The sequence below is a fragment of the Corythoichthys intestinalis genome, chromosome 10 (genome assembly GCF_030265065.1).
Source record: "Corythoichthys intestinalis isolate RoL2023-P3 chromosome 10, ASM3026506v1, whole genome shotgun sequence".
NCBI classification, from domain to species: Eukaryota; Metazoa; Chordata; class Actinopteri; order Syngnathiformes; family Syngnathidae; genus Corythoichthys; species Corythoichthys intestinalis.
In genome coordinates this window covers 53,033,314-53,268,223 of record NC_080404.1, presented here as the reverse complement: position 1 = coordinate 53,268,223, position 234,910 = coordinate 53,033,314, and the positions used below count along the sequence as shown (strand labels likewise).

General features: G+C 40.0%; 5 protein-coding genes across 6 annotated transcripts; 2 read left to right on the top strand and 3 right to left on the bottom strand.

The window, feature by feature from the left end:
* Positions 1–71,186: 71,186 nt before the first annotated feature.
* LOC130922668 (high affinity choline transporter 1-like) lies at positions 71,187–109,983 on the bottom strand. Its single transcript, XM_057847581.1, has 9 exons — positions 109,908–109,983; positions 83,434–83,606; positions 83,247–83,363; positions 80,428–80,583; positions 80,213–80,361; positions 79,795–79,938; positions 76,632–76,785; positions 76,005–76,222; positions 71,187–71,696 (listed from the first exon to the last, which is right to left on the bottom strand). The coding sequence occupies exons 2-9, from the start codon at positions 83,603–83,605 to the stop codon at positions 71,187–71,189; spliced, it is 1,620 nt and encodes a 539-aa protein (XP_057703564.1). The 5' UTR covers position 83,606; positions 109,908–109,983.
* Positions 85,961–123,269, top strand: LOC130922784 (kinesin-like protein KIF20B). Of its 2 annotated transcripts, none has more exons than XM_057847827.1 (27): positions 85,961–86,079; positions 86,347–86,440; positions 89,284–89,499; positions 89,979–90,117; positions 90,179–90,412; positions 92,140–92,340; positions 92,404–92,515; positions 93,347–93,418; positions 93,488–93,634; positions 96,886–97,048; positions 97,288–97,374; positions 97,454–97,573; positions 99,916–100,052; positions 100,121–100,232; positions 101,464–101,645; positions 103,335–103,473; positions 103,541–103,663; positions 105,288–105,348; positions 105,409–105,534; positions 106,769–106,881; positions 110,455–110,610; positions 110,690–110,857; positions 112,657–112,860; positions 114,033–114,101; positions 118,085–118,193; positions 118,347–118,471; positions 118,769–123,269. In XM_057847827.1, exons 2-27 carry the CDS (start codon positions 86,348–86,350, stop codon positions 118,847–118,849), a joined length of 3,489 nt encoding a protein of 1,162 aa, XP_057703810.1. In that variant the 5' UTR covers positions 85,961–86,079; position 86,347; the 3' UTR covers positions 118,850–123,269. The 2 variants fall into 2 exon arrangements, with proteins under 2 accessions (XP_057703810.1, XP_057703809.1); XM_057847826.1 differs by having other exon boundaries at positions 114,033–114,104.
* A 4,191-nt stretch (positions 123,270–127,460) lies between these two features.
* LOC130923027 (ankyrin repeat domain-containing protein 1-like) lies at positions 127,461–134,384 on the bottom strand. Its single transcript, XM_057848404.1, has 9 exons — positions 134,287–134,384; positions 134,075–134,209; positions 133,057–133,188; positions 132,883–132,990; positions 131,803–131,901; positions 131,633–131,731; positions 131,414–131,512; positions 128,125–128,223; positions 127,461–128,051 (listed from the first exon to the last, which is right to left on the bottom strand). Exons 1-9 carry the CDS (start codon positions 134,320–134,322, stop codon positions 127,944–127,946), a joined length of 915 nt encoding a protein of 304 aa, XP_057704387.1. The 5' UTR covers positions 134,323–134,384; the 3' UTR covers positions 127,461–127,943.
* Positions 134,385–134,386: 2 nt separating this feature from the next.
* On the bottom strand, positions 134,387–216,558 carry LOC130923026 (cytochrome P450 26C1). The gene is made up of 7 exons (XM_057848403.1): positions 216,373–216,558; positions 211,842–212,066; positions 211,513–211,788; positions 211,288–211,440; positions 208,717–209,007; positions 203,269–205,855; positions 134,387–134,456 (listed from the first exon to the last, which is right to left on the bottom strand). The coding sequence occupies exons 1-6, from the start codon at positions 216,526–216,528 to the stop codon at positions 205,508–205,510; spliced, it is 1,449 nt and encodes a 482-aa protein (XP_057704386.1). The 5' UTR covers positions 216,529–216,558; the 3' UTR covers positions 134,387–134,456; positions 203,269–205,507.
* pcgf5b (polycomb group ring finger 5b) lies at positions 158,285–171,308 on the top strand. The gene is made up of 10 exons (XM_057848405.1): positions 158,285–158,452; positions 158,609–158,703; positions 161,931–162,269; positions 162,339–162,435; positions 168,019–168,074; positions 168,139–168,198; positions 168,270–168,409; positions 168,612–168,710; positions 168,793–168,882; positions 171,075–171,308. Exons 3-10 carry the CDS (start codon positions 162,155–162,157, stop codon positions 171,120–171,122), a joined length of 705 nt encoding a protein of 234 aa, XP_057704388.1. The 5' UTR covers positions 158,285–158,452; positions 158,609–158,703; positions 161,931–162,154; the 3' UTR covers positions 171,123–171,308.
* Positions 216,559–234,910: the final 18,352 nt, after the last annotated feature.

Genomic DNA, 234,910 nt, shown 5'->3' with positions numbered 1-234,910 from the left:
AAAAAAAGAACATTATGTCCTTAATGAAAAGACAAGAGCAGAGGACACAGAGGACGCTTGAAGGAGGACGGCGTTACTCTCGAGGAAAAAAACAAAAAAAGGAAGACATTAGCAATCAGAGCTCGGCCAATTTGTCCCACAGACTGATTGTGATGAACAACCCGCAGCCTCTCTAATTTGACTCTTAGTGCATGTTATCATGGGAAAAAAATGACTTCCTCCTAAAGCCGCAGGCCCTCGTCATCTGAGTCACGTTGAAGGGATCTAGACCACCTTGGATCACTTAAAATCCATCTGGAAATCTTTGCCCACACACACACACAGTCAATAGAACCACTTCCAGGTAGATATTCTTCATCCTCTGCCAAAAACGTTTTTTTTTTTGCATGAGTATTATACTGCCCCCAGGTGGACGATCGGGATGTGACATTATATAAAAACATGGCGCAAAACAGACAAGACTAAAAAAGCAGTTTCTGCTCTTGCACTCCTCTTTAAAAGAAACTGCTATATTTTAAGCCAAAAAAACGTGTTTGATAGAACAATATGTCTATATGCTGCAATAGCTGATTCATGGCGCATGAAGCCCCCGAACTATTTTTAATTTGTCCGTTTTACCCTGAAAACCCCCGTTTACAGAAGTCGCGCAACCGCTTTTGTTTCAACTCTGCCATGGAACGAAAGTAATTAATTATATTTATTATTCAAAATGTCATTTTTAGCTTAGAATCATTGATGTCTAATATTTCGTTTAAAAAAAAAAAAAAAAAGACTTTAAAAAATTATTCACTCACATATTTACAACTTTTAAACACATGACGTCACAATGAAAAAAATGGCGTCTGTAAAAAAGTCACGGATATCTACCTCATCACTATCGCTTAATTGTATTACTTTTTTTTGTTGTTACTGTCATATTTTCTCCGATATGTTAGATGACAAGTAATCGATCCCAAAAAAGAAAATGGAAAAAAAAAAAAAACGTTGAAAGGGGTAAATATTTGAAAAAGAACATCTCGACCACTCCTTGACGTCTGCGATTTCCGCATCGTGACCCTAGCTATATTACCATGTTTCACCCATAAAATCCCCCAAAAAATCCAGCTGTGGCCATTCACAGCTGTGTTTTGACACTCAGTGATACATGCTACATAGAGTTTTTGGATCGAAACAAGGTAAATACGCGATAATATTTCGTTAAAGTGATCCTCTAACTTAAATACATGTAGGCTCTAATAAACCACAATTGTTCTCTTGTATTAAAATATGTTGTTAGAAACACATAAAATGTTAAATCAATGACAATATTTTACAATATTTAGTCCATATTTTGACCGTTAGTTGGCGCCATGGTTTGCGGGCTCGCAGTGATGACGTCAATGGGATCTTTCCAAATGTGTAGCGTGTTCAACAATTGCTTATTGCTGCCTAAACTCGCAAAGTAAAATGCCACGATGTGCTGCTTTTGGATGCAATTTCCAGTCAAATGGAAACAAGGGGAGTGAAGTGAGTGGTCAAGGTGGAATTATTATTCTTAGTGCAGTATAAATGTGCATAAGTGGAAGCTTCTCCCCCTTTTTGGTCCCTGTATGCACGTACCCTACCCACCACGTGTTACAACTGGTGCCTGAACATTTTTCCTGGATCCTCAGTCAAGTAAGGGATCCGTCTATTTTCTGGATCCGACGGTCCCACCACGTCTGCAATATTGGTTTCGGATCTGTCCATTTTTTTGATTCGTCGGTCCCACAGCAGCTTTTCGGAACAGTCTATTTTGTGGAATCGACGGCCTGATCGCGGCTGCGACACTGCCATGGGATCGGAACCGTTTGTATTTTTGTGTGAGACCAAGATTGAGCTGTTTGGCAACAAACACTCTAAGGATACGTTCATACTACAGGTCTTAATGCACAAATCCGATTGTTTGTCATATCTGTTTTGTTGGCGTGCCCGTTCAGACTGCCTTTGTCCATTGAGACCATTCAAGTATTACCCATGCGCACTAATTCGCAGTCCGACACGCGCTGAGCAAGACGACCCACATGTGCAGAAGCATCAAAACAAATGACCACACATGCTGGCTGTCATCCGTCATTCCAGGGATATCATATTTTGCTTTTTAAAAAGCGGACACAAATAACAGACATAAATAATCCCAGTTTAGGCTTATATTCAAAGTATATGGATCGATAGCATGCACGCACTGTCCGTGCATGTCACACGCACATACATCATTCTCAGGCTTATCCTCAACCCATTTTTATTTTTTTATGACTGTTGTCAAGTCCGACCCTTCCTAAAAAGCAGTGTTCAAGGCAAGCTAGGCGCTAATGACGAACAGCAGCACCGCTACCAGAGCGTCTCTCTCGCTTTTTGATGACGCAATTGCTGCATGAATTCCGATTTAAGAGACTGGACAGTACAGACCGCCGCGACAGTCAGAAAAAATGTGGGCCAGATCGGATTTGAACCACATACAAAAGTGACCCAGATCGGATTTGAAATGGTCCAGTTCTATGCGACTTGTCACGTTCAGACCGTCAAGTTAATGCCTCACTCGAGTCGGAAAAACACGAAAAAATCGGATTCGTGCATTAAGACCTGTAGTATGAACGTAGCCTAAGTGGCACTGCACTTTAAATCAAAATCTGTTGCCCTCTGCCCGAAAGCTGAAGATGGGTCTTCACTGGGTCTTTCGGCAAGACAATGACCCTAAACATATGGCCAAATCTACACAGAAATGGTTCACCAGACACAAAATTAAGCTCCTCCCATGGCCATCTCAGTCCCCAGACCTCGTTTTGTTGGCAAAAGGGGGTTGTACAAAGTATTAACACCAGGGGTGCTAATAATTGTGACACACATTATTTGATGTCAAATAATTTTTTTCTGTATGTGGGATTTTTTCCCCACTGAATGAATGCACTTGTATTGAAGGTTGGATTTTTCTCTTTTTTCCATTAAGGTCCCATATTATTTGAATAAAAAAATATATTAGAAGCTAAAAAACACATCTTTTTTAGGGTTGCCAATAATTATGGAGGGCACTGTAATCATTATCCTGAGCCTTGTATTGCAAATCGTATCTCAGAGGTTCCCACCCATAGTGGACAATGCGCAGAGTGGAAGTATGTCAAAGTTACTGTGTAATCAATATAAAAACAGTTCAGCAAGTCTAGTCCGTCCCTCACTGTCAATTGCAGCCAATGAGTTAAGGGAATAGAAATGAAAACTTATTCCATGTTGCCTATCCCTAGTCCAACCTGAACCAGTATCTCAATACTTTAGCTGTATAATGAGACACAGAAAGCCAGATTAGAATGAACATGGGAAGAGGGGGACGAAGCGGCGGTCCCTCTCCGGGCGGGCGGACAATCGTAAGCGGCTTACGGTGCCCTAATACGAAGAAGATAATGGCCGATCGGGACGCAACGGCGAGGTCAGAGTTCGCCGTGCCGGGAGTCCTGCTACCAGAGATAAACGGCCCTAGCGTACCGGCTCGGAAAATGACACGCAGGGGACGAGAAAGGAGAAATAGCCACCTTGAGAAAGTCGAATGGACCGACTCGGCTTTTACTTCTGACTCAGACTTTGTAAACACACACCTGCAGTCGCCCGGGGTCGTGACATGCACGCCCCTGCTGAGTAGAAATGAATAACAAATGGCACGCCATCTTGACTGAATGAATGAAAACAAACAAAACAGAAAACAGAGGCAAAGCGCTAGCACACAATACAACTGCTTTCTATTTTTTTTCCTTTTTTTGATCAATGATTTGCCCACAGTCAACTCAGGTGTGACCCTTTCTAGGGCACCCATTGGCAGGCAATTGCATGAGTCACTATGATTCGAGTCACATGTGAGTCTTACTGTTGTGGGCGAGTCGAGTCGAGTCATAAGCAGTGTTGTCACAGATTACTTGAAAAATTGAATTACTGATTACGCCTCAAAAAAGTAATCAAGTTACTTTACTGATTACTTTATTACCAAAGTAACTATTTTAAAAGTAATTTATTGGTAACGTTTTTCCAATTTTTCTCCCTTTGTTGCCTCACATATGAATGACAACAGAAAAATGTTATCGCATGCAATTGACTTTCTGATAATTGAATTTAAAGGGGAAGATCAGAATTTTTCACATAAGGATGACATTATGCTTAACTCATTCACTCCCAGCCATTTACACCAGAGCAAGGCCCTTCGCTCCCGGCCGTTTTACTGGATTTTGACTGACTTTGCAAAGCCCACAGAAAATTCTGTTCTATTGCTGTATAAACATGGAACCCACCAAAAGAAAGATTCGACTCTCTTCTTTCAGCAGAAAAAAAAGTTCATGTTTTTCCAATTGTTTAGAAATCAGCATTAGAAAATAGCTTAGTTTGAGCAATTTTCCAATTTCTGATGAAAAAAACAGAAATTGAGCTTTTTGTTAACGTTTACATTTCAAACATAACTGACTTTAACACAGCTATTTTTTGCTTTAGAGACATCCCAAACATCTGAATAATGTTTTCCTTTTACAAAATAACAGAAACAACAAGACCAAATAGAGCTTTTGATCGAAAAGTAAAAATTAATTTACACATAACTGACAGAGATGACGCTGTTGTGACTGCGACAGCCGGGGTTAACTTTTCCCTCATCGCTGCCTGTCTCTGCTCGGCGAGCAGCACGGACTCAACAGCATCGTCCGCTGCACTAGTGGTCCCAGTCATTCTGCTCGGTCGTCCAGCGCCTGGTATCCTGGACGTCCATTCGGTCGTCTTCCGCCAGTGCCCTGATGGCTCCTTTGCTGGGCTGCAGGAGGAGGGATGGGCGGCGCTGCCCCCTCCCCAACCCACCCCGCCTCCCTGGGCTGGCTGGGTGGGTGGGAGCCGTGGCCCTGGGTTGGCGCCTGCGCAGCGTCTCCGCTCGTCTGCGCGGCAGCTGCGTGTTTGGTGGGGATCGCATGCAACTGGATGTGATTGGGCGGGCTCGGTTCGGGGGTCCCAGTGCCAGGATTGGCAGTGGGGCAGTGTAGGGTCGGTTGCCAACGAGCTTACACTCACAAGGGATTCACACAATTACTGTGTTCTGGATCACAGAGCTGATTTGTGTACACTCTACCCCTCACAATCACTTAGCTTATAGACCCCAATCACCAACTTCACACAATCACGTGATCGCTGTGTTGTGCCGCCATATTGTCCGTCATTGTGTGTCGTATTGTCAATGGTCGTAGTTTCTAAAGGTGGATTCACTTGCAAATTATGGAAGCCCCGGTGCTTTCAGATGCTGTAAACTCATTGGATGAGTTGCATAAAAGCCGTTATTTGGAAAAGCTTCGGTCAATCCAGTCGCCGGATCCATATTTGATGCCCAAACCGATGTTTCCTCCCGTCTGGTGCGTCAGAGCTCGTCCTGAGAACACAAAATTTCCAATCATACTCCAGTTTATGTCACGATGAGGAGTCGGGTACCCAAAATCGGCACCGGCCCGAATATAGAGTCACCGTTGTCACGATTGTAAAATGAAACTTGATCGACAACGGGCCGGTGTGTGCCGAAAAATAGCTGCCCCGCGCGAAATGTCCCCCCTGACGGGAGCGCTTATTTATAACGCTTTATTGACATGAAAACATCGAATGTTTTCATGGACGCGTTACAGTAAAGGATTTATGACTGTAAGATCAGTTTTAAATAATTAAATTACACAAAATATTAGTACTGTATTTTAGTAACAAATCGTGGACTGGGCCACATAACCATCTTTGAACAGAAATGTATTAGTCTACAGGTTTTCACGACCATATCCCAATGACAATCACACAGTTATGACATTTATTAGTTCAAGCAGAGTAAAATAATACATATACACGGTACAAGAAAGTCGTTTCCGTGTGGGCGCTCCCGTCAAGTGGGACATTTCACGCAGGGCGGCTATTTTTCAGCACAACACCTGTTGTGCGCGACCGTGGCGACAAGCTTCGTAGTCTCCGTCTGATGATGTCTGCGATCGTGTAGGCATCATATTGATGTTTTCGCCGCTGTCTAACGGCTGTCGACACAAACGCATCGTGGACCGAGATAAACAAACCGTGCTGCTTTAGAGATTTGCCCTTTTAACAATGGGCACACAGCAACTACTAAAATGACCGTTTATCTTCTCTGTTACTGCAACTAACCGCCACACATGCCTTCACCATTTTGATTAATCAATGTTAACGATTGTCAGGAAGGTTTTTGGGTTCATTTACTAGGCGGTGATTCCTTAGACAAGCAGAAAAACACGCAGTAATAGGAGGAATGTACGTAGCGGTAATATGTAAACACGATGAGCTGACGGACAGTATGGCGGAACCAGTCAGGGGGGCGGAGTTGTGACATCACGTGATTGGGGTCTATAGACGTCCCTACCCCGCTCCCCTTCTTTCCCTGGTTAACAAGCCCCCCACATGGTGTCAACCGGAAATACATCTAGCTGAGGATAACACCAACATATTAATAGTTACTGTAGGCGTTCAATGCATTTCTTGTTGTTGTTTGGGTTTCTTTTCTTGTGTTTCCTTTCTCCTGTTCCCCCATATCCCCTTCCTGTTCGCTGCTTTGTCATAATAAACGAGGTATGTTGAATGATCACAATGGGAGTAAGTCATACTCTCAATGTGAAATATTAAAACTGTTCAGACCAACCAGACACTTAGACTTCTATTTTCCGTGTCAAACAGCTGAACAGGACAGGTTTAAAAAAAAAAAAAATGAGAAAGCACTGAGCAGGAAGTAGTTACGAGGGGACAGAAAGGAAGGAAGCAGACAGAAGAGGTCAAAAACAAACAGCAAGAAATACTTTATTACTAGGGTTGTTCCAATCATGTTTTTTTTTGCTCCCGATCCGATCCAGATCGTTTTAGTTTGAGTATCTGTCGATCCCGAAATTTCCCGATCCGATTGCTTTTTTTTTTGCTGCCGATTCAATTCCAATCATTCCCGATAATTTTTCCCTTCATATACATTTTGGCAATGCATTAAGAAAAAAAAAAAGAATAAAACTCGAATATATACATTCAACATACAGTACATAAGTACTGTATTTGTTTATTATGACAATAAATCCTCAAAATGGCATTTACATTATTAACATTCTTTCTGTGAGAGGGATCCACAGAAAGACTTGTGACTTTGTATATTGTGACTAAATATTGCCATCTATTGTATTTGTTGAGCTTTCAGTAAGTGATACTGTAGCCATGCCCAAATGCATGATGGGAAGTGGAACCACAACTGTGCGTAGTGCTACCAGTTGATATATCTTCTCTGCGTTGGGAAATAACATAAGGTGTTAAGAAAAAGCTCAATTGCTACCAAGCTTCCCCACATTGCTTCCAATGATATTTCTAATCGTAGGGAGAGGGATTGTAAGGCTTTAGCCAATTAAAAAAAGGCTCCAAAGGCTGCCAAAATTCACTCTACTCATTTTACGCTGCCTTTTATCTGACTATATAGATAAAACGGCGCCATTACAGATTGAGCGCGACAATGTGAGTGGGTCGTGCAACGCATGCATTAATTGCGTTAAATATATTAACGTGATACTTTTTTTTTTTTAATTTATTACAGCCGTTATCGGGATAAAATTGATAACCCTACCTTAAGCCTAAACTAAAGACTCTGGATGAGTGTAACATTATGTCTGTCACGTTAAATACAATTTAAAAAACAATTTAATTAAAAAATATATATATACTAAAAAAAGGCATGGCCGACATTTTTTTGCCGATGCCGATACTTTGAAATTGATGTGATTGGACCCGATCAATCGACATCTCTATTTACTACACGCTCATGCTACGTATAGTGGTGCTATCATTAGCTAATTATATTTACCCGTGGACACCACATGGGGGTCCTGATATCCCAGGAGAAAGCCGACACAATTCAGCAATGTGAGGTGGGGAACCCAGTATTATGTAAATAACATGTAAGTGTGGATATGTTGACATCCTATTCTATGCTACTTGATCGCTAATCCTAGCATCGACAATACCTGAGTGTGTCTAATTACACCCAGTCATGTGTGAACCCACTCCGACGCATGTTGTTTACTTATATGAATTAATGTTCGTTCATTCGCCCCTTCCAGTCAAAAAGGATCAAACGTCTCGCGGCGTCACTGGCAGCAAAACATCCAACTGCTGTAACGATAACATCCAAACTGCAACGTTACACAACTTGTGCTGCGTCATCCCGTTTTTATGTTCTATTGGCTCAACACGCACACGCGCAAATACACACACACTCATCCACTAGTGAACTGTTGGCCTCCGCCGCTGAATTTATAGATGCAGCAGTTTAGTGCGTGTGTGTTGTGTTCACACGCTGTACAGGTCTGCCAAGCCATTTAGAATATTATAGTGCTGCAGTGCTCCAAACTGGCCCAGTCAGGAAAAACGCACACACTATATGGCAGAAAGACATTGCTTACCAGTACTTGCATCTGCACTTTGTGCAAACATTGACTTTGGATGGCTAGTCAAAACTCAGTCATAACAGTAAATGTCATCTCTTGCACTGCCATCCACTGGAAAGACGATTTAAAGCAGGAGCGTGGCGGGCCACATTGTGGTTAGTTTCCTTCGGTACAAATATTTGACTCAATGGCTGCCATTGACAGTGCCCAATTGCAGTTCCTGGCACGGTCAAGTTAGGCGGTCGCCCGGGGTGGCAAATTGCTTGGGGCGCAGGCATACGAGTGATGGTCTACTATTATAATTGGTGCCCTTAAGGCAGAGTTATACTTCCGCGTCAGACCTGCGCCGTCAAGGAAGACCCGATTTACGACCCTGCGCCGTAGCCTGACACGCTCCTATTGATTTTTCAAACCCTAGCGTCACGTTAACGCATATGACGAGGCGGAAATAGATTGTGATTGGTTCGCTCAGACTGTTGTTTGCGGTTCAGCAGCAAATCACCGCCTTTGTAAAACATTTTTCTACACGCAAAAATGGACCAAGTCGACGGGAGTATCATCGAAGACCAAGTCTCGTGAAGACATCATAAAGTTTGCCAAATGGCAAATTTAAAAAAAAAAATGGAAGAACCACCGAGACGTGCGTGTTCGGAATCGAGTGGCCACACGAAGTGGTGAACCAGTCGGCCAAAAGCTGCCAGCTTTTTATCACTTTGTGTCGTATTTTGGGTTGGTGCACTTCAATATTTATTGTGTACATATGCTTGCTGTGAGTCTTATTTACGTGTCACACAGGGGTCGCGTTAACCGAATATTTTCCGTCGTTGACCAGTTTTTTAAAACAGTGACGGAAAAAAATGAAGTCCATCCGTCATTTTGACAGGTTGCAATTCACACCTCAGACCACAGGGTGGCAAGTGAGCATATTAATTAGCTATTGTCTCTCTTGATGCATGACGTCGTTGGCCTTACTCGGAAAAATGTCAAGGCAACTGAGTGTTTGCCTGGCACGGCCAGACTGTTCTCCCTGTATTTTTCAAACACTGAGAGAAAAGTCTGGGACACAGAGTGGGTACAAAATCAATCGACAAATCAGATTTGTTTATTTGCGTGACGTGTTCTTCAAGAGCAACGTCACTCTTGCACGCCGAAAGTCGTCTCTACAGCAACACGGATGGCGGGAGAGCCGAGAATATGTTCAAATCCGCGGTAAATTCAGTTTTAAATTAGCTAAAACACATCGACACGAGACATTGACAACAGTCTGTCTCGCGCTAGCCATGTTGAATAAACTCCGTTCTCCTCGTATGTTTACTTCCGCGCGCAAGTCCCTCGTATTTACTACATATTTTGACCATTAGTTGGCGACATGGTTTGCGGGCTCGCAGTGATGACATCATTGGTATCTTTCGTGTTCAGCAATTGCTTATTGCTGCCTAAACTCGCGAAGTAAAATGCCACAATGTGCTGCTTTTGGATGCAATTTCCAGTCAAATGGAACAAGGGGAGTGAGGTGAGTGGTCAAGGTGGAATTATTATTTTTAGTGAATACATGTGCATAAGTGGAAACTTTTCCCCCTTTTTGGTCCCTGTATGCATGTACCCTACCAACCACGCGTTACAACTGGCGCCCGAACATTTTTCCTGGATCCTCAGTCAAGTAAGGGATCCGTCTATTTTCTGGATCCGCCGGTCCCACCACGTCTGCGATATTGGTTGCAGATCTGTCCATTTTTTTGATTCATCGGTCCCACAGCAGCTTTTCGGATCAGTCTATTTTGTGGAATCGACGGCTGCGACATTGCCATGGGATCGGTCTAATTCCTGGATCTTCGAGTGAGTAAAAAAACGTGGATTTCGATTACTATTGCTATCTTTTATGTTGACTATTCTTTGTGGGAGTTTTCCCCAAATCATACTAAATAATTAAAGCACTATGGCACGCTACAGTGACGACAGTGACTCTGACGTGGACCTCACAACAATGTTGGAGTTCATCAGGGAGCGCGTGTTTGCTTACTCCTGAGCTCCCGAGTGAAGAGTGGTCAAGGAGGAAATATTTTTTTGTGAATAAATGTGCATAGTGGAAGCTTCTCCCCTTTTTGGTACTTTTATACACATATCCTAGCTACCACGCGTTACAATGTACAAGACATGGATTACACAAGGTGTGCTCTTTGGCCTGTACTGTATGTAAAGCACACGACAGCTCTGGATGCTAACAATCTACATAATTATATTGGGATAAGTTTGAAAATGCAATATGCTTACCTTGAATATCTGCTAATAAAACCGGAGTTCCCAATAGCACACACTCTCGCTCCCAACCGGAGTTGTCAACAGCACTCTTTCGCATCATCAGTTTTGCCCAACTTTTGTCTTATCAGGTATTTGCTGCACGCATTTTTCCCTGAAGCTCGTCTTGTGAACAACACACAGTGCTGTCCTGCTCTTCACTTTTCAGATCTGGTTCAAATAGGAAGGGTAGAACTGACGACATGTTGGGAAAGCTAACGAGTGACATGCTGGAATTTCGGCAACAGGACCAGTGACGTCATGCACTGCGACGTAACAAGAATGGCGACCTATCACTGAAAATAATTTTACAAACTTTATTAAAACAAAAACATTAAGAGGGGTTTTAATATCAAATTATTATAACTCATACTAACATTTATGTTTTAAGAATTACTTGTCTTATAAATAGAGGATCCCTTTAAAGGAGTTTACAATAATATTTGTACATTTTACTGACTATGCCATAGTACTGTACTTGTACTACTATACGCCGGTATCTGTATCGGATCGGAAGTGCAAAAACATGGATCGGGACATCCCTAGTTGAAATCAATGTAGGAAACAAAACTTTTTCCCCACCGGAGGGCTGGCAGCGATTCAATAAATGTCCGTTTTACAACCTGGAGAGTTGGCACTGACTGAACATTGGTTGATTCCGGTTCAAATAGATTGGACGCCTATCACTGACAATATGACCTTACAGTTTCTCGAATTCAAAAACAAAAGACAGCTCCGGAAATGTCGCTTTCCACCTTGAATTCACCTTCACCGAAATGACATCAAATCCCGTTTGTTGTCGAGATGTGGCAAAACAAGAAGAGAAAATCTTTTCCTGGAAGGCTCTCGCGTTTGTTTGGCTCACCGACCCCAAGCGAGGATCTGTGTCCAATCAGTGTAATAGTCTTGTTGTAAAGGAGCACGGCGGGAGGCCGACGGATGATTTCCACGCGCTTGTTGAGACACATAATCAATTCCGCACGGCTCACCTTACGGACGTGCCGGTCCGCTTTCAAAGACTTAACGCGGCTCGTTACGTTCCAGGTAAAATGACTGAAATAATATCCGGGAGATCTGCAAAAGCGCAATCCCTACCTACTGCAGAGTTTGATAGGGTTCGTACACCTTCTTCATGTACAAATTCAAGCACTTTTTAGAGGGAACCATGGACAGAAAGACTTGTAGTTCTTAAAATATAAATGTTAGTGTGAGTTATAGTAATTTGAGATACAAACCCCACTTAACCCATTCACTCCCAGCCATTTTCACAGGTGCAACCCCCTTCGCTCCCGGCCGTTTTACTGGATTTTGATTTTGCAACCCACAGAAAATCCTGTTTTATTGCTATATAAACATGGAACTAGAGCTGTCCCTACTAGTCAACATAGTCGACGTCATCGATGACGTAAATCCGTTGACGAGTACCACATCCCGTCGACGGTTAATGAAGGGTTAAAAAAATATATGCGTGGAAAGTTCAGAATGTCAGACGCTCTGTATGCAAGCGGGGAAAGCGACACAAACCCAAAAAAGCGCACCAGAGTATCCAAAACATTGACTTATTTCAAAGAAACACAGGAGGGTACACTCTTGTGTCCTGTCTCTTCAATGCCAAGCTTGGCTGCACGTCGGCCGTGAATAAACACCTAAGGCGCCGTCACCCAGTTTGTAAGTCCATCTAACTAACTAAAGACATGTTTTATTGAAGTTGCTAAGCCTGTCACGATATGCACTGAGTCTATTTATCGCACGGCAAATAAAAATGAGGGCGGTAATTTCACAGATGCGTTTTATCGCTGCGCGCATGCCTGCGTGCATACGTTGGTGCGTGCGTGCTGATGGCATATGAGACTCCAGTTCCTTTCTCTTATCAACACGCTGTCGGATTAAAGTTCAGAAATACAAAATAAGAAAACACATCTATATGAAACACTAACGTTAGAACTGCTACACTGAGGTGAATAGGAGGGGAAAAAAGGCAACCTACTTTAGCCTGCTACAAAACAATGGCAGTCGTCACGTGAAAGCAAACTTGCAGTCAAAAGGTGACACTTCAAACATGAAAAATCGCTGGTTAACAGTATTTGCAAATGAAATAAATGAAGAAAAAAAAACTATTGCTGATACTACATGCAATGACAAAAAGTGCTTTTTTTGCTGAGTTTAACGCCTGAGTTATACTCCCGCGTTGCGGTGACGGCGCAGCGACCACGGCGTCATTCGATAGTTCTGCGGTGAGGGAACGCGTTGCTCTGTAATTCACCGCCAAGCCACTAGAGGGGTGTGGCGTTATGTTTGTACGGTTTTGGGGCATGCTTGTTGACTTCTGCTAGTCAGAGAAAAAATAAACAATGCAACTCTTGAAAGTAAATATTCTGCTCATCAACAGTGAATAAATATTGAACATACAAATGTTGAGGGGCAGGCGACGCAGAAGACTGTTTCGAGGCGGTCTGGCCGACTTTTGATGCCGCACAGAGAGTTTTAGACTCGGGTGGAGAGAGCTAGCTGTGGCGGCTAGCTTCAAACTGGCATCGAGCACTGCGTTCAAGGTCTGAAAAGCACTCCAGCCCGATTTGTTTGCCGTGTCCTGAAACCAGCCAGTGGGAAGCCATAGCAGATTTCTGGCATCTATGGAACTTCCCAAACCTTGAGCCTTGATTTTAACGTTATCATAAAAAGCACCGAGGCACTCTCAATCGGTGATGATGCATCGTGTGTGAACTGTGTTATTGAAAATTAAAGATCAAGATCAAAACAACTTTTGACACCAAATCTGTGCTTTATTCTTCATATACTTTAAGTGTGACACGTAAATAAGTCAAGCACTCACAGCAAACATATGTACACACTAAATGATGAAGTGCACCAACCAAAACTACGACATAAAGTGAAAAAAAGTTGGCAGTTTTTGGCCGACTGGGTCACCGCTTCGTGTGGCCACTCGATTCCGAACACACACGTCTCGGTGGTTCTTCCATTTTTTTTTTTTTTTTTTTTTTTCCCCAATAGCCGACCTTGCCATTTGGCAATCACAATAGTGTCTTGACGAGACTTGCTCTTCGATGATACTCACGTCGGCTTGGTCCATTTTTGCGTGTAGAAAATAATGTTTGATTCTATTCTACAATGGCGGTGATCTCACGCTGAACCGGAAACAACAGTCTGAGCGGACCAATCACAGTCCGTTTCTGCCATGTCATATGCGTCTACGCGATGCGAAGGTTAGAAATTTCGAGAGGAGCGCGGAAGGCTACGGCGTAGGGTCGTAACTCGGGTCTTCCTTGACGGCGCAGGTCTGACGCGGAAGTATAACTCTGCCTTTAAGCTGAAATTAGCTGATTAGCGAACGTACTTCCGGTGAACATTTCAAATTAAAAGCATGTCATGTTCGTCATATAAATAAAGATTTCCGGAGTTAATCCCTCATACTTCAGAATTCAGATTCTACACTAAGAATACCTTTAAAATGACACCCTTTATGAAAAATCTGATTGGCAATGAATAATTATTATAATTATTACAATGCTATTATATATAGTACTATAATATTAATGCTAGGTGTTTTTTTAAGAATTGTTCTGAATCATGTTGGAAAGGCGAAGTCAGTGTTCTGAATCTGTTTACATTCCATTCTTTTGCACTAGTTAATTCTATCAGCATTTGAACTCATTGTTTATTTATGATTTATTATTGTTATTTACGTGTTTATTTGTACTTTAATAATTTAAGTTTTCCAAAATGTTTTTGTGAATTGATAAGAGTCAACAAAAATGTCATTGCTAAATTAGTAAAAAAAAAAAATTTTTTTTTTTTAATTAAATTTATTTATTTATTTATTTTAATTATTAGATTAGTCGACTAATCGTAAAAATAGTCGGCTGACTAATTGGGAGAAAATTAGTCGTTTGGGACAGCCCTACATGGAACCCTCCAAAAGAAAGATTAGACTCTCTTCTTTCAGCAGGAAAAAACAGTAAGTTCATTTCTTTTTCCATTCTTTAGAAATCCGCATCAGAAAATAGCTTAGTTTGAGCAATTTTCCAATTTCTGATGAAAAAAACAGAAATTGAGCTTTTTGTGAAAACATACATTTGAAAGATAACTTTGACTTTAACACAGCTATTTTTTGCTTTAGTTACATCCCATACATCTGAATAATGATTTGCTTTTACAAAATACCATTAATAACAAGACAAATAGAGCTTTTGATAGCAAAGTAACAATTTATTTACACATAACTAACTGAGAGATGACGGTGTTGTGGCCGCGACAGCCGGTTAAACTTTTCCCTCATCGCCGCCTGTTTCATAAAGATGGATTTTTTTGAGTGTCTGCGTGGTCTGCTCGGCAAGCAGCACGGACTCAACGGCATCTTCCGCTGCACTGGTGGTCCCGGTCGTTCTGCTCGGTCGTCCAGCGCATGGCATCTCAATTCGGTCACCGGCGCCCCGGTGTTGTGCCGAAAAATAGCCGCCCCGCGTAAAATGTCCCCCCTGACGGGAACGCTTATTTATAACGCTTTATTGCGTAAAATGTCCCCCGACGGGAACGCTTATTTATAACGCTTTATTGAGCATTTATTTTGTTATTTTTATTTTTTTAAATTTTATTATTATTTAGCACCCACACGTCACTCGTACAAACAGCTTTTTCTTACCAATCGGTGGACATGGAAACGATTTTCTTGTACCGTGAATATGTATTATTTTACTCTGCTTGAACTAATAAATGTCATACCTGTGTGATTGTCATTAGGATATGGTCGTAAAAACCTGTAGATTAATACATTTCTGTTCAAAGATGGTTATGTGGCCCAGTCCACGATTTGTTACTAAAATACAGTACTAGTATTTTGTAGGGCTGTCAAAATTATCGCGTTAACGGGCGGTAATTAACTTTTTTTACAGCATTCCGGCCCTGAATCTTATACCGACCGGAACAGCATTCTGGCCCTGAATCTTACACCGGAACAGCGCTCCTGACCGTTCTGGCCCACTTTCACCCATGATGTGGACCCAAATTACGCTGAAACGTAATCACCAACTCAAACTCAAGTGTTTCAAGACATTATCTCATGACAAATGGTGCGCACAGTATAGTTTACTTAATCAAGCAAAAGAAGACTGATGATGACGAATGAATTAATAGGTCTTATTTGGACCACAAAATAAACCGAAATGATGTTTGTGTATGCCGTGGTATTTTTGGAGGGGCGCGGGGGGGAGTTTGGCTACGACAACAAAAGCACATGAACAGGATACACGCGTAATTAGCAATTGGTAAGGATCACAAAAATGCGGGAATGCTTTGATTTTAATCAAAGGATTCCCACAACTAAAAATCTGTGCTGATCTCGCAATAACTTAATGGACTGGAATATACAGTACAAAACCAAATAGTGGCCGAATATCAGCGCTCTAGCAAAAGGTTCTGCAGTCTCGTTTGTATTCTCTTTGCGCCCCGCTTGTTATTTCTTCCTCCTGGTTCCGTGGCAGACGCTAATAAAACTCCGGTGAACTCGGGTCAAGGCCACGCAGGGGATGAGAAACAAACAAGAAGAAGCAAATAGAAAAAAAATCTTTATCTCTCTTCTTCTGCCCGGGAGGTCCCACTTAAAAAGACTTTGGTTCCGCTGGCCCAGCGTGAAGCACGACGGGCAGGCCGCTTTCAAATGCCAAGAGGCCGAGAGCGGATGTGAGGTCGAGGAGCGTCACATCAGCGCGACCCGAACGATACTGCCACGCGGGTCTGCGTGAGCGACAATGAACCTATCACAAAACCACGCCACCAAATCACAAAGTCGTACATCAGCTGGAGAGTCGCATAAGAATATACTGTGTGGTCGTAACGTAAAGCATCTTTTTTTTTTAACTTTAAAATTGCATAAGCCAAATGGTTTAACGCTGTGCGTACGGTACCTGTAGTTCAGAGACCAGGTACCCTGAAAAATTGGGGGGAGGAATTTTTTTGTTGCCTTTTTCAAAGCCTCAAAGAAAGCTTGTCAAATGTAAGCCATGAATAAGGCTCTGGGCTGCTCCGGAGGTGGCTAAACACCCCAGTAATGGCAGCCACCACTAGAGGGCGACGTCCACATATCTCTACTCTGACTTATAGACTTACAACTCATAGAGTTGTGAGCACTAGAAACAATCTGGTGCACACCAAATTGTTTCTAGTGCGCACGACATACTTTCTGGTGTGCACCAGATAGCTTCTAGTGCGCACCACAGTTTCTAGTGCGCACCATATACTCTCTGATGCGCACCACATAGTTTCTAGTGCGCACCATATACTCTCTGATGCGCACCACATAGTGCGCATCAGAGAGTATATGGTGCGCACCATATACTATTTGGTGCGCACCACAGTTTCTAGTGCGCACCATATACTATTTGGTGCGCACCAGAGTGTTTCCAGTGCGCACCACATATTATCTGGTGCGCACCAGATTGTTTCTAGTGTGCAGGATATAAATTCTGGTGCGCACCAAAAGCAATCTGGTGCTAGAAACTATCTGGTGTTCACCAGAGTGTTTTTACTGCGCACAACATACTATCTGATACACCAGATAGTTTCTAGTGTGCACCACATAATATCTGGTATGAACCAGAGTGTTTTGTGTGCACAATATACTTTCTGGTGCGCACGACATGCATTCTGGTGCACACCAAATTGTTTCTAGTGTGCACCACATACTATCAGGCTCGCACCAGATTGTTTTTAGTGCGAACAACATACTTTCTGGTGCGCACCACATAGCTTCTAGTGCGCACCACATAGTTTCTAGTGCGCACCATATATTATTTGGTGTGCACCAGATTGTTTCTAGTGTGCAGGATATACATTCTGGTGCGCACCAAAAGCGCTCTGGTGCGCACAAGATAGTATCTGGTGTTCACCAGAGTTTTTAGTGCGCACCACATACTATCTGGTGCGCACCAGTGTTTCTAGTGCACACAACATACTATCTGATGCACACCAGATAGTTTCTAGTGTGCACCACATAATATCTGGTGTGAACCAGAGTGTTTTGTGCGCACAATACACTTTCTGGTGCACACGACATGCATTCTGGTGCGCACCAGAATATTTCTAGTGCGCACCACATACTATCTGGTGTGAACCAGAGTGTTTCTAGTGCGCACGACATACTTTCTGGTGCGCATCAGATAGTTTGTAGCGCGCACCAGATTGGTGCATACCAGATAGTTTGTAGCGCGCACCAGATTGGTGCGTACCAGATTGTTTTTAGTGCGAACAACATACTTTCTGGTGTGCACCAGATAGCTTCTAGTGCGCACCACATAGTTTCTAGTGCGCACCATATACTATTTGGTGCGCACCAGATTGTTTCTAGTGTGCAGGATATACATTCTGGTGCGCACCAAAAGCAATCTGGTGCACACAAGATAGTATCTGGTGCCCACCAGAGTGTTTTTAGTGCGCACCACATACTATCTGGTGCGCACCAGTGTTTCTAGTGCACACAACATACTATCTGATGCGCACCAGATAGTTTCTAGTGTGCACCACATAATATCTGGTGTGAACCAGAGTGTTTTGTGCGCACAATACACTTTCTGGTGCGCACGACATGCATTCTGGTGCGCACCAGAATTTTTCTAGTGTGCACCAGATTGTTGCTAGTGAGCACCACATACTATCTGGTGTGAACCAGAGTGTTTCTAGTGCGCACGACATACTTTCTGGTGCGCATCAGATAGTTTGTAGCGCGCACCAGATTGGTGCGTACCAGATTGTTTCTTGTGTGCACCACACACTATCTGGTGTGCACCAGAATGTTTCTAGTGCCCATAACATACTTTCTAGTGCACACCAAATAGTTTCTAGTGTGCACCACATAATATCTGGCGTGCACCAGAGTGTTTCTCTTGCGCACGACATACTTTCTGGTGCGCACCAGATAGTTTCTAGTGTGCACCACATACTATCTGGTGTGCACCAGAGTGTTTCTAGTGTGCACGACATACTTTCTGGTGCGCCCCAGATAGTTTTTTGTGCACAACATAATATCTGGCGTGCGCCAGAGTGTTTCTCTTGCGTACGACATACTTTCTGGTGCGCACCTGATAGTTTCTAGTGTGCACCACATAGTATCTGGTGTGCACCAGTGTGTTTGTAGTGCGCACAATACACTTTCTGGTGCGCACTAGTTTCTAGTGTGCACCACATACTATCTAGTACACACGACATACTTTCTGGTGGTGCGCACCAGGTTGTTTAAATTTCTGTCGATGTCCTTTTAGGGGGTTTTGTACTTCTGTAAATGAACACTTAAAAATAGCTTGGTGAATTTGGGTTCCCAAATTAGAGAGCGCACCGAATTTGCGAAAGATCGCTGCTGGCTTCCCAGATTAGAAATGGATTAGCTGTCTAGCGCCATCAATGAGTTAGCAAGGAAGTGACCGATTACTTAGTGCTGTTCTGTATATCGTCGTGTTTGACAAATGAAAGTGGAAGGCCCTTGCATTCCTTGGAGAAAAAAGCTTGGACACCCCTGGGCTAAAGGTTTTTGTTGCTAAAAAGTTAAAAAGCTAAAATTTCCAGACGTTTTGTTAAAACAAAATTGCAACGAAGCTAGGAGGGTGGCACCATTGAGGCCCAGCTGTCCCTTTAATGATGTCTATAAAGCCCCAATTACCGCTCTTCATCACAGCCCTAAACTAGATCGTAAAGTTTTTTTTTTTTTAACTATTATTATCAGACGTCGTAGACAAACACTCACAGAATCAAAGTAGCTGCCGTCGTAAATCAATATGAATAGCCTCAAACAAAAGAAAGGCGAACGCCAGACCGACTGGAACGACATGACGGATGAAACTTCAGACTAGACAACAGATGGCAGAATGTACAATTTCAATTGGAAACAGAACCAGCAGAATTTGGAGACTCTGGACCTTTTAACCTCTGGAACTCCCAGCAGAATTTAGACCGTTTGGAACAGAACTTGGATTCTTTGGAATTTGAGTCTCGGCCTTTTGATCTATTTAGGAATACCTAGCAGTATTTATATCCTTTTTAGGGCCAACTTTTAGCCTTTGGATACTTTAAAAAAAAAAAAAAAAAAAAAAATCAAACCAACAGTTGCAGTTTACACAGTTAATTATTTGTCAATTTAATCGTGACTATTCACCGTTTTTCAATAAATAATATATATATTAGGGCTGTCAAAATGATCGCGTTAACGGGCGTTAATTTTTTTAATTAATCACGTTTAAATTAGGGCTGTCAAACGATTAAAATTTTTAATCGAGTTGATTACAGCTTAAAAATTAATTAATCGTAATTAATCGCAATTCAAACCATCTATAAAATATGCCATATTTTTCTGTAAATGATATATATATTCTGTAAAATAAATTGTTGAAATGGAAAGCTAAGACACAAGATGGATATATACATTCAACATACGGTACATAAGGACTGTAGTGGGCATTTCACTCTACTGTCATTTAAATCTGTCTATGCTGTCCTCACTCCGAAGCGTCTTTTTCCAAAGCAAGTGAACGACGCCCTAATAATCAGACTTCTTCCTTTTTCATCTGATTTATTAATAAAATGGCCTCAAACCATTGTCCTCTTTAGACCGTCGTAAAACTACAAAAAAATGTACACAAGCATTGCATTAGCAACAACGTTAGCTTAGAACGCTATACAGGTTCGCTAAACATAAACAATAAGCGTCTCATACAAAAAATATAACATTTCGCTTACTAACATAATATGTACATTCTCTACAATAACCATACTTACGGACAAATCTTGTCCAAGGATCATATAAGCACAACATTACAACGTAGGCGTCAGCCCAAGACGTCGTGCAGATATTTTGAACTGGCAAGAAAACAAACCATGCCGCAAAGCGACCACAAGAGTTCGCTGTTAGACAGCACAAAAAGCCTTGCTGTAAAATTTACCAAAAGGCAGAATACTGTCTGAGTGGGACAGGTGCGTTAATTGCGTCAAATATTTTAACATGATTAATTAAAAAAAATTAATTACCGAGCGTTAACGCGATAATTTTGACAGCCCTAGTTAAAATATTTGACACAATTAACGCACATACCCCGCTCTAACAGATTAAAATGACAGCAAACTGTGATGGTCACATGTTGTGTTTTTTGTCTCCCTCTGCTGGCGCTTTGGTGCGACTGATTTTATATGTCAAGCACAATGAGCATTGTGTAATTATTGACATCAACAATGGCGAGCTACTAGTTTATTTTTTGTTTGAAAATTTGAAAAATTTTATTAAAACGAAAACATTTAGAGGAGAGTTTTAATATAAAATGTTTATAACTTGTACTCACATTTATCTTTTAAGAACTACAAGTCTCTCTATCCATGGATCGCTTTAACAGAATGTTAATGTTAATGCCATCTTGTTGATTTATTCTTATAATAAACAAATACAGTAGTTATGTACCGTATGTTGAATATATATATCCATCTTGTGTCTTATCTTTCCATTCCAACAATAATTTACAGAAAAATATGGCATATTTTATAGATGGTTTGAATTGCGATTAATTTCGATTAATTAATTTTTAAGCTGTGATTAACTCGATTAAAAATTGTAATCATTTGACAGCCCTAATATATATACAGGTAGTCCCCGAGTTACGACGTATTCGACATACATGATTTCGACTTTACGATGCCGGAGTCTCGTCCACCATTTTTTTTTTTTTTTTTTTGTCGCATAAAGAAAACCTTATTGTACCTCACAGTATCTTATTTTTTTACTTTACTTTATTATTATGACATGTTGTGTCATGTTGTTCAGCTTTACAGACAGCAAACCATTGTGCTTTTTGAAGCTTTTTACGTCCTTGACTTTTGACAATTTGTAAAGCTGTAACACATGTATGTAGTGCTGCAACGATTAATCGATTAACCCGAGTATTTGATTAGAAAAAAATATTTGAATTTTATTGCTTCGAGTATTCGTTTAATTAAAGTGGCGTTGTAATGGTTTATTTTGAAAGTTTTTGCATTTAGTTTTATTGATTAGGGTGGATTCACTGCCCCTTGGTCTGCCTCATTTCACATGGCTGAATCCCAACTGCTCCCTGTTAAGACCAACGTAAGCCAAGTTTTTGTTTGAGCTAATGTTTTTTTATGCATTCATAATTTATTGTATAGATATATTTAGCTGTTTTTGAGGGAATATGTGTCTGAACCATTTGTTAAGGGCATTGTAAAAAAAAAACTAGCATTTTATAGCATTTAGGCTAGCGGTAATTTCTATAACATTTATCTTTTAAGAACTACAAGTCTTTCTATTCATGGATGGCTTTAACAGAATGTTAATAATGTTAATGCCATCTTGTTGATTTATTGTTATAATGAACAAATACAGTACTTACAGTATGTACCGTATGATGAACGGTTTTGTGTCTTATCTTTCCATTCCAACAATAATTTACAGAAAAATATGGCATATTTTATAGATGGTTTAAATTGCGATTAATTACGATTAATTAATTTTTAAGCTGGAATTAACTCGATTAAAAATTTTAATCGTTTGACAGCCCTAGTTCCCACCTTTATTGCTTTGTAACTTTTCAGAATACGAAAGAGCCATCCGCTTTCAATCTAGGTGGGCTAAAAATCGTATTTTACTTGCCAGTCTGAACAAGGCCAAAATTACTTTTGGTTAGCTTAGCGCGACAGTTTAACTTAGGCGTGAACGCAGATTTTACCGACATTGTTGTCGATGAATTTGATCAGATTAGCCGTTGATAAATTGAAGGTGAAGGCGACTGAGGTGCTGTTTGTAATGTGGGTTGCAAAAGGGGAATTTACGGGGGTGTGACAAATGAGCGCGTTGCCGTCAGCGTGACGTGACATCACTCTTCATCTTTTTCTTATTTCCCAACCGGAGCGACGCCGGGTGTGATGGATGCTAGCAAGCGAACGGTCGCCTCGCGCTCGCTTTGACTTCTTCACCCTCCCTTATTTTTTCACGTTCATGTTTCCCAGACTTGCTCTTTCCTTGCCACGATCTTATTACTTTTCTATTATTTATTGTTTGGACTGTTGTTTAATTTATTTTTCCACAAACAAGTAGTTTCCCGTTTTTTCCCCACCATGTTGGCTTTATTTTTCTCTTTTATCATTTTCTCCTTTTGTTACCATTTGTTCTTTTCCCTTTCTCTTTGTTTCCTTTCCTTCAATTCTTTTGAGGACGCCATTGATCTTAGTCCAAATGGATTGGATGTCTAGTGCCGTCAGCGGCGCTGAGAGATGAGCGTTAACAGGCAAAAATGTGACAATATATTTTTTTGTACTGGGGGGAAAAAAACACAATATTTACGGTTTTGAATTTATTTAAAGCAACATTCAATACCTCAAGCCCGGACACCTTTGACAGACGCACACACACAGAGGTGAGAACATGAACCCTTTTGTACTGTTTAGCCTGTATTGTTGTTGTTTTAGAGATGTTAGCGAATTAGCTTAGCGCTCAGCGCTAACTGTTAACGTGTATTTCATATGCAGTGTGTAAAACCATGATTAGGTACAGCGGTAACACTACAAACATGCAAAATTGTAAAGAAATCTGTGAAAACAAAGTATATTGGTTTAAAGAAGTCTTACATCTAAAGTAGGGTGACCATATTTTGATTTCCAAAAAACAGGACATTCAGCCCGGCCTCAAGATACTTGAATTTTACTCGAAGTTCACTCAAAGATGCCTATATCACTTTAATATATTTAAAGTGTGCCCCCTCACTCTGGATGGAAAAATGCATTTTGAACAAAAAATTATATATATATATGTATATATATAGATATATATATATATATATATGAAATGCAGACCCATGGAAATGTAGTCCAGTCAAAAAACACACACCCAGTAGGCTATGTGCCAACTAAACATTTTATAAATTACTATAGCGAAAATTGTCCTTGACAAATTGTTATTCCCATTCAATTGATATTCTCATTCAATGTTCTAGATTGCACACAAACAATAACCGAAAAAAACTGACAAACTATTCAACCAGCATGTTTCCAAACGTAGCAGTTCAAAATTACGATTCCCATAATGCATAGCGTGGTTTAGCTTACTGATAGTTAGCTGAGGCAAAAATCAAACTTTGCTATAAAAGTTTACAATCATCAGAAGCGCAACGATGCAACACCAAACTGGATTTTACAGTCAAAGTGCCGACAGAAGTCAACAGTTGCCATTATATACGTATTTATCGTAAATATCTTAACAACTGGGCAGGCGTTGTGGCCAATTCGTCAACCCAGTAGATGGCGGTAATGCCTCTTGATAGGGGAAAATTGCCAACAAAAACAAGAAGAACTACTCCTTCCCTCCCTTCTAGTAGGAGCCATGTCAAATGCTGCCACCCAGCGGCCGGAGGGATTCTCTTCAAATTGGTCCCGTGAAAAATCATAAAAACCGGACATTTTTATGAATTTATAAAACCAGCCCGGACGACGAGGATATTACGTTAAAGTAGGACTTGTCCGGGCAAAATAGGACGTTTGGTCACCCTATCTAAAGACACTTTTTTCCAGAAAATGTGGAATTCATTCCACCAGTGTAAATTTGATTGTATTGTTGAGAGAAATACCGTATTGGCCCGAATATAAGACGGCCCTGATTATAAGACGACCCCCTCTTTTTCAAAACTCGAGTTTGAAAAAAAAAAAAAAAAAAAAAAGACTTTTTGAACACCAAATTAATTTTTATACAGAAAATTACAGTACATCTGAAACAAATGATGATAACAATATTAGGGCTGCAGCTATCAAATATTTTAGTAATCGAGTAATCGACTGAAAATTCTATCGATTAATCGAGTAATCAGATAAAACATTTAGGTAAAAAACAATTATACATATAGATGAGAAAACAAGACATTTCATGTAATGAACCATTTTCAGTCAATCAATGTCTTTTAGATGTACATTGTTGAAAACAGCCAACAATTCTCAAATGTGACAAAAAAAAAAAAAAAGACTAATTCACTACTTTCACTCCAAAAATGTAGATCTTATATATATTTATATATATATATATATACACTAGGGCTGTCAAAATTATCGCGTTAACGGGCGTTCATTAATTTTTAAAATTAATCACGTTAAAATATTTGACACAATTAACGCAGATTACCCGCTCAGACAGATTTAAATGACGGTACAGTGAAACACCACTTGTTTGTTGTTTTTTTATGGAGTTTTGCCACCCTCTGCTGGCACTTGGGTGCGACTGATTTTATAGGCCATCGATGAGCATTGTGTAAGTAATTATTGACATCAACAATGGCGGGCTACTAGTTTATTTTTTGATTGAAAATTTTACAAATTCACTTAACGAAAACATTAAGAGGGGTTTTAATATAAAATTTCTATAAATTGTACTAAAATTTTTCTTTTAAGAACTACAAGTCTTTCTATCCATGGATCGCTTTAACAGAATGTTAATAATGTTAATGCCATCTTGTTGATTTATTGTTATAATAAACAAATACATTCCTTATGTACCGTATGTTGAATGTATATATCCATCTTGTCTTGTCTTTCCATTCCAAAAAAGAATTTACAGAAAAATATGGCATATTATTTAGATGGTTTGAATTGCGATTGCGATTAATTACGATTAATTAATTTTTAAGCTGTAATTAACTCGATTAAAAATTTTAATCGTTTGACAGCCCCAATATATATATATATTTCTTACCTAAAAATGTCATTACGCTTCATAACACATGACTTAAAAGTTAGGTGTTTTTCCTCCGTGTTTCAATTGAATTTCCACTTGTGTCAAGCTATAAATTCTAGTTAAGTTTTAAGTTAGTCTAAACTAATTCCTGATAGGATTTTGAGTTTTTGCAGTGTTCAAAATAAATGCTGTGCTGTATTGGAGCACATTAGGCACCAGTGCTACTTGGTGTTTTATCCAGCAATGACTACCGAGCTAAAATTGACCATTAGCATTATTATGTTTTTATTTTATACCCCAATCACTCCACAGCGCTGTTTTCACAGATTAAATAAAGCCTGTATGTTAAGAGTTAGACACGCATCGAAAGTGGTCATAATGAATAGAAACCTAGCCCTCCGCAGGGATATTGTTACGTTAGCGAGTGACAGTAACGTTAATCTTATTTACGAGTGTACTGCTTTAAGATGGCGGCTGTTTTATTAACGCCGCCGAGTCGGTCATTTCGCATCTAGTTCTACGTACATGTGATATCTATGTCACGCATACAGACGGTACCTGCTACCACGTAGCAACATGCAGGCGTAGTTTTTAGCAACGTCGGCACAGTTTGTAACAACTGTCGGCTGCAGTAAGGTTTTTTTTTTTTTTTTAATTGCTTCTTCCTCTAGGCACATGACGTTAGCGCGTTGTCCCGCATGAAAAGTAGTCCGGGCAAAACGTGATGCTTAGAGCTGGCAAAATTAAACGATTCCTCGAGGTGAATAAAATTACTCGGATCAGTTTTTAAACTCGAGTTACTCGAGTATTCGTTTCAGCTCTGAACAATATATTTGAGAGAAAAAGCATGTTATTTTGCCTCATTCAAATCCTAATATCTGAATATTTAAATATGTAAACAGCAGTGCAATCACATTCGTAAATGAATGGCTTCTGGTTTTTGAAATGTAAATAAACCAATATCTTGTGATAAAACAAAATTTCAATAACTGCATTAACCATCAAAGTGAGGTCTAACTGTAATGGTAGTCTAGTATTGCAATAAAATAATGCAAACTGGTTAAACTAAAAAGAGCAGCTGAAATCTGTCATGACAGAACATCGCTTCAATGATATCTGCCGCCATCTAGCGTCATGAATGGGTATAATGTCTAGACCGCGAATATAAGCCGACCCCCTCTTTTTCAATCTTATTTCAATGCAAAAAACACTGTCTTATATTCGGGCCAATACAGTAAGTACTGCCTTTAAAATGGTTGATGTTTTTGCACTTTCTTGTTAAAAAAAAAAAAAAATCATAAAAATAAAAAAGCAGCTTAAGGGCAGCTTTTCGTTGTATGGGCATGTTTCCATCATTTTGTTGAATCATTAGGATATTTTAAATAAATAATGGACATAAATTTGTTAGGCTACTTTATAATTAGTTATGAACGATGCATCGGTGATAACCGTGATCAGCGTCAATACTGTGATCATCGATCAATAATCGAATCGCAGCACCCTGAACTGTGATCGAATCGTGGGGTGCCTATGATGGCACACCCCTGGTACCCATGTGACGTCACCGCCCTGCGATGTCAACAACAATGGCGATCTACTGGTTAAAATAATTTTACAATTTTATTACAACGAAAACATTAAGAGGGGTTATAATCAGGGGTGAAAGTGGGCCAGAACGGTCAGGAACACAGTTCCGGTAGAAGATTCAGGGCCGGAATGCTGTTCTGGTATAAGATTGAGGTCGGAATGCTGTTCCGGTACACGGTGCTTTGATTCCGAAAATATGAGGGCAACTGTCAAAACGCTATGTAAAAAAAAAAAAAAATGCCAGGCTGCCACACATGTATTTCATCTCCAAGAAGAAAACAATCTACCAACATCAGATTTACATACACAAGTGTTAACTACAAGCATAATAAAGTGCTTGTGTAGCGTAATCCGTTTCCACCAATATTTATTATTTATTTTATTCCACAGACGGCATGGAGGTTTCCCCAGCTGCTACAGTTATCCGAGTCTGACGATGATGAGTCACGTCAATGTGCGACTGCACGCAGCAAAGCAAAACTTATTTATCCGTTGAATTGGCTGACATACTGACATGTGATCAGCAGAGATAGTTAGCTCTGATTGGTTCAAATGTGCATGTTTTCTGGAACAGCAAAAAAAAAAAAAAAAAAAGTGTTGAATTGAGGCGACAAAAAAGGGCAACGCAACAGAAAATGGATCAAATCTTTAAGAGCAATGAAAGATTTGGGAGGCTTATTTATCGTATTTAGTTTTATTTGCTCTGATGGGGAGGTTCAGAACATCTTAGGTGTCAATGTGAACTTTGGACTTATATTTGTTCATTTATGCTAGGCTACTTATCCATTTCCTTATGATCTAAAAAAAAAAGTAAATGTTTGCGCGTTATTAAAAATACTACATTTCATTTCACTCTGCATAATATAGGTAATTTGTACTTATTTTTCTGAATCTATGTTATTTATATCTTTTTTTTTTTAAAGTAAATGTTTATATCAACTTCAATTTTAATATACATCCTACGTTCTTAAGTAGTTAAAATTGAGATTTGACATTTAGTATGTGAGGAAATGAGGGAAAATAGGAGATGGAGGTTGGGGTTATTGCTGTTTTTGTTACATTTTATTTTGCAAATCATTGAAAAAATACAATTTTGAATGAAAATCCGTTTTTGTATGTGTTATAAACAGTGTTGGGCACGTTACTTTAACCCTTTAACACCGAACGTGTCGGATGCGACACGTTTACGCATATCATCTTTGAAGCCTCGTAGCGCTGTAATTAAGTCACCCACGTGCCTCTGGTTGGTCTCGTTTGAAAGTACGGAAGTTGATGTCCACACCAGTTTTTATTTGAAGTCAATCGACAAAGTAAAAAGGGAGATAATGTCATTTGAGTTTTATTATTTTATTGCACTCATAATTATGCATTAAAACGCTGCATGGACCATGTGTCTATCTCCATATTTCCATCATTTCTTGTCCTTTTTTCAAAACCGAAAGCAGCACAAAAGATTACATATCACAATAGCCATTGTCATGTCAAGAAGGAAGAACCTAATGTGAACATTTTTAATAAATTGACGAGCAAGGCGCCAACTAAGGGAAAGGAGACACGCGTAGCAATCAACGGCCGGTTGGATTGAGCGAGCGACTTTGAAACGTGCAGAATGAATCTAAAACTAAATTTAGCGCAAGCTAATGCATTATTTCATTAACTCAAGGAATAGGATGAGCTGTATTTGTCATTGTTTTCCTCGGATCTGTCGGCGTCTCGGCGAGTAGAAGTGACAGCTGCGCGCAAACGGCGGATGAGTAGGCTGTGTGACGTTGTATGTGACGCAGTTTAGTGACATGTTCAAAAACAAACTTTATTGAGTGCGCAAAAAAAAAAAAAAAAACTATTGGGTCGCATGCCTAAAAAAATGAGAGGGGTCTGGAAAAAAATTGAATTGAACTGAACAACTTGTCAATATTTTTGAAAATACTTTTTTTTCCAATGTTTATTATTTTCTCTTCACTATGAATCTTTTCAATTTTTATATAGATGTGTGTTCGAGAAGCTGGATTACATGTACATATTTGATAAGGTGATGGGTACAATACCTAACTTCACAAACAGATATCCTCCAAACCCTTTTTGTGTTGGAAAATATATATAATTTTTTTCTCACTATTTTGCACTGTATATAACATGTTTTGACCATAGTATGTGTGAAGGCCAAAAACGCCTATGACCATAGCTGCTGTTTGTGTTGAATTGTCAAACATAAAACTATTCAATCTTATTTTTTTCTATTGAATGTTTATCCTAGCAAGTTAAATAAAAATTATCAAGCTTCAAAACGGTTGGTCGAGCATGTTTGGTTGTCAGTGGGACTTCAACATTACAAATTTTGAAAAAAGATTTTGGGATTTTTTTGTCTTTTTGGGTCCAAAATGTGGATTAAAGTTGGTCAGTGAAGAAAACAACAGTTCAGACATGAAGTTCAAGGTATCCTGAAAAAAGGGACCCAACTTGGCCATTGTGAACAGTTTTTTCTTTGAAATATAAAGGCAACATCAAAGGCATGCAAATTCGGCCAAAATAGGCTTAGGTGTTAAAGGGTTAAAAAAGTAATTAGTTACATTACTCACTACTTCTTCCAAAAAGTAACTGAGTTAGTAACTGAATTACTCTATAGTAACAGACAGGTAGTTAACTTGTTAGGTGCTTCAGCAGATTTGAATTGCTTACCACAGATGTCGACAAAAGCTTTGTCCCGGGACATAAATAACACATTACATGCAGGTAATGAAATAGTGTCTATATCCCCACCTCTTAAAGGACAATTTTTCTTCTGAATGCTCTGCCAACCCCACCCTGTGCATCTGTTTTGCGTGTGTGTGTTTGCCGCACGCGCTGTTCCGGTTTGCTTGTGAAATCAACGGCTCTGATTGGCTTACCACGACACATGACTAACCCTCAGCCAATCACAATCACTTCCATCGCATCTCTCGAGGGGATGCATTCAGGTAGGCTCGTTTCCCGACAATTCACGTCACCTTCAAAGCGTCTGCAGTCCTCAAGATGGAAGCAGAATTATTGCTGGCTGACAGTGGGAGATGGGAACGAGGCTAGCATGAGGTGTAGCAAACACAGAAACGTTACCAAACTTGGGAAAGCATTGTCTAATTGAATGAGCAAGGACAAACAGCTTGGAGTCAGAAGTATGTGCTCTATTCTCGAACCTGAACGCACCCAAAGTCTTGGATGACAAATCAACAGAGCAGAGAGTCGACTCGACACGGCTGGTAGTTTCTTCAATTTATTCAGAGTAAGTAGCGCACCGCTTTTGACCGTCAGTAACGGTAACGGCGTTGTAACGGCGGAAAAAGTAATTAGTTAGATTACCCCGTTACTGAAAAAATAACGGCGTTACTCCCAACACTGGTTGTAAAAATAACTGTGCTAAAAGTTTTCTTTGCATTTCAGTAGTTTAAGAAGTTTGACACCCCCCCAAAAAAACTAACAAAAAAAATAATAAAATTTCTGGCTCCATGGAGACCTTCACGTCGGAGAGTTGCTGCAAGAAATTCTAGCCACTTTCACCCCTGGTTATAATATCAAATTATTATAACTCGTACTAACATTTATCTTTTAAGAACTACATGTCTTTCTAGCCCTGGTACCTTCTAATGGAAGATTTTGGTAACAACCTGTTGTTTTTTTATCAGTGACACCTTTTTAAAACGACATATCAATTCTTGGCGGGAGCATATCGCAAACATTTTGAGCTACAAAGTATCACAATATATCACCTTTTCAATACATTGTCACACTCCTAGTCCCCCGAGTAATACTCATTGAAACGCAGTCTCGATGTTCCCTTTGCTCGAATCGATCGGTTAATTAAGACGCCCGTTCTGAAACGTTTGCTCAACAGTTGCATTTATGTAGCGTAAAAACGCGGCGTTTGATGGTAAATTGCGTAAAGCGGGAAGCGGCGCGTTGTGCGTTAAAAGGCTCCCAGACGCATTAAAGTGAGCACATTCTGTCCATCAAATTCAATCTAAAAGGCTGCAGTGGAGCACAAACACAATCAGAGCCTCAGGAGATGTAATTTAGCGCCACTAATATACTTGCACTCCCATGTTCTCACCTTCTGCCTGACCCTCGGCGTTTAGAAAGAAATTGACTTTTCCTTTTCCCCTCTCGAGTGTGCAGACAAACACATTGATATTCAGAAAACTGGATGTGACATTAAAAAAAGTGAGGGGGCCGGTTAAAAAAAAAAAAAAATTCTGATCAAATTAAAAATGACACTTTCTTTCAAGCCGAGCGGCATTTGACCAAACTAAACAATAAAAAGTCAAGAAATGGTGGCGTGCTCGGTGCCTTTCAAGGTTTCACGTAAACTTTTGTTCTTGGAGCCACACAAGTGGACTCTTTCAGTCCCTTTGTGTGGCTGCTGAGCAATGTTTACTAATTTAAATATACTGTATATATCAAGGGTTGGAACTTGGATGCGATTCAGCCGGCAACACAAGTACCTGCACCTGTAACTGTACCTTGATGGGGGAAAAAAACAGCATTTGATGTTGTTTTGGACAATAATCATGCATTAAACAATAATCCGAGCCCTTAATTAGCCTAGAGTAAAATCATTACTGTGTCGTGATTTTAAAGCATGTAGTGATTTTAACCCTTTGACACCAAACGTGTTGGCAGCGACACGTTTACGCATATCATCTTGGAAGCCTCGTCATCAGGGGTTAATTTGAGCTGGATCATGTTCCGGTACCTCTTGATTTTGGGCTTCATGTGTTCCGGGACTTATTTAGTACGATCCGGCACCTCTTGTCTATAAATATTAATGATAATATTGTGGCAAGCTACATGGAGGTGAATGAGACGCGAAGGACTCATCATCATCATTTGGTACGGTAGCGCCCTCTACAATATACCGTATTGGCCCGAATATAAGACTTTTTTGCATTGAAATAATAATAAAAAGAGGGGGTCGTCTTATATTCGCGGCTAGACATTATACCCATTCATACAGTGGCCGAGAGGTGTCAGGCGAAATGCAAAGTCCAACACTTTGCAAATAAAAAAAAGCATGAACCCCAATTGCAAACGCTTTGCAAAAGAAAAGCACGAATGCAAACTGCCACAACACAATCCCCAATTCCTGAAGCGCGATTGCAAATTGGCAAAAGCACGAACGCCAATTGCCACAACACGGCAGCAAATGGCTCGCAGCACGAATGCAAATTGCCACAACGCAATCCCCAGTTCCTAAAGCGCGATTGCAAATTGGCAAAAGCACAAACGCCAATTGCCACAACACGACAGCAAATGGCTTGCAGCATTACCGCAAAAGGCTCGCAAGACAACTGCAAAGACGATGACCCAGACGTAAAAAAAAAAAAAAAAGACGTCACTTTGTATATTGCTATATGTGCTTTGTGACCATCTCTACGGGTCTCGGTAAAGTCGCCCCTCCCATCAGCAAATTTATATAAAAATTATGTTAATCATTTGTGCTGCAACGATTTTGTAGATACAGTATTATGCTTTTATTGAGATATTAATTTCGAGTGGGGACGTCACTCGTAGCTTTTTCTTAGCTTAGCTCCCGCAGCTAATAGAGCGTACCAACTCTCTCAATAACAGAGGGGTGTCCTAACAACTAGCACGAACAGAGCACAAAAAAAATTGGGTCCATTTTGCGGTAAATTGGGGGGCTTGAGATATTAATGTCGAGTGATGACGTTCCTCTAAGCCCCTCATTTACTGCAAAATGGTTCCGAATTTGTGCCATTCGTTTGTGCTACTTGTTAGGACACCCCTCTGTTATGTTACGTTAATGGAGCATACCAACTCTCTCCCTCTTATTTTAATGAAGCATACCAACTCAATACCAGAGGGGTGTCCTAACAACTAGCACAAACGAATGGCACCGATTCAGAACCTTTTTGCAGTAAATGAGGGGTTTAGAGGGACGTCATCACTCGAAATTAATATCTCAAGCCCCCCAATTTACCGCAAAATGGACCCGAATTTTTTTGTGCTCTGTTCGTGCTACATGTTAGGATGCCCCTCTGTTATGGAGAGAGTTGGTACGCTCCGTTAGCTGCGGGAGCTAAGCTAAGAAAAAGCTACGAGTGACGTCCCCACTCGAAATTAATATCACAATAAAAGCATAATACTGTATCTACAAAACCGTTGCAGCACAAACGATTAACATCATTGTTATATAAATTTGCGTCTGGGGTTTGGGGCAACCTTACGGAGGCCCGTAGAGATAGTCACAAAGCACTAAGTGCTGTCTTATTTATTAATTTATTTATTTATTTAATTTCTAGGTCATTGTCTTTGCAATTGCCTTGCGAGCCATTTGCGGTCGTGCTGCGAGCCATTTGCTGTCGTGTTGTGGCAATTGGGTTTCATGGTTTTTCTATTTGCAAAGTGTTTGGACTTTGCATTTCGCCTGACACCTCCCGGCCACCGTACATTCACGAAGCTAGATGGCACCAGATTTTTTTTTTTTTTAAACCTCTCCTGCTCAGCTGTTTGTAAGTGGCCGGATCGTCTGAACAGTTTTAATGTTTCACATTGAGAGTCTGACATACTCCCATTGTGATCACTCAACATACCTCCTTTATTATGACAAAGTAGCGAACAGGAAGGGGTTATGGGGGAACAGAAGAAAAGAAACAAGAGAAGGAAGAAAAACACAAACTACAACAAGAAATACATTGAACATCTAGACCAATTACCAATATGTTGGTGCTATTTTCAGCTAGATGGATTTCCGGTTGACACCATGTGGGGGCCTGTTGACCAGGGAAAGAGGGGAACGGGGGAGTCTATAAGCTAAATGATTGAAAGGGGTAGAGTGTACACAAATCAGCTCTGTGAACTAGAACCCAGTAATCGTGTGAATCCCTTGTGAGTGTAAGCCCATTGGTGACCAACCCTGCGCCGCCCCATCGCCAATCCCGGCACCGGGACCCCTCGCCCCGAGCGCCGCCTATCACATCCAGCGGCACGCGAGCCCCACCAGACGCGCGACAGCCACGCAGACGAGCGGAGACACCACGCGGGCGCCAACCCAGGGTCACGGCCCCCACCCAGCCAGCCCGGGGAGGGCGGTCGGGGGCCGAGGGTCAAGTGCAGCCCATCCCTCCTCCCGCAGCCCAGCAAAGGAGTCATCATCCTCCCCCCCAGATCCAGGGTGGTCCCCGGGCCACCTGCGCACCCATCAACCAACCTTCAGGGATGGCAAGAGGGGACGCACCACTAACCCCACGCCTACCCCCACCCCCGCATGCCCCATTGAAGCGATGTTCTGTCGTGACAGATCTCAGCTATTCTCAAGTTTAACCAGTTTGCATTATTTTATTGCATTGTTTTTCCTTATTCAGATTTGTTTCAAGACTACCGTTACAGTTAGACTTAACTTTGATGGTTAATGCAGTTATTGCAATTACCGTATTTTTCGGACTATAGGTCGCGGTTTTTTTTTCATATTTTGGCTGGGGGTGCGACTTACACTCAGGAGTGACTTATGTCAAATTATTAACACATTATGATATCATTTCACATGTTATTTTGGTGTTTTGGAGTGACACTGATGGTTTGGTAAACTTGTTAGCATGTTCTTTATGCTATAGTTATCTGAATAACTCTTAACAGCTATGGCCACGTTCGCGTTCTGACTTTGGCAATGTGTGTTCAAATGTATTTTTGACTTTTTTTATATTGAAATGCATGCTTTGAGTTTGTGGCGCTTCCACGCCCACGTGGGGGCGCACTCGCACTTGTTTACGTGAAGAGCGCTCACACGCCAGAAAAAGACAGACAGCTACGTGGCTCTGAGTGGGTGAGTTAGCGAGAGAGAAACACGGTCATCCTTCTGCTGCAAATTTCAATGAGTATTACTCGTAGACTGACGACAGTAGTCCAAAATTCAGAAGTCGACGTCACATTTCCCGTTTACCGCACCCACCCAATTCCGAATTCTCTCTGAACATATTTAATTATCAAATTACCGAGGCGCTAGCGTGTTGACATCGCAAGCGACATTCAAAGCAACTTTTACCTCTTCATGTTTGGTCGGAAGATCGGCGATCAGAAGACGCCTGGCCTTGGGGGAGGTCGCCCTACGAGAGCGCCGACGATGAACCGGCCCGTTTATTCATTATTAAGCTGCCGCGCGAGTCGTAAATATGCGCTGAAAGACGAGAGGGAACTCACCAGGGAGAAAAAACAAACTTGCGTCTTATGATGTATTTGCAAGAGCGGTAATGAAATGAGAGCAAATAGTGATTAAATGCAAAATGGCTCAAAGTTGCATCTGAAATAAGACAAATGAAAAGGTGACAGGATGAGATTTGACAGAATGTCTGAAGGTGTAAAAAGCACTTTTAATTGCCACCAAATCCAAAGGTGGGTAGTAACGCGTAACTCAAGTAAATATAACTAAGTGTAACTTTTTTTAATTTAACTTTTTTTAAATGTACTTCCAAAAATAGTTTGACTACACCATACTTTTGACTTATACTTAGGTAGATTTGTGAAGAAGAAACTCTCCTCTTACTCCGCTACTTTGGGCTGCAATAGTCATTACCATTTTTCCTATTTATTCTACATATTAGATTTTAATTTTCTTTTTGCCAGAGATGCCAACAGTGGCCCCTCCGGTTTCACCATTGAGACGTGGCAACAATAATCACATGACTCATTATGCCAATCAGACATAAGCTTGCCATTCTATGGTTATGCTGGTAGAGATGTCCCGATCGATCGGGTCCGATCACGTCATTTTCAAAGTATCGGAATCGGCAAAAAAATATCGGCCATGCCTTTTTTTAATATATACATATTTTAATTAAATCGTTTTCTAATTGTATTTAATGTTACAGACATAATATGTTACACTCATCCAGAGTCTTTAGGCTAAAGGTAGGGTTATCAAATTTATCCCGATAACGGCGGTAATTAATTTTTTAAAAAATGTATCAAGTTAAAATAATTAACGCAATTAATGCATGCGCTGCACGACCCACTCACGCATTGTCGCACTCAATCTGTAATGGCACCGCGTTACCTATATAGAGAGATAAAAGGCAGCGTAAAATGAGTAGAGTGAATTTTGGCAGCCTTTGGAGCCTTTTTTTAATTGGCTAAAGCCTTACAATCACTCTCCCTACGATTAGAAATATCATGGGAAGCAATGTGGGGAAGCAAGGTAGCAATTGATCTTTTTCTTAACACCTTATGTCATTTCCCAACGCAGAGAAGATATATCAATTGGTAGCACTACGCACAGTTATGGTTCCACTTCCATCATGCATTTGGGCATGGCTACAGTATCATTTACTGAAAGCTCAACAAATACACCAGATGGCAATATTTAGTCACAATATACAAAGTCACATTGATCCTTTAAGAATTACAAGTCTTTCTATCCGTGGATCCCTCTCACAGAAAGAATAATGTAAATGCCATCTTGAGGATTTATTGTCATAATAAACAAATACAGTACTTCTGTACTGTATGTTGAATGTATATATTCGTTTATACAGAGTTTTATTCATTTTTTTCTTAATGCATTGCCAAAATGTATATGATCGAGAAAAATTATCGGGAAGTCGGGAATTGAATCGGGAGCAAAAAAAATAAAAAATAAAAAAAGCAATCCGATCGGGAAATATCGGGATCGGCAGATACTCAAACTAAAACGATCGGGATCGGATCGGGAGCAAAAAAACATGATCGGAACAACCCTAATTTTAAGTATGCATCAACAAAAGCTAGACACATTTTGAAATGACTAAGACTAATAGGTATTTTCATATAAAAGAGACTAAAATTGGAAGGGATGCCAAAAATAACATTGAATGAGCATCTTATTTAGTGTCGCACCCAGGGCTGGCCCAGTCTATACGCAGACTATGCAGCTGCTTAGGGTCCCTGGCCACTAGGGGGCCCCCAATCTGGCAATTGTTTAGTTTATATTCTGTTTACTACAGTTTGCTTTATTCGACTTTTGATACTTGATTACGAGCCTAAAAAAATAAAAGTTCTTCCTTCTTTCTTTCCTATTTTAGAAAAAGGTTTGGCGCTATCTATTGTAAGTACTGACAATCATTTGGGGTGAGAAGTTTGAAGTACGCAGTGCAACAAAATGTGATTAATATACAAAATATGGCCGTATGGCTTGGATTGCATGTATGGGTTTTACAGTACACTGTGACGAAATGGTGGGCCAAAAATATGGGCCCTTTTGCATTATTTTGCTTAGGGCCCCCAAATGGCCTGGGCCGGCCCTGGTCGCGCAGATTCCATTTCTGTGCTCCCCATACCCGGCTGCGTGGTATCGCCCGATACAGTATTTGATGTTTAATTAAAAACAGAAAAACTGACATTTTACATTTTATTTTTGCCAAAAACAATGTATGCAATATACCTTGGTGGATCACACAAAATAATGTGGCGGGCCATATCTGCTCCCTAGGCCACCAGTCTGACACCCCTCCTTGTTTCTCTCCCGCTCAGTCTTATCTTTTCACGCGGTTTATTCTTGGCTATTTTTTGCCAAAGCTTTAATTATCGGACTTGATCTATGTTCGGCTGAAGAGGAACGGGGAGATCGACATGTGAGATTACAGAAAGTACGCCTGAAGCCTTTTGAAGATTAGTTTAACGAGCGCTGTTAAAAGATCATTTCACACACGCACAACAACAGATTCCCAGTACAGATGATCTGCATGACAACGTGCCAAGACACCGGCGCTAATTTCCAGGCAGAAAGAGCGGCTAAGAGCAGACTTAGGACGTGTGTTAAGGTTAGGTTTATTTTGTGAATTGTGCATTTCTGCGCAAGTGTTTTCTGCTTTTTTGCGTGTATCTTTTCTCTTAAAAGACATATGTTCACACACACCCCCACTGACAGAAGCAAAACCGCATACCAACTAGTAGGGGTGTGACCATAGGCGGAGTTTGATATTTGGGGCAGGGGGGCACAACATGTTGATGACCCTGAAACGCAGTGTCGGCAATAAAATTAACTTACAAGAATATTTATTCTAATAAATTGACAATGAGTGTTTTTTGTTTCCCATCATTCTTGAGGGAAATTCTAAATCAGGCTGCTTAGGTGATACTTTTCGCCAAGATCGTCATCCATTGAATATGGTACGCCCGCCGGTGTTGTGCCAATGTAGTTACCTCAGTCAAAAATTGTATCCCCTAGGACGGTGGATCCATATGGAGGTAAATTTGTGTTTATTATTCAATCAAAAAAAGTTGCTTCAATTAAAAAAAAAAAAAAAAAAAAAGTTGTATCAAAATATATATTTTCAATCCAAAAAAGGTCGCTTTAATCAAAAAAAAAAAAAAAAAAAAAAAAAAGTGAATGCAAAAATAAATTTGAAACTCAAAACAATGCATGCGAAAGCCAATTTTTCTTTTTTTTTTTTTTTATTTATTTTTTTTTTTTTTTGATTAAAGTAATGTTGATTTGTGTTTGGGCCACATTTTGGCCAGGACATTTTTGTCATTATTCAATCAAAAATAAGTTGTTTAAAAAAAAAAAAAAAAAATCCATATATATTTTCAAAAAGAAAAGTCATTTCAATCAAAAAAAGAAACATTCAATGATGGTAGTTTTCAAAGTTTTTCAAAGCGAAAAAATATTTGAGATTGAAAAATCTGCATTTGAACAGAATTTTTTTTTTTTAAAAAATCAAATTTAAATATTTTTTTAATCAAAGAAAAAAAATCATTTGAAAAAAAATTTACTTACCTTTTTCCTTTTCCTTATTTATTTACCTGGTATAATTCAGTAATCGGAATTTGGATGTTTGTGAATCGTTCTCGAATCTTCCACGGCTGAATCGCGAATAATCCAAGAATCGGAAATTTCTCACGCCTCTATTGTCAAGTCACTTCCTGTTCTGTAACTCAAAATAAACAGGAAGAACCCATAAACTACCCCAAAATCTACAGGAAGTAACTGATAATCAACTGGCCCAAAATTACCTTATTGCCTAGCATTGGCTGTCACTGACGACCATAGACGTTCAATCCCGTTTGAAGTGGGAGGGATGGCAGCGAATGGTTATTCGCTGCCACCCTCCCACTTCAAATGGGATTGGACGTCTACTAGTGATAAACTCATTACAATTCACACCAGAAGCTTGTTTTTCTGTTCATTAGTTGTTTGTAGAATATCCTAGAATGATTTCCTGACCAATGTATTGATAATCGCCATGTCGTCAGATCATCGTTATCGTGAGTTTTGTATCGCAAATCGTATCGTACCAACTAGCCTATTCGTGTCAGTGTCTCCGAGTGTGTGCATGCGTCTTCTGTGTTTATACATGTGTGTTTATGTTGAGGTGTGTTTTTGCTTCTGTGAGTTGGTGTTCACACACATGCTTGTGCTTGCCCTGTCAGTTACGAATCCCAGTGTGTATTTATATGTGTGCGTCTCACAGTTGCGCACGGACGCGAGCTGACAGCAGCAAAAATGGATCGGAGTAGATGAAACCCAAACGCCAGGGACGAAAACACGCCTTAGCTGACAGCGTTATGAAGGAATTCGCCGGCATCCGTCACGTTTGCCGGCCTCCGGATTATTTCCGTCATTTACCGGTAAAGGAGGCTCACGTTTGTCATGTCGACGCACTTTGCCGTCTCTGCTTTTCCACGTTGATGAAAACAAGTCGGGAAATTCGGTCGTGACAAAATGCGCCTCTGTTTACGTTTGGCCTACTTTGTAAATCACATCTGAGATAAGGGAGATGATCGGAAAATATAGAAGGAAGGAGTGACTTCAATTGCAGCCGGAAGTATGGTGGTGTTGGAAATTCTGAATGAAGATTGAGTCTCAGCTCCTCTGTCGGCTTCAATGAAGCCCTGAAATTTAAATTGGTTATCAATATTAGTGTTGCACTGATACCGATCGGTATTGGTACCAATATGGCACTAAAATGACGTCATACACTTTGAAAAATCACGTGATGCTTCTCTGATTGGTGTAATAGGGCTGTCAAACGATTAAAATTATTAATCGAGGTAATCACAGCTTAAAAATGAATTAATCGTAATTAATCAGAACTCAAACCATCTATAAAATATGCCATATTTTTCTGTAAATTATTGTTGGAATGGAAAGATAAGACTGATATATACATTCAACATACTGCACATAAGGACTGTATTTGTTTACTATAACAATAAATCAACAAGATGGCATTAACATTATTAACATTATTAACATTCTGTTAAAGTGATCCATGGATAGAAAGACTTGTAGTTCTTAAAAAAAATGTTTGTATAAGTTTATTTATTAAAACCTCTCTTAATGTTTTCGTTTTAATAAAGTTTGTAAAATTTTCAAAAAAAAATAAACTAGTAGCCCGCCATTGTTTGATGTCAATAATTACTTACACTATAAAATCAGTCACACCCAAGCGCCAGCAGAGGGCAGCAAAACTCCGCAAAACACAATTAACAAGTGGGCCTTTCACTCTACTGTCATTTAAATCTGTCTGAGCTGGACAAGTGCGTTAATTGCGTCAAATATTTTAACGTGATTAATTTAAAAAATTAATTAACGCCCGTTAACGCGATAATTTTGACAGCCCTAATTATATTACCACCAATGTGGCACTAAAATGACGTCATACACTTTGAAAAATCACGTGATGCTTCTCTAATTTGTGTAATAGGGCTGTCAAATGATTAAAATTATTAATCGAGTTAATCACAGCTTAAAAATGAATTAATCGTAATTAATCGCAATTCAAACCATCTATAAAATGCTATATTTTTCTGTAAATTATTGTTGGAATGGAAAGATAAGACAAGACGGATATATACATTCAACATACTGCACATAAGTACTGTATTTGTTTATTATAACAATAAATCAACAAGATGGCATTAAAATTATTAACATTCTGTTAAAGCGATCCATAGATAGAAAGACTTGTAGTTCTAAAAAAGATAAATGTTAGTACAAGTTATAGAAATTTTATATATTAAAACCCCTCTTAATGTTTTCGCTTTAATAAAGTTTGTAAAATTTTCAATCAAAAAATAAACTAGTAGTTCGCCATTGTTGATGTCAATAATAATTATTGTGCTGAAACCCATAAAATCAGTCGCACCCAAGCTCCAGCAGAGGGTGACAAAACGCCAAAAAAACACAACAAGTGGAAATGACACTTCGCTGTCTTTTTAATCTGTTTGAGCGGGGCATGTGCGTTAATTGCGTCAAATATTTTGACGGGATTAATTTAAAAAATTAATCAACGCCCGTTAAAGCGATAATTTTGACAGCCCTAGTAATTAACAGCAACTGTTACTTACCTGTGGCACATAACAAGTGGTGGCAATAACTACATCACTTGCACTCAGTTAAAATGGATTCAAGTTGACTCAACCTCTGTCCTGTGTCCTTGTGTGTACCACATTGAGCATGGAGAAAAAAAAGAAGACCAAAGAACTGTCTGAGGACTTGAGAAGCAAAATTGTGAGGAAGCATGGGCAATCTCAAGGCTCCTGAGTCTACCGTGTGCAGTGTCATCAATAAGTGTAAAGCCCATTGAACTGTGGCTAAGCGCCCTAGATGTGGACCGAAAAGAAAAATTGACGAGAGATTTCAACGAAAGATTGTGCGGATGGTGGATAAAGAACCTCGACTAACATCCAAACAAGTTCAAGCTGTCCTGCAGTCCGAGGTTACAACAGTGTCAAGCCGTACTATCAGTCAGCGTCTGAATGAAAAAGGACTCTAAGGTACAGCGCCGGCCCAGCCTATACGCCGACTATGCAGCTGCTTAGGGCCCCTGACCACTAGGGGGCCCCCAATCTGGCAATTGTTTAATTTATATTCTATTTTGTTTACTACAGTTTGCTTTATTTGACTTTTGTGAGTTTTGATACTTGATTACAAGCTTAAAAAATTAAAGTTCTTCCTTAACTTCTTTCTTTCCTCTTTTAGAAAAAGGTTTGGTGTTATCTACTGTCAGTACTGACAATCATTTGGGGTGAGAAGTTTGAAGTATGCAATGCAAAAAAATCTGATTAATATACAAAATATGGACGTATGGGTTGGATTGCATGTATGGGTTCCACAGTACACTGTGACAAAATGGTGGGCCAAAAATATGGGCCCCTTTGCATTATTTTGCTTAGGGCCCCCAAATGGCCTGGGCCGGCCCTGCTAAGGTAGGATACCCAGGAAGACCCCACTTCTTACCCAGAGACATAAAAAGCCAGGCTGGAGTTTGCCAAAACTTACCTGAGAAAGTCAAAAACATTTAGGAAAAATGTTCTCTGCTCAGATGAGACAAAAGTAGAGCTTTTTGGGAAAAGGCATCAATATGGAGTTTACAGGAAAAAAACGAGGCCTTCAAAGAAAAGAACTCAGTCCCCACAGTCAAACATGGCGGAGGTTCCCTGATGTTTTGGGGTTGCTTTGCTGCCTCTGGCACTGGACTGCTTAACCGTGTGCAAACATTATGAAGGCTACCAACAAATTTTGCATCATAATGTAGGGCCCAGTGTGAGAAAGCTGGGTCTCCCTCAGAGGATATGGGTCTTTCAGCAGGACAATGGCCCAAAAAAACACTTCAAAAAGCACCAGAAAATGGTTTGAGAGCACCGGAGACCAGCAATGAGTCCAGACCTGAATCCAGTGGAGAGATCTGAAAATGGCAGTTTGGAGTAGGCACCCTTCAAATCTCAGAGACATGGAACAGTTGGCCAAAGAACAATGGTCTAAAATTCCAGCAGAGCAATGTAAGAAACTCACTGATGGCTACCGGAAGCGGTTGTTCGCAGTTATTTTGTCTAAAGGTTGTGCGACCAAGTATTAGGCTGAGGGTGCCAATACTTTTGTCCAGCCCATTTTTGGAGTTTTCTGTAAAATGATCATGATTTTTTTTTCTTCCATTCTCTTTTGTGTTTTTTTTCCATTGCAAGCAAAATAAATGAAGATATTACTACCAAAGCATTTGTAATTGCAATCATTTTCGGGGAGAAACTGAGGATAATTTGACAGAATTGCAGGGATGCCAAAACTTTTGGCCAGCAGTGTACCTCCAACTTCAAACGGATTGGACGTTTACCAGTAATAAACTCAGTGCAATTCACAGCAGAAGGATGAAAATAGCTTGTTTTTCCTGTTTGTTGTTTTGTAGACTAATTTTCTGACCCTTGTATCGATAATTGTTGTATCACCATATCGTGAGCCTTGTATCAAAAATCGTCTCGTACTTGGAGACATTCTCGAGTCACTTCCTTTTCAGTAACTCAAAATCAACAGGAGGTGACCCGTAAATGCCCTCCAAATCAACAGGAATTGACCTGTAAATGCCCCCAAAAGCAACAGGAAGTGACCCGTAAATGCTTAAAAAGTGACCGAAAATCAACAGGAAATGTGAAATGCCACAAAATGAACTCATTGGTCCACATTTGCTGCCACTGACGGCCATAGACATCCAATCCATTTAATCTGGGAGGAATGTTCATTCGCTGCCACCCTCCTAGTTCAAATGGATTGGACGTCTACTCGTGATACACCCATTCCAATTCAGAGTAGAAGGATGAAAATAGCTTGTTTTTCGTTTTTTTTTGGTAGAACAATTTCCTAACCAATTTATCGATAATTGTTAAATTGCCATATCGTGAGGTTATCGTGAGCCTTGTATTGCAAATTGTATCATAGCGTGAACTATCCCGAGGTCCCTACCACTATTGTCTACAGAGGATAAAGAATATATGCAGACATCGTTACCTTGTATCGCAAATCGTATTGTATCCTGAGCTAACCGGTGCATTCATAGCTTGGCAGCCATCTTGGCTAGGGCAACTAGATCTTGAAAAGTACATATTCCGCAGCATCGTTACCAGAGGTGGGAATCTTTGGGCACCTAACGATTCGATTACAATTCAGAGACTCCGATTCGATTATAAATCAATTATTGATGCCTCCCCGCATTTTTTTTTTTTTTTTTTAATGTTTTGTATATTTGTTCCAAAATTGTTCAAAAATCCTCTCAGGCTAAATAAACCAAACTACTATTTCAGTATCAAGTTACCGGTTAAAAACAGTAAATAAAATACTCAAGTCCACATTCTGTATCAGCAGCTTTAAACTACATTCAATTAGTTTAATGTTGTGAATCAACCGTAAAGTTGTTAAAATTGCGCCCATTATTCCATAATTTCCCTCATGTCTACTTTCAACATGTGAAAGTTTTAAAACCGTTTCATCATTTAAAGATCGATTCAAGTCAAGATTTTGCCGATTTAGGGGTATTTTAGATAAAAAGTAATTAGGTTCTCTATAACAGAGCCTTCTAGAGAAGTCTACTGCTTTAAGATGGCGCCTCTTTACTAGCGCGGGAAAGTGTCATTTCACATCTAGACTAGATATATGTGATATCTACCATAGCTGTATGTTGCCGTATGTTTGTAGCAACTACCAACTTGGCGCTGTTTGTAGCGGCTGACGGCCGCAGTCAGGTATTATTGTTTTGTTTTTTTTTAACTAGCGGCAGTAGCTGCACATGATATTTACTCTCGGTCCGTTCCTCATTGCGTCCCGACGACCGCGCTGACTGCGCTTTATTTCCGCTTTACCTGGTATAATTCAATAATCGGAATTTGGATCTTTGTGAATCGTTCTCGAATCTTCCACGGCCGAATCGCGAATAATCTAATAATCGGAAATTTTGCACGCCTCTAATCGTTACTTCTTCGTAACTCCCTATACCGATGACCTCATTTTAGTGCCATATTGGTACAAGTACTAAATCTAGGTATCGGTGCACCACTACAATCCTTTTTTTTTTTTTTTTTAATTTATGTCATCACAAAGCATTCAAATGTTGTTTTCCACTTTCCTCACCCAAGACAATACATTTCTGAAAAATAAGACAAAATACAGCAAAGACAAAGTCAACATGGTGGCCAAGAAGCCTTTATAGGGTGTATCGTGACCAGTGGACATGCTCCGCTTCCATCTTTTTTTCCCACCCGGTTTCTTATTTGTTTTCCAAAGGCACTGATTTGTCCCACCGGTGTAACGCAAACATGATTATCATACTGCGGTGGCGCCGTGGCACACAATGCGCCTTATTGTGCTGCATATTTTTGCATTGAAAAGCTGCAGAGAACGGCAAGGAAAGGAAAAGGACAAATGCTTCCCACGTACCTTCTGTCAACAACGCCGCAAAAAACTTTATGAAAGGTAAGATGGAAAATAGACTTTTGAGTGTAGTTGAGCGTCAAGGTTCAAAATCGTTTGGTTACTTGTTACTTAAATGTTTGCGAGTGATGTAAATGGGGGGCTACATAATGGATGGGCAGGCAGGGCCACAAGAACTTTCAATGAATAAAGCTCTTTGTTGTAAGGCTACCGCCACATTGTCTAGCAGACTAGCATCATTGTTCAACATATTTACGTAAAATAAATGCTAACCGCCCGATTTTTTCATATTTTCATTTTACGTTCATAACTATAAAGAATTTGGGGATTTAAGCATTTATTCACAAGAATTTTCAACGTAAAAAGCTCTATGTTGTAAGGCTGCCGCCCCATCGACTAACAGACTAGCATCGTACTTTGACATATTTACGTAAAATCGATGCTAACAGCACGTTTTTTGTTTTGTTTTGTTTTTTTAACTAAGAATCGAGACGGTTTTGAGCCCATATCTAATCGATAAAGAATTCAGGAATTTAAGCATTTATTCACAAGAATTTCCAACGAAAAAAGCTCTTTGTGATTCCACTCTGTCAGCTTTGACAGCCACGCCAACAATAAAGACCCCTTATTAATCGGCCCCATGCCCCGTCAATATCATTATGAACTCTATGACTGAGTACAGATCAGCTATGATAAATGTTTTTTATCTTCCCTGGCACCAATACCTTTTTCCTTGCGCAGAATGAAATAAATTTCATCTCTCAATTAGCCCTCGTAAACGGTAGGCGGGGTTTGCATCTCTTGAATTTTGGTACTTCCGGAAAAAGACTTTCGACTTTCTCCTGGATTTGTGACAACTGTAATGGATCTCAACGGGAATTGTGCGGGAGAAGTGCAAGGTAGCGCCGTCGATTTTCCAGCGACGCACGCCCACTTGTTTGTTCCGGCGCTCCCGTTTGGAGAGGATGCCGTAAACACTCGCCGCTGGCCTACTTCCTTCCCTCCTTGAACGTATGCTAATCCCTGCCAGTGCGTGAAAGCTTATTTTTAAATCGGCGCTACACAAGCGCTCGTCGGCCGTATGTCGAACACACAAGAAGGGGACGGGACGAGGATGTCGGCGAGGAAGACTGCCGATTTAACAAGCTTCTCGGCCTTTGAATTTGCACGCGCGGCTGTAATTTGTTTTCCCTTTTTCCCCCTCACCGCATTGATAAAGCTTCTGAAAATGCTTAAGTTTTCCTAAAGAGGCACTTGAATCAGCAAAAAACTCCCTGCCGATCTCCCTGGACACAAGCTCATTCCAGGCATGAAAATAGGTCCGGGGTTAAAAAGGTGAGAAGGGTGTGGAGGAAATATGTTCCGGTACACTGTACAACTAGGGCTGTCCCAAACGACTAATTTTCTCCCGGTTAGTCAGCCGACTATTTTTGCCCTTTTTTTTCTCTCTCACTAATTTAGCAAATAAATTTTTGATGATGCCTATTAATTAACAAAAACATTTTGGAACACTTAAATTCTTTATTAAAGTACCAATAAACGCGTAAATAACAATAAATCGCGAATAAACAATGAGGTCAAATGCTGATAGCATTAACTAGTGCAAAAAAATGGAACGTAAACAGATTCAGAGCACCGACTTCGCCTTTCCAACATGATTCAAAACAATTCTTAAAAAAATATCTAGCATTCATATTATTGTATACTACAATATACAAGTATAATAGTATTATAATCATTGCCAAACAGATTTTTCATAAAGGGTGTCATTTTAAAGCTATTCTTAGTGTAAAATCTGAATTCTGAAATACAGTATGTGGGATTAACTCCAGAAATCGTCATTTATATGACGAACATCATAAATCATATTTATCTAATCCAGTGCTTCTCAATTATTTTCTGTCACGCCCCCCCAAGGAAGACGTAAATGTTTCGCGCCCCCCCAAACTCTCTGCCGCCACTGTAAATAGTATCATTTGTCTATAAAATTACTATTATAAATACGCATCTGCCTAACATTGTGTCCCTTTTTTCTAATAAAGAAAAAAAGTAACATAGATCAACTTATAATAAAGTATAACTTTATTATAAACATTGTTTTGTTTGTAACAGAGAAGACTTGATGTGCATCAATTTGCCTGAATTAAAAAAAAAAATTCACATCCAAACTAAAAAATACACTCAAGGTACATTTTTGACCATTTGATACAGAAAAATAAAATGTAATAATATCAGTAAATAATACCAAATTAAAATTGATTAGAAACATTCACTCATGAGGACAATGTGCCAAAAAATTTGACCAAAAAAACAAATCTGAATAAAAGGGGGGGGGGGGGGAAGTGTCCTTGGACAGGACAGTTTTTATCTTTGCTGCTCACAGTATTTACCTCCTTTGCAATGATGTGGAGTTATTTTTCAATTAACATGCTAACAATGCTCACTGGCTTACTGATATAACACTGACAAAGCAGGACGATTGTTGGCAATATTCGGCACGTTTTCACTGAAAAAATCAAGCGGCTTAACAATGAGATTGGGGTCTAATGTCTTTAAGTGGCGTCTTAATTGATTTGGCTTCTTGCTGTCTGCTATAATTATTTTTAGACACAGTAAACAGTGGTCTTTCATCATCACCCACTGTATTAAAAGTCAAAGCAAAAAGGCAAACGGCACGAAAAAAGCGCATTCACGGCGGCCGAGGTAGAACCGTAGGTGAGGGCAGTCGTCGTGACGATCCCAAGCCGAAAATGGCACTTCTCGGGCGGCGACGTGAGAACCGGCCAAGACAGTGGGTCGCTGCGTGAGTGAGTCCGGTCGGAAAACGGCTTTCGAAAACGGCGGTGGCACACTGCTCTTCATATCTGTTGTCTGTGTGTGCTGAGTGCTCTTCCTTAGTTCAAAAATACTGCGCGCACTCTGAAAATGAGAGCGCCACTGCCACCTACTGAGTGGATGTGCAAATACACTTTATTCCAGTACGGCAAAAAAAAAAAAAAAAAAACACATAAAACATGTTCCCCGAGGTCACATGCGCCCCCCCTGGCATTGCTCTGCGCCCCCCCCAGGGGGGCGCGCCCCACTATTTGAGAAGTACTGATCTAATCGGTACCAGTTTGTCAATGTAAACCAGCAATCATCACCGTACTCTAGAGTTAGTTATGGTGTGCCGCAAGGATCGGTCCTCGGGCCCATCTTGTCTACGCTGTATATGCTTCTTCTAGGTCAGGAGTGGGCAAACTATTCCACAAAGGGCCGGAGTGGGCACGGGTTTTCTTTATAACCTATCAAGAGGAAACCTTTTCACCAATCTGGTGTCATACAAGTGCAATCAGTTGATTGCAATCAGGTGCATCTTGTTTCCCCGGATCTATTATTGGTTAAACTGCCTGTGCTTGATCAGTTGTAACAAAGACCAGGACCCACTGCGGCCCTTGAGGACCGGTTTGCCCACCCCTGCTCTAGGTAATATCAGAAAACATAGCATTAACTTTCATTTTTACGCTGTCGACACACAACTGTATTTATCAATTAAACCTGAGCAGATCAGGCAAGTGGACAAACTAAGCACCTGCGTCCGAGATATAAATACCTGGATGAGCACTAACTATTTTCTATTTAACCCTGAAAAGACAGAAGTCCTTATAATGGGCCCGAAAAGTGTGAGAGACTCTTTAGCTGCCCAGATAGTCACTCTGGACGATGTAAGTGTAGCCTCCAGCACCACAGTTAAAAACCTAGGAGTTTTATTCGACCCTGACTTATCGTTTAAAGCTCACATTAAACAAACCTGCAGAACGGCAGTCTTTCACCTGCGCAACATAGCCAAAATTACAAAAATTTTATCTAAAAGCGATGCAGAAAAATTACTTCACGCATTCGTTAGATCGAGATTGGATTACTGTAACTCCCTACTTGCAGCTTGTCCTAAAAGTTCTCTAAAAGGATATCAGCTTGTCCAAAACGCAGCAGCAAGACTTTTAACAGGAACCAGTAGAAGAGAGCACATCACCCCTGTGCTCCAGGCCCTTCACTGGCTTCCAGTCGAGTTTAGAATTACCGTATTTTTCGGACTATAAGTCGCAGTTTTTTTTCATATTTTGGCTGGGGGTGCGATTTATACTCAGGAGCGACTTATGTGTGGAATTATTAACACATTATGATATAATTTCACATGTTATTTTGGTGTTTTGCAGTGACACTGATGGTTTTGTAAATTTGTTAGCATGTTCTTATGCTATAGTTATCTGAATAACTCTTTATAGCTATGGCCACGTTCGCGTTCTGCCTTTGGCAGTGTATGTTCAATTGTATTATTGACTTCTTTATCTTGAAATGGATGCATTTAGTTTGTGGCGCTTTCACGCCCACGTCAGGGCGCACTCGCACTTGTTTACGTGAAGAAGAGTGCTCACACGCCAGAAGAAGACGGACAGCTACGTAGCTCTGAGTAAGTGAGTGAGTGGGCGAGTTAGCGAAAGAGAATAGACAGCTGCGAACCTACTTTCATTGATTATGTTTTTAAATCATCTCTACAGAGGCAATGCCTGTGTGTATCATCTTTTCTGTTGTTGTTGTGCGTTTTCCACCCGCGATCGGACACTTAGAGCCAGTTGTGTGGTTGTTTGAACAATGTGCTAATGATAGCGAACACATGCTAACCTGTTACTTATTACTAATAGTACCTAATTATCATTAATTTACGTTGATGCGAACCTGTTTTCTATCGAGGACCAAATTGATTCAGCAAATTATACAGACGTCCAGCGTTGTCTTTTGGGAGTTCGCTGTATAGCCAGGACCGAGCCGTAACGTAGGACAGTATATTCACATTTCGTTGTTCATACACTGTACATTTATTTAGCATGTTGTTCTCTATTGTATTTTTATATTAAATTGCCTTTCAAGATGACATGTCTGTTCTATGTGTTGGATTTTATCAAGTAAATTTCCCCCAAAAATTTGACTTATACTCCGGTGCGACTTGTATATGTTTTTTTTCTCTTCGTTGGGCATTTTATGGCTGGATCGACTTATACTCAGGAGCGACTTGTAGTCCGAAAAATATGGTAAATTTAAAATCCTCCTTCTTACATTTAAGACCATTAATGGGTTGGGGCCATCTTATCTCACAGATGCTCTGGTTCCATACCGCCCCAACAGAACACTCCGCTCTCAGAATGCAGGTCTACTGGTAGTTCCCAGGGTTTCTAAAAGTACTGTCGGAGCTAGAGCCTTTAGCCACCAAGCCCCTGTTTTATGGAATCAGCTTCCAGCTAATATTAAATAAGCCGAGACAGTCTGCACATTTAAGATTAGATTAAAAACGTTCCTATTTAACAAAGCTTATGGTCAGGCTAGTTGAAGTCGGAGTAGAAAGTTTAGTCTAAGCTGCACAAGAAGCTATAAAGCTGGGGGAAGTACAGCCACTGAGTTCTATCTCCTTTTTCTCACTCTACCTACCACTTATCTTACTTTATTTCTATTTTCCAATGTTAATATCTAGTTGTCTAGTCTCTTCATCACTAGTCACCCGGTGTCCCCTTTCCCCCCTTCCCTCTGGGGAGGGGCTATTTTTCAGCTGCAGCTTCCTGACTTTCCGGACCCCTGGCTGGATGGACGTCCTCGTTGCTACCCCCGTCTCATCTGGCTAGATGGACCTCTTCTTGTTACTTTACTCCACTGCATCTTTACGGACTGTAACTTCCCCTGCTACTTATTCATCTTTGTTGCTTCATTTGCTGTTTCTGATTGTGTATCATATTGCCTCTGCAAAGCCCTTTGAGACAACGTTGTTGTGATCCAGGGCTATACAAATAAAATTGAATTGAATTGAACATGAAGTTCTTTTATTTTGAAATGTTTACCGGAAGTACGTTCGCTAAACGGCTCACAGCTTTACACTCCGCAAAAAAAGCTCTTTTTATCATTGCATGTGGTGTCAGTAATCTTTTTTTCATTTGCAAATGCTGTTAACAAGTGATTTTTCATGTTTGAAGTGTCACCTTTTAACCGCAAGTTTGGGTTTTGGACAAGACGTTTTATAGCAGGCTAAAGGAGGATGTCTTTTTCCCCCCATTAGCCTGAATGTAGCAATGCTAACGTTTACAGTAAAGATGTCCCGATCTATCGGGTCCGATCACGTCATTTTCAAAGTATCGGAATCGGCAAAAAAATATTTTATATATATATATATATATATATATTTTTTTTTTTTTTTTTTTTTAATCGTTTTGTAATTGTATATAACGTTACAGACAAAATGTCTTACACTCATCCAGAGTAGTTTTGGCTTAAAGTAGGGCTATCAAATTTATTGCGTTAACAGCGGTAATTATTTTTTCTTAATTAATCACGTTAAATAATTAACGCATGCGCTGCACGACCCACTCACGCATTGTCGCGTTCAATCTATAAAGGCACCGTTATCCCAATATATAGAGCTAAACGCAGCGTATAATGAGTAGAGAGAATTTTGACAGCCTTTAGAGCCTTTTTTTATTTGGCTAAAGCCTTATATTCCCTCTCTCAGCAATTAAAATTAACGTGGGTGGCAATGTGAGGAAGAAAGGTGGTTGTTGATCATTTTCTTAACACCCTATGTTCTTTCCCAACACAGAGAAGATATACAATTGGTGCCACTACGCACAGTCATGGTTGCACTTCCCATCATGCATTTGGGTTGAATGGCTGCAGTATCATTTACTGAAAGCTCAACAAATACACTAGAGGGCAAAATTTAGTCACAATATACAAAATCACATTTGTCCTTTAAGAATTACAAGTCTTTCTATCCCTGGATCCCTCACACAGAAAGAATGTTAATAATGTAAATGCCATCTTGAGAATTTATTGTCATAATAAACAAATACAGTACGTATGTACTGTATGTTGAATGTATATATTCGTCCGAGTTTTATTTTTTTCTTAATGCATTGCCAAAATGTATATGATCAGGAAAAATTATCGGGAATGATTGGACTTGGAAAAAAAAAAAAAAAAAGCTATCAGATCGGGAAATATCGGGATCGGCAGATACTCAAACTAAAACGATCGGATCGGGAGCAAAAAAACATGATCGGAACAACCCAATTTTATAGTGTTTAAGATACATGTGTTTCCTTATTTTGTATGTCTCGACTTTAATTCTACGGCATGTTGATAACCAATAAACTTCTGTGAAAGGAACTTGAGTTTCATATGCCATCAAAACGCATGTGTACATTCACGCACAAATGTATGTACCCGACGATAAAACGCAGCCGTGAAAATTACCTCCTTTTTTATTTACCGTGCGATAAATGGACTCATTGCATATCACGACAGGCTTAGCAACTTCAATTAAACATGTCGTTAATAGTTAGATGGACTTACAAACTGGGTGATGGCGCTTTAGGTGTTCATTCACAGCCGACGTGCAGCCAAACTTGGCATTGAAGAGACAGGAAAACAGTGAACCCTCCTTTGTTTTGTTGAAATAGGTCAAAGTTTTGGCCATCTGATGCACTTTTTTTGGCTTTGTGCCGCTTTCCCCGCTTGCATATCATGCGTCCGACATAAAAAATAAAAAAATAAAAATCTCCCGACCCCTTCCCCACCCCCCCAAAAAAAAATTCTCCTCAGATCTACACAATTCACGTAGGTCACCCTTTTTAACTTCAAAACGGGGAATTTCGCCGAAAGGTGAGAGATTTTCATGCCTGTCATTCGTGTCAGGAATGGCGGACTAGCAGGTGAGAATGACGGAAGGACCAAAACACACAATCAAGGAAGCCATTGAGAGAATTCAAAAATGTTTTAAAATTGAAAAATCCTTCCCCCATAAAAAGTACAAACAGCAACTCGGGTTGTGATCAAAAGAACTTACGACCAAACCGTAGTATGCACATTTATCTTGAACTAATTTTCTTCTTTGCAAAGCATCGCCTTACAGTTTTCCAGAAGCTTTGGCCAAAAAAATTAACGAAGGGTTCCAAACTCCACCATCATATCTGTCATTCTGTCAACACAGCTGCCACTCAACAAGAACTGCAACCTGACACGTCAGTGCAACCTAAAAACAACACCATTTTACTCCTTCATAAAACTCCCGATTTTTTGCACTTATCACAATCACAATCAATTAACAATCTCATTTGGGGTAAGCCTAAACGATATTGGAAAAAACTATCATTGCGATATACAGTCCCTGACAAAAGTCTTGTCACTTATCCATTTTGTTGAAACAATTGCTAATAACCTGACTTTTAATTATTCAATTGGTTTCAGAAATGGCTCGTATGAAAGCTAAGACTCTCCCAAATAATGTTGAATGTACAAAAATATATTTGTTTCACTGAAAAAAGATTTATCATTTAATGAAGACAAAAGTCCAAATTTTGGCAAGACAAAAGCTTTGTCGCCTCCAGAAAGTAGTGTAAAAATTGAAGAAAAAATGTACTTCAAATTAGTGCTGTCAAAATTATCGTGTTAACGGGCGGTAATTAATCACGTTAAAATATTTGACGCAATTAACGCATATGCCCCGCTCAAACAGATTAAAATGACAGCACAGTGTCATGTCTACTTGTTACTTGCGTTTTCTGGTGTTTTGTCGCCCGCTGCTGGCGCTTGGGTGCGACTGATTTTATGGGTTTCAGCACCATGAGCAATGTGTAATTACTGACAACAATGGGCGAGCTACTAGTTTATTTTTTGACTGAAAATTTTACAAATTTTATTAAAACGAAAACATTAAGAGGGGTTTTAATATAAAATTTCTATAACTTGTACTAACATTTATCTTTTAAGAACTACAAGTCTTTCCATCCATGGATTGCTTTAACAGAATGTTGATAATGTTAATGCCATCTTGTGGATTTATTGTTATAAAAACAAATACAGTACTTATGTACAGTATGTTGAATGTATATATCAGTCTTGTCTTATCTTTCCATTCCAACAATAATTTACAGAAAAATATGGCAGATTTTATAGATGGTTTGAATGGTGATTAATTAATTTTTAAGCTTTGATTAACTATTACATATTTTAATCGTTTGACAGCTCTACTTCAAATACAAAAATATGTTACATAACATAAGCGAATGAAGTAGTATTCTTCTTTAGGAGAATAAGTGGAGTGGAGGCAGGGGTTAATTTGTGCTGGATCTTGCCAGAACAAGATCAAGAACAGAACAAGATCCAGCACCTCTTGATTTTGACTTCCCTGTGTTCCGGGACATATTTGGGCAGATCCGGCACCCGTGTGTATGGAAAATAATAATAATATAAAAACTTTTTTTTTTAAATGAATTGTAATAGCCCCGAATTTTATATTTTACAAGTTAAACTGTACATTACTTTAAGTCCCACTTGTGGTTATGTGGGCAATTGCCATCACATTAATACCTTCGACATTATCTGAAATTAAGGATTGTAAATCCCACAGCATGGGAAGTGGGCATTTGCCGTTTTCAGCACCATTTTCTGCGTATGTTCCTTGACCTGTGTCTGTCTCGTCATCCCTGCGCTGGCACATGTACTTTGTGTTCCGGCACCTTATGATTTACAAATTAAGCACTGAGAGGAGGTGGACGTTTTGAAGGTGACTAACAGGTCTTTTAGGCTAACAATTCTAGCTAATAGAAAGGTGTTGAAATACTTATTTTCAGCAGTATAATACAAGTAAATTGTTAAAATAATCATACACAGTGATTTCTGTTTTGTTTTTTGTTTTTTTTTAGATCGTCTCTCACAGTGGGCAAGCACCTACTATAAAAATTTCAAACCCGCCCATCATTTCTAAATTGGAGGGTTTGCAAAATTGCTGGGTGGTTAAATACTTCTTTTCCTCACTGTATATTGCCAAGGCTCCAAACTTACTTTTTGCATTGGTTGCAATGGTTGCACCTAATTTTTTCTTAAGGTGCACCAGTACAAAATGTAGGCGTACCCACATTTTTCATTGCATCCATCACCTTAACGTCTTCTGAACCGCTTATCCTCCCAAAGGGCGCGGGGGTGCTGGAGCTTATCACAACTAATTCCAGGCAGAAGGCGGGGTACACGCTGAATGGGTCGCCAGCCAGTCACGGGGCACACAGATGGATACAAAACCATTCACGCACACACTCCCACCCAGGCCATTTGGGGGCCCTAAGCAAAATAATGCAAAGGGGCCCGTATTTTTGGCCCACTATTTCATCACAGTGTACTGTGAAACCCATACATGCAATCCAAGCCATACGTCCATATTTTGTATATTAATCAGATTTTGTTGCACTGCATACTTCAAACTTCTCACCCCAAATGATTGTCAGTACTTACAGTAGATAGCGCCAAACCTTTTTCTAAAAGAGGAAAGAAATAATTAACTTTTTTTTTTTAAGCTTGTAATCAATTATCAAAACTCACAAAAGTCAAATAAAGCAAACTGTAGTAAACGATAGAATATAAATTAAACAATTGCCAGATTGGGGGCCCCTAGTTGTCAGGGGCCCTAAGCAGCAGCATAGTCTGTGTATAGGCTGGGCCAGCCCTGCTCACACCTATGGACAATTTGGAGTGTTCAATCTGCATACCATGCTCACCATAATCGATAGCTGCAGCCGTACTAGTGATAAGCTCAATTCAATTTACAGCAGAAGAATGAATAGATTTCTGTTTATTACTAGCATAGTAAAATATTGTAGAATAATTTCCTGACCCATGTAACGTCAGAAAAAGAGTGCTTTATTTGATTTTGAATGGTTGTTTCGTGTCATTCAAAAAAGAAAAAAAAAATGTTCTTAGTTTTTCAAAATCTGCATTCATACTTTGTTTACCTTTGAGTGGGAACTTCCTGGCACTTTGCTATTTATAACCTCTCCATTTTTTGTTCCTGATGGCTCGATCTTTGTTTCCGTTCCTGCAACGTCTCGTCTTTGTCAGCAACTTTTGTAAGTAGGAGGTAGCGTGGCGAAATTTGAAAGAGCCTTCTGTCCACGCGGCTCAAGTCAGGATGTTCAATAGAAAGGCTTAAGAGCAGGAACTCCATTCACGTCCTCATATTTTCCTCCTCCGTCTTTTCATTCTTTTCACTTGACGGCAGTTTTACGAGACTGCTCTCACCTCACAATGTTTTTTTATCACCCAGAATAGTTGGCCGATGACACAAAAGTGTGCGTATGAGGTTTAGCGGTGGGAAGCGCTGTATACCTCATGAGACGATTTGCTATACAAGGTAACGATGATTGATATGACGATACAACAATTATCGATACATGGGATACGAAAGAATTCTTCATTATATCACAGGGGTGTTTTAAAAAAAAAAAAAAAAAAAAAAAATTCTGAGATATATCACGAATTTACGTCACGCAATTCTCGTATCGACTGAAAATCTGTCTGTATCGATCTTTACATGTGCTTTTTGGGTGGAAATAATACAGTGGCTACGCGTCTACTCCCGTCCACTAGTTGGCAGTGCGCAGCAATCCTGCCTGAAGTAACAACATCTCGCTAGAGTTATCCCGTGTGGCTTCTTTACTACTCGATCGCGACGGATTGCTATCGCAACCCGTAAACCAACACCATTTTCTCTCGAACAATGACGTCAGATATGTGATACATTAAACAATATACATTTTTCTTACTTTTTTTGGGTGGTAAAGCTCTCTAAAGGGTTTACTTTGGATGAGGAAGACTGCTTAAACTGCACTGTTTAAATTCTTGAACAATACCTTTATGTATAGATTGTAAGGGTGAAGGCATGACCACCGCATATTCTTGTACACTAGATGGCGCGGTATTCACCTGAAAGTTGCTTGCAATCTGCCATTAATCAAAAGATTTTTTTTACACGCCACAATGTCATTTAAATATACAGTGGGGCAAATAAGTACTTAGTCAACCACAAATTGTGCAAGTTCTCCTGCTTGAAAAGATTAGAGAGGCTTGTAATTGTCAACATGGGTAAACCTCAACCATAAGAGAGAATGTGGAAAAAAAAAAAAAAAAAAAAAAAAAAAAACACAAATTCACATTGTTTGATTTTTAAAGAATTTATTTCCAAATTAGAGGTATAATTTGAGTATTTGGTCACCTAAAAACAAGCAAGATTTCTGGCAGTCAAAGAGGTCTAATTTATTCTAACGAGGCTCCACTCGTTACCTGTATTAATGGCACCTGTTTTAACCCATTATCGGTATGAAAGACACCTTTCCACAATCTCAGTCAGTCACACTCCAAACTCCACTATGGCCATGACCAAAGAGCTGTCGAAGGACACCAGAGACAAAAAATTGTAGACCTGCACCAGGCTGGGATGACTGAATTTGCATGAGGTAAAACGCTTGGTGTAAAGAAATCAACAGTGGGGGTAATTATTAGAAAATGGAAGACATACAAGACCACTGATAATTTCCCTCGATCTGGGGCTCCATGCAAGATCTCACCCCGTGGCGTCAAAATGATAAGAACGGTGAGCAAAAATCCCATAACCACACGGGGGGACCTAGTGAATGACCTACAGAGAGCTGGGACTACAGTAACAAAGGCTACTATCAGTAACAATGCGCCGCCAGAGACTCAAATCCTGCACTGCCAGACTTGTCCTCCTGCCGAAGAAAGTACATGTCCAGACCAGTCTACGGTTCACTAGAGAGCATTTGGATGATCCAGAAGAGGACTGGGAGAATGTGTTATTGTCAGATGAAACCAAAATAGAACTTTTTGGTAGAAACACAGGTTCTCGTGTTTGGAGGAGAAGGAATACTGAATTGCATCCGAAGAACACCATACCCACTGTGAAGCATTGGGGTGGAAACATCATGCTTTGGAGCTGTTTTTCTGCAAAGGGACCAGGACGACTGATCTGTGTAAAGGAAAGAATGAACAGGGCCATTTATCGAGAGATTTTGAGTGAAAATCTCCTTCCATCAGCAAGGGCATTCAAGATGAGACGTGGCTGGGTCTTTCAGCATGACAATGATCCCAAACACGCAGCCAGGGCAACAAAGGAGTGGCTTCGTAAGAAGCATTTCAAGGTCCTGGAGTGGCCTAGCCAGTAAGCCTGTCGCAATATGCAATAATTCCATTTATCGCGCGGTATATAAAAATGAAGACGGTAATTTTCCCGCTGCGATTTATCGCATCGCGTGCGCGTGCGTACGCACTTGCGGCAGATGTGTGGCAGACGTACTTGACAACGCTGTTTAAAGTTCAGCTTCCTTGTTGCCAACTACGCAACATGCTGGGATGAGGACTCACTCTGTTTTATTGACTTCTGGGTATGTTCGTTTTATATATTTGAGTTTGAGTGACCGTCATTCAATGGAGGGAGGCAGGGCCGAGTGCACTGTCGGCGCACAGCAATGAGTGAGCGGAGTGAGGAAAAGGACGAACCAGTCAGCAAAATGTTTCTGGAGGTTGTTTCAACAAAGATGGCCAACAGAAAAAAATCTACATGCTCATTTGAAACACTATCACCCTCTCCAGCCTCGAGCCTCCTCGTCACGTTAATTGACAATTAGAGGTGTTCGCCTGATGTGAGAAATACAGACGACACCTCGCAAAACAGGTTCCCTCACGGAAAGTGAAATCTGCTACATTGCTGAAGAAATGAGACCGTTTAACCTCTGTTTAGTGTTATTTGATACCTTTTGGAGCTAAATTTTTGTTACTGCAACTTAATTAGTCTATTTTTCTCTGTTGTTGTTGAAGTGAAATTACTGTTACTGCAACTTTATACGTATGTGCCTAAATGCTTCGGTTATTAAGTGCAATTTTATTTTTTCTCGAAAAAAGACATTTTATTTATTATGTGTTTCTGTGCGGTATTAATATTGTTGTATTTTACATGAAAGAGGCATGGTCTATTGTTTTTAGGTGTGATTTCTTAAAAGGTATTTTTGAATTTAAAAGAAAACATTTATTGCGTTTAAATGGGTGTTGTTGGTCTATAAATATATACTGTATTCTCACTGCGTTATTGTAAATCGGTTAATTTCTTTTTTGGGGGGGGGGGGCGCAATAATATCGCATATCGCAATAATTTATGAGATAATTTATCGCCCACTAAAATTTGTTATCGCGACAGGCCTACTAGCCAGTCTCCAGATCTCAACCCCATAGAAAATCTGTGGAGGGAGTTGAAAGTCCGTGTTGCCCAACGACAGCCCCAAAACATCACTGCTCTAGAGGAGATCTGCATGGAGGAATGGGCCAAAATACCAGCAACAGTGTGTGAAAAGCTTGTGAAGAGTTACAGAAAACGTTTGGCTTCCGTTATATCCAAAGAAGGGTACATAACAAAGTATTGAAATGAACTTTTGGTATTGACCAAATACTTATTTTCCACCATGATTTGCAAATAAATTCTTTAAAAATCAATGTGATTTTCAGTTTTTTTTTTTTTCCCCCACATTCTGTCTCTCATGGTTGAGGTTTACCCATGTTGACAATTACAGGCCTCTCTAATATTTTCAAGTGGGAGAACTTGCATAATTAGTGGTTGACTAAATACTTATTTGCCCCACTGCATGCATTAGCCACGCATCAACAGTAGACAAAATTGATAGAAACCTAGCCCTCCACAGGGCTGACGATAGCAACATTAGCAAGGTACAGTAACGTTAATCTTATTTATTAGCGCTACGTTAACTTAATTTTACCTTGTTCTGAGTATCACTCCTCCGCTCTCAGAGTAAACGGGGTGCCTTCAGTGGAGCTGCAGCATTGAAGACGTGCTGTAGTGTTATGCAAGCGTTGTCTTACAGTGAATTCATGTAACAGTGTTCGCCTTGGTGTCCAGCTTTACATGCTCCCACACTTTTGACATTTTCTGCTTTTTCTTGGTGCCTTTCTCTTCACTTGATGAATCTTCGTCATTACCTCTATATACATGCACGGCAGGGGTGAAAGTGGTTACAATTTCTTGCCGGAACTCCCTGATTTTTTCAATGATTTGCAAAATAAAAGTTAACAAAAACAGCTATAAGCCAAACCTCCATCTCCTAATTTTCATTTTCCCCTCATTTCCTCACATACTAAATGCCAAATCTCAATTTTAACTGCTTAAGAACATGGGATGTATATTAAAATTGCAGATAATGTAAACATTTACTTTTTGTTTTTTAATAATAAAAATATTAGTAACATACATTAAGCACTTTATTATGCTTGTTGTTAACGCTTCTGTATGTAAATCTAATGTTGGTAGATTGTTTTCTTCTTGGAGATGAAATGCATGTGTGGCAGCTTTGTTTTTTTTGTTTTTTTTAACGTAGCGTTTCAACAGTTGCCGTCATATTTTCGGAATCAAAGCACCGTATACCGGAACTGCGTTCCGGCCCTGAATCTTACACCGGAACTGCGTTCCTGACCTTTCTGGCCCACTTTCACCTCTCATGCATGGTTGAAATCAAATATATCCGCAGCCTCCGTCTTCTTCTTGTACGCAAATGACGTCAGCACGTTGTGCCGCATTAATAGTAGTACGGGCAAAACTTCATGATTAAAGATGGCAAAATTAAACTATTCCAAGAGGCGGAGAAAATTCCTCAATCAATTTTTAAAATCAAGTTACTCGAATTATCGTTTCAGCTCTAAGCACGAGCAGCACAAAATTTTTTCGTCAACTGAATATTTTCATTATCATCATTGATTAAAACAGTACTGCATGAAAGCCATATGCTGCCCAAACATAAAACAAAAACATGTTTACTTGAGTGCTGGATGGGGGTTTTAAGGATAAAAATGGATTTACTTGGTGTACTTTTATGCCCATTTTGATTTTTTTTCAAGTTATATGCAAATATATATATTAATTCACCTGTGAATCGTGATACGAATCATATCGCTAGATGTGAGGCAATACACACCCATAAAGTCTTACAATAATAGTAATGAATGGAAAAACAAGCTCTTTTCATTCTTCTGCTGCGAATTGAATAGACGTCCAACGGGTTGGACATTTATCGCTGCCAATGGGCTCATACGCAACATCGCCGAGTCCGACTGTGAATATTTCATATATTAATAAATAACTACACAAATACTGTACAGTAGTACAGGTGAATGTTACGTAGATGCCGCAACAGTGCCACTCACAGGATGACCTTCGCAACCGCATGTTGGTTTGTCTCATCGAGAAAAGAGATTGGCTTCTTCCCACACAAAAAGGAAGATTTTAATTTCCTCCCGGGATATGAGCCGCGTGTTAATAATGCATGCTGGGACGCCGAGTCCTGATAGAAGCAGGCAGGCGTGCCGGCTGATTGGCAGTTTGATCTGATCCGCACTAATAGAGGCCTTGATGGGGGCGGAGTGGGGTTGTGATGGGGTGTCTCGTGTCTTCTGAGGATGAAGTGTCTTCCGGTACATTGACGCGGCGTCTCCCAAACAAGCTCTCACCCCCAGACGGCGGGGGTCGCCTTTTTAATCAAATGCTACGCCGCCGACAATCTAATTAGAATATGTGGGCGGGTCCGGCAAAGTGAGAAGGCAGGAGTGCGGGAATTGCATTGAAAGGAAATGAGGCAGGCTGAAACACTAAAAAAATGCTGCATTCATCTTTTTTATCGCAGTGAAATATGCTCTTCTCTACAGAGGATAAAGAATACATGCACATCATTCAAAGCTATTAAACAACAGCCAAATGAGCATGCGGTACGGTGCCCCTAAAGCAGTACTTCTCAAATAGTGGGGCGCGCCCCCCTGGGGGGGCGCAGAGCGATGCCAGGGGGGGCGCATGTGTCCTCGGGGAACATGCTTTTTTCTTTTTTTTTTTTTTGCCGGACTGAAATAAAGTGTACTTGCACATCCACTCAGTGGGTGGCAGTGGCGCTCTCATTTTCAGAGTGCGTGCAGTATTTTTGAACTAAGGAAGAGCACTCGGCACACAGAAAACAGATATGAAGAGCAGTGCGCCGCCGCCGTTTTCGAAAGCCGTTTTCTGACCGGACTCACTCACGCAGCGATCCACTGCCTTGTCCGGTTCTCACGTCGCCGCCCGAGAAGTGCCATTTTCGGCTTGGGATCGTCACGACGACCGCCCTCACCTACAGTTCTACCTCGGCCGCCGAGAATGCGCTTTTTTCGTGCCGTTTGCCTTTTAGCTTTGACTTTTAATACAGTGGGGTGATGAGGAAAGACTACTGTTTACTGTGTCTGAAAATAATTATAGCGGACTGCCAGAAGCCAAATCAATTAAGACGCCACTTAAAGACATTCGACCCCAATCTCATTGATAAGCCGCTTGATTGTTTTTCAGCGAAAACGTGCCGAATATTGCCAACAATAGTCCTGCTTTGTCAGTGTTATATCAGTAAACCAGTGAGCATTGTTAGCATGCTCATTGCAAAATGACTCCACACCATTGCAAAGGAGGTAATACTGAGTGTGAGCAGCAAAAATAAAAACCGTCCTTCTGTCCAAGGACACTCTTTTTTTTTCCTTTATTCATTTTTGTTTTTTCGGTCAAATTTTTTGGCATATTGTCCTCATGAGTAAATGTTTCTAATCAATTTGAATTTGTTATTATTTACGGATTTTATTACATTTTATTTTTCTGTATCAAATGGTCAAAAATACCTTGAGTGTATTTTTACAGTTTGAATGTGACTTTTTTTTTTTTTTAATTCAGGCAAATTGATGCACGTCAAGTCTTCTCTGTTACAAACAAAACAATGTTAATAAAGTTATACTTTATTATAAGTTGATCTGTTATTTTTTTTCTTTATTAGAAAAAAAGGACACAGTGTTAGGCAGATGCATATTTATAATAGTAATTTTATAGACGAATAATACTATTTACAGTGGCGGCGGAGAGTTTGGGGGGGGCGCGAAACATTTACGTCTTGCTTGGGGGGGCGTAACAGAAAATAATTGAGAAGTACTGCCCTAAAGGGACATCGACAGAAATAAAATCAATTTAAGCAATCTGGTGCGCACTTGATTGTTTCTCATGCACACCAGATTGGTTCTATTGCGCACCAGAAACTATCTGGTAAACTTTAGAATTATATAGCATTTAAACTAGCGGACTTTTGCTATGCAAGTTAGCCAATTGTTGTAAACATTAGCTATATACACCACTTAAACTAGCGGACTTTTGCTATGCAAGTTAGCCAACTGTTGTAAACGTTACATTAGCATAATATAGCATTTAAACTAGCGGACTTTTGCTATTCAAGTTAGCCAATTGTTGTAAACATTAGCATTGCACAGCATTTAAACTAGCGGACTCTTGCTGTGCAAGTTAGCCAATTGTTGTAAACATTAGCATTATATAGCATTTAAACTAGCGGACTTTTGCTATGCAAGTTAGCCAACTGTTGTAAACATTAGCATTATACAGCATTTAAACTAACGGACTTTTGCTGAGCAACTTAGCCAATTGTTGTAAAAATCAGCACTTCTTAGCATTTAACGTAGCGGACTTTTGCGAAGCAAGTTAGCCAATTGTTGTAAACATTAGCATTATATAGCATTTAAACTAGCGGACATTTGAGAAGAGAGTTAGCCAATTGTTGTAAATATTAGCATTATATAGCATTTGAACTAGCGGACTTTTGCTATGCAATTTAGCCAACTGTTGTAAACATTAGCATTATGTAGCATTTAGGCGAGCAGACATTTGCTATGCAAGTTAGCCAGTTGCAACAATGTAACAATTGGTTAACTTGTTTTTGTAAGCAAATATGTCACTATTGATTTACTTTATAGCATTATTGTACACTCTGTCAGTATTGTATTTTTTTTCTAACAGTGTGTTTATAGTTTGACGGTGACAAATTAATACATATGTCCGTTGTAAAAAGAACAACAGTATGGTGTGATCAGTGATACCGGGGGGAAGTAATATCCATCTTATTTTTTACTTTATTTTATTAATATGAGGTATAATACATGTTTTTGGACAGTTATTTTGAGATTTAGGGGGTATTTAGGGGCACATAAACACTTTATTCTAATTTACGTGGAAATTTAGGTTACGTCGCCAGCATAGTAACATAACTCGTTCGTAACCTGGGGACTACCTGTGTTTGTTCATTTGCTGCCATCTCTCCCACTTTAAATGGATTGGATGTCTATTGCCGTCAATAGCAGCTCATGAGTTAAAGTGGGAAGCAACTGGGCGTGCGCACAGATAAGAACAAAACATTACGGCAGCTACTAACTAATAGACTTGTTTTTTTGCGCCATCAACAGCAGCCGTAAACGTAGCTTTATGCGCCCCTCGGTGCCACCCCCCCCCCCCAAGTCTTTATGAATATGATTATTTATTCATAGTGCACCGATTTGCACATCTCGACACCTTTTGCGTAGGGACGGCGTAAACATCCAATCCATAGTGATCGCAATAAATCAATGGAAGTTGAAATATATAAATTCATAGAGATTGATATATAAAACTTAAATCTAGTATTTAATTTAAAGTCCAAATTCATAGATGCTCAAATAAAAAATTGGGAAAAAGATAAAACTGAAAAAAATCGAGAGTTAAATCAATTCAAATTGAACTAAAAATAAATGTAATCGAAAATAAGTACAAGAAAGTAATCGAAATTCACAATATCAGTGCATGTACTGTATTGGCCCGAATATAAGACGGGCCTGATTATAAGACGACCCCCTCTTTTTCAAGACTCAAGTTTGGAAAAAGACTTTTTGAACACCAAATTAATTTTTATACAGAAAATAATTACAGTAGATCTGAAACAAATGATTATAACAATTAGGGCTGCAGCTATCGAATATTTTAGTAATCGAGTAATCGACTGAAAATTCTATTGATTAATCGAGTAATCGGATAAAACAAATATATTTTTAGGTGAAGAGCAATTATAGATATACATGAGAAAACAAGACATTTCATCTAATCTTGAACCATTTTCAGTCAATCAATGTCTTTATTTTCGATGTATATTGTTGAAAACAGCCAACAATTGCATCTCAGATGTAACTAGAATGAAAAAAAGACTAATTCACTGCTTTCACTCAAAAAACGTTTAGATCTTATTAAAAAAAAAAATATATATATATATATATATATATATATATCTTACCTAAAAATGCTGTTACGCTTGATAACACACATCACTTAAAAGTTAGGATTTTTTTCCCACGTGTTTCAATTGAATTTCTATTTGTGTCAAGCCATTTTTAAGTTCTAGTTAAGTTTTAAGTTAGTCTAAACTGTAAGTCCTGATAGGATTTTGAGTTTTTGCAGTGTTCAAAATAAATGTATGATACAGGCTGTATTGGAGCACATTAGGGACCAGTGCTACTTGGTGTTTTATCCAGCAATGACGACTGAGCTAAAATTGATAGTTAGCATTATTGAGTTTTTATTTTACACCCTCATCACTCCACAACGCTATGTTATGTTAAAGCCTGTATGTAAGACACGTTAGCCACGCATCGACGGTGGTCATAATTAATAGAAACCTAGCCCTCCGCAGGGCTAACGTTACGTGAGCTTGTGACAATAACGTTAATCTTATTAGCGCTTAGCGCTCTTTATTAGCGCTTAGCGCTCTTTATTAGCGCTTAGCGCTCTACTGCTTTAAGATGGCGGCGGTTTACTAACGCTGCCCAGACGCAGCCGAGTCTGTCATTAAGCATCTATTTCAACATACATGTGATCTCTATGAGACGCATCAGACGCTACCTGCTACCAACTAGCATCGTGCGGGCAAGTATTTAGCAACGTTGGCGTCGTGTGTAGCGGCTGTCTGCTGCAGTAAGTTTTGTTGTTGTTTTTTTGCTTCGTCCTCTACGCATGTAACATCAGCGCGTTGTCCCGCATTAAAAGTAGTCCGAGCAAAACGTGATGCTTAGAGCTGTCAAAATAAACGAATACTCGAGGTGAATAAAATTACTCGGATCAGTTTTTAAACTCGAGTTACTCGAGTTGCTCGAGTATTCGTTTCAGCTCTAATAACAATATATTTGAGAGAAAAAGCATGTTATTTTGCCTAATTCAAATCTTAATATCTGAACATTTAAATATGTAAAATAATGTGCAATCACATTCGTAAAACAATGGCTTCTGATTTTTGAAATGTAAATAAACCATTGGATTGTGATAAAACAACAAAATTGCAATAACTGTATTAACCATCAAAGTGAGGTCTAACTGTAACTGTAGTCTTGTAACTAATCTGAATAAGGAAAAACATTGCAATAAAATAATGCAAACTGGTTAAACTTGAGAGTAGCTGAGATCTTTCATGACAGAACATTACTCAAGTTCAGCATCCGCTTAATTGATATCTGGTGCCCTCTAGTGTCGTGAATGGGTATAATGTCTAGACCCCGAATATAAGACGACTCCCACCTTTTCAGTCTTATTTCAATGCAAAAAACACCGTCCTATATTCAGGCCAATACAGTAATTGGGTTTCCTATGAATTATTTAAAATAAAGACATAGCCCTGGCAACTGTACACTAATTCAGGTCTTCGGGGAGAGTTGGACGGGGCCGTACAGTCCTGGGCCGGCTCACCCTTGATTTTAATGCATCATACAGTGAGGATGTAGAGCAGCTGGGACTGGTTGGACGGGGGGTGATGTGACATTTGCCTCCCCACCGCAGTATGGGGTGCCGTTTGTAAAGCAGCACATGCTCAAAATTACGACAACACTTTCTCACATTTAGCGCCACACAGTGTTTAAAACATGGTGTGAAATTTTTAGAGTCACTTTTTTTTTTTTGCACATTTACAACATTATTTAGCAACGTACTTATTTTTAAATAAGACGTTTTGGACCCGATTGTTTAAATCCTGAATATTTAATTTAAATCTTCAATTTATATCCTACATCCTAAATGCTAAATCTGGAAACGATCGGAACTAAATATTTAGCTTAATATGCAAATTCACATGACCGGAGACCGCAAGTAACAAAATAAAAGCTGGTGGAGCAGCTCAGACTGTCTGTTTACGTTGCTTGAAAATGAATAAAACCTTCTCAACGGCGGCAGTCAGCTCTTGGACATGAGTCATTGTGATAATAACACAATATATATATAGGTAAAATACATATTTAGGAGAAAGTATTTAAAGAGTATTTTGTGTGCCCCAGCTTTTATTTTGTTACTTCCGGTCTCCAGTCATGTAAATTTGCATATCAAGCAAAATATTTAGTTCCGACCGTTTCCTGAGGTCAAATGAGGCAAAATAACACGCTTTTTCTGTCAAATATATTGACATAATCATTTCTTTCGGATGTACTGTCATTATTTTCTGTATAAAAATTAATTAGGTGTTCAAAAAGTCTTTTTTTCAAACTTGAGTCTTGAAAAAGATGGGGTCGTCTTATAACCAGGGCCGTCTTATATTCGGGCCAATACGGTAATTACTCTTACATTCAGGTAACTGAGTTACTAACACAATTACTTTTTGGGAGTAAGATTAACAACACTGGTCATCGTGAACCATTTCGGTAACGGTAAATTTTTGGTAAAACCGCCCAGTTCTAATTGGAATGAAATATTCGTCCACCAGGTGGAGTGGTTTCTGATCTTTTACCATTTTGAGCAAATCTTCGTACGCCTTCGTGTGTGAGTACCTACGATATCATGAAGACCAGGAAGTCAGTAGAGAAGCGGCATGCCGTTGTGCGTGTTTCCCGCTCAGACCGGCGGGGTTCCGCACAGAAAAATGCTTGTCAGCGACCTCGCCAGCCCGCTTTCATGCAATAATATCAAGGCTACGCTACACACACACACAAAAGAAAGAGTACGATTACTAGTGTGTGTGTTGGCGGGGCAGTGTTACTAATGGCGCCTGTCTGGGTGCATTTCCTCTCGCGGCAGTGGTTCCCAACCCCCTCCGAGCCAACCAACTGTGCTTCAACATGAACCCGGTCGAGGGATCTCGGTCTGCTATGTCACCCGCTTGCCAGCCAGCTGCGTCGAGTTCATTAACTGAGACAAATGAGAGGTTTGGCCAGACTTGACCGGTCAGCAAAAAGTGACTCTCTCACTCCAACCAAAGCCAAATTAACTATCTGCTTCATTATTATTATCATTTTTTAGAAGTATTTTCCAGAAAAATATGGTTGCTAAAGAGAACAAAACTGCCAGACGCCACAAGTTGTTTTGTTTTGTTTTTCTTTGGCTTTGTTTGCAGCCGAAATGGTCGAATGCCGAATGACGCAGTCAAAAAAGAAACACTCAACATTATCAATATTCTGGATTTATTTATTTGTTAGGTTTTTAATTTTTAAACAAAATTAAAAACTGAATTCTTTTTATTTTGAATTCTCTTTTAAAATGATGTTTAAAAACTAAACTAAAAGCAAATGAAAAGGGAGGAAAAAATTACGTTGAGGACAAAAAAATTAAATTAGGGCTGTCAAAATTATCGCGTTAACGGGCGTTAATTTTTTAAATTAATCACATTAAAATATTTGACGCAATTAACGCACATGCCCCGCTCAGACAGATTTAAATGGCAGTACAGTGAAACGCTCACTTGTTGTGTTTTATGGAGTTTGTCCGCCCTCTGCTGGCGCTTGGGTGCGACTGATTTTATAGGCTTCAGCACCCATGAGCATTGTGTAAGTAATTATTGACATCAACAATGGCGGGCTACTAGTTTATTTTTTGTTTGAACATTTTACAAATTTTATTAATACGAAAACATTAAGAGGGGTTTTAATATAAAATTTCTATAACTTGTACTAACATTTATCTTTTAAGAACTACAAGTCTTTCCATCCATGGATCACTTCAACAGAATGTTTATAATGTTAATGCCATCTTGTTGATTTATTGTTATAATAAACAAATACAGTACTTATGTACATTATGTTGAATGTATATATCCGTCATGTCTTATTTTTCCATTCCAACAATAATTTACAGAAAAATATGGCATATTTTAGAGATTGTTTGAATTGCGATTAATTAATTTTTAAGCTGTGATTAGCTCGATTAAAATTTTTAACCGTTTGACAGCCCTAGTTTTTATTTGAGCTAATATGTTTTTTTTAATACGTTCATAATTTAGTTTATCGGGCTATTTGGCCATTTTTTGCGGGATTATGTGTTTGAACAATTTGTGAGAAGCCTTGTAAAAAATCATGAGCATTTTATAACATTTGAGCTAGCGGACTTTTTGCGAATTTAGCCAGTTATTCATTTGTTGCACTTGGAACCTCATGTTTTTTTGTTTTGTTTTTATACCATTTGAGGCTTTTAAATGAAAGTGCAATTCTGCTTACTTTAAAGAAACACTCGCAAATTTTTTGTATTCGCATTTATTGTTCTTTTGAAAGTGCAATTTTACAAGCCTTTGTTTATAACTAGTTGATAGATTAATCAACTACTAAAACAGTCGATAGCTGCAGCCCTAATCCACTCTAATAGCAGATATTTTGCATTTATCTGCATTTTTCTTATTTTTATAATTGTTTTTATTTTATTTTAGTATTAAATCAAAAAACAAGAAGGCAGCAAACTCGATGCATATGATTTACTTTCGCCGGCCGTACAGAACCATCTGGCGGGCCAGATCTGGCCTCAAGCCTGGAGTTTGACACCTGATTTAAACGAAGCAAACTGCAGATAAGCGACTTTAAAAGCCAAAAATGAAAATAAGCAGAAAGCGAAGACTCAGCGAAAGTAAGCCGAACAAGAAAAAAAAGGTCAACGCGGCCATATTCACTCCAGCGACTAATTGACGCTGACTGGAGGATGAAGAGGGAGGATGACAAGAGGCGGGTCACAAGCAGGTGGGGGGGAGAGGGGAATTGAAGAAGAAAGAAAAGATGACAAGGAGGACGACTCATTCATCTTTGTCATGGAGCAGAAAACGCTTCTGCTGCTGCCTAATGAGCAATTTAGCCTGCGTGCTGTTGTGTCAGGACAACGCTGCCCTCTAGTGCTCACACAGTCACCTCACAATCATGATGTTGATGCGAAAAAGGTGTCCAACTCATTCACTGCCTGCCTAATTTTATGCACAGCAATCACGGAGTATGTTATTCCCTTGGAGCAGTATTTTTCAACCTTTTTTTTCCTTATAAAGGCACACCGCCAATATAAAGTCGTGTATTGAATAGGAATCAATTTTTTCTCACTCACTGTTGTAGTGGAATCCTTGCTGGCGAGGAAACACTTAACCGCCACTCATACTTGAGCCTTCATCTGGGTCAGGATTTTGTCCGGTGTCCTTTTCAAAAACCTTTGAATAGCTGTCATCATGATGGTTTTGCTAGCAGCTAATGTTACTGTCACCTCCACCTGACACATCACTAAACAAAGTAATTAGCTAACTCATGCCACCTGCTGATAAGGAAGACTACAGTTTCCGGTAGGGGTGTGACAAAATATCGAAATGGTTATATATCGTGATACTTTGGATCCCAAAAAGGTTATCGATATGCTCCTGCCAAGAATCAAAATATTGTTTTAAAAAGGTGTCAATATCTAAAAATAAATAAATAAAAAGGAACCAACAAATTGCTACCAAAATCTTCCACCACAATAGTCAGTGGGGGACTTGGCAATTTTGGGGCCTAAGGCGAACATATCCAGGGGCCCTCTTCATGGGTCAGGGGTTAAAAAGGTGAGAAGGGTGTGGAGGAAATATGTTCTGGTACACTAGGGCTGTTCTAAACGACAAATTTTCTCCTGATTAGTCAGCCGACTAGTTTTACGATTATTCGACTAATCCAGTGCTTCTCAATTATTTCAAACATCTCCTTTGTACACGATTTCCATTCATTTCCTATTAGGGACAAACGGTCGCTTGTCCCGACTTAGCAACAGTAGCTAATGTCATGAATATTAATGAGCGGAAGTGACGTGTTGCTTGCGGTACGCCGTTGGACATTGGTTTGAATGGACTCATTGAAATGGAAACGATTTGATAGGATTTTCATTTTAATGGTAGCTATGGCAGTGAATGAACCACCTCTCCTGCTTCAAATTCATTAGATGTCTATCAACGTCAATGGCACTAAAACAGTTAATATGTTTGATTCCAAGGCTTTCCCGTTTGCCGACTCAGGAGCCTGGAGTGATCATTGGGTCCAAGGCGGTCTCTTGAATTTTCGTATCCTCACGTGCAGCCGCCCGGTCGCACACATGAAAAACGTCCCAGCCGGCGGGAAGAAGTCCCCTCCGGAAAAGCTGAGACGCCAGGAAGGAGAAGAACAAAATGGCCGCCAGAGAGCACAGCATGGCGAAGGTTTTGACTGGGAAGCGCTGCATGTACACGCCGTCCTCCCAAAGGCCTCCCGGGAAATGCAGCGCGGGCGGCAGGCCCACCAAAGGCTCGCCGCACAGTACGCGAACCGCCAAGCCGGCGGCTCCGCCCAGCGTGGCACCATACGCGTTGGTGCCAGTGAAAAATACCACACAGAGCAGTTGGGGGAAAATCACGTTGTAGGAAATCTCGGCACCCAGGAACCAGAAGAGGATGACGCTGGTTTTCAGACGGGTCAGGGCCGTGCCGACCACGCCCACCACCACCACCGTCGCGCGGATCGCCAGCTGAAGCTCGCGCTGGGACGCCTGGGGCGGAAACAATGACCACACATTGGAGAAGAGTCAGCCTGCGGCTAGCGTGACGGGGACTCATTACAACAAAGCGCTTACGATGCTCCTAAAACATGTCACGTACAAAACCACCTCGCTTGGTACACAAACATCTCCCAGATTTGCATTTTCCCAATTTCCATTCAATTCTTGCACTTTGAAATATAGATAAAGCTTCCATTAGTAACCGCTAGCATTGACTGGGCCTAGTTTAGGATAGGTTTACGAATAGAGTTGCCCATAGACCAGCTTTGGATTGGCAAACTAGCTAGCAACTGCTAGCTTCTGCTACCCCACGCTAGAGTTGAATGGGACGTGATTGAGGTTAGGGTTAACCAGGGGTGAAAGTGGACCAGAACGGTCAGGAACGCAGTTCCGGTATAAGATTCAGGGCCGGAATGCTGTTCCGGTACACGGTGCTTTGATTCCGAAAATATGACGGCAACTGTCAAAACGCTGTGTAAAAAAAAAAAGTGCTAAGCTGCCACACATGCATTTCATCTCAAAGAAGAAAACAATCTACTTATTTACATACACAAGTGATAATAACAACCATAATAAAGTACTTGTGTAGCGTAATCCATTTCCACCGATATTTATTATTTATTTCATTCCACGGACGGCATGGAGGTTTCCCCAGCTGCTGCAGTTATCTGAGTCTGACGATGATGAATCATATCAATGTGCGAATGAACGCACCAAAGCAAAACACCTGGACTCATTTATCCGTTCAATTGGCTGACATACTGACATGTGATCAGCAGAGATAGTTAGCTCTGATTGGTTCAAATGTGCATGTTTTATGGAACAGCAATAAAAAAAAAAAAAAAGGTTGTTGAATTGATGCGACAAAAAAGGGCAATGCAACATAAAATGGATCAAATCTTTCAGAGCAACGAAAGAGTTGAGGAGACTTATTTATCAAATTTAGTTGTATTTGCTCTGATGGGGAGGTTCAGAACATCAAGGCTGTCAATGTGCACTTTGGACATATATTTGTTCATTTACGTTAGGCTACTTATTTATTTCCTTATGATTTTAAAAAGTCAATGTTTGCGCGATCTTGAGAATATATTCTATTTCACTCTGCATAATATAAGTCATTTGTACTTATTTTTCTGAATGTATGTTACTTATATCTTCTTAAAAAAACAAACTAAATGTTTACATTAACTGCAATTTTAATATACATCCTATGTTCTTAAGCAGTTAAAATTGAGATCTGGCATTTAGTATGTGAGGAAATGAGGGAAAATAAAAATTAGGAGATGGAAGTTGGGGTTATTGCTGTTTTTGTTAACTAAAATACAATTTAGAATGAAAATCAGTTTTTGTATGTGTTATAGAAATACTGTGCCAAAACAGTTTTCTTTGCATTTCAGTAGTTTTAGGAGGTTTGACCCAAAAAAATGAAAGAAAAATAAATAAATTAATTAATTAATAAATTAATTAAATTTCTGGCTCCGTGGCGACTTTCACGTCGGGGAGTCCAGGACACCCCCGCCGTACCAGGGCAACAAGTTGATAGCTCAGCGCCTTAGACATCAAGACATGCCTTAGTTGCCGTGGCAACCACGACCCAGCCACGAAGAATGACACACGAACTTGACCGCCCAAACCTGCCACAGAAGGATGATCCCAAGACAACACCCAGGCACGCCTTCAGCCCTGCCCATTCCACCGCAACTTTCAAAAGACTGAACATTTAGCCTGGACCCTGGATCCAGTATTGCCTCTCCGTCGTCTGTTTTACCTTGCTTTTTCATCAATGTCGACGAATAAATTGTCAACTTGTTCCCGGTGAGCTTTGTTTAAACCGTTCAAAATGGAGTCAGTACGAAGGGTTAACGCTGGAGTGAACGCGCGGAGTTTGGCTTTCCGGCCGTCATGCTGGAGCTGCGCCAGCGGGATGCCTTCTGGCTCGGCTGTTGCTGTTCCGGCGGCTTGGCTGGGAAGCCGAAATCCTTCATTAGCAACAGCATAACAATGTTATTCAAAAGAATTCAGAGACTAACCCAAACCCTTGTACTTTAAAAGCATTGAAATTACATAAAATGCACACATTACTAGTATTTTTAGTTTTAAACATATTGTATGGCTCTCATGAAATTACATTTTAAAAAATGTGGTGTTCATGGCTCTCTCAGCCAAAAAGGTTCCCGACCCCTTGGTTAGACCATGTGCGAGTTCTTGTGCTTAAAAAAATTGGACATACAAGTTAGCTTCTGCTAGCTTCCGCTAGTTACCACTCAGGATGACGGGTATGGTTGAGGGCCAGCTAGATTTAGGAATAGGGTTAACTGTAGAACACGTGCCAGTTTTTATGCTTTAAAATATTGGGAACATAGCTAGCCACTGCTAGCTTCTGCTGGCGGCACCTTGCGGCGATTTGGCGGCACCTTGCGGCGATTGGCCTGCCCACGTATACCTAACGTATCCTGACGTATCCTAAAGTAATCCTAACATATCATAACGTTTCCTAATGCCTGTCCGATATATCCGAATGTTTTTCGTAACTAAAGCTAACGCTTCCGCGGGGGAAAGGCATGAGTGCCAATCGAGAGAGCGGATGGAGCGAGCGGGTCGACGTAGCACAGCCAATCACGAGTAAATGCGAAGATGACCGGCGAGTGTGTCATAGTCAGCGCAGCCAGTCACGAGCGAGTGCTGAAGAATAGCGCCAACCAAGTCCAAGTCGGCGCAGCCAATCACGAGCGTGGCCCCATTGGAGACGAGCAGCATACTTTAGTGGAGACTAAAAAGGGTCGCGCTTGAAGACCAGGAGCGAGAGGCAAGGGGGGAAGCCCCAAAGAAAAGGCGGTTTAGAGAAAACCATGAGTACAAATGCCAAAAATGTGTAAAAAAAAAAAACAAACAAACAAAAAAAAACGCACCACAGGTCACAGCCAGGTAAAGGGAATATGGTACTGTCCTGCTTCTGGCAAAACCATAGAGGAGTGGAGGAACATGCTCACAATGTAAATATAATTAATAAACATTCAAACATTGACATTTCTTCAAAACTGAATATTGTTTATTTTGCTTGTGTGATTTTTTGCTTTTTATATTTTAAATATGTGTTTAAAATTTGCATGTTGTAAATAGTTCGTGTTGTGAATAATTCCCACTTTTTTCTCACAATGTAAAATCCATATTTTTGGACATACGTGATGTTATTTTTGTTGTTGAAGAATTTCCAGTTGTTATTAGTGTTATATTTGTGGACATGAATAACTGTTATGTGTTTAAAATGACATAATGGTGGAGATACATAAATCTCATTTTTACGTTAATGTAACATTGTGAACATTTTCTTTAATACATTACTTTACAATCATAGTTTTCTTTGTGTGTGTAATTGCAATTGAAATTCCTCCTTACTACTACATACATTTAGGCCCCAAACAAACACACAAAACAAAACAAAATCTGATGACGTATTGTTAATAATTAAAGATTTGATTGTTTAAAAAAAAACAACAACAACATGTGACTGTAAGTCACCGCTGACGTAATGTGTGAAGGAATAAAGTTTGATTGAAAAAAAAAAAAGTGACAGGAAGTCACCACTGTTCTGGCTAGCGGTGGTTCGATTCCAGCTGGTGACGCATCCCACCCCCGTCCTCCCATTGACTTCTTTTCGTCTTTTCTGCTGTTTTCGTGGACATTCGCCCAATTTTTTTCATTTTCTCTCCCATTTTCCCCCTCTTTCTTTTCCCTCTTTCCCCCGCTCAGGCTGGCTGTTATGCCCTGGCCCTGGCGGAACGCTAGAGTTTAAAGGTGCGTGTTCGAGGTTAGGTTTAATGGATAGTGTTAGCGATATACCACGTGCTATTTCTTGAGCTTTAAAATAATTGGCCAATTAGTGAGCCACCACTAGCATTGATGGGGGCTTGGTTGAGGGTAGGGTTAATGAATAGGGTTAGACCATCTGCCAGTTCTTGTGCTGAAAAAATTTGAACATACAAGTCAGCTTCGTCTAGCTTCCGCTAGTTACCGCTCGCGTTGACGGGGTGTGGTTGATGGCTGAATAAATTGAGTAATATAGTTAACTGTAGAACACATGCCAGTTCTTATGCTTTAAAAGAACTAGCCAACTAGCTAACTTCTGCGAGCGTTGACGGGCATGATCAAGCCTAAGTTTTGGCTATAGAACATGTGCCAGTTCTTGTGCTTCAAAATAATTAGCAAAGTAGCTAGCTTCTGCTAGCGTTGACGGGGTCAAGGTTAAGTTTCGACAATTGACAAATTGGGTTACACCTCGTGGCTTTTTTACTGCTTTACCTGCGGCCTGAGGACGCCATTGTACACATTGGCGGTGAAGACGGACGCTGCCGACAGGAGCGCCGAGTCAGCCGACGACATGACGGCAGCGGCGACGCAGCCGATGCCCATGATGGAGACGTACGGGGGCGTCAGGGTCTGCAGAACTAGCGGGAGGACCAGTGCCGTCTCGCCACGCTCATAGGGGGACGGCGAGCCATACGATGTCTGGTTCCAATCTGGACTCAAAAAAGACACACTCAACTGGGTGGCATTTTTGACCGAGTATTCAGGCAAAAAAAAAAAAAAGAAAGAAAAAAGTAGGACGATGAGATTAATCTCGTAATACTGCAACTTTATTCTCGTACTAGTACTACAACTTTATTCTCGTATTAGTACTACGACTTTTCGTCCCCAGTGCAATTAGGGCACTGAACACACAGTAACTGTTAACACAATGTTATGTTCACTTACTACTTAATGTGCCATATATTTTAACATATTTATTCTCGGGGGTCCCTTTTATGCTCGTTGCACCCGGACCCTGTTCACTTCTGTTCCACCACTGGTATGATGACAATACAGGGCTTTAAATTTAATTTTGAGGCAGACGGCGACCGCTAGTCAGGTGTCGAGCGGCACGCCTACCCGCAGACGCCCCTACTGCCCCCAGCAGGATGGGAGGAATGCCAAAGACGGCGAAGAGGGCGGCCGAGATGAAGCAGACGCGCCTGGCAATGGATGGTGACGCTGCCGACAGCGTCCTCTGGTGAAACGACTGGTAGCCCAGACTGCCCACTGCCTGAGTGCGTTAGCAAAATTTGAAGTTGAAGTTAAAATGAGACCCACAAAAAACATTTTTGAAAGTTAATTTTATTTATTTATTTTTTTTAAACCAAAAAATCAACTGGAAGTGCACGGGAGTCACCAAGAAGTGACCGAGATTTAAGTCAAAATCCAGCGGAAGTGACAAGAAATTGCTCTCGATTCACCAGGAAGTGACCCAATAAAAAAAAAAAACTCTTGGTGGTCATTGTTCTTGACAAAAAAATAATAAAATGTAATCTGGAATCCCCAAGAACTGACAGATTTGAGCCAAAAGTAGGCGAAAGTGACCTTAAATCAAGAAGAAAGTGACCCAGAATTTCCCCAAAATTGGACCCTAAAAATCTATTGATGGTCATTGTTCTTTACCAAAAAAACAAAAAAAAACAAGATATGACCTGAAATCAAGAAGAAGTGACCCAGATGTGCACTTAAACCAAGGAGAAGTGACCTTAAATCAACAGTAAGTGAAGAGGATTGCTCTAAATTTATCAGGAAGTGACCCAGAATTACCCCAAAATCGGAGCCAAATAAAATAATCTACTCGGTGGTCATTGTTTTGGACTTGAAAAAAAAAAAAATGTTATCAGGAATCCCCAAGAAGTGACCGAGATTCGAGCCAAAATCAAGCGGAAGTGACCTTAAATCAACAGGAAGTGACAAGGAATTGCTCAAGATTTGCCAGGAAGTGACCCAAAATAATCTGTTGGTGGTCATTGTTCTTGACCAAAAAAAAAAAAAAAAAAAAAACAATAAAATGTAATCTGGAATCACCAAGAACTGACCAGGATTTGAGCTAGTGACCTTAAATCAGGAAGGAAGTGACCCAGAATTACCCCAAAATTTGACCAAAAAAAAAAATCTTATCATTGGTCATTGTTCTTGACTAAAAAAAACAAAAACAAAACAAGATACGACCCGGAATCACCAAGCAGTGACAGGGATCTGAGCCACAATTACCCCACAATCAGACAAAAAAAATAATCTACTGGTGGTCATTGGTCTGAACTAAAAGATCAAAAAGATACAACCCAGAATCACCAGTAGGTGACTGAGATTTAAGCCAAAATCATGCAGAAGTGAAAAGGATTTGATAGATTTGCCAGGAAGTGACCCAAAAAAATCTGTTGGTGGTCATTTTTCTTGACCAAAAAAAAAAACAAAACAAAAAAATGTAATCTGGAATCACCAAGAACTGACCAGGATTTGAGCTAGAATCAAGCGACAGTGACCTTAAATCAGGAAGGAAGTGACCCAGAATTACCCCAAAATTTGATCGAAATTTGTTTTTATCATTGGTCAATGTTCTTGACTAAAAAAAAACAAGATACAACCCGGAATCACCAAGCAGTGACAGGGATCTGAGCCACAATTACCCCAAAATCAGACAAAAATAATAATCTACTGGTGGTCATTGGTCTTGACTAAAAGATCAACAAGATACAACCCAGAATCACCAGTAGGTGACTGAGATTTAAGCCAAAATCATGCAGAAGTGACAAGGAATTGATAGAGGAAGTGACCCAGAATTGCCCCAAAATCAGACAAACAACAATATATTGGTGGTCATTGTTCTTGACTAAGAAATCAACAAGATACAACCCGGAATCACCAATAGGTGACCAAGCTTTAAGCCAAAATCAAGCGAAAGTGACCTTAAATCCACAGGAAATGACAAGGAACGCCCTATATTCACCAGGAAGGAACCCAGGAAAAATCTATTGATGGTCATTGTTCTTGACCAAAAAACAACAAAATACGACATGGCATCACAAAGAAGTGACCTGGATTTGCACCAAAATCAAGTGGAAGTGACCTTAAATCAAAAGGACGTAAGAAGGAGTGGTCTAGATTCACCAAGAAGTGACCCAGAATTGCCCCCAAATCACACAAAAAAAATCTATTGGTGGTAATTGTTCTTGACCAAAAAATAAACAAGATGTGACCCAGAATCACCAAGAATAACCGAGATTTGAGCCAAAATCACGACAGAAGTGAGTTTAAACCAACAGGAAGTGACAAGGAATTACTCTAGATTCACCAGGCAGTGACCCAAAAATAAGTCTATTGCTGGTCATTGTTCTTGATCCAAAAAAAAACAAGATATGACCTGGCATCACGAAGCAGTGACCGAGATTTGAGCCAAAATGAAGCGGAAGTGACCTTAAATCAATAGGAAGTGACCAGGATTGCTCTAGATTCACCAGGAAGTCAATCAGGATTGCCCACAAATCAGAACAACAAATATCTATTGGTGGGGATTGTTCCTGACTAAAAAATCAACAAGATACGTCTTGGAATCACCAAGAAGTGACCAAGATTTAGGCCAAAATCAAGTGAAAGTGACCTTAAATCAACAGGAAGTGATAAGGATTGCTCTAGATTCACCAAGATGTGACCCAGAATTGCCCCACAACCAGACTAAAAAAATCTATTGGTAGTCATTGTTCTTGACTAAAAAAAAACCCCCAAAACGATACGTCTCGAAATCACCAAGGAGTGACCGAGATTTGAGCCAAAATCAAGTGGAAGTGACCTTAAATAAACCTGAAGTGACAAAGAGTTGTTCTAGATTCGCCAGGAAGTGACTCAATATTGCCCCAAAATCCCAATGAATAAAAATATTAGTGGTCACTGTTCTTGACCAAAAAAACCAACAAGATGCAATCTGGAATTACCAAGAAGTGACCGAGATCTGAGCCAAAATCAAGCGCCTTAAATTGACAGGGGGTGACAAGGATTGCTCCAAAATCTGACTCAAAAATAAATCATTTGATGTTCATTGATTCTGACCAAAAAACAAAAAAAGACGTGATCTGAAATCACCAACAAGTGACCCAGAGTTGCCCAGAAATCAACATGAAGTGACATAAATTAGACGGGAAGAGACCTAGAATTGCCCAAAAATCAACATGAAGTGACCTAGAAATGCCCCAAAATCAACAAAGCTGACCTAAAATAGTATGATGACCTGGCCGGCACTCACCAAGAAGAAGAAATTATCCAGCAGAATCCAAATGTTGTCTGCATTCCAGTCGCCTATCCATGGCGCGTGCAGAGTGTTATTCCACAATGTGGAAGCAATTGGCGCCACGTGCGGACTGGACACTGCGAACGGGATGCACGCCCACTACGCAAACACGCAATGTAAGAAAGTGAATGAAGACCGTAGTCGTGATGGATTAAGGTAGGGGTGTCAAACTTCCGGTCCGGGGACCAGATCTGGTCCATCGTGTTGTTTGTTGTTGTTTTAGCAGTATTTATTTTTCTCCGCCATTTATATGGTTTTTCGACTTTTGCGACCCATGGATGCCGCAAAATTGACAGGAAATGGCTGAAAATCTAAGCCCGTGAAAAAAACAAGTTTGACACCCCTGAATGATGCTGTCTCGGGTGTTGGCGACCAGGCTGAAGAAGATGAGCAGCAGCTGCACCACGTCGGTGTAGGCCACCGAGTAGAGGCCGCCCAGAAGGGTGTACGTGATGGCCACCGCCGCCGAGATCCAAACGCACACGGCGAACGAAAGATCCAGAACCACGCTCATCGTCGCGCCTGCCGCGTAGACATTTCGGGTGGAAAAAATGCGGGCGTACAGATGTCGATGGTGTTCATATCTACCCAGGCCGGTGAGGGTGGAAGGCACCCAAAAGACGTCGAGGAATAGCGACACCACGCTGAAGATGGCCGTCAAGCCCTTGCCATACTTGCGCTGGAAAGGATCCAGCATGGTGACGCAGCGGCTGGTGCGGAGTGGCTCGGCAAACACCAGCCCGCCTGTTTCAGATCGAGCCGGGTCATCATTAGTGTTGCGTCAATACCGATTCAGTTGTAATATGATGTCATCGGCATGTTGGTAGGGGCGAATTTCCCATCAAAACCAATGCAATGATATTAAAACACTAACATTTATCACTAATAGATGTCCAATCTATTTGAAGTGGGAGAGGTGGCAGCGAATGAACGAGTTGCCAGCCTTTTGGCAAATCGTTCATTTCGGGCTGTGAAAGAACCCATCTGGAGCTTGTGAAATACTCCAATCCCCCCCCCCAAAAAAATCAAACCATTTAAAGCCAAACACTGTGGAAAAACTGATCCTTATTGTTGAATTTTGCACATTCATTCCATTTTCTTAAACAAATAGCCATAGAATTTGCTTTTGGGTTTCAAGACCATTTGATGGCGCCATAGAGCAAATGAACCACCATGAAGTTTTGAACCACTTGGCTGCAAAGCTTAATTGCTTCAATAAGCTTCGTTTGGCCATCAATGGCCCCTTTGGGAGAGACAGACAACCTCTGCTGCCACCTGCTGTTGTCGTCCAACATGTCTCATGCCTCCCAGCATGCATTGTGGCAGTACAGATGTGAACATTCAAACTTGCGTGCTAATGAATTTTTCAGTTCCAGTTACAGTTGTTTCATCAATTGCTAATTATGCTATTCCGTTTGTTGTTATGTGATAATTGTTGTTTCGTTTTGAAACCGTGAGTTTGATTAACCTTTGATTTATTGAAGGATTGATTAGCGTATAATTTCATGAAACCTAACCCTACTAATGAATTACGAGGGCTGGCAGCGAATGTACGAGTTGCCAGCCTACCACTTCAAATGGATTGGACGTCTATTAGCAGTGTTGTCACTAACTTTTAATCTGATTACTTTCTTTCAGTAAAGAGTAATCTACAGTGTGCATTTTTCCAAACCAGTAATCCGATTAGTTTCCTTAGTGTCTGTGTGTTGTTATTTTGTTATTGCCTCATAATGTATGTTGAATGAAGAATATTGTAGTTATGAACGAAGAGCATTTTGAATAGAAAATGTTAGAGTGGTTCCCACTACGCGTTCGTTTCCATGGCAACCGCTCATAGTTACTTTCTGTTTTGGTCTCGAGTCACACGCGCTAAGTCAGGGGTCTGCTAACCAGGTCCTCAAGAGCTGCTATCCAGCTTGTTTTCCATGTCTCACTCCTTTAACACACCCGAATCAAATGATCAGCTGATCAGCAAGCTCTGCAGGAGCCTGATAACGAGCCTGATTATTTGATTCAGGTGTGTTAAAGGAGGGAGACATGGAAAACAAGCTATGGAAAACAAGTTGGATAGCGGCTCTTGAGGACTGGACTTGCCGCCCCCTGCGCTAAGTGTTTTGGGACTGAGATGAATGAACGTGAGTATTTTTCCTTCATTTTGGAGGGATCCAGCAATAGGTTGGAGCCGCTATATGCGCGGCCATTTCATAACTTGTAAAGCAGCATTGTTTACATCATATTCGTGTTGCACATTTATGCCGTGAGGTAACATGTTCGTTTAGCATCTTTGGGATGTGTTGTAAGTCCAACTGAGTGTAAAGTGCTTGCCGCCACGTTTTGTGGCCAAATTGACCTCGTGTGTGTACGGCATATTTCCAGGTTGTGCACGTATTCGTGCCTGCCCCCACATTTTAGTTTATTGCACTGATTAATGTGCAATTCATTTGTATGTTGTTGATTATTGTGCAGTCAATTTGCATTGTTTTACATTGCCACTGATATGCTGTAAACCCTAAACCCCAACCCGAAGTTGGGAAGTTTTGACATTTTGCTTAATCTTTGAGTTAGAGGGGCTTAAATTAGTTGGTGGAGTTGATTTCAACAAATTCCATGCAGTTTGTCAGTTATTTTTTAGTTTCAGGGCCCCGGAGCGGCCAAGCTAACGCGAGTCAGTGGTGGTTGAAATCAACCAATTAAACCTCCGTTAACTCAAAGATTAAGCATAATGTCAACCTTATGTGAAAAATTCTGAACTTTCCCTTTAAATTCAATTATCGGAAAGTCACTTGCATGCGATGATATTTTTCTGTTGTCGTTCTTATGTTGAGGCAGCAAAGGGAGAAAAACTGGCGAGATATTACCGATAAATTACTTTTAAAGTAATTTAATTACTTTGATAATAAAGTATACAGTAACTAGAACACTTTTTTGAGGTGTAATCAGTAATTAAATTACTTTTTCAAGTAATCTGTGACAACACTGTCTATTAGTGATAAACTTAGCTCATTTCAATGACCTTTTATTGCCCCTACCAACATGGCTGCCCTGAGGCTGCGAATCATTCGCTGCCATCCCTCCCACTTCAAAATGGATTGTACCCTGGATTGTACATCTCCTCGTGATAGACTCATTTCAATTGAAGGCAGAAGCATGAAAAGACTTTTTTGTCGCCCCAACCAACATGGCTGCCCTGAGGCAACATTCCACTCAAAGTCAATGCAGTGACATTAAAATGTTGCCATCACGAACTTATCACAATGATCTATTTGAAGTGGGCTGACAGTGTCAACGCATTGACTTTGATGGGAACGTCGTCACAGGGCGGCCATATTGATAGGGGCAATGAAAGGTCATTTCATTTTTCTACCACGAATTGAAATAATCACTATTTGACTTTTTGTGTGTGCTACCAAGAATAAAGGAGGTGCTGTATCCCAGCGTGACAGCGGTGGCCCAAGCCATGCCCATGGATGGGGTGTAGACCATCTCCGCCGTGCCCACGATGAAGCCGCCTCCGACCCATGTGGCTTAAGAAGGTAACCCCAAACACACAAGTTGACTCCAAGCATGTCCATAGTGGCATCGGGAGGGTCTCACCGGTCATGGTGAAGACGCCCACCAGCAGGCCGATGCGGCGATCGCCTAGCAACGACATCTCCAGTGTGCCGGTCTTCTTCCTCCTGGACTTCAAGGACGCCCAGATTCCGATGGCCAGAACCAGCACATAGAAGAAACCCATGGAGATGATGCCGGGAATGTTGACGGCCATCCTGGAGGACAAGACACAGCGTTTTTAGAAAGTTCTTCAACTGCATAGGCCCTACTGTATATTTGTAGAATGTTCATTCGCCTCTTCCAGTCAAAACGGATTGGACATCGAGCGCCGTCAATGGCAGCACTGAAAATTGGGACAATACAATGAAAAAAAAAAAAATCCATTTTCAGTTTCATTTAATTTGTTCATTCTCTGCCTCCCACTTGAAATGGATTGGACATCTACAGCCGAGTAAATAGCAGATGCTTTGACATTGCTAAAATAATCTTTTAAAGATTGTTTTAAGCTAGTTATCACTTTATTTTAATGTCAATGCATTGCCTTTGATGGGAATGTCGCCCCTAGCAACATGGCCGCCCTTGGTAGGGGCAATGAAAGGTCTTATTATCCATTTGCCATGTGTTTATCACTGGTAGACGTCCAATCCATTTGAAGCGGGAGCGTGGCAGCTAATAAACAAGCGTACCATCACTCCCACTTAAAAAGGGATTCGACGTCTAGTGCCGTCAATTCAGAGAGCAAAGCATCCCCTATGGAGGTAGATTTGTGTCTTTATTATTCAATCAAAAAAAAAAGTTGCTTCAATCAAATAAAAAGTTGCTTCAATCGAAATATATATATTCAATCGAACAAAATGTCACTTCAATCAAAATAAAATTGTTTGAATGCAAAAATAAATTTGAAACTCAATCAAATATATTTGAAAACTATTTTTCTTTCATTGAATCCTTTTTTAAAAAAATTTAAGTCAAGTTTTTTTTTTTGATTGAAACATTTTTGATTGAAGTAATGTAAATTTGCGTTTGGACCACATGTTGGCGAGGACATTTGTGTCTTTATTATTCAATCATAAAATAAGTTGCTTCAAACAAAAAAATATATATTTTCAAAAGAAAAATCACTTCAATCAATTTTTTTTTAAAAATTCAATCGTAGAAAAAAAGATTTGAATGTGAAAAAATATTTGAGACTCAGAAATTCGCATTTGAACACTTTATTTTTCATTCAAACTGTTTTCTTTGATTGAAGAAATCTTTTTTGTGTTTGAGCCATATTAGGGGTAGGACATTTGTGTATAAATCATTCAATCGCAATAAAAGTTGCTTTAATCAAAAAACTATTTTTAATCAAAGAAAAAAATAATTTGCAAAAATAAATATTTTTTTGAAAATATATATTTTTATTTGAAATATATATATTTTATATTGAAGTATCACTTTTTTTTTAAAGGCAAAAAGTTTTATACTCAGTTTTGGGTTTTTTTAAAGTGGAAAAAGTTTTGAAGGCACTTTTCTTTTTGAAGTGGAAAAAGTTTTGAAGGCACTTTTTTTCGATTGAATCATTTTGACACAAAGATTCAACTTCAACGCTAGTTCCGGTGTGTTTGAGTGGCAGGTGACTACGCCAGTGGCATAAAAGTATGAAGCAAGAATAATGGCCACCAGGGCTCCATCCAGCCATCGGAGTCTGCTGGAGTCCAAGCCGAATATAGGGCACCGGTACGGGGGTGTGAAATCGGCATTTCACTGGAGTACCTGCGACGGTACGTTCGCGGCACACTGGTCGGACCCCGATATCACCCCCCAGGTGCAGAGGCCGGCTGTCGAGTGGACGGCCCGCGAATGACACGACACTCATTCAAAGCTGAAGCGATGGGGCTACCGGCGAGGGCGCCAGCGACTCGCTGGTAGTCCACTCGCTTACTGGGCTTAAAGTGTTCAAATGCGAATTTCTGAGTCTCAAATATTTTTTCACATTCAAACCAATTTTTCTACAATTGAATTTTTAAAATTTTTGATTAAAGTGATTTTTCTTTTGAATTTTTTTTTTGTTTGTTTGTTTGAAGCAACTTATTTTTTGATTGAATAATAAAGACACAAATGTCCTATCCAAAATGTGGTCCAAACGCAAAATTACATGACTTCAATCAGAAATGTTGTTTCAATTAAAAACAATAAAAAAAAAAAAATTGACTTAAATCCCCAAAAAAATTCAATCAATATATTTTTTTGAGTTTCACATTTATTTTTGCATTCAAACACATTTTTTTTGATTGAAGTGACTTTTTGTTCGATTGAAAATAAATATTTTGATTGAAGCAACTTTTTATTTCATTGAATCAACTTTTTTTTTTTTTGGATTGAATATTAAAGACACAAATCTACCTCCATAATCCCCACGCAATTTCTCCAGAAACGGAATCTTCACATTTTCATAAAACAGTGTTGCTGATAAAGTTCAGATTCCGTCCACTAATCGTCAGTAGTGTAAAACAAAGACACCGTTGTGCGTAGAAGAAGACAACATTGCGATGTGATTGGCTGGGTTTAAACTGGGCGCGCCATTCACCTCCGTTGTTTCAGTGTTATTACATTCCAACGCCTTCTTGACATTTGACTGCTTTTTCGGCTTTTACCTTCGCATTTCGTCATTTGAGTGCCCTTTAATGTACAAAAAGGAGGTGGCAGGTGAGAGCGAAAGCTGCTTGGTGACATTTTAGGACACCTTTGTTCTGCTTTTTTGTGTATTGAAGTCCCGAAAGTGACGAGTATTGACAAGTGTTCTTAGCTAATTAGCTTTTTTAGCACTAGCAAAAGACGTCACTTTCCTTCATTCTTTGCCGTTTAGTGACTTTGGATGTTTTTACTGTTATTTGAATCAAAACCTCGGCATTCCCCACCATGGACTTGTATGTCTTTCTATTTTATTTTGGTGATGTGCTGATGTTGTGACAGGATGACAGAATCATGTCAGCTTGACCCGGACGTGATGGATGACCTCGCTGGTTTGTGCTCTGAGGACAGCAGCGGCGACTCGCAACACATTCTGGTACTGACGAACATTATCAAGCGTTACAATTCAATGCCTGCCATGAACGGCGGTGGACGCCTAATCCGTTTAAAGAGGGAGGTCTGGCAGCCTCCCTCTTCAAATGATTGGACGTCTAATAGTGAAGAATTCATTTCAATTCACATAGGGCCGCAGCTATCGGTTATTTAATTGATTAGTCTATCAGTTCCAATAATCGAGTAATCTGATCAGGAATATTTCATGTGTTGCAGAATAAATTTTAGGAGATGTAAAACAGGCTTGCTGAGATTGCACTTTCAAAACAGCATTAAATGCGAATACGAAATGAAATTGTGTTTCTTCAAACTATACAGAATTGCACTTTCATTTAAAAACAAATTCAAATACCTGAGCTTAGCCTCTAACAGTATAAATAAATAAATAAATAAATAAATGAGGATGTAAGTACAACAAATGAACAATTGGCTAACCTGCACAGAAAAAAGTCCGATACCTTAAATGCTAGAAAATGCTAACTTTTTTACAATGCTCTGAACAAATTGTTCAAACACATTCCCACAAGAAACTGCTTAATATACCTATAAACTAAATTACGAATGCATAAAAAAAAACATAATAGCTCAAACAAAAATGTATGTTGGTTTTAAGATTGAGTAGCTGGATTCAGCAATGTTAAATCATATTCACTATTGCCACTAGAGGGCAGTGTATCCCCCAAATAAATAAGACTAAATGCTAACACTTTCAAAACAAACCATTACAAGGCCACTCTAATTAAATTTGTGATGCCCGATAATTTATTTTTCAACCGATAACCACTAATTCCCTCCTCCTTCCAGCTGATAACCAATAATTCTATTAAGACATATATATACAGTTTTATATTATACACAAGAGCAAATGTTACTTTTTTCACATCAAATGTGAACAGGTAGAAAATTCCAACATCTAAACAATGTACATTAATTAATATTAATAATACTTACAAAGTAAATACTTAAATGTACAAAAATGTCTTTAAGAGCGGTTGAGGCGTCAGCGCAGAATAGGACAAAACTGCGTCGATACCGCGCATTTGGAAGCTAAATCAAGTACATAATTATCGTTTTATTTTTTAAAATCAAGACTATCGGTGTGACGTCATAATTGCCATTATTGGCCGATAATTTTTGGTAACCGATATTATCATGATTCTTTAAACGAATCCTCGAAGCAGCAAAATTAGATTTGAAGTTTTTTTTTTTTTTCTAATCAAATTACCCGAATTAATTGTTAAATAATTGCAGCACTTAATTCACACCAGAAGGACGACTGGACACACAATCATCAGGCGTCTATTATCGTCAACGGCAGTGTTGATTTTGGCAGCCATTTTAATTTTCATCTTCGTCTTAGTCTTTTGGATGAAAATACTTAGTATTCTTAGTCCTATTTTAGTCATTTCAAACTGGTAGTCTTCGTCTAGTTTTAGTTGACATTTCTCAAAATCTTTTCGCCTATAAATGTCAAAAGTTTTAGTCCATGAATAATTAAATAAATAAAAGGTTTCCAACAATTTCGAATGAATATGACAGAGGAGCACATAACTATGGAGTCTACAAGGACATCAACATTTTCATCATGATAATACTGTATTGGCCCGAATATAAGACGGTGTTTTTTGCATTGAAATAAGACTGAAAAAGCGGGGGTCGTCTTATATTCTCGGTCTAGACGTTATACCCAATCACTACACTAGATGGCGCCAGATATCATTGAAGCGATGTTCTGTCATGACAGATCTCAGCTACTCTCAAGTTTAAAAAGTTTGCTTTATTTTATTGCAATGTTTTTCCTTATTCAGATTTGTTTCAAGACTAGTTACAGTTAGACTTCACTTTGATGGTTAATGCAGTTATTGCAATTTTGTTTTTTTATCACTATAGATTGGTTTATTTACATTTCAAAAACCAGAAGCCATTCGTTTACGAATGTGATTGCACTTTAATTTACATACGTATATAAATGTTCAGATATTAAGATTTGAATGAGGCAAAATAACATGCTTTTTCTCTCAAATATATTATTATAATTATTTGTTTCAGATGTACTGTAATTGTTTTCTGTATAAAAGTTAATTTGGTGTTCAAAAAGTCTTTTTTCAAACTTGTCTTGAAAAAGAGGGGGTCGTCTTATAATCAGGGCCGTCTTATATTCGGGCCAATACGGTACACATTTGGCAGGAAAACAGCACATTTTTTTGCTATTAATTAAACACTCCTGAACACCACGAACTGTAGGTAAAATGTTTTCCAAGAGTTTAAGAAGACGCCGAGTTACGGCGCTAAATGCTAATGCTAACGTGAATGCTATGCTAAAGCTACAAGTTAGTTTAGTGTGTGATGATTACTCAGCACAGACTTTTAAATACTAAAGCAACGTGGTATATCTAGCCAAGATAAGAAAGCAAAACTTACCAAGCAACACCTGACACATTCGATACAAAGTGAGCCTAGAATGGGCACAGGCTTAAGCGTGGGCGGGGGTGGGTGGTGCAGCACGTCACATGAGTGACACAACCAAACACGGCTAAATGCGTTCTAACAACACATACAATAAGAGAATATCACACATTGTGAATTTGTGACTGAAACTATGGCTAATTTTCCACTTGTCGTCACACAACAAGTGGCATCCATCTCGTTATGTTTTAGTCTCCCAAGACATGTTTTCAGCTTTCAGCGCGTCATCGCCATGAAAAAATTGTTCGTCGACAAAATATTTTCATTATCGCCATCGTTGACGAAAACAACACTGGTCAACGGTACACAAAGAGTTCATTGTTCTGAGTCATTGTTGTTTTTGTTTCTTTTGTGGCGCAGCCCGGTGGCTCGGAGGAGAAAGAACACGTGAAGGTCTACCTCCGCGTCCGACCCCTGACGGCGACCGAGTCGCAGATACGTGCCGGCTTGGGCATTTGTTCAGAGGGCTGCTTGTCCGTGGAGCCGCCCGATACCATTTTGGTCAGACCGAAGTCGGCCAACCTCGGCTCCGAGAAAGTCTTCGCGCACGCAGCTCAGCGCTTTCAGTTCTCGCAGGTCGGTTTCGGACCAGCGTTTTGTATTTTCTGTCGAACTTTTCAGTCCAAATAGATTGGACGTATGGCGCCGTCAATGACATTGAGAGATGAGCATTCAATGCCAGTCCTCGTTTCAATTAATTGGACGTATATCGTTGTCAATGGTAAGCAGTGACTTGATTTCCGAGTCACTGTAGAATGTCCCAAAACAACAGAAAGTGAGAAATGCCCAAAGTCAGCAGGAAATGTTCTAAAATGTAAAGGAAATGACCCAAAATCAATAGGAAGCGACCTGTAAGTACCCTAAAATCGACAACATAGTGATCTACAAGTAATGCATTACCTGCCTTGGACAACAATACACGTCCAATTCATTGAAACTGGGAGGACTGCCTGTTAATGCTCATTTTTCAGTGCCATTATGTTAGACTTCACGTTCCTTTTCACTGGAACGGGGAAACAAATAGCCTGCAGTTACACGCTGTTGTTCCTGAGCAGGTTTACGGTCCGGACACCAGCCAGAAGGAGTTGTTCCGAGGAACGGTCAAGGAACTGGTCGGACATGTTCTCCACGGAGGGAATTCTCTGGTCTTCACGTACGGTGTGACCAACGCTGGCAAAACCTTCACTTTTTTAGGTGGGTATCCTCTCTCAGTCATCCCTTCACAGGGTTTGACACGTCTCTCATCCCCTGTTAGGGACGGACGACGATGCCGGCATCCTGCCCAGGTCCCTGGACCTCATCTTCTCCAGCTTGGGGGAGAAGGTCTCGGACCGCCCGGACGTCAAGCCCCATCGCTGCCGAGAGCTCGTCAGGCTGAGCGAGGAGCAGCGAGCCCAGGACGCTGCCTTCAAGGACAACCTGCTGAGACGCCTCAAAAGCGGAAGCGACAGCACATTGGGGAGCGACGACAGCAAGACATTCTTTCAAGGCGAGTTTCTTTGTGTACAGTTTGGATCATTTCATGTTGATTTTAGGGTGCTTCCAGGTCACTTCCGGTTAGGGCTGGACGATATGGCCTCAAGTAGGTATCACGGTAAATTGAGCAGATTTACCTCGATAACGATAAATTCGCCAAAGTGGACTGTTGTATCATTTGAAAATCTGAATCAATGCATCAAATACAAATTAACTGTTTCCCGTTGATTTATTTACCAGCTTACAATTAAAGATTTACAATTGTACATGCAGTCTAAACCTTAAGTATATAAAAAAAATCTTACAATAACAAAACAATAAGAATTCAAGTATGAACAATTAAAACAGCTTGTATGACTTGAACAATGTACAACATTATAAAAATTAATACGACGACTGTGCAATCATGACATTGTAACAAAAATGACTTACAGCTTGAACAGTATACTTCAAACAGACAGCTTATTGTTAATGGCTGCTGTGACATGATTACTCAACACAAGTGTTTACTTCAAGGTTTTAGGTTTTTTTTTCCAGAGCATTTTTTAATACATAAACGCACACATGCAACCCCCCCAGACACACACACAAATTAAAGCTATATTGCTCTTTTGTCAATGAAACATTTAAGATTTTATGATGGCAGTAATGACACAGAATAAAGCAAGCACGTACAGAAAAATAGCTGTGGCCATTAAACGGTCATATTATTATAGGCTTCACTGTTGGATTATAATTTATGCTGAATGCTTTACCATCATAAAATACATCACAGAAATCGCACACACACACAGATGCAAAATAACGCGACATGTTAATTGCTAGGTGCAGTCCGTGCCTAATCCACTCATTAAGTTCAGCCGTTTCGGTAAGGTTAGGGCCTCTATCCGACTCCATGAGGTTCATTAGTAGTGTTAGCCGGTAGCGTTAGCCCGTGGCCTGGCTACCAGTAGAAAGCACCCTCTCCTGAAATCGTGAGAATCAGGGAGGAAAGCGGGTGAAAGCCCGTCTGGAAGCCGCCAAGAGTCTACTTAATGTCAGGTGAAAGTTTGGCGAAGCTCCCTTAAGCCTGACTCCATCACGTTTGCTTGTAGCGATAGGCGCTAGCGTTAGCCTACCGGGCTTTTGTGTGTTTGAGTTCCTGATAACCAAGTGACTCCATACGTAAGCACACTGACTGCTTTCTTAAACGGTAATGAACATAACCGGACAACACAGAGTCAAAGCGGGATGAAAAGACTATATTTTCTTGTTTTATTAAATTACCGACATTGTCAAAATTACGTCGGTCATCGTGAAGAATTTCAGTAACGGTAAATTTTGTGTGTACCGCCAGGCTCTAGATCCGGGACATTCAAGGTTCCCTTCTTGTGCATTTTGGGTCACCTACTTTTTATTTTAAGGCACTTCTAAGTAACTTTTTATTCATTGGTCACTTCCTGTTTAATTTGGAGTATTTCCTTATTCGATTCCTTTATTGTTAATTATTTGTCAGTTTCTGATGATTTTTGGGCATTTTCTGACAATTTCCTGTTCATTTTGGGTCACATGATTTTGGACATGAAAATCAACTGGAGTGAAAAGCAGTATTTTTGCATGTCATGTCTTTTTGTAATTCATTGGGCACCAACAACATTTATAGACGTCCACATTTGGACCGAGAAGCTCGGCACCGATGGAATGATAGAATTGTCAAATAGTTTTCGGTGAAGCGTGACCGCCTGCGTCTTGTTTTGTCAGACTCTGCGTGGCTCCGGGAGACTGCGGAAGAGCGACTGAGCCTGGGAGAGGAAGCCCACGACAAGTTCTCCGTCTGGGTCTCCTTCTGCGAGATCTACAACGAGAACATCCACGACCTCCTGGAGGCGGCGCCCGGCGGCACGGGCCGCAGGACGGCCCTGCGCTTGTCTCAGGACGCCCATGGCAATGCCTTCGTTAAAGGTGGGCCGGCGCTTTGTCCGTCCTCCGGATTGACAAGCGTCTAATGTGTCTTCTTCTCGGCAGACCTGCGCTGGGTGCAAGTGGACGACGCCGATGAGGCCTACAGAGTTGTCAAGCTGGGCAAAAGTAACCAAAGCTTCTCCTCCACAAAGATAAACCAGCTTTCCAGCCGAAGGTTTCCAACACACACGCACGGCATCCTATTTATTTTTTATTTTGGGGGGGGGGGGGGGGGGGGGGGTAGGTATTAAATATGAATTTATACAAAGTAAGGATGTTCCAATCATATTTGCTTTTGAGTCCTGATCCAATACCTTACCAGTGAAACAATAATGAATAATCCCTTAATTTGTTATAGAGTTATAGCGAAATTCTTTGTGACCTTTGACCTCTTGACCCCAAACTTGAATCGCCTCTTCTACGTGATATTTCAACATATCCTACAAATTTGATAATAACCCCTATAGTCATTCTTAAATGTAAGAAATTCCTTATCTGACCTTTGTGACCTTTGACCTCACGACCCCAAAATTTAATCACCTCTTCTGTTTCACATTATAATAATTTCCTGCAAGTTTGAGCCTTGGCTTTTTGTTCTTGAGATATAACAAAATTAATTTTTCTAACTTTTGACCTTTTGACCCCAAATTGAATCCTTTTCTGTTTATACAATGTTATAATCATATCCTGCAAATATTCTAATCACTTAAATTGTTTTTGCGAAATTCCTTTTCTGACTCCCATTTCATTTGATCTCTGTAGTTGTTCGTATGTAGTCACGAAATTATTTTTCTGACGTCTGTGACCTTTGACCTCATGACCTCATAATTGAATCACCTTCACCCTTTATTTTTTTGTTTTCTTGAACACAAACACCAAATACCTAAGCTCCGCCTTCCGTAGATAATTCCAAAATACAGATTGAACGTATAAACACGATCATTGAGCGTGTAAATAATCCAGTTTTTTAAGCTAACTTTGTGGAAAATTGCCTTGAATTTTGCAGTCACAGCATCTTCTCCATTCGCATTCTGAGGACAAAGGACGGGGAATCTCCACCAGAGGTCGCCATCAGCGAGTAGGTGGACCGCCTGCCGCCTCACTACAACAGCGCCGCTAACGGCGACTTTGTGTTGTTATCGGGCAGGTTGTGCCTGTGCGACCTGGCCGGCTCGGAACGCTGTGACAAGACTCAAAACCAAGGCCAACGGCTGAAGGAGGCGGGAAACATTAACTCCTCGCTGCTCATCCTGGGAAAGTGCATCAACGCGCTTCGTCACAACCGCAATGCAAAGTGTGTGCCGTCTTCAGCGTTTTCGTGTGAAATGCCATTTTTAACTAGCAAAAGCCGTATTTGGGTTAACGCAAGTGTAGTAGTAGAGTAGCTAAAAATGCGCTCAGATGCATCCAAGTCGCTGTACAGGGTATACGGTATGCGGGTCATTAAAAAGTATTAAAAGTCTTTGAATGGATTTGGTCAAAATTCAGGCCTTAAAAAGCATTAAATGTTTGAGGCATTAAACAAATATTAGGGCTGTCAAACAATTAAACATTTTATTCGAGTTAATCACAGCTTAAAAATTAATTAATTGTAATTGATCACAATTTAAACGATCTCTAAAATTTGCCATATTTTTCTGTAAATCATTGTTGGAATGGAAAGATAAGTAAAGTAGTGATTGAAAATACAGTGGTACCTCTACATACGATCACTTCGACACACGATCTTTTCGACATCCGACGTAAAATTTGAGCCGCCATTTGTTTCTACATCCGACGAGTTGCTCGAAATACGACGACATGACAGCACTGCAAACGAACGCACGGTGGATTTTCTTGTGTGAGAAATCAACACAGTTTTCAAAAAAAGTTGATACAGTTGGAGAAACAAGGAAAAAAGTAATGCTTACCTTTGAAATGAAGATGCAAGTTATAGAAAAATATGAGCTTGGGGTGCGCGTCCCTGAACTGGCTCAACAATATAGCTCCATGGTCCTCTTCCGACCACCGTTCGCCACTATTTATAAGTTAAGGTGACAATTATTATTGTGGTAACATTGCCAAGGAAATCGCCAGCTTCGTCACGTTTTTATCATTTATTTAAGAACTTATCCAACACAAAACGCCCATTGTCTTAAGCAGTTGACTGCTCTCAAGAAAACGAAAGTATTATCTCTACCGCACCGACCTATCTCACTATGACGTCAGCTTCGCGGTGCGTTCAGGGACAGTAAAAAGTGGCCGCCATATTAGAATCCAATTCGTTACATTATTTACAGGAATAATTATTAATTATTCTTCTTATTATTATATTATTCTGACTTATTTATTTATAACTTATTTGTTTTTCTATGTTTAATTGCCATTTGTAACAGTGCCAGCAGTATTTATTAAGAATTTAGTGTATGTTTTTAGGCTTTGGAACGAATTAATGGAATTATAATGTATTCCTATGGGAAAATCCTGCTCGACATACGACCATTTCGACTTACAAACAAGGTCCTGGAACGAATTAAATTCGTATGTAGAGGTACCACTGTACACCACAAGGTGTCAATGGCGAGTTTTAAATTACCGTATTGGCCCGAATATAAGACGACCCCGATTATAAGACGACCCCCTCTTTTTCAAGACTCAAGTTTGAAAAAAGACTTTTTGAACACCAAATTAATTTTTATACAGAAACGACCACGGAAAGCTTTTCTCTGACTGTGAGCATTTTTTAGGCGATCTTTTTGAGCTCTACATCTCCGTACATTACACTCTGTGACACCATATTTCACAGCCGCTTTGCAGTTGTTTGAAGACACCGCCTCATTTATCACCATCAACTTGAAGTTCGCGTCATAACTTCTCCTCAGCTGCCGGTGTTCTGCCAAAATGTCCTACATCGGCGAAACGTCCTACATTAGTCGAATTTGACACCTAAATTACTACCGTGTGCTCTAAACTTGTTTTGTTTAGATGCATACAGGAATAACGTACTAAAGAAATGCCTGCAGAAAATACTTAAATGTAGTTATGTCAAATAAGGACGGTTTAAATACGCTACGTGACTAATGTGGTCAACTGCTTCAAAGCTAACACAAAAAAACACAATGGTTAAAAGTATGAGAGGGTAATACATGCAAAAAGTATCTTTGAGGCTGTGAAAAGGTTCTAAATAACTAAATAAAAACAAAAATAGTGAGTACTCGCCGCTTCCAACCGATGTGCGCATGCGTGTGAATGCATATGCAAGCGCCCTGAGCATTGTGTAGGACGTTTCGCCGCGTAGTAAGGAATGGCCAAACACCGGTTAACCTGGCCAATCTTCGACCCACTTTTCTCCAAATTGTCGCGAAGTTTCTCCATTTTCGGTTATCTCTTCTATTACCGGTATTTTCTTCTCTTTTCCTTCTTACCACTTTCTTCTTCATGTCAGGGGTTCGCTTTGGCCGCCCGAGTCGCGTTCAGCATTCGATTCATTGATGACTGGCGCCATCAAGCGTCGTGAATGGGTATATGTCTAGGCCGCAGTTTTTTTTTTTTTTTTTTTTTTAGGCCGCAGTTATAAGACGACCTCCTCTTTTTCAATCTTATTTCAGTGCAAAAAACATCGTCTTATATTCGGGCCAATACGGTAATTAGAGATCTAGGCAAGGCTAAGTCTGATTAAGTTTTATGTGTATTTTGCATTGCTATTTTGTTTGGGAATGCCAGTTCTCTTTGCATTGAGCGCTTTTCTTTTTGTGAACATTATTTTTTTTGAGAGATAGGAATATTATTTTTCTTGTGCTTTCACTAAATGATACTGTAGCGACTTAACTGTTCTGCCCAAATGCATGATTGGAAGTTGGGCAACCATGACTGTCAGTGGTGGCTGCAAATTGTATACAGTATGTTCTGCGTTGTGTTCAATTAAGGGTGTAAAGTAAAAGATCGTCAATGAATGCCTGTGTCCACTCGCATTTCTCTGCCTTTAAGCTCCAAATGTGCTAAAACTGCATCATTGTGAACTGTTCGAGGCAACGCATGAAAGGGTCATTCCGTGCATGCGTTAATTGCGTCAAATATTTTAACGCGATTAATTTAAAAAAATAATTACTGCCCGTTAACGCGATAAATTTGACAGCCCTAAAAATATATAAACTTGATGGTCCCATTTTTTTAAATTAATTTTTTTACATTTGTTATTCGACTTGTCTGATATTGGTGGAGCAGCAATAGAGCTGTACATTAGTGCATTGCACCTAGCTTGAACTCTGCTTTTAGGGAAGAGGCAGGCTTGACAATAGTCATTAAAAAAAATTAAATGGGGGGGGGGGGCAACCCTGAGAATGCTCGATTTTCTTTCTGTGTGCTAAATGAGCAGTACTGTATTTCAATATTAATTACATGGCTGAGCGTCGGGGCAAACTGACCGTTTGTGTGTGCGTCATGCATTGCATTCAAGTGAATGTGCAGTAATTTAGTACTTTTTCATTACCATTTTATTTACATTTATATATTCTTTATCTGTTTAATTTTTTAAAATTCATATTTGACTTTTTTTCCCGTATTCAGAGCACCGCAGCACGTGCCTTTCCGCGAGAGCAAGCTGACTCATTATCTGCAAGGCTTCTTAAGCGGCGGCAGCAAAGTACGCATGTTGGTTAACGTCAGCCAATGCGCGTCAGCCATCGACGAGACCCTTCGCGTGCTCAAGTTCTCCGCCTTGGCGCAGAAGGTTTGCGACCGATCGCCTTGCGCAAAAATCCCGCCACAGTTTATGGTCTCATTTTGGGCTTTCTTGTTAATTTGGATCCACTTTCTGTTCATTTTGGAGCATTCCTGTACAGTTTTAGTCACATTCCCTGGTCCTTTCCTGTTTATTTTTGGTCACCTGTAAATTTTGGGTGACTTTTTTTTTAATTATGGGGTATTCCAGGGTCACTTCCGAGTCACACTGGCATTTGTTGTCTCTAGGTGGTGCTCGTGCCCAGCCGGGCCCCTCCTGCCCCGCCCAACAAGGATCCGAGGATTACTCAGATTGACCAGGACAATGGACCGGAGGTGGGGGGCGTGGCCTGACGGCGTCAGCTTGCAAGTCCTCTTTTTGGGCTCGTTTGAATAATGATGTTGCGGTCCCCAGGAGGAGGAAGGTGATGAGGAAGACTATGGTTCAACCAAGCACATGATGTCTCAAAGTGAGGACGAGGACGACTTTGAGGACGACATTCAGGATGAAATCATCAGTGGAATGACAAATGAGGTTTGTCCATCAGATTAAAAAAGCTTTGAAAATCTTTTTACCCAAAAGTCTTTGCACCATTCACTGCAGCAAAGACTTTCGGGTGGTATCTGTGGTTACCTTGTTGATTTTTTTATTTTATTTTTTTTTTAAATGAATGAAATTGTGGTAAAAGTAAGCACTTTTTCTGTCTACTAAAAGGAGACTGAAATCTTTTGTTAAAGTGATCCTCTAACTTAAATACATGTAGGCTCTAATAAACCACAATTGTTCTCTTGTACTAAAATATTGTTGTTAGAAACACGTAAAATGTTAAATCAATGGCAACATTTTATAATATTTAGTCCATATTTTGACCATTGGCGCCATGGTTTGCGGGCTCGCAGTGATGACATCATTGGTATCTTTCGTGTTCAGCAATTGCTTATTGCTGCCTAAACTCACGAAGTAAAATGCCACGATGTGCTGCTTTTGGATCCAATTTCCAGTCAAATGGAAACAAGGGGAGTGAAGTGAGTGGTCAAGATGGAATTATTATTTTTACTGAATAAATGTGCATAAGTGGAAGCTTCTCCCCCTTTTTGATCCCTGTATGCACGCATCCTACCCACCACGCGTTACAACTAGCGCCCGAACATTTTTCCTGGATCCTCAGTCAAGTAAGGGATCTGTCTATTTTCTGGATCCGACGGTCCCACCGCGTCTGCAATTTTGGTTTCGGATCTGTCCATTTTTTTTATTCTTCGGTCCCACAGCAGATTTTCGGATCAGTCTATTTTGTGGAATCGACGGCCTAATCGCAGCTGCGACATTCCCATGGTATCAGTCTATTTCCTGGATCTTCGAGTGAGTAAAAAACGCAGATTTGGATTACTATTGCTTTCTTTTTTGTTAACTATTCTTCGTGGGAGTTTTCCCCAAATCATACTAAATAATTAAAGCACCATGGCACGCTACAGTGACGACAGTGACTCTGACGTGGACCTTACAACAATGTTGGGAGTTCGCTAGGGAACGCGTGTTTGCGTACTGCTGAGCTCCCGAGTGAAGAGTGGTCAAGGTGGAAATATTTTTTGTGAATAAATATGCATAAGTGGAAGCTTCTCCCCTTTTTGGTACTTTTATACACGTATCCTAGCTACCACGCGTTACAATGTACAAGACATGGATTACACAAGGTGTGCTCTTTGGCCTGTACTGTAAGCACACGACAGCTCTGGATGCTAACATAATTATATCTACATTATTATATCTATATCTATTATAGCTACATAATTATATTTGGATAAGTTTGAAAACGCAATATGCTTACCTTGAATATCTGGTAATAAAACCGAGGAGCATACACTCTCGCTCCCAACCGGACTTCCCAACAGGACTCTCTCGCATCACCAGTTTTGCCCAACTTTTGTCTTATCAGGTATTTGCTGCACGCATTTTTCCCTGAAGCTCGTCTTGTGAACGACCGACAGTGCTGTCCTGCTCTTCACTTTTCAGATCTGGTTCAAATAGGAAGGGTAGAACTGACGATATGTTGGGAAAGCGTAACGAGTGACAGGCTGGAATTTCCGCAACGGGACCAGTGACGTCACGCACTGCGACGTAACAAGAATGGCGACCTATCACTTAAAATAATTTTACAAACTTTATTAAAACAAAAACATTAAGAGGGGTTTTAATATCAAATTATTATAACTCATTCTAACATGTATCTTTTAAGAATTACTTGTCTTAAAAACAGAGGATCCCTTTAAGTCAAATATGCAACATATTCATTCAATCTTCTGAACCGCTTATTTTTATACAGCAGTTGCGCTGACGCAATTCAGACGTCAACGTGTACGTGTGGCTCCCATTGTTGTCTTTTCTGTTGAAACTGGGATGAAATGGCTCTTTGATTGTTAAAGGTTGCCAACCCTTGCCTTGGACTCACTCACTGAGGTTCAATTGAACACAGGTTAAGAAGCACTGCCCTAAATCAACAGGAAGTTGCCCTTAAATGCTAGAATCAACAGGAAGTGCCCCGAAACCAACAAGAAGGGACCCCTAAATGCCCATAATTCAACAGAAAATGACCCAAATTCAACAGGAAGTGTGCTGAAAACAACAAAAAGTGACCCAGAAATGCCCATAATTCAAGAGAAAATGAATCAAATGTAAGTCCGCCCTTACTGAACTTAAATCAAAAGGAATTGAGCAGACATCAACATGAAGTGTCCCTGAAAAGCCCCAAAATGAATAGAAATAAACTGCACGTTACTCACTTACATCACTCCCCGATACCAATGCTGACATTTTAGCGCTGTACCGCTAACAATAACAGCATTGGTGCAACGCTAATTTTCGCATTCCCTCCGGAGCAGCAGGTGGCGCTGGTGAGGCGCCTCCGCCTGGAGCTGAGGAAGGAGCGTGCGGAAAAAGCTTCAGCGGAAGCTCGCGTCCGAGAGGACCTCGGCGCAGAGTTGGGCGGATTGGTCGCCAAGATGCAGGACGACTTCACGTGAGTTTGCTTGGCAAAGACGGCCGCCACGTGGGCCACGGCTTGATGCCAGAATGCTTTTGTTGCAGCGAGCGGCTGGCCAGAGAGAAGGAACTCTTGGAGGAGCGCGCGGAGGAACGTCTGGAGATATTCAAGATGTTGACTGACAAGATGGCAGCCTGCACTGAAGATCACCATCAAGTCAGGCCTTTTCCACTCATTTGTACTTATTTTTTCATGTTTCTTTGTGAAGTTTGAGCTGTGTACTGCCATCTAGTGGTTGAATTTGCAATTACATGCCAAACAGCACAAAAATTCATTTGACAATCTACAAAAGAAACAAAAGACCCTTAAAAAAATTCAAAGCGAGTAAAATACAGTTTTTTTTTTTTTTTTGGTTTTGTTTTTTTAGTCGCATAAACGGTACCTAACCCTTAGAGGTGGGAATCTTTGGGTACCTAACGATTCTATTCGATTACGATTACGATTCAGAGGCTCCGATTCGATTATAAATCGGTTATTGATGTCACCCAAACCACAACCCCCCTAAATAGTTTTTTAAAAAAAATCCTATTAGGCTAAACCAAACTAATATTTCAGTATCAAGTTAATAGTTAAAAACATTAAATAAAATACTCAAGTCCCCATTCTGTATCAGCAGCTTTAAACTACATTCAATTAATTTAATGACGTGAATCAACCGTTAAAGTTGATAAAATTGCTCCTGTTATTCCATAAATTCCCTTCTGTTTACTTACAACATGTCAGTTTTAAAGCTGTTTCATGATTTATAGATTCAAGTCAAGATTTTGCCGATTTAGGAGTACTTTAGATAAAAAGTGAATTAGGTCCGCTACAACAGAGCCTTCTAGAGAAGTCTACTGCTTTAAGATGGCGGCTGTTTACAACGCGGGAACTACTAAACAGCAAGTCTGTCACTTTGCATCTAGTTCTCTTGATATGGTCTAAAACCGCCGTCGTCTGTCATTTAGCATCTAATTCTACATATATGTGATAGCTACTATAGCCGTATGTGGCCGTATGTTTGTAGCAACTAGCAACTAGGCGTTGTTTGAACCAGCTGTCGGCCGCAGTCAGGTATTTTTATATCTAGCGGCATAATTTGAACATGATATTTGCTCTCGGTCCGTTCCTCATTGCGTCCCGAAGACCGCGCTGACTGTGTTTTAGTTCTGCTTTACCTGGTATAATTCAATAATCGGAATTTGGATGTTTGTGAATCGTTCTCGAATCTTCCACGGCCAAATCGCAAATAATCTAAGAATCGGAAATTTCGCACGCCTCTACTAACCCTTGCCATGTCAGGATCCCTTCCCCCCCTAGCAGCGTCAACGCTATCCTGCAGTTTCTGATGGTGTCAGGTCCCACTTCCTTGTTCTCATGCTGCTGCTGCTACTGAATTTTGATGCAGGAAGCAGAGAAGGAGGCCCAGATGGCCGCTCTGCGTCAGGAGTTAGGGGAAGAGCGTGAAGAGGCATTGCGGGAAAGTCGGCGGCGTGAGGCGGAGCGGAGGCGGGAGCTACTGGCCGTGGCGCACGAAGCCATCGAGCAGAAGGATGCCGAGCTGGAGAAGAGGGCGCTCCAAATCGCCCAGTAGGTCATTTACATTCTTATGAAGGCGATAGACGTCCATTCATGTGGTGTCAGATCATCCAATTCATTGGATGCGGAAAGGTTGGCACTCGGGTTGTGACAAAATATCGAAATGGTGATATATTCATGATGCTTTGTATCCCAAAAGGTTATTGATATGCTTCTCTGCCAAGAATCGATATATTGTTTTTAAAAGGTGTTACAAAAGGAACCAACAAGTTGCTACCAAAATCTTCCACTAGAATAGTCTCTCTTAACTCAGTGGCTGCCATTGAGGGCGCTAGACGCCGATAATTTTAAAAAGGGCGACTGAAGGGTGTGTTCCAACTATAGAGGGATCACACTCCTCAACCTCCCCAGTAAAGTCTATTCAGGGGTGCTGGAAGTTGAATCTTGGATTCAGGAGGAACAGTGTGGTTTTCGTCTCTGCCGTGGAGCAGTGGACCAGCTCGACAACCTCGGCAGGGTCATCGAGGGTGCATGGGAGTTTGCCCAACCTGTCAACATGTGTTTGTGGATTTGGAGAAGGCGTTCGACCGTGTTCCTCAGGTAGTCCTTTGGGGATTACTTCGGTAGTACTGGGTACCAAGCCCCTTTGTAAGGGCTGTTCGGTCCCTGTATGACCGGTGTTTTGCCAGGAGTAAGTCCAATATGTTCCCAGTGAGGGTTGCTCTCCCCCAAGGATTGCCGTTTTTATGGACAGAACTTCTAGGCGCAGCCGAAGCATTGAGGTGGTCCCATTTGGTGGCCTCAGCGTTGCATCTCTGCTTTTTGCAGATGATTTTGTAGCTGTTGGTGTCTTCAAGCCGTGATCTCCAACTCTAACTGGAGTAGTTCGCAGTCGAGTGTGAAGCGGTCGGGATGAAGATCAGCACCTCCAAATCTGAGACTCTGCACCGGTCCGTGGCGGTGAAGGAGCAGCTGAGCCAAATGGGGAAGCTCTCGATTTACCAATCGATCTACGTTCCTAAAGTCATCTATGATCACGAGCTGTGGGTTGCGATTGAAAAAACAAGATCCTGGATACAAGCGGCTGAAATGACTTTCCTCCGTAGGGTGTCCGGGTTCTCCCTGAGAGATGAGTGGAGGGTGAGAGGCCCGGTCATCCGGGACTCTGGGTCGTGTCGCCACTCCTCCTCATTAAGAGGAGCCAGCTAAGGTGGCTTGGGCATCTGATTCGGATGCCTCCCTGGAGAGTTGACCGGGCATGTCCCACCAACGGCACCAGAGACGATCCAGGACAGGCTGGAGAAACTATGTCTTTCGGCTGGCCTGGGAATGCCTTGGGATTCCACCAGAGGAGCTAGTTGAAGTGGCAGGGGAGAGGGAAGTCTGGGGCTGCTGCTTCCACGACCTGACCCTGGATGGATGGACAACCAATCCATTTAGACTGGGAACGTTCATTCATTGCAAGCCAGAGCATTCGCAGACAGTCTTTCCAAGTTTACTGGTCATAGGTATAAGTGACACGGAAATGCCCTTAAATAAGCAGGAAGTGACCAAAAATTCATAAGAAAGACCTGGGAATGCCCCAAAATCAACAAAAAGTTATTATAAATGAATAGGATGACCCAAAATGAACAGGAAGTGACTCATAAATTCCTTGAAATCAACTCATTGATTGCGCAAAACCCGTTTAGGATCACTTAAGCTATCAAAAGATGATTTTTAATTTTTTTTTGCCTCCAGACTGGAGGACCTTTCCAAAGAGAACTCCGACAAAGTCAAGAATCTGACGCTGGACTTGGAGAAGAAGGAGGAGCTCTGCGGCGAGTTCCGAGAGAAGCTGGCCGACTACAAGAAGCAAATCCAGCAGGTCCACAAAGAAGTACGTTCAAACTGTTTGCTGGAGCCGAGAATTTGGAGGGTCGCGCCTACGTTTGCCTTTCCCGCAGATCTCTGCCACCAAAGAAGAAGATGAGCTCCTAAGACGCAAAATAGGCGATGCCGAGAAGCTGAAGAAGAAGCTTCAGGCCGACCTCACAAGCAAAGACAGAACAATTCAACAACTCAAGACGGTCAGTCTATTTCAATGCTGTTCCATACTGCTTGCATATACAGTATATATACAGTGGGGAGAATAAGTATTCGATACACTGTCAATGGGAAAACCTATTGGCAGTGTATCAAATACTTGTTCTCCCCACTGTGTGTGTGTGTGTATATATATATATATATATATATATATATATATATATATATTAGTGCTTATTCAGTCTTGTCTGTGTTTTCCGCCATATAGACTGAATAATCACTTTCTGCTCTTGCACCCCTCTTTAAAATGAACTGCTGTATTTTAAGCCAAAAGAACTTGTGTTTGATAGAACAATATGTCGATATGCTGCCATAGCAGATTCATGGCGCACTAAGCCTCCGAACTATTTTTAATTAGTCCGTTTTACCCTGAAAACCCCCGTTTATAGATGTCGCGCAACCGCTTTTGTTTCAACCTAGCCATAAAAAGAATAAGTAATTATATTTATTATTCAAAATGTCTGTCATTTTTAGCTTAAAATCATGAATTGATGTCTAATATTTAGTTTAAAAAAAAAATACTTTAAAAAATTATTCACTTGCATATTTTTAACTTTTAAACGAATTACGTCACAGTGAAAAATTTGGCGTCTGTAAAAAAAGTACGGATATCTACCTCATAACTATCGCTTAACTGTATTTTTTTTGTGACTGTGATATTTTCCCCGTTATGTTAGATGATAAATAATCGATCCAAACAAAAAAAAAAAGGAAAAATAACGTTTAAAAGGGTAACTATATGAAAAAGAAAATCTCAACCACTCCTTGTTGTCTGCGATTTCTGCATCGCAACCCTTGTCATTTCACCATGTTTCACCCATAAAATAAAATTTAAAAAATTCAGCTGTGGCCATTCACAGCTGTGTCTTGACACTCGGTGATACATGCTACATTGAGTTTTTGGATCGAAACAAGGTAAGTACGCGATAATATCTCATTAAAATCGTGGCGTCTTTAATTCTGCTCTTGCGTGCTCTCGTTTCCAATTAGGGTTTTGCTGTTTAAATTTTTTTTTTTTTTTTAAATGCCCTTCTGTTCAAAATTTTTGTTGCCCCAGGAAAAAAAAATATATATAAATATAACACCATTTACCATTTACCATTTACCATATATATATATATATATATATATATATATATATATATATATATATATATAAAATATAGTAATGCCAATGCAATGGATTTATATAGTGCTTTTCAGGACACTTTACAGAAACTTTACATTGCATGATACTTTCATTTCACACTCGAAGGTGGTAATCTACTGTTGTAGCCACAACTGCCCCAGGGCAGTCTGACAGAAGCGAGGCAGCTAGTTTGCGCCATCTGACCTCCATCAACCACTCGTTTTCACACAGGAAGTAGGGTGACGTATCTTGCCCAAAGATACAACAACGATGGGCACAAGTGGCAGCTAGATTCAAACCCCCAATCCTTCAATCAATGGGTGACCTACTCAATCACCTGCACCACCATTGCAGATTAAATTATAATTGAGATAATATAAAATTCCACTGTAAGATCAAACGAATCGTGAAATTGTGGCGGATTTCCGTCGACATTTCAGTGAACCGTCCTACATTGGTTTGGCTATCATCTCCCTCAGGATCAGGCGGCAGAGACCCAGCGCAACGAGAACCTACGGTTGTACCACGAAGCTTGTCGAGGTGAGTGAGCACCGTCCGATTGGCGCCTCCCCGCGCTGACTGCGCCGGTCACACCCGCAGAGCTGGAGGCTAATCGGCGGCTGGCGGACGACATGCGCTCGACCCTGCTGGAGCAGGAGGAGACGCAGGAGCAGATGGAGCGTGCGCTAGAGGAGAAAGTCGAACTCATCCAGGAACTCCGCCGTGGTAAGACCGCAAAGTCACGTCTGCACTCATTTGCTCCTGGCCCTCCCAATTCAAATACGTTGGACGTCAACTAATAATAAACTTGTCAATGGCACTGAAATAGTTCATAAAAACTACCGTATTTTTGGACTATAAGTCGCACCTGAGTATAAGTCTCACCAGCCGTAAAATGCCCAACGAAGAGGAAAAAAACGTATATAAGTCGCACCGGAGTATAAGTCGCATTTTGGGGGGGAAATTTACTAGATAAAATCCAACACATCGAACAGATATGTCATCTTGAAAGGCAATTTAATATAAAAATACAATAGAGGACAACATGCTGAATAAGTGTACAGTATGTTACATGATGTATGAACAACAAAATGCGAATGTACTGTCCTCACCAGGACGCTACGGCTCGGTCCTGGCTAAACAGCGAGCTAAACTCCCAAATGACGATGCTGGACGTCCGTATAATTTGCTGAATCAATTTCATCCTCGATACCAAACAGGTTCGCATCAACGTAAATAAATGATAAATAGGTGCTATTACAGCTATTACACAAACGGTTAGCATGCGTTCGCTAGCATTAGCACATCGTTCAAACAACCACACAACTGGCTCTAAGTGTCTGATTGCAGGTGGAAAACACAACAACAACAGAAAAGATGATACACACAGGTGCTGCCTCTGTAGAGATATTTTACAAGCATAAACAATGAACGTAGTTTCGCAGCCGAGTTTCTTTCTCTCGCCCACTCGCTCAGATGCTGTATAGCTGTCAGTCTTCTTCTGGCGTGTTAGCGCTCTTCTTCATGTAAACAAGTGCGAGCACGCCCCCACTTGGGCGTGAAAGCGCCACAAACTAAAAGCATGCATTTCAATATAAAAAAGTCAATAATACAATTAAACACACATTGCCAAATGCAGAATGTGGCCATAGCTCTTAAGAGTTATTCACATAACTATAGCATAAAGAACATGCTAACAAGTTTACTAAACCATCAGTGTCGCTCCAAAACACCAAAATAACGTGTGAAATTATTAACACATTAAGATATCATTTCACATAAGTCGCTCCTGAGTATAAGTCGCACCCCAAGCCAAACTATTAACTATTTAACTTTAGGTTTTTATTCATGTAGCATCAAAAATGCATCAAGTATTGTTTTTTAAACTGAAAGTGCTTGCATCCTGACACCGGTATGTAACGTTTCCTTTTTATTTTTTATTTTTTATTTTTTTGACTAGAGTTGGAACAAGTCAAGGAGATGTCAACGGGGCGGAACGGCGAAGACGACGTGTTGCCTGACGTCACGGTGACCCGAAGGGAAGACACCGTTCTCGCTCAGGAGAGTCTCAAGGTCACCTGCGGGATGTTATTTATTGACTGTCCCTTCGGTTAATACTACCAATGTTTGACCGCGTGCAGTGGTCGAGTCTTCCAGTAACACTTTTTTAATGCTTCAGCTTTAAATATTACGAAAAAGTATTGCAGTAGTGCAGAGTTGTGGCATTTTTACAGAGGGATAAAGCCACACAATAAAGCCATGGGAAAGAGTAATTGAAGCTAGACTGACAGCAGAGGTGTCAGAAGAAGCTGCATTGTGTCTTTGTAGATCTGGAGAAGGCTGATGACAGGGTGCCCACAGAGGAGCTGTGGTTTTGTATGAGGAAGTCTGGAGTGGCAGAGAAGTATGTTCAAGTGGTGGAGGACATGTTTGAGGACTGTAAGACAGTGGTGAGGTGTGCTGTTGGTGTGACGGAGGAGTTAAAAGTGGAGGTGGTACTACAACAGGGCTCAGCTCTGAGCCCCTTTTTGTTCTATTGTAATGGACAGGAATACAGATGAGGTTAGAAATAATCTCCATGGACTATGATGTTTGCAGATGACATTGTGATCTGTAGTGAGAGCAGGGAAGAGGTGGAGAAGAAACTCGAGGGGTTGAAGGTTTGCCCCGAAAAGGAGGGGAATGAAGTTTAGCCGTAGCAAGACAGAGTATCTGTGTGTACAGTGGTATGAAAAAGTATCTGAACCCCTTGGAATTTCTCACATTTCTGTATGAAATCACCATCAAATGTGATCTGATCTTTCTCAAAATCACACAGATATTTTAACAAGGATAGTATGCAAACAATGACAGAAGGGGGAAAAAATAACTAAGTGAACCATCACATTGAATAATTTGTGCCCCCCCCCCCCCCCCCCCCTTTAACAGCAATAACTTCAACCAGACGCTTCCTGTAGCTTCAGATGATTCTGGCACATCGATCAGGACTAATCCTGGCCCTTTGTTTTCCACAAAACTGCTGTAGTTCAGTCGGATTCCTGGGGTGTCTGGCATGAATTGCTGTCTTGAGGTTTTGCCACAGCATCTCAAAGGGGTTCAAGTCTGGACTTTGACTTGGCCACTCCAGAACGTGTATTTTGTTCTTCTGAAACCATTCTGAAGTTGGTTTACTTTTGTGTTTTTGATCATTGTCTTGTTGCAGTATCCATCCTCTTTTTAGCTTTTGAATTCATTGTTCCATTAATGATTGCAAGTTGTCCAGGCCCTGAGGCAGCAAAACAGCTCCAAATCATGATGCTACCTCAGTCATGCTTCACGGTGGGGATATTGGTAAGCTGTTCCAATTTTCCTCCACACATGACATTGTGTGTTACTCCCAAACAATTCTCTTGTTGCAGTATCCATCCTCTTTTTAGCTTTTGAATTCATTGTTCCATTAATGATTGCAAGTTGTCCAGGCCCTGAGGCAGCAAAACAGCCCCAAATCATGATGCTGCCTCAGTCATGCTTCACGGTGGGGATATTGGTAAGCTGTTCCAATTTTCCTCCACACATGACATTGTGTGTTACTCCCAAACAATTCAACTTTGGTTTCATCAGTCCACAAAATACAAGATAATACATTTTTCAACCGATATCGATAAACGATAATTTCCTGCCCCTTCCACCCCATAACTGATAATGTCACGCCGATAATTCTATTCAAATATGTATGTAAAATTTTAAAGTATACAAAGATCAAATGTTACAGTGCAAAAAATGTAATTTAGTGCTATTTTTTTCCACATCAAATGTGAACAAATAGTAAATTCCAACATCTAAACAATGGCAATGACACTGTGTAATGGTAAGCTTTTGGCAACAATTACTTAGAGAGTAAGCACCCAAGTTGCACAAAAACACCTTTAAAAGTAAGTCATTCCTAACATATCACATTACTACACTGCAAAAACACCTCCTTAAAACTAGCAGAATTGGACAAAACTGTTGATTGCGCACATTTGGAGGCTAAATCAAGTATATGATTATCGGATTGCACTATCGGTTGAATTTCATTTTATCTGGATTATCTGCGTGACGTCATAATTGCCGTTATCGGCCGATAATTATCGGTGACCGATATTATCGTGCATCTCTAATGAAAACCTATAAATGTTTGGGTGGTTATAGTTAAAGCAGACACCGTTTTTTCATCTGTGTGATTTTGACAAAGATCAGATCACATTTGATGGTGATTTATTGCAGAAATGTGAGAAATTCGAAAACGTTCAGAAACTTTTTCATACCACTGTAAATGGGAGGCACCCAAGTGGAAGAGTAAGGCTACATGGAGAAGAGACCAAGAAGGTGTAGGAGTTAAAGTATTATGCTCAACAGTCCCAGAGCAATGGAGAGTGTGGAAAAGTAGTGAAGAAGCGTGTACAGGTAAGCTGAAATTGGTGGATAAAAATGTCAGGTGTGATAGAAGGGTTTCAGCTAAAATAAAAGGAAAGGTTTTTAAAAATGTGGTGAGACTAGCGATGTTGTTTGGTCTGGAGACAGCGCCACTGAGGAAAAGACAGGATGTAGAGCTGAAGGTGGCAGAGATGAAGATGCTGAGGTTCTCTTTGGAAGTGACAGGATGGATAATGGATAGGATCAGGAATGAGCATATCAGAGGGACAGCGCAAGTCAGAGAGGCCAGATTGAGATGGTTAAGGCATGTCCAGAGGAGAGATAGTTTGTGTATTGGCAAAATGATGCTGAATTTCCACATACCAGTCAGGGGGTCTAGAGGACAACCAAAGAGGAAGTTTATGGATGTAGTTAAAGAGGACATGAAGGTAGTTGACGTGAGAGAACAGGACAGGGTTAGATCGAGACAACAGATTCGCTATGGCAAAAAATTAATTACTTCACGGGTGGATCACGAGATTGTCCACGGGCTATAAATTATAAACCACTTATTAACAGAAAAAGTCAGAATACTGAATCTTTTTTTTCTTTTCATTTATTTCTTTACAATTTGACCAAGATTTTCCCCAAATGAGCATTAAAGAATATTTGTATCGTTGTTACCCGGACCGAGATTCCAAGTACTTAAGTTTTGGGGTGCTTACCTTGCGGCGAAAACTTGTGATGATGAGTTTTTTTTTACTTTTCTTCAACCAAAAATGCCCGTGGCTTCATCAAATTCCAAGCTTTAACTGCTCTCAAAATACCTTTGACATTGATTTACTAGTCCGTCCCCGCCGTGTGACGCCATGACATAACAAGACACTTTAACACATTACTTATTATATTTGTCTACCCACATATCATAAGGCTAGACTTTTTTTCTCTCCATCTTCTTGTTCGGCTCTTCGTAGGGCACGCGCAATATTCTTACTGTTCCAACTTTGAAACTTTCCAGAAATTTAGTTCTAACAATCGAGTAATTTGATTAGGAACATATCATGCGTTGCAGAAAACAAAGGCTTGCTAAGATTGTACTTTCAAAAGACCATTAAATGCGTATAAACAATAAAAATTCCTGAGTGTTTCTTCAAATTATGCAGAATTGCACTCTCATTTAAAAATAAGTTAAAATAACTGAGCTTAGCCTAAAACAGTATAGTTTTTTTTGACCAAAGTGTATTCATCATTTTTTATTTTGAATGTCGCCAGCTTTCGGAGGAAAAACACGAGGCGGAGCGGCTCAAGTGGCGGGAAGAGAAGCTGTCTCTGATTGGTCAGATTAAGGAGGCGGAGCAAAAGCGCAACCAGGAAGTTAAAAAATTCGCCGAGGACCGGGAACGCTACCTGGCGCGGCAGGCTCAGCTGGTGAGCGGATCGGAGCCTTCGACCGTCTGACCTGCTCCATGAAATATATGACTGCTTTGATTGACTAAATCCATCTCAGGAGGCGGAGCTTGTGGATAAAGAGGAAAAGATGGAGAGCTGGAGGAAGGAACGAGACGTGCTGGTTGCCGGCCTGGAAGTGCAGATGAGGAAGCTCCTGGCTAGCATTGCCCAAAAAGACCAGATTATTCAGCAGCTACGCTGCAACAGCACACAGTCGCAACCAGAGGTCAGTATTGCTATGCATGTTTTCTAGTGAGCTTGACTCTTGAACTGTAGTTTAACGTTGCGTATTTTTGCTTACCCACCCTCTCTCACTGTCGTTTTTTACGAGTAGTTTGCAACACCGACACGTTGGGGGGGGTGCATCAATAATCGATTTATAATCGAATCATAGCCTCTGAATCCTATTCGAATTGTTAAGTGCCCTAAAATTCCCACCCACCTCTAATAGTAACGCGTTACATGTACTCCGTTCCATTTACTTGAGTAACTTTTTGAGAAAAATGTACCTCTAGAAGTAGTTTTATTAAGCCATACTTTTTGAGATTTGTGAAAAAAAAACACCACTCTTACTCCGCTACTTTGGGCTACACAAGAGTCGTTACATTTTTCCTCCTTATTTTGCATCTTAGATTTATTTTATTTTTTGCTAGCGATGCTATTGCCAAGAGTAGCGCTACTAATTTCACCAATGAGACGTTGCAGCAGTAATCACATGACTCCATTACATCAATAAGACACAAGCTTGCCGTTCTATGATCACGCAAGCCTGTTCCATCGAGTCTTTAAAGCACCGTAACAAATGAAGTATTTGACATAGAGCGCTGCCCTCAACATAAATAGAAAGCACGGATTTACAACTCTCCTAATTTTTACTTAGCACTGATTGACCACGGAAAACCGGAGATATGATCCTTTTAATTTCATAATAGTAACTATTAAGGAATTACAGTATTCACTATTCAAAGTAGGAACTATTTTCTCCACTAGAGGGCAGGGTACTCATGCTCTTTGGATGAATAATGCTTCATTACTGTTTTTTTTTTTTTTCTCCCATTCATTTTTTTTTTTTTTTTTTTTTTTTTTTTTTTCTTTGGCTTAATGTTGTTATGCAATGGGTTATTGTACACTATCATTATGACAACAGTTCATATAGATAAGTTTGTGCTGAGAGAAAAAAAATACCATTGTTTAGAAAAAAAAAATCAAGCAGTTACCCAAAATGTTACTCATTACTTGATTATTCTTTTCACTGCATACTTTTTTACTTGTACTTGAGTAAATTTTTTGGATGACCACTTTTAATTGAGTAATACTATTTTCAAGTAACGCTACTCTACCCACCTCTGGTGTACAAACGTCCATCTATTCTAGTCTGATCAATATATAGATATAGTAGATTAGATTAGCCTAATTTGCCTAACAAAAGTCCGCTAGTTTATTTTAAATGCTACGAATGCTTACATATTTACCATTCTCTTAGCAAATCGCTCGCACATAATACCACAAACTGTAGCTGTAAACTTAATTACAAATGCATACCCAAACATATATTAGCTGAAAAAACTTCCAGCCTTTTGTGGGCCAAACCAGAGCGCAGCTATCTATTATCCATGTGAGTCGTCTGACTCTGCTTCTCAGTCATACAAGGTAACAATCCAGCCAGACCCATCACTGCCACCAGAGGGCAGTGTATCCTCAATCATTAAAAAAACCATAATACTTGGATTTTTTGGATTGTTATTTTGTAGGAGTACTTAAAGGGTTAATTCCGATTTACGCAGAAATTCGGATTACGTCGCCAGCGTAGGAACGGAACCCATTTGTAACCAGGAGAATACCAGTTTTATAATTTCCTGACCCTTGTTTTGGTAATTGTTGTATCGTGAGATAGTCATTATCGTGACCTGTGTATCTCAAATCGTATTATATCGTGAGCTACCAAAAGGTTGCCACCCGTAGTCCAGAAAATACGGTAGGTTGCGGAATTTTTGCCGGTCCGACACATCTCCGTTATGGTTTTAGGGCTCGTCGGGCGACCCGTCGCTGCTGGAGTCATCGCAGATCTCCACGGAAAACGGGCACACCAGCCGCTTTCCGCAGCCCGAGTTGGAGATCTCCTTCAGCCCGCTGCGTCCCGACCGACTGGCGTTGCGACGGCAGGGCAGCACGGAGGCAGTCACCGTCAAGATCACGCCCTCCACTCGCAAGAGGAAGAGCGCCGACAAGGTGAGGTCCTATTTAGAAGACGATTTTATGACTACACAAGATAGGGGTGTCTCCTGGGGCCACTTTCAGAAAACTCTTAGGATTTAAGGGCTGACTTGAAATTGTTCTACTTTCATATGTTCATACTGAAGTAATTTAATTTTAATGTCAAGGCATTGACTTTGACTTTGATGGGAACGTCACCTCAGGGCGACCATCTTGCGACTCACTTTAAGATGAGTTTATCACTAGTAGACATCCAATCCATTTGAAGCAGGAGGGAGAAAGACTTTTCCTTCGCTGTCAGCCCTCCCTGTTTAAAATGGATGGGACATCTAACATCAATGAGTTAAACATTGCCCCCCCTTTTTCCCTGAAGTGTCCCATTTTTAGACGCTGCAAACGTCCAAGAAATCGATGCAAGGTATTTTATTTTCTAAACTTCCTCATCCATTCAGTGTGATTAGAATCCATTTTCACCAGCAGCATTTCCATTTTAACATTGTAGTCATCCGTCCATCCATCCATCCATCAATTCAATACTTCCTCATGTTTATTGACGAAAAAAATAAATCTTTTCTATTTCTTTTTTTAATTTCAAATTATTCGTTTATTTTTTATAAAAAAAATTCGCAAATAAGAACAATACAGTCAATGTTCTTATTTTTTTAACAATTAAGATGTTTATTAAATAAGCAAAAATGCACATAACATTTTAAATGTTAAAGGAAGAAAAAAGCACAAAACTTATTAGTTTTTCTGAAATTTGAATGTAAAAACTCAATGCCTGCCATTGACGGCAATAGACGTCCAATCCAATTGAAATATAAAAATAGATAGTTAAAAAAAAAGCTAAAATATTCTAAATATGTTTTATTAAATAAGCAAAAAATGGAAATGACATTTTTCAATTTTTTTAAGAGAAAGTTTCATGTCTGTTTTTATTTGTTTATTAATGTTTTAAATTTTTATTTATTTATGAATTGTAAATGTAAAAACTCACCGCTTCCCATTGACGGGGATAGACGTCAAGTCCATTTGGAAGCGATCGTCCATAGCGCTGAAAGATAAACATTCATAGAGGACGACCATTGCCAATCCAAATGGATCGGACGTCTCTCGACATCAACGGCGCTTACACTTGACCGGACGATTCTTTTTTGTAATCTTTGCTGTTGTCTTCGTGCTCGCAGAATGAAGTGGAGGTGGAGAACGAAAAAAACAGCAAAGCCACGGCGACGCTGAACCAGGGCCAAGACAAGGTGGTGAGCAAATTGAGGTCACGTGACGCAAATGAGGCCCTTGTTGTCGGCAGCCATTTTTGCCCAGTTTCATGCAAGTGCAAATTCAGAACGGATAATGGATCAAATTAATCTTGCTATGCATATATCTACATTGTTTTGCTCAAAATCGGTTTTAGACCTGTCGCGATAACAAATTTTAGTGTGCGATAATTATTCTCATAAATTATTGCGATATTATTGCCCCCCCCCCCCCCCCCAATTTTTTAAAACAAATTTACAATAACACAGTGAGAATACATTATATATTAATAGATCAAGTACACCCATTTAAACGCGATAAATATTGACTAAATTCAAAAATACTTTTTAAGAAATCACTAAAAACAATAGACCATGCCTCTTAAGTAAAAAACAATAATATTGATACCGCACAAAAACGCAGAATAAATAAAATGTGTTTAAAAAAAAAAAAAAAATTGCAATTAATAACTTAAGCATTTAGGCAAATGAAAACTTTTCCCGTCATAGCCTCTGCAGCGGTGTTCCATAAGGATGCAACGATACAGTTAAGTCACAGCTTGGTACGATTTTTGATACGAGGGACACGATTTTCGATCCGATTCAATACATTTAATGCTCTGTTTCAGGTTTTTTTTTGCTAACGAGCAAAAATTAAATTGGCATCATATAAACATGCATTTTAGTGCATAATATTTATGTGTTTACTTCTTACTGATCTGAAAAAAGTTTGTATAAAAATGCTGAGAACAATCTTTACTGTTTGTAAAGTGAGGCAGGGCACACTGTTGACTGCTACAGCTCTCTTTGCAGCTAGGTTTACTACATGAGCAAGACATCCTATTTGTGGTCCGAATCCATCTGTGTCACGTACTGAATTAACAATATTTGCATCATTATCTATAGTCACTGGTATGGATTGATTTGGCCTTCTTAACTTCCATTCACTCATGACAGTTTAGAATTCATCGATGTAGTATATGGACTACGTGTCCCATAATCACTCTGGGCTCACGTACCCAATGGCATGGGACGTAGCACATCTAGTTTGCCATTTCATGATATCTAGTGTGTGGGCGCTTTAAAAAAGTTAGCAAGCACCGCTGAAGTCACGTCTGCTCATTACTACACAACACCAGACTTTCGTAAACAGGACGAGTTTGAAGCACAGCGCTCTTAATTTCATTCAGCTGTTCTGTGTCAAAGCGAGGTTGTTCGTAGCAGCCAAGTTGGTAACAATGTTTCGGCGGACTTCGTTGTAAATATCCAGCGTTGTGCCGAAAAATAGCCGGCCCACGTGAAATGTCACTCCTGACGGGAGCGCCCACACGTCAACAACACCGGCGCGCCATAGATGGTCCACAGTCACTCCGGAGCACTGACGCGGTCGGCATACGTTGAACAATAGGATATAATGGGAACGATTGACTCCAGTGCTAGTTTTTGCCAGACCTGGAAGGAAGATGCATTTTGCGCAGTTGGTAACGAACTTTTAACAGCACGTCAGTCGCACGCGCGAGGCGATAAATCGCAGCGGAAAAATTACCGCCTTCATTTTAATTTATCGCGCGATAAATGGAATTATTGCATATTGCGACAGGCTTAATCGGTTTATTAGAAGGCTGGCGGAAATAGAAGAAATATAACTGATACTGATTTATCAGGCTCAAAATGACATCATGGGTATGGAGGAGGACTAAGAAATAATGTACTGATGCCGTGCAATAAGTACTTTTTCAGATCTATTTGCTGGTTGCCCTACCCAAGATGGCTGCTGCCCTAAGTAAAACTGCAAAGTAATTGCTGTCATGGCTTGGTCAGACACTGCTTAACTCATTAATGGCGCTAGATTTCCAATCCATTTGAAGCGGCAGGGTTCAAAAGGATTGGACGTCTACCTCTGATTCACTCATTTCAATTCACGGCAGAAGAATGAACAGAGCTTTCATCGCTCCTAAATTAGCCTAAGGTAGGCCATGTTGGCAGGGGCAACTTTTCTGTCAAAGTCAATATATTGACATTCAAATTAAGTCATAACTATCGTATACCGACTTTTATAAGATTATTTTCAATGTATTATAGAGCTGAAATGAATACTCGAGCAACTCTAGTAACTCGAGTTAATAAACTGATCCGAGTAATTTTATTCACCTCGAGGAATCGTTTAATTTTGCCAGCTCTAAGCATCACATTTTGCCCTGACTACTTTTAATGCGGCACAAAGCACTGACGTCACGTGCGTGGAGGAAGAAGCAATTAAAAAAAAAAACAACTTACTACAGCCGTTACAAACTACGCCCGCATGATGCTACGGTGGCAGCAGGTAGCGTCTGATGCGTCTCATAGATATCACATGTATGTAGAACTAGATGCGAAATGACAGACTCGGCGGCATTAGTAAACAGCCACCATCTTAAAGCAGTAGACTTCTCAGCACTAATAAATAAGATTAAGGTTACTGTCACTCGCTCACGTAATGTTATTGCCTGGTACACCAGACTCACCACTGTTCCAGCTATTGAGTCTGGCCACCATTCACGCGGATACAATTTCCTGGGCGGAGCAAGCCACAGCAAACACACAGCGGAGTGGACCAATCAGCGACGGGCAGACGTGACGTTAGTAAAATGACGAGGGAAGGACGAGGGACTTGCGCGCGGAAGTAAACATACGAAGAGAGCGGAGTTTATTCAACATGGCTAGCGCGAGACAGACTGTTGTCAATGACTCGTGTCGATGTGTTTTTGGTCATTTAAAACGGATTTTAGCGTGGATTGGAACATATTCTCGGCTCTCCCGTTCACCATCTGTATTGGAGACGACTTTCGACGCGCAAGAGTGACGTTGCTCGTTAAGAACACGTCACGCAAATAAACGAATCTGATTTGTCGATTGATTTTGTACCTGCTCGAGAGGCCGTTAATGGGCTGGTTCCCAGACTATACTCTCAGTGTTTGAGAAATACAGGGAGAATAGTCTGGCAGAGCCAGGCAAGTAATGTTAGCCCTGCGGAGGGTTAGGTTTCTATTAATTATGACCACTGATGATGCATGGCTAACGTGTCTTACATACAGGCTTTATTTATTCTGTTAAAAAAAAAACAGCGCTGTAGAGTGATGAGGGTGTAAAATAAAAACTTAATAATGCTAACTGTCAATTTTACCTAAGTAGTCATTACTGGATAAAACGCCAAGTAGCACTGGTTCCTAATGTGCTCCAATACAGCAGGTATCATACATTTATTTTGAACACTGCACAAACTCAAAATCCTATCAGGACTTAAAGTTTAGCCGACCTTGAAACTTAAAAATAGCTTGACACAAATGGAAATTCAATTGAAACACGTGGGGAAAGCACCTAACTTCTAAGTGATGTGTGTTATCAAGCATAATGACATTTTTAGGTATGAAATATATATATATATTTCTACAAGATCTAGAAGTTTTTTGAGTGAAAGCAGTGAATTAGTTTTTTTTTTTTATTCTAGTCACATCTGAGATCCAATTGTTGGCTGTTTTCAACAATGTACATCGAAAATAAAGACATTGATTGACTGTAAATGGTTCAATATTAGATGAAATGTTTTGTTTTCTCGTGTACAGTGGGGAGAACAAGTATTTGATACACTGGCAATGGGTTTTCCCATTGGCAGTGTATCAAATACTTGTTCTCCCCACTGTATATTTCTAATTGCTCTTTACCTAAAAAAATGTTTTATCTGATTAATCGATAGAATTTTTAGTTGATTACTCAATTACTAAAATATTTGATAGCTGCAGCCCTAATGTATTATTTGCTCAGTCTGCCTTTGACAGCGTCAGACGACCAATCCATTTGAAGTCTGATGAAATACATGGAATGAAAGCACATATTTCTTAGCATCAACACGTTATTTCTTTGTACTCCCGATGTTTTGTTATTTTTATACAGTCATTTCAAAGTAGCAATGCCAAGCTGGTGCGCTAACGTTTCCTTCCGTCTAGCAATCGGCGACGTCGCCAGGTGGCGCCAGCGTGCACTCCCGCAAAGAAGGAACGCTGCAAAAGATCGGAGACTTCCTCCAAAGTTCTCCCACCCTCATCGGCTCCAAAGGTGGGTTCCACATTTGTCTTCTCCTCGCGTTAGTTCTTCAAACGTAGTGATAAACTCATTTCATTTCACGGCGTGATTGGACGCCAATACAATGAAATTCACTCATTTCATGAGAATCTTGTTTTACTTTTGATGGGCATGCCGTGCCACCAGCCAAGAAGATGATGAGCCTGGTGAGTGGCGTGGATCTGAGTGCCTCATCGTCTCCCGCAAAGAAGAGCAAACGCAAATTGTTGGCCGCCGACATCTCTTCTCCCATGGACATGCCCGCCCACCCGGTAATTCTCCCTCGTCTAAAGTATTCTACAATAATCCCAAATGGACACCATTGATGGTGATAGACCAATCCAAATGAGATTTTTTGTTTAGAAATATCAAATGAGGCTTCAAAATCAGACCAAAAAAAAAAAGACTTATGATTTTTAATCATAATCATTTTGTTATTAAAAAATATATTATGTATGTATTTTAAATCTTTTGTCATTTAGAAAAATACAATTTTCTCGTTAATATCTGTGTGGATTTTTTCCTAATATTGAATGCGTAATTCACGAGCGTGACGCTTGTCGTTGCAGATGATCAAGAATGTCTGCGAAGACAAACAAAGCGATTATCTGAGCATCAAAAGACGACTTCGCTCCCGAGTCGGCAAATAATCACACGCCGTGTTGCCTTCGTGCTAAGCTAACAACAGTGATTACATTCCATCACTATCACACTGCTAACACTAACTAGCATAGCACAGATAACGTTGCTAGTACCGATATGGCACTAAATTGACATCATCGGCGAGTATTAAGAAATACCGTATCAATTTTGTGCAATATTTACTTTTTAAGCTCTAGTTTCCGACTGTTGGCTGACCTACCCAACATAGCCGCCAGCTACATATTCCGCCCAAGTAAAATTACTTTACTTACTTAGTTGACTGAAAGTTAATTGCTGTCATGGCTTGGTCAGAAACTTATTAACGGCATTTTTCTGCTGTGAGTTTATCACGAGTAGACGTCTGATCCATTTAAACGGAAGGGTTGGCAGCGAATGAACGTTGCTTCATTCAAGGGGAAGCACCAAAACATTGTTTCCCATCAAAAAAGCTCTTATTGACGTCCACCTCGAATAAGGAAATTAAGTGTACTTCTGACACTGGAAGCTCCTTCCTCTCTTACTGGATTGGCTCAGTGTTCAGATGGCCGCGAGCTGGTCGGATGACTTGAGGTTTCTAGACCAGAAGTGGGCAAACCAGTCCCTGAGGGCCACAGTGGGTCCTGTGGCCTATACTACGAACCGAGTTCAACCTCCCCAGAAGTAATCCAGTTTACCATCGGGTAACCGGAGTTGACAAAACCTGGTTGTCTAGTTTGTGGTCAATCGGTACTACGACGCTGATTATGAGGTTGATTAGTCGAACCTGTGTCAACCCAGTCAGAGTTACTGCGCGTTCACATAAAAGGGGGCGGTGACCAGAGTCAAACACTACTTGTGACGATGGCACGGGCACCTTACTTCACGGAGGAGGAATGCGCGATGATCATGCGGAATTATGAGGAATTAAAATCCACCCTCACCGCGAAATCCAACACCGCTTCGGCGAGTAGAGCGCAACGGGTCTGTTGACAGTGAATTTACAGATCGTGTGATTTGTGAATGCGTCAATATGCCAGTTTACTTATGTCCATGAAAAGAAATAAAGCCTGCTGTCAGGACAATAAAATAAGATTTGGTACATTAACAGTAAGAAATAATTGTCACGCATCACCACACGAAACAGGATGATTGTATGTTTAGTCCCCTTGACTGTACGAATACGTATGTTTTTTTTTTTAGTTTGGGCCTAAAAAATCCAGCCCGACTCGACCCGAGTCCGATCAATAAACTTGATTTGCAGGCCCGAGCCCGACAACCACCCCCCCCCCCCCCCCCCAAAAAAAAATTTATGTTATATTTGTGAGGACTCAGGAGAAGAAGGAAATGCGGGGATGCCATGCGTTGTTGCGTAAATAAAAGCCTGTCTTTTGTAACGATTTTTCACAGTTAAACAAGACTGTAAGATGCATATTCAATAAACATGTATATCTTTTATATTTGTGCGTCTGTCCTATCAGTGGATTTGACATTTAATTTAATCTCCTCGAGTTGGCAGAAAAAAACGCAAGTTTTCTCAATGTTTAAATAGTCTACATATTTCTATGATTATTATAAATGCATCAATTTGAAGCGTTTCCATACCCCACTCCGAATCGCACGGCATACAGTGTTCTTACGCAGATATTCAGCATCACCGATGGAATACATATATTGTCCCTGGCGAAAGAGCGCACGGACAAGCACACACAATCTGCGCGGTTGTGAGGGCCTGACTCGGCGGGTTACATTAGTGACGTCTGCCTAGATCAGTTGGCACAGGTAAAGAATTCCCTCAGCTGAAAATCTTTATCTTTCATGGAGAACATCTTCCGGGTACGCCAGCGGATTCTGGCGGTCCCGAAATACCCGTGCCCTCCGGAGAGAGCCCCTCACAATCCGCGCGCCAATGTCGTATGGGTCGTCCAAGTACGCTGTCATTGTCAGGAGGACACGTCCGCGGAGGAGTGCTGTTTAAATAGAGCGTGGTTAATTGGAATCCTGATGTTAAGCAAGATCTAACTCTGACACGACCAGGTTTGGCGTGTGGCGTGTGTTGCCATGGCAACACTTCTCGGTTCCAACATATCCACCTTTCGTAGTCTCGCATAGCCGCGAACTTACGTCGCACGTGATAAAGTTACTCTCGAAGTTACCCTGCTAAGCCAGAAAACCGGCTTCGTAGTATAGGCCACTGGTCTTTGTTCCCACTGATTAAACACAGACAGGGTAACTGTTACGTGCAAAAGACGGCTCGCGAAGGGCGTAACATAAAACAAGCCACACAAATGTACGAGTGGACACAAATTTATTTACAGAGCAATCAAACTCGCAATGAATATGTACAGAATGCCGACGAAGCGTGACTTCAGGGTAAGCCCAGGCCAAAACAACAAACAAAAGGAGCTACACTTAAACCCCACACGCTAACTAAACCCTGATCATGTAAAAGGAACAAAGAAAAGACAGCGTCTAACCTAACTTCCTACTCTATACAAAACAGGAGAAAACGGGTTGAACAGAAATGGCGACTTACCCTTACTTGCTTCAGTGCTCTTATTTACAGTGGTGAACAGAAACAATCCAATAACGAATAAACACAAAAGATCTCACCGAAAAAAGCGGGAGTGTATCAAAGTAGCGATCAAATGCAAACGAGAGTGAATGACGAGCAAATAGCTGGCGAGGAAGACCGCGGGAGAATACTGTCAAATGCGACCTCATAGAACGTTGCCAGCAGCAGGTTTAAGAAGCTTGGCGCCTTTTTCCGTGGCCAATCAGCAGCGGTGACGTCGTCGGTCCGTCCTGCGTCGATCAGCTGTCGTCACAGTGGGAGGGGAAGCAGCCAGCTGGTGGAGGCGACGATCAGCTGACTGGAAGAACCTCAAATAATTAACTATTAAACGGCCAGGGGCCGTCACAGTAACTAATGACAGTCCTGCAGAAACAAGAAGCACCTGACTGCAATCAACTGATTGCACATGCATGTGCTGGTATGCAATTCTGACGGTATTATAATCTTAAGCAAAAATATTACGGTATTGCAGTTACAGCTCTAAAATGTGTTACTTTGTGATATCTGGGTTAAAAAAAAACTTTTTTTCCATTGAACATGATTTTTATTTTTCAAAACATTAGCAAATTGGCACAAAACTATAATGTTAAAATAAGTTTAAAATACAACTGAAATATTCTATATAAAATTAGAATAAATGCAGTCCTTTAGGTGAGCCTAAACCCATAGCCACAGCTCAACATTATTACCATCAGAACAAAAATAATTGAATTATTTTCCATAAAAAGCATGTGTATGACATGTATCTGGTTTACATTATACACACACACTTTCTTAACACACAGCTGTCAGAGAGAAAAAAAAAAAACACGTTTTACCACCGCTAGCTAACTCTCGTAGCTGGTGGGAAACCTTCACGACAGTGTTGACTAACCTTTAATTTTGTATAAATGCGAAATCATATTGGAGGTATCGCCTCCTCGGCAGCCACCCTCCGCAAACATGTTTTACATGTTGGTTGGCCCATCCTCCTCTAAGCCGCAGCAGTCTGTAACTTTTCTGTAACCAAAGTATTCCCATTCCACAGATTTCGTTTTCATCGATGGGGGGTAAAAGTTCAGGCGTTTCACCTCCTTCAGCCATCGTGTAGCACAGATGACACTGAAAAAAACTCCAGTCCCCATTCTGTATCAGCAGCCTTAAACTACATTCAATTAATTTAATGTTGTGAATCAACCGTTAAAGTTGTTAAAATTGCTCCCGTTATTCCATAATTTCCCGTTTGTCTACTTTCGACATGTGAAAGTTTTTAAACTATTTTAAAGATAGATTCAAGTCAATATTTTACCGATGTAGGAGTATTTTAGATAAAAAGTTAATTAGGTTTGCTTGGAAGGTTCGCTACAACAGCCTTGCAGGGAAGTGTACTGCTTTAAGATGGCGGCCGTTTACTTACGCCCGCATCTAGCTTTTTGTAGGTGTGCTGCTAACGTTACCGAATCTATATTGCATCTAGTCCTATATAAATGATATCTACCGTATCATTATGTGGATGTACTTTGTAGCAGCTTTTCGGCAGCAGTCAGGTATGTTGTTGTGTTTTTTTTATCTCGTAGCATGAGTTGAGCTAGAGCCGTGAGTTGAGCAGTAGCATTACCCGAGGGGCCGGGTAATGAGAAGCATGACGTTTAGCTACTCTCGCTTCGTTCCTCATTGACCGTGCGGCGCGCTGAGAGTGTTGTACTTCCGCTTTACTTGGCATATTTCAATAATCGGAATTTAGATGTTTGTGAATCGTTCTCGAATCTTTCACGGCCGAATCGCGAATAATCTAAGAATCGGAAATTTTGCACACCTCTAATCATTATCATTATACACAAAACTCCAAAAATGGGCTGGAAACCCTCAGCCTAATACTTGGTTGCGCAAACTTTAGACCAGGGGTGTCCAAACTTTTAGCAAAGCGGGCCAGATTTGGTGTGGTAAGAATGTGGGGGGCCGACCTTGGCTTACGTCCTTTACGTAGAACAATTTATTTAAGCAAATTTTAGCAAGCCATTCTGTGTGTCACATTTGATTTATTTATTTTTTTCTTCAATAATTTCGACAATCTCACAACTAGCCTTTGTGGCGTTCTCTTTCGACTCTCGGGCCCTTGCGAAATACTGCTGCTGTGAAATTAAACTAGCTTCAAGTTGCTTCAATTTCTCGCTGCGTATCTTCCCTGTAATCTTGTCGTACATGTCAGCGTGTCTTATTTGGTAATATCGCCTTATATAGACCCTACTCACCAACGTCACAGAATGACGTGTCGCTGTAGTCGGCCGCCATATTGTCCGTCATTGTTTAGCCCTATTCTCAATGGTTTCAATTAGTCGTGCAATTTATAGAGCAATTCATGGAAGCCCCGGTGTTATCTGACGCTGTAAACTCATTGGATGCGTTGCATAAAAGGCGTTATGTGGAAAAGCTTCAGTTTATCCATTCGCCAGATCCATATTTGATGCCTAAATCGATGTTTTTCGACCCGCTGTCTTCGCCGTCTCTGCCTGACATCTGCTACCCTGATATCTACAACTATCTTGTCCACAGAAACTCAGCCTATTCTCAAGAAACTGAAAAACTTTAAGAGCAGCACTCTAAGCAACATTACCCCGTGTGACCCTTTACTTCCAATTTTCTAAAATAGCAACAGACTGCGACGCGTCAAGGATAGGTGCATATTGGACTATTTCTTCAATAAAACACGCAACAACTGTGTCTGCCTCATTTGCAAAGAGACAGTCGCGGAAGATACGCAACGAGAAATTAAAGCAACTTGAAGCTAATTTAATTTCACAGCAGCAGTATTTCGCAAGAGCCTGAGGGTCGAAAGAGAACGCCACGAAGGCGAGATTGTTGAAATTATGAATTAAAAATAATAATAATAAAGCAAATGTGACACACAGAAGAGCTTGCTAAAATTTGTTTAAATGTATTGTTCTACGTAAATCAGCCCAGGTAGCCCCCCACATTTTTACCACACCAAATCTGGCCCCCTTTGCAAAAAGTTTGGACACCCCTGTTTAACCGATGATCCGTAGACGAGGCCAGCTTCTTTCACTTGTTATCAGCTAAATATTATTCAAAAAATAAAGATGGTGGAAGAAATAAGCATCTTGAATTTGAAACGGTATGTTGTCGGCGATTAGCCTAGCAATGATCTTAATTGTGGTTGTCAGCCCAAAACCCTCTAAATATATATTAAATGCATCTTACCAGATATAAAATGACTACTACATAATCTGTGGTAATCGTTTGGAGCCCAGTTTTCTCGTGGAATTGCAGCAGTCCATCTCGCTCTCCTCTCCGGGTCTCTCGGAATACGGTAGAACTTCAAGTCTCTCCGTCTATCTTCTCTGTTATTGCAACCGACTGCCACACACGCCTTCACCATTCTGATTATTAATGTTAACGAGCAGAAAAACACGCCATAATAGGAGGAATTTACGTAGCGGTAATGCATCAACACAACGAGTTGACGGACAATATGGCGCGGGGGCGTGGTTGTGACGTCATGTGAGTAGGGTCTATTGAATTAAAAACAGCGATTGTCTCTTTGCAAATGAGGCAGACACAGTTGTTGCGTATTTTAGTGAAGAAATAGTCCAATTTCCACCTATCCTTGAAACATCGGCCAACGCATTCAACTTTCTTTTTTTTGTTGATTATCGCCATTTTAGAAAATTGGAAGGGTTACATGAGGTAATGTTGCTGCTGCCTCTTAGTGGGTAAATGAGGAGCAGCATTTAGTGTGTAAGCTACTTCATATGCTGGTAGCAGTGCTGCTGACCAATTTATTAAGTCTGTGTGAGGGCCAGGCATTATTGAATTCATGACAGAGGCTGGGGGCCGGATGAAATTTGACCACGGGCCGCATTTGGCCCCCGGGCCAGACTTTGGACATGTCTGCTTTAGACAAAATAATTGCAAACAACCGCTTCCGGTATCCATTAATGAGATTCTTACAATGCTCTGCTGGGATTTTAGACCATTCATCTTTGGCCAACAGCTCCAGGTCTCTGAGATTTGAAGGGTGCCTTCTCCAAACTTGGATGTTAGTCGAGGTTCTTTATCCACCATCCGCACAATCTTTCGTTGAAATCTCTCTTCAATTTTTCTTTTCCAACCACATCTAGGGAGGTTAGCCACAATGCCATGGGCTTTACACTTATTGATGACACTGCGCACGGTAGACACAGGAACATTCAGGTCTTTGGAGATGGACTTGTAGCCTTGAGATTGCCCATGCTCCTTCACAATTTTGCTTCTCAAGTCCCCAGACAGTTCTTTCTTTTCTCCATGCTCAATGGGGTACATACCAGGACAGAGGTTGAGTCAACTTTAATCGGTTTTAACTGGCTGCAAGTGTGATTTAGTTATTGCCACCACCTGTTATGTACAACAAGTAATTAACAAGTGCTGTTAATTACACAAATTAGAGAACATACCTGTTAAGTTGTTGAAATTGCAAATAGGGAGATTTCTGTTTGCCAATCCCGATGACGCGCGCGCGCGACAATCGCTAAGACAAAATGCAACCATTTTTTTTCAAGTTCATTTTGGTCACAACACTTGTGTAAAAATTAACTACACTGTCAAAGAACCTCTTTTTGGTGGCATCAGAGATAGTCTTCAACTTGCTCCATGTATTGTCTGGCATCATGTGATACTGCTATGTTGCCTGTGTCATGCCACGGATATCCTCAGCTTTCCTGATCACATCCATTTGCACAAATTTGGACATCAGCTTCCTCAGCAGCCTCTTCATCTCATCAACCATCACTCCAATTAGGGTTTCGTCAGACTAAATCAGCAAGATTAAAAACATTAATTACATCATTTAGAAAATTAATCATATTTGTTTTTAAAAGTATCTTTGTCATGGCAGTTTTTTAATTGAATTGTAACCTAGAATTGAAACTTTATATTTTTTGTTTCAGCACAGTAATAATGATATAATGTAATAAAGTGTATCGTATACACTTTAGCTTTAGCATAATAGCGAATATAAATGATTAAACTTCAAGTAAGTAACGATACGCTTTCTCACTTAAATTCATATATTGTGGGGGTAGGACCGCAGTGGTTTAATATTCCATGATGTTTGATCCACGAAAACACAGAGTAAAGCAGCGACTTCTTCCTCGTCATCGTTCTCCCATCATTAGCTCTAATGCTATTAGCATTAGGCTAGTTAGCTATCGCTGGCAGGTAAGACTTACGGCAATTACGTTGACGAACGTCGTTTTTCCCGAATACTGGAGGCCGACCAGGGTCAGCTCCATCTCTTCCTTCCAAAATAAAGACTTGAACCAGTCTAAAAGCCGGTTTATTAGTGCCAGCATCTTGGGAAGTCGGTGGTGCTTCGCCTCTTCCCTCCCTGTCAGATGTTTGGTTGGGCTTTTCCAGCTCTGAAGGGGAGGAAGGGCAGGGAAGTCGGAGACGGCCAGGCTATTCGTTGTTGGTCACTTTCCGAATCGGGCCGAATGGTATCGTTACAAAACGGTGACAAACAAAAACGTAAAACAAAAACAAAAAATTGACATTTTTGGAAAATCGGGAGATTTGGCTTTCTAATCGTGAGGCGTGAGCATTGGGGTCAAAATCGGGAGTCTCCCGACCAAATCATGAAACTTAACAGGTCTGAGAGAAGCATCACATGATTTTTCAATGGGTGGCAATGCTTTTGTCCGGCCCATTTTTGTGTAAAATGATCATGATTCCCCCCCCCCCCCCCCCCCCATTCTTTTGTGTTTTATCATTGCAAGCAAAATCAATGAAGATATTACTACCAAAGCATTTGTAATTGCAATCATTTTCTGGGAGGAATAGAGCATTATCTGACAGAATTGCAGTGTTGTTCATGTTACATTACTGGAACAAAAATAGTCTTCTGGTCTGTGGGCCACTGCCTCTTAATTTTGGGGCATTCATAGGTTGGTTTTGTGTAACTAACTGTTACTCACTGCCAGCCACCTCAGTTCAAATGGATTGGACGTCTATTGCCGTCAGTGCCATTGTCTAACAATCCATTTTTCCACCTTGCCTCCATCACGGACTATGAAGAAAAACGAAACAGGTGCAATTCAATCAACTTTATTGATTTTCACAATAAAATGTCCATCTGGCAACTTCCTGTCATCCTTCATCAACTTCCTCACCACGTCTCACTTCCGTCAATTCCCTCGAAAATAAATAAAACACGTTGCTGGTCAAAGTGGTCGTTTATCATACCTGCAGAATATAATAGTCGATCGCTCTAAATATCTCAAGAACTGTTAGTGTTATCACTTTAAAAAAAAAAAATACATGAAAAAGGAAAACATGCTAATGCTGCTAACCCCTGGTGACATCTGCCTGTGATGTCATCATGAGTTGACGCAGCTCTATTAAAACATCAATCAAGTTAGTACAGCTGGTCGTTTATCTCGAAATTTAAGGGGAAAAAAGTGGAAGAAGCGCCGCTGACGGGAAGAAAAGGCCGAAATGTCGTCCAGCAACATCTGCCTAAACAGTCACGCGGCCTGCTTTTCACATTACGCCGATGTCGTGTGGAGACTGAAACGACATCACATCATCTTTTCGTTGGAGTCCGCCCGCTCCTCACTGAAGTTGAAGAGGAGGCTCTTGGCGCCGTTCTGCCACGAGTACAACGTCTCCATAGGCGTCTTGCCCTCCTGCCGGGACACGCCGGGGTCACGTAAGGATGTCGATTGCTGACAAACGAATAGGCTGGTGTTTTGTACTCACGCAGTTCTTGACATTGAGACTGGCTCCGTACATCATGAGTAGCTTGATCATCTTGAAGCGGTTGATCCTCACAGCGTCGTGCATGCAAGTGTCGCCGTCCTAACAGCAGCAAAAAAAGAAGGGGGAATTGAAATAAGTTTGTCTCTCGTTTAGCACCAGTCCTTGCCCAATCTGTTTGAATGGATTGGATGTCAATCGCTGTACATGAAGGCCAATGAGTCAAATGTGTTCTTCCTATGGCTGAGATGCACCTTTCCACCAATTTGTTTTATCACTTGTAGATGTCCAATTCATTTGAGGGTAGCTGTGGATAAACATTTGTTTATTACCAGTCAAACCACCTACAGCAAATGGATTGGACATCTAGTGCCAACATTGGCAACCACTGAGAAAATAGCAGATGCTTTGACATTGATTAAATCTTTTTAAAATGGTTTTAATTACCCCTACCGACTAGGGGTGCAACAGTATATCAAAAAAGTGATATATATCAATTTCATTGTACAATTGGTGGAAAATGTTTTTATCCGCTGGAGACAGTCATGCTCTTGGGTGGTTTTTATTTCTATATTTTCAGTCTGGTATATTTTTGGCCTAATATGTTAATATTAGAGCTGGGAATCTTTGGGCACCTAACGATTCGATTATAAAACGATTATTGATGCACCCCCCCCCCTCCTTTTTTTTTTTAATTTTATTTTTTTTAATTAAATGTTTTGTACATTAGTTCCAAAATTGTTCAAAAATACTCTCAGGCTAAACCAAACTACTATTTCAGTATCAAGTTAACATATAGCAGTGAACAAATACACAAAAATAACAGTAAATAAAAAACTCCAGTCCCCATTCTGTAACAGCAGCTTTAAACTACATTTAATTAATTTGTTGTGAATCAACTGTTAAAGTTGTTAAAATTGCTCCCGTTATTCCATAATTTCCCTTTTGTCTACTTTCAACATGTGAAAGTTTTAAAACTATTTTAAAGATAGATTCAAGTCAATATTTTACCGATTTAGTATTTTAGATAAAAAGTTAATTAGGTTTGCTTGGAAGGTTCGCTACAACAGCCTTGCAGGGAAGTGTACTGCTTTAAGATGGCGGCCGTTTACTACGGCCGCATCTAGCTTTTTGTAGGTGTGCTGCTAACGCTACCGAAACTGTATTGCATCTAGTCCTATATAAATGATATCTACCGTAACATTATGTGGATGACGTACTTTGTAGCAGCTTTTCAGCAGCAGTCAGGTATGTTGTTGTGTTTTTTTTTTTTTTTTTATCTCGTGGCATGAGTTGAGCTAGAGCCGTGAGTTGAGCATTGGCATTACCCAAGGGGCCGGGTAATGAGAAGCATGATGTTTAGCTACTCTCGCTGCGTTCTTCCTCATTGCGCCCCGAAGACCGCGCGGCGCGCTGAGTGTGTTGTACTTCCGCTTTACTTGGCATATTTCAATAAGCAGAATTTGGATGTTTGTGAATCGTTCTCGAATCTTCCACGGCCGAATCGCGAGTAATCTAAGAATCGGAAATTTTGCACACCTCTAGTTAATATAATAATACAGTGATCCCTCACAACTTCGCACTTCAAACTCCCTCAGTCCATCACACATTTTTTTCAATTAAAAAAAAAAAAAAAGATGATACAGTATTTTATAGACATGTCCCGATCCGATTACGTACAACCTCTTACTCTCCCTCCTGCTTTTCTTGCTCAGCAGGCAGCTGGAGTTTGCTTGTTAAAGTTAACGATGAGTGACAGGTGACTGGTTATCGATATGGTCCCGCCAAAAATCGATATATCGTTTTAAAAAGGTGTCACTTTTAAAAAAATCAAAGAGGAACACATTGCTACCAAAATCTTCTAATAGAATAGTGTCTACGTTAGGTCACTGGTTGCCATTAACTGACAACTACGCCCACATGATGCTACGGTGGTAGCGTCTGATGCGTCTCATAGATATTACATGTATATAGAACTAGATGCGAAATGACAGACTCGTCGGTGTTGGTAAACAGCCGCCATCTTAAAGCAGTAGACTCCTCAGGAAGGCTCTGTTGTAGCAAAGAGTTAACTTTTTATCTAAAATACTCATATAATGGCAAAATCTTGACTTGAATCTATGTTTAAATGATTAAACCAAAGGGACAGAAGGGGAAGTTTACAACTCTAACGGTTGATTCACAACATTAAATGTCTTCCAAACTTAGCAAAGGTTACAATCTAGTTAACGCAATATTTGGAATACAGCTGTATCTAGTTAAGTTTTGGGTGAAGAATTGGGCTAGGGGAGTGGGCGGGATGAATGAATGTTCATTCGCTGTCACCCTCCCAGTTCAAAAGGATTGGACGTCTACAGAGGCGTAGCAAGGGTCCCCGGGGGCCCCAGGCAAAAAGCAACATAGGGCTCTTTGAGCATGTGCAAGTAAGGGGGACCCTGCTCGAAATGCGCACCTTACATCTATTCTCGCTCCCAGAATACGCAGCGCTTGTGACATAGGACAATAACGGGACTGGTTGCTATTGGAACGTACGCATACGCAAGGAACCTTGCTAAAAGGGGTATTAAAATAGCTAATAAAATCGTTTAGGATTATTTTAGATGCATATATGTTATATCTCTCTATATTATAGAGTATTCGACGAAGAATACGGTCGACCCATGAATAGACTTTTTTTTGGGAAAAATCATTTCTTTAAGTAGTCACATGAATAATGAGGTGGCCTGTGAAAATCAACGTAAAACAACTCGGCATGGACTTTCCAGAGAGTACTTGGTGAGTCTTTAAACAATCATGTGGTATTAATAGCTGACTGGACTTTCTTAAACATGTATAATCTACGTGACATGGTTAGTGCTGATTGGGATTGATAACAGAATCGTTAGATAATCTGCCAAATGATTCCATGGTATTGAAACACTCCTTACACTTGTCGTTGCGACAGTATAGTAAAGCTGCGCATGCTAAATCTGTTGGCCCTCTGGGGGCCCCTGCTGGCTGGGGGCCCTAGGCAATTGCCCGGTCTGCCTAATGGGATGCGACGCCTCTGGACGTCTACTGGTGATAAACATTCCACTTCACAGCACAAAGATGAAAGAGCTTTTTTTGCGGTTATTAGTTGTTTTGTAGAATGATTTCCTGATAATTGTTGTATTGCTATATCTTATCATTATCGTGAGCCTTGTATCGCAAATCATATGCTGAGCTACCCAGAGGTTCGCACTCTTGGTGAACACCGCCCTCCCTTGCTCATAAAATTTAGAAGCGTGCGTTTTAGCCGCCGCGTCCTCACCCTGTCTTTGGCGTTGACGTCGGCGCCGCAGTGGATGAGGTACTCTGCGCACTCCAGATGTCCCGTCCTGACGGCCACGTGCAGAGGACAACTGTGCAGCTGCACGACACACAGAAAAGCGCAGTTTGAAGAGGTCAAAAGTTGTTATTTTTCAAGGAATAAGACAATTCAAATTGCACGTGGCGGAGGCGCTAATTTGAACAAGTAAAATCAAAAAACCTTGTCTCTGGCGGTGATCTTGGCACTGCGCTGGAGGAGAAGCTGAAGGGCGGCGAGGCTCCCGCCCCGGCAGGCCCAGTGGGCCGCCGTCGACTCCAGCTAACGGACGGAATTGCGCACGTAAGACATCTGACATTTCTCTCCCGAGCCCAGGCGTTTTATGGACTCACTCTGTCCTTCCTGTCGATGGCGGCACCGGCGTCCAGCAGCGCGCTCATGACCTCCACGTGACCTTTGAAGGAGGCCTTGTGGAGGGCCGTCCTTTGGAACTGGAAAAAAAAAAAGGTCACTTATTAAAGCATCCTGAATTTTTTTTTAAATCACATCCTTGCGAAGGACCAGGAGTGACACCATTAAAACTTTTGAATCAAATAATAACGTGCCTTTTATGTAAACTGCCCAGTTCACGCCCACCAAAAAAATGACATATCTGCCCTATATGAAGTTATTAAATGTTGATTTCAAAAAGGATGAATAAAAATTCTAATGAATAAATACTTATTTAAAAAAAAAAAAAAATTAATGAAATTATTCAAAAATTGAAATATAATCCGATTAAAAAATCATTTGGGGAAAAAAATCGAATAAAATTCAAATAAATGATGTAATTTAAAATGTGCTTAAGGGCTATATAAATAAATGATGTGACAAAATAAAAAAAAATAAAAAATGAATATAAACAAATATAACCCAAATGTTGGTAAAAATCAATTGAGAAAAAAAGTCAAATATTGAAATTATTTCAAAAATCAAAAGCTGAAATCACAAAAATGTAAATAAATAAAAATTCAAATGAGTACCTAACAATCCAAATAAATACATTTTGAAAGACAAACACTAATATAAAAAATGTAAACAGATACAAGAATACTAACACTAGATTTTATGATATATACTGTATATTCATTAATTTTGGCAACCGTCCTGTACTTAGGAGTTAAATTGAATAATGGGGCAGAGATCAAACACTGCCAGCCCTTCCAGTCAAAATGGATTAGACGTCTATAAAATCAAATTTGTTCTTTCTCTGGCCAAGATTCACACTCCCTCCAGGGGAGAAAAGGGATGGCAGCGAATGAGTTCATGAATTGGACATCTAGCACCGTGAACAGCAGCCACTGAGTAAAATATAACATGGTGATGTCAATGCACTGACTTCAGAGGGAGATAAGATAATAATAAAATAAGATCCCCGGCAACCCCTGCTGTGACTTCCCAGCACCTCTGTCGGCAAACGTCCGGCGACTTACGTGGTCGACGGCGTCGGGGTTCCCACCCTCGTCCAGATACTTTCTCACAACGGCCATCTTGTTGTCCACGGCAGCGGCCAGGAAGAGCGGAGCCTCCACCGTGTCGGGCTGAGTGGGCGTCAAAATGGCGTCAGACATCTGGGCGAGCGAACGATGCTCGGCGGTTTTTCTCACCAGCGTCTCCGTGGGCGGTGGCGATTTGTTCTTACGGGCAGGTGCCTTCCTCGCCCGCCTCCTCTTCCTCAGCTGAAGGATGTTGAAGAGGTCGTCCACTGTCTCCAGACGCAGACGCCCGCATTTGTCCATCTGAAGAAAACTTATTTTTGAGCCATTGACGGGGATAGACATCCAGTGCATCTCCCATTAAGGATAGCTGTAATTGAATGATCAAGTTTGATGCCGAAATTATGTCCGATCCATTTGGACTTTGCGTCGTTTCTGTAGGATAAATTTTGGCAGTCCTCGGGGGCCTCTTTATTGGCCAGGGCCACAAGCAACTGCCTGGCGTGCCTGTTCTTTGTAGCCCCATCTCTGATTCTCTGATTAGATGTCTATTGCGGTCGATGGCAGCCAATGTTTTAACATCAATATTGATATATATCATTAGCATCGGCACCATTAGCATTAGTGGTGAGCTGATATGTTAGCAATGAATGATGAAAAATAATACTTTGATATCATGTTAAATTTCAAATAATCTCTTACAAAAAGTAATAGTGGTGCACTGGTATATTATAGCATTATTTAAGAAAAATCTTATGTTCATGTATATGTAGTTATTTTAAATATATAGATATAAAGTTTAAATTCATAAATTTTATGTTTTTATGGCTATTTTTTAGCATTAGTGGTGCACAGGTATAGCATAATTCACCTTAATAAAAACAAGGGGGAAAAAAATCACATTTCATTTTTAAAATGAACGATCAATAGTGAAAACTTTTAATCATTTGAATTTTGAGCATCTGAAATTAAATTACGTGACGTTATAATGAAGGATTTACCGGTGGCGAGTCACACGAAGTTCTATCCTGTGCCAGAGGGCGGCGCTAAAAACGAGAACTCATCAAATGGCCTTCGCTCTAAAAGGTTAGCATCCATTTTGCAAGATTGCCAGATAAAAACCAGGGCCTGATTAGTCGCGGAACGATGACAGAATGCGTGTGGTCGGACACCGCGGTAAATAACTTACGTTGAGGGCCACCGCGCTGACCTCGTCGTGCTCGCCGCCGCTGTCGTCCTCCGACAAGTCGCTGGAAGACAAGCGTTCGTCTCGTTCCGCCGCCTCATACTCGTAGTGGTTGACCTCTGACCTTTCGCCACTCACCTGGAAGCGAGGATTAAAGCTAGTGTGAGCGGCACATATCGTGATGCGCAAAGCCAGCCGGCAGGCGAGTGACCGACCATTTCTTCCACGCTGCGAAGACCCATCTTGCTCATCGACTGTTTCGATAGTTGTGCCGGAACAGTTGCCTGTCCATCTCTTTATAGTTGCGGCTGCCGCCCCCGACACCCGAAGGCCACGCCCGGCGCATGCCAGACTGAAGTCTTCACTCTGTAACCAAATCCTCCTCCTGTCGACAAGGCATCCCATAATATGAGCGCGCGTGCTGAACCTTGCATGACACTTCAAAACGTATTACTGACCCCCGCCAACTCAATCCTGGGGTTAAATTTCAGACCTCCCAACAACAAGTGAACATCCATAAAATAGAAATAAGGGTCACATGATAGAATATACGTATGATGCCATTGACTACGATCGGTGGCAGTTCTCGGATTTTTCTGAAACGGTTCAAGAAGGGGCCACATTTAACCCTCAGGGGCCAAGTGTCACTGCCATCTTTGCTCAGTGTTTGTTTTGGTTAACAAGGCAATACGTAGCGGTAAAAACATCTTTGGACAACACTGTCAAGCAGTGATGAACTGGTAAAATTTGTAACAATTCATATTTAATCATACTGTGTGCAAGTAAGGATGCAATACATGAAACAGTAATTTTAATCACTTTTTTAAAAAGCCATTTTAAACACAGAAAGCAACATTTGTATTTAAAGGGATCCTCTATTTTTAAGACAAGTAATTCTTAAAAGATAAATGTTCGTATGAGTTATAATAATTTGATATTAAAACCCCTCAATGTTTTTGTTTTAATAAAGTTTGTAAAATTATTTTAAGTGATAGGTCGCCATTCTTGTTACGTCGCAGTGTGTGACGTCACTGGTCCCGTTGCCGAAATTCCAGCGTGTCACTCGTTAGCTTTCCCAACATGTCGTCAGTTCTACCCTTCCTATTTGAACCAGATCTGAAAAGTGAAGAGCAGGACACCACTGTCGGTCATTCACAAGATGAGCTTCAGGGAAAAATGCGTGCAGCAAATACCTGATAAGACAAAAGTTGGGCAAAACTAGTGATGCGAGAGTGTAATCAGTATATGCTGTTTGGAACTCCGGTTGGGAGCGAGAGTGTATGCTGTTTGGAACTCCGGTTTTATTAGCAGATATTCAAGGTAAGCATATTGTGTTTTCAAACTTATCCCAATATAATTATGTAGATTGTTAGCATCCAGAGCTGTCGTGTGCTTTACATACAGTACAGGCCAAAGAGCACACCTTGTGTAATCCATGTCTTGTACATTGTAACGCGTGGTAACTAGGATACGTGTATAAAAGTACCAAAAAGGGGAGAAGCTTCAACTATGCACATTTATTCACAAAAAATAATATTTCCACCTTGACCACTCATCACACGGGAGCTCAGCAGTACGCAAACACGTGTTCCCTGACGAACTCCAACATTGTTGTGAGGTCAACGTCAGAGTCACTGTCGTCACTGTAGCGTGCCATAGTGCTTTAATTATTTAGTATGATTTGGGGAAAACTCCCACGAAGAATAGTCAACATAAAAGCAATAGTAATCCAAATCCGCGTTTTTTACTCACTCGAAGATCCAGGAATTAGACCAATCCCATGGCACTGTCGCAGCCGTGATCAGGCCGTCGATTCCACAAAATAGACTGATCCGAAAAGCCGCTGTGGGACCGACAAATCCAAAAAAAAATGGACAGATTCGAAACCAATATTGCAGATGTGGTGGGACCGTCGGATCCAGAAAATAGACGGATCCCTTACTTGACTGAGGATCCAGGAAAAATGTTTGGGCGCCAGTTGTAACGCGTGGTGGGTAGGATACGTGCATACAGGGACCAATAAGGGGAAGAAGCTTCCACTTATGCACATTTATTCACTAAAAATAATAATTCTACCTTGACCACTCACGTCACTCCCCTTGTTTCCATTTGACTGGAAATTGCATCCAGAAGCAGCACATCATGGCATTTTACTTCGCGAGTTTAGGCAGCAATAAGCAATTGTGCAACACACTACACATTTGGAAAGATCCCAATGACGTCATCACTGCGAACCCACAAACCATGGCGCCAACTAACAGTCAAAATATGTTGTAAATATTATAAAATATTGCCATTGATTTAACATTTTATGTGTTTCTAACAACATATTTTAGTACAAGAGAACAATTTTAGTTTATTAGAGCCTACATGTATTTAAGTTAGAGGATCACTTTAACATACTCTGGAATAGGCCTGAATATTATTGGAAAAAACTATTATAGGCAGTTCCCGGGTTATGACGTACTTGATTCGTATAGCTGTAATCAATCAATCATTCCAAGGTTACTTCCTTGTTCACTTCTGGTCACCCACTGCGCAAGTGCTTGCTCTTCTGTCAAGTGGGTCACTTCCGCTTAATTTTGGAGCATTTACAGCTCACTTCCTGTTGATTTTGGGCCATTCTTGCATTCCTCCTAGTCAGACTGGACTGGACATCTATCGCTGTCAATGGCAGCCAATTAATAACCAATAAATAAATAAGTAGCATTTGGAAAATGTGTTTTCACCATGAGGGGAAAAAAACGTGTTTTTGGTGCAACTGTGAACGAAATCGAAAGAGAGCCTCCGTCAAATGAATTTTTGGAAGTTGGAAGTGTGAATTGGTCATTCAGCAGCAAAAAGTTTTGTTGCGGATGAACCGCTTGAACTCCAATGAGCAAGAGTTCTTTTCCTGCTCCGAGGTGACTTCAAGCAAATCCTCGACGCTCGCTTCCTGTCGAGGTTTTGCGGCGAGCAGCTGCGACCTTGAGACGGAAATAGAAGGTGAAAGTCCGGAATGCTTTCGCGCACATGTGCGTACAGTACATGTTAAAAGTTCACGGAAAGTTCCGCCGTTCAGCGAAGCCAGAAGACAGTTGCAAGTGGCATCTATATGTCACGTTAGTACGCACAGTATGCATTATACATGTCATAAATGTCATACGTCAGCCATATATCAAGTTCCCTTTCTTTTTTTAAGTACCTTTAAGTCATCAAACACGTGATGTATGTGTCATACGTATGTGGTCTGTATTGAAATGGCAGCTTCTGAATCAGATACGTCATTGGCTTTACATGCAACATGCTTCATACATGCCATAAATTTGATAAGTTACACATATATCAAGTTTCATCAGTGCCTTAAAGTCATTAAACACGTCACACGCGTGTCATACGTATGTGGTCTGTGTTGAAATGACAGCAGGTATGTCATTGGCTGTACATGCAACATGCGTCATATGTGTCATAAAATCATACGTCACACCTATATAAAGTCTCACCAGTCCCTTAGAGTTTTGTCTCACATTAGGTCACGTACATGTCATTTGTATGTGTTCTGTGTTGAAAAGACAGCTTCTGGAATGAGATATGTCATTTGACTTTATATCCTTCATACATGGCATAAATGTCATATGCCACACATATATCAAGTTTCATCATTGCCTTAAAGTCATCAAACACGTGAAGTGCGTGTGATATGTATGTGTCTTGTGTTGAAAAGACAGTTTATGGATTAGATGCTCTACATGCAACATGCTTCATACATGTCATAAATATCATACGTCACACCTATATCAAGTTTCACCAGTCCATTACAGTGTCGTAACACATTAGATGACGTACGTCTCATGTGAATGCGTCCTGTGTTGAAAAGACACCTTCTGGATCACATATGTCATTGGCTTTACATGCAACATGCTTCATACGTGTAATAAATGTCATACGTCACACCTATATCAAGTTTCTTCAGTCATCAAACACGTGATGTACTTGTCTTACGTATGTGTTCTGTGTTGAAAAGACAGTTCATGGATCAGATATGTCATTCGCTTTACATGCAACATGCTTCATACGTGTCGTAAATGTCATACGTCACACCTATATCGAGTTTCTTTAGTGCCTTAAAGTCATCAAACACATGACGTACGTGTCATACGTTTGTGTCTTGTGTTGAAAAGACAACTTATGGATCAGACATGTCATTTGCTTTACGTGAAACGTGTCATACGTGTCATGAATGTCATACGTCACATCTATATCAAGTTTCTTCAATGCCTTAGAGTCATCACACACGTGACATACGTATGTGTCCTGTGTTGAAAAGACAATGTATGGATCAGATGTCATTTGCTTTACATGAAACATGCGTCATACGTGTCATGAATGCCATACGTCACAACTATATCAAATTTGTTCAATGCCTTAGAGTCATCACACACGTGACATACATGTGTCCTGTGTTGAAAAGAGAACGTATGGATCAGATGTCATTTGCTTTACATGCAAAATGCTTCATACGTGTCATAAATGTCATACGTCACACCTATATCAAGTTTCTTCAGTGACTTACAGTCATCAAACACGTGACGTACGTGTCATACGTATGTGTTGAAAAGTCACCTTCTAGATGAAATATGTCATTGGCTTCACATGCTTCATACATGTCATAAATGTCATAGGTCACACCTATATTGTTTCATCAGTGTCCTAAAGTCATCAAACATGTGACGTACGTGTCATACATATGTGTCCTGTGTTGAAAAGACAACTTATTGATCAGATATGTCATTCGCTTTTTTTAATTGTCATATACATATAATGACCATCAATGGAGAAGCACTGAAAGAATTCATTAAAGAATAGGTAACATTTAATATTGTTTTTTATTTGTGTAGTATTGAAAAGGGTATCAGGTATTTTTTGGGATATTGAATGAATGAAATATTTTATTGTCATCATCGGTATCATTGACAGTTACAAAAATGTGGGATAGTTTGGCCAAAGAAAGTGAATCATTGACAGTCATAAAATATGGATTTGCCCGAAAAGACCGATGACAGACAAAAGAAGACGGAAAAAAGCATATGCTTATCAATACCCGTCCCCCTACAGCCCGGGATGCACAGTCTAGCATAGCAGAGTTGCATAGTCACGTTACATGAGCTTTCATTTTCCGTTTTTGTTTTTGCTTTTGTCTGTTTTTTCACTTGTCTACCTTCCCAAAAGTCATTGATTGTCATGAGCTCGCATTGTAGAGAAGATTCTGTCCAAAGCTTAGCGTCCAGTCAAGCAGCTCCATTTGCACTTGATTAGTGATCTAGGTTTGCTGCAGGGCATATCTTCAGGGTGTGCGATGTTATGTCTTAGTCTCTGTCCCTGACATTTAATCACCCTTTTGTAGTGGGAACATTTTGTTGCGGATGTGTGTGTGCAGTGGAGTTATGTGTCATATTAATATCGAGTTGAAATTTTTAGTATCGTGACAACAGTAACCTGAGTGAAGCAGTGAGTGAGTTCGGCCTGCTCTGAAGTCACACAAGTTCCGAGGTCGTTGGCCGCCGCCAGCGTAAGGCGACACCGGGCGGCGGATAACATGTCGCGTGAGTGTACTCGCCATTTAAAACGACTCCATTTTTATATAGGAAAAGTTGGCCGAGGTGGCCGGATTCCTCCCGCGCGAGGCTAATATTAGCCGCGATATAATCCCGCAACGCGGCCCAACCCCAGCGACGCCCGTGCCCCTTTGTGGCATCGTCATATCATCATCAACATATCATCATCGTCACTTCAACACGCTACGACCTCATTCCGCCGCTCATGAACGAGCGAGCCGTCTTGGCACGGGCTTTGTTGACAAAGATTCACTTGGAATTGAGGGAACGGCCCAACCCGCCCGGTACAAACACGCGTTGACGGCCGTTGACGTCCAATCCATTTGAAATGATAGGGTTGCCAGCAAATGAACGCTCGGGGACCAAACTAATGACTTGCACTTGTCACTGACCCTACAAAGCATTTGTCTCTAGTCGTTTTATTTATTTTTTTCAGTGGCATAAATAGTACCATATTGTACATCACTGTCTCTTATTTTTTACTTTACTGTATTAATATGACGTGTTGTGTCCTCATTAAACGTAAAGTTGTTCAGCTTGACACAGGTATCAAGGCAATTGTGCTTTTTGAAGCTTTTTACTTCCTTCACTTTTGACAATTTGTAAAGCTGTAACACACATTAAACACTTGATACAAAGCAATTGGTGTTCAAACCTCCATCTAGTTTGATAAATATGTAGATTAAATTAGCCTAATTTGCCTAATAAAAGTCTGCTAGCTTAAATGCTGCAAATGCTAACGTATTTACAAATCACTTAGCAAATCGCTCACGGCTAACTCCACAAACTGTAGCTCTAAACTTAATTACAAATGCATACGCAAACATATATTAGCTGAAACAACTTACACGCTGATGTGGGCCAACCAGAACGCAGGTATCTTTATCCATGTGAGACGTCTGAGTCTGCTCTTCAGTCATACAAGGCGACAGTCCAGCCAGACCCAACGCTACCACCACAGCACTAGCAACTTTTCAGGATGCTCAAATTGTCCCCACCCAACTTTTAAGCAACCTTATTTGCATTATATAATGACTTCAGTTATAGAGGTCATTTAGATTCTCTTCCCATATGTGTTAAGGATAGAATAGACCCTACTATTATAAAGTGAATCATTTTTGTTATGTTCAAACTTACATTTATCCCTTTTCCCGGCCCATTTCCCACCCTCAAACGCAGGTTTGATTGGCTGATGATCAGACCCCCCTCACACACACTCACACAACCACGACAGAAATAATATGTCAACATGCCGCCTTCTCCACCCCATTCAAAGAGGAGGAATATTAGAATGATTTTTTTCAGCCAGCAGCAGCCACTGTAAGTGATATAAAAAGACGTCAATGTTTTGGAGGTGTGGGAAAACACCACTAATTTTGCTAAAGACTGTCTGACTTGCATTAGAGTTAGCATAACATTATATTGTGAGAACTTGCTAACCTGCAAAAAAACTGCAGTCAGGCCAGCCTCCACAAAGAAGAACAAAGTCGGGCTAGCTGTCACACATTTGGATCATTGTTTCCATTATGTGCATTTCGGTAATGCAATGCGGTGGCTTCAGAGTGCAAGTCCCTTTGTTGAAAATAACGGGGAGCTGTCCAAGAATGGGTCCACTTTAGGGGGACACTGACATGAAAAAAAAAATCAGAATTTTATGAGTACTTTGGTCTGAGTCTTGGGGTACTCTAGTATGCCTCAGATGTAGACCGGTCCTTGGATATCTCAGATTTTTTTTTTCACTATTTGCACTTCAAAATGTTTTAGTAGTTTTTGAAAACAAATGTTTAAATCGAATGCTGTTTAACTTGAACCAATACACATGAAAGTAAGTATAAGTCAATACTGATATTTATTTGTTTTTTTTTTTTGCATTGATCATTTTTAGCCTACCAATTAATTGGGTTCATATTCGTAAGAAATGTAGCCTTGACTGATGTTCAATAACTGTTCAATTTATTGTACAGTTTGTGGCCATGTGATGTATGTAACTGTACCATGTCTGATTGTGCGTCTTTAGCTGTATGGGGGGACGGGAAAATGATAAGCATATGCTTCCTCCCGTCTGTCTTTGTCTTTTTCTTCGGTTCTTCCTTCGGGCAAATCATATCACATTTTGTGATTGTCAATGATACCGATGATGATGACAATAATTCATTTCATTCCCGTCCCCAGCAAAAAGTGTACATGCAGGTTATGCTGTTATAACGTCCTACCGATGGTGAGCCAAAACCTACGCCCTTGCACCAGAGGGTAGTGCATCCTCCATCATTAAACAAAATACAATACTTTTGGATAGTTATTTTGAGATTTAGAGGTACTTAAATGGTTAATTCTGATTTACTCGGAAATTTGGGTTACGTCGCCAGCATAGGAATGGAACTCGTACGTAACCCGGGGAATACCTATATATTATTTCAGCAACAAAAGGTAAAAAAAAAAAAAAAAAATTATTCTAATGTTAGCTTAGCAAGCTACAACATCACAGCACTTCAGGTCGACGACAGCCATTTAGTCAGGATCCTTTTGTAGCATGTACACAGCATATTACGGTTCTGGCCAATAGTCAGATGACGGTCACGTTAGCTTAGTTTAGCTGTAATTAGTTGCAATCATTATTATAGTTTTTTGAGTAAATATAAACCTAAATACGTGTAGGCTTTGCATTTCTTGGCTTCTGAATCACAATCCAGCCAAGAGTGTGGCGAGTTGCGGCTAATGTTTATTCCATGGTCAGCAGTGCTTAATTTGTAAATCATAAGTTGCCGGAGAGTAAAGTACATATGACAGCGTAGGGATGATGATACGGGCACAGGGCCTGGAGCATACGCAGAAAATAGTGCTGAAAACAACACACAAATGCCCACTTGCCATGCAGTGGGACTTGCAAGCCTCAATTTCAGATAATATCCATGGTATAAATGTTATGACAAAAATTTACAGTTATTTAGGCTATACTCTGCACAGCACGGGCAATTGCCCACATTACCACAGATGGGACTTACAATAACGTACAGTCTAACTTGTAAAACATTAAAAAAAAAAAAAAAATCAGAGATTACAATAAATAGCACAAAGTCATTCTTTTGCGAGTTTATAATTAATAATTTCTATAACTTGTACTAACATTTTTCTCTTAAGAACTACGAGTCTTTCTATCGATGGATCGCTTAAACAGAATGTTAATAATGTTAATGCCATCTTGTTGATTTATTGTTATAACAAACAAATACAGTCCTTATGTACCGTATGTTGAATGTATATATCCATCTTGTGTCTTATCTTTCCATTCCAACAATAATTTACAGAAAAATATGGCATATTTTATAGATGGTTTGAATTGCGATTAATTTTTAAGCTGTAATTAACTCGATTAAAATTTTTAATCGTTTGACAGCCCTAATTAAAACCCCTCTTAATGTTTTCGTTTTAATAAAATTTGTAAAATTTTCAATCAAAAAATAAACTAGTAGCCCGCCATTGTTGATGTCAATAATTACACAATGCTCATGGGTGGTTAAGCCCATAAAATCAGTCGCACCCAAGCGCCAGCAGAGGGTAACAAAACCAAAAAAAAACACAAGTAACAAGTTGGCATTGCACTGTGCTGTCATTTTAATCTGTTTGAGCGGGGCATGTGCGTTAATTGCATTAAATATTTTAACGTGATTAATTAAAGAAATTAATTACTGCCCGTTAACGCGATAATTTTGACAGCCCTAAACAAAACATTTCAGAGGATGGAAAGTTCTGTACTGGATCTCGCGATGTGACAAAATATCGAAATGGTGATACAATATGATACTTTGTATCCCAAAAGGTTATCGATATGCTCCTGTCAAGAATCGAGATATCGTTTTTTAAAAAAATAAATGGAACCATCAAGTTGCTACCAAAATCTTCCACCATAATAGTGTCTCAGTTAACTCTAAGGCTGCCATTGACGGCGTTTGACGCCCAACCCTTTTAGACTGGGAACGTTCGTTCATTCAAAACCAAAGCATTCACAGTCATTCGGTCCAATTTTTGGGGCATTTACAGGTCACTTGCTGTTCATTTTAGGGCATTTACAGGTCATTTCCTGTTGGTTTGAGTCACTGCCTATTCATTTGGGTGATTCCCAGGTTACGTCCTGTTCTGTAACTCAAAATAAACAGGAAGTGACCCGTAAAATACCCCAAAATCAACAGAAAGTAACTGAAAATCAACAGGTAAATGATCCTAAATGGCCCAAAATGACCTCGTTGCCAGGCGTTGGCTGCCACTGACGGCCATAGACGTTCAATCCATTTGAAGTGGGAGGGTGGCAGCGAATCATTCGCTGCCACCCTCCCACTTCAAATGGATTGGACGTCTAGTAGTGATAAACTAATCCCAATTCACAGCAGAAACTTGTTTTTCTGTTTTTATTAGTTGTTTGTAGAAAATCCTAGAATGTTTTCCTGACTAATGTATCGATAATCGTTGTATCGCCATATCGTCAGATCATCGTTATCGTGAGCGAATTTACAGTCCAAATAATATGATTAATCATCAAATATAGTCACTAGCCCTTTATAGCGTTAAAACATGAGCCTGTTGGCTTTTGATGGTGTACTTTCCTGATTGTGTGAGAATGAGGTCACCCGCGTCCCTGGCCAAACAGCTAGCTCATCCTCACGTTCCGAACTCCCCGAAATAAACAAGCACATCACCGCTTCCTGTCGGGGCGAGGCTCCCCGCTGAGTGTTTTTAGTCTTCGGGAGATTTGACCTGTCAACGCAACTCAGCGCACGCACGTGTGTGTCGCCTTTCAGAACACAATTTAGGCCAAAGGTTCAAATGCCGCGATCGTACGGGTCACATGACCCACTTAGAGCTGTGTTTACAGCCTAAAAATATTTTCTTTTCTCTGAAATTTTGATTTATGATTGTTTTTCCCCCCTGTGCGTACTTTTTCTAAGGAGAGAAGAAGCTCATAAGACAAGTTCAAGTGTGAAAGTTGGGCACGCAGTCAGCTCATTGGCTGCCATTAATGGCGCTAGAAATCCAATTCATTTTGACTGGGACGTTATTCTAGGGCCGTCAATGGCACTGAAACGTAAGACAGTCACGGCAGGTAAAACATACTTTTTTGCAGATGCAGCTGGAATGTCGTGATAGTAAAAGGACAACATAAAATAAAGATGTTCGATCGGGTCCGATCACGTCATTTTCAAAGTATCGGAATCGGCAAAAAATATCGGACATGCCTTTTTATAAATATATAAATATGTTTTATTTAAATCGTTTTCTAATTGTATTTAACGTTACAGACAAAACGTCTTACCATCATCCAGAGTAGTTTTGGGGCTATCAATTTTATTGCGTTAACAGCAGTAATTAATGTTTTTTAATTAATCACGTTAATTAATTAACGCATGCGCTGCACGACCTACTCACGCATTATTGCGGTCAATCTATGAAGGCGCAGTTTTACCTATATATAAAGCTAAAAGGCAGCGTATAATTAGTAGAGAGAATTTTGACAGCCTTTGGAGCCTTTTTTTATTTGGCTAAAGCCTTACAATCCCTCTCTCAGCAATTAAAAATGTCGTGAGAGGTAATGTGGGGAAGAAAGGTAGTAGTTGATCATTTTCTTAACACCCTATGTTCTTTCCCAACGCAGAATTGGTGCCCCTACGCACAGTCATGGTTGCACTTCCCATCATGCATTTGGGCAGAACAGTTAAATGGGTGCAGTATCAAGCTCAACAAATACACTAGATGGCAATATTTAGTCACAATATACAAAGTCACATATATCCTTTAAGAATTACAAGTCTTTCTATCCGTGGATCCCTCTCACAGAAAGAATGTTAATAATGTAAATGCCATCTTGAGGATTTATTGTCATAATAAACAAATACAGTACTTATGTACTGTATGTTGAATGTATATATTCGTCCAAGTTTTATTCATTTTTTTCTTAATGCATTGCCAAAATGTATATGATCGGGAAAAATTATCGGGAATGATTGGAATTGAATCAGGAGCAAAAAGAAAAAAAGCAATCGGATAGGGAAATATTGGGGTCGGCAGATACTCAAACTAAAACGATCGGGATCGGTAGCAAAAAAAACATGAACGGAACAACCCTACATAAAAGGGTTCATGCACAATGGTTTTTCTATCACTGTGTACAGTATTGTCGCGAGCAAAAAATGACAGGTCATTTTTATGTTTCACATTTGCTGTTCTTGTGCCCCATACACTACATACATGACCGACCCCAAGATACAGCGTCTTTATTGAACAGAAAACATTTGAACGTAAGAAGGCAACCGCCTACAACTGCCCATGAACCATTGCGGGCGTAACACATACACAGTGGCGGACTTGGCAATTTTGGGGCCTAAGGCGAACACATCCAGGGGCCCTCTTCATGGGCCAGGGGTTAAAAAGGTGAGAAGGGTGTGGAAGAAATATGTTCCAGTACACTAGGGCTGTGCTAAACGACACATTTTCTCCTGATTAGTCAGCCGACTAGTTTTACAATTAATGGACTAATCTAATAATTTTCGTTTTTTTTTTTTTTTTACTAATTTAGCAATGACATTTTTGTTGACGCTTATTAATTCACAAAACCGTTTTGGAACACTTAAATTCTTTATTAAAGTACAAATAATCATGTAAATAACAATAATTAATCACGAATAAACAATGAGGGTAAATGCTGATAGCATTTACCAATGCAAAAGAATGGAAAGTAAACAGATTCAGAACACTGACTTTGCTTTTCCAACATCATTCAAAACAATTCTTTAAAAAAAATTCTAGCATTATTATTATTATAGTATACTACTATATATACAGCATGTGGTCTGTGTTGAAATGACAGCAGGTATGTCATTGGCTTTACATGCAACATGTTTCATATGTGTCATAAAATCATACGTCACACCTATATTAAGTTTCACCAGTCCCTTAAAGTGATCCTCTGATTTAAATACATGTAGGCTCTAATAAACCACAATTGTTCTCTTGTACAGTGCCTTGCAAAAGTATTCGGCCCCCTTGAACCTTGCAATTTTCGCCACATTTCAGGCTTCAAACATAAAGATATAAAATTTTAATTTTTTGTCAAGAATCAACAACAAGTGGGACACAATCGTGAAGTGGAACAAAATTTATTGGATAATTTAAACTTTTTTAACAAATAAAAAACTGAAAAGTGGGGCGTGCAATATTATTCGGCCCCCTTGCGTTAGTACTTTGTAGCGCCACCTTTTGCTCCAATTACAGCTGCAAGTCGCTTGGGATATGTTTCTATCAGTTTTGCACAACGAGAGACTGACATTCTTGCCCATTCTTCCTTGCAAAACAGCTCGAGCTCAGTGAGGTTGGATGGAGAGTGTTTGTGAACAGCAGTCTTCAGCTCTTTCCACAGATTCTCGATTGGATTCAGGTCCGGACTTTGACTTGGCCATTCTAACACCTGGATACGTTTATTTTTGAACCATTCCATTGTAGATTTGGCTTTATGTTTTGGATCATTGTCCTGTTGGAAGATAAATCTCCGTCCCAGTCTCAGGTCTTGTGCAGATACCAACAGGTTTTCTTCCAGAATGTTCCTGTATTTGGCTGCATCCATCTTCCCGTCAATTTTAACCATCTTCCCTGTCCCTGCTGAAGAAAAGCAGGCCCAAACCATGATGCTGCCACCACCATGTTTGACAGTGGGGATGGTGTGTTCAGGGTGATGAGCTGTGTTGCTTTTACGCTAAACATATCGTTTTGCATTGTGGCGAAAAAGTTCCATTTTGGTTTCATCTGACTAGAACATCTTCTTCCACATGTTTGGTGTGTCTCCCAGGTGGCTTGTGGCAAACTTTAAACGAGACTTTTTATGGATATCTTTGAGAAATGGCTTTCTTCTTGCCACTCTTCCATAAAGGCCAGATTTGTGCAGTGTACGACTGATTGTTGTCCTATGGACAGACTCTCCCACCTCAGCTGTAGATCTCTGCAGTTCATCCAGAGTGATCATGGGCCTCTTGGCTGCATCTCTGATCAGTTTTCTCCTTGTTTGAGAAGAAATTTTGGAAGGACGGCCGGGTCTTGCTAGATTTCCAGTGGTCTGATGCTCCTTCCATTTCAATATGATGGCTTGCACAGTGCTCCTTGAGATGTTTAAAGCTTGGGAAATCTTTTTGTATCCAAATCCGGCTTTAAACTTCTCCACAACAGTATCTCGGACCTGCCTGGTGTGTTCCTTGGTTTTCATAATGCTCTCTGTACTTTAAACAGAACCCTGAGACTATCACAGAGCAGGTGCATTTATACGGAGACTTGATTACACACAGGTGGATTCTATTTATCATCATCGGTCATTTAGGACAACATTGGATCATTCAGAGATCCTCACTGAACTTCTGGAGTGAGTTTGCTGCACTGAAAGTAAAGGGGCCGAATAATATTGCACGCCCCACTTTTCAGTTTTTTATTTGTTAAAAAAGTTTAAATTATCCAATAAATGTTGTTCCACTTCACGATTGTGTCCCACTTGTTGTTGATTCTTGACAAAAAAATTAAATGTTTGGATCTGTCCATTTATTTTTATTCGTCGGTCCCACAGCAGCTTTTCGGCTCAGTCTATTTTGTTGAATCGACGGCCTAATCGCGGCTGCGATATTGCCATGCGATCGGTCTAATTCCTGGATCTTCGAGTGAGCAAAAAACGCGGATTTGGATTAGTATTGCCATCTTTTTTGTTGACTATTCTTAATAATTAAAGCACTATGGCACGCTTCAGTGACGACAGTGACGCTGACGTGGATGTTACAACAATGTTGGAGTTCGTCATGGAATGCGTGTTTGCGTACTGCTGAGCTCCCGAGTGAAGAGTGGTCAAGGTGGAAATATTATTTTTTGTGAATAAATGTGCATAAGTGGAAGCTTCTCCCCTTTCTGGTACTTTTATACACGTATCCTAGCTACCACGCGTTACAACGTACAAGACCTGGATTACACAAGGTGTGCTGTTTGGCCTGTACTGTATGTAAAGCACACGACAGCTCTGGATGCTAACAATCTACATAATTATATTGGGAAAATGTTTGAAAATGCAATATGCTTACCTTGAATATCTGCTAATAAAACCAGAGTTCCCGAATCCCAACAGCATGCACTCTCGCTCCCAACCGGACTCCCAACAGGACTCTCTCGCATCACCAGTTTTGCCCAACTTTTGTCTTATCAGGTATTTGCTGCACGCATTTTTCCCTGAAGCTCGTCTTGTGAACGACCGACAGTGCTGTTAGTGTTGCACCGATACCATTTTTTGGCCCCGATACCGATACCTGGCTGTGCAGTATCGGCCGATACCGATACCATACCGATACCACCCCGATTATATATATATATATATATATATATATATATATATATATATATATATATATATATATATATATACACTTTTTTTTTTTTCCCCCAAAGAGCTACATAATTGGATGTGAAATCATTGCTATCAAGGCTTTGTCAGGCTGTTGCTTACCTTTGCAAAATAGGAAAAAGACTAGTACAAAGTATAATACTAGCCCAACAGTAAGAAAATAAAAATAAGTTCATAATAATAAAGTCTGAATGAACTGAGTAAACTTTTTTTAAACCTCTCAAAGGCCAAACAGTGCAACTTTCATGAAATTATTGTCACATTCTGCTGCTGGTTAGATTGTGTTTTTTTGCTGGGCTGTTAGTGGGGGCATTCCTGACGTCGCACCTGAATCCAATTCGGGCTCATCAACGCAGCATTTAAGCACGGGTGAGCTCAGAGAAGGCTGCCGAGATATTTGCTTTGCTGATTGCCATTTGACATCTCGCACTATAGTCTCGCTACATTTGCTTGTTACGCCCCGGCATTGGGTTTTTTCTGTTAGTGTGCTGCATTCGTTTGTAACCTCTACCCTGTGCAGGTATTTGAGTGTTTTTATTTTGGCTTTTTGGCTCGCTGCCTATCGTCTTAGTTAATCTTCGAGTTTTTAGTATTGAGCTCCGTCGACCTGCTGTCACGGACTCCTTTTGTTATTTCTACCATCCCGCGATCGCGTGTTATTTTTTGTTTGCAATCATTAAACCCTTGTACTTATCCCCCGCTTGTTGTCCGCTTCGAGGTCCAACCTTGTTTCCGCATTTGCGGACGCTCACAATATAAGTAATAATAATTGACCACAGCATCCCGTCTCTCTATTAGCCTCGTTTTTTCGGGAGGGGGTGGGTCCCTTATTTCTATTTCTGAAAGGTGGCAACCCTACTTTGGAAACAGTTCCCAAATTACTGCAGCATTTCTTTCAGTAAAAGACAATAAAAGTAAAGTAGACGTAGTAAACTGACCAGAGATTGTTGGTCCGGTCCTGTGCCCTTCCTCTGGATAGCAGTCCTGCTCTTGCAGGCACAAACTCGTTGTGTTCGTTCACGTTTCGTCTTCACATGTTTTATCAGGTTCGAGGTATTGAAACTGGCCGATTTAACACCACATCTCGAAACTTTCAGGCCGCAAATCTTGCACGCAGCCATTGATTTTAATTGACGGAATTTCTATTTTGAAATATTTCCCAACCGCCGCCATGTCGGCCATGTCATTGGTCAGAAGTGGCTATTGGCCCGTTCTCATTGGTCTGGAGCAGGCCAATAGCGATAGCTGTTTGGTGTTCACGTGTCATCACACAACACAAAGTTTAGTGAGCGCCAGGAGAAAAAAAAAAAAAAGGCTGCGGTCAAATGTTATAATAATGGACCGGTAAATGGCATCGGCGCCGTCTTTGTTGATACTCGCCGATACCGATACCACCATTTTGGGCTGGATCGGCGCCCCCTGCCGATACTAGTATCGGTATTGGTGAATCTTTAAGTGCTGTCCTGCTCTTCACTTTTCAGATCTGGTTCAAATAGGAAGGGTAGAACTGACGACATGTTGGGAAAGCTAACTATTGACACGCTGGAATTTCGGCATCGGGACCAGTGACATCATACACTGCGACGTAACAAGAATGGCAACCTATCACTTAAAATAATTTTACAAACTTTATCAAAACAAAAACATTAAGAGGGGTTTTAATATCAAATTATTATAACTCATACTAACATTTATGTTTTAAGAATGACTTCTCTTAAAAATAGAGGATCCCTTTAAAGTTTCGTCTCACATTAGGTGACGTACATGTCATTTGTATGTGTTCTGTGCTGAAAAGACAGCATCTGGATTGAAATATGTCATTTGACTTTATATCCTTAATACATGGCATAAATGTCATATGCCACACATATATCAAGTTTCATCATTGCATCAAAGTCATCAAACACGTGAAGTGCGTGTGATATGTACTGTATGTGTCTTGTGTTGAAAAGACAGTTTATGGATCAGATGTATCATTGGCTCTACATGCAACATGCTTCATACATGTCATAAATATCATACGTCACACCTACATCAAGTTTCACCAGTCCCTTACAGTGTCGTCACGCATTAGATGATATACGTACTCTTTTTCAAGACTCAATTTTGAAAAAAGACTTTTTGAACACCAAATTAATTTTTATACAGAAAATAATTACAGTACATCTGAAACAAATGATTCTAACAATATATTTGAGAGAAAAAGCATGTTGTTTTGCCTCATTCAAATCTTAATATCTGAACATTTAAATATGTAAACTAAAGTGCAATCACATTCGTAAATGAATGGCTTCTGGTTTTTGAAATGTAAATAAACCAATCTATTGTGATAAAACAACAAAATTGCAATAACTGCATTAACCATCAAAGTGAGGTCTAACTGTAACTGTAGTCTTGAAACAAATCTGAATAAGGAAAAACTTTGCAATAAAATAATGCAAACTCTTTAAATTAAAAAGAGTAGCTGACATCTGTCATGACAGAACATTGCTTTAATGATATCCGGCGCCATCTAGCGTCGTGAATGGGTATAATGTCTAGACAGCGAATATAAGACAACCCCCACTTTTTCAATCTTATTTCAATGCAAAAACACTCTTATATTCGGTATTATGCTTGCAATGAAAATGTCAGCGATTTTGATTGATTATTTATGTGAATTGGATTAAAACTAGATACATTTTGAAGAAAGGGAAAAAAATAATTTAAAAAATCTGCGTTTTGGCGAAAACTGCAATTTTTGAGGGTCATTCAAAAGATTTCCTGCATCGCATGAGCCTTCCGGTCATTTCGGTATTTGAACGGTGCCGATGGGTCAAACGCCATTGACCAAAAATGAGTATCATGGACAGTTGCTATTGCATCACATATCAGAATATTTTCGCCTAATGCAAAGTCATAACTTTCTCAAGGAATAATCGAATGAATTATTGGTGATTAGCTTTCCTTTTTGCCCAAAAAAACAAAAAATCTCAAAATCATAATTTCTTGCAATCATCCACAGTTAAAAACTCAGTTTATTTTTTTTCACATTTATAGTTTTTTTTATTGAAAAGCCATTTGTTCTTTCAACATACCAGATGAAAAAAAAATTTTTTTTTTTTAGTTTTCTTCCGCTTTCCCCCTTTTTTTTAATTTTTTTTTAACAAAATAAGGTTTTACAATAAATAAATAAATAATAAAGTAAAAACAAAAAACTGAGGAGCAGGGAACCTATTACTTCGCCATATTTTTTACATGAAAGAAATTGTTATGTATAAGCATATATTTCCCAAAATCGTTTCGTACAGGCTTAACATATTCTGTCCATTTTGTCCACATCAAACATGTCCAGTTGTAATTTTAGTGCGTAGGAGATCCTCTCTATAATGAAAATCTCTCGAACTGCGTCAATCCAGTCCTCTGTTGTTGGCCGTTCAGGTTTAAGACACTTTCTTGTCAATGCTTTTTTGCTTGCAGCCAATAGAATGTGGATGAGTTTCTTGTCATTACAGCTAATTTGTTTCACATTTATTTTACATAAGTACATGGTTACAAACGACATGGGGATGTCAAAATTAAAAATAAAAAAACTCAATTTAATCCACATTATCGAGCAGGCATCGGCCCACTATAAGCCGTATGTGTCATCGAATCATCACGACACCTTATAAGAGGCCTGCTCGTACGCTAAATGTATACGGCCTTATAAATAGATGCGAATCCAAATGTGGCAAGGTCGGGAATAAGACGGAAGGGAGGATGAAAAAGGGACGGCTGCGGGAAAGCGAGAAGGCTCCGACGACATTCCCGCGACATGACGACAAGCGTGACAGCTGCCGACAAATATCCGCGCAACTCGCGCTCGCCTCTTTAGTAGCGTGCTAACACAGCAGAATTCTATGTTGATGACCTATTATGGTCAGATTCCTCATTTACTTGGCTCGGGTTATTGTCACATTCACTAAAAGCTAAGAGCAGTCAGGATGGCGACCTCCCGATAATAGTTATTGTCAACACAACAATTATCGATACTAACAAACTAAAAGAAAAACAAGTTATTGCCACCCCTACTTTGACCCCAGTGGGTTGGCAGCACCATTGTGAATGTGTGCATCTAAATTGTAACGTGCCTTGTGACTTCTTGTGTGCTGTATAAATATAAGTTTATACGACCACTGTCATACAGTACATACGAGTACAATAACTAGTTTTAGATGCTAATGTTTACAAGCATGTTTCAGGACCGTTGTAAGTACACAAACAACTCAGGTTGCACAAACTGTTCAGAGGGGCCTTAAAAGCCAGGGAATAAAAATGTTTGTTTTTTTTTTAATGAAAAAGCCTCCAAACGCCATTCTGGTATACAGTGCTTTGATCCCGAAAATATGACGGCAAATGTCAAAACACTATGTAAAATATTTTTCTTTAAAATGCAAGCTGCCACACACGCATCTCATCTCCAAGAAGAAAACAATCTACCAATGTCAGATTTACATAGACAAGTGTTAAAAACAAGCATATGGTGAGCAAACGTCCTCTTTTTCCCGGACAAGTCCTCTTTTCACGTCCTCTCCATAGTGTCCGGATGGGTTTGAAAAATTCATGAAAATGTTTTCATGATTTTTCACGGTACCAATTTGAAGAGAATCCCTCCGGCCACTGGGGGCAGCGCCTGCCTGCGTTGACGTGGCTCCTACTAGAAGGGGGAGAAGGAATAGCTCTTCTTTTTTTTTTTGTTTTGCAGTTTACCCCTTGTATCATGGGGCATTACCGCCATCAGCTGGGTTGACAGTTTGGAAAGCGATCAGGCCGTTACAGACTACAATAAGGAGTAGTTCTAAGAGATGTTTATGCTGTTGTAGTTTATAAAATGTTTAGTTGACACATAGCCTACTGTGTGTGTGTATTGACTGGACTACATTTCCATGGGTCTGCATTACATTATTTTGCAGGTTGGAACATTGCTGTGGACTATTTTTTTCAATTTGCACCACAGGTTTTCAATAGGGTTGAGATCTATTTGCAGGCCATGCCATTGACTGGATGAGTCCACAGTTTGAGCTTTGTGGCATGATGCATTGTCATCTTGCAAAATGACAAACATATTTCACCCCAGTGCCTTTGCCTGACATGCAGCCCCATATCATCAAGGACTGAGGGAATTTTGATGTTTTCTTCAGGCAGTCATCTTTGTAAATCTCACTGGAACAGCACCAAACCAAAGTTCCAGCATCATCACCTTGTCAAGAGTCAAGAATCTGCATTGGACAAAGTGACAGCCTCAGGTTTTCCTGCAAAACACCCTGATAAAGTTTTGAATTCATTCTTCCATTAATAATTGCAAGTTGTCCAGGCTGTGAGGCAGCAAAACTGCCCCAAATCATGATGTTCCCTCCACACAAGGGCGTAGGTTTGCATAGGGACGGTAGGGACATAACACCACCAACTTTTCAGGATGCTGAAATTGTCCCCACCAACTTTTAAGCAACCTTATTTGCATTATATAATGACTTCAGTTACACAGGTCATTTAGATTGTCTTCCCATATGTTATAAGGATATAATTGACCCGATCATTATTAAGTGTATTATTACAGTACTTTCATTATGTTCAGATATACATGAACCCCTTTTCACTTGCCTAATGTGCCAGTCCATTTTTTCCCCTCAAACACACGTTTGATTGGCTGATGACTTGACCCCCCTCCACACACACATGCATTCACAGCCCGACAGGAATACAACATGACAAGAGATATTAGATTTTTTTTTTTCCTCCAGCAGCAGCCACTGTAAGTAATTGTAAGTAAAAGTAATAGTTGCGGAGGTGGGGAACACACCACTAATTTATCTACTGAAAGTCCGAGCTGCATCAGAGTTAGCATAACATTAATCTGTGTGAATTTCTCGAACTTGAGGATTAAGCTGCTTTGATATATTCTCCTGTATGTTTTCTATTGTTAATGTTAATTAAACTGCAAGAAATGTAGTAACAAGTAACAAGTTTGTATTTCTTGTGTATGTTCATGTAATTTGTGTTCAAATATCGCAATTCAAATTAGCTTATAAATCCAAACATTGATTCTGGAAGTTTTCAAAATGTTTCTTTAGTAGTTTTTGAAAACAAAGGTTTGAATCGAACGGTGTATCACCTGAACCAATACACATGAAACTTAGTATAAGCCAATACAGATTTATTTTGCATTGATCATTTAGCCTATTAATTAATTAGGTTCATATTGGTGAGAAATGTGGCGCTGACCCCCGTTCACCCAGTCTTTTTGGCCTTATAAATGTCCCGTCCCCAGCAAAAAGTGTACATGCAGACTATGCTGTTATATCCTCCCTACCAATGTTAAGACCAAACCTACGCCCTTGCTTGGTGATATCATCAATAGCTATACATACGCATTCTAAAAGAGGCACCTATAAACGTGGTTAGAGTTAGCATGTGAACTTCAAAGTGTTGACATGTTCCTGTAGAGCAGTGCTTCTCAATTATTTTCTGTTACGCCCCCCGAGGAAGACGTAAATGTTTCGCGCCCCCCCAAACTCTGCCGTCACTGTAAATAGTATCATTTGTCTATAATATTACTATTATAACTACACCTCTGCCTCACATTGTATCCTTTTTTTTTCTATTAGGGAAAATAACAGATCAACTTATAAAGTATAACTTTATTAACATTGTTTTGTTTGTAACAGAAAGGACAACGCGCATCAATTTGCCTGAATTAAAAAAAAAGAAAAAAAGTCACATCCAAACTGTAAAAATACACTCAAGGTACATTTTTGACCATTTGACACTGAAAAATAAAATCAGTAAATAATAACAAATTCAAATTGATTAGAAACATTAACTCATGAGGACAATATGCCAAAAAATTTGACCGAAAAACAAAACTGAATAGAAGAAGAAGAAGAAAAAAAAAAGTGTCATTGGACAGAAAAACAGTTTTTATTTTCGCTGCTCCCAGTGTCACCTCCAGTTTGCAATGATGTGGGGTTATATTGCACCGAGCATGCTAACAGTGCTCACTGGTTTACTGATATAACACTGACAAAGCGGGACGATTGTTGGCAATATTCGGCACGTTTTCGCTGAAAAACAACCAAGCGGCTTATCAATGAGATTGGGGTCTTATGTCTTCAAGTGGCGTCTTACTTGATTTGGCTTCCGGCTGTCCACTATAATCATTTTTAGACACAGTAAACAGTGGTCTTTCCTCGTCTACCACTGTATTAAAAGTCAAAAGGCAAACGGCCCGAAAAAAGCGCATTCTCGGCAGCCGAGGGAGAACCGTAGGTGAGGGCGGTCGTCGTGACGATCCCAAGCCGAAAATGGCACTTCTCGGGCGGTCAGGTGAGAACCGGAGAAGAGAGTGGGTCGCTGCGTGAGTCCGGCCGGAAAACGGCTTTCGAAAACGGCGCACAGCTCTCCAGCTCTTCATGAGTCTCTTCCGTGTGCTCTTGCTTACTTCAAAAATACTGTGCGCACTTTGAAAATGAGAGCGCCACTGCCACCAACTGAGTGGATGTGCAAGTACACTTTATTCTGGTACGGCAAAAAAAAAAACATGTTCCCCGAGGTCACACGCGCCACCCCTGGCATCGCTCTGCGCCCCCCTGGGGGGGCGCGCCCCACTATTTGAGAAGTACTGCTGTAGAGTAGCCAACTTTCCCAAGGACCAGAGCTTTGCCCCATAATATGAAGCAGGTGTGTGACAAAATATCGAAATGGTGATATATCGTGATCCTTTGCATCCCAAGAGGTTATCGATACACTTATGCCATGAATCGATCGATCGTTTTAAAAAGGTGTCAATGTTTAAAAAAAAATAAAATAAAAAAGGAACCAGGAACAAATTGCTACCACAATCCTCTCCATAATAGTGTCTAAGTTAACTCCATGGCTGCCATTGACGGCGCTCAACGCCCAATCCATTAAGGCAGGGTAGGGCAAAAGAACATTCATTCATTCGAAACCAGAGCATTCGCAGTCACACTTCCCAATCATAGACTTCAGACTAGCATTGTACTTTGACATATTTATGTAAAATAAATGCTAACTGCACGTTTTTTTTTGCTTTTAACCAAGCATCGAGACTGTTTTATGTCCATCTCCGTAAAGAATTCGAGGATTTAAGCATTTATTCACAAGAATTTTCACCGGAAACGCTGTTTACGTCAGGCGTCCGCTACCTACATTCACTAACAGACTAGCACTGTACTTCGACAAATTTACATAAAATAAATGCTAACTGTATGGGTTTTTTTGCTTTTAACCAAGAATCGAGACTGTTTTACGTCCATATCTGAGAAGAATTCGGGGATTTCAGCATTTAGTTACAAGAATTTTCACCGAAAAAGCTCTGTTTACATCAGGCAGTCGCTAGCTACATTCACTAATAGACTAACATTGTACTTCGACATATTTATGTAAAATTAATGCGAACTGCACTTTTTTTTTTTTTTTTTTTAAGCACAAATCGACTGTTTTACGTCCATACCTATGAAGAATTAGGGGATTTAAGCATTTATTCACACGAATTTTCAACATACAATTTACACATAAAAACTCAAGGACCGTTAGGGGCATAAGTTGTATACAGAATTTAGCAAAAACTTACGGTTACCCCAAAATTCTCCAAAAACTGTCCCATTCATTTCTAATGGGATGCCATTGACAGCCATGTACGTCCAAATTTCCCATTCATTTTCAATGGCAGGAATACAGTAGGTCCTTGTGATTTTGGACCATTTACCATGACAGTCATTGACATTCAACTGGCGCCTAAGTAAGTCGATCCCATTGACAGCCATGAAACAGGAAGTGTCCCCAAATTCCCAAAATGTCCCCAAATCAACAGGAAGTGACCTGATAGATATGTAACTACCACAACAAAGCCCCATCGTAATTTCTACAGAAATTGCAGTTTCTGGTTTCAAGAGATTTTTTTGTTCACAAGTTTACCTTTTTGTTTATGTTTACACTTTTCTTACGGCAGAAAATGCTGTGCTTTGAAAATAAACTATACAGGTTTAAATTAAGCATGACATTTTATTCTAGTAACTGTATTTCTATTTTATCAGCGTCATTCAGTTGAGTAGCTTTGTGTGTGCGGCGTGACTGGATTACACAACAACTTCCGCGTCCCGGTGGCTTTTCCCGCCCACCGGAGCTGTCCGCCCGCCTTCCCGCTGAAACGAGCGGAGCCGAAGTAAGCCGAGCGGAGCCGAAGCGAAACGAGCGGAGCCGAAGCGAGCCTCCAAGTTCCGTGTTGTGTGTCCCAGGCAGGCAAGCAGGGAAGCAGGCAGCGCGCGAGGACCGAGAGACGCCAGCGAACATCCGGCGGGAGGAAGGCAGGAAACGACGAGGACGCGGATCACAGAGGTGGGTGATTTTTCATTTCGTCATTTATTTCATGTAGTTTGAATCTGCTTCCGGACTTAACTTGAGGCGCCCCCGCCCACTCGGGCGCCCCCCTCTTTCTTCTCCCTCGGTCGTCCAAACGCGGATGACGTCACGCTGGCCAACTTTTCCCGTAAGCGCGCGTCGTCGTCGGACGGAGCGCTGCGAACGCCTTCCGCGCCCGTATTGTGTCGTCGTCGTTATCGTGACGCACTTCTACACGATGACATAGGGTGAGTGACACGCGCGCACACGAACACAATGACGTCGACGGGACGTGCGTGTGCGATCACGCGCGCGTCTGTGACGTCGTTGAAATGGTCACACAGCAGGTGGATCACTTCCGGTTGGAGACTTAAGGGGCGGGGCTAGCGGCGACACTTTGCCAATGACCATGCATAGACCATGTCCCAGTATGATGGAGTAAGTGGTGTACTGTATCAACATATACTGAATGTAGTACTATTTAGCTCATTGGGTGCCATTGACGGCGATAGATGTCCAATCGCTGCTAGCTGTCCCAGTCCAAATGGATTGGACGTCTATTGCCGTCAGTGGCACTGAAATATGATTTATTAAATGCTGGCCATCCCTGTTTAAATGGATTTGATGTTTAAAGGTAGTGAATGAGTTAAAAAGGTGTTCTTAAAGCAGTGGTATCAAACTTGCGGCCCAGGGGCCAATTGCAGCCCGAAAAAGATTATTTTGTGGCCCCCAATTTGATATGTTTAGGTTGAGTGTTTCTTTGTTAGTAATCGCTACAGAACCGGCTAGCGTAGCATAGGCTAATTGCAATTTTCAGCGATTTTTGGCAATCTGTTAGCCAAAATTTATTCAGATTAGGGCTGTCAAACGATTAAAATTTTTAATCGAGTTAATTACAGCTTAAAAATTAATTAATCGTAATTAATCGCAATTAATTGTAATTCAAACCATCTCTAAAATATGCCATATTTTTCTGTAAATTTTATATATATTCTGTAAAATAAATTGTTGGAATGGAAAGATAAGACACAAGATGGATATATATACATTCAACATACGGTACATAAGGACTGTAGTGGGCATTTCACTCTACTGTCATTTAAATCTGTCTATGCTGTCCTCACTCCGAAGCGTCTACTTTTTCCAAAGCTAGACAGCTAGTGAACGACGCCTTAATAATTAGACTTCTTCCTTTTTCATCTGATTTATTAATAAAATGGCCTCAAACCATTGTCCTCTTTAGACCGTCGTAAAACTACAAAAAAAAACTACACAAGCATTGCATTAGCAACAACGTTAGCTTAGCACGCTATACAGGTTCACTAAACATAAAGAAAAAGCGTCTCATACAAAAAATATAACATTTTGCTTACTAACATAATATGTACATTCTTTACAACAACCATACTTACGGACAAATCTTGTCCAAGGATCATATAAGCACAACATTATCAGCCCGAGACGTCGTGCAGCCATAATGAACTGGCAAGAAAACAATAAACCATGTCGCAAAGCGACCACAAGAGTTCGCTGTTGGACAGCACAAAAAGCCTTGCTGCAAAACTTACCAAAAGGCAGAATACTTTCTGAGCGGGACATGTGCGTTAATTGCGTCAAATATTTTAACGTGATTAATTTAAAAAAGTAATTACCGCGCGTTACGCGATAATTTTGACAGTCCTAATTCAGATATTAATAGTTAAATATTTTATTTATTTTTCATTTTTAATTTAAAAAGAAAATAGGGAATGAAAGAGTAAAAAAATCTTTTTTTTTAATTTAGATGTATTTTCTTGGTTTTGGTTTTGTTATTTAAAAGAACAAGAAAAACAGTAAAATCTTAAAGCAGCACGAGGTAACTTTTCAACCTTTATAAAATATTTTCATAACATTTGTGATGATATGTCTACTGACAACTAGTTGAATGACACCTCTTTTATATCTTGACGGGGTCTGTATTGCTTTCACTAATTAACTTGGAGGAGGGCGGCAGGCACTCTGCCACACACAAAAAAAATTACAAATGTGCTGACTGCTTCACGGCATAAGTCACTTCAGCCTTTCCCTCATTTGTTATAAAGACGGAAGTCGATGCTAATGCTTTTGCGCGAATTCTGCTAAGATGGCAGAGCAACAGAGACAAAAAGTTTTGTCTGAGGAGGAAAAAAAGTCAGGCTACCAGGATATACAGAATAAACATTAACCCCACCCCCACCCAGGACACATGTTTGCTAACCATCATATGGTATTGTTTAGCAAAAATTGGATTCATTACCTTATTACTTTTCATCCTGCACACAGCTGCTGGAAACAGAAATATTGTTTAGTTCATCTGCAAGTGACCACCATGATTTTACTACACTGTGCGGGTGTGCGCTGGCCCTCATGGAAAACGCTGTCTTCCTTAACTTAGGGCAAAACACTACCGCTTTTTTCCACCGGCGTCGCTAAAATCGACAAACAGAAAAGTTACCAAGTGTTGCATTAAGTATTTTTTTGCACTTGTATCTGTACTTTTACTTAAATAAAAAAAAAAGTGAGTACTTAATATACCACTGCAGAACTGGCTAGCATAGCCCAGGATAATGGCAATTTTAAGTGATTTTTAACATTTTGTTGGCCAAAATATTAAATGTTTTAATCGTTAAATATTTTTTATTAAAAAGAAAATAGGGAATGAAATAGTAAATATTCTTTTTTTGTTTCATATAGAAATTAATTTTCTTTGTTTTGTTTTTGCTATTCAAAACAACACCAGGTAACGGTTCGGTTTTGGTTGATTTTAGCGACGCTGGTGGACAAAAGCGGGAGTGTTTTGCCTTAAGGAAGACTTCGTTTCCCATGAGGACCAGCGCACAGTGTTGTAAAATCATGATCTCCAGGTAGCCTGCAGATGGATTAAACAAATTTGTTTCCAGCGGCAATTTAAAGGGTGAATAGTAATGAGGTAATGAATCCAGTTGTGGCTAAATAATAACATGTTGTTATTATATTATATTATTATTAAATTATTATTTATTATTGTTGTCAACGATGTTGATAATAAGAAAAGTTAGATTTTGTACCGTATTCCCCCACAGAAGAGGTGTCTTTCAAATAGTTGTCAGTTGACATATCATCACAAATGTTATGAAAATATTTTATAAAGGTTGAAAACCTCGGCAGTGTTGCTTTAAAAAACAATAAGGAAAAAGTCAAATTTTAAATATTAAAAGAAATGAGTAAACATTTTTTTTTGATCCAGCATCTTATTTTCTTAAATTTAGTGAACTTTTAATTTAGCCAGAAACAAAAAGCTGATGCACATAATTTACACAAAATGATCTGGCGGGCCGGATTGCCCGGAGTTTGACCCCTGACTCCTATCTTTGAACATTGTCGAGGTTTCGGGTGGTTACTCAATATCGGCAGATACTGAAAATGGATTGAAAAACGAGCTCCTTTTGTGCTTTTTTTTCGTGTGTGGCCATTCCAGCGGCGTTCGTGTGATGAAGAAGGAGCGGTCGCTGTCTCACGGAACGATCATGCAACTGGCCCGGGTTCTGGAAGGAGAAGGAGCCACGGGACGCTTGGGTCAGAGTTTCCGCCCCCGTTTCTCCCAGGGCGCCACGCGAGTTTGTTTCATGTGATCGCGAGCGGCTGACATGGAGCAGGACTTTACCCAATCGCCCTTTGACCTTTGCTAACATCACATCCGAGATGTCCGGCGGCGGGAGGACGCACCGGGTCCGAGACTTTAACCGTTTCATCACCTGCTACCTTTGCGGAGGTTACCTCATCAAGCCCACCACGGTCACCGAGTGCCTGCACACCTGTAAGTCGGCGCTCTCTTCGCTCGGCTTGGTTTGGCTTCGTTTAGCTTAGCATATGCACGTGTCCTCAGTCTGTAAGAGTTGCATCGTGCAGCACTTTGAGGAAAGCAACGACTGTCCCAAATGCGGCATTCAGGTCCACGAGACAAACCCGCTGGAGATGCTCAGGTCAGACTCACTTCCTGTTTTATCACCTGGCTTCCTGTCTTTTGTATGCGTCTCCTTTTACTTTGTATTTTCTCATGTGACTTCCTGTCTTGTAAACTTGAAATGAGCACCCTCTTTCTGAGTTTAAATCTTAAATCCCATCTTCTCCTCGTACCGTAATTTTCCAACTATAAGGCGCACCTGACTATAGCCGCCACCCACCAAATTTGACACAGAAACGGCATTTGTTCATAGATAGCCACACTGGACTATAAGCCGCAGCTGTCCTCACTGTAGTATGGGATATTCACACTAGAGCTGAAACGAATACTCGAGCAACTCGAGTAACTCGAGTTTAAAAACTGATCCGAGTAATTTTATTCACCTCGAGTAATCGTTTATTTTGACAACTCTTAAGCATCACGTTTTGCTCGGACTACTTTTAATGCGGGACAACGCGCTGATGTCACGTGCGGAGAGGAAGAAGGGGGGGGGGGGGGGGGGACTTACTGCAGCCAACAGCCGCTACAAACGACGCCGACGTTGCTAAATACTAGCCCGCACGATGTTACGTTGGTTGCAGGTAGCGTCTGATGGGTCTCATAGAGATCGCATGTATGTTGAACTAGATGCAAAATGACAGACTCGGCCGCATCTGGGCAGCGTTAGTAAACAGCCGCCATCTTAAAGCAGTAGAGCGCTAAGCGCTAATAAAGAGCGCTAAGCGCTAATAAATAAGATTAACGCTACTGTCACTACTAGTTCACGTAACGTTAGCCCTGCGGAGGGCTAGGTTTCTATTAATTATGACCACTGTCGATCCGTGACTAACGTGTCTTACATACAGGCTTTAAACTAACATAGCATTGTGGAGTGATGAGGGTGTAAAATAAAAACTTAATCATGCTAACTATCAATTTTAGCTCAGTAGTCATTGCTGGATAAAACACCAAGTAGCACTGGTCCCTAATGTGCTCCAATACAGCCTGTATCATACATTTATTTTGAACACTGCAAAAACTCAAAATCCTATCAGGACTTACAGTTTAGACTAACTTAAAACTTAACTAGAACTTAAAAATAGCTTGACTCAAATAGAAATTCAATGGAAACACGTGGGAAAAAATCCTAACTTTTAAGTGATGTGTGTTATCAAGCGTAACAGCATTTTTAGGTAAGATATATATATATATATATATATATATATATATATATATTTTTTTTAATAAGATCTAAAAGTTTTTTGAGTGAAAGCAGTGAATTAGTCTTTTTTAAATTCTAGTTACATCTGAGATGCAATTGTTGGCTGTTTTCAACAATATACATCGAAAATAAAGACATTGATTGACTGAAAATGGTTCAAGATTAGATGAAATGTCTTGTTTTCTCATGTATATTTATAATTGGTCTTCACCTAAAAATATATTTGTTTTATCCGATTACTCGATTAATCGATAGAATTTTCAGTCGATTACTCGATTACTAAAATATTCGATAGCTGCAGCCCTAATTCACACCAAAAGATATTAACCGGTAACACTTTATTTGATAGCGGTATCATAAGACTATCATAAGACCAAATGAACCACCATGAATCTTTGAACCAATTGGCTTTCAAGCTTTATTGCTTCAAGAAGCTTCATGGATTGAGACTGTTTAACGTCCATATCTATGAAGCATTCAGGGACCTAAGCATTTATTCACAAGAATTTTCACTGGAAAAGCTCTGTTTACAGATGGCAGCTGCCACATTCACTGACGGACTAGCATCGTACATCGACATAGTTACGTAAAATAAATGCTAACTGCATGTTGTTGTTTTTTTTTTTTTTTTTGCTTTTAACCGAGAATTGAGACTGTTTTACGTCCATCTCTATAAAAAAATCAGGGATTTAAGCATTTATTCACGAGAATTTTCACCGAAAAGCTCTGTTTACACATTGCGGCCGCCACATTGACTGACAGGCTAACATCGTACTTCGACATATTTACGTAAAATAAATCAAATAAATGCTAAATGCACGTTTTTTTTTTTTTTTTTTTTTTTTTTTTTTGCTTTTAACCAAGAATCGAGACTTATACCACCATATCTGTAAAGAATTCAGGGATTTAAGCATTATTCACAACAATTTTCAATGGAAAAAGCTCTTTGTTTACATATGGCGGCCGCTAATTTCCTAACTGACTAGCCTCATAGTTCGCTATATTTACGTAAAATAAATGCTACTTGCACATTTGTTTTGCTTTCAACCAAAAATCGAGACTGTTTTATGTCCATATCTATAAAGAATTCAGGGATTTAAGCATTTATTTATGAGAATTTTCACCGGAAAAGCTCTGTTTATAGATGGCGGCCGCCACATTGACTGACAGACTACCATCGTACTTCGACATATTTACGTAAAATAAATGCTAATGGCGCATTTTTTGGTTTTTTTTTTTTTTTGCTTTAACCAAGAATCGAGACTGTTATACCACCATATCTGTAAAGAATTCAGGGATTTAAGCATTATTCACAAGAATTTTCAACGGAAAAAGTTCTTTGTTTACATATGGCGGCCGCTAATTTCCTTACTGACTGGCCTCATAGTTCGCAATATCTACGTAAAATAATGCTACTTGCACATTTATTTTGCTTTCAACCAAAAATCGAGACCGTTTTGTGTCCATATCTATAAAGAATTCAGAGATTTAAGCATTTATTTACGAGAATTTTCACCGGAAAAGTTCTGTTTATGGATGGCGGCCGCCACATTGACTGACAGACTAGCATCGTACTTCGACATATTTACGTAAAATAAATGCTAATGGCACATTTTTTTTTTTTTTTTTTTTTTTTTTGCTTTTAACCAATAATCGAGACTGTTATACCACCATATCTGTAAAGAATTCAGGGATTTCAGCATTATTCACAAGAATTTTCAATGGAAAAAGCTCTTTGTTTACATATGGCGGCCGCTAATTTCCCTACTGACGAGCCTCATAGTTTGCAATATTTACGTAAAATAAATGCTACCTGCAGTTTTTTGGCTTTTAACCAAGGATCGAGACTGTTTTACGTCTATCTATAAAGAATTCAGGGATTTAAGCATTCACAAGAAAAGCTGTGTTTATAGATGGCGGCCACCACATTGACTGACAGACTAGCATCGTACTTCGACATATTTACGTAAAATAAATGCTAGCCACACGTTTTTTTTTTTTTTTATTATTATTTTTTATATTTTTTATATTTTATTTTATTTCATTGATTATTGATTTGGGTGGATACACAGCCCTCTATTCTGCTTCATTTCACATGGCTGAATCCAGCTGTTCCCTGTTAAGACCAACATGAGCAAAGTTTTTTTTAATGCATTCGTAATTTAGTTTATAGGTATATTTTGCCGTTTTTTTTTTTGTGGGAATATGTGTCTGAACCATTTGATAAGTACATTGTAAAAATAAATAAATAAAAGATAAATTTAAAAAAAGTTTGCGTTTTGTAGCATTTAAGCTAGCACACTTTTGCTATATAAGTCAATTGTTCTTTTATTTTTATACCGTTTGAGGCTCAGTTCAGGTTAATTTTTTTATGTTCCTTATCCGATTACTCGATTATTCAAACTAACTAGTTCATCGATTAATCGACTACTAAAATAATCGATAGCTGCTGCCCTACTTTTAACCAAGAATTGAGACTGTTTTACATCAATATCTATAAAGAATTTAAGCTCGGTCAGCTTTTAGGGCCACGCCAACTATGCAGGCCCCCTATTAATCGGCCCCACGTCCCGTCAATATAATTATGAAGCCTATGACAAAACTTAAAAGGGCTACTAAAAACAGCACTGATTGTGAGCCTTGTATCGCAAACTGTATCACATCGGGAGCGACTCAGGTGGTATCGGTGCAACACTAGTACAGTGCCTTGCAAAAGTATTCGGCCCCCTTGAATCTTGCAACCTTTCGCCACATTTCAGGCTTCAAACATAAAGATATGAAATTTAATTTTTTTTATCAAGAATCAACAACAAGTGGGACACAATCGTGAAGTGGAACAACATTTATTGGATAATTTAAACTTTTTTAACAAATAAAAAACTGAAAAGTGGCGCGTGCAATATTATTCGGCCCCTTTACTTTCAGTGCAGCAAACTCACTCCAGAAGTTCAGTGAGGATCTCTGAATGATCCAATGTTGTCCTAAATGACCGATGATGATAAATAGAATCCACCTGTGTGTAATCAAGTCTCCGTATAAATGCACCTGCTCTGTGATAGTCTCAGGGTTCTGTTTAAAGTGCAGAGAGCATTATGAAAACCAAGGAACACACCAGGCAGGTCCGAGATACTGTTGTGGAGAAGTTTAAAGCCGGATTTGGATACAAAAAGATTTCCCAAGCTTTAAACATCTCAAGGAGCACTGTGCAAGCCATCATATTGAAATGGAAGGAGCATCAGACCACTGCAAATCTACCAAGACCCGGCCGTCCTTCCAAACTTTCTTCTCAAACAAGGAGAAAACTGATCAGAGATGCAGCCAAGAGGCCCATGATCACTCTGGATGAACTGCAGAGATCTACAGCTGAGGCGGGAGAGTCTCTCCATAGGACAACAATCAGTCGTACACTGCACAAATCTGGCCTTTATGGAAGAGTGGCAAGAAGAAAGCCATTTCTCAAAGATATCCATAAAAAGTCTCGTTTAAAGTTTGCCACAAGCCACCTGGGAGACACACCAAACATGTGGAAGAAGATGCTCTGGTCAGATGAAACCAAAATTGAACTTTTTGGCCACAATGCAAAACGATATGTTTGGCGTAAAAGCAACACAGCTCATCACCCTGAACACACCATCCCCACTGTCAAACATGGTGGTGGCAGCATCATGGTTTGGGCCTGCTTTTCTTCAGCAGGGACAGGGAAGATGGTTAAAATTGACGGGAAGATGGATGCAGCCAAATACAGGACCATTCTGGAAGAAAACCTGTTGGTATCTGCACAAGACCTGAAACTGGGACGGAGATTTATCTTCCAACAGGACAATGATCCAAAACATAAAGCCAAATCTACAATGGAATGGTTCAAAAATAAACGTATCCAGGTGTTAGAATGGCCAAGTCAAAGTCCAGACCTGAATCCAATCGAGAATCTGTGGAAAGAGCTGAAGACTGCTGTTCACAAACACTCTCCATCCAACCTCACTGAGCTCGAGCTGTTTTGCAAGGAAGAATGGGCAAGAATGTCAGTCTCTCGATGTGCAAAGCTGATAGAAACATACCCCAAGCGACTTGCAGCTGTAATTGGAGCAAAAGGTGGCGCTACAAAGTATTAACGCAAGGGGGCCGAATAAAATTGCACGCCCCACTTTTCAGTTTTTTATTTGTTAAAAAAGTTTAAATTATCCAATAAATTTTGTTCCACTTCACGATTGTGTCCCACTTGTTGTTGATTCTTGACAAAAAATTAAAATTTTATATCTTTATGTTTGAAGCCTGAAATGTGGCGAAAGGTTGCAAGGTTCAAGGGGGCCGAATACTTTTGCAAGGCACTGTACTGTACTTGTCTTGCGACAAGCACCGTTTCTCTTCATCTCGGTTCCCGACTAATTTCCTTGCTTTCAGGCTGGACAACACTCTGGAGGAGATCATTTTCAAGTTGGTTCCGGGCCTCCGAGAGCGTAAGTGTCGCGTTTGACGACGTCGTCTACGCTGATGCTGACTGATGTCGTTTTTGCGATCCAGAGGAGGAGGAACGAGAGGTGGAATTCTGGAGGGAAAATCGGCGTGACGAGAACCTACCGGGTAAGAGCGTCGATCGCAACGATGACTCTGTGACCGTTGGTGACTTGTCACGATGGTCATTGCAACTGCAGCCGGCGACGCGGTGGGAGCGGGGCTTCCCATCGGGGAGGACGACGGCGGCAACGACGACTACCACAGGAGCGACCCTCAGATCGCTGTCTGCCTCGACTGTTTGTGCAACACGGGCCACGCCGGCGAGACCAACGTCACGGTACAAAACAAATATAACCACGTAAAAATTTGGCGTCTTGATTGTTATAAGTCACGCAGGCCACAATATTAACATTTGCTAGACAAGTGTGATTGAACGAACCCAGTCCAAATGGATTGGACATCTACTGCTGTCAATGGTGGCCAATTAGTGCCCTATAAAGTCTTAAGTGTTCAGTGCATGTCGTTTCTTTGCTACTCAGGACCTGATGAAGAAATTCATCCGTTGTTCCAGTCGCGTGACGGTGGGAACCATCAAGAAGTTTCTAAGCCTCAAACTCAAACTACCCAGCTCCTACGAGGTCATTAGCTTTAGCGTTAGCGCGCTAACGTGTTGATGGACTGGAATGTGACTCGGTGTGTGTGTATGTGCGTGCGGAGCAGCTGGACGTGTTGTGTAACGGTGAGATCATGGGTCGAGATCACACGCTGGAGTTCATCTACATGACAAGATGGCGGCTGCGTGCCCACAACGTAAGAACATTGCCGCCACGTCGCAGCAAAAATATCACTGAAAAAATATTTAATTAAAAAATTATCTATATACAGTGGTATGAAAAAGCATCCGAATGTTTTGGAATGTCTTCTATTTCTGCATAAAATCACCATCAAATGTGATCTGGTTTTTGTCAAAATCGCACAGATGAAAAAAAACTGTCTGTTTTAACTAAAACCACCCAAACTTTTATAGGTTTTCATATTTTAATGACAATAGTTTGCAAACAATGACAGAAGAGGGAAGAATAAGTAAGGGAACCGTCACATTTTATATTTTGTGGCCTTTTGTGACGCTTTCTGTTGCTGCAGATCATACTGGCACATCGATCAGGATTAATCTTGGCCCATTCTTCTCTACAAAACTGCTGTAGTTCATTCCTGGGATGTCTGGCATGAATCACTGTCTTTAGGTCATGCCGCAGCATCTCAATGGAGTTCAAGTCTGGACTTTGACTTGGCCACTCCAGAACATGTATTTTGTTCTTCTGAAACTATTCTGACGTTGATTTACTTCTGTGTTTTGGATCATTGTGTTGTTGCAGCATCCATCCTCTTTTTAGCTTCAACTCTCTGACATACAGCCTCAGGTTTCCTTACAAAATTTCCTGATAAACTTTTGAATTCATTATTCCATTAATGATTGCAAGCTGTCCAGGCCCTGAGGCAGCAAAACTGCCCCAAATCATGACGCTCCCTCCACCATGTTTAACGGTGGGGATGAGGTGGTGATGTTGGTGAGCTGTTCCATTTTTCCTCGACACATGACGTTGTGTGTTACTCCCAAAAAATTCAACTTTGATTTAATCAGTCCACAAAATATTTTGCCAAAACATCTGTGGAGTGTCCAAGTGCCTTTTTGCCAACACTAAATGAGCAACAATGTTTTTTTTAGACAGCCTTGCATGAACACCATTCTTGGCCACAGTTTTACATATACAGTTGATGTGTGCACGGAGATACTGGACCATGCCAGTGATTTCTGTAAGTCTTCAGCAGACACTGTGGGGTTCTTTTTTACCTTTCTGAGTATTCTGCGCTGAACTCTTGGCATCATCTTTGGTGGACAGCCACTCCTTGGGAGAGGAGCAATAGTGCCAAACTCTCCATTCGTCGACAACTTCTCTGACTGTTGATTGACGACGAACATCCAGACTTTTAGAGATGGTTTTTTATCCTTTCCCAGCTTTATACAAATCAACACTCCTTGAGCGCAGGTCTTCAGACAGGTCTTCTAGACGAGCCATGATGCTGTCAGACATTGCTTCTCATCAAGACATTTCTTACCAGGTTTGTGTTTTATAGTGGGCTGGGCAACTTTAAACCACTCATCAGTGATTGGGCACACACCTTGGTAAAAAATTGTTTCAATTGCTCTTTAAGTCTCCTTTGGCAGAGGATTCACTTATTTTCCCTTCTTATGTCTTCGTTTGCATGCTGTCCTCAATAAAATATGAAAATCTACAAATGGTTTAATAAGTGGTCTATAAGTTGTTTTAGTTAAAGCAGACACTGTATTTTCATCTGTGGGATTTTGACAAAGATCAGATAACATTTGATGGTGATTTTATGCAGGAATTTGAAAAATTCCAAAAGGTTCAGATACTTTTTCATACCACTTTACCTTCGCGGGCCATTCAAAATAATGTCGCGGGCCCTCGACTTGTCACCTGTGATTTAGTAGATTGGATTACTTGTACATTTTTCAAATATTTGAAACATTTTCTGTGGAATATTGAGTATATTGAACATTTTATTTGACAGGGGTGTCATAATGCTGTCATAATTATGACATGACACTGTCATGAGTATAACTGAATACTTATGACAGATAACATAAAGTGTCATCCGGCAAATTTTGTCTCTTACTCCATTTATGTCCAGTCTGCATATTTTACATCTGTTCAAAAGTGACATCATTTGCCGGCAGACACTTCATGACATCTGTCATAGGCATTCATAAATGCTCATGACAGTCTCATGTCATAATTATGACGGTCTTATGACAGTCTTACGATGCCACTGTCCAATAAAGTGTTACCAAATATTTGATGTGGCCCACTTCCTGTTGATAAATCGAGTTCGAGACCCCATTTCATGTATAATTGTCGTATGATTTCACAGTATCTTCTATTTTTATAATGTGTTCCTTTGCTTTTTATGCCTCGCAGACGTATCCCATGGTCCTCGAGTACCGACCGCGCATCGACTTTGGATGAAGTGAAGCACGCGCGCACGCAAGTGTCGACGTATTTACAGGGTTTCATGAAGATATTTTTGTAGCGTGTAAACACGTTGAAGAGTTTTTATGCTATGAGATGGTAATAACGGGAGTAATATATGAAGTATAAAGAAATATGTACGTGCCTCAGAGTTCGCTCGGCTTATTAAATGTTTTTACTGTCGCCTGACTGGTCATTTGACTCGGTATCACTTTTGGTGCTTGTCAAGATTTCAATTTGCTTTTTTAATCAACAAATTTGATGGAAATTATCACTAGTAGACGTCCAATCCATTTGAAGTGGGAGGGATGGTAGTGAATGAACAGCACTCTCAGTTCAAAATGGATTGGACGTCCATGGCTGCTCATGTGTTAACCCCTTAATGCTTGAATTTACATTTAATTTACAACAAAAAAAGCATTGGGGGAATACATAAGGGTCACATGATTGAACGTCAATGACACTGAAAGAATTCATCAATATTTTCTTTATTATACAGGTAGTCCCCGGGTTAAGAATTAGTTACGTTCCTCCGCTGGCGACGTAACTTGAATTTCTGCGCAAGTCGGAATGAACCCTTTAAAAATTCAAAATAACTCAAAAAAGTCCAAAAGTATTGTATTTTGTTTGATGGTGGAGGATACACTGCCCTCTGGTGGCAGCGCTGGATCTGGCTGCACTGTCGTTCAATAATGCATACTAGTGCTGCAACGATTAATCGATTAACTCGAGTATTTGATTAGAAAAAAAATATTCGAATTAAATTTGGTCCTTCGAGTATTCGTTTAATTAAATTGCTGTTGTAATGGTTTATTTTGAAAGTGTTGCATTTAGTTTTATTGATCAGGGTGGATACAATGCCCTCTGGTCTGCCTCTTTTCACATGGCTCAATCCAACTGCTTCCTGTTAAGACCAACGTAAGCTAAGTTTTTGTTTGAGCTAATGTTTTTTTAATGCATTCATAATTTAGTTTATAGATGTATTCAGTCACTTTTTGTGGAATATGTGTCTCAACCATTTGTAAAGAGCATTGTAAAAAAAAAAACTTTTAGCATTTTAAGCATTTTATAGCATACTTTTTCTGTGCAAGTTAGCCAATTGTTTTGTTGTACATAGATCCTCATTAAAAAAAAAAAAAAAAAAACCGTTTGAGGCTCAGCTGAGGTATTCCGATTACTCGATTATTCGAACTAACTCGTCCATCGATTAATCGACTACTAAAATATTCGACAGCTGCAGCCCTAATGCATACATAAGCACTCAGACGTCTCGATTACTTGGTAATCGCTGTATTCGCAGTCATTTTTAACACAAAGTTGCCAATTTCTCATGTGGTTGAAAATTTGACAGAACACCGGGCACATGAAGAGGGCAATAAGCCGAGTATAGGGGGGGGGGGTGCAAACAAGCTGCCACAAAATGCAAGCCACCTCCGTATTAAAATGATTCCAGTATTTGACATAATACAAAACACGATGTTTACTCCTAAGTCCCATAGTCCCACAGTAGTAGGGCTTGTTTTGGCCAATATGCGTGGTGAACGGGAACCTTTTGAAACCCAAAAAGGCTCACACACCTCTTTCTGGTGCAGCAACAATTTTCTGCAGCCGTTTGGCTGGAGTGATGTGAAAAATAAACTAGATAATCTGCAAAATCAGCTGAATCCGCAGTCCATCTGTATGCTATAAAGCAATGCTGTATTGTGAGACACTGACCCGGGTTACGTCACATTCGCATTCGTCCTAAACCCGAGACTGTAGCTGGAAGTCACTCATTTTCATGGAGTGGGATTCAAAAATAGAATACAGTGGGGCAAATAAGTATTTAGTCAACCACTAATTGTGCAAGTTCTCCCACTTGAAAATATTAGGCCTGTAATTGTCAACATGGGTAAACCTCAACCATGGCAGACAATGTGGGGAAAAAAACAAAATCATATTGTTTGATTTTTAAAGAATTTATTTGCAAATCATGGTGGAAAATAAGTATTTGATCAATACAAATAGTTCATCTCAATACTTTGTTATGTACCCTTTGTTGGCAATAACAGAGGCCAAACATTTTCTGTAACGCTTGACAAGCTTTTCACACACTGTCGCTGGTATTTTGGCCCATTCCTCCATGCAGATCTCCTCTACAGCAGAGATGTTTTGGGGCTGTCGTTGGGCAACACGGACTTTCAACTCCCTCCACAGATTTTCTATGGGGTTGAGATCTGGAGACTGGTTAGGCCACTCCAGGACCTTGAAATGCTTCTTACCAAGCCACTCCTTTGTTGCCCTGGCTGTGTGTTTGGGATTATTGTCATGCTGAAAGACCCAAACACATCTCATCTTCAATGCCCTTGCTGATGGAAAGAGATTTTCACTCAAAATCTCTCGATACATGGCCCCATTCATTCTTTCCTTTACACAGATCAGTCGTCCTGGTCCCTTTGCAGAAAAACAGCCCCAAAGCATGATATTTCCTCCCCCATACTTCACAGTGGGTATGGTGCATTTCAGTATTCTTTTTCCTCCAAACAAAAGAACCTGAGTTTCTACCAAAAAGTTCTATTTTGGTTTCATCTGACCATAACACATTCTCCCAGTCCTCCTCTGGATCATCCAAATGTTCTGTAGCGAACTGCAGACGGGCCTGGACGTGTAATTTCTTCAGCAGGGGGACACGTCTGGCAGTGAAGGATTTGAGTCCCTGGCGTCGCATGGTGTTACTGATCGTAGCCTTTGTTACTGTGTTCCCAGCTCTCTGTAGGTCATTCACTAGGTCCCCCTGTGTGGTTCTGGGATTTTTGCTCACCGTTTTATTGTTATCATTTTGACGCCACGGGGTGAGGAGGGAGTTGAAAGTCTGTGTTGCCCAACGACAGCCCCAAAAGATCACTGCTCTAGAGGAGATCTGTATGGAGGAATGGGCCAAAATACCAGCAACAGTGTGTGAAAAGCTTGTGAAGAGTTACAGAAAACGATTGGCCTCCGTTATTGCCAACAAAGGGTACACAACAACCGAACCAATCATTTTCAAAGTATCGGAATCGGCAAAAAAAATGTCGGACTTGCCTTTTTTTTTGCCTTTTTTATATATATATTTAAATCGTTTTCTAATTGTATTTAACGTTACAGACAAAATGTCTTACACTCATCCAGAGTAGTTTTGGCTTAAAGTAGGGCTATCAAATTCATTGCGTTAACGGCGGCAATTTTTTTTTTAAAATTAATCACGTTAAGTAATTAACGCATGCACTGCACGATCCACCCATACATTGTCGCATTCAATCTATAAAGACGCCGTTTTACCTATAGATAGCGCTAAAAGGCAGCGTATAATGAGTAGAGAGAATTTTGACAGCCTTTGGATCCATTTTTTATGTGGCTAAAGCCTTGCAATCCCTCTCTCAGCTATTAAAAATAACAGGAGGCAATGTGGGGAAGAAAGGTAGTAGTTGATCATTTTCTAAACACCCTATGTTCTTTCCCAACGCAGAGAAGATATATCAATTGGTACCACGACGCACAGTCATGGTTGCACTTCCCATCATGCATTTGGGCAGAAGTTAAATGGCTGCAGTATCATTTACTGAAAGCTCAACAAATACACTAGATGGCAATATTTAGTCACAATACACAAAGTCACATTTATCCTTTAAGAATTACAAGTCATTCTATCCGTGGATCCCTCTCACAGAAAGAATGTTAATAATGTAAATGCCATCTTGAGGATTTATTGTCATAATAAACAAATACAGTACTGATGTACTGTATGTTGAATGTATATATTCGTCCGAGTTTTATTCATTTTTTTCTTAATGCATTGCCAAAATGTATATGATCGGGAAAAATGATCGGGAATGATCGGGAGCAAAAAAACATGATCGGAACAACCCTAATTGAGATGAATTTTTGGTATTGACCAAATACTTATTTTCCACCATGATTTGCAAATAAATTCTTTAAAAAGCAAACAATGTGATTTTCAGTTGTTGTTTTTTTTGGCCTCTCATGGTTGAGGTTTACCCATGTTGACAATTACAGGCCTCTCTAATATTTTCAAGTGGGAGAACTTGCACAATTAGTGGTTGACTAAATACTTATTTGCCTCACTGTATATAAAACTATCGCTTCCACACACATCCAAGCGGTCCATTTCATTCAGAAGCATAAAACACCGCGTGAAATATGAAATAAACATGGTTTTTGGTGTCATACGCACTTTAAATTCATAGGATGATTGGATATCTAACAATGTCAGTTGCATTGAAGGAGTTAAATGTCACCCTGTGATGCAATGTGTTCCTTAACCTCCTTGCAACTAAATTCACCGAGCACTCGCTCCATCTACAGTTACGAGAGTTCAAAGGTCATGGAATGTTGTTTGGAGAATCTTGTGACCTCAGTGCGTCGACGTGCATTCTTTCCGTCGCGCGCGTTCGAGGAAGTTTTGCGGCGATGACATGATCAGCGCTCGGCGCCGTTGAAGTTCTGGGGTCGAAAGGTCAATTTCTTTGGGTGCGTGACAGCCTTGACATTCTCTGGAGACGACGGCGTGACATTCGGGAGCTCGGCCCGATGACGTCGTCGTGTCAGTTGGGCTAAAACAAAGTAGTAATATTCCGGATGTTGTAATATCTCTTAATTTTATAAGATTAAAGTGGTAATGTTATGACAATAATGTGATATAACGAGCTAAATGTTGTAATATTACAAGATTAAAGTTGTAATTTTGGGAGATTAACATTACGTAGCAAAGTGTCATAATATTGTGAGAATCAAGTTGTAGTTGGAGAAAAGTCATAATTATATCTTAATATTACGCGATTATAGTGGCAATATTATTGGTCATAACATTACAAGATTTCAGTTGTAATATGAGAAAAGTTAAGCAAAATGTAACAGGAAGATTAAAATAGTAATTTTACGAGAACATTACGAGCAAACGGTTGTAATATTGCGAGATTAAAGCGGTAATATTATTTGACGTTAAATCACGAGATTTAAGTGGTAATATTATGAGTCGCATAATGCCAGATTAAAGTTTTAATATGAAAGTTTATTAAAGTTGTCATATGAGAAGTCATAATTTTACGAGATTAAAGTAATAATATGAGAAAAGTCATATTACGAGCGAAAAATTGTAATAAGCAAGATTAAAGTCTTAATATTAAGAGAATAATGTAACATTACGAGCCAAGTATTGTAATATTGCGAGATTAAAGTGGTAATATTATTTGACATACTATTACAAGATTTAAGTGGTAATATTACAAGTCGCAATAATGCGAGATTAAAGTGTTAATATGAAAAAAATAATATAAGCAAATATAAGAAAATGCAATATTGCAAGACTAAAGTTTTAATATGAGAAGTCATAATGTTATGAGCAAAATGTAATATTGAAGATTAAAATCATAATATTACGAGATTAAAGTAGTAATATAGTAGTAAAACAGTAATAGTATATATAGTAGTAATATGAGTCTCAAACTCACAATAATGCCAGATGAAAGTTTTAATATGAGAAAAATGTCATAAGCAAAAAAATTGCATTATCGCGAGACTAAAGTTTTAGTATGAGAAAAGTCATATGAGCAAAATGTTGTCATATTGCAAGATTTAACATCATAAAATTACAAGAATAATGTAACATGAGCAAAATGAAATATTGTGCGATTAAAGTAGTCATGTATGAGTCATAATACTGCGAGATTAAAGCTTTAATATGAGAGAAGTCATAATACTACAAGCAAAAAATTGTAATATTACAAACATAAAGTCGTAATATAGTAATAGTATATATAGTAGTAATATGAGCCGCAAACTCACAATAATGCCAGATGAAAGTTTAATATGAGAAAAATATCATAAGCAAAAAAAGTGCATTATCACGAGACTAGTTTTAGTATGAGAAAAGTCAATATTATGAGCAAAATGTTGTCATATTGCAAGATTTGACATAAAATTACAAGAATAATGTAACGAGCAAAATGTAATATTGCGTGATTAAAGATTAAAGTAGTCATGTATGAGTCATAATACTGCGAGATTAAAGATGTAATATGAGAAAAGTCATAATACTACAAGCATAAAATTGTAATATTACAAAATTAAAGTCTTAATTTTGGGAGATTAATGTAAACTCACCTCATCATTTCTGCGTTTTATATATTTTCATTACTATTAAAGATGTAATATGAGATGAAAGTAGTCATGTACGACTCACAATGCTGCAAGATTAAAGCTGTAATATGAGAAAAGTCATAATACTACAAGCAAAAAATTGTGATATCACAAAATTAAAGTCTTACTTTTGGGAGATTAATGTAACATTACCAGCAAAATGTCATCATATTGTGAGATTAAAGTTGTGTTAGGAGAAATGTCATAATATTACAAACAAAATATTGTAATATTTAGAGATTTAAGTGGTGATATTATGAGTCGCAAAATGCCAGATTAAAGTTTTAATATGAAAGTTTATTAAAGTTGTCATACGGAAAGTCATAATATCACGAGACTAAAGTACTAATATGAGAAAAGTCATATTATTACGAGCAAAAAATTGTAATATGCAAGATTAAAGTCGTAATAGTAAGAGAATCATGTAACATTACGAGCAAAGTGTTGTAACATTGCGAGATTAGAGTGGAAATATTATTTGACGTAATATTACAAGATTTAAGTGGTAATTTTATGACTTGCAAGAATGCGAGACCAAAGTTTTAATATAGGAAGTCATAATGTTATGAGCAAAATGTAATATTGCAAGATTAAAATCATAATATGACAAGAATAATGTAACATGAGTAAAGTGTCGTCATATTGCAAGATTAAAATTGTCATACGAGAAGTCATCATATTACGAAATTAAAGTAGTAATATGAGTCGCAAACTCGCAATAATGCCAGATGAATGTTTTAATATGAGAAAAATGTCATGAGCAAAAAAATTGCTTTATCGCGAGACTAAAGTTTTAGTATGAGAAAAGATAACATGAGCAAAAATGTCATATTGCAAGATTTAAAATCATAAAATGACAAGAATAATGTAACATGAGCAAAATATAATATTGCACGATTAAAGATGTAATATTATGAGATTAAAGTAGTCATGTATGAGTCATAGTACTGCGAGATTAAAGATGTAATATGAGAAAAGTCATAATACTACATGCAAAAAATGGTAATATTACAAAATTGAATTCTTAATTTGGGGAGATTAATGTCAACTCACCTCATCATTTCTGCATTTTATATATTTTCTCTACTATTAAAGACGTAATATTATGAGATTAAAGTAGTCATGTATGAGTCAATACTGCAAGATTAAAGCTGTAATAGGAGAAAAGTCATAATACTACAAGCAAAAAAATTTAAGTGGCTAAGCTAGGGCGAATCAATGGTGGTTGAAATCAACTCCATTGACTGATTAAACCCCAACTAACTCGAAGATTAAGTCATATGTGAAAAATTCAATTACATGCAATGACATTTTACTGTTGTCATTCTTTTGTTGAGGCAGCAAAAGGAAAAAAATGGTAAAAAGTAACTGATCAATTACTTTGAAAGTAACTTACATTGATAATCAAGTAATCAGCAACTACTTTTTTGAGGCGTAATCAGTAATTAAATTACTTTTTCCAAGTAATCTGTGACAACACTGACGCCATGATTTTAAGATGACCCCCTCTGTTTCAAGACTCAAGTTTTGAACACCAATTTTTATACAGAAAATAATTACAGTACATCTGAAACAAATTATTATAACAATATGAGAGAAAAAGCATGTTATTATGCCTCATTCAAATTTAATATCTGAACATTTAAATATGTAAACTTAAGTGCAATCACATTCGTAAATGAATGGCTTCTGGTTTTTTAAATAAAACAACAAAATTGCAATAACTGCATTAACCAGCAAAGTGAGGTCTAACTGTAACTGTAGTCTTGAAACAAATCTGAATAAGGAAAAACACTGCAATAAAATAATGCTAATTGGTTAAACGAGAGTAGCTGAGATCTGTCATGACAGAACATCGCTTCAAGGATATCTGGCGCCATTTAGCGTCGTGAATGGGTATAATATCTAGACCCCGAATATAAGACGACTTCCACTTTTTCAGTCTTATTTCAATGCAAAAAACACCATATTATATTCGTGCCAATACGCTAAAATGTATGGATGTGGCATGGCTAAATCGTAAATATTAAGAATTTGCTTAACTTTACGTATTTGTCGTAATATCGTTCAAGTCTCGTAATATTACGAAATTAAAGTGGTAATATCATGACAAAAAAATGTTACAATCTCGTAATATTAGGATTTCTTATAGGCCTATTCTTCTTTTCGTTTCTTCTTTCCAGAGTTCATCCATCAGTCTGTCTATAAAGAGAAGAGTCATTGCACTTAGCGGTCATTTTAGCAATGCATAACACAAATTTTTCATTTTCCAACCTGCTCAGGTCGTGTCGACGACAGGTCGCCGACCCCCTCTGCGGTAATGCGAAGCACGTTTACGCCATGATGTTCTCACGCCGTCGAGTCCATTCTAGGACATTTGTCTCTTCGCGCTCGTCAGCCGCTCACGCCTTTCCAAGAAATATCTGCACGTTGCATGAACACGCGTGGCCGAGGCCCGACACGGCATCGGCATGCGTGTTCTCACCTTCCCAAAATATGTCAGCGTCGTCGTCATCTGGAGGCGCGAATGGAATGCGTGCTAGCTATTTCGGGGTTCACAACGTTTGAGTCTAAAACTGCATTTGGACCACATTGCACAAAAAAAGCGAATCAAGTATGTTTAATATAACTATGCATGTACAGTGCCTTGCAAAAGTATTCGGCCCCCTTGAATCTTGCAACCTTTCGCCACATTTCAGGCTTCAAACATAAAGATATAAAATTTTAATTTTTTTGTCAAGAATCAACAACAAGTGGGACACAATCGTGAAGTGGAACTAAATTTATTGGATAATTTAAACTTTTTTAACAAATAAAAAAACCGAAAAGTGGGGCGTGCGATATTATTCGGCCCCCTTGCGTTAATACTTTGTAGCGCCACCTTTTGCTCCAATTACAGCTGCAAGTCGCTTGGGGTATGTTTCTATCAGTTTTGCACATCGAGAGACTGACATTCTTGCCCATTCTTCCTTGCAAAACAGCTGGAGCTCAGTGAGTTTGGATGGAGAGTGTTTGTGAACAGCAGTCTTCAGCTCTTTCCACAGATTCTCGATTGGATTCAGGTCTGGACTTTGACTTGGCCATTCTAACACCTGGATACGTTTATTTTTTAACCATTCCATTGTAGATTTGGCTTTATGTTTTGGATCGTTGTCCTGTTGGAAGATAAATCTCCGTCCCAGTCTCAGGTCTTGTGCAGATACCAACAGGTTTTCTTCCAGAATGTTCCTGTATTTGGCTGCATCCATCTTCCCGTCAATTTTAACCATCTTCCCTGTCCCTGCTGAAGAAAAGTAGGCCCAAACCATGATGCTGCCACCACCATGTTTGACAGTGGGGATGGTGTGTTCAGGGTGATGAGCTGTGTTGCTTTTACGCCAAACATATCATTTTGCATTGTGGCCAAAAAGTTCAATTTTGGTTTCATCTGACCAGAGCACCTTCTTCCACATGTATGGTGTGTCTCCCAGGTGGCTTGTGGCAAACTTTAAACAAGACTTTTTATGGATATCTTTGAGAAATGGCTTTCTTCATGCCACTCTTCCATAAAGGCCAGATTTGTGCAGTGTACGACTGATTGTTGTCCTATGGACAGACTCTCCCACCTCAGCTGTAGATCTCTGCAGTTCATCCAGAGTGATCATGGGCCTCTTGGCTACATCTCTGATCAGTTTTCTCCTTGTTTGAGAAGAAAGTTTGGAAGGACGGCCGGGTCTTGGTAGATTTGCAGTGGTCTGATGCTCCTTCCATTTCAATATGATGGCTTGCACGGTGCTCCTTGAGATGTTTAAAGCTTGGGAAATCTTTTTGTATCCAAATCCGGCTTTAAACTTCTCCACAACAGTATCTTGGACCTGCCTGGTGTGTTCCTTGGTTTTCATAATGCTCTCTGCACTTTAAACAGAACCCTGACACTATCACAGAGCAGGTGCATTTATACGGAGACTTGATTACACACAGGTGGATTCTATTTATCATCATCGGTCATTTAGGATAACATTGGATCATTCAGAGATCCTCACTGAACTTCTGGAGTGAGTTTGCTCCACTGAAAGTAAAGGGGCCGAATAATATTGCACGCCCCACTTTTCAGTTTTTTATTTGTTAAAAAAGTTTAAATTATCCAATAAATGTTGTTCCACTTCACGATTGTGTCCCACTTGTTGTTGATTCTTGACAAAAAAATAAAATTTCATATCTTTATGTTTGAAGCCTGAAATGTGGCGAAAGGTTGCAAGATTCAAGGGGGCCGAATACTTTTGCAAGGCACTGTATGTATATAAATATGGCGGAAAACACAGACAAGGCTGAAAAAGCAGTTTCTGCTCTTGCACTCCTCTTCAAAAGAAACTGCTGTATTTTTTGCCAAAACTACTGTTGTGTTTGATAGAACATTATGTCCATATGCTGCCATAGCAGATTCATGGCGCATTAAGCCCCCGAACTATTTTTAATTTGTCCGTTTTACCCTGAAAACCTCCGTTTACAGACATCGCGCAACCGCTTTTGTTTCAACCTAGCCATAAAACAAAGGAAATTATATCTATTATTGAAAATGTCTGTCGTTTTTTAGCTTCGAATCATTAATTTATGTCTCATATTTCGTTAAGAAAAAAAAACAATTTTAATAAATTATTCACTCGCATATTTTAAACTTTTAAACAAATTATGTCACATTGAAAAAAAAAATGGCGTTTGTAAAAAAGTCATGGATATCTACCTCATAACTATCGCTTAATTGTATTTTTTTTGTTACTGTCGTATTTTCTCCGATATGTTAGATGACAAGTAATCAATCCAAACAAAGAAAAATTGAAAAAAAAAGTTTAAAAGGGTAAATTCATGAAAAAGAAAATCTCAACCATTCCTTGATGTATGCGATTTCGGCATTGCGACCCTTGTTATATTACCATGTTTCACCCATAAAATCCCCAAAAATCCAGCTGTGGCCATTCACTTCTGTGTCTTGACACTCGATGATACATGCTACATGGAGTTTTGGGATCGAAACAAGGTAATTATGCGATAATATCTGGTTAAAGTCATGGCGTCTGTAATTCTGCTCTCGCGTGCGCTCACCTCCAGATAGGGTTTTTCTGTTTATAAAACATTTTTTTTAAATGCCCTCCTGTTCAAAATTTTTCTTCCCCCAGAAAGTTTAGATTTTAAACTTTCCAATGATGTATCACACATGCATATTGGACAATTTTGAAAGTTGGCCAAATTGGGGGTCTCAGAGCGGAACTTCAAGTCACCTGAGTGTTTTCCGCCATATACATACATAATATTTGATAGAATTTGCATTATAACAGGATAAAGTTCCCCTTTTAATCAGATTCAGATTATAATACTAGTATATGGAAACAAGTAGCAATGAATTCAAATAGCAAATGAGTAAATGGCGCCCTCTTGTGTTCATACAAGGCATCAGATATAAATTTGACATGCGAACAGCTGATGAGAAGAATGACATCATTTGGAAAAAGTGTGAGGGAGCTGGCAGCGAATGAACGAACGAAGTTTCCCTCTTTTAATGGATTTGACGTCTACTTGTGACAAACTCATTTCAAATTACAGCAGAAGCTTGATTGGACGTCTATCATCGTCAATAACGCATTGAAAGATTTAATAGAAAATATACGCTTGTTAATTGCTTTTTTTTCTTCAATGAACAAAAATGACTAAATGTTGGTTGAGCACGTCTACCTCACTGTTTTGGGATCATGCAATGTTCATTCGCTGCCACCATACCACTTCTAATAGATTGGACATCAGCTAGTGATAAACTCGTTGGGGGCTGAAAAATGTCATTGCCTGAATTTGACTTTCCTATACAGGAAAATAAAGATCTTGCTGGTAAAATGTTGTCTATAAAAGTTGTAAAGGAATAAAACAAATAAAACAAAACATGAATGAAATGAGCAAGAATAATAAAAATTGGTCAAAATTATTTTTCGAACAGATCATGTGACTAGCACCGTAGAGACGGTTCTTTGCTTTGCTTCGCCAAAATTACACCTAAGGAGGCAAAAAAACAACTTTTCAACAAATACTTTTCTACATATACTTGAGTACATTTTGAGAGACAGCGAGAACAAAAAGTGCTATTTGACATTGGGCAAAATGGCTTTTGGCATATGGCATTTTTTTATTCAATATATGGCTTTTTTTTTTTTGGGAATAAGACAAATAGGCTTTTGGCAAATGGCAATTTTTATTGACTATGGCAAAATGGCTTTTGCCGTATGGCATTTTTTTGTATAAGGCAAATAGGTCTTTGGCATCAGGTATTTTTTTTCCCGGCATATAGCCTTTTTTTTGGTATATAGCAAAATGGGTTTGGCACATGGCATATTTTTTAGCATATGGAAACATGGCTTTTGGCAAATGGCAATTTTTATTGAATATGGCAAAATGTTTTTTGGCATAGGGACTTTTTTGGGGGGTATATGGCAAATCTGCGTTTGGCATCTGGCATTTTTTTTTCGACATATGGTCTTTTTTTGGTATATGGCAAAATGGCTTTTGGCAAATGGCAATTTTTATTGCCGTTTTTTTTTTTTTTTTGTATATGGAAAAATGGCATTTTTCATATGCCATTTTTTTGGTATATAGCAAAGAGGCATTTGGCATCTGGCATTTTTTTCGACATATGGTCTTTTTTTTTGTATATGGCAAATGGCTTTTGGCATATGGCATTTTTTTCCCGTATATGGCAAATAGGCTTTGGCATCTGGCTTTTTTTTTTTTGTCGACATATGGCCTCTTTTTGGTACGCAAAATGGTTTTTGGCATATGGAATATTTTTTTGTATATGGCAAAATGGCTTTTGGCATATGGCATTTTTTTGGGAATATGGCAGAATGGCTTTTGGCATATAGAATATTTTTTTTAGCATATGTACAAATGGCTTTTGGCAAATGGCAATTTTTATTGAATATGGCAAAATGGCTTTAGGCATCTGGCATTTTTTTTTGTATATGGCAAATAGGCTTTTGGCATCTGGCATTTTTTTTTTTCGACATATGGTCTTTTTTGGTATATAAAAAATGGCTTTTGGCATATGGAATATTTTTGGTATATGGCAAAATGGCTTTTGGAATAAGGCAGTATTTTTGGTAACAAAAATCACAACCACACGTTTTTCTGCCATTGGAAATGAATGGGAAATATGGACGTGCATGGCTGTCAGTGGCATGGCCTTACTTGGGTGCCAGTTAAATGTCAATGGGCTGTAAGGGTAAGTGTCTGGTCAAAAATCACAACCACACGTTTTTCTGCCATTAAATATGAATGGGAAATTTAGACGTGCAGTGCAGTCAATGGCATGGATGTGCATGGCATGCCAAAAATGCCATATACCAAAAAAACGGCCATATACCAAACGCCATTTGGCCATATACCAAAACACTCTCATAAGGCAAAAGTCCTTTTGCCATATGCCAAAAAATGCCATATACAAAAAAAGCCATTTTGCCATATACAAAAAAAAAAATGCCATATCGCAAACGCCATTTTGCCATATACAAAAAAAAATGCATATCGCAAACGCCATTTTGCCATATACCCAAAAAAGCCATATGCCAAAAAATGCTATTTGCCAAACGCCATTAAAAGCCATATGCTAAAATACATTTTGCCAGATACAAAAAAAAAGCCATATCACAAACGCCATTTTGCCATATACCCAAAAAAGCCATATGCCAAAAAACTGACATGTGCCAAAAGCCATTTTGCCATATACCAAATACCACTTTTCGTTCTCGACCCTGCCGATTTTTGGATGGCTACTTTTACTTGATTAATATTATTTAACTGTAACGCTACTCTTACTTGAGTCAGATTTTGGGCTACTCTGCCCACCTCTACTCTACAGCGAAACGGGATTGGTGATTAGCTAAAGCCTGGGTTTATCCTGACCATCAGACGCTGCGTGTCTCAAGAGGTCTATGGACTGTGGGCGGGGCTCGGCTTGCTTCTCTGCATGATAATTAGATGATCTGTCAGAGGCTGAATCCATTTTTGATTGACAGCTCAATGAGCAAATCAGTGATCTTCTTGTATTAACAACCACAGGAGGCATGTTTCGACTTTTATTCTCTTGTCCCGAGTTGAAACGGAGACTTTCATAATCATCCTAGCGACACTTGCCTTGTTAAAAAGGACTAGCAAAAATTGAGCTTGTGTTGTAAAACATGACTTCTGGCACTCTAGTTTCTTTCCCTACCGAGCAGCCCCTCCACCATCACAAAGCACTCACAAGCAGACACACTTTGAGCTTCCGGTCATTGAAGATCAGCATCCGGCACTGTTTGGAAACTACATCTGGAAAATACATTTTGCACAGCAACGGCACGTTATCTTAGTCCTCGCCGATACCGATGACGTCATTTTAGTGCCGTATCGGTATCGGTGCGGCACTTGTTTTTACGTCACTTTTGGACTGCTGAAATCACCATTGAACTACGGATAGCTGCAGCTAACACGAGAGTCCTGACAGCTATCATCTCGGGAAAACCTGCCAGTACTCGCAACTCATCAGCCGACGACTTGATCTGCCAGCTGTCTGCCATTCAACTATTCGCCGGCTGCCACCGATCTGCGTTAGATCCCTCACAACTTCTGTGGTCTACCCGCTTTTACCTGCAGTTCATGGGACACTCCCCCCTCGGTTATTGCGGGCGGAACCGGTCTACGCCCGCGTGCTCAAATCAGGCGGAATAATGGAAAACACCTGCGAGGTGGAGAAGTCGCGCACCGCCACGGGAGTTCCCTGATCACCTGAACTCTTGAACCACGCTCCGGAATGTGGCACGCAGACAAACTCGGCGGGGAAAAATGCGTCCCGACAAGTTGCGGGCCCGAAGCGTCAACTCGCTTTATTTCACGACCTGTTCTGTTGATGTCTGGTAAGCGTGTCCCCGTGGTGTCAGTGATCACATCGCCGCCACACACGTGCCGATGCTTTTACTTGTAATTGTCTTTTGAGCTAACTTGTTAGCCGCCATTGATGGCGATAGAATGGGATTGAATGCTCGCTTCCATTCCAAACAGATTGGACATCTGTCGCCGTCAGTGGCAGCGAAGGAGTTGACAGTGAATATTCTCCTATAGAGCTTAAACGATTACTCGAACAATTCAAGTAAAAAATGTAGTTTGTTGATAGATAATCCGCAGCTGTCCTCACTGTATTTTGTAATATTTGCAACAAAATATACTAACCAGTAGCACTATTTGACAGCGGCATCATATGACTGTCAAAAGACAAAATGAACCACCGTAAAGCTTTGAACTAATTGGCTGCAAAGCTTCATTTGGCCATCACTACTCCCTTTGGTTGGAGAAAGTCAACCTCTGCTACCACCTGCTGTCAACACTGTTGTTGTCCAAAATGCTTCCTAGCATGCAATGCAGCACTACAGATGTAAATAACAATCAGAATTAATGTTCTTTGCTAATTATTTATTCACTTACTGTTCTAGTTGTTTCATTGATTGCTAGTTATGGTATTTGGTAACACTTTATTTGACAGTGGCACCATAAGACTGTCATTAGACAATCATAATTATGACACGACACTGTCATAAGCATTAGTAAATGAGCTTTAGTGAATGCTAATGCAATAGGCCGCAATGGACTATACAGCGGGGCAAATAAGTAAACCTCAACCAAGAGAGACAGAATGTGGAAAAAAAAACAGAAAGTCACATTGTTTGATTTTTAAAGAATTTATTTCCAAATTAAAGTGGAAAATAAGCATTTGGTCACCTACAAACAAGCAAGATTTCTGGCTGTCAAAGAGGTCTAATAATCTTACCTGTATTAATGGCACCTGTTTTAACTCATTATGGGTATAAAAGACCTGTCCACAATCTCAGTCAGTCACACTCCAAACTCCACTATGGCCAAGACCAAAGAGCTGTCGAAGGACACCAGAGACAAAATTGTAGACCTGAACCAGGCTGGGAAGACCGGATCTGCAATAGGTAAAACGCTTGGTGTAAAGAAATCAACTGTGGGAGCAATTATTAGAAAATGGAAGACATACAAGACCACTGATCATCTCTATCGATCTGGGGCTCCATGCAAGATCTCACCCCGTGGCGTCAAAATGAAAACAAGAACGGTGACCAAAAATCCCAGAACCACACGGGGGACCTAGTGAATGACCTACAGAGATCTGGGATCACAGTAACAAAGGCTACTATCAGTAACACAGGGACTCAAATCCTGCACTGCCAGACGTGTCCCCCTGCTGAAGCCAGTACACGTCCAGGCCCGTCTGCAGCATTTGGATGATCCAGAAGAGGACTGGGAGAATGTGTTATGGTCAGATGAAATAAAATAGAACTTTTTGGTAGAAACACAGGTTCTCGTGTTTGGAGGAGAAAGAATACTGAATTGCATCTGAAGAACACCATACCCACTGTGAAGCATGGTTTGGGGCTGTTTTTCTGCAAAGGGACCAGGACGACTGATCAGTGTAAAGGAAAGAATGAATGGGGCCATGTATCGAGAGATTTTGAGTGAAAATCTCCTTCCATCAGCAAGGGCATTAAAGCTGAGACGTGGCAGGGTCTTTCAGCATGACAATGATCCCAAACACACAGCTAGGGCAACAAAGGAGTGGCTTCGTAAGAAGCATTTCAAGGTCCTGGAGTAGCCTAGCCAGTCTCCAGCTCTCAACGCCATAGAAAATCTGTGGAGGGAGTTGAAAGTCCGTGTTGCCCAACGACAGCCCCAAAACAAATGGGCCAAAATACCAGCAACAGTGTGTGAAAAGCTTTTGAAGAGTTACAGAAAACGTTTGGCCTCCGTTATTGCCAACAAAGGGTACATAACAAAGTATTGAGATGAACTTTTGGTATTGACCAAATACTTATTTTCCACCATGATTTGCAAATAAATTCTTTAAAAATCAAACAGTGTGATTTTCTGTTTTTTCCCCCCACATTCTGTCTCTCATGGTTGAGGTGTACCCATGTTGACAATTACAGGCCTCTCGAATATTTTCAAGTGGGAGAACTTGCACAATTCGTGGTTGACTAAATACTTATTTGCCCCACTGTACAATAGAATAACGCTGTTTCAACGTCATTTGACGTAAAAAATTTTGATGTCAAACATACTGATGATTTGCTGCTATCTGCTATCTGGGTATTATGATAGAAGATTTTGGTAGCAACTTGTTGGTTCCTTTTATTTTATTTTTTTTTTAGACATTGACACCTTTTTAAAATGACATCTAGATTCTTGGCAGGAGCATATCGATTTCTTTCGGGATAGAGAGTATCACGATATATCACCAATTCAATATTTTGTCACACCCCTATTTTGCACTGAGCAAGCTATGCATTGCACACTGGTTTACTGATTTAACACTGAAAAACTTGGACGATTGTTGCCAATATTTGACACGTTTTCGCTGAAAAACAATCAAGCGGCTTATGTCTTAAAGTGACGTCTTAATTGATTTGGCTTCCCACTATCCGCTTCCTCATCTCCCACTGTATTAAGAGTCAAAGTCTGTGCAAAACGGCCCAAAAAAAGCGCAATCTTGGCCGCCGAGGGAGATTGGAGGTGAAGGCGGTCATCATGATGCCGAAAATGGCGGTTCTCGGGCGGACATGTGAGAACCAATGAACATAGTGGATTGCTGCCTCTTTGCTGTGTGCTCTTGTTTGGTTTAAAAAATACCATGCACACTCTGAAAATGAGCGCGCCATTGCCACCCACTCAGTGGATGTGCACCACTATTTGAGAAGTACTGGTCTAGATGGACGTTTGAACACCAATTGTATTGCGTCAAGTTTTTTACTGTTAAAATGTGTGTCGTTTTGAACATAAGTGTACACATGGGTGTTATAGCTTTATAAATTGCCAAAGTGAAGGAAGTCAAAAGTTCAACAACATCAACAAGTTCAACAAGTTCACATTTAGTTCACAAGAATTGAACTCTTCATATGCGGTAAAATGCCAAAGTTATGGTGCAATCAATATTTTATGAAAGGTCATTTGTAGGTCTGATCTGGTTCGTCTGTGGTTGTCAATGGCAGCCAATAAGTTAATGGTGGTGCGTGTGAGGAAGAAGGCGTTGACCTCAAGTAACCCCATCAAAATGAGAACAGGAGGAACACCGAAGTGTAGTTTGTGTGCCTGCAGGGTACAACCTTGAATGCGTCATCTGGCACGTTCGACTTAGCTGTTATTCTTTTCTTTTTGTATGTGTTGTGTTTCTTTTTCACCTTTTTGTGCAGGTGTATGTTTTTTGTGCATCCATTTCTGTGTTTGGAGTGTTGGTAACACTTTACAATAAGGGTCCCATAATTTAACATTAGTTAATGCATTTTTAGACAATAACTAATATTTAAGTAACATTACAATAATTAATATAATTGCTTATCTAACATTTAGTAATATATTAATTAGGGCTGTCAAACGATTAAAATTTTTAATTGAGTTAATTACAGCTTAAAAATTAATTAATCGTAATTAATCGCAATTAATCGCAATTCAAACCATCTATAAAATATGCCATATTTTTCTGTAAATTATATATATATTCTGTAAAATAAATTGTTGGAATGGAAAGATAAGACACAAGATGGATATATATACATTCAACATACGGTACATAAGGACTGTAGTGGGCATTTCACTCTACTGTCATTTAAATCTGTCTATGCTGTCCTCACTCCGAAGCGTCTACTTTTTCCAAAGCTAGACAGCTAGTGAACGATGCCTTAAAAATTAGACTTCTTCCTTTTTCATCTGATTTATTTATAAAATGGCCTCAAACCATTGTCCTCTTTAGACCGTCGTAAAACTCCCCCCAAAAAAAGTACACAAGCATTGCATTAGCAACAACGTTAGCTTAGCACGCTATACAGGTTCACTAAACATAAACAAAAAGCGTCTCATACAAAAAAATATAACATTTCGCTTACTAACATAATATATACACAACAACCATACTTACGGACAAATCTTGTCCAAGGATCATATAAGCACAACATTATCAGCCCGAGACGTCATGCAGCCATAATGAACTGGCAAGAAAACAATAAACCATGTCGCAAAGCGACCACAAGAGTTCGCTGTTGGACAGCGCAAAAAGCCTTGCTGTAAAACTTACCAAAAGGCAGAATACTGTCTGAGCAGGACATGTGCGTTAATTGCGTCAAATATTTTAACGTGATTAATTAAAAAAAATAATTATCGCGCGTTAACGCGATAATTTTGACAGCCCTAATATTAATTAACATAATGCATTAGCTAATGCATTAGATAATGCATTAGTGAATGCGTAACCAGACAGTAACTAATGGTTTGGTCAAATTAAAAAAAAAAAAAAAAAAGGCCTATAAAGGGTTAGGGTTAGGGTTTTGGGTCTAGGTATCAAACTCTCTCTCGAGGTCACCCCCCGGCTCACCCGACGGCTCACCCGACGGCCCACCAGTTAAGGGATGATGACGGCTAGCTCTGCCCGTCGCTCGTCACTATGCAAAACCATCTGAGTATGATGTCAATTCATAAATGGTATGCTACGTTCTGGAAAGGGGTTTTCAGCCATTTTCCCAGTCGGTACAAATGTCCCCCAAGCGGAACAGAACAAAACGGGGATTTTTAATTTTTCATGTCATAGGTACTTCATTTTGGCCATTGTTTCAGCCATCACATTGTGTTACACGGAACATAGGGACCCATGAACGGTCATAGTTATGGATCTATAAACTTTTTTTTTTATAACCTGTCCTGTTCAGCTGTTTGACACAGAGAATGGAAGTCTAAGTGCCCGGATTCTGAACGGTTTTAATGTTTCACATTGAGAGTCTGACATACTCCCATTGTGATCATTCAAAATACCTTTTTATTATGACAAAGCAGCGAACAGGAAGGGATTATGGGGGGACAGAAGAAAAGAAATACAAGAGAAGAAGGAAAAGAAACACATACACAAACAACAACTAGAAATACATTGAACATCTAAACTAGTTACTAATATGCTGGTGCTATCGTCAGCGAGATGTATTTCCGGTTTACACCATGTGGGGGCCTATTGGCCAGTGAAAGAGGAGAATGGGGGTGGGGGTGTCTATAAGCCTATAAGCTAAGTGATTGAAAGGGGTAGAGTGTACACAAATCAGTTCTGTGATCTAGAACCCAGTAATCGTGTGAATCTCTTATGAGTGTAAGATCTATAAACATCTGACTCTGCACCCGCGCGGTGTCCGGTGGCTCGGGCAGGGTTAGGGGAATTCACTCTCTCTCGGTCGCGCACCCCTGCTCACCCGACGACTGACAGGTTAAGGGACGTGAAAGGCAAGGCCTCAGACCCTCGCTCATCCCGCTCCAGGAACGTCGTACCATGACAGAGATCCATAAATGCAAAACTACGCTCTGGAAGTGGGTGAAATCCCTTTAAATCGATTACAAAAACCGTCCTGAGGCCAAAACAGCGAGACCTGGAATTTCCAATTTCGCTGTCGTAAGTAATTATTTTTGGCCAAATCCAAATATCGAGGTTTTTTTCCGCCACTATCCGCTTCCAACACCAAAATTTTGGGCTTAGAGACTAGCATTACTATCCACACTGCCCCTTTGTGGTTAAGATTAGAAAAGGGAAAGGGGTAGGGGTTCATAATAGTTCGTAATAGTTTTGGGTTTAGGGTTAGGGTGTGTTAATTTAGGATTTATAATTTCTTAGTTAAGTATTACTTAACCTGAATTAACCATTACTGAATGTTTTTTGGACCCTTATTGTAAAGTGTAGCACACGTATCCCTTAACTAAGAAATTATAAATGCTTAAGTTACCTCCGTGCTGTCCAATTTTAGACTTGTCTTTCCTTTCTAAAGTTTTAGAAAAAGTTGTTTTAATTCAACTGCAAACATTTCTAGAGACAAACTCCACCCTTGACAAGTTTCAATCAGGCTTCAGGTCCAGACATAGCACTGAGTCAGCACTGTTAAAAGTGCACAACGACATTGCCCTTTCTGTAGATAATGGAAACCCAGCAATCCTTGTTTTACTAGATCTCACAGCAGCATTTGATACAGTCGAGCACACAGTCCTTGTATCTCGTTTAGAACACTTTATAGGTATCCGTGGTAACGCTCTACAGGGTTTTTTAAAATCATACCTGGAACATAGGACCTTCTCGGTAATGATTGGGGAATTTTCCTCCTCACAAACTTGTCTGTCTTGTGGGGTGCCACAAGGCTCTATTTTAGGACCTGTTCTCTTTGCACTTTATCTCCTACCTTTAGGATCAGTTATAAAAAAACATAATATCTCTTTTCATTTTTATGCTGATGACCTGCTGCTGTATCTCCCCCTGAGACCTAACGAACAAACTGCTCTCACTAAATTAATGGAGTGCATAGCCGATGTGAAGCAGTGGCTAGCACAGAACTTTTTACATCTTAACGAAAGCAAAACTGAATATATTACTTTTGGCACACCTTCTATGTTAAATGCCCTTGAGCCCAACTCTGGCACTCTGGCTCCCTTTTTTAAAACACATGTTAAAAATCTCGGAGTGATATTCGATTGCAGGCTCAACTTTGAAAAACAGATTAGTTCTGTTGTAAGAGCAAGTTTTTTCCAGCTACGTCTCTTGACCTCTTCTTACTCGCCACGACCTTGAAAAAGCAATTCACGCTTTTATAAGCTCAAGGCTGGATTACTGCAGCGCACTTTATGTTGGTCTTCCCAAGTCCTCAGTTTCTCGTCTCCAACTTGTTCAAAATGTTGCTGCTCAATTTTTAACAAATACACCTAGACGTGAACATATTACCCCCGTGCTATCATCGCTCCACTGGCTTCCAGTCCATTTTAGAATTGATTTTAAACTTTTACTGTTTGTTTTTAATTCTATTAATGGCCAGGCTCCTTCTTACTTATCGGAAATTTTAACCATCCGTAACTCTGGCAGGACTCTTCGCTCTACCGGTCAACTTCATTTGCACGTTCCGAGGTTCAAACTCAAACAGTGGGGAGACCGATCTTTTGCGGTTGCCGCGCCCAGAAATAGTCTTCCCCCTGAAATCCGAACCACTACAAATTTGGGCCTTTTTAAATCTCGTTTAAAGACACACCTTTTCATACTCGCCTTTCCCCAAGATTAGTTTAGCCTGGTTTTATTTCTTTAGGGTTTTTAATGTTTTCGGATTTTATGTTTTATTGTTTTATTTGCTGTCTGACTTTTATCGTGATGCGTTGTTTCGTTTCTTTTTTCTTTTCTTTTTTTTTCTTCATAATGTCATTGTATAATATTTTCCTGCCTTTTATTTACTATGTGCCATGTTTGTCTTTGTTGTAAAGCGCTTTGGGGACCTTTCGGGTTTTGTAAAGGGCTATATAAATACCCATTGATTGATTGATTGATTGATTGATAAGTTACCCCCCTAAACCTTTATCAACCATTACTGAATGCTTTTTGGAACCTAATTGTAAAGTGTAGCACATGTGTCCATTAACTAAGAAATTATAAATGCTTAAGTTAACAAACCCTAACCCTAAACCCTAACCCTATATAGGCCTATATATTTTTAATTTTACCAAACTATTAGTTACTGCCTGGTTTTGTATTAACTAATGCATTAACTCATGTTAATTAATATATTAATAAATGTTAGATAATCAATTATATTAATTATTGTAATTTTACTTAAACATTAGTTATTGTCTTAAAATGCATTAGCTAATGCATTAACTCATGTTAATTAATATATTAATTAGGGCTGTCAAAATTATCGCGTTAACGGGCGGTAATTATTTTTTAAAATTAATCACGTTAAAATATTTGACGCAATTAACGCACTCCCCCCCGCTCAGACAGATTTAAATGACAGTACAGTGAACTGCTTGTTAATTGTGTTTTATGGAGTTTTGCCGCCCTCTGCTGGCGCTTGGGTGCGACTGATTTTATAGGCTTCAGCACCCATGAGCATTGTGTCAGTAATTATTGACATCAACAATGGCGGGCTACTAGTTTATTTTTACAAATACAAATTTTATTAAAACAAAAACATTAAGAGGGGTTTTAATATAAAATTTCTATAATTGTACTAACATTTATCTTTTAAGAACTACAAGTCTTTCTATCCATGGATCGCTTTAACAGAATATTAATAATGTTAATGCCATCTTGTTGATTTATTGTTACAATAAACAAATACAGTACTTAGGCACTGTATGTTGTCATCTTGTGTCATCTTTACATTCCAACAATAATTGCAGAAAAATATGGCATATCTTATTGATGGTTTGAATTGCGATTAATTGCGATTAATTACGATTAGTTAATTTTTAAGCTGTAATTAACTCGATTAAAAATTTTAATCGTTTGACACCCCTAATATTAATAAATGTTAGATAAGGGATTAAATGAATTATTGTCATGTTAATTAAACATGAGTTACTGTCTACAAATGCATTAACTAATGTTAATAAGATGAATAATAATAATAATAATAATAAGTACAATAAAGTTGCAGAACAACAGGGAAAGACCCAGGTAATTAAGGGACCCTTATTGTAAAGTGTTACCGGAGTGTTTTTCTAATGTCATATTGCACCTTTTGTGGGACTGTTGGTGCTTTTTTTTGTGTGTAGTGAGAATCTTTTGGGGTGATTTTATGGAGTTTTGTGCGTCTTCTCTATTTTTTGTGTGTGCTTTTTTATAAGTGACCCTCCACCAAGCGAATTTCCGATAAGTTTCTTTGCTGAACTGAACTTGTTTGGAGTTCGGGGAAGGTGCGAGGTCACGTTGAGGTTCAAGTACACAGGCACCTTGGAGGTCGGAGGTCACGTGTCAATGGGAGAGGCGGGCGTGGCCGCGTTGACGCGGGGCCAGCCGTCCCGGAATGTCGCCCGAACAGATGTCTTCTATCCAAGGCCGTCATTAAGCGCGAGCCGGCTCGCTCTTCCTCCTCGGTTAACACGTTTGTTTACCTGCTACCTGCCAAAACTTACTGGTGACACTTTGACACTGGCGTCATAATTTTGTCACTCATTTGCTGGATGACATCTGTCATGAGCATTTATTTATGCTCATGATAGTGATATGTCATAATTATTAAAGATGTCCGATCACATCATTTTCAAAGTATCGGAATCGGCAAAAAAATATCGGACATGCCTTTTTTAATATATATATATATATTTTTTTTTAATTAAATCGTTTTCTAATTGTGTTTAACGTTACAGACAAAATGTCTTACACTTATCCAGAGTCTTTACTTTTGGCTTAAACTAGGGCTATCAAATTTATCGTGTTAACGGCGGGAATAACATTAAAATATTTAACGCAATTAACGCATGCGCTGTACTACCCACTCACGTATTGTCGCGTTCAATCTTTAATGGCACCGTTTTACTTATACATAGAGCTAAAAGGCAATGTAATATGAGTAGAGAGAATTTTGGCAGCCTTTGAAACCTTTCTTTAATTGACTAAAGCCTTACAATCCCTCTCTCAACAATTAGAAATATCATGTGAAGCAATGAGGGGAATAAAAGTAGTAGTTGATCTTTTTCTTTACACCCTATGTTATTTCCCAACGTAGAGAAGATATATCAATTGGTGCCACTACGCACAGTCATGGTTGCACTTCCCATCATGCATTTGGGCAGAAGTTAAATGGCTACAGGATCATTTACTGAAAGCTCAACAAATACACTAGATGGCAATATTTAGTCACAATATACAAAGTCACAAGTCTTTCTATCCGTGGATCCCTCTCACAGAAAGAATGTTAATAATGTAAATGCCATCTTGAGGATTTATTGTCATAATAAACAAATACAGTACTTATGTACTGTATGTTGAATGTATATATTCGTCTGAGTTTTATTCATTTTTTTCTTAATGCATTGCCAAAATGTATATGATCGGGAAAAATTATCGGGAATGATTGGAATTGAATCGGGAGCAAAAAAAAAAAGCATTCGGATCGGGAAATATCGGGATCTGCAGATACTCAAACTAAAACGATCGGATCGGGAGCAAAAAAACAGGATCGGAAATACCCTAATAATTATGACGGTCTTATCACGCCACTGACAAATGAAGTGTTACTTCAACTTCAACTTACTTGACATTGATGGTGATAGATATCCAATCCATCCAATTGAATGGTCAGCTAACAACAAGGTCAGGTTGACCAATGTGAATGGCCGCCACTGTTGTGGAGCCCAGATTCTAACCCGGAGCCCGTCACGTGACTTCCCCGCTAGCCCGGACTGTTGCGTAATGCTCAATCTTGGCCTGTGTTTGTTGTTGTTGCCCGTTCCCAGCTCCCCCCCTTCCGAGTCAGCTGACCGGTCAGTGACCCGCCCCCCCTCTGCTGGGTGGCACCGCGTTGAACTCCCGGCTCCCAAGCGTGGCCAAGTTCACAGCCGCCGCTCCATCAGATAACAACCTTGGCACAGCGCTAGCTCGCTTCGTTAGGCCCGAGGGTTTTGTTGTGCGCACGCACTCACACAAACACACACACAGACCTTTCACACGCCTACACGATACATACACATCACTTGTGCGAACACACACGTTGTCCTAATTTACTTAGGATTATTAGTACTTGTTTATTTGATGATTTTATGAAATATCCATTAATTTTAATTGAACTCATTGGCTGCTATTAATGTTGATAGACATCCAATCTATTTTGACCGGGGGGGTTGGCAGCAAATCGGTATTGGGAGCCAAAAAAAATAATAATATCGATGGAACACGCCTCAATACTTAGAGCGAAGATGCTACTGTTAGCAAGCAACAAAGATGAACTTTTAAGTGTAGACACACAAGTAGAGCTGAAACGAATACTCGAGCAACTCGAGTTTAAAAACTGATCCGAGTAATTTTATTCACCCCGAGGAATCGTTTAATTTTGCCAGCTCTAAGCATCACGTTTTGCCCGGTGTTCTGCCAAAATCTCCTACATCGGCGAAACGTCCTACATTAGTCGAATTTAACACCCAAAGTACTACTGTGCGCTCTAAACTTGTCCTGTTTAGATGCATACAGGAATAACGTAATAAAAAATGCCTGCAGAAAATATTTAAATGTAGTTATATCAAATAAGGACTGTTTAAAGGGTTCCTCTATTTTTAAGACAAGTAATTCTTAAAAGATAAATGTTAGTATGCGTTATAATATTTTGATATTAAAACTAGGGTTGTTCCGATCATGTTTTTTTGCTCCCGATCCGATCCCGATCGTTTTAGTTTGAGTATCTGCCGATCCCGATATTTCCCGATCCGATTGCTTTTGTTTGCTCCCAATTCAATTCCAATCATTTGCGATTATTTTTCCCGATCATATACATTTTGGCAATGCATTAAGAAGAAAATGAATAAAACTCGGACAAATATATACATTCAACATACAGTACATAAGTACTGTATTTGTTTATTATGACAATAAATCCTCAAGATGGCATTTACATTATTAACATTTCTTTCTGTGAGAGGGATTCACGGATAGAAAGACTTGTAATTCTTAAAGGATAAATGTGACTTTGTATATTGTGACTAAATATTGCCATCAAGTGTATTTGTTGAGCTTTCAGTAAATGATACTGTAGCCATTTAACTGTTCTGCCCAAATGCATGATGGGAAGTGCAACCATGACTGTGCGTAGTGGTATCAATTGATATATCTTCTCTGCGTTGGGAAATAACATAGGGTGTTAAGAAAAAGATCAACTACTACCTTTCCTCCCCACATTGCTTCCCACGATATTTCTAATCGTAGGGAGAGGGATTGTAAGGCTTTAGCCAATTAAAAAAAGGCTCCAAAGGCTGCCAAAATTCACTCTACTCATTTTACGCTGCCTTTTAGCTCTATATATAGGTAAAACGGCGCCATTACAGATTGAACGCGACAATGCGTGAGTGGGTCGTGCAGCGCATGCGTTGATTGCGTTAAATATTTTAACGTGATAATTATTTTTTAAAATTAATTACTGCCGTTAACAGGATAAATTTGATAACCCTACCTTAAGCCAAAAATAAAGACTCTGGATGAGTGTAACATAATATGTCTGTAACGTTAAATACAATTAGAAAACGATTTAATTAAAAAAAAGAAGAAAAAAAAATTAAAAAAGGCATGTCCGATATTTTTTTGCCGATTCCGATACTTTGAAAATGACGTGATCGGACCCGATCGATCGGCATCATCTCTAATTAAAACCCCTCTTAATGTTTTTGTTTTAATAAAGTTTGCAAAATTATTTTAAGTGATAGATCGCCATTCTTGTTACGTCGCAGTGCGTGACGTCACCGGGCCCGTTGCCGAAATTCCAGCGTGTCACTCTTTAGCTTTCCCAACATGTCATCGGTTCTACCCTTCCTATTTGAACCAGATCTGAAAAGTCAGGAGCAGGACAGCACTGTCGGTCGTTCACAAGACGAGCTTCAGGGAAAAATGCGTGCAACAAATACCTGATAAGACAAAAGTTGGCCAAAAGTCTCAATGACAACAGAGCGAGAGAGCGTATGCTGTTGGGAACTTCGGTTGGGAGCGAGAGTGTATGCTGTTGGGAACTCCGGTTTTATTAGCAGATATTCAAGGTAAGCATATTGCGTTTTCAAACCTATCCCAATATAATTATGTAGATTGTTAGCATCCAGAGCTGTCGTGTGCTTTACATACAGTACAGGCCAAAGAGCCCACCTTGTGTAATCCATGTCTTGTACATTGTAACGCGTGGTAGCTAGGATACGTGTATAAAAGGACCAAAAAGGGGAGAAGCTTCCACCTATGCAAATTTTATTCACAAAAAATAATATTTCCACCTTGACCATTCTTCACTCGGGAGCTCAGCAGTACGCAAACACGCGTTCCCTGACGAACTCCAACATTGTTGTAAGGTCCATGTCAGAGTCACTGTCGTCACTGTAGCGTGCCATAGTGCTTTAATTATTTAGTATGATTTGGGGAAAACTCCCACGAAGAATAATCAACAAAAAAGACTGCAATAGTAATCCAAATCTGCGTTTTTTTACTCACTCGAAGATCCAGGAATTAGACCAATACCATGGCAATGTCGCACCCGCGATTAGGCCGTCGATTCCACAAAATAGATTGATTCGAAAAGCCGCTGTGGGACCGACGGATAAAAAAAAAAAAAAAGACTGATTTGAAACCAATATTGTAGACGTGGTGTGACCGTCGGATCCAGAAAATAGACAGATCCCTTACTTGACTGAGGATCCAGGAAAAATGTTCGGGTGCCAGTTGTAACGCGTGGTGGGCAGGATACGTGCATGCTATACTATGCTATAGGATACGCTACACATTTGGAAAGATCCCAGTGACGTCATCACTGCAAGCCCGCAAACCATGCCGCCAACTAACGGTAAAAATATGTAGTAAATATTATAAAATATTGCCATTGATTCAACATTTTATGTGTTTCTAACAACATATTTTAGTACAAGAGAACAATTGTGGTTTATTAGAGCCTACATGTATTTAAGGTAGAGGATCACTTTTTTAAATACGCTACGTGACTAATGTGGCCAACTGCTTCAAAGCTAACACAAAAAAACGCAATGGTTAAAAGTATGAGAGGGTAATACATGCAAAAAGTATCTTTGAGGCAGTGAAAAGGTTCTAAATAACTAGATAAAAACTAAAATAGTGAGTACTCGCCGCTTCTAACCGATGTGCGCATGCGTGCGGATGCATGCGCAAGCGCGCTTAGCATTGTGTAGGACGTTTCGCCGCGTAGTAAGGAATGGCCGAACACCGGACTACTTTTAATGCGGGACAACGCGCTGACGTCACGTGCGTAGAGGAAGAAGCAATAAAAAGAAAAAAAAAACTTACTGCAGCCGACAGCCGCTACAAACTACGCCAACCTTGCTAAAAACTACGCCCGCAGGATGCTAGTGTGGTAGCCGGTAGTGTCCGATGCGTCTCATAGATATCGCATGCATTTAGGACTAGATGCGAAATGACAGACTCGGCCGCATCTGGGCAGCGTTAGTAAACAGCCGCCATCTTTAAGCAGTAGACTTCTCAGCGCTAATAAATATAACGTTACTGTCACCCGCACACGTAATGTTAGCCCTTCGTAGGGCTAGGTTTCTATTGATTATGACCACTGTCGATGCGTGGCTAACATGTCTTACATACAGGCTTTATTTAATCTGTAAAAAAAAAAAATAGCGCTGTAGAGTGATGAGGGTGTAAAATTAAAACATAATAAAGCTAACTGTCAGTTTTAGCTCAGTAGTCATTGCTGAATAAAACACCAAGTAGTGCTAGTCCCTAATGTGCTCCAATACAGCAGGTATCATATATTTATTTTGAACACTGCAAAAAGTCAAAATCCTATCAGTACTTACAGTTTAGACTAACTTAAAACCTAACTAGAACTTAAAAATAGCTTGACAAAAATGGAAATTCAATTGAAACACGTGGGAAAAACACGTAGTTTTCAAGTGATGTGTGTTATTAAGCGTAAAAGATCTAGACGTTTTTTGAGTGGAAGCAGTGATTTTTTTTTTCTAGTCACATCTGAGAAGCAATTGTTGGCTGCTTTCAACAATATACATCGAAAATAAAGACAGTGATTGACTGAAAATGGGTGTATGTCATGTATATTTATAATTGCTCTTTACCTTAAAAAAAAAAGTTACTCGATTAATCGATAGAATTTTCAGTCGATTACTCGATTACTAAAATATTCGATAGCTGCAGCCCTACACAAGTAAAAAACAATTAAAACAGTTGTTTCCTAAACCGCCAAAATTTCCCAAAAGTAGCCCAAATATCATGCATTTCTATGGCAGCACTGGTCTTGAGTCGTGAGTGGCACTGAAAGACCTCCATGAAGTTGGCCCCTCCATCAGATGAAAATTTATATAAAAATCATATTAATCGTTCAGCAGAGCCGAGAACGGAAAGAGGTATTTGCCATGTGGCAAAATTTATTTTGCCATGTGGCAAAAAATAATTTTGCCATGTGGCATTTTTATGCCATGTGGCAAAATGGATTTTGCCATGTAGCATTTTTTAAATTAATTAATTAAAAAATAATTTTTTTGGGGGGGGGGGGGGGTATTTTGCATTGGGGGGGGGGGTATACGGCTTTTTTGGAGGCAGGCAACATTATAAAGAAAAAAAATGAAAGAGAAAAGAGAAAAAATGCCACATGGTAAAATCAATTTTGCCATATGGCAAAAAAAAAATGCAACATGGAAAAATCCATTTAGCGACATGGGCAAAAAATGAAAAATGGCAAAATCAATTTTGCCACATGGCAAAATCCATTTTGCCACATGGTTAACAAAAAATGCCACATGGCAAATCCATTTTGTCACATGGCAAAAACATGCCAAATGGTAAACAAAAAATGGCACATGGCAAAATCCATTTGGCCACATGGAAAAAAAAAAAAAAAAAGCCGCATGGCAAAATCCATTTTGCCACATGGCAAAAAAATGCCACATGCAAAATCAATTTTGCCACATGGCAAAAAAATGCCAGATGGTAAACAAAAATGCCACATGGCAAAATCAATTTTGCCACATGGCAAAAAAATGCCACATGGTAAACAAAAATGCCACATGGCAAACAAAAATGCCACATGGCAAACAAAAATGCCACATGGCAAAAAAAAAATGCCACATGGCAAAATCCATTTTGCTATATGGCAAAAAAATGCCACATGGCAAAATCAATTTTGCCACATGGGGAAAAAAATGCCACATGGCAAAAAAATGCCACATGGTAAACAAAAATGCCACCTGGAAAAATCCATTTTGCTTCATGGCAAAAAAATGAAACATGGCAAAATCAATTTTGCCACATGCCAAAAAAAAAAAACACCACATGGTGTTTCTGTTTTGCCTTGCGGTTTTGATCTGTCGACCTGAATAAATTGTAAACTTGTTTTTAGTGAGCGTTCTTTAAACCTTTTAAGATGGTGTCAGTACAACGGGTTAAGACTAACGTGAACGCGCGGAGTTTGGCCTTCTGGCTGGATTGCCGGATCCCGCTGGCTCGGCTCGTTGGATCTGTCCAGCGGTTCGGCTGGCGCGATTCCGGCGGTCTAGCTAGAAGGTCAGATTCCTTCAGTTACCATTAGGCTAATGCTAACAGCTAATGCTTTTTTTTTTCTTGGCGTCCATATTGGTACATTGAAAATAATGGACTATAATCCCGCTGAGTGTGTATAATCACCAAGTTGGCGTTGTCCTTGTAGACGTTACAATATGTGCTCGTCTGTTAAAGTTCATTCAAAATAGTTGGAAACATTTATTTTTGGAGTAAAATCTTTTAATTTTACAGACGAAATATTTTTAGTAAAAGTCGACTAAAACTAGACGAAATTTGTCTTGGATTTCATCAACAAAAACTAGACAAAGACAAACACATGTTGAGATTACAAAAATATGACAAAGATGAATAAGGATTATCATTCAAAAGACTAAAATGAAAATAAAAGGGCTTCCAAAGACAACACTGGTAGATATTCTGCTTTTAATTTGTAGTGATGATGTCACACAGACCCCCATTTACGGCAGAATGGAACCGCAATGGTGCAGTTTGTTTGTGTGTAAAAATGTTTGTTTGTGCTGAGATATTTGAGATATTTACAATTCCTTTATAAGTCAACCTGAGGTTCAACATTTTGTTCGAGCTGCCACGGTTTTGCAGTTACATAAATTTGCAACTGATGGGGGGCCAACGCTACAGAAGTTACAGAAACATTTCAAACATTTGCACAGGATTGGTCGTGTTTATAAGAAGTGGTCGAAACATTCATCTCATGCATGGAAGCCGTACAACATCTACACAATTTATTTACAATGAGAAAAGAAGCCTAAGCCAGTGATTAAAAGTAGAGAAAGTGCTAACTCCTTTCATGGTCATTTCACAGCATCCTGTCAAAGTCTCTCGTGACAAACACAGCTTATTTCAACTTCTACTTCATTTGGCACTCACCGCCCCCTTTGTTAGCTGACCGAATGCCACCGCACCGCCGGTTTGATAGCTGCGTTGAGATCAGATCACGTGTGTAAGTTCACTTTGTAAAAGTGGTGTGAATGCTTTTGGATTCGAAACCTGGCGTCAATGTGCCAAGATCACGTTAAACTGTATTGACATCAGGTGGGAATCCGTGTTGAGTTCAAGTTCAGATGGGAATGAATATACAGTGGGGCAAATAAGTATTTAGTCAACCACCAATTGTGCAAGTTCTCCTACTTGAAAAGATTGGAGAGACCTGTAATTGTCAACATGGGTAAACCTCAAACCATGAGAGACAGAATTTAATTTAGAATTTATTTCCAAATTAGAGTGGAAAATAAGTATTTGGTCACCTCCAAACAAGCAAGATTTCTGGCTGTCAAAGAGGTCTAACTTCTTCTAACAAGGTCTAACGAGGCTCCACTCGTTACCTGTAATAATGGTATTATCGGTATAAAAGGCACCTGTCCACAATCTCAGTCAGTCACACGCCAAACTCCACTATGGTCAAGACCAAAGAGCTGTCGAAGGACACCATAGACAAAATTGTAGACCTGCACCAGGCTGGGAAGACTGAATCTGTAATAGGTAAAACGCTTGGTGTAATGAAATCATCAACAAGATACTAACCAATGAAAACCACCACATTCTTGTACAGAAGGTAGTGGTATGCACGTGATAGTTGCTTGACATCTGCCATTAGGTTAGAGTTTTTGAGCTTGTTAAGCTTCTGTTTACGGTGCAGTCAATTTTATTCCTTGTTTTTTTCCATTCTGCACAGTTTTAAATAGTGGTTTGACATCAGGTGTGAATGAGTTCTGATGTCAACATCAGCTGTCAGTTTCTAGCAAATGAAAATGTACACTCACCGGCCACTTTCTTAGGTACACCTGTCCAACTGCTCGTTAACACTTAATTTCTAATCAGCCAATCACATGGCGGCAACTCGGTGCATTTAGGCATGTAGACATGGTTTAAGACAATCTACTGCAGTTCAAACCGAGCATCAGTATAGGGAAGAAAGGTGATTTGAGTGACTTTGAACGTGGCATGGTTGTTGGTGCCAGAAGGGCTGGTCTGAGTATTTCAGAAACTGCTGATCTACTGGGATTTTCACGCCCAACCATCTCTAGGGTTTACAGAGAATGGTCCGAAAAAGAGAAAATATCCAGTGAGCAGCAGTTCTGTGGGCGGAAATGGTCAGAGGAGAATGGCCAGACTGGTTTGAGCTGATAGAAAGGCAACAGTGACTCAAATAAACACCGGTTACAACCAAGGTACGCACAGTACGTCAAACTTTGAGGCAGATGGGCTACAGCAGCAGAAGACCACGCCGGGTGCCACTCCTTTCAGCTAAGAACAGGAAACTGAGGCTACAATTTGCACAAGATCATCGAATTTGGACCATAGAAGATTGGAAAAACGTTGCCTGGTCTGATGAGTCTCGATTTCTGCTGCGACATTCGGATGGTAGGGTCAGAATTTGGCGTCAACAACATGAAAGCATGGATCCATCCTGCCTTGTATCAACGGTTCAGGCTGCTGGTGGTGGTGTAATGGTGTGGGGAATATTTTCTTGGCACTCTTTAGGCCCCTTGGTACCAATTGAGCATCGTTGGAACGCCACAGCCTACCTGAGTATTGTTGCTGACCACGTCCATCCCTTTATGACCACAACGTACCCAACTTCTAATGGCTACTTTCAGCAGGATAATGCGCCATGTCATAAAGCTGGAATCATCTCCGACTGGTTTCTTGAACATGAGTTCACTGTACTCAAATGGCCTCCACAGTCACCAGATCTCAATCCAATAGAGCATCTTTGGGATGTGGTGGAACGGGAGATTCGCATCACGGATGTGCAGGCTACAAATCTGCACCAACTGTGTGATGCCATCATGTCAATATGGACCAAACTCTCTGAGGAATGCTTCAAGCACCTTGTTGAATCTATGCCACGAATAATTGATGCAGTTCTGAAGGCAAAAGGGGGTCCAACTCGATAGTAGCATGGTGTACCTAATAATGTGGCTGGTGAGTGTATATTGACATCAGGCGGGGCTGAATTCTTCGCTAACCGAGCGCGAGCATCACGGGATTCGCCGACTCGCGCTTCTCCCGCGCCGGATCGGAGTCGATGAGGCGGCACGGGCCGGGACGTCCGTACGGAAGGGAAGCTCGTCGGCAAGAGTTGACGCCCGAACGTCGGCGGGCCTCAACCCGGCGGCTGCTTTTGCACAAAGTGCACGTGCAGTCCATTGACGGGGTGAACGATGGGCACCGCCTGCATCTTGGGGAAGTCCCGGGTGGCCAGGCTCCACGTGCACGTGGCCAGCAGTTCCACGGCCAGAGTCTTTAGGATCACCTGGGCCAGTTCTTTGCCCACGCAGCTGCGCGCTCCGCCGCCAAAGGGCACGTAGCTGAAGCGGGACGAGCGGTTCTCCCGCCGTTCCGGCCCGAAGCGGTCCGGATCGAAGGCTTCCGGAGCTTGGAAGACGGCGGCCGTCTCGTGCGTGTCCCTGATGCTGTACATGACGCTCCAGCCTTTCGGGACCTGGTAGCCCTGGGAGTAAAAACACAACTTCAGAACTAGTCTCGCATCGAAACCGTTTTTTTCAACGGCGGCCAATCAGTTTGACGAAAGGGTTAAGTTTTCCCATGACAAAGCTGAGACTGAAATCACGACGGTTCCAGAAGTGTCTTTGTTTGGAAAGGAGCCGCGAGAGGGAACTTTTTCTCCTTTTGGCAGCAGCTTTTTCTTAACTCCGACCCAATTATCGAGTCGGGCCTTGCTAGTTCAGGCTTTAGAAATATGAGCTTGAGTGAACAGGCATAATGCCATTTGTGCACTATAGACCAGTTCTACCCTGAGAAAGAGCGGCCGGCAATAGCCACAATAGTGAATTCTTCTCAAAAGCACAAATTGGGGGCACGGAAGGGGCAACCCAGGGGCATTTAAGGATGAAGGAAAAGACCGCTAACAAACGTTTACTTTGTCGGAATGAGTTTTCCACCGAAACAGCGCTAAAATGACCTCATCGGTATCGGAGTGTACTAAGAAATAAACAGTCTTGTCACAGATTACTTGAAAAATTCATTTAACATGCCTCAAAAAAGTAATCTAGTTACTTTACTGATTACTTTGTTATCAAAGTAACTAAGATACTTTAAAAGTAATTTATAGGTTAGTTTTAACCAATTTTTCTCCCTTTGCTGCCTCAACATAAGAATGACAACAGAAATATGTCATCGTGTGTAATTTACTTTCCGATAATTGAATTTAAAGGGGAAGATCAGGAATTTTTCACCTAAGGCTTAATCTTCGAGTTAGCAGGGGTTTAATTAGTCGATGGAGTTGATTTCAACCACCATTGAATCGCGCTAGCTTAGCCACTCCGAAGCCCTGAAACCAACAAATACCTGACAAACAGCATGGACTTTGCTGTAATCAACTCCAATGACTAATTAAACCCCCACTAACTCCAAGATTAAGCCTAATGTCAAAAATTCTGAACTTCGGGTTAGGGTTTAGGGGTTAGCAGCATATTAGCGCCAATGTGAAACAATGAAAATTGACTGCACAGTAATCAATTCAGTATACAGTGCCTTGCAAAAGTATTCGGCCCCCTTGAATCTTGCAACCTTTCGCCACATTTCAGGCTTCAAACATAAAGATATGAAATTTAATTTTTTTGTCAAGAATCAACAACAAGTGGGACACAATCGTGAAGTGGAACAACATTCATTGGATAATTTAAACTTTTTTAACAAATAAAAAACTGTAAAGTGGGGCGTGCAATATTATTCGGCCCCTTTACTTTCAGTGCAGCAAACTAACTCCAGAAGTTCAGTGAGGATCTCTGAATGATCCAATGTTGTCCTAAATGACCGATGATGATAAATAGAATCCACCTGTGTGTAATCAAGTCTCCGTATAAATGCACCTGCTCTGTGATAGTGTCAGGGTTCTGTTTAAAGTGCAGAGAGCATTATGAAAACCAAGGAACACACCAGGCAGGTCCGAGATACTGTTGTGGAGAAGTTTAAAGCCGGATTTGGATACAAAAAGATTTCCCAAGCTTTAAACATCTCAAGGAGCACTGTGCAAGCCATCATATTGAAATGGAAGGAGCATCAGACCACTGCAAATCTACCAAGACCCTGCCGTCCTTCCAAACTTTCTTCTCAAACAAGGAGAAAACTGATCAGAGATGCAGCCAAGAGGCCCATGATCACTCTGGATGAACTGCAGAGATCTACAGCTGAGGTAGGAGAGTCTGTCCATAGGACAACAATCAGTCGTACACTGCACAAATCTGGCCTTTATGGAAGAGTGGCAAGAAGAAAGCCATTTCTCAAAGATATCCATAAAGAGTCTCGTTTAAAGTTTGCCACAAGCCACCTGGGAGACACAACAAACATGTGGAAGAAGGTGCTCTGGTCAGATGAAACAAAAATTGAACTTTTTGGCCACAATGCAAAACGATATGTTTGGCGTAAAAGCAACACAGCTCATCACCCTGAACACACAATCCCCACTGTCAAACATGGTGGTGGCAGCATCATGGTTTGGGCCTGCTTTTCTTCAGCAGGGACAGGGAAGATGGTTAAAATTGACAGGAAGATGGATGCAGCCAAATACAGGAACATTCTGGAAGAAAACCTGTTGGTATCTGCACAAGACCTGAGACTGGGACGGAGATTTATCTTCCAACAGGACAATGATCCAAAACATAAAGCCAAATCTACAATGGAATGGTTCAAAAATAAACGTATCCAGGTGTTAGAATGGCCAAGTCAAAGTCCAGACCTGAATCCAATCGAGAATCTGTGGAAAGAGCTGAAGACTGCTGTTCACAAACACTCTCCATCCAACCTCACTGAGCTCGAGCTGTTTTGCAAGGAAGAATGGGCAAGAATGTCAGTCTCTCGATGTGCAAAACTGATAGAAACATACCCCAAGCGACTTGCAGCTGTAATTGGAGCAAAAGGTGGCGCTAAAAAGTATTAACGCAAGGGGGCCGAATAATATTGCACGCCCCACTTTTCAGTTTTTTATTTGTTAAAAAAGTTGGAATTATCCAATAAATTTTGTTCCACTTCACGATTGTGTCCCTCTTGGTGTTGATTCTTGACAAAAAATTAAAATTTTATATCTTTATATTTGATGCCTGAAATGTGGCGAAAGGTTGCAAGGTTCAAGGGGGCCGAATACTTTTGCAAGGCACTGTATATGCAGTCATTTGGAATTAAAAGGGAAAAAAAAAAAACTTTTTTTTTTTAAACAACGTAGTATCGGTACAATATCGGCATTGTCTGATACCACGCAGAATCAGTATCGGGAGCCAGAAGATGGTATGGCAACACTAGTGGGATTTGGGTCACCCGGATTTGTACGTGGATAAACTTTGTGCGGTTACTCACGTCCAATTCAAAGGTCCGCAAAGCGGTACGGTAGCCTCCTGAAACGGGCGGCAGGAAGCGCAGAACCTCTTTGATCACGCAGTCCAAGTAGCTAAGCCGGCCGAGCTCATCCAGTCCCAGGCGCTCCCGGGGACTTTGGCCGCCGTCGCCGGCGCTCGTCAGGCCTTCCGAGTCCAGCTCGGCCTTCAGACGCGCCGCCACGCCCGGGTGACGGAGGAGCTGCAGGACCAGAGACGTTGACGCGCTGGCGGTGGTGGAGTGCGCCGCAAAGATCAACTCCACTGCCGTTTCCTGAAGGGCAGAATAACGGCATTACTGGTCGTCCCTGTGTTATGAACGAGTTCCGTTCCTATGCTGGCGACGTAACCCAAATTTCCACGTAAGACAGAATTACCCTTTAGGCAGCCATAAATCTCATAATAACTATCCAAAAACATGTGTTATACATCATTGTACCGTCCTTGCCAAGAAGTTGGAGCTAAGTCTTAGCTAGACAGCGAGCTAAGCTCCAAAATGACGATGTCAGACGTCCGTGTGGTTTGCTGACTTTATTCAGCGGCTCATGACATCACCACACATCGAATGAAACTAAAATAAAAATGAATATGGGTAACAGTAATTCAAATTTGTGTTTATAACTAGCTGCTGATACAGCGACAACAATCCACACAAATGATTAGCATGTATCAGTTAGCGTCCGCACATCGTCAAAAACAATCACATAAACTCGCCTCAATTTAAACCACAATTCAACCACAATTGAAAACGCACAATGAACAGTACAAAAGGTGTTATATACACGCGCTACCTGTGAATGCTTCACAAGCAATAAATGTGCACGCAGGTTTGCAGCTGTAAACTGTCCCCTCTCTCAAACTTCTTCATGGGAGTAAATGCGCTCTTCCTTGTGTGTGCGTGTGCGTACTTATTCGTGTATACTAAAGTTTTTCAGGACCGATACCGATTATTAGAATTTAGTGGGGCCGATAACCGATTTTTGGAGCCGATATTAATTTGCAGTAAAAATTCAAAAATTGGCGTAAAATTTTTTTGAATAAAGCAACCACAGAACTTCATTGAAATGCCTTAAGAATGTGCCTAAAAAAAGTGTTGTTCCAAAAATAACACATAAATATATTTTTTAAACTTGTTACTGTCCCACCGTGCCGCCTTCACAAAGTGAATTAATTTTAAACAAGAAAAACGCAGAAAAATGCTTGTCATTGTGATTGTGATTGAATACTTCATTGAGTGAGTCCAGTCAAATCCACTCAAGCTGCTCATTTACACACAATGAGTTGCCACAGCATATTCGTTTTTTGACAAGTTAAACAATGATTGACACATCCGGCGTCTTTGAAGGTAGCGCTGCCAAGCTTCTCTGGCAAGTTTAAAGCTTCAACGCCTGTCAATCATCGTTAACTTTAACAAGCAAAACTCGCAGTGCACTGGTGACCAAGGAAAGCAGCATGAGGGCGGGTGAGGCTGTATGAGCATGAAGCAGAAAAACATAACTATATATTTTTTATTTAAAAACCCGATCCTTTTCACCCGATTCCGGTCCTCTGAAAAATGGTGCGATCCCTAGTTTCTATTGCTAGTTTTAAATTGGCTTTTTCATATCGGCCTTTCGGATTACCCAAAAAAAAAAAAAAAAACCTTACCATACCGATATATGTCATATTTCCAAATATCGGCCCGATATATCGGCTGGCCTAAATATCGGTATAAGATCTCTAGTATGTACACGCGCTCTTACTCACGTGCGGAAGTACTACCTGCTCTGCGCTTCCCACTCCAAAATAAAAGCATCACAAAACAAAAGTAAACATTTTATATATATATATATATAATATATTTGAAACCAAGTGAAGACAAAATGGCGGACGACACTCCGGCGTCGTAAAGCCGAAATCACGTAATTGGGATATATCGTAACCCGGGGACTACCTATATTATCAAACTTGCGGGATATGTTGGCAATATAAAATGGAAGAAATTATTCCATTTTGGGGGTCACGAGGTCAAAGGTCACAGAGGTCAGAAAAAGAATTATGTAATCACTTGATTTAACGATGATCTTATTTTACTCAAATTTGCAGGGTAGTTGATATGACATGAAGAGAAAGGGCCAGAGGTCACAGAGGTCAGGAATATGGCGCGGCTGGCCTCTCAGAGTTCTCCTCTAGTTACATTCACCAGTAGTTGAAACCCACGGAGGGCATACTGTATATTCAGTTTTGGATGTCTTTATGTATGAATGTGTTGCAGATAACTCAAGAACGAATCAAGGGACTATTACCAAACTGGTTGGATATGTTTGCAATATGAAACGGAGGAGAATATTCTATTTTGGGGTCGTGAGGTCAAAGGTCAAATCACAGATGACAGAAACGTAATTTCGCAAACGTTTGTCCATTTACAGTCAGAATGGATTGGATGTCTATTGCCGTCAATGGTATGGAAACTTGGTGATTGAATGCCAGCCATCCAAGTTCAGATGGATTTTGGCGTTTATCGCTGTTAATGGCAGTGAATGAGTTAAAAATGTCAGTTAATGATAGGAAATACCTTAAGCTCCTGGATGCTGAGGTTCTGGCCGTACTCCTTGGCGCTGGACAACATGTAATCAAAGGCGTCTAGATGTTCCTGGTGCTGCTGCGCCATCTTCTCGGCGATGATCTTTTCCATGTTGGCGTGGAGAATCTCCCGGGCTTTGATCCCCTGTGAGCAACAGGAAGACGGATGGAAAAAGGGGTTCGGGTTCGGAAGACGAAAGAAGGAACAAGACGCGACCTTGCGCAGGCCGCTGAGCGGCGCGTCTACGGGAAGCGAGAAGAGGTTGTCAATCAGCTGCTCGAAGATGGTACCCAGGTAGACCACCCGTTCCTCATTCAGCCGCAGACCCAGCAGGACCCGCACGGCGATGCGGAAGGTCAGCGACTTGGCGGAGGCGTAGACGTCTACGGCGTCGGGCTGTGCGCACCACTGGGCCACTTGACGCCGCACTACCTCCCGCAGGCGCGGCAGGTACGACTCCAGGGCTCCTCTGCTGAAGACTTTGGCCAGCACCTGGACGCGAGCGGGAGGTCACCGGAGGTCATCCTCTGCGTCGGCGTCCGTACCTTCCGCTTCTCTTTGTGGGCGTCGCCAGCGGAGTTGACTAGCGTGTTGGGCCCCAGGATGATGCGCGTGCTCTGCGGCCACTGCGTGTGCACCAGGGTGTGCTCGCCCAGCAGGATCTTGCGAATGTTTTCAGCGCCCGTCACCCGGATGACGGGTTTGCCCAGGAGGTGCGTCTTGAACACGTTGCCGTGGCGACGCCTGCGACACGTGTGGAAGTCGGAGCCCTGTCCGACACCCCACCAAATAAGTGCCAAAGTTGTCCAGTCAGTCATTTTTTTGTGAATGTATGTTACTTTTTATCTTCATGATTTAAAAAAACAAAAAGTAAATGTTTACATTCATTTCAATTTTAATGTACATCCTATGTTCTTAAGTAGTAAAAATTGAGATTTTGCATTTAGATGTGAGGAAACGAGGGAAAATAAAACATTATAAGAAGGAGGTTGGGGTTACTCATTGACCTCATAATATAGTGACGGGGCACAGGGCGCGGGGCCCGTTAATAGGGGGCCTATCTCCATCAAAGCTGACCGAGTGGAAACATAGACAAAGAGCTTCTTACGTTGAAAATTCTTGTGAATAAATGCTTAAATCCCTGAAATCTTTATAGACCCTACCCACGTGACGTCACAACTCCGCTCTCCTGAATGGTACCGCCCAATTGTCCGTCTAAACATAGTGTTAACCTGTTACGGCTACGTACATTCCTCCTATTAACGGCGTGTTTTTCTGCTCCTTAACATTAATAATCAAAATGGTGAAGGCGTGTGTGGCTGTTGGTTGCACTAACAGAGAAGATGGAAGGAGAGACTTGAAGTTTTACCGTATTCCGAGGGATCCAATGAGGAGAGCGAAATGGACGGCTGCAATTCGACGTGAAAACTGGGCACCAAAAAATCACCACAGACTATGTAGTAGTCATTTTATATCCGGTAAGATGCATTTAAGATATACTTAGAGGGTTTTGGGCTGACAAATAACCACAATTAAGATCAATGCTAGGCTAATCGCCGACAACATACACGTATGTATGTAGTGAGAGTGCTATCGCTAAACCATATAAACATAAAAAGCCCTAACTGCATTGAGAAATGACATGAAATAAATTAGACTTGACAGTGGATGTTAGCGAGAATAAAAGATTTTGAATTGAAAATTTCGTAACTCACCTTTCCAAGCACAAGATAGATCCCTGCCGAATTTTCGTGGACGAGGACCTGTTTCACCCAACCAGCAACGAAGTATTTATAAGCCTCCAAGCTCTTGAAGTTTTTCAAATTTTCGTGAGAATAGGCCGATTTTGTGTGGACAAGATAGTTGTAAATATCAGCGTAGCAGATGTCAGGCAGACAGGGCGAAGACAGTGGGTCGAAAAACATCGATTTGGGCATCAAATATGGATCTGGCGACTGTATAGAACGAAGCTTTTCCACATAACGCCTTTTATGCAACACATCCAGTGAGTTTACGGCATCCGAAAGCACCGGGTCTTCCATGAAATGCATTTTAAATTCCTCGATCAATTGAAGCCAATGCTAATACAGAGACAAAATGACGGACAAGGGGGCGGAACCATACAGCGAGCACGTGGTTTTGTGACGTCGGTGGGTAGGGTCTATAGATATGGATGTAAAACAGTCTCAATTATTGGTTAAAAGCATAAAAAACGTGATGTTCGCATTTATTTTAAGTAAATATGTCGAATGTGCTGCTAGTCTTTCAGCCACTGTGGCGCCGCCTTATCACCACAAAGAGCTTTTTCCGTTGAAAAATCTTCTGAATAAATGCTTAAATCCCTGAATTCTTTATAGATATGGACGTAAAACAGTCTCGATTCTTGGTTAAAAGCATAAAAACCGGGCAGTTAGCATTTATTTTATGTAAACATGTCGAATGTGCTGCTAGTCTTTAAGCCACTGTGGCACCGCCTTATCACCACAAAGAGCTTTTTCCGTTGAAAATTCTTCTGAATAAGTGCTAGAATCCCTGAATTCTTTATCGATATGGAAGTAAAACAGTCTCGATTCTTAGTTAAAAGCATAAAAACTGGGCAGTTAGCATTTATTTTAAGTAAGTATGTCGAATGTGCTGCTAGTCTTTAAGCCACTGTGGCGCCGCCTTATCACCACAAAGAGCTTTTACCGTTGACAAATCTTATGAATAAATTCTTAAATCCCTGAATTCTTTATAGATATGGCTGTAAAACAGTCTCGATTCTTGGTTAAAAGCAGAAAAACCGGGCAGTTAGCATTTATTTTATGTAAACATGTCGAATGTGCTGCTAGTCTTTAAGCCACTGTGGCGCCGCCTTATCACCACAAAGAGCTTTTACTGTTGAAAATGCTTCTGAATAAATGCTTAAATCCCTGAATTCTTTAAAAATATGGAGGTAGAACAGTCTCGATTCTTGGTTAAAAGCATAAAAACCGGGCAGTTAGCATTTATTTTATGTAAACATGTCAAATGTGCTGCTAGTCTTTAAGCCACTGTGGCGCTGCCTTATCACCACAAAAAGCTTTTTTGTTGAGAATTCTTGTGAATAAATGCGTAAAACGCTGAATTCTTTATAGATATGGACGTAAAACAGTCTCGATTCTTGGTTAAAAGCATAAAAAACGGGCAGTTAGCATTTATTTTACGTAAATATGTCGACTTATGACACCAATGCCGTAGCGGTTAATTTTGTCCTATTGATTTTTTTTTCCCCCCATTTCAAAATGCATGCATGGTACGAAAAATATAATAATTACCTTGAATCCTCGAACAAATGACTCCTGAGACAATCCTTCTGTTTGCGTGCGGTACAGCTTTCGTACTTTTTCAACCTAAATCCGGTGTTGTATCGCTGCATGTGTTTGAGAATAACTGCGATCGACTTCGACCGACTGAGGTGGAGTGTGGGACGGCCCTTTACTTGAAGGCGTGTGGGCAATGTGTCCCGTCAATATCATTATGAAGTCTATGAGTTACTGCTGTTTTGGCTAACTTTTATTTTGCAAATAATTGAAAGAAAATTAGATTTTTATGTGTTAAAGGAATAACTGTGCCAAAAGCCGTTTTCTTTGCATTTAGGAGGTGGATAAAAACACTTCAATTCACGGCAGGAGCACGAAAAGACCTTTCACTGCCCCTACCAACATGGCCGTCCTCCTATCAAACTCAATGCATTGTCATTTCAATGAAGTCAGAACTAGCTTATTTCTCAACTGATTTTGGACTGGATGGACTGGACATCCATGAGTGATAACTCGTTAAAATTCACAACAGAATGACTGGACGCCACACGAGTGGGCATCTATCCTCATCTTGGGATAAGGGACAAATGCTCCTTATTATTTTTACGGCTGTCATACCGGGGAGGGTAACTGGTGGTTGGAAAGTAGATCTCGAAAAGTACATTTTTGCACAGGGCATAAACATCATAATAATATTGACGGGTCAGATTCGACATTTACTACGCCACCCCTTCAAGTAGGGGGCCATCCCACAATCCGCTTCAGTTTTTCGCAGTTGGTCGCAGCGAAACATGCAGCGATCCAACGCCGGATTTAGGTTTAAAAAGTACGAAAGCTGTACCGCACGCAAACAGGAAGGATTGTCTCCGGAGTCATTTGTTCGAGGATTCAAGGTAATTATTATATTTTTTGTTTTTTCACAAGAATTTTCAACGTAAAAAGCTCTGTTGTAAGGCTGCCGCCACATTGTCTAACAGATTAGCATCATTCTTCGACATATTTACATAAAATAAATGCTAACTGCCCGTTTTATTGCTCTTTTAACAAAGAATCAAGACTATTTTATGTCAGTATCTATAAAGAATTCAGGGATTTGAGCATTTATTCACAAGAACTTTCAACGGAAAAGCTCTGTTTACATATGGCGGCCGCTACATTGACTAACAGACTAGCATCGTACTTCGACATATTTACGTTTGATAAATGCTAATTGCACGTTTTTTGTTTTTTTTTACCTTTTAACCAAGAGACAAACAGACTAACAGACTAGCATTGTACTTCGACATATTTACGTAAAATATAGCTAACGGCCTGTTTTTTTTTTTTTTGCTTTTAACCAAAGATCGAGACTGTTTTGCGTCCATATCTATAAAGAATTCAGGGATTTAAGCATTTATTCCAAGAATTTTCACCTGAAAAGCTTTGTTTACATATGGCGGCTGCTACATTGACAAACAGACTAGCATCGTACTTCGACAGTTACGTAAAATAAATGCTAACTGCCCGTTTTTTTGGTCTTTTAACCAAGAATTGAGACTGTTTTACGTCCATATCTATAAACTAATTCTAGGATTTAAGCATTTATTCAATAGAATTTCCATCGAAAAAAGCTCTTTGTCTGTGATTCCAGTCGGTCAGCTTTGACGACCATGCCAACAATCAGGCCCCCTATTAATCGGCCCCCGTGTCCCGTTAATATGATTATGAAGTCTAGGCACAGGGTTAGTCGATTTAGTGCCGTATTGGTATTGTTATTGATGCATCACTAATTCCGACAACAGTAGGGGGCGGTCACCTGAAGCAGCCAGTGCAGAGTCTCCCCGACCAGTGGCCACCCCATTGAGCCCTGAGGGAGCGGCAGCGGGTTGTGGGGATCCCGGGTCAGCCTCCAGCGGAGCTCCCACAACAGGCGGGCCAGCACCAATGCCAGGAGTGTGCCCATCAGCCACATGCACGCGCCCGTCAGATGTGGCACAGGGAACATGTTGGCTGGAGCGCCCGCACGGACGCGCGTGCGACACGTTGGCACAGAATGGTCTGGTGAAAATGAATGCAATTCAACATATGAATGAAAAGTAGACGCCCACCCCTCCGGTTGAAATGGATTGGGGGTCAATTGCCGTCAATGGCAGCCAAAGCCATGTGAGGTCACAAGAGATTGATGAAAAATATATACATATAGTATATATATATATATATATATATATATATATATATATATATATATATATATATATATATATATATATATATATATATATATATATATACTGGACTGTCTCAGAAAATTAGAATACACAATATTCTAATTTTTTGAGACAGTCCTGTGTATATATACAGGACTGTCTCAGGAAATTAGAATACACAATATTCTAATTTCCTGAGACAGTCAGGAAATTAGAATATTGTGTATTCTAATTTCCTGAGACAGTCCTGTATATATACACAGGACTGTCTCAAAAAATTAGAATATTGTGTATTCTAATTTTCTGAGACAGTCCAGTACATACAGTGGGGAGAACAAGTATTTGATACACTGCCAATGGGTTTTCCCATTGACTGTGTATCAAATACTTGTTCTCCCCACTGTATATATACTGTATATATATATATATATATATATATATATATATATATATATATATATATATATATATACATACATACATACATACATACATACATACATATATATGTGTGTATATATATATACAGTGTATATATATACTGTGTATACTGTATATATATGTGTGTGTGTATGTATATATACTGATATATATATATATATATATATATACATATACATATAGATCGATAGAGATGTCGCACAACCGCTTTTGTTTCAACCTAGCCATAAAAAAGAAGGTAATTGTATTTATCATTCAAAATGTCTGTCATTTTTAGCTTAGAATCATTAATTGATGTCTAATATTTAGTTCATAAAAACAAAACGACTTTATAAAATTATTAACTTGCATATTTTAAACTTTTAAACAAATTACGTCACAATGAAAAAAAGCACGTATCTGAACTTTTGGGAATTTCTCAAATTTCTGCATAAAATCACCAACTGTGATCTGATCTTTGTCAAAATCACACAGATGAAAAAAACAGTGTCTGCTTTAACTAAAACCCCCCATTTATAGGTTTTCATATTTTAATGAGGATACCAGCAAAATATGACAGTGAAGTGAACGCTCTGCCTAAGGACACTTAAAGAGCAATTGAAACAATTTTTACCAAACAATTTAAGTCAGGTGTGTGCCAAATCGCTGATCAGTGATTTAAAGCTGCACTGCCCACTATAAAACACACAAAATACAAAAATGTCCAGACTTAAACCCCATTGTGGCATGACCTAAAGACAGCGATTCATGCCAGACATCGCAGGAATCAGACTGAACTACAGCATTTTATAGAGAAGAATGGGCCAAGATTATTCCTGATTGATGTGCCAGACTGATCTGCAACTACAGGAAGCGTTTGGTTGAAGTTATTGCTGCCAAAGGGGTGGGCCCAAAATATTAAATGTGATGGTTCACTTACTTATTTTTACCCCTTCTGTCATTTTTTGCATACTATCCTCATTAAAATATTAAAACCTGCAAATGTTTAGGTGGTTTTAGTTAAAGCAAACACTGTTTTTTTCATCTGTGTGATTTTGACAAAGATCAGATTACATTTGATGTTGATTTAATGCAGAAATGTGACAAATTCCAAAAGGTTCAGATACTTTTTCATAACACTGTACTGTATATGTATGTATATATGGCGGAAAACACTCAAGTGACTTGAAGTTCCGCTCTGAGACCCCCATTTTGGCCAAATTTCAAAATTGTCCAATGTCCATGTGTGGTACATCATTGGAAAGCTAAAAATCTCTATTTTCTGGGGGAAGAAACATTTTGAACAGGAGGGCATTTTTTGACGCCTTAAACAAGAAGTTTCTCATTTTAAAAAAGGTTTTGGACACCCATCCTGGTACATAAAAAATAACGAACACTTCAAGATGACCCCCCTTTGTCTACTCAACTCTTATAATCAATATGCATGCACAAAGTTAAGACATGTGGATGGATGTACAATAATAAAGGAAATTGGCGTGTGAGTAAATGTAGATTTAATTTAGCCCTGTCTTTTATTTTGTAAATAAACATGGCTAAACGGGGAGTTAGCTGTATAGTTAATGATAACTTTTTGATTTGGCTGTGCAAAGAAAAAACATTTCCAGGGGAATTTTAGGGGTTAAGTTACAATACCATAATATTTTATTTTTTGCAGTGGGCTTTTAAAATATTTTTTTCAATCATGATTAGAGAATGTGAATGCGAGATACTGAGAATAAAAGTCTCCATATGCATAAAGGGAACATATAAATGTGAGTACATGACACTATTGCATTTAGCCTTGAAGCCTAGGCTTTATGATTTAAGCATCTAATCTATCTAATACATCGATATCATCCCATAATAAGCAATCCAAACGGCAAAAAGGGCCGAAAAAATAACGGACAGCACACTGGTCAGTTAGCCTGCTGTGTCCAGAGTTCTAGTGCTAACGTCCGACTGCAATGTATGTCTTTTGGTGGCTTTCCGGTAACCCACGGTGAGAGCATGAGAGAGCATAATTACGGACACGCTGATTTTAACGAGATATTATCGCATACTTGTTTCGATCCCAAAACTCCGCTTAGCATCTATCATTGAGTGTCACGACACAGCTATGAATGGCCACAGCCAGACTTTGTGGGTATTTTATAGGTGAAACACGCTAATATAACAAGGGTCGCGATGCAGAATTCACAGACAAGGAGTGGCTGAGATTTTCTTTTTTTTTTAATTTATCCTTTTTTCCAATTTTTCTTTGTTTGGATCGATTATTTATCATCTAAAATTTGGGGGGAAATGTGAAAGTAACAAAAAAAAAAAAATACAATAAGGGATTGTTACTAGGTAGATATCCATGACCTATTTACAGACTATTTTTTTTCATTGGGACGTAATTTGTGTAAAAGTGAGTGAATAATTTTTTTAAGTCGTTTGTTTTTTTTTTTAAACTACATATGAGACATCAATGATTTAAGCTAATAATGATAGACATTTTGAATAATAAATATATTTACTTACCTTTTTTTTATTGATGGTTTGTAACAAAAGCGGAAGTGTCGGTAAACGGGGGTCTCCAGGGTAAAACAAACAAATTAAAAATAGTCCGGGGGCATAATGCGCCATGAAACTGCTATGGCAGCACATAGACATATTGTTCTATCAAACCCAACAGTTCTTTTTGCTTAAAATAGAGCAGTTTATTTTAAAGAGGGGTGCAAGTGCAGAAACTGCTTTTTCAGCCTTTCAGCCTCAGATTTTATGTCTTTACTGTTTTTTTTTTTTTTAATTTATCACAGTTTCTTCTATCTAATCATGGCTATTTTATTTGTGTTTATTTAAAAAAAAAAGTGTTTATTATTATTATTTAAATAATGGATCCCTCAATTAATTGTAGTTTTGTATTACTCATCGCAAAATACGTGCTGCCAACAATAATACTAAAATAATTGTCAAATGTTTGATATTAATGTGATAAAAACATTTAATAAAATAAAACAAAACATGTATCCACGAAAGAGCGCAAACTCTTTAAAGCTGCAACCTTTAATGATAAAATTCAAATACAATTTTTCACGAATTCGTATCATGTTTATTTCTATCACACTGCTCAAAATTCATGTGTCAAGTATGATACGTAAGACCGCCGCAAGTAAGGTTTTAAAAAATCGATTTGCAATCATTTTGCATTGCACAAGACTATTGAAATCTTAAAATGACCCCCCCAACCAACCCAAAAAAATGAGTTTACAGAAAATTCTAAGGTCAAACCTCCATGCGAACACTTTTTTTTTCTTGACCAGTATCATCAAAATACTTCATACTTCATATATTATTCATATTCATAATTTAACTTACTTGGAGCGCAGATATGAGAATTCGCGAGACGAGCACGTGCCGCGTCAAAACGTCGTGCGCGCGCAGGAAGCGGAGGGATGCGCCCAAAACGTCAACTATTCCAAACACTTTAACGGCCGGCGTGCGCCGTCTTGTCCGACACCTAACGAACACGCTTCGGGGAGCGGTGGGAGTAGGGGGGCTTCACCAGCACCCCGAGGCGGCACGGGCACGCGTCACTCCACTGCATGGAAAACTGCGCGAGTGAGTCTCAAGTTGAAGCGACGTGACGGACGCGCGCCGTTTTATAGCCGGCCCACCTTCACCAGTGACGTCACAGTCGGTATGTTAAGTCGGTGCGAGAAAGAGAGCGAGAGAGAGAAAGAATCCTGAGCTGATGCCAGAGAATCGTGACCTCATGTAGCATTGGGAAGTACACACTTGAACTTTTAACCTGTTTTTTTTTTTGTTTGTTTGTTTTTTTGTTTTTTTCACAAACTAAAGTTCTCTAATAAACCTATTTGCGTTTTTCTAAGTCACAAATGGATTTTACACCATAATCAATAAAACTAATTGGTAATACTTTACATTAATGGTCCCTAATTAAAATTTGTTAATGCATTTATTTACAATAATTAATGTAACATAATCCCTTAGCTAACATTAACGGATACATTAATTAACATTTGTTAATGCATAACTAGACTGCATCTAAACTAATGGTTACGTACCGTAAAATAATAATATAATGCAATACTTAACATTAATTCACATATACATTAGTAAATTAATACACAGTTATTAATGCATACTGTTCTGAGTAAGTGAATATAACATTGCTTTGTGAGTCATTGGGTGCGGCGAACCAGTGGCGTGCACAGACAATTTGACAGCAGGGCCGGCAAAAAAAAAAACATGGCAAAAAATGCCACATGGCAAAATCCATTTTGCCCAATGGCAACATTTTTTTGCCACATGACAAAAAAAAAAATGCCACATGGCGAAATCCATTTTGCCACATGGCAAAAAAAATGCCACATGGCAAAATCCATTTTGCCACATGGCAAAATCCATTTTGCAACATGGCAAAATCCATTTTGCAACATGGCAAACATTATTTGCCACATATGAAACAAAATACCACATGGCAAAATCCATTTTGCCACATGGCAAACAAAATACCACATGGCAAAATCTATTTTGGCACATGGCAAAAAAAATGCCACTTGGAAAAATCTATTTTCCACATGATTTTTTTTTTTTGCCACATGACAAAATCCATTTTGCCACATGGCAAAAAAAATGCCACATGACAAAAAATGCCAGATGGCAAAATTAATTTTGCCACATGGCAAAATCTATTTTGCCACATGGCAAAATGTTTTTTGCTACATGGCAAAAACAATGCCACTTGACAAAAAAATGCCACATGGCAAAATCGATTTTGCCACATGTGGATCTGGATCGATACATCTGGATCGATACATCTATCTACTGTATCTATCTATCTGGATATACAGTATATACAGTATATCTATCAATATATGTATCTATAGCACTGGTGTCAAATCGATTCCAGAAATGGCCAAGTGGGTGCTGGATTTTGTTCCAACCGATAACGCGCAGAGAGTTTAACCAATGAACTTTCTGCTGAAACAAGCAGCACCTGACAAAGTTTAACTGATTACACATGTAAAAGATCTAATTGGTGAAAAGGTGTCCTCTTCATTGGTTGGAAAGCAAACCTGCACCCACTTGGCCCTTTCTGCAATCGGTTTGACACATGTGATCTATAGTATCTGGATCGATACATCTATCTACTGCATTAATACATCTATCAGTATATCTATCTACAGTATCTGGATCGATACATCTATCTATCTATCTATCTATCTATCTATCTATCTATCTATCTATCTATCTATCTATCTATCTATCTATCTGCAGTACCGTATTTTTCGGACTATAAGTCGCGTTTTTTTTTTCATATTTTGGTTGGGGGTGCGACTTATACTCAGGAGCAACTTATGTGTGGAATTATTAACACATTATGATATAATTTCACATGTTATTTTGGTGTTTTGCAGTGACACTGATGATTTTGTAAAGTTATTAGCATGTTCTTATGCTATAGTTATCTGAATAACTCTTTATAGCTATGGCCACGTTTGCGTTCTGCCTTTGGCAGTGTATGTTCAATTGTATTATTGACTTTTTTATCTTGAAATGGATGCATTTAGTTTGTGGCGCTTTCACGCCCACGTGAGGACGCACTCGCACTTGTTTACGTGAAGAAGAGTGCTCACACACCAGAAGAAGACGGACAGCTACGTAGCTCTGTGTGAGTGAGTGGGCGAGTTAGCGAGAGAGAATAGACGGCTGCGAACCTACTTTCATTGTTTATGCCTATAAATCATCTCTACAGAGACAACGCTTGCGTGTATCATCTTTTCTGTTGTTGTTGTGTGTTTTCCACCCGCGATCGGACACTTAGAGCCAGTTGTGTGGTTGTTTGAACGATATGCTAATGATAGCGAACGCATGCTAACCTGTTACTTATTACTAATAGTACCTAATTATCATTTATTTAAGTTGATGCGAACCTGTTTTCTATCGAAGACCAAATTGATTCAGCAAATTATACGGACGTCCAGCATTGTCTTTTGGGAGTTCGCTGTATAGCCAGGACTGAGCCGTAGCGTAGGACAGTATAGTCACATTTCGTTGTTCATGCACTGTACACTGTACATTTATTTAGCATGTTGTTCTCTATTGTTGTTCTAAATTGCCTTTCAAGATGACATGTCTGTTCTATGTTTTGGATTTTATCAAGTAAATTTCCCCCAAAAATTCGACTTATACTCCGGTGCGACTTGTATATGTTTTTTTTCTCTTTGTTGGGCATTTTATGGCTGGATCGACTTATACTCAGGAGCGACTTGTAGTCCGAAAAATATGGTATATGGATCCATCCATCCATCCATCATAGGTTGTGAAGGTGTTTGAATTTTGTATTTTTTGTTGTTGTTGTTTTCCTCTGCTGTCTGCTTCCTTTCTTTCTGTCCCCGCTAAGCCCCTTTCTGTTCCCTGGTTTCTCCTAATAAATAAAACATAATGAACAACCACAATGGATGTACTATATTCAGACCATAAGCAATGGCACCACCAAGGGGTGGCCAGGGGTGGCCACAGCCCCTCCTATAAATTTATTGGCCCCCCAAGTGGCCACCCCACTCGCCAGTCTAATGTCAGATTGTAGTAGCTGTGGAACTCAAAATGTTGACTGGACTGTTATGGACTATGCACATTAAATCATTAGTAACATGAAATACAAAACAATAAACCAAAATATATCAGTAAGTGAAGTCTTTCTGACCTGAAGTTTTTCTGACAGTTTTCTACAGGCCTTTTTACTACAAATACACAATAAAAACCTGAAATTAGAGCTTTCAGTTTTGGTGTGCCACCCCAAGATTTTAAGTGGCCTCATTTGCCCATCCCTACGAAAAATTTTCTGGAGGTGCTACTGACCATAAGGACTCAGATTCCTATTCTCCCTGTCTAAGCAGCTGAATAGCTGAACAGGTTCAAAATAATCTCAGCCCGAGTCAAAATAGTCGTTCATGTTTCCTGAAAAGGTAAACAGTAAACACGACTGATCCCACGCCACTCACTCATCGACAGGTGGGCCATGTGTTTGTCTTGAGGGCGACACGGACGCTCTTCCTTCCCCTGGAAGACACTTCCTCTCTCCTTTGTTTATTCCTACATTCGAGTCAACACACGCACACACGCATGTGTTTCCAAAACGGATTGGATGTCTAGCGCCATTAACAGTACAGTATTGGCAGCGACCGATACCTCACAGCCGGGTTTTGGAATTTGCATCTGGAGCCCAAAAATGGTAACTATACAGTGCCTTGCAAAAGTATTCGGCCCCCTTGAATCTTGCAACCTTTCGCCACATTTCAGGCTTCAAACATAAAGATATGAAATTTAATTTTTTTGTCAAGAATCAACAACAAGTGGGACACAATCGTGAAGTGGAACAACATTTATTGGATAATTTAAACTTTTTTAACAAATAAAAAACTGAAAAGTGGGGCGTGCAATATTATTCGGCCCCTTTACTTTCAGTGCAGCAAACTCACTCCAGAAGTTCAGTGAGGATCTCTGAATGATCCAATGTTGTCCTAAATGACCGATGATGATAAATAGAATCCACCTGTGTGTAATCAAGTCTCCGTATAAATGCACCTGCTCTGTGATCTGTTTAAAGTGCAGAGAGCATTATGAAAACCAAGGACACACCAGGCAGGTCCAAGATACTGTTGTGGAGAGGTTTAAAGCCGGATTTGGATACAAAAAGATTTCCCAAGCTTTAAACATCTCAAGGAGCACTGTGCAAGCCATCCTATTGAAATGGAAGGAGCATCAGACCACTGCAAATCTACCAAGACCCGGCCGTCCTTCCAAACTTTCTTCTCAAACAAGGAGAAAACTGATCAGAGATGCAGCCAAGAGGCCCATGATCACTCTGGATGAACAGCAGAGATCTACAGCTGAGGTGGGAGAGTCTGTCCATTGGACAAAAATCAGTCGTACACTGCACAAATCTGGCCTTTATGGAAGAGTGGCAAGAAGAAAGCCATTTCCCAAAGATATCCATAAAAAGTCTCGTTTAAAGTTTGCCACAAGCCACCTGGGAGACACACCAAACATGTGGAAGAAGGTGCTCTGGTCAGATGAAACCAGAATTGAACTTTTTGGCCACAATGCAAAACGATATGTTTGGCGTAAAAGCAACACAGCTCATCACCCTGAACACACCATCCCCACTGTCAAACATGGTGGTGGCAGCATCATGGTTTGGGCCTGCTTTTCTTCAGCAGGGACAGGGAAGTTAGTTAAAATTGACGGGAAGATGGATGCAGCCAAACACAGGAACATTCTGGAAGAAAACCTGTTGGTATCTGCACAAGACCTGAGACTGGGACGGAGATTTACCTTCCAACAGGACAATGATTCAAAACATAAAGCCAAATCTACAATGGAATGGTTCAAAAATAAACGTATCCAGGTGTTAGAATGGCCAAGTCAAAGTCCAGACCTGAATCCAATCGAGAATATGGAAAGAGCTGAAGACTGCTGTTCACAAACACTCTCCATCCAACCTCACTGAGCTCGAGCTGTTTTGCAAGGAAGAATGGGCAAGAATGTCAGTCTCTCGATGTGCAAAACTGATAGAAACATACCCCGAGCGACTTGCAGCTGTAATTGGAGCAAAAGGTGGCGCTACAAAGTATTAACGCAAGGGGGCCGAATAATATTGCACGCCCCATTTTTCAGTTTTTTATTTGTTAAAAAAGTTTAAATTATCCAATATATTTTGTTCCACTTTACGATTGTGTCCCACTTGTTGTTGATTCTTGACAAAAAATTAAAATTTTATATCTTTATGTTTGAAGCCTGAAATGTGGCGAAAGGTTGCAAGGTTCAAGGGGGCCGAATACTTTTGCAAGGCATTGTAGCTTAGTTTATTTGTTTGTAAAGTATGTATTGTCGATAACGCTGCCCCATGACTTGGTTGCGGCCTTGTAAAATGCTATTTATTTGTCTCTTGCTGTAATTTGTTCTCTTGAGGACGAGGATGTGGTCAGCATCAGGACCCCGCGAATGTCTACACTTTGGCTCGAGGGATTGGAACCCGAAACTCGGAGAACAAGCGTCTCTTTAAGAAGCGGAACGGTAGCGCTGCCCGAGCTGAGGTCACGACCCCGAGCCACGGCCCGAACACGATCCGTTCACGGGGCGGGGGGGGTGTCGACCTGAGAGACAAGGAAGTGGATCGTCACACTGGGTCCGGCTTAACTCCGATTGTTCTGTACTAGTACACCGTCTCAGTACTCCGACGGATTTCCGGAAGCTTTCTCAAATGAAACTCGTCAAATGAAGGAACGGCGGAAGTGACCTTGCTCGGTCTAGCGCGAGGTCTCTCGGGAACAGGCGAGAACTTTCTATCCCGCCCGCTTCCGTCGCCGATGGACGAGCGTCGGCTCTTCGCCAGACAGGTCGAGAGGCGCCGAAGTCGACGTTGATTGACGCCTGCTTCCCGCTGACCCCGACACTCTGAAAGGTCTTGTTTTTGGCGTCAGGTTGGACAACTTCATATAGCTGCGGTGACTGTACTAGAAATGTGGAGAGGAAAATTGGAAGCAAGTTTTCTAATTTCTTCAGGTTTTTGTGAGTTTTTTTCAGAATTTTTCATGTGTTTTCATTTTTTTGCAGTTCTTCTTTCTGCAGTTTTTACGTTTTTTACGCATTTTCTCCAACTTGATTTTTCACAGCTTTTTAGGGTTTTTCAGGTTTTTTTTGCTGGTTTTCACAGTTGTTCAGGTTGCTTTGCATTTTCGAAAAATATTTTCATGTCCATTTTAAATTTGTTGGTAGGATCTGGATCGATACATCTATATACTGTATCTATCTATAGGAATCAATACATCTACAGTGGGGCAAATAAGTATTTAGTCAACCACTAATTGTGCAAGTTCTCCCACTTGAAAATATTAGAGAGGCCTGTAATTGTCAACATGGGTAAACCTCAACCATGAGAGACAGAATCTGGAAAAAAAAAACAACAGAAAATCACATTGTTTGATTTTTAAAGAATTTATTTGCAAATCATGGTGGAAAATAAGTATTTGGTAAATACCAAAAGTTCATCTCAATACTTTGTTTTGTACCCTTTGTTGGCAATAACGGAGGCCAAACATTTTCTGAAACTCTTCACAAGCTTTTCACACACTGTTGCTGGTATTTTGGCCCATTCCTCCATGCAGATCTCCTCTAGAGCAGTAATGTTTTGGGGCTGTCGTCGGGCAACACGGACTTTCAACTCCCTCCTCACCCCGTGGCGTCAAAATGATAACAAGAACAGCAGGCAAAAATCCCAGAACCACACGGGGGGACCTAGTGAATGACCTACAGAGAGCTGGGACCACAGTAACAAATGCTACTATCAGTAACACAGTGCGTCACCAGGGGCTCAAATCCTGCACTGCCAGACGTGTCCCCCTGCTGAAGAAAGTACACGTCCAGGCCTGTCTGCAGATCGCTAGAGAGCATTTGGATGATCCAGAAGAGGACTGGGAGAATGTGTTATGGTCAGATGAAACCAAAATAGAACTTTTTGGTAGAAACACAGGTTCTCGTGTTTGGAGGAAAAAGAATACTGAATTGCACCATACCCACTGTGAAGTATGGGGGTGGAAACATCATGCTTTGGGGCTGTTTTTCTGCAAAGGGACCAGGACGACTGATCTGTGTAAAGGAAAGAATGAATGGGGCCATGTTTTGAGAGATTTTGAGTGAAAATCTCCTTCCATCAGCAAAGGCATTGAAGATGAGATGTGTTTGGGTCTTTCAGCATGACAATGATCCCAAACACATAACCAGGGCAACAAAGGAGTGGCTTCGTAAGAAGCATTTCAAGGTCCTGGAGTGGCCTAGCCAGTCTCCAGATCTCAACCCCATAGAAAATCTGTATCGGGAGTTGAAAGTCCGTGTTGCCCAACGACAGCCCCAAAACATCATTGCTCTATAGGAGATCTGCATTGAGGAATGGGCCAAAATACCAGCAACAGTAAGCTTGTGAAGAAGTACAGGAAACGTTTGGCCTCCGTTATTGCCAACAAAGGGTACTTATTTTCCACCATGATTCGCAAATAAATTCTTTGAAAATCAAACAATGTGATTTTCTGTTTTTTTTCCCCACATTCTGTCTCTCATGGTTGAGGTTTACACATGTTGACAATTACAGGCCTCTCTGATATTTTCAAGTGGGAGAACTTGCACAATTGGTGGTTGACTAAATACTTATTTGCCCCACTGTATATCTAACTATCTGTCTGTCTGTCTGTCTGTCTGTCTACTATCTATCTATCTATCTATAGTCTCTGAATTGATATATCTAACTACTGTATCTATCTATCTATCTGGATCAATACATCGATTTAGTGTATCTCACAATCTGGATTGATACATGTCTATATCAATCTATCTACTGTATCTGGATTGATACATCTATCTACTGCATCTATCTATCTGGATCAATAGATTTATTTACTGTATCTATCCGTCTGGATCGAACATCTCTATATCTATCTTCAGTATCTGGATTGATACATCTATTACTGTACCTATATATCTGTATCATTACATCCATCTATCTATCTATCTATCTATCTGGATCAATACATCGATTTACTGTATCTCGCAATCTGGACTGATACATCTCTATATCGATCTATCTACTGTATCTGGATTGATACATCTATCTACTGTATCTATCCATCTGGATCATTAGATTTATTTACTGTATCTCTCTGTCTGGATCGAACATCTCTATATCTATCTTCAGTATCTGGATTGATACATCTATTACTGTACCTATATATCTGGATCAATACATCTATCCATCCATCCATCCATCCATCCATCCATCTATCCATCTATCTGGATTGATCCATCCATCCATCCATCCATCCATCCATCCATCCATCCATCCATCCATCCATCCATCCATCCATCCATCCATCCATCCATCCATCCATCCATCCATCCATCCATCCATCCATCCATCCATCATAGCTAGCATAGGTCTATCTCTATCTATCTGGATCGATACATCTCACAAGAAAGCCCACCGGTCTCATCAGACCATAGGACATGGTTCCAGTGATCCATGTGCTTTGTTGACATGTCTTCAGCAAACTGTTTGCGGGCTTCCTTGTGTACCGTATTCAGAAGAGGCTTCCTCTTGGGGTGACAGCCATGCACACCAATTTGATGTAGAGTGCGGCGTATGGTCTGAGCCCTAACAGGCTGACCCCCCACCTCTTCAATCTCTGCAGCAATGCTGACTCCTGTAACGAGTCACATGACATTTTGGAGGGAAAACGACAAGCAGTACTCAATTTGGACATTTAGGGATGTACGTAGTTTCTAAGGGGTGTACTCACTTTTGTTGCCAGGGGTTTGGATGTTAATGGCTATATTTTGAGTAATTTTGAGGGGAAAAGAAATGAACTCTATTATATAAGCTGCACACAGACTACTTTTCATTGTGTCAAAGTGTCATTTTGTCACTGTTGTCCCATGATAAGATATACTTAAATATCTGCAGAAATGCAAGGGGTGTACTCACTTTTGTGATACACTGTATCTACAGTATCTGGATCAATACATCTATCTACTGTATATATCTTTTTGAATCAATTTGCAGCTTTATAGGTTTTTATTTTTCAGGGTTTGTGTTGTTGGTTTTCACTGTTGTACAGGTTGCTTTGCATTTAAAAAATATATATTTTCATTTCCATTTTAAATTTGTTGGTAGTTTTGGATATATAGGATGCAAGCATGGAAAGCCGCCTGCGAAATTCAGCTACAATGACTAAGGAAGAGAGAGTGAGGAAGCGCCTCGCTCGCCCTACCATTCATCATCCCGTCCGGTCGGAAGCCACCTGCCACACTGACTTATTTGCAACACGCCCACACGCTTTCACCTGTGCGTGGCTGACAGTGAATTCTCTTGCTTTAACCCTTTAACATCCAATAGCAACAAAAAAAAAAATGGCATTCTTGGTTGACCTGCACAATATATCGTTCTCAGTCTTAGTCTGTTAGACCACAATACTCATTAGTCTTGGTCATATTTTAGTCATCTCGAAATGAGTTATCTTCGTCTAGTTTTTGTTGACGAAAACTCAAGACTAATTTCGTCTAGTTTTAGTCGACGTTTACTAAAAAATGTTTTCGTTTGTAAAATTTAAAAAATTGACTCCGAAAATAAAGGTTTGACACTATTTCGAATGAAATTGTAGCAAACAAATTGCCAACTTGGTATGAATACCCACTAAGTGGGAAAATTAGTCCATTATTTTCAATGAATTATACTCACATGGACGCAACGAACTGTACGAAAAAAAAAAAAGTTGTCCGAGAGTTTATGTAAAAAGACGTCAATGTTGTGGATGTGGGGAACACACCACTAATTTTGCGACTGAAAGTCTGACCTGCATCAGAGTTAGCATTATTCTTGAAGTTTTCAAAATTTAATCTTTACAAGTTTTAGAAAACAAAGGTTTGAATCGAACAAATCAACCATCAATCAATACTAAGGCTGTGAAACGATTAAATTTTTTTATCGAGTTAATTACAGCTTAAAAATTAATTAATCGTAATTAATCGCAATTCAAACCATCTATAAAATATGCTATATTTTTCTGTAAATTATTGTTGGAATGGAAAGATAAGACACAAGATGGATATATACATTCATTTTCTTACATTTTCTTAACGCACCAAATTGAACACAACGCTGAACATACTGTATACCATTTGCAGCCACCACTGACAGTCATGGTTGCTCAACTTCCCATCATTCATTTGAGCGGAACATTTAAGTCGCTACAGTATCATTTAGTGAAAGCACAACAAAAATAATATTCCTATCTCTCAAAAAGATAAGAAAAGAAAAGAAGAGGGACGTGGCTGAAAACGAAAATATTAAGAGGGATTTTAATTAGGGCTGTCAAACGATTAAAATTTTTAATCGAGTTAATCACAGCTTAAAAGTTAATCGTAATTAATTGCAATTCAAACCATCTATAAAATATGCCATATTTTTCCATAAATTTTTGTTGGAATGGAAAGATAAGACAAGATGGATATATATATTCAACATAAGTACTGTATTTGTTTATTATAACAATAAATCAACAAGATGGCATTAACATTATTAACATTCTGTTAAAGCGATCCAAGGATAGAAAGACTTGTAGTTCTTAAAAGATAAATGTTAGTACAAGTTATAGCAGGGGTGGGCAAACTATTCCACAAAGGGCCGCAGTGGGTGCGGGTTTTTGTTCATACTCATCATGAGGACAACCTTTCACCAATCTGGTTTCTTACAAGTGCAATCAGTTAATTGCAGTCAGGTGCTTCTTGTTTCCACTGAAACCTCATTGGTTAAACTGTCTGTGCTGAATCAGTTGGAACAAAGACCAGGACCCACTGCGGCCCTCGAGGACCGGTTTGCCCACCCCTGAGTTATACAAATGTTGTATTAAAACTAGGGCTGTCAAAATTATCGCGTTAACGCGCGGTAATTAATTTTTTAAATTAATCACGTTAAAATATTTGACGCAATTAACGCACATGTCCCGCTCAGAAAGTATTCTGCCTTTTGGTAAGTTTTACAGCAAGACTTTTTGTGCTGTCCAACAGCGAACTCTTGTGGTCGCTTTGCGACATGGTTTATTGTTTTCTTTCCAGTTCATTATGGCTGCACGACGTCTCGGGCTGATAATGTTGTGCTTATATGATCCTTGGACAAGATTTGTCCGTAAGTATGGTTGTTGTAAAGAATGTACATATTATGTTAGTAAGCGAAATGTTATATTTTTTGTATGAGACGCTTTTTGTTTATGTTTAGTGAACCTGTATAGCGTGCTAAGCTAACGTTGTTGCTAATGCAATGCTTGTGTACTTTTTTTTTGTAGTTTTACGACGGTCTAAAGAGGACAATGGTTTGAGGCCATTTTATTAATAAATCAGATGAAAAAGGAAGAAGTCTCATTTTTAAGGCGTCGTTCACTAGCTGTCTAGCTTTGGAAAAAGTAGACGCTTCGGAGTGAGGACAGCATAGACAGATTTAAATGACAGTAGAGTGAAATGCCCACTACAGTCCTTTTGTACCGTATGTTGAATGTATATATCCATCTTGTGTCTTATCTTTCCATTCCAACAATTTATTTTACAGAATATATATATAATTTACAGAAAAATATGGCATATTTTATCGATGGTTTGAATTGTGATTAATTGCGATTAATTACGATTAATTAATTTTTAAGCTGTAATTAACTCGAATAAAAATTTTAATCGTTTGACAGCCCTAATTAAAACCCCTCTTAATGTTTTCGTTTTAATAAATTTTGTAAAATTTTCAATCAAAAAATAAACTAGTAGCCCGCAAATGTTGATGTCAATAATTACACAATGCTCATGGGTGTTGAAGCCCATAAAATCAGTCGCACCCAAGCGCCAGCAGAGGGCGACAAAACACCAAAAAACACAAGTAACAAGTGGACATTGCACTGTGCTGTCATTTTAATCTGTTTGAGCGGGGGCATGTGCGTTAATTGCGCCAAATATTCTAACGTGATTATTTTAATTTAACCGCATTAACGGGCGGTAATTTTTTTTTTTTTTAAATAATAATTACCGCCCGTTAATGCGATAATTTTGACAGCCCTAATCAATACATATGAAAGTTAGTATACTGTAAGTCAATACAGATTTGTTTTGAAATGATCATTTAGACTATCAATTAATTAGGTTCATATTCATGAGAAATGTAGCCCTGACCCCTGTTCACCCAATCTGTTTGGCCTATTATTGTCCCGTCCCCAGCAAAAAGTTTACATGCAGGTTATGATGTTATATCGTCACAACCAATGTTGAGACCAAACTTACGCCCTTGCGGTCAAGTTTTAGGAGAAGCCGCTGTTAAAAAAGGTTGATTTAGCATCTGGTGAGCAGTGTTGTTAATAACGGCGTTATAATATAACGGCATTACTAACGGCATTATTTTCTTCAGTAGTGAGTAATCTAATTAATTACTTTTCTCATCTTGGCAATGCTGTTACCGTTACTGAGGCGGGAAAGGCGTGCGCTACTAAGTTGGTTGACTGACGCGAGAAAAGTCTGAGAAAGACGGAGTCACGGAGACGAGAGAGCAGAGCAGGAGTGGGGAGGAGGCAAGGTAGTGTGACGCCGTTGCAAACGCAATGCTACTATGCTAGGTGGCTCCAATAATACCTGACTGTAGCCGATAGCCTACAAACTACGCCCACATGACGCTTCGGTAGATATCACATGTATACAGAACTAGATGCAAATGACAGACACGGCGGCATTAGCAACATGTATAATAAAGAACTGGATGCGTTAGTAAACAGCCGCCATCTTAAAGCAGTAGACTTCTCAGGAAGGCTCTGTTGTAGAGAACCTTCCAAGCGAACTTAAGTAACTTTTAATTTAAAATGATCCAAAATCGTCAAAACTTAAGTCTATCTTTAAATGATGAAACAGTCTTAAAACTTACACATGTCGAAAATGAAAGGGAACTAATGCAATAATGGCAGCAATTTTAACAACTTTAACGGTTGATTCACAACATTAAATGACTTCCACACATGGCAAAGGTTACTATCTAGTTATCGCAATATCTGCAATACCCCTGTGTCAAGTTAAATTTAGGGTAAAGAAATTGAGCTAGGACCAATTGTCCCAAAAACCCTTTAAACTTCACATTGTGTGACCTGTTTTTTTTTGTTTTTGTTTTTTTGAGAAAAAAAAAAACGTGAAAATTATCACCAGTTACTTTGCCAAGTAACTAATTAATCTTACACTCAGGTAACTGAGTTACGAATGCAATTACTTTTTGGGAGAAGTAAATTGTAACTGTAATTACTTTTTTAAAGTAAGATTAACAACACTGCTGGTGTGTTACATTTTCCCTGCACTTAACATTCATTTTTAGCCCCATCGTGTTTTTTATATTTACTGTATTTTTCTGCCACACATTGCTGGTCTGTGGAAAAAAAGGCCTACATCACACCGGTTCGGGATGCAAAAAAGTTTGGGAACCACTGCTCTAAAGCGATGACTCAACTCCGTGGCTCCGCCTTGCTGAAGCGTCAATCAAACGGGAGTCCGGCGTGTGAATGGGGGAATACAGAAAATGGCGGAATGGCTTACAAGCCTCACGCCGAGGCCGACATTTTTCTAGGCGTCATCAGCCGAGCGTTAGAAACGCTTTCACCGGATGTGCTGACGTGTCAATCAAACCTTGCCACGCCCCCTCATACCCTGGAGCTCCTGTCAATCATTCTTTTCTTCTCTTCTCATTGGAGGAGCTCACGCATGACAACACAAAATGTCAACTATTTACATTATTAGTGTGTGTGTATGTGCGTGACTGGCACTTCACTTCCAGCTGGCTTTCTGAAGCTGTCAATCACGCAACAAAAAAACACCATGAGGGTGCCGTAACCCTGCTGGTGGCTCACACATGCATGCAGTTACAAGGATTTCAGCTTATAGCGCGGCTGTCAATCATATGTGAGGATACACCCACCTCCAAGAAATTGTTAGCCAACGGCTACACATTAACCCTTCATGGGGAATTCATTTAAATACTATTGATTTTTTTTTAAAGCTGTATTAGAGGAACAAAAAACAAGTTTATTTCTGTTGTTTTTTTTCATGTTGAATTAATTTAGTTTTTATTGGCATTTTAGTTGTATTCTTATACAACATTTCAGT

What these genes read in the sequence shown, in the direction of transcription:
- LOC130922668 (XM_057847581.1), bottom strand. Translation starts at nt 83,605, where the DNA reads ATGGCCGTCAACATTCCCGGCATCATCTCCATGGGTTTCTTCTATGTG. An exon ending in GGGCGTCTTCACCATGACCG is followed by an intron (nt 83,364 to 83,433) that starts GTGAGACCCTCC and finishes TACCTTCTTAAG; the next exon opens with CCACATGGGTCGGAGGCGGC. An exon ending in GGCAGTAGGGGCGTCTGCGG is followed by an intron (nt 76,223 to 76,631) that starts GTAGGCGTGCCG and finishes TTTTGAGTCCAG; the next exon opens with ATTGGAACCAGACATCGTAT.
- LOC130922784 (XM_057847826.1), top strand. Translation starts at nt 86,348, where the DNA reads ATGACAGAATCATGTCAGCTTGACCCGGACGTGATGGATGACCTCGCT. An exon ending in CAGCAAGACATTCTTTCAAG is followed by an intron (nt 90,413 to 92,139) that starts GCGAGTTTCTTT and finishes TTGTTTTGTCAG; the next exon opens with ACTCTGCGTGGCTCCGGGAG. An exon ending in ACCAGGGCCAAGACAAGGTG is followed by an intron (nt 114,105 to 118,084) that starts GTGAGCAAATTG and finishes CCTTCCGTCTAG; the next exon opens with CAATCGGCGACGTCGCCAGG.
- LOC130923027 (XM_057848404.1), bottom strand. Translation starts at nt 134,322, where the DNA reads ATGAGCAAGATGGGTCTTCGCAGCGTGGAAGAAATG. An exon ending in TTCGCAGCGTGGAAGAAATG is followed by an intron (nt 134,210 to 134,286) that starts GTCGGTCACTCG and finishes CCTCGCTTCCAG; the next exon opens with GTGAGTGGCGAAAGGTCAGA. An exon ending in CCATCGACAGGAAGGACAGA is followed by an intron (nt 131,732 to 131,802) that starts GTGAGTCCATAA and finishes TCCGTCCGTTAG; the next exon opens with CTGGAGTCGACGGCGGCCCA.
- pcgf5b (XM_057848405.1), top strand. Translation starts at nt 162,155, where the DNA reads ATGTCCGGCGGCGGGAGGACGCACCGGGTCCGAGACTTTAACCGTTTC. An exon ending in GGTTCCGGGCCTCCGAGAGC is followed by an intron (nt 168,075 to 168,138) that starts GTAAGTGTCGCG and finishes TTTGCGATCCAG; the next exon opens with AGGAGGAGGAACGAGAGGTG. An exon ending in AACTACCCAGCTCCTACGAG is followed by an intron (nt 168,711 to 168,792) that starts GTCATTAGCTTT and finishes CGTGCGGAGCAG; the next exon opens with CTGGACGTGTTGTGTAACGG.
- LOC130923026 (XM_057848403.1), bottom strand. Translation starts at nt 216,528, where the DNA reads ATGTGGCTGATGGGCACACTCCTGGCATTGGTGCTGGCCCGCCTGTTG. An exon ending in CCCACAAAGAGAAGCGGAAG is followed by an intron (nt 211,789 to 211,841) that starts GTACGGACGCCG and finishes GCTCGCGTCCAG; the next exon opens with GTGCTGGCCAAAGTCTTCAG. An exon ending in TGCGGACCTTTGAATTGGAC is followed by an intron (nt 205,856 to 208,716) that starts GTGAGTAACCGC and finishes TTTTACTCCCAG; the next exon opens with GGCTACCAGGTCCCGAAAGG.